This window comes from Cnephaeus nilssonii (assembly GCF_951640355.1).
Source record: "Cnephaeus nilssonii genome assembly, chromosome: 12".
Lineage (NCBI taxonomy): Eukaryota > Metazoa > Chordata > Mammalia > Chiroptera > Vespertilionidae > Cnephaeus > Cnephaeus nilssonii.
In genome coordinates, this window is record NC_137083.1 from 71,024,510 (window position 1) to 71,283,873 (window position 259,364).

Here is a 259,364-nt window from a genome sequence, read left to right on the forward strand (position 1 = left end):
CGCCCAGAAAAAGCCCGCCTAGAGTCCTTTAAAAATCCTCTGACTCCCCATCCCTGGGTGCTGGCAGCATTTTGGGGCTCAGCCCATCTGGTACCCAGATGACCTAACACATTTGCAATTCCTTACCACTTTGGCCTCGTGTGTTCCTCCTTTGGCGGGTGACCCTAACACTCACTAGATCCAGGGCAAGCATGTCTCAAAAGGTCCAGCACACATTCCTTCGGGACCTCTTGGTTTGCCATGGGTCTGGCAGCCTAGGCAGCAAGGGCTGTGTAAAGCAGTTTGGTGGACCGGACAAGATAATTTAATGAAAGTTCTTCAAACAAAGAGGATGTGTATGCAAATAAAACAAAAAGAACCGAGCCTTCTGAGAACCAAATAAACAACAATATAAAAGGCCAGAAGCAGAGCCAAAACCATTTTTTTTTAAAAGCCTGAGAAGTTAAACATAATGCCAGCTGGTTGTGTTGACTTGTCTTTCTTCACAGGGTTTTCTTGTTTCAATTAAAGCATTGTCTTCGCCCCGTCCAACTCCAAAGAGCAAAGTCAAATGCAATCATCGTGCTTTACATGCCTTTCCTACGATCTATTACACTCTTTTTTGTTAATCCTCACCTGAGGATATTTTTCCCATTGATTTTTAGAGAGAGTGGAAGAGAGGGAGGGAGGGAGGGAGGGGAGAGAGAGAGAAACAGCTATGTGAGAGAGAGACATCGATTGTTTGCCTCCTGCTCATGCCCTGACTGGGCTGGGGACTTAACCTGCAAGTCAGGTGCATGCCCTTGACCAGGAATTGAACCCAGACTCTTTGGTGTGACCACCGATGCTCTAACCGGTGAGCCACACCAGCCAGGGCTAGAACATATTATTTATATAGGAACTTTACTTAAGATTATATAGAGCATGCTATTGAAATATTGGCTTTTTCAACCTTAAAGGATAGAATATTGTAATAAAAGACCTGATAGTGTTAAACATTAAGAAAAAAAAAATCCCCTAAAACAAGTGCAGAAAATACAAATGAAAGCTCTAAATGCACTTTTGAGTAAGATGAATTTTCACTTCCTTAGGGAAAAAAAAAAAAAAAAAAAAAAAAGAGTCCCGCTTTCTCAAAGGATGAAAATTAAGAGTAGTTCTCACGGGTGGCTGGCTCGCTGGGATGGCGGCGGAGAATCACTGCCCGCTGCCACAGCCGCCTGCCCGGGAGGTTTCGGGAGGGGCTGGGGGGCCGGCGCTTACCCAAGCGGGTCCTTCTCCTGGCAGCACGTACTTGCTCACCACCCGGCAGACGCTGCTCCGGGATCCCCAACCTGTCCTGTACCGTTCGTGCCAGGCCGACCCCGACCTGGACGAGGGATGAAACAGGTGCCTGTTAATCGACAGCGACCCACCTGATTGGGGCCGTGCTGATGACCCGAGACTGGAAAGCTGGAGGAAGCGGGATGTTACAATATCGCCAGGGGAAACGAACCGCCACGGCGAGGAAGCATGGCGGTGCGAGGAAACCTGCGTTTGACAATTTTCTAGAGAGATCTGGGTGTGAATCCTTTTTGTGCCTCTCGGGTGGGTGGTGCGAGCTGTGACCAGCTGTCCAGGCCGGGCATCCCCCACTAGGAGGAGGCGTGCTGGCCAGGCGGGCGTCCCTATGGGAGCCTTGGCTCGGTTTTTCCAAGTGCCCCTGACCCACCCCTTCACTCACCGAAGATCATCAGAGGACAGCGTTCCTGGTGCTGCATCAACAGTGTTAATGGAGCCTGGGCCTCGCTGGTAGGAAGTGGTCGCAGTGCTGTGGCCCCCAGCTCTGGGTGTCCGCTGGTCACCTACACTGCATCGGGCCCTGGTTCTCGGGTCAGAGAGTCATGCCTAGGTGTGATTGGCTGGTGGCTTCTCACAGCCTTGGGCAGCTTTTGACAGAGGTGGCCTCCATATGTTCACTACTTCCTGGACCCCCACCCCAAGGCTGGGCCTCCTTCCCAGCAGAGCTTTCCTGGCCTGACCTGACCTCTCCTGGCCTCTCCTGGACTGACCTGGCCTCACCTGGCCTCTCCTGGCCTCTCCTGGACTGACCTGGCCTCACCTGGCCTCTCCTGGCCTCTCCTGGCCTCTCCTGGCCTGGAACAGCCAAGTCTTCTTCATTTGTATTTTCCAGGCGAGAGCCCTTTGCATCCCTTATTTCCCAGTGTGAATAGACTTCCCAACGTTTTTACTTTTTTAGAAATGCCTAGAAGTGTTGCTGCATTTGGGGTTGATCTGTTAAGTCCTTTAAAGGGAAGTAGAAATTTTGTCTTGTTCCTCCCCCCAGGGGGTCTTGGAGGAGCTGGCGCCCATCAGTGCCTGTGTCTCGTCGGGGATGGAGGTCAGGCGGGAGGCCTGTCCACCTAGCTTCTGGGGCTGAAATTCTGTGTCATGTTGAATATTGGATGTTTACATACAGTGCATCACAACTATTTCTCTTTCTTGCAGGCTCTTTCCTTTTCTTTGTATAACTATGCAGTTCTCTCTGATATTTCTGGGATGTTTGAGACTCCACACATGGGCTCTGCCCACCTTACATGACATTAGAACTGCTAGGATTCCTTTAAGACCCGCTAGCCACATGCTTTGAGAACAGACCTTTCTGAGCTGGTCGTGCGTGGGGACTGTTAGAGTCGGGGGACCTGTCTCGGACCTAGGGCTTCCCATGGGAGCTGTGCACACGGACACCAGGGCTGCTAACGTGTTAGGCAGAAGCTCTGGCACGTCTAGTTTCAAATGCTTCCGAAGCATCTCACCTGTGCCCTCTTCTCCTTTGCCAATAAATACCCTGATTAACCAAGTTCTCCAGCAAAAAAAAAAAAAAAAAAAAAAAAAGTATTTCTTACAAATTACATTAATATTCACTAGAAAGGTTACAAAAATTAGAAATGATACTTGATAGCAATGGAGTTGACTAGAACAGTGATCATCCCTGTTCCCAGCACATTTGCCTTAAAAAATTGTAAGGCCCTTAGACATACTCATGTTATCCACTCTCTAAACCCTTCACTGCCACTGAACTGAAAGCCTGATGACATAAACTTGTTTTCTGACTTCAGTTACCTTTGGTAGGTGCTGCCGACTAATCCACATGCAGAACGAATGACATCAGGTTGAATATGTGCAGCACATATGACATTGCTCCAAAGCCACCAGCACCCACATCTCCCTCCCATTTTCTCTAACTCACCGACCAGGCAGACCCCTGGCTATGAAAGGGAATGATTGCATTAAGAGGTAAGGGGATTTGACTTAACATAACTGATTAAAAAAGCAACACAAGTTTATGTCACCCATCTCATCTTCGTGATTGAATAATCGCATTTGGATGCTTTCTTTGATTTGCTGTCCCATTGCTTTCATACTGCTGTTGATTGGGTCTGAGTCAACACTAGAAATACTGAAAACCCTCTTGGGGATAGTTAAAACTTTCTCTCTACACAAGACATGGGTCAGAAAATGCACGTATGGACAGACCCTCCTTCAGGCAAATAATTCCTATGGGGTTCAGGAATCCCCAAAGCCTCAGGTTAAAAATCCCTGATGCTAGAGAAGCTGTCCATCAAAGAGGTGAATTGCTGGGAACCACTTCTAATTGGGGAACCCCATAGTGAGAAGCCAAGAGTTGACTAAAATATTTTCCTTTGGAAGGCACATGACTTCTCTGTGCTTTGATTATTCAGTAATTTTGCTGATCTTGATCATTTCAGCTCTGAAGCTCTGGGACCAGGAAGAATTATGCAGCCGATGAGGAAATTCTCCATCCTACCCCAAGTTCTCACATATTCTGACAATAAAATTCCATCACTGAATGTAATGTGTATAGAACTCCTTCTTGTGACTTTGAAAAGCCCTACCAGTACAACTGCCAGGACGTGAGGTAGGATATCCCACTGGGGTTACTCGACTTCCTGCTGGAAGGATGGCCTTCCTCTTCCCTGTAGCTTCACAACAAAGGTGGCACCCACATGCCAGCTCTCATCCTCGATACTGATGGTCTTTATTTCAGACACCTCTTATTTGCCTCTTACTGTTGGTATGGAAGTAGGTAGTTTCTGGGTAGTTGAACTCTGAGATGAGTAATTTGGAAATCTGGAAAACAAGTGCCAACAAAGATTGCTCAATAAAAGGCTGTGAGGGTGGGGAATTGCATCTCAATTAGACCTTGGACAGACTCTAAGAATTTTCTACCTGTCCTTCAATGCAGTGTTTTTTGAAAGAAAAACAACAGCAACAACAACAACAAGATGAGTCACAACCAACGTCACAGGTCACAGGAAATAGAAATACCATGAGATCCATAAAGGTCAGGTCTAAAGAGCATCAAGGACACCACCACTCTCACCATCCAGCACACACACTGGTGTTAGTATACACTGGCACATACCCCTTAACATCCACAGCAAAGGCTTGTACCCTGATATGTAAGAATAAGATGAAATGAGGGCTGCTTATGATTTGGGTCAATGATCAAATTAGAGTTAGTAAAAAGGCTTTAAGGAGAGAATCTTAAAGAAAATGGATAATAATTTTTCTAGGATGAATTTCTTAAGGCAAGGGATTAGACAAGATCTCTTAATTTTTCATTTCTGGAATTGATTGTTTTGAGGAAATTTTAAAGTAAGGATAAGGGAAGGCCATGCAGTTTTCTCAGGTAGATTATGGAGAACATATTTTCTGTCTTAAAAAGAAAAATGGTCTCTGAAAAGTGATATTAGATAACATGAAATTGCCTAGGCACAAAACTCTGAACTACCTGGAGTTGTTTGCTCACCAGTAACCATTAAAGCAGCAGCAATAGTAAAGAGAGGCTTGTAGTTTTTACCTAGGCCATCACCTAAACTCTCATCCCCCAGGACTCTACATATTCCCCCAATCTGATCCCATCCCTCAGATTGCCCACATTCCCTCAAATCCTCCCAGGAGGTCCTCTAGAATCATGACCTCTCAGCGGAATCTCTTGTATCTTCAAACACTTGGCCAACTGTTTTCTTCACCACATTATTCTCATGAAAACATGGCTCCCTCTGAGATCACTGTTCTTCCTGGGGCCATCTAAGTAGTCTGCTTTCTTCCCCACGTATCTTATACCACCAGACTTGGAGGCGGAGGAAGATATTCGCCTTGAATCTTACTGTCCCATCTACATGTTGTACCTCTCTCCTTCACAAATGTTATTCCTTTTCAGTTCTGACATTATACTCTGCCACCTGACTGCACTAGCCCTTCTTCTAGTCATGTATATTCTTTGGGATTACTATCCCTCATTTATTGAGGATTTTATCTTCAGATTCACTTTTACCCTCCTCTGGTATCATTCTTGGTGATTTTAATATCAATGTAAATACTTCCTTGACCTCTGAACTCACCAACCTCTTTTCCTCTGCCTTACCTCACCTACCCATTCCCATGCAGTACCAGTAATACCTGCATCCCATCATGACCTCAGTTTCAGGCATTCTGTTGTCTGATCATCTCTTTCCAACTCCAAAAACATTGAGGCCCCACAATATTCATAGTCCATTAAACCACCTACCTTTTCACTATTCCTCACCCAGTCTGTGTCCTAATTTCTCTCATCGCCTAGTTTATATTATCTGGTGCATAATTACAGCCATTCCTTTGCATCTCTCCTCAACCTCCTATCTCTTCTCTCTTCTGTTGTACTTGCTAAACCCAGTTCTCCACCTACTGTAGTCACCTATAAGGCTATGCCTGTGTACCTGAAGATGGCTAAAAAACACACAACCATCCTGACTAGTCTCTCCTCAAATTCATGAACTCCAATGCACATGGATCCTTTCCTGATATATTTTTAAATTTTCATTGCCCACTCATTTTCATATGTGCCACAGAGAACCAGAATACTAGAAATTATTACTTTCTTTAGCTATTTGGGCATCTAGGCAACACTCATGGCAAACAGACATTTGTCCAGGGCTCAAAATGCCTTCCTAATACCCCAAGCATGCCACTCAAATATTCTTTTTTAAAGTGGCATGACTTCAAAAAATTGTGGGAAACTATCTTTTAAGACAATTCACACTTCCTTCTCCTTAAATCCCCAATATTTCCTTTGCCATTCTCATGTTCAATTTATGACATTCTTCCTATTTAATTGATAAAAGTTGATTCAGTAAAAAAAGTTCATCATTTCTCACCCCCACATTTATTAACCTACTTTCTCTCCTGTTCTATGAATAATGTCCATCCTTCTGACTAAATGTGATCCCTTCTCTTGTGCCCTAGATTCCTTCCCCCCACCTATTCAAGGTATTTGGGACTACTCTCAACTCTCCCTCAGCTCCACCAACTCCCACTTCTTCTTAGTTAATTATCCCCACATCCAACACACCAATAGGATGTTATTTTTCTCATCTCACAAATAAACAATTTCACTTTCCCATCCACTTACTACCCATTTTAAGTTATAGGAAATAAAGTTTTTTTGTCAGGTAGTGTTAAACAAAATTAAACTTTCATATTTCATATATTGGAGCATTTACTCCTCGATCCTACTCGACTATGCTAACTGTGGGAGCACAGGGTATTAGACGGAGACATGAGAAGTTGTAGACACATACAGGAGAGACTTTATTATAGACCGAGTAGCCATTGTACTACAGGAACCATCAGACAAAGCAGTTCTTCAAAGCAGCCCCACAAAGCAGCCGTGCAAAGCAGCCCAGCCCACCTGGCTGGTCAGTGGCAACTTATATACACAAAACAGAAGAGGCCTCGTGCCAATTGGTGATACACACTCACACAGAAGAGGCCTCGTGCCAATTGGTGATACACACTCACACACAAGAGGCCTCGTGCCAATTGGTGATACACACTCACACAGAAGAGGCCTCATGCCAATTAGTGATACACACTCACACAGAAGAGGCCTCGTGCCAATTGGTGATACACACTCACACAGAAGAGGCCTCGTGCCCATTGGTGATACACACTCACACAGAAGAGGCCTCGTGCCCATTGGTGATACACACTCACACAGAAGAGGCCTCGTGCCAATTAGTGATACACACTCACACAGAAGAGGCCTCATGCCAATTGGTTATACACACTCACACAGAAGAGGCCTCGTGCCAATTGGTGATACACACTCACACACAAGAGGCCTCGTGCCAATTGGTGATACACACACACACAGAAGAGGCCTCGTGCCCATTGGTGATACACACTCACACAGAAGAGGCCTCGTGCCCATTGGTGATACACACACACACAGAAGAGGCCTCGTGCCAATTGGTGATACACACTCACACAGAAGAGGCCTCGTGCCAATTGGTGATACACACTCACACACAAGAGGCCTCGTGCCAATTGGTGATACACACTCACACACAAGAGGCCTCGTGCCAATTGGTGATACACACACACACAGAAGAGGCCTCGTGCCCATTGGTGATACACACTCACACAGAAGAGGCCTCGTGCCAATTGGTGATACACACACACACAGAAGAGGCCTCGTGCCAATTGGTGATACACACTCACACAGAAGAGGCCTCGTGCCAATTGGTGATACACACTCACACACAAGAGGCCTCGTGCCAATTGGTGATACACACTCACACAGAAGAGGCCTCGTGCCAATTGGTGATACACACTCACACACAAGAGGCCTCGTGCCAATTGGTGATACACACACACACAGAAGAGGCCTCGTGCCCATTGGTGATACACACTCACACAGAAGAGGCCTCGTGCCAATTGGTGATACACACTCACACAGAAGAGGCCTCGTGCCAATTGGTGATACACACTCACACAGAAGAGGCCTCGTGCCCATTGGTGATACACACTCACACAGAAGAGGCCTCGTGCCAGTTAGTGATACACACTCACACACAAGAGGCCTCATGACAATTAGTGATACACTCACACAGAAGAGGCCTCGTGCCACTTGGTGATACACACTCACACAGAAGAGGCCTCGTGCCAGTTAGTGATACACTCACACAGAAGAGGCCTCGTGCCAATTGGTGACACTCATGCTACATTAACATAAACAAGTTACATCCTCACCTGCACGCATACCATGGCAAATTGGCCTTGATCATCTGGCATACTCTGATTAGGGTTCCCACAATTAGTAGCATAACTCAGAATCCTTAATTTGGTATAAGTGTGACATATTTTCTTGCTTTCCTGTGTTCTGCTAATTCACCATAACCTAAACTGCTTTATAAAACTGATATGTTGGAATTTAACTTGACCATTTTCACTTATGTTCTGATTCCAAACAAAACTTTTCTTAAGCTTCTTCTATCTCTGGGTCCCTCTAATCATCAATATCATCCAAGTATGGATCAATAGCCCCTGATAAATCTGTTCCATTTTCTTCATAATATGGAAAAAAGTCTTCTCTTTCAAGTAACTCTTGATATTTCTCTTGGTAATCTGGATCAGCTGCTGTGAAGGAAACACCATCCTATCAAATAAAGAGGGAATATGCTAATTGACCATCACTCCATCACAAAGATGGCTGCACCCACAGCTGAGGCCAAGTTCCCATAAGGAGCCTTAACAAGCAATCAGCAGGGACCTGAGGCTCCGATCTCCCCCGCCGCCATGGGGCTTGACAGGGGACCTCAGGCTGTGCCCCCCACCCAGTGGGGCTTGACAGGGGACCTCAGGCTGCGCCCCCAGCCCTGGCCTCAGGCTGGCAGACCTCAGGCCGCACCCTCACCCCAGTGCCAGGCCAGGGGACCTGAGGCCACGGCCCCCACCTGGAAGGGCTTGATGCGGGACCTCAAGGTGCGCTTCCTGTCCTGGTGCTAGGCTAGGGGGCCTCAGGCTGCTCCCCCTGCCCCATTGCCAAGCCGGGGGATCTCAGGCTGCTCCCCCCACCCCGGCACCAGGCTGGGAGACCTCAGGCCACGCCCCCACCCCAGCACTGGGCCAGGGGACCTGAGGCTGCGCCCCCCTGCCTGGCTGGGCTTGACAGGGGACCTCAGGCTGTGCCCTCCACCCAGTGGGGCTTGATGAGGGACCTCAAGGTGCACCCCCAGTGCTGGGTCGGGGGAACTCAGGCCGCGCCTCCGCCCAGCAGGGCTTAACGGGGTCCTGAGGCCGTGCCCCCCTCCCGGTGCTGGGCCGGGGGACCTGAGGCTGTGCCCCCACCTGGTGGGGCTTGATGGGGGACCTGAGGCTGCGCCCCCCCACCCAGCGGGGCTTGACAGGGGATCTGAGGCCATGTCCTCCACCTGGTGGGGGCTTGACAGAGGACCTCAAGGCATGCCCCCCGCCCTGGTCTGGGCTGGGGGACCTCAGGCCATCCCCCTCCCGTCCTGGCACTGGGCCAGGGGACCTGAGGCTACGCCCTCTGCCCGGCAGGGCTTGACAAGGGTAGGACTGGCCGGGTCTGGATCTAGCCCAATGGGGGGAGGGGCAGCCGGGTCTGGGTCTCACATGATTTTGAGGTGCATGTGGGTGGGTGGAGACTTGACTCTGGGTCCTGTGGTGAGCCCCAGACTCTGACAGGAGGAAGGTTTTCATATACATTTTACTAATTTTCTTTCATCTCTGACACTTCCATTATAGAGAAAGGGCAAATAGCAATATTAAATTATTTCCTCTAATGATTCCCCTTTTAATGTGCACGAATTTTGTGCACTGGGTCACTAGTCAGATGTATAAAATGTTGGTTTATTTATGAAATAGTTAGGGTCATTTCCAGGTGTTGCTTCCCTCTATGTTGAGGTCAAATGGATCCTACCCTAGTTACTTGCCCAGAGTTCGACAAGCTTCAAGAACATCTGTTTTACGTCTCTGCTGCAATGTGCATCCAGGACATTTTCAATCCTCTGAATAATTTCTTCCATATCAGTCTTTTTTTCCCCCCCAGGCATCTTCAAAAACCGACCCTGTCAACTTCAGAAATTTTACCACACAAGTTCTCATCCATAGGAATAGAAAAGAGGGCATGCAGCAACTCCTGAAGACCGACCTGAAGAACATCTGCTCTTGTTCCCTGTCCTTTCGTCCCTTCGCTCTCCAGGTGAAGATACAGCTTGATCTCTAACTTCCTATCAGTCCTACATCTTGGAAGTAGCAATTGGCAGAAGTTGCCATTCTGCGAGCTAATTGTCAGATGATGGCACAGGCGTGCTCCCAGGTAGGAGAAGTTTGGAATCTACGTGGCCTGTTGGTAGATTAGTTCCACAAGTTCTTACATAGCATCGGCTGTTGTAACTCAGCCATTCAGGGCCTCTGCAAACTGTTCGATTTCAGTTTTAAAACTGCCAGGCTGCTATGTAAGATGATTCAAAAAATCCTGATAAATATATTCTGATAAAGTGGGATAATCCTCATAACCATCCTCATAGGATTCTGTATAATTGGAATAACCTGAAGGGTAAAATTCAGGGGTCCTCGCAGACAGCTTGGACATTATCACCTGGGGTTTAGCCATCACTGATGCCGAGCGCCCACAACTTAGGAAGTCAAAGGGCCCCTTCCTCCCCCCCCCCCCCCCATACCCTTCCTGCATTCCTTATTAGGGAGGCTTTTACTATCTGTTCTCTGTCCTTGGCTGGGGAAGATAATGGTTTGTTAGTTACAAGATGGCTGTAAATTGTCCATGTGGTTTGGCCTTTGCTTTAACTTCCCTGTAACTTTATGACCCTTTTTACAACTTTTAAACTTTTCATAACTTTCACAAATAGCTAGCTTTAGAAATCACTGTCTGCTTCCTTCAAAATGCATCTCTATGCCTTATGCCTTCTGTTACACCAAAGCCATATAATTTCTTTTCAATTAGTTAGAATTCTTAGCTCTTAGAAGCCTTAATTTCTAATAACCAAGAAAAGCAAACAACCAGCATTCCTTAGATTGACCCTTATGAACATATTTTAAACACTTAGTTTCAAAGCACACTTTTTAAGAAAGCAAAGAGACATTGTAACAGCTCTAAATCCACTTTACAGACTTTATGCAATAAAGACAAAATCAGGTGACCTAGAAATCCATGGGTGACGGCTGAGAAAGGAAAGTGAAAGAGAACTGCCCGCTTGAGACAGGTGCCAAATTAAGTGGCTGGTGGGCACCCGGCAATGTCTCCAAAACTCTAAAGGGGAGAGTGAAGGAAGCAATAGAGTCCGCTACCTACCACTCAGCATTGAAATACGAGATGATACAAATTCCCTGTATGGCCACCAAATCTGACACCCAAATGACAAGCTGGAACTCTTATGGCAGGTTCTTCTCCTATGAAGTTTGAAGAGTAAAATTTGTGGACAAAAGGATTTTAAGCAAAAGCATGGAAGTTTATTGCAAGCATATACAAACTCCCGCCTGGGCAGGGGTTCCCAAAATTGGCCCTCGCCCCCGGGGAGGGGTCTTCAAAATGGGAAAAACCCACTTCAGTGAGTCTCTTTGTCTATGAGTTCATAAATGCTGGCAGCTTCTGTTTGTACACGCTACTTTCTAATTGGACCCTTCCTCATTTCATGTCCCTTCGTTTTTTGTGGGTTTTTTTCCCCCCCTCAATTGGCCAGTTTCCCTCTTGTCTATTTAATATCAGTTTTAAAGTTTCAAAGCTCACCAGTACCCCTCCCCCAACGCCCCCCCCCCCCCCCCCTTCCCGTACCCTTCTGCTATTTCTGTGCTTGTAAAATAAACAATCTGGGGATTTGGAGTTCTGTCTGTCAAGTAGGCTTTCCTTTCCCGTAGACCCTCGATTCCAATAATTACAGGCGGTTGTTGTTCCTTGTGATTAAGCCCCTGTCCCAGTGGTCGGCAAACTCATTAGTCAATAGAGCAGCAAACTGCGGCTCGCCAACCACTGCCATAGACCCTACCCTGCCTTTTTTTTTTTTTTTTAATCTCCAAATCCTTTCAGTAGGTAGTTTTCCATAAGCACACCCTAAAGGATGGCAGGTGGAAACAATGTAGATATCTAAATATTTTCCAGCCAATGTTAAGGATTTCCAATGCCCTTTTCTTGTGGAATAAAATGTCTTAGGCCAACCTTCCGCAAGACAGAATGTAAGTGGCACAAGGGAATGTAGGATGGATTGCATGGCCAAATGATCGGAGAAACATTGCATGTGATATTCTACTCTTAAGAGTCAAAAAATGCACCTTGGCATATTAAAGACTCGGATAAGTCCTGCAGTAGTTTATGACATCCCACTAAACAAACCGAGAAACTTCTGATCCAGGTCAATCCTAGCCTTTTGTTATTACACCTTTACAGGCCTTGGGCTGTGTTAGGCAGAATCATTTGGACATTAGCAAAGGCTACCCCTGAATCTGAGCAGTGCATCAGCTTTATCCTGACGCATTCTGTTTTTCTCAGGAGATTTTTCTGCAGCTTAAGTCCCTGGGAGAGCAGAGCAGGGCTGGCTGGCTCTCTGAAAAGGAAAGCACAACTAGGAAGTGGCTCTCACTCTCGGAGGTAAGCTGTCAGGTAACTTCCCTCTGATAAGAAATACGTCAATGGCTCAAAATCCAGGAGTCAGAAGTGATTTCCCGAAAGATCTGTAACTTCTCTGAGCCTCATGGTCCTTAGAACTTCCTTCACAGGGATTGTATAAGGAACAGAATGAGATTTATATATAAAAAAAACACCTGGCCCATAGTCAGTGGGGGGAAAAAAAGTTGACTCAAAGCGTCACCCAGGAGGTGAGTCACCCTGCAGGTGAAAGAACAGAATAACTGAAAACCACAGGAATTCATGTTAAACTGGAAGACAACTTCCAGGACAGCAAAGCAAGGCACTCGGCGGACCTGCCCCCAGTGAAACAGCCATTGTCGGTAAAAATTATCCCACAACCATTTAAACTCTCTGGAAATTGTCCTAATCGCATAGATCAATGAAGAAACATTCATTCAAAAAATATAGTACATCTTAGTAACAATAGCAAAAGTCCCTTAGCTTTTAAAGGGGCTATAAAGCACGTTAGCCACAACCTACTCTCTATTCCCTCCCTTTGCTCGGTGTGACAGAGGTTCTAAAGGCACAGGGGCCCAAAAGGTGGGGTTCTCTCTTCTCCCAGTTCACTGTGGAGAACTACAATATCTCCCTGGGGCGCAGGTATCTGCCACGCAAGAAGGAGCAGAGGGGAAGAGAGATGGTTGACTGGCAAATAGTCTGATTTTATTAAAGAACGCTGACCAAAAATGATGGTCAAGCAATCAACTGTGGCCAAATATATTGACTTTTCTTTGGCTCTTTGTTTAATTTACTCTTCAGCTTTGTTGAGATATAATTGACATACAACACTGTGTGTAAGTTCAAGCTGTATAACATGTTGATTAAATGCACTTATTTATTGCAAAATGACTCCCACTGTAGCATTAACTAACACCTCAACTCCATCACATCACATAATTACAATCATGGGTGTGTGTTTTTGTGATGAGAACATAATAGTCACCCTCTTAGTGACTTTCAAGTATATAATAACACAACACTGACTACAATCACTGCACTACATGAGATCCCCCAAACTTATTCCCTTACAACTGGAAGACTGTGCCCTTTGACTGGTATCTTCCCATTTTCCCTAATCCCAAGTCCTTGGTAACCACCATTCCACTCTCAGTAATGATCTTTTTCTTTTTAATAAAACAGAGAAAGCTTATTTCTTTATATTACAATCTTTGATAAATTACAACATTAATTTCATAGGTGTTAATTACAGCATAGATTTCAGCATTTTTTAAGCCTTTGTGTTGGTCGATCAAAATACAATTCCGTTTTAGTTCCAGTTGTCAGTTCACCTGTCATTGCTGACTAAGATCATTCCTTCTATTCTGTCAGGATCAAAGGTGAATGGGAAAGGACATAGGTAATGAGGTGTTTATAGCCCCAAACTATTCGCACTTCCTTTTCCAATATTCACAATGGCTGAAGGAGAACATGTATTGGCAATTCATTGAAGTTGGTGTGTGAGTCTCTGTATTCATTTCTGTGGTTGGCATATGTGTTCTTTCGGAAAAGTAGTTATCTTAATAAAACAAAATCTCCGGAAAGGAGTTCTGGAAGGTCAAGTTGTATTTTCTGTATATATTTGTACTTCAATGAATGGAAGATATATTGTAAATTGTCTGAATTTTTTTATCCAAATAACAATTTACCATCATTATTTCATTAATTCATTTTGCTACAGGAAATTAGACTAGCAGTAGCATATTCAGTTAAACAAATGCACTATATCATTTTACCACTAGAGAAAATGTTATTTAAAAGCGAGTGTTCCTACTTTAACAAATTAAGCAATCACCCTAAACTTCTGCCAAGAATGCTCGCCCACACTGGGAGCAGTTTATAATTCCCAACCTACTGACTGGGAGTTCTCATGCCTCAATGTAGTTGTCTTGAATTTATAGGTTTTTCTCATTCTATCTTTTAATAGGGAATTGTGATTCTCCACACCTGTTTTAACAGGTCAAACAGGTTTTTATATTGAGCAATTTAAACCTCATTCTAAATTGTTTTCCAGGTAGTATTTGAGGTTCTTTCTTTGGCAAACTACTAAAATATTTACATTGGGGGTTTTATTAGCTTTTCACTCTAACTCATAGCAATTTCCCAATCCTGCAAGGTCCCTGATTACTGGAAGGAAATGTACTTACTTCAAGCTTTAGCTTTTTTTCTCATGATGAGGAAGAACAAGGTGAAAGGTCTGAGAAATCAATGAAGAAACTGTGTTGGATGGGAGTAGGCAAAGGCTGAGACAAGTAACCCCCAAAACTCATGACTTGCATATAAAAAACAAATAGACAAAAACACTAAGTCTGTGGGAAAATAGTTTATTTTTTAAATTGGAAAAGAAGAGGGAAGACTTGATATGAAGAAAAGCTAAGTGTTAGCAATAGAGCTTGGGTGACCAACACTGACTTTCCCTTCTTATTTCCGTGTTTTTCTTTTTAAAGTGGGCTTTTGGAACTAGGGGTTCTTTTGTCACATTTTGTTTGCATTTGACTCCTTCCACCTTCTTTTTTTACTCAAAATGAACTTGAAAGACTGCCGGTTTCTTATCTGGCATGTAAGGAGCTTAGAAGTCTCCATTCCAATTGAACAATGAGCAAACTGGGGAAAAAAAATCAACAATCTTCTTTGATCTGTCAGAGAAGTAAGGTCACAGGGCAAACTGGTACCCCTCAAACTGGAGAGACAGGCAGGCAGATATAGAGAATCACAACTTACCTGAGTAGAAACTACCAAGCAAAATCCTCCTTGGGAACCAGGGCCAGGTTGGGAAAACCTGAACTGTAATGAGTTGCTAGAGGCTCAGTGTCGAGAAGCCTGAGAGAGGAAAACCCCAAGGCAACAAGTCATCAGGGGAGGGAGACCCATACTTTCCTGAGTTTTACCTTCAGGAGCTGTAACAGGTACACACAGGGTTCCAGCAGGAGGAGGGAAAAACAATCATTCCGATATGTACCTCAGGGCACCAAGGCCTGGCCTCAGGAGAGACTATTTTACCAGAGCCTCGTGTACTTGAAGAAAGGCATCAAACCTCAGAGGGAAGGTAGGGGAGGGTGGGGGTAAAAGGGAGAGATCAACCAAAGGACTTGTATGCATGCATATAAGCCTAACCAATGGACACAGACACCAGGGTGGTGAGGGCATGAGGAGGGATAGGGGGGATAATGGGAGAATAAGGACACATATGTAACACTGTAATCAATAAAGAAATTAAAAAAAAAAGGAAAGGCAAATACCCAACTCCAGCCACCACGAGCCGTCCTGTCCCACCCAAGAGTAGGGAAGAAGCCAAGCAGCACGGGTGAATTCACAGTCTAGAAACACAGGCTCACCAACAGACTGAGACCTAACACAGAACTGTAGAAGCTTGCTACCATCCCCACCCCCTTCACACACACACACATACACATTACTGTTATGTAACCAAAGGCCTTTTTCCCGGTACATTAACAGAAAATTATAAGGCATACAGAAAAAGCAAAAAACACAGTTTGGAGAAACTGAACAAACATCAGAAGCAACTCAAATATGCCAGGGATGTTGGAATTACCAGAGCAGAAATGCATAAAAACGATAATTAATATGTTAATATGTTAATGGCTCTATTGGAAAAAGTAGACAAGATACAAAAGCAGATGAATAATATAAGCGGAGAGATAGAAATTCTAATGAAGGATCAAAAAGAAATGCTAGAGATAAACAACAACAACACTGTAACAGGAATGAAGACTATGCTTGATGACCTCAGACATAGCTGAGGAAAGAAATCTGAGCTTGAGGATATGATAATAGAAACATCCAAAACTGAAAAGCAAAGAGAAAAAAAGACAACAAATACCACTAACTATCCTAAAACTGTGGGGCATCCACAAGAAGGTGTCATAGACCTATAATGGAAATACCCAGGAAAAGAAAGAGAGGGGAAAAAACACAAAAAACATTTGAAGCAATAGTGACTTGAGAATTTTCCCCAAATAATGTCAGACACCAAACCAGGAAGCTCAGAGAACACTAAGCAGGATAAATGCAAACAACAAAAACAAAAACAAAACAAAACTATACTTAGGCATATCATATTCGAACAGCAAAAAAAATCAAATAAAATGGGGGGTGGGGGGTGGGAATGAAGAAATAAGCCAAAGGAGAAAAATCACTTTACCTACTGAGGAAGAAATATAAGAATTACATCTAACTAATCTTCAAAAACCATGTAGGCAATTAGAATGGGGTGAAATATTTAGAGTGCTAGAAGGAAAAAACACCCCACCAACCTAGAACTTAGTACCTTGTGAAAATTATCCTACAAAAGTGAAGGAGAAATAAAGATAGTCTCAGGCAAACAGATACTGAGGGAATTTGTTGCCAGAAGATCTACCTAGCAAGAAATGGTAAAAGAAGGTCTTCTGAGAGAAGGAAAATGATATAGGTTGGAAAGCTCTATATAAGGAAAGGAAGAGCATCAGAGAATTAATACATAAAAGTAAATTAAAACTTTTATGTTTTTACTTATTTAATCGAATAGGTTACAGCTCATTCAAGAAATAATAGCAACAATGTATTTGATTGTATATATATATATATGCAACCTTATATATGCTTATGTATAAATAAAATGAATGACATCAATGATACAAGGGAAAGGAGGGAAGAATTAGGAATATTTTGTTATTATAAGGTACTTATTACATTGTTGTTATAAGGTAGAGCCATACAGTATTGTAGTGTTATTTAAAGGGAGTTGGATTAGTTGTAAATGTATACTGAAAACTCTAGAGCAACGATTAAAAAACGTTAAAAAGTTTAAAAAAAGTATATAATTGATATGCTAAAAAGAGAAAATAGAATCATAAAAAAATTAAAGCCACACAAAAATGTGGCAGTCAAAATAGCAACAAAAAGAAAACAGTAACAAATATGATAGATTTTGTATTAATCAAACTATATCAATAATTATGTTAAATGTCAATGATCTAAACACAATTAAAAGACAGATTGTCAGAATGGATCAAAGACCAAGATCCAACTATATGTTGTCTATAAGAAACCCACTTTAGATATAAAAACACATAAATATTAAAAGTAAAAGTAGGGAGGATTTCCAAAATGGTGGCAGAGTAAGTAGAAGCTACACTGACACTCTCCCAGGACCAAATTGGAAATACAGTTACAATACAGAAAAATCACCCTGAAAAATCAACTAAAGAGAGCTGGAGAGAACCCTGGTAACCAAGGACGGAAAGTGGGGACCACGTAGAGACTGGTAGGAAGTGTGGAGGCGAGAAAGGGCTGGCCAGGCTCCCGCAGACAGCAGCTGACGCTCTGAAAGGACTTTCAAGTAAGTTCCTCAGCTGCGGGGCGTTCCCACTGAGAACTCTGGGGTCTAATCCCCAAGCTGGGCTCCCAAGCCCAGAGCACCAGAATTGAGCAAGGTGCCCAAATAATATCGGGGAGGGGCGGATGTCTGGAAGCTTTGAGTTTTGCCTGAACTCCTGGGCCTGGAGCTAGGAAAAGCAGACCCTGGTGCACTTCTTGGTCTTTTCCAAAGGCACCAGCCCCAGCAGAGGGAGCCACCAGCTGTGCAGTGCTGACAGCTCCCAACAGTACCCAGGGCCGGTCACAAACAGCGTCTGACATTGTCCGGCACTAGAGATCTAGAGATCGGGAGTCTTAGCAGATCTACCTAATACACAAACACAAACAGGCAGTCAAAATGGGGAGACAAAGAAACACGCTCCAAATGAAAGAACAAGAGAATTATCCAGAAGAAGAGATAAATGAAATGGAGAAAAGAAATTTATCAGAAGCTATATCTAAGGGAAGTTTCATGGTTTGTGTTCCATGATCCTTAGAGACTGGAGAGATCAATAAGACACAATCAATGAACATTCTGAAAACAGCTAAGTTTCACACAAATATGTGAATTTTATTGACAAATGATATATTCTTACAGTAAAAAATAGAATGCATTCTTTATTTTGGAGTTGGAAGGTAGTGTGTCCTTGATAGGAGTAGTCAGATTTTGTGGTACTATTTTCTTTAGAGCTGCACCTAAGAGGAAACCTGTATGCTGTCCGGAAATTATCCAGGTGTGGGCAACATCTGTGTGAGCCCTGATGCTTCTCTCCACACCTTCAAGGTAATTTATAGCCCCTGGTCAACGTCACCCCCCCTCCCCCTCCCCCAGGTTTAACATAATATATCATAAAAATAGCTAGTGCCATTAAAAGTCAAAATTTCAAATATAATTTTTATACAAATGTAATTCATAATATAATCATTCTTAAAATATAGGCATTTATATATGAGTTTGAAACATTATTAAAATAAATACTATTTCCTAGAGAAAATTTCTTTTGTATCACAAAATTATAAAACAGAAGCATATAGAACTAATTCATGATTGATTCTTCTTTAGTGTGTCTCCCACTATCTCTCCCACTCAGTATATACAGTATGATGTGCATATAGTAGTCTGAAAACACATGACATCACCCCATGTATACCCATACATTCAGATTTCTGGTACATATACCTGCAGCCCCCATGGCTTAGCTGCCTGTGTTTTTCTGCACCAATTTACATTAAAACCTTTTCCCAGCCATCCTTCAGTTCAGAGGTCCTACGAGCTTGTTACTTTCTGGAAGCTGTGGAAAGGCATGTCAACTTCCCCATGAAGAGAGCTCTCCTGTCCCCTACATGGGACTGTAACAGCCTTTTTCCAGGTAAGGGATGTATTCTTATTATCTGAATTGTTTGAATTTTTGGTAAAAGAGTAGCACTGACCCTGATTTAAAGGATTCCAGAAGTTCTCTCTCCTGACTGATACCTAGGTATTGCACAGTGCATATGCTGACAGGCTGTCTTGTGACTCTCACATATTCTAATGCTCGCTTAGAAATGGGACAGTCGGAATACTGATCAGACACATAGAGGTGTTTTTAAATATCTTGGAGATATTAGAGAAAAAGGAATATAAGCCACTAAAGTTTTAAGTTAATCATCTCTCTAAATAGTATGATTACAGTTCTCCAATAATACAAATCAACCAATTTCACTAAACAATAAGTGGAACAATTAAGCTGGCTGACAGTTACAGCCACCTTTCCGAGGACGACCAAAAGGAAAAGCTTTTCAGGAAAATCTGGCTTGCAAACGTAAGTGGTAAATCTTCAAGGATTTGAAGTACCTGTCACACAATTTGACCGTTGCTGGGAAGCCACTTACCCAGACCTACGTGAACGTCCTTAATTCCTCTTACTAAAAAGTCTCCTTTTTAAACATAGCCTTATTCATCCTTGTTTTCTGAGGCACAAACTGTTTTCTCCTACACGTCCACGTGTGAGCGTTCCATGCAAACATTGGCACTGCTTTCTACAGCCTGGTTTCTTGCACCTCTTCTTCGGTCTCCTCCTGCAGAGCAGTGATTTTGGACCGAGACATGTGCTTGCTGGAGCTGCGGTGGGGTAGGAGCTTCAGGCGGTCCGAGGGGCTCATGGCCTGCTGGAAGAGGCTCTTCTCGCTCAGCAGTCTCTGGATGGAATCGTACTGCCGCACTTGGTTCTCCTCTATGACCTGGGGAAGTGGCTGTTAGTGAGATACTGGACAGAAGGCAGGGCGGACCAGAGCAAGGACAGACACTGGCACGGGCTCAGAGGAAGATAAAAGCCACACGGGAAACAGTGTCCAGAGGCGGGCAGTCTGAACCGTCCGGGAGAGGTCTCATTTCACTGCCAAGTCCTTCACCCTCTTGCTTTAGGGAGCTTCTCCAGCTGTGAAACTACCTGTAACTTTCTATTTAGCATCTGGAAGATTTTTTTTTTTTTTAAATTAGGATTGTACTGAGCAATTACCTCTTCAGAGAGCATTAGAGGAATTAAGCGTGCTTTCAAAACCAGAATGATTTTTGTTAGGTCCCTTTTATAGTACCTTAAAAATGAGTGAGAATCCACAGCATGGTAGTTGAACCTCATCAACAGTGGATTGGAAGGTTAGAAATTCCAAACTGGTCAGAATGTGCCTGAGTTTAATATGCCTGCTTCACATGTTCAAGTTGAGCAAACCCAAGGTCAGAGAACAGAAAGGCTTTATCCAGCCTCCTGAGCCTGACCATGGCAAGGCCAGAGGTTGTGAGTCAGCCCCTAATTTGTTACCTGGAGCTCAGTAATAATAAATGGTAATAACAATCCTTCATTAAGGAGAGCATTTACCTCCAGGAACCTCAAGAGTCTTAACAGAATAATGTGGTACACCATCCTGAGAACTTCCTTGTGACTAAACCGGAGGGAATTTGTAAACATCACTTGGAAGAATCTGTGACAGTTTTGAAAGCACAATGAGAAGGTGATTAGGAGAGACACTCACCTGAGTTCTAAATAATGACTTAAAAAATGAAATGAGCCTTTCAACTATCACATGGAAACTATACACGAGATGCAAGAGAATCCAGGCCTGACCAGGACCCTATCTACCCAAGGAAGATTTAGTTATTAAAAGCCTCAGGACTCAAGTCTTTCTTCTGGCTTATTCCCCAAATAAAGGACTCAAAAGTGTAGATGTTCCAGTTTATTAATGTCACTTAGTAATATGCTGCTCCTTTAGACTTACTGCATTCCAACCTTACCTCATAACTCAGATCAAAGTGAGAAACTTGTGCAGCTATGTTGAGTCAAGCTAAATGTCTGTATGACACATGTTTTAAGGTTGAACTTGTACATTACTGTGATTTGCAGAAACTATCACTTAAGAGATTGTTATCAAGAATTAAAGGAGAAATGAGAGCGTAAGTAATTTATAAACACTCACCAAAAATCGTTGACATTCCAACATTGCTTCTATCCTGTGTTCACAGAGGATCACTGTGCAATTAGCAAATGCTTGTTTTAGGGTTCTTCGAATGATTTGATATGTTCTAGAAAAGAAAGAAAATACCACACATAACATCACAGAACACCAATAATCTGCCTTTATCCTTGATAACATACCTATTGTCCTATCAATTGAGTCCTTTAAATTATCTTTCCTTAAATACTTTTAACATAATTGTGATATAGTCAGCCACAATCAGCTTTGCAACCAAAGGGTAGATTTTAAGTTTCCATCAATAAATAGGACAAGTATTTTGAAGAAAACTTCACAAAAGTACTCTTTTCCTTCATTATGTAGAATCACTAGTAGTTCTTTTGTGCTACCATATAAATGGAGTAGAAAGAAAAAGCATAAGAATCAGAATCTGCCTGTGTAACTAAATATTTCATGTGTTGACAAGGGGGAGAATTTGTATAAAATTCCAAAATCACACTCAGAAGAGAGCTCAAGGCTCTTATACCAGGAAATAAGCACTTATACTCATATCCAATGGTGACTTTTCCACTAGGCAATGGGAATTTATGTCAATATGCAGTAGGTCTCAAGGATTCTGCTCCCGCTGTATTACTAAATAGCAGGAATTCTGAAACTCACATTGGATCCAGATGAGCACTGGGTTCATCCAGCAGCAAGATCTTCGCCTTACTGAGAACAGACCTGGCCAAACACATCAACTGCTTGTGGCCATGGCTTAGGACAAAACCCCCATCCAAAAGGATAAAATCAAGCTTCCCAGGAAATTGCTCTATCACAGATCTGAGTCCAACCTGCAGGAAAGAAGGAGGGAAAACACTGTGCTTAGAAAGGACAGTTCAGATACCACAAGGTTAAAAACACTCCTGGGAGTTCTCAAAGTTTGAATTTCATATCAGCCCCTGCCACTACTGCTATTTGGGCTGGATTAAACAAAAGTCTAATCTGTATAATCTTGACAGCTCTAAAGGATCAGTCTAGGACTTGTTTCATTTCTGTACTTCATCATTCAGGACATTTTCAATGAATGCCTATTATATGCCAAGTATTCCAATAGGGATTGAAGAAATGATCAAGGGCACATGGCCCCTGCAAGGATCAGGATTTATAAAGACTTACACAAACAATTACAACACAATGGAAAACATGCTGGAGAATGGAGTTGTTTAGAATATCATGACAGATTCTTTTACACTCCCTTCCATTCTCTACTCTGTCATAATAGAGCATGAAAAGTGGCATAAAAGAGTCAACAGAGAGCTTTTTACAACTACATATGGCAACTTGCTACTCATCTCTTCAATACATAAAAACTGATCTTAAGAAATTGATGAAACTATGGAGTAAAAACAAACAAACAAACAAACAAAAAACACCCACGAAGTCAAAACTAGGAGATTTTACGGTTACATATTGAGGTGGAATATGAGAGTTGTGTTGGGTTCAATGGCTTGGTTTTATAAGGTAGATAGAAAAAAATAGGTTGAAAATGTCAAAAGATACAGAAACCCATTCTTTCAAAATAAGACAAAAATGACTGAAGTCTTGGTTCTTATCACTTATTCAGATCAATGTGCATTAATGTTTATTTTTTTTTTGCCAAATATTGCTGAATGTTTGAGGACTAAAAGATGTGCAGATGATTGTCTCCTGGGAGGTTTGAGATTTAGTGTGGGGAAGTAACATACAATACTAACTGTAATATAGGCAGATGAGATAATGGCTTTAAGAAAAACTCATGAGTCCAGTGATGTTTGTTCAGCAAATATTAACTGTGTGTCTGTAATATGCACTGCAGATGATACTCTTTTCCTTGATTTGGTTCTCATTAAAGCAATCCTATCTAATAAAAAAGTAATATGCAAATTGACCATCACTCCAACACACAAGATGGCTGCCCCCATGTGGACACAAGATGGCCACCACAAGATGGCCGGCAGGGGAAGGCAGTTGTGGGCGATCAGGCCAGCAAGGGAGGGAAGTTGGGAGGGACCAGGCCTGCAAGGGAGGGCAGTTGGGGGCGACCAGACCTGCAGGGGAGGACAGTTGGGGGGGCAAGGCCCAGCAGGGGAGGGCAGTTAGGCATCAATTAGGCTGGCAGGGGAATCGTTGGGGGGGGGGTGATCAGGCTGGCAGGCAGTTGGGAGCCAGCAGTCCTGGATCGGGCCTAAATGGGAAGTCAGACATCCCTTGAGGGGTTCCAGATTGGAGAGGGTGCAGGCTGGGCTGAGGGACACACACACACACACATCCCATGCATGAATTTCGTGCACTGGGCCTCTAGTCTCACTATGAGAATTAATTAATTCTGAAAGGTTTCTGAGATGGCAGGGAATGTAAACATATTGATTAGATAAGGGGATTACTCTGACGTATCCTAGAAGACTCAAACAGAAAACGACTTTTGGGTCCAAGTAGCTGAGAATGTGAATAAAGGACACTGGGTGGGGAGTTAGAGGAGCTGTGTTCTCTCTGTCTTCAGTCTATGAACCTGCTACAGTCTCTCCCATCTTAAAACAGAAACAAAACCCCTCACTTGCATCCACATTCTCCTTTAGCTGTTATGTAATATCTACCCTGTTTGTCATCTAGAAATCTCAAAAAATTAGTATGCATCTATTGTCTCCACTTCCTCATACCACAGAACATGCTTCCCTTCTTCAAACATATATTACTTGGCTTATAAGAAACCACACAATCTTTGACCATTTCTACCTATTAGCATGTGTGGGCAACTCTCCCTCTTCCTGTCCCTTGAATATTCATCTTCCTAACCCTCAACTCTCCAGACTCTCCTGAGATCTCTGTCATTCTTAGGGCATCGATTACCACAGATAAGCTAATGATTTTTCAAATCTTTATCTCCAGCCCCAGATATCTTCCAAATACTTCTTAAATTCTTCTCCTCCTCACTAACCCTATTACAGGGACCTTAGGGTAGGCCATCTTAATCTCTTAAGCATCATACTGTAAATCCCAAGTTGTGGATTTGTCAATTCACCACACAAACACCTCAGGGAACCTTCAAAAATACAGGTTTAACCATCTTATTTCTCTGTTTTAAATAGCTTCCTAGCAGAATAAAACTGAGCTCTCTGAGGTGGCATTTAAGGTATCTAAAATCAAGTCCACTCCACTCTTACTTCCAGCAGCACCAAACAGCTTGTAGGTCCCTATACACCTTGACATACCCTTCTGAATATCTCTGATCATCCTTCAGGGCAGTCAGGCACCTAACCAGGGTGCCATTTGTACAAGTTTTCCCTGAGACTATCAGCTTCTTAAGGGTAAAGGTGTGCTTTTTAACTCTGTGTCCCCAGTAGCAATACTGAACACATTGTCAACATCAACTCATTTGTACATTTGTTCAACAAATATGCACTAAGCTGGAATGCTGACCAAACAAAACAAACATGGTTTAGATGAATGATAAATGAATCCCAACTTAAGGAAGAATGACAATGATAAATGAATGATACTGGCTTTAGCTTTGCCAATATAGCGTGTGATTTAAGAGAAGTAACTTTGCCTGTTTTCTCATCTTTAAGACTCTATAAAACCTTTTAAAGATCAAATGATAACATTAAAAGTTCCTAACACTGATAAGCATGTTCTATAGTGTCAGTATTTTATCTCAGATCAATTAGCAGTGTTTATGGATATTTTTAAGTCAAATTAACATTAAGAAAAGTACAAATTAGATGGATGTTAACTAGACTTTTGTGGTAGTCATTTTGCAACATATACAATTACTAAATTTTAAATTGTACTCCTGAAACTAATACAATGATAAGTATGTATGTCAATTACATATCAATTAAAAAGCAAAATATTATACTAATTAAAAACTAGATCTCAATTTCCTAGTATTTTGTTTAGGATTTTTGCATCTGTATTCATCAGAGATATTGGTCTGTAATTTTCCTTTTTGTGTTATTCTTGCCAGGTTTTTGGTATCAGGGTTATGTTGACATCATAAAATGTGTTAGGAAATATTGCCTCTTCTTCAATTTTTTTGGAAGAGTTTGAGAAGGTTTTAAGTCTTTGAACATTTGGTAGAATTCACTAGTGAAGCCATCTGGTCCTGAACTTTTATTTTTGGAGAGGTTTTTTATGGTTGTTTCAACTTCATCACTGCTGACCTATTTCGATTTTCCAATCTTCATGATTGAGTCTAGGAAGGCTATATATTTGTAGGAACTTATCCATTTCTTCTAGGTTATTGAATTTGGTGGCATAGTCCTTCATAGTATTCTAGTATGATCCTCTGTATATATGCCATGTCTGTGGTGACTTCTCCTCTTTCATTTCTGATTTTGTTTATATGTTTTTTTTTCTCTTTTTTTCTTTAGTGACTATCCAGGGGTTTGTCAATTTTATTAATCCTAATATATACATCATGATCAAGTGGGGTTCATTCCAGGGGCATAAGGATGGTTCAACATATGCAAATCAATGTAATATACCACATTAACTAAAGAAATAATAAAAATCATATGAGTTTATTAACAGATGCAGAAAAAGCACTTAAGATACAATATCCATAAATTTGACTTGCGATCCTATTTCAAATTTATAGAAAAGATTCCTTTATTAACTTTGGTCGAGAATATGTTTGTATATTTTCAGAAAACAATTCCGAGACCATGTGGATTCCTGCAACAGAGAGGAATTGACAGGAGTGCTCCAGCCATGAAGACAGAAGAGAAACAGTCCAGAGATGGAAGATGCTGACAATGCCTTGCCATACTAGCAGTCAGCAGATGTGAGTCACTGCAGATTGCCCAGGACCAAACCAGAGAGGGTCGGACCTGCATTACCACCATTTGTCCACCATCCAGAACTGAAATATCATTGCTGTTATGTACATACAAAGAACTGTTGGACATAGAAATTGGGACTCAAAAGAACTGTTGGCCCAGAAACAAACTCACTATAGACTGATTCATTTGCCTCTGAGCATAACCATTATTGCTTGTCTCATTTTCAGTTCCTGTAAGTGTATTCCTAGTATCACATGAGCTCACTCATCTAGGGGAAAAGATGAACAACATAGACTGAGGAACAAGAACAGCATCGATCAGACTGTCAGACTTCAGAGGGAAGGTAGGGGAGGGTGGGGATAAGGGAGATAGATCAACCAAAGGACTTGTGTGCTTGCATATTAGCCTAACCAGTGATCACGGACAACAGGGGGGTGGGAGCATGTGTGTGGAGGGGTTTGGGATGGGAATGGGAGGTGGGGTGGGGTGGAGGACAAATATGTGATACCTTAATCAATAAAGTAATTAAAAAAATAAAAAAGATACAATATCCATTTATTATTAAAATACTAAACACAATAGGGATAGAAGAAAAGTACCTCAACCTAATAAAGGCCATATATGATAAACCTTCAGATAATATTATACTCAATGGTGAAAGACTGAAATCTTTTCCTCTAAAATCAGAAACAAGACAAGGATGCCCAATCTCATCACTCTTATTCTGGAAGTCCTAGCCAGAGCAATAAGGTAAGAGAAAGAAATTAAAGGCATCCAAATTGGAAAGTAAGAAGTAAAAGCATCACTTTTTTCAGATGACAATACTTGTACATAGAAAACCCTAAAGACACAATCAAAAAACTGTTAGAAACAATAAACAAATACAGTAAAGTCGCAGGATACAAAATCAATGTACAAAAATCCTCTGCCTTCTTGTGTACTAAAAACAAAACTTCAGAAAAAGAAATAAAAAGCATTTCTTTTGCAATTGCAACCAATAGAATAAAATACCTAGGAATAAACTTAATAAAGAATGTGAAAGACCTATATACTGAAAATTACAAAGCATTATTAAGAAATTGAAAAAGACATAACAAAATGGAAAAATATCCCATGTTCATGGATTGGAAGAATCAACATAGTTAAAATGGGCACATTACCCAAACACAATTTTAATGGAAGCCCCATTAAAATCCCAATGTCATTTTTAAAGAAATAGAATAAAAAACCATTGATTTTGTATGGAACCACAAAAGACCCTGAATAGCCAAAGCATTCCTGAGAAAAAAGAATGAAGATGGAAATATCACACTATTTGACTTCAAATTATACTACAGAGTAATGATAATCAAAACAGCATGGCATTAGCAGAAAAACAGACACACAGGTCAATGGAACCGTGAGAGCCCAGATATAAAACCACATGTATATGGGCAGATAATTTTCGACAAAGGAGCCAGAAACACTATGGAGTAAAGAAACCTCTTTAATAAATGGGGCAGGGGAAACTGGAAAGCCACATGCAAAAGAATGACACTGGATTACAGTTTTTCCCCCTGTTAAAAAATTAGTTCAAAATGGATCAAAGACCTAAATATAAGATCAAAAACAATAAATTTCATAGAGGAAAGCATAGGTACTAAACTTATGGACTTTGATCATAGAGAACATTTTATGAACTTGACCCCAAAGGCAAGGGAAGTAAAGGCAAAAATAAATGAATGGGACTATATCAAACTAAAAAGCTTTTGCACAGCAAAAGAAACTGACAAGACAAAGAGGCAGCCAACCAAATGGGAGATGATATTTGCAAAAAATAGCTCTCATAAAAGTTTAATATCCAAAATATAAAAAGAACTCATAAAACTCAACACCAAACAAACAACCCAATTAAAAAATGGGCAGAAGACCTGAACAGATACCCTCCCAAGGAGATATACAACAGCCAATAGATACATGAAAAGATGCTTAACCTCACTGGCAATTAGGGAAATACAAATTAAAACTACAATGAGATACCAGCTCACACCTGTTAGAATGGCTATTGCCAATAAGACAAGTATTAACAGGCGTTGGAGATATTGTGGAAAAAAAGGGAACCCTCATTCACTGCTGGTGGGAATGTAGACTAGTACAGCCACTATGGAAAACAGCATGGCAATTCATCAAAAAATTAAGAATAGAGCTGCCGTATGGCCCAGCAATCCCTCTCTTGGGTATATGCCAGAAAAACTCAAAAACATGTATTTGCAAAGCTATATGCACCCCTATATTCATTGCAGCATTATTCAAGATGGCCAAGTCATGGTGGCAACCAAGGTGTCCTATGATAGAGAACTGGATAAAGAAGATGTGGTCCATATACACAATGGAATAGTTCTCAGCCATAAGAAAGGATGAAATAGTGCCATTTGTGACAACATGGATGGACCTTAAGATTATTATAAGTGAAACAAGTCAGGCAGAAAAAGCTAAGGACCATATTATTTCACTCAAATGTGGGATCTAAAACTGATACTCATAAACACAATCAGCAGTGTGGTGGTTGCCAGAGGGAAGTGGGTGGGGGAGTGAAAAGATGGGGAGTGGGGGGTGAAGGGGGCCTAGTACATGGTGATGGAGGATGATTTGACTTTGGTGGTGGGCACACAGTACAATCTAGAGATCTTGTAACATAGAAATCTACACCTGAAATCTATATGATCATATTAACCAATGTCATCCCAATTAAACTGAATTTTTTAAAAAAAGGCTAGAGCTCTGAAATCACAGAGAAGTGGCTTTGAATCTGCACTCTACCACTGATTTGCTGATGATGTCAAGTGTGTTATTTAAGTCTCATTTACTTCACTTGGAAAAAATGAGGAAAAGCTTGTATAGATTTCAAAAGTGTGTAATGGGGATTAAATGGGATAATTGTGGAAAGAAGTTGCCACAGAGTATGGCACATGGTAAACACTTAATCCATGGTGACTAATAGTATTGTTGGAGCTTGGAAATCCCAAGGACATAGGGCTGGTCACTGAAACACTACCCTTCACAAGTTGACTAGTGACCTAAGTTAGCAGGAAATACTACAATACTATTCATTTACATCAACCTCCTAATAACAATGTTGTATGAATGTAGTAGCATGTATTGTTCCTTTAGATCTCACACCGATACACACTGATTCCCAGGGCCCTAGTAGGAAAGCCACTTCACTGTGTGATACTTTTGCACTTCTCTGTGATAAAGAGCTGAGCAACATATTTGTTTTCCCCAAATAAGACTATTTATTTACTACAAGGAAACAATTATATACCTAAATATATATTACTACCAATGTTTAGAGAACAACATTTTGAAAAATGAATGACAGCGAGACAGACCAATAGAAAGTGTATTCTGCAACATTTCTATCTCACTATTTTACTCACTATAAATGTGATAAAAATCTTGTAAAATCACATTCACTAGAGAAAGGTCAACATAAGTCAGTAAAACTTTAACTTTTAAAGTCAGTGAACATTTAAAAAATTTATTAATTACCTAATTTATGCCATATATTGTGATAGGTTTTGCAGAGAAAATAGGAAGCAAGATAGAATAGCAATTGTTTATAAAAGATACAAATTTACTGTTACCAACTCAATGTGGTGATAAGAATGGTCTAATAGCCTGCTGATTGTTTGCATGTAAATGACTGCTTAGTCATGTATTGCTTACTAGGCTCAATGAGAGTTTATGAAGTTCTAGGTACTACAGCAGACCCAGGGATTCAAGGATGAATAACACTAGGCCCTGCCTTGAAGGAACTCATGATCCAGACAAATAGAAAAATAGTAACTGAGAAATTACTATTCAAAGAAATAAGTGCTGTGGGGGGAAAAAAGACTGAAATGGGAATTGCCATAGAGATAATTAAATATAATGATCTGTAGCAGCACAATCCTTTAAATAAAAATATATACATATTCCCAATCCTAAATAATAAAAGGCTAATATGCAAATTGACTGAACGGTGGAACGACAGGTTGCTATGACACTCACTGACCACCAGGGGGCATACGCTCAACACAGGAACTGCCCCAAGGTGGTTAGTTCATTCCCACAGGAGGAGCGCTGCTCAGCCAGAAGCCAGGCTCACAGCTGGCAAGTGCAGGGATGATGGCAGGAGCCTATCCTGCCTCTGCAGCAGCACTAAGGATGTCCAACTGCCGGTGGGCCTAAGCAGGCAGACGGACATCCCCTGAGGGCTCCTGGACTGCAAGAGGGCACAGGCCAGGCTGAGGGCCCCCCCCCCAGTGCACGAATTTCATGCACCGGGCCTCTAGTATAATAATAATTATCAATTAATTATATTAATAATAATAATTATTTGTAATAGTATCATAATCTATTTTTAATAGATTAAAAATAAATACAGCCTGTCACTGCAGCCCCCACTGTGCAGGCCACTGAATGGGTAGGGACAACCACTGAGTGGCCTTAAACTGTTCTTTCACAAACTCTTAAACAGTATGGAAATCAGGTTAATGGGAAATAAAGTGAAAGAAGAAAGAAAGAAAGAAAGAAAGAAAGAAAGAAAGAAAGAAAGAAAGAAAGAAAGAAAGAAAGAAAGAAAGAAAGAAAGAAAGAAAGAAAGAAAGAAAGAAAGAAAGAAAGAAAGAAAGAAAGAGAAAGAAAGAAAGAAAGAAAGAAAGAAAGAAAGAAAGAAAGAAAGAAAGAAAAAAAGAAAGAGAAAGAGAAAGAGAGAGAGAGAGAGAGAGAGAGAGAAAGAAAGAAAGAAAGGAAGGAAGGAAGGAAGGAAGGAAGGAAGGAAGGAAGGAAGGAAGGAAGGAAGGAAGGAAAGAAAGAAAGAAAGAAAGAAAGAAAGGAAGAAAGGAAGGAAGGAAGAGGGAGAGAGAGGGAGAGAGAGAGAGAGAGAGAGAGAGAGAGAGAGAGAGAGAGAGAGAGAGAGAGAAAGGAAGGAAGGAAGGAAGGAAGGAAGGAAGGAAGGAAGGAAGGAAGGAAGGAGGGAAGGAAGGAAGGAGGGAAGGAAGGAAGGAGTAAATAAAGAAATACAAACTGTCCAAATTAAGGTGAATTAAAAATTACTGGAATCTGAACATGTCTAATGTTTTTCATTCTAACTAAGCATTAAAAGAAATAAAAGCATCAACAACTGTGGATAAAAGAACTTAGGACAAAAGAATTTTCCAGCTTCACACTGTTGAGTAATAAATCACATATACTTCCCAAACTTCTATTTAGAAAGGAGAAATTTTGTTTTATGACATATCAAACTAAAAAATATTTAACAGCCTGTAAAGAACCAGGTATTTCTTTAAAAATGTTGACTTTTGCTCTTGCTGCACTCTGGAATGTTATTGTGGAGCAAGAGTTTGCTCTTGTGATAAGGAAGCATGAAAAAAAATCAGAAAAAGTGAACTGTGGTTAGACTAAATAGTCCACTAGTAGGCAGTTATAAAAATAGACACTCTCAACTCCTTAAGACACTCTTTTTGCTACTTTGCAGGTTTTCCAGGGCAAATTTTTAACTTGAAAAGCCACTATTTCTCCTATTTAGCTTACTCTCTAAAAGTAACTTACCTCGCTATCAATGTGTAAGAAAGGAAACTATTTTATAAATAATCTAATAAGCAAATAATAACCAAAAAAGCCTTCATTCTATAATTAGCAGAACTGCTGTTTAGACTATGAATTATACTGAGACAGCTCGCTGTGGTGCAAGCCTGTGAACCAGCAAAGGGTACTGCTGTTCCTGCATCGATCAGTCATCTGAACCCAGCCCCTTATTTAAGTAAATAAGTTAAATCACTCATTCAGTGAATATTTACTTAACACCATCCATGTGGCCAACATTACTCCGTGCACTGGAAATACCTCAGTGCATAGACATCATCCCTGCCCTTAAGGAACCCTCAATCTGGTGGGGTACAGTGACAAGTTAAGAGGTAAATCTCTATCCCATGTGAAGAATGTGATGAAAGGGGTAGATGAACAGGGTACACCTGGAAAGGGCTCCTCCCTCCGACCTGCAGCAACGGGGCAGGTTTCTGGAAAGAAGCAATGTGTAAGGAGATGCCTGAATGATGCATTAGGAGCAGGCCGTGAAGGGTTTTCCGCGTACAGAGAACAGCATGTGAAGAAGCTTCAGGAGAACAGAGTGCACAGGATGCTTTACAGAAATGAAAGAAATTCAGTCTACTAGTAGAGGGGTCATAGTCAGCAGGGGAGGTTGGAGAATGATTTAGAGTGGCAGGCAGAGACCACATAGCAAAGGACCTTTTAAGCCACCTTAAGTAGTGCAAACCTGGTCCAAAGAGAAATAAGGAGCCATAGGAAGGGGAGAAACAAGAGGTCAGATGCAGGGTTTAGAAAGATTGCCAGAGCTGCCAAGAGCTGAATGAACTGCAGAAAAGGGAAATCAGGCAGGAGCTTCTTTCCAAAATCCCCATGAGAGTTATAGGGGTGTTAGGTGGGAAAGAAAAAAGGTGAATACATCCTAGATACTTGCAGGAGACAGCCTCGAGAGGGCTTGACATATGGAGAAATTAAGACACAAGAAATCAAGAATGAGTCCCAGGTCTTGCCTCTGGGCAAGTGAAGGATGGTGAAGCCATTCACTAGGATTAGGAACACAGGACAATTGTGGGGGTGGTGAACATAAGAAACTCACTTATATGGACATAAGGTAATTATCCATGCTGAGATGTGAAACACTGTACTTACCTCCTCCCATGACCACATCAAAATTACAACTAAACTACAGAACAACCATCATTGAGAACCCTCTGAAGTCTAGCTGAACAGAAGTCCTATAACTAAGGATACACAGAAGAAGTCACATGGAGACTCATAGGAGTGGGGGGAAGACATAGAGCAGGCTGGTCCCACACCCACCTGTAGCAGTTAAAAATTGGGAGGGATATCTTGGCTGTGGAGGTCCCGGCTGAGGAACAAGTGGTCCCAACTGCACACCAGGCTCCTCAGCCCAGGGTTCTAGTGTTGGGAAGAGAAGTCCCCATAACTTCTAGCTGTGAAAATCAGCAGAGGTTGTGGCTGAGTGAGACAGTGCGCTGCTGGAGTCTCAACTGTTCCTCTTACAGGGCCCACACATGGATTCACTCATTCTAAGATCCAGCATGGGGGTAGCAGTTCAAAAGGAGCCAGAAACATACAGGGAGGAACTGAATTGTCTGGATTCAGGGTGAGCACTGGGGAAGCAGCTTTCTCCCAGAGGCCACTGTTCCTTTGCTGAGCCTTTCCACTGCATGTGAAGGCAGCACCATTCTGAGTCTCCATCAACCTGACTAACACTGTTTGCTCTGCCCTGTGATTCCTTGAGACCCCCACCCCGCCCAAACTGTAGGCTTAGCCAAGCAGCTTCCAGTGTCTTTTCCATTCAAATAGCCTATCTTGGCTCATGCTTTGGACTTTCCTAAAATCTCTCAGAGATTCACAAATCCCAAACAAGCAGCACATAGCTTCAGCAAGCCCTGTACCACTTTCTAAGAATCCCTAAGCCTAGGACTAGCAGCAGCAGGCCTTAGTTCACAGCTTAGCCTCCCCCAGGCACTTTCAAGCTCAGCTCAAGTGGCAACCATCTGTGGATCACTTTGTAGCTCATACCAGGTGGCCCAGGGCAGGGCATAGTAGCGACTGACCATGGCCTGAAACTCCCAAGAGGCCCCAGACATACTCAGTGGCCAGCATCAGAGCACACCAAAGCACCACCCAGCCACTCCATAACGATACACCCAAAGGGCAGACTCGGCAGGCACTAGAGACCCACTAAAGTGAATCCTGCTCCATAGGTTCAGCCCCTGCACAAAAGCTCATCCACTGCAATCATAAGCAGACCTCACAACAAATCAGTCTGAGGGTCAATCCCTCCCACTGACATACCAACAGTAATCGAGGCTCAACTACAATAGGAAAGTATACACAGCACACACAAAAGACACACCTGGCACACCTGATTCAGGTGACCAGAGAGACTATGCCACTGTCCTGCATAGGACACCTAATATATAAGGCCACTCTACCAAGACCAGGAGACATAGCAACTCTAATAGATAGAAACATGCCCTGGCCAGTGTGGCTCAGTTGATTGAGTGCTACCCCATGTACTGAAAGGTCACTGGTTCAATTCCTGGTGAGGGCACATGCCCAGCTTGTGTGCTCAATCCCTGGTCAGGTACATGAAGGAGGCAGCCAATCTATGTTTCTCTCTCACATCGATGTTTCTCTCTCTCTAAAAATTAATTAAAACATTTTTTAAAAAAAGAAACAAACTCAGGGAGGCAGCCAGAATGAGTAGAAAAAGGAACATGTCCCAAATGAAAGAACAGAACAAAACTTCAGAAAAAGAACTAAACAAAATGGAGACAAGCAATTTATCAGATGCAGAGTTCAAAACACTGGTTATAAGGATGCTCAATGAACTTAGGAGAAGAGTAGATGAACTTACTGAGAACTTCAACAAAGAGATAGGGAACATAAAAGGGAAACAGAAAACATAAAAAAGAATCAGTCAGAATGAAGAATAGAATAACTAAAATAAAGAATACATTAGATGAAATCAACAGTAGATTAGATGAAGTAGAGGACTGAATCACTGATTTGGTAGAAAAGGTAGAAGAAAACACCCAAAACATCAAAAAGGAAAAAAAATCCAAAAAAGTGAGAATAATTTAAAGGCCTCTGGGACAATATCAAGCATACAAGTATTTGCATCATAAGGGAACCAGAAGGAGAAGATAAAGAGCAAGGAATTGAAAACCTTTTGAAGAAATAATGATGGAAAACTTCCCTAACATGGTGAAGGAAATAGACATACAAGCCCAGAAAGCACAGAGAGTCCCAAATAAGATTAACCCAAAAAGCCCACACCAACACACATCATAATTAAAATGCCAAAGGTTAAGGACAAAGAGAGACTCTTAAAAGCAGCAAGAGAAAAGCAGTTAGTTATCTACAAGGGAGCTCCCATAGGGACATCAGCTTATTTCTCAATGGAAATTTTGTAGGCCAGAGGGATTGGCATGAAATATCCAAAGTCATGAAAAAAATGGATCTACAACCAAGATCACTCTATCCAGCAAGGATATAATTTAAAATTGAAAGAGATATAAAGAACTTCTCAGTCAAGAAAAAACTAAAGGAGTTCATCACTACCAAATCGGTATTACAAGAAATTTTGAATAGACTTCTTTAAGAAAAAGAAGATATAAAAATATGAATAAGAAAATGGCAATAACTACATATCTATCAACAATTATTTTAAATTTATATTGATTAAATGCTCCAATCAAAAGACATAGGGTGGTCCTGGACAGTGTTTCTCAATGGTTAGAGTGTTGGCCCCTGCACCTAAGGGTCTCAGGTTCAATTCCTGGTCAAGGGCATATACCTGAGCTGCAGTTTGCTCCCCTCCCCCAGGCAGGGCATGCGCAGGAGGCAACCAGTCAATGTGTCTCTCTCACATTGATGTTTTTCTCTCTTCCCTAAAAAGACCCTTGAATCTCTCCCTGAAAAGAAATAAAAAAAAATATCCTGAATGAATAAAAATTAAAAAAAGACCCTTACATATGCTGTCTACAAGGTACTCATTTCAGATTGAAAGACACACATAGACTGAAAGTGATGAAAAAATATTTCATGAAAATGGAAACCATAAAGAAATGGTGCATATGTACAATGGAATATGACTTTGTCATAAAAGAGAATGAAATCTTGCCATCTGAAACAACATGGATGGACTTAGAGAGTACTGTGATGAGTGAAATAAGTCAGACAGAGAAAGACAAATGCCATATGACTTCACTTACATGTAGAATCTAAAAGACAAACAAACAAAAATGAAACAAACTCTGAGGTACAGAGAACATTTTGATGGTTACAAAATGGGAGGGGAGTTGGAGGGATGGATGAAAAAGGAGAAGGGATTGAGAAGTACAGATTGGTATTTACCCAACAGTCATGAGGATGTAAAGTACAGCATAGGGAATATGGTCAATAATATTGTAATAACTACATATGGTGTCAAATGGGTACTAGATTTATTGGGATGATCATGTCATAAGATAACTACATGTCTATTCATTATGTTATACATCTGAAACTAATATAATATTGTATGTCAACTGTAATTGAAAAATAAAAAATTGTTACAACAATGCTATCAATTTCCTGGGCCACAAAGCCAGGGGACTTGCCACACCCTCCCCCAACCCACCACCCTACCCCACCCCCAATTTGGGATTCAGTCTGTTATGAGATTCTCTTTGTCCATACACCTGGCAAAGTCAGTGATTCTGGGAAGAAGCTATCTGCCTCTGATTTGTTTTGGGATGTGGACATTAGACCATCTCAATCCACAGAGTGCCAAGATGAAGGTGTGGCCTAAGATACAAAGGGACAGGGAGCTGTTTGGGCCAGCTTTGCTTCCAAACCTTAAGAGTTACTCATTAGGCGTGATCCTCATGGCATCCCACAATCTAGTCTAGTTCAGCAAGGATAAGGCTTCACAATGGAGTTTCCGTCCAGAGCCAAGCTAGGAATAGAGTGTTTCTTGGCCCAGTGTTGTCATGGGCTTGTGATTTTCACTTGGGAAAAGGGGAATTATGAAGGAGGTGCTGTTGGGATAAGAGTCAGGAGTTTTTGGCTATCTGCCATTATTCAGTTTATTTCCCTCTAGAGACCTGAGTCATACCAAGGTCACAGAGAGGACTCGATGAAATGACATACATCCTGGTTCGCCCTGGATCATCCTGGTTTACACCATTTCCCCAGTATCTTGTCCAGTTTAGAAACTGACATGCCTCTAAATATTCCTGTTTGGATATGTTATATGATCAACCATTTAGGACTAAAGCCCAGGCCCTCTAACTTTTAAACCAATGCCTTTTCTACTTCTCTGGGCTATTGCTTATTTGTTTGTATGCTATTTTCAAGGGCCTCTGCAGCAAAAACTTATCACCACCGCTCAAAGCACATGAAGTTAATAATGTAGGGGTAGCATTAACATCTCTGTTCGCAAACTATTAAAAAGATGATCAGAAAAAAGATAGACCTCAATACAATTTGATCAAATAAAAATTGAAACATTTTTTTGCATTCTATTGGCATTTAAAATCCTCACCAGGTCTTCTAAAATTTTAGATATTTTTATGTTGCTGATTTCCTGTAAATTTTATTTTGACTTGGCAATATTTGCAGATTTTATACAATCTGATGCCTTCCTTTCCAAGTTTCCCTCCCACAACATTGTGTCCCTATAGTTCATTCTGGAAGTCACATCAAAGATCTTTGTTAAAATGTGTCACTTCCAATTTAGTTAATGTTTCCTTTGAAAACTCCCATTTGTTGGGTAACAAGGAAACTTTGATACTGAAAACAGTTAATCTAAGTGCATTTTATTAGGGGCATGTTAAGGTTGGGCACTCAGTGGGGAAGTGTTTCACACTCACAGATATATCAAAGCTCCTGACGAGATCCATTCTGAATGAAGGCAGAAAAGGAAAGAACATTTGGGAATTGTACTACAAGGACCAACAATACAGGAAATAGTGGAATAATATTGTTCCCTAAAAAGACCCTTGAATCTCAAAGTTCTTATTTAGGCCTTATAGTTGTAGTGTGTCATCATCCAGAGCTTTGAACTTAAACCTCAAGTTTAATGAAACAGAGCAATTTATGTTAACCCCTTACTTTAATATAATGCCTATATTTCAAGAATTGTCAGTTTACAGTTAGGATTTTTTTTTTAAATGGAACCAAGCATTTCACTGAAGCTCTCTCTCTCACCCCATATTCCTGTGTATGATACCTTCAATTATAATAAACCATCTATTGGGTAAATACAGGGTCTTATTTAGGAATTTTGATTCTATTTTAATCCATATGTGTCCTAGATGGTGCCTTAATGACCACAAAGAATGGAGTATGCTGTATCTAGGTCATGTGGCATTGTGCCTAGAAGCACTCATAGCCAGCACATTCCCTAAAGGCAGCTGACTCCTGGTGGCTTCCAGAGAAGACCATAGTCATCTGCAGGTGTCCTAGAATGATCACCATCCTTATATGTTAAAACCATGCTTCCCAGAAAAATACATAATGTCAAAGCAAAGCCTCCTCCTTCTACTGGGGAAGCTTCAAAACCCAGAGAGGGAGGAGCTGAGAAGGTGTAGAGAGATGATTTTTTGTATCAGGAATAATCCTGGTGTGCTGTAGGTCTCCCAGTTCATGTCTCATTGATGCACATTGGTAGGGAAGAAGACCACAGAAATGCTATCTCTGGGGCCTGATAGATGGAGACTAAACACTGAGGAGAGCCCTAACCAGTTTGACTCAGTGGATAGAGTGTTGGCCTGCGGACTGAAGGGTCCCAGGTTCGATTCCAGTCAAGGGCATGTACCTTGGTTGTGGGCACATCCCCAGTAGGGGGTGTGCAGGAGGCAGCTGATCAATGTTTCTCTCTCATGGATGTTTCTAACTCTCTATCCCTCTCCCTTCCTCTCTGTAAAAAAATAAAATATACTTTTTAAAAAAGGAAATAAACACTGAGGAGAGGAGGAGGTGTAATCCAAGTACTGGGTGCTCCAGGTATGTTAGAGTTCTTAGATTTCAAGTTGTGTGCACACGTGCGCGCGCACACATACACACACACACACACACACACACACACACACACACACGCACAAGTATGTAAAATTACCTCAGCTATGACAACCACTCTTGTGTGGGTATGAACTACATTTTTCAAAATATTTGTTAGCATCCTTACCTGATCTGCAACTTTCCATATTTCTTGATCATTCCACTGTTCATAGGGATCCAAGTTTTTTCTAAATGTTCCAGAGAAGATAAATACTTTCTACAACAATAAGGAAACAAAGAGGAAAACATGAATAACCTAAATATCTTTTTATTTTTTGCACATTTTATTGTGAAGTATTTCAAGCAAAAAACTTATTTTAAAATAATGTAACACCTACCCATGTACTTACCATCTAGTTTTCTTCAGTTTTTAAAATTTTATATTTGCTTTGTATGTTTTTAAGAAATAAAATATAGCTATATTTGAAGCCCCTTATGAACATGTTTCTTATTCCAATGTCCATAACATACAGAAATTAAGATCACTGTAAATTGTGGAAAATTAAATGTTTTATTCCTAGCAATATTTCTTATAAGCAAGTATAATATTAAGTTAATAGTTAAAAATTATAAGATTATGAGTCACAATGGTTTGAACAAATTTCTGTTTTGTATTAAGGTATTTTCCTTGAATTTCTATTATAAACCTAGCTTCCTAAGGGATTTTGAAATTTAAACATCCATGTTAATCTGGTCTATAAAAACCAAGGCACACCTCTACTTCCAAAACCAGACAGGCACAGGGGAATTCACTTAGAAATCAGTGAAAGCGCAGAAATCAAATATTTGTTTAACCGAATCATGTTACAGAGGGAAGGGAGGCAGGTTGAGGTTGATCCTGCTGAAGTAACACAATGGCAATCTCACCCCCTGCATGGAGCACTGCTCACTGTCACCCCAGACACTCTACTGGCCACGTCATGTCACTGTCTACTAAGATCGACCTATATGATTAAAAAATGTTTTAAGCTGAAATGGGTTTGGCTCAGTGGATAGAGCGTCGGCCTGCGGACTCAAGGGTCCCAGGTTTGATTCCGGTCAGGTCAAGGGCATGTACCTTGGTTGCGGGCACATCCCCAGTAGGGGGTGTGCAGGAGGCAGCTGATCGATGTTTCTCTCTCATCGATGTTTCTAACTCTCTATCTCTCTCCCTTCCTCTCTGTAAAAAAAATCAATAAAATATATTTTAAAAATGTTTTAAAATAAATTCGCTATCTCACTGGGGAATGCTGATACAACAATAATAATATTTAGTTCTCTCTTTGTGCCTATGGGTGAACTAAAAAATATTTTTTATACTAATGTTCAGAATAATTTTTTGCTTTGCCTTTTTGGTTTTGCCTTTGGTTAGTAACATCCAGAAAGAAGAATGAAGAACTGAATTTCTTAAAGGCTTAATTTCACAAATTGCTTTAGACTGAGAGAGAATGCTCAGTGCCAATCTGATCTGTAAGGAGATGCACAAGGTAAGATGCCTACAGATTGATGGTATCTGTGCCTCTCAGGCAGAATTTGAATATCCTCACCATGGCAGCCAAAGTCAAGGGGAGATATATTAGAGACCTTATTCCCCAGGGCATAATTTATGGCTTAAAAAACAAAGGTGTTGCTTAATATCTCAGGAACCCTCTAGAGCCTCCCACCTCCCCTCCCCCCCCAAAAAAAAAACAGACTTGTCTGCTATTACTTAACTTCCTAGGGATGTGTACCTTGCTTTACAGAAGTGGATATAAGAGTTGGCTAGATGAATCATCAGATAAGATGTGTAAGAAGTATATCTGTGCAATCTCCTCTAAGCTCCCAAGTAAATGAAAGCAATATCCAAATAAGCTAAAGAGAGCAGACAAAGATAATACTGATAAAAAAAAAAAAGGAGAAATAAAGAAGAAGTGACTCTGAGATCTTGAGTCAATTCATTATTTAAGAAATTGGGTTTAGTTAGTATCTAAAGTTCAAAGACTTGCCAATGGAATTTTGCTATTTACTAGTTTTTACATTTTTCTATGGGAAATAACAACCATGGAGGTTACCAAGCATCAGAAAAGTTATCTCCCCTGGGAACTAAGTGGCTGGAAAAGAGAGCTCTGGCTTATGGCAGGCTTACCGGGTGCCAGGTAAGGCTCTTTACATGTGGTATCTCTTTATCTTCAGAACAGCCTAATGATAGATCCTATTATTGCACATGAAGAAATCGAAGCAGGGAAAATTGAAGTGACATTTCCAAGTCACTTAGCTAGCAGGACCCAAGAGTGTTTGTCTTCAAACCTGTGCTCTCACCACCATAGCAAAATACCTCAAGTTTTATGGGGACCAATTTTTCCAGGAAAAGATTAAAGATTGGGCAGGATCCCAACAGAATTGAATAGCATAGTCTTGATTACAGCACTGCCATCCATGCCCCTGGCCACAGCGCAGGTCCTGCCCAGAGGAGAGGTTAGCTTCCTCTTCCTATACAGGATCTGAGTTGAAGGGCTTATATGGGCTACAGTGTCTTTGTAAGTTTCAAGAGGACTTACATATCCAATGGAACAAGACAATAGGACTTTTTACTGCAGACATATGGAATAGTGCCATTACTCTGGACAACTATGGGCGGAGGCCAAAGGTATCATAACATCAAACCAAACACAGAAGTTATTAAAGGTAATGTAGTTTGCAAAGATGGTATAGTAATATAGCTCTGACCTGGTGGCTATATCTATAAATAAGAACCTATGTTCTTTGAGCCTCAGTGTTCTCACTGTAAAATGGAAAATGCCATCTTTCTTCTCAAATCTACTCTACCTCTAGGTTTCTATTTCCATACAAAGCACCTTCATTTCCTCAATGCAGAAACTTGGGAGTCATTTGAAGACTTATCTTTTTCACTAATCTTCTCAAATGGAATCAATCATCAGACCTGTGAATTGGTTTCCCAAAATATATCTCAAATCCATTTTTTTTTTAATCTCTGCTGCTACTGCATAGTTCAAGCCATCAAGACCTCTTTCTGGAACACGCAAGAATCTCCTAATTGATCTCTTTCCTTTCACTCTTGCCTTCCTTCCCAGTTCACTCTCATTTAATGACCAAAGCAGTTGCTATAAGTATTCATTGGATTATGTCATCAACCTTTTGAAAAGCCTTCAGTGGTTTTCCATTGCACTCAGGGAAAATGTAAAATCTTTAAGATGTTCGACAGGCCCTACAAAATTTAGCCCCTTCTATTTCTTCCGGCCATTTAGTGATCTTCTCCCCACACTGCCCCTTTTCACTCCAGCCACATATTCAGTGAGCATTAAAATTATACATATGCATTTGTAATCATTTTTGTAATGTTCATCTCTTCCACCCCATTAACTTTGTTGTATACCCTCTCATTAACTCAAAGGCTTTGTACATAGTATAAGCTCAATAAATGTTTCCTGAATAAATAAATAGGCTGCCTTCAAGATAAAAGTAAAAATATAAAAATACTAGAGGCCCGGTGCACGAAACTCATGCATGGGTAGGGTCCCTAGGCCTGGCTGGCGATCAGGACCTATTGGGGCCTTCTGGCTGCTGGCTGGGGCCTTCCTTCACTTGCACCACCCCCTGGTGGTCAACGCATGTCAGAGCGAGCAAGTGAACTCCCAGTCAAACTCCTGAGGGGACATTTTGCATATTAGCCTTTTACATATATAGATAGTCAGAGTTCAGCACATACTATTTTTATTCTTTTGGTAAGAATAAGTACTAAAACTCATAGTCTTTAAAGAGATAATACTAACAACCCATTAAAACTTTTATATCTCTATATAATTGCTTGGGAAATAGTATGCTTAGCTTTTCTAATGGCCTAATAATTTACATATAATATTTATCAAATGTGTAGCAATATATAATAATTTATTTCAAATAGATATACATTCAAAATTATGAAGGAAGAAAGCTGTTTATTAAAATTAGACATTCAAAACCCTAACCGGTTTGGCTCAGTAGATAGAGCATCGGCCTGCGGACTGAGGGGTCCCAGGTTCAATTCTGGTCAAGGGCATGTGCCTTGGTTGTGGGCACATCCTCAGTGAGGGGTGTGCAGGAGGCAGCTGATGGATGTTTCTCTCTCATCAATGTTTCTAACTCTCTCTCCCTCTTCCTTCCTCTCTGTAAAAAATCAATAAAATATATTAAAAATAAAATTAGACATTCAAAAGTTTTAGATGTAGTGGATTTAATACCATTCAAAAATTCTGTAAGTCTTTTGTTTACAGTTTATTGTGTAGCATTAAAGTAATGCTTTAATTTTAAAGAAAATTTAACTGAATGAACTGATTCAGTTAAAATTCAGTTTCATACAATTACTCAAACATTTCATTCCTGTCTTACAAACAGTATCTGGCACTCTCTTGCTTCCGGGGTGGCAGTAGGTGTTTTAGTTCTGTTTTCTAAACTGTGTGAAGTTTCCACAAACTCATCTCTAAAGCTGAGAGGTCACCTACCTCCTTTTCCCTGACTTACAAATGAACCAGCCAAGACCCTGAGAAGTCATGGGGCTTGGCCAAGGTGACACCGTCAGGCTGATTGCACAACAAAATATGTCCCTGAAGCTATGAGTCACATTGATCCTCTCTCTCTCTTTTAGGAAACTGTTCACCATAGGGAAATTAAGATATACAAATATTTGATATTTATTCAATGTCCTGGATATAAGGTATAAAGAGTAATTCTTGGGACTCAAGGAAAAAATAAAGAGAGCACCAAGGTTCGTTGCCTAACTAATCTCTTTCCTGAAGCTGACTCCTCAGCGCAGTGGAGACAGCCAAGCCTACGGGGAGTTGCTGGTAAATCACTGCAATAGATGCTTCAGTCTTGGATATCAAGTGAAAAACAAAAAAAGCAATGTGGATTCTGTGATTCCTGAATGTAGAATAAATTACATGAGTCAGAGAAATGACTCCTATCCTCGAAGACATACTTTTTTTAAAAAAGATTTTTCATTGAATTTTAGAGAGAGAGGAAAGAGGGGGGAGGGGGAGAGAGAGAAAAGAGAGAGAGAGAGAGAGAGAAATATTGATGTGGGAGTGAAATGTTGATTGCCTCCTGCATGCCCCCTACAGTGGATAAAGCCCACAACCTGGGCATGTGCCCTAACTGGGATTGAACCAGCAACTTTTCAGTGCATGGGACATAGCCCAAACAACTGAGCCACACTGGCCAGGGTAAGAATATAGTGCTTTTTTTGTTTTGGCTCAGAATATATACAGGGTGGGGCAAAAGTAAGTTTACAGTTGTGAATATGCAAAACACGTAGTTTATTCTTGTTGTCTTTTGGCAATGTGTGCAACATTTTATTATAAGTTGAATCTGTAAAATAAAAATCCATCCAATTTAAACAAATCAAGAATGTGAGATTGAGTTATAGAATGTTTAAAAATAAGTGTTGCCTTGCTTTTAAGAACATCTATTAACAAGAACAGTCAAAAATGTTTAAGGTTGCCATAGCCGATTTGGCTCAGTGGATAGAGCATCGGCCTGCAGACCAAAGGGTCCTGGGTTCGATTCCGGCCAAGGGCATGTACCTTGGTTTCGGGCTCCACCCTGGCCCAGGCCCTGGTTAGGGTGTGTGCAAGAGGCAACCGGTCAATGTGTTTCTCTCATATGGATATATCTCTCTGTCTTTCCCTGTCTCTTCCACTCTCTCTGAAAATCAATGGAAAAATATCCTTGGGTGAGGATTAAAAAAAATGTTTAAGGTTTACAGCAAATAGACAATATTATAAGGTTAATGTATATACCATTTATTTGTATGTAAATGGTTACATTTAAGATGTTCAAATTATTGCTTCCTGTAAAGTCATTTAATGCATTAACCTTTTGCACTCGGATGTCGAGATTAAAATTACTCTTTGAATGTATCAATAATTTGAAATATAAAAAAATCCAAATAAATAAGTTTGTATGAAAAGAAACTCCAGTTTTTTTATTCTACTGCCGCGCTTTGTAAAATCTGGGGTATTTAAAAAATTAAATCCCGAGTAGAATAAAGGAATCGAGAAAAAAGCAAGCGAGTGCAAAGGGTTAAAACCTTTTATAGCCAACTTTTTTTTTGCCAACTTTTTTTATATACTTTTTCAGAGATAGCATAAAAATGTTTCCTAGATCAGACCAAATTATCAAAGACATCAGATTTTTAGCCTCAGAAATACTAAGATTGTATTGCACTGATGACCATACCATTTATTTTCTCTTTTTTCTTGAATCTGGGACTCCACTCTCATTGTCCTCATTACCTTCTTACAGTACAGCTGGCCAGTTTCTCAGCCCATTGCCCTGCACCTGATTCTGCCTCCCTAAAGTCCATGGTCCACACGCTGCGGGCAGCAGCTACCCTACTAACACCCTCTCACCACCTCTTCCTAGCTCAAGAGTGAATGTATTCCTCACTTGCCAAGTCTTTCCCTCTTTCCAAATACTCTCTAACACATGGCCTCCTCTGCCCTTTGCCCCCCAACTGTTTCTGATTACCATCTCTGTACTTGTTCATAATATCCCTGTCTGGGATCCTGGAATATGCTCTCCACAACTCCCTGGCTGGAACCTTTCTAAAACCTACACACTTTATGGCCCACTTTAATTATCACCTTAAGGATACAGTAATGTGGTGGGGCTGGATTCTCTCTCCTACTTGCCATAGCATCCATGACTAGTCTGTGCCTGGACCCATGACTACATATAATTACCTATGTTTAATTCCTACAGCATATACCTCCAATTCGATACAAAGATGAGGAGAACATGATCCCTTGTCCTTAAGGAACTATAAATGGTAACAAACGACAACCCAGTGTTTGTATTTACTCCGTGCCAGGGAGTAGACTAAGTATTTGAACTCATTTAATCCTCACAAAAACCCAATGAAGGAGTTACCATCAGTATATCCATTTTATAGACAATTAAACTGAGGCTCAGAGAAATGAAATGACTTGCCTAAGATTATACAGCTAGTAGAATCCAGATACTAGTAGAACCACAGTCTCTTGTAAAAGAGATCAAGCATTTAGTGACTCAGCACAAAACAATGTATATTGAATTCCTACTATGCAAGCTATTGTGTTATATGCCATATTGAGAGAGAAAAATTAGTAAGGTAAAAAATTTGTTTTATTTAGCATTTCTGCCAGTCTTCTCTGATTGGTGATGATTTTGTGTTTAAATCCTGCTTCCTTAACTAAAATGTCCACAAGTGTTTACAGTACTGAGTGAAAATTAAACAAATACACAGAGAACTGTGCCATAAACACAGTTCTAGATCCCAGAGTTTAACATTTGTGATGGCAAAGTGACTATGGTGAAGCAAGATCATCGTCTCAGAGGGAGAAAGTGCATGAACAGAGGAAATGTGAGAGAAAAGTCGGGTTTCATGGAACACTAAGTCCCACTGGAATGAAATGTAGTGTCCAGGTATGAGGATGGGTGGATCTGTCTGGAAAGGTTGGGTTGAGGTAGGGGTCTAACCACAAATGGAAGGATCTGGACCTATTCAGTGAAGGAAGAAGTGCCCTAAAAGGCAAATCTCAAAATTGGAATGCTGCTTTAAAAAGCTTAATATGTGTGCAACGTGTATTGGAGAGATGTGAATGAGATGAGAATTAAAACACAGCAGTGGAAATAGAAAAGAAGGAAGGATACAGTAATGTGGTGGGGCTGGATTCTCTCTCCTACTTGCCCACAGCATCCCTGACTAGTCTGTGCCGGGACCCTAACTACATATAATCACCTATGTTTAATTTATCGTCTTTGTTTTTTTCCTTTGATCCCTGACTTATGGCAATGAGTGTACTTTTGAGTCTCTCAATGGAAGTTCATAGGTTGAATGGGGAGCTCAATGCCACTAATATACTGTAACTATTGAAGCTATAATAATTACTGTAATTTAAGCATATAGAAAGAGCTCAATAACTAATTATTAAATTGTGAATTATTGTTAAACTGAATGAGAACTGCTGTGCTCCCAACTTCATTGTTCAGATCGATAGATACATGTTTTGTGCCTAAGTCATGTCTCTCACAGCAAAAGATGTTCCAGCTCTGTAGTGGCAGTCAGGTGTGGGCGTGGACTAGTTTCAGATCAAAGTCTCATTGCAAGAAGAGGCCTGTCATTCCCTCAGAATAGCTTTGCAGCCTTTCCAACTTATAATTGAAGCTTTGAAAATACATTTTAAAGTTATTTCTCTGTTTTTCATGAATTAAAGGCTTAATTAAGGCTTAAGGTTAATGAACAAGTCTCCGTGTTCAAACTGCCTGAGCCCATCGGGCTCTGACTCCAGGTCTTACTATCTATGCCCTCAGAGCTAACCGGCAAAATAGAACAAATTAAAGAAGGCCCCACCTTGAAAAGTACACAATCCCCTCATTCCTGGCCTGGCTGCATTCCCCAAGATTACTTTCCTGCATATTTTCTAGCTACATGAGGGACGAAGGGGAAAAAAAAAGCCAAAACACAATTGCACGAACTTGCCTAAACGAATGGCATCTTGTGATTCCACAGGATTCGGGATCACTGAAGGAAAGGGAACGTTTCTTGTTAAAAATTTTCTTGTTCAACGTTTTCTTGGGTATGAAAACAAGTGACTAATTGACCCAGAGATCTATGATGTCTCAATGTCAGAGATCTATGCCCTTGCCAGATCAGAAAGATGAAAGGAAGAAAAAGATAGAAAAGATTAAAAAAAAAGTTTTTGTAGGATTTTAAATTTCTTTTTCTGCCTTCTTTTTCTTTTTTAAGGTCAAACTCCAGGAAAGGGGACAAAATTATGTAATTTGAACTTTCAGTCAAAGCATCTCTTGGGTTTGGAAGTTCAAAAGGTGTGAAGAGTTTGCCCTTTTTCTCTATTTCTTGGATATTCACTTAATATTCTCAAGGTGTCAATGTAGAGGAAATAGTACATTCTGTCTACAGACATCCTTGTAACACTCAGAAACAGTCCCAGAAACCAGGGTCATAAACATGTGCAATGAGAAGCAATTCTATGAGCACAATCACACATTTTTAAAGGCGTATCTCAAAGTGTTTCTTGTTTAGTTTATAAAAAGCTTGAAGGCATAGAAGGGAGAAAATGAAATAAAAGTGTTTGGAAGATTCACTTTAGCAGAAAGATAAGATAAAGAATTTTCACAACTCTGGCCCACTTGATTTTTCTCCAGGTCTTGCATATTCAGGTTCCTGCATATCTAGGTTCCTAAAAAGAACAGACGATAAAACAAAAACCTCTCTATCACATGGCAGATAAACAAAAGGATTCCCAGTGAAACGGAAATTATTTTTTAGGACGTTGCTTATTCTAATGGGCAGGTTTTTGTGAATAAGAACAACAAAGAAACAAACTGTCATTATTGTAGTTAAAAATGGAATCAGAATAATTAGCGTCAACTGAACAGCAACTCTTCTCAGACAACCAAATTCTATTCTGCGTTCTTCCACATTGCCATTTGCCTAATGCTATCACCTTGGGATACTTGTGTTCCCACTGTTTATCTTTAGACCACTTGATAATCCCTTTTTTTCTTTCTGAAGAAACAATATTGTTTTTTAAAGTTCAACCAGGATTAAGCTTCTGGCCACATGGCAAAGTCTAGACAAATGAATGAAAAGCATCATTCTAGCGGTTACAATATTTAGTGCCTCATTAGTTGACAGGAGCAACTGTTACACAAAAGTAACCTAAAAAAATACAAGCTTTTTTCTCAAGGTAGATTTATAGTCACTCTCCTGGGAGAGGTTTCTAGCATTTTAATTTTGTGATAAAAGTAGATAATTGTGAGCACCATGGTAGTGAAGTGGGTCCAGTGCCCATTAATACAAAGAGGGCAAAGTGATCATTGAAACAGTGACTATATCCATAGAGATGAGAGCAAATACTAGTAGATATGCAGCACATGCCTCTCAGATCTGCTCACATTAAAGACATTCATTGGTTTCCATTTGGATCGTTTTAGAATGGAACTGTTGCTATTTTTCTCATATGTAAGAAGTCCTTTTGCAATAAAACAGAGTGGTACTAAGACAGTGAGGCTAGAGATACTGTGTGTGACTCAAATCAAAGAGTGACATTAAAAAAAAGAAGAGGAAGGGATTAGCCAAAAAACATGTACACATCACACATGGACACTGACAGCAGTGTGGTGACAGCCAGAGGGAAGCGGGGGTTGGAGGATAAGTAAAGGTGGGAAGGGGAGGGGGCAATGGGGATGGAAAAAGACTTTGCTTGGGGTGATGGACACATGATGCTGTGTACAGATGATGTTTTATTGAGTTGTACACTGAAACCTCTATGGTTTTATGAATCAATGTCATCCCAATACATTCAATTAAAAAAACAAACAAACTTGCAACCCAGAAGCTCATGTAGGCAGAGCCAGAACCAGGCAAAAAGCTTAGTTCCTAAATCTCAGCTTCTCTTAGAGTAGTTTCTACCCATATCCATCCCATCACTGTCTTCTGACCCTCCTCCCCTTTCTCTCAGAAAAAAAAAAAAAAAAAAAAAAAAAAAAAAAATATATATATATATATATATATATATATATATATATATATATAACTTTCTTAAAATAAATAGCTACAGATTAATCTGACATGGTCATTCTTATCCAAAGAACAAAAATACAATCATTACACTTCTCATTTTCCATTCCACTACCTCATGCTTCCAAGTGTTTGTTATGTCAGCAGCATCTTTCATATCTCACAAGGCATTTCTCAATCTGCTGTGGTTGCTAACTTGGATCTCAGACCACTGAAGCAGGACAAAAGCCCAGGCTCTTACTACAGATTATGTCTTCTGGGATAGGCTAGCAAAACTATTAATATTCCAATAACTGGATGTCAGAGAATTCTGAACTTTTAGAGATAGTTCTTCTCTTAATGAAAAGATTGCATTGCACAAAATGGACAGAAACATATAACAAACTAGAGGCCCGGTGCACAAATTCATGTACGGGTGGGGTCCAGCGGGTGGGGGGGGGAGGGGCCATGGGAGGTTGGCCGGCCCCGCCCCTGATGGGGGGGCCGATTGGGGGTGTGGCCAGCGGGGGGGCTGTGTGAGGTTGGCTGGCTGGCCCCACCTCCTATCAGGGTCGGGAGGCCAATTTGGGACCAGGCCAGGGGGGAAGGGGCCACGGGAGGTTGAGGGAGGGGGGGTTGATCGGGGCCCCAATCAGGCCAGTTGGCCACTGCAGTGCGTGTCATAGCGATAGGTCGTTCTGGTCATTCTGGCATTCTGGTCACTTGGCTTTTATATATAGAGATACATTTTGCAGGGAAATATGAATTTCTTGAGTGTAAACATCAAATAATGGTAAAATTATATTTAGTTATTTTTTCCCATTTTTTTTTTTTTAGCTTACCTGTGGCATAACTCCAAAGGCTCTTCTCCACTGTTGCAAAGTTATTGAATCCCAAGACACACCATCTATTTGGATTTCTCCTTCGGTATTCAGCAGTCTCAAAAAAGCCGATAACAAAGTACTCTTCCCTGATCCAGTTCTTCCCAAGAGGCCCACCTAGGATATAAGAGCGATGGCATTACTCCTGTGACGTACAGATACCCTACCATAAATGTAAACTGGTAATATACTTCAATAAAGAAAACATAGGAACTGTTTATTTTTAAATAATCACCAGGGAAAGATTTTCACTTATTTATTCGAACCTTTTTTTGTACTCCCAATTATGACCAATATTGATCTGGAACTAAGTACCAAAACTGGCCATAAGGAATTGGATCCCTGATGCTGGCTTCCTTTATCCATGACTTTGGTAGTGGCAAAAAGGTTGAAAAAGCCCATTTTCCATCAACGAAAAGCAAAGATACAGTGTCTGAATGCACATCATTTCTAAGGGTGGGCTTAAGCCAGAAGCAGAGACCTATAGTTTGATCTAGTTACAAACATAAACACAAACTTGAAAATGAATGAATCTGAAACAGTCCTAACACTTACTAGTAGATACTGTCCTTTATAAATAAGCAAGCATCAAGTTTGGGCCTAACAATAAGCAAGACCAAGTTCAGTGAGCTACACAATCCCAGGGAAGGCAGGGTGGACCTTGCTACCCCTCATGAATAAGCACTTGGACAGCTGTCAAATCAAATTCTTACCTACAGCCTGATGGACAAAAGAGGATTTGGGGAAGCAAAAAAATAGACAAAAGAAAAGTAAAAACCGTTCTTGTTACTGAAGACCATGAGAGCATAGCATGCAGAGCGAGGGGCGAGCAGGCGCTGCAGGAACGTAGCCCAGCTCTGTGCTCTGATGTCAGCGCTAACCAGCACTTGGAGGAAGGTGCTTGGAGTGAGATCAAACATTCCTGCACTTATTTAATGAATAAATTGCCCAACATTTAGTGGCACTGAAATGATGTTCATTTCTTCCCTTTAACATTATTCCTTTTTTTTTTAATCCTTCAGCCATTTTTATAGTAGAACTGAGCAAATGGTCCTTCAGAGTAGTGACTTTCACGTTATCTATGGTAAAGGACAGTCACATTTTGTCCTGTGTTTTTAGTTTTTAACCCACTGCACATCAGTACTTTAAAAATCCAATAATAAAAATGAATTTCTAAATGCTTAAGTCTTACTTTCTATACTTATCACAGACTAGTAACAGTTTGTAAACCAAAATCAGTTCACAGACACAATAAATGCTTTAGCACATACAATAATCTTTAATAATAATAATAATAATAATAATAACTTATTAATCACTTATTAGGAACATGGTAATAAACTAGGCCTTTGGGATAAACTGGTAAATAAACAATGACACAATTGTCTTTCTTTCATAAGAGCTCTATAATGAGACCTTAAAAAATGTATGTTTTCCATTTTGATGAAAGGGAAGTTGGGGGAGGGGTAAAAAAAAGGTGAATGGATTAAGAAGTACAAGTTGGTAATTACAGAATAGTCACAGGGATGTAAAGTAGAGCATAGGGAATATAGTCAATAACATTGTAATAAATATGTATGGTATTAGATTGGTACTAGATTTACCAGGGAGATCACTTAGTTAGTTAAATAATGTGTAATCACTGGGTTGTACACCTGAAACTAATATAATATTGCATTCCAACTCAAATTGAAAAATAAAATTTAAAGTTAAAAAATGTATGTTCTCTGAGATAACTGAGAAAATCAGATAAACCAAATGTTATACACAAGAGTCCTTTGAGGTTCTTCATACAACTAATCACAATCAGTAATTATTTTATTTATTCTTTGATTATTACTTGTGTTAACTCCAAGAATATAAATTCTTCAAGGGCACAGAAGTCTATCTTGTATCCCCTTGCATTCTCAGCACCTGGTACAATGGATGGCCCATATAAAGTGCTCAATAAATACTTGTTTGGATTGACTGAGGTGCAGGCAGATAGAAGGATGGATGGATGGAAAGAAGGGTGGAAGAAAGGGAAGTAGAGATGGAGGGAGGGAAAGGCAGACGAATGAATAAACTTACTTAGTTGATCTAACAAATAAGTGGACTTTGTTAATTTGGTCAATTTCTAGATCAATGCTCAATTTAAAAACCTTGTGAAATTCCATATGCAACTTTCATATTTGAATCAGCCCATATTGTACAAACCCATTCACCATATGCCATGATTATTTGAACACAACAGTAAAGCTTTGTATAAGCAATATGAATATGCCCTATAAAGGTGAGGTATAGAGAGAAGGAAAATTCAGTAGGAGGAAGTAATTTCCTCTAAGGTCACATCACGAATTTTTGATTAAAAAAAATGCCTTGAGGTCCAGGCCCCAAATCATTGGTCAGGGTTCTAATGACTAGGATAAATGACACGTTCCCTTTCCTTAAAAAGCAAATACTGGTTTTTAGAGAATTCAGTTTTTATGTTGGGATAAGACTAGATTCATAGGCCATTTATTAACCTTTTGTTTAGCTTTAAAATATTTAGCTTTTGCTCTGGCTTCCTTATATTATTGAACAGCTTGTATTACAGTATGTTTGACATGTTTTTCATTCAACACCAAGGAATCTTACTGGTTTGTACCTAACAAAGTCTTCTTGTTATTTATATAATTGGCACTTACTGATTCCTTTCCGGGATTTGTTTTGTCAGGCTTCTCAGTGACCTGTTGAATAAGCCAAAGTACTTCCCACAAACAAGCTTTTAAGATCTATCCTAATTTCAAGTCAATGTTTTTTAGTATCTTCAATGCACCTCCTCTCTGAGAATTTTGGATCAAGATAAATCAAACTATTATGTGGAGAGTTAAACAGTGTTAGGTTTGGTGCTAGTTGTAAGTACATTGTACCATGAATAGAATAGTCTCAGTACCTTCTTTTCAGAGTAACTGAGTCACCATTTTAATACTGCAACAGATTGAAACCTGCTGTAATTATTTTTCATCTCCTGGTGCTCTCCAGAAATCAAGATGCCAAATCAAATAAAATTTAGATCCAAACATGATACTAACTGTACCCCTTACATGTTGACATATCTGTTTATTAATAACACATACTTCTTAATATAATAAGTTCTTGAAAATATGCTCCTCATAAACTCAGTATTATAAGCTACTATTTCACACCAATTAAAAATATATGTTTTTATTGATTTTTAGAGATAAGGAGGGAAAGGGGGAGAGAGGAACATCGATGTGAGAGAAAAAAAAACACACAAAAATCTTTCCAGTCAGATAGACCTGGGTTTAAGATCCCTGATCCCTGTTACTTCATTGAACTTCAGTTTCTCCCACTTTGCACAAAAAGGGTAATAATATCTACCTTTTGAGTTATAATAAGGTCAAATGTGATAGCAAATAAAGGTCGTTAAACAGTGATTAGGACATGATAAGCACCCAATAAACATTAGTTTCCCTGTTTGGATGGTAAAATTTATAGCCTTGTGTGAGAACTTTTTAATTCTCCAATAGCATTTGGACAACGGCTTGCAAAAAATAGTTATGGAACACACATAGCCTGTTTTTAATAGATATAGATAGATAGATAGATAGATAGATAGATAGATAGATAGATAGATAGATTCAGGGGAAATGAAATGCCTGTGCGTATTATTTCTTCCTCATTTTACAGCATCTCTGATTACTACTCTCACATCAGGGAAACTGTATGGAAATGAGGACGCTGCAAATTCTGTCACTACTAGAACTTGGTTGAATTTAATTGAGTGGGCAAGTGAGCACTGGTAAAGCTAAGGGAAGGGAGGGTGTCAAGAGGAAGGAGAGCAAATCATTTACCACAGCTCTCCACCCTGGTTTATATAAAACTACTTGTTGCTGTTGTTTATAACTTGACGACAGTACTCTGGGCAGCCATCCTGGTGACTCCAGGGACACTGAGCTGCCGATTGCATTCCCCGCCGTATAAAGCAAAAGTAAATAAATAATTACGCTTTCCTCAATGTGAGGGAGGAGCGAAGAGGAATAGTTAATTTTACATAGTTCCAAAGTATAACTTTAACATTTCTTAGAGATTAATAATGAAGCAAAAAAGTAAAAAATCTCAGAGATTTCATGAGGGCTGTGATATAAAACAAATAGCCATAAACAACCTCATTCTAAAATCAGGGGTAAATTAAACCTAAAAAGCTAAAGTCTTCTCATTTATGTTCATTTAAAATTGTTTTATATCAAAAGAAACTCATTATTTATAATATAAAGAAATATAATAGCCCAGCCAGTGTGGTTCAGTGGTTGAGCATCAACCAGCATGAACCAGGAGGTCACAGTTCGATTCCCAGTCAGGGAGCATGCAGCCGATTGATGATTCTCTCTCATCATTGATTTTCTATCTCTCCCACCATCTCCTTCCTCTCTCTGAAATCAATAAAAACATATTTTCTTAAAAAAAGAAATATAATAGGCTAATTTTAGTAGTATGTGAATTTATTTATCTTAACTATAAGATTAATAAGATGAGTCAAAATTTCCAGTGTGCTATTTTAAGCCATCTAGAATGGTATGCAGGGACTTTTTGCTCATTCTATATTCTTTTTAAACTAAACTTTATCTAGTGCATTAAACTATCAAATATTCCTAAACCTATGGAAAATAGCAAGTGATAACAGTCTCCTCCTAGCTAGTGATAGTGAGAGTGGCCTAATAAACTTTCCTGACCATCTTATCTAATAAAAGGGTAATATGCAAATTGACCGCACCTTCGCTACACCCATAAGCCACGCCCACCGGCCACGCCCACCGGCCAACCAGGAGCAAATATACACGTTAAACCAGCAAAGATGGCGGGGGGGAAAGGGCAGCACCCATGTCAGTGAGATCCAAGCCATGATGGTGGACCAGGGCAGGCGGCGTGGGTTAAGGCCGGCAGGCGGCTGCCCAGGTCCGCCATCCCCGATCGCGGACCTGGGCAGGTGGCGTGGGTTCACGCCCGCTGCCGCCTGCCCAGGTCCGCCATCCCCGATCGCGGACCTGGGCAGGCGGCGTGGGTTAAGGCCGGCAGCCGCCTGCCCAGGTCCGCCATCCCCGATCACGGACCTGGGCAGGCGGCGTGGGTTCACGCCCGCTGCCGCCTGCCCAGGTCCGCCATCCCCGATCGCGGACCTGGGCAGGCGGCGTGGGTTAAGGCAGGCAGCCGGCTGCCCAGGTCCACGATCACAGATCACGGACCAGGACAGCTGCCTGCCCAGGTCCATCACTGATCTCAGAGCTGGGCAGGCAGCGTGGGTTAAGGCCTGCAGCCGCCTGCCCAGGTCCATGATGAGGGATCACGGACCAGGGAAGGCGGAGAGGGTTAGCGCCCGTAGCTGCCTGCCCAGGTCCGCCATCACCGATCTCGGACGAGGGCAGGCAGCTTGGGTTAGCGCCCACAGCCGCCTGACCAGGTCCTGGATAAGGGCTTCGAGTCAGCCATTGCCAGTGGCAGCTGACTTAAAGCCCCTATCAGGGATCATGGACCAGGTCAGGCAGCGTGGGTTAAAGCCCACAGCCGGCTGCCCAGGTCCGTGATCACCGATCTCAGAGCAGGGCAGGCAGCGTGGGTTAAAGCCTGCAGCAGGCTGCCCAGGTCCACGATCATGGATCACAGACCATGGCAGGCGGCATGGGTTAGCACCCGCAGAGGCCTGCCCAGGTACGGGATCACGGATTCAGGTGGCGTGGGTTAGCACCCACAGCCGCCTGACCAAGTCCCCGATAGGGACTTGGAGTCTAGCATAAGGAAAAGAATAGTCAGCAAAAGCAGGAGACAAGGTTTCATAAGTTCTCCCCCAGGTCACCACTGTTCTCTTATACATTTTAAGTATCCCAGACTTTGCATGATGGGATTTGATTTGAATTATGCCTGATAGAGATTTCATGACATGAATTGTAGGCTCATTCTTTCTTTTTGTGGTTGCCTGACTGAGAAAGGCCTTGGAATGAGAGAAGGCACTTTTATTTTCCTTTTTCATTCTTTAGAGGCTGAGGAATTACAGTTATATGAAGAAGTTAGTGAGAGAATGAAAGTCTCATGCTGTATTATTCTGTAAGTTTTATCATGTGGACTATCAAAAACTTGGTGGGATCCTTTTCAAGAGGTGTTACAAAAATTATGTTGAAATTAACATTCAAGAGTAAAAGGAGAGAAGTGAGTGGTGGGTAAAGGAAAGAACTTTGTCCTAGAAACCAAATAGAAGCCACATAAACCTTCAGATTCTTACTCATTGTGCTTTGGAGGTATCCTATCTAATGAAAGAGTAATATACAGATTGATCATCACTGCAACACACAATATAGCTGCCCCCATGTGGTCAAAGATCCTGCCCCCATGTGGACACAAGATGGCCACCACAAGATGGCCAGCAGGAGAGGGCAGTTGGGAGGCACCCAGCCTGCAAGGGAGGGCAGTTGAGAAGGACTAGGCCTGCAAGGGAGGGCAGTTGGAGGTGATCAACCCTGCAGGAGAGGGCAGTTAGGGGTGACCAGGCCGGCAGAGGAGGGAAGTTGGGGGCAAACAGGCTGGCAGCAGAGTGGTTAGGGGCAATCAGGAAGGCAGGCAGGCAAGCAGTTGGGAGCCAGCAGTCCTGGATTGTGAGAGGGATGTTCGACTGCCCGTTTAGGCCCGATGGGATCGGGCCTAAACGGGCAGTCGGACATCCCTTGAGGGGTCCCATATTGGAGAGGGTACAGGCTGGGCTGAGGGACAACCCCCCTCCGTGCACGAATTTCGTGCACCGGGCCTCTAGTTATCTCAATAATTAAAAAAAAATTTCTATTGGAAATTAATCCACAAAGACATGAAATTTTTAAATTCAGCTTTCATAAGACATGGCTTTCATATATTCTATCTCATTTTTTTTAAAAAAAGATAACAATCAAAACAATATAATACTTCTGTATAGCTTTACGGAGTGGCCCAGAATATGAGATTTGAAGACAATATTAAACCATATTTATAGAACATGAAATGTAGAAAGAATGACCATCTCTTTCTCCAAGAATCAATTCCAGAATCAGAATATTTGAGTACTTTCTATGTGTTCAACCCAGTGTTGGGATCCATAAGGAATGTTTAAAAAATGCATGGTTGTTTTTGCTTATTAAATAATAAAATTTGCTTAGTAAATTACTAGGGGAACATTGATCTATACCTTGACAAAAACTCAAACTAAACAAACAGGAAAAAGCATAGCAAAAAGTACTACTTTTTTTGACAGAGTGTAAATTAGGTAAAATTTAAGACATTAGATAGAGTCAATAACAAGATATTTCTCTTACAGAAAATGGTAGATAGTCTCAAGTTGCAAAATCTGAAATGTTATAATTTTGCTCTATTTAATGACTTCTTCACTGAGTAACCTACTAATCAATTAGATATTCTGCAAATGGAATCATATTTAAATTAACCTATTATGTAGATGCAGGACTCTGCAAACTAAATTTCATATGGAAAAAATAATGGCCAGTTATAACAACAACCTGAAATATGTGTGTTCAATATGGATCCTAGTCTACAATAATGGTGCTACAAATGGATTCTATGAACACATCATTCTAGGCTACTGATATTAACTTACTGAATCCAGGTCTAAAAAAGTAAGCAATGTTGAAATCTCACCCTCTGGCCAGGACTTATGGAGAAGGAAATGTTCTCTAAGATGGCATTCCCACTGTCTATGTATTTTGCTGTGAGGTCTTTGACGATCATTTGGCCCCCTGAGGGCCAGATGTCATCTTTCTTCGCATGCTGATTCTCAATAATCATCACTTTTGAGAGTTGTCCATCCTTGGATGGTTTTCTTGATTTGGTGGATATACTTTCTTCTGTTTGCATATCTATAAACTTAAAGACTCGACTCACAGATCGCATCTGAAATGAAAATTACAATATTTTATTTTTATTTGTTTTAGAGCTGCAGGCAATGTCATAACTAGTTTGATGTTTCCTAAAAAATATCTTGTAGGATGTAACACTAGCTAGTCGACACGTGGTTTTTTGTCAGAAGGTTTTACAATGAACTCACAGGAAATAATTGAATAGAATTAAAAGCTTAATCAAAGAGATTTAACTAGGACCTATATAAATGGGCTTTGGCTAGGCCTGTTTATTTTTCTGATTACTTAATTCTTAGGTATGCAAGCCACACATAAATAGTCAAACTATACTCAAGAGAACAGATAATGTCAAGGAGAAAACTATTTTCTACTATGAGCAGCACTGCACAATGTTGTACAACTGGAATATTATAATAAAATGTTCCACACCTCAAAGCTAGCACGGGATATTCTTGCCTTTCTCTTGAAGTGCCTTAATAACTCTCCACAATTTTATATGTCAGCTGGAACTCACAAAAGGCTTCAAAAAATTTAAGTCATTGGAATACATCTGTAGCTAAATAATTATATTTTAATAATTTTAAAGATTAATTTCCATTGCTGAGCAAAATGTGCCTGTGGTAATGGTTGTGTTTGAAATGAAATATGTGTCTGCTTTATAAACTTATTCATATAACAGTTAATAATGTATATATTTAATGTACATAGAAATAAAAGTTCAACTATGAGTAGTTAAGATTTATGGGAATTTAGAATATAATTTTTAAAAATATTTTTTATTGATTTCAGAGAGGAAGGCAGAGGGAGAGATAGAAACATCAATGATGAGAGAGTATCAATGATTGGCTGCCTCCTGCATGCCCCCTACTGGGGATCAAGCCTGCAACCTAAGCATGTGCCTTTGACCGGAATTGAACCCGGGACCTTCCAGTCCGCAGTCCAATGCTCTATCCACTGAGTCAAACCAGCTAGGGCAGAAATATAATTTTTAAAATACAGATCACATCTGAAATGAAAATAACAATATGGAATATAACAATGGTATATAAAATAATGTGACTCAGCCCTTCCCAGGTCTTACTAGCAGAAATTTATTGCTTTTCTTGCCTTAAAACTAATTGTTGATTCTGGCTTTACTCAGTCAAGAATTTATCCTTCTCCTTTACAATGTTAATGTATTATTTTATTTATAGTTAAGGCTTAGCTTATTAGAAATGATATTTTTTGCCAAATAATAGGCGGGAAGAAATACATTTGTAGTATTTGCTTCTAGTACTTCTATTTTTCATTGTCAAAATTATCTGGGAAAAATTATCTTTAATATGGGATGACTGGTAGATGAAGCTGGGGAATTTAGATACTAATCCTCAATGGAACATGAAAAGGTCTAGTTTAGCACATCTAATGGTACTGCCTGTTTCCACATGCCATTGATCAAGCCTGCTGTTCATGAAGTTCTTTCTTTTATCTAGAAAATCTGTGCTTCAGTTTCTTTCATTTTGGAATTACCGTCAACAATTGTTTAAGATTCAAGAAGAGAATCCTTTTAAGCCAAACCCACCGTTAATGGAAGTGAAATGTATCCAAAGCCCACATCCATCATAAATAACTCGAGGAGATGTCAAAAGCATATACTAGTAATCATATTGCTCCCACATGTAATATTTTAAAATTACAAATTATGGGTGACTTTCAGGGGCTGTTAAATCCTGATTCAGTTATTTCTTATTAACTTTGAACTAAAATATACTCTTGCATTTCACTCTCATTAGTTTTCACAGAATGCTGCTAGTCTATTTAAAGTCTGGAAGATAAATTATAACTACTACTGAAATGGAACTGCAGGAAAAATAACTCAAATACATTTCAAATATCTTATTTATCCTGCATAAGAATAACATCACTCTCTTGAAATGAGAAATTGAGGGAAATGCAGAAATCTAGCTTAATTTTATAAAATATAGTTGAAACCGTTGCCATTTCTACATACCAGTGCTATGAAGAATTCCAAACTTATCTTTGTTAAGTGCTTTAGAATGTCCAAGAAAAACACTATATAACAAAAATCCTTCATTTTAATACTTCCAAACAATCAATAAAGCATTTAAGGCTTGCTATCTGAACTACTAAAAATTATGTGCAGTGTTATTAGAAAATAATATCTAAAACTACTATTTTGGCAGTACTGAATTCAGTATGTAATTTTTGTGTGTGTGTATGGGGGGATCTGTGTTTGTGCACACAAAATTACATTCTCCATTAGTGAGGCTCACCTTGAGGGTGGATCCAAAACTATTAATGCCTAATGTGGCCAGTAGGACATCCCTATCAAATTTAGAAAATGAAAATTTCAAATTCTCATCTTTCATACAGTCTGGGTGCTGAAAGTGACCCCAGGACAGACTGATAGTTGCCCACAACATGACCTGGTTACCCTGACCTGAAAAAGAACAAGTTCCTCTTAACAATGGGCACTCATCCACAGCATAAGAGCAGACATTCATTCATGGGTTAGCACATGTTCTCACGGGAAGACAAGGTGACAAAGGCGGACACCTGCATTACAGTCATCTTGGCAACCACTGAAATGCCACTACTGAATAGATAATGTGGCCAGATAATACTATTAATTACTAACAAATGCCTTGCACTTCAATGGCTCTCCACTGTGCACATTCCACTTGAAGTACAAGGTAGTAGTTAGTAATTAATTAGTTTTTGTGAAACTTGAAAATTAATTAATTTGAGGGGCTCTTCTTTTTAACAGAATCAAAGTTATGCATATATAACTTTTGAAGTGAGAGGACCTGTAGCTCATGTTTCAGGGGGCTTCATGTTAAACCTACTGTGCCTATGACAATAACATTATTCAAAGCATTCCTTGTATTTTCCCCATTTAATGCATAGCTTAAAAAATTTTATTAGTGATAAATGAATCCGTTGTTCCACCTCACAAGCAGAAAGCAGTCTGTAGGGAGAATGGCAGTGTGGTGAGTAGTTAAGTAGGTAATCCAGGTTGCAATTGTACCTCTGAGCTTCTCAGCCTGAAAATATACTTTGCTATTTGGATTAGAAGGAAGTTGCAACACACCAAACTATTTTTAGTCTCATCTATTTGTTTCCACTGAGCTTTTAAACCTAACTTAATCCTTTTTCTAATTTATAATGTCTACTCAACATTTTCAGGTGACATGTAAAAATGGCTGTGCCACTGTCCAGATGGAGTTAGATGGGAATTCAGATTTGGCAATTATCAAGAGTGACTGCCAACTGGCAAACCCCAACCTTAAGATGCTGCTTCCTGTGCGTAGAAAAGCGTTGCCAGAGGAGGAATGAGGGGCAGCTCTGTCTGGCCTGCTGACAGCAGTCGCATTGCAGCCATCCCCAGTTTAGGTGGGAGCATTCAGATTATGAAAAGTAAATGATAAAGTAAAAATGAGCCTCGAGCATTGAATCTTTTCTTCTTATGAAAAGGAAAACTTGACATAATCTGTACAGATTTTTATAAAATTGGAGTTTAGCCGCAACAATGTGGGATTTTTGCTTGAGAATCATCTGCTTAAAATTTTTGGTTCCATTATTCAGATTTACTATGCTCCAAAAAGTATCCTAGGTCAATCTTTAAAACTGAGTCTCATTACCTTTATAGTAACATTTAAAGATACTAATCTAAGCACAGGAGAACAGTCTATGGGGAGTGTGATAGTTTTAACAAAAAGATAGCTCCTTAGCCTCACCTCAAACTTGCTTTATAAGGAACATGTCAAAGTGGAAAAAGAAAATAATTCCTCATTTTCCTTTTCACTTTTTGTTGACAAAGAGGGGAGAAAAGGTTTAAAGACCTTTTCTAGAATAAGTCATGAAGCCACATTTCTCTCCCTCACAAAAAATATTCTAGTTCCTTTTATCCTTTGGTTGTTTAGAAACCCAGGCATCCAAAAGCCATGACAATAGAAAATGTATTTTATAATCCTCATATCTGGCTGGCAATATTGCAAAGAGATTTCATAATTGGTTATTATAGGAAGGTTGCCCAGAAGTAAATGTGAAGAGAAGCATCTGGAAAACTTACATGATGTGAAAAACATCACACATTTGACAAGAGAAATTTTTAGAATGTGAAGTACCTGAGAAAGTAGGTATTAAAATATTTTAAATCATAGCTTCTATGGGTAGGTCCAAAGTAACCTGCTTTTCAGCACTCGTAACACACCTGAAACCCAACGCCCTATTAGAGTCATTGGCATAATCTTTAGGCCATGCACACAGACTTAAGAGATAATGCTTATCATGAAAAAAGGCTCTGCTCAAAATACATTCTTGAGACTCTAGTCTAGTTTTCTGTGTCTATCACTTGTGCTCCTAGAGTAAAAAGTCAGTACCATATTGCTATAAATTATTAACATTAACAGCATAAGTGAGTTACTTATAGTATACTATAAACTAACCCTTAGTAAATGATTACCACTTGCTATCTCACAAATGATTTATATAGTCTAACCTGTGGCAAAACACAGGGCAAGTGAGTGTCACTTTCTCTGACTGCAAGAAGTTACAGAGATTGTTTTTGACATGAGAAAGAAAACCCATTACAACTAACGACAAAATACTTGTTCTAAGTAAACATGGAGGTATCAAAAATATGCTGATGCTTATTTTCACTAATTAAGAGCTTTAGTAATCATGGTACTAAGTGTGCCAACAGGCAAAGGAAGACTCAGATTTACCCTTTTGTCTGACATCATTCATTGAATCTATTATTCAAATTGGAGATTACTTACACTCTGTCTTGTGTTTTGTTTTGTTTTTTAAGCACATGACAAGCCATCAGCAAGTGCTTGGTGAATGCAATTGGATGTCTGTGGTATCCACTAAAAATATTTCAAAGAAAAGCTCAAGAAGCGGAGTTTAAAATGACATATCAAAATATTTTGTCCAGGTTTTTACTATTTCAATAAATAACAGGCTTTTCTAAGCATCTTAATTTTGAAATATTGTGGCTTCCCCAAACTCTGTCATTAAGCAATTAAACATCATCCTTTATTTCTTGTAGATAATTTATATCTATCTTACTACCTACCTACCTACCTACCTACCTACCTACCTACCTACCTACCACTGGTCAATATCTAGGATAAAAATGATTTGCTAATGGTCCATCAATTCTAAAGCAAATTCTATGCCATAGATCAGAAGTCAGCAAAACTGTGGCTCAATGGCCAAACAAGCTATACCCATTTGTTTACATTTGCTTTGCCCTACAAAGGCAGAGTTGGGAAGTTGACTAGAGACCATATAGCCTGCAGAGCTGAAAATCGTTATTAACTGACCCTTTAGTAGGAATACGTTTGCTGATCCCTTGCCATGACTCAGAAAATCAAAACTAAAATGAATTTTAGAGGCCATCTAATCTAGTGATTCACAAGTCCAGATATACATTAGAATCACCTGAAACACTTTTTAAAAATGTAGACACCTTGCCCCCAACCAATAGAACTGATTTAATTGGTCTTATGGGACCTTGAGTAATCTAAAATTTTATAATTCCTCATGTGCTGCCAGGTATAGAACCTCTGATCTAATCCCTTCCTTCTTACTATAAACGAGAAAATCCAAACACAGGAAGTTAAAATGATAGGCACAAAGCTCAACAAATTTTCAAACTTTTCAGCACTCCAGCAGTCCCTTAGGGTTCTCATAAGCCTCTCCGACTAACTAGGAACCAGAGAACATCAACTGGTTCCAAGTTCTTTAATCAGCTCTGACAATGGCAGAGGTGAATACCTGAATCATTCAGCACTTAGGGAGAGTGGCAGATATGTGCACTTCCTGTGAGCATCAATGCCTGGGACATGCCAATCAACGGTTGGAATCTTTCATATGAAAAGAGTTCAGAGGAGAGAAAATATCAGAGCTGATAGGAATCTTAGAAAATTCCTAACCAAACTGTTTCATCTTACAAACGAGAAAAGTGAATCTCTCAAGGGTGTTAATGACATGTCTAAGTTCTTACCACCTTTTAGGTGGTAAGGCCAGAATGAAATGCAGAGTAGAAAACCACTCTGCAGGATGGAACGAGAATGGTTAGATGGAAAGAAATCTTGGGATAGAGGTCATGAGAGGAAAATATACCACAATGGCTCATGAGAACTGAAAAACAAAGATATGATCAAGAGGCCATTTAAAGGAGTCAAAACACACACGCACACGCACAAAAACAGGATAAATGAACCCTCCTCTCAGATTCTTACAGCACAAACTATTTTCTTTCCTTTTTAATCCTCACCAGAGGATGGGTCTATTGATTTTAGAGAGAGAGGGAGGGAGAGCAAAAGAGAGGGGGAGAGAGAGAGACACACACAGAGACTGAGTCATCAATATGAGAGAGAAACATCAATTGGTTGCCTCCCACACCCAGACCGGGATCAAATTCACAAAGGTTCAGTGTATGGGACAAAACAAACCAACTGAGCCACCCAGCCTGGAGAGAAACTATTTTCAATACAAGATAATTAGGCATCAGAAGCATTGAAGAAGTCAGGTTCCCCTTTTCTTTTCCCAGCAGGTTTCTTAGTCATTTGATCTTTACTAAACCCAAAATAAACATGGGCAATAAAAGGACAAAGGAGAAACAGAAGAAGTTTCTATTGACAGAAAACTCTTTTCAGATTGCATCAATCTTACAAAAACTTTCTGTTGCCCCATTAACTGGAATCTAAATGTGAGCCCTACAGATGCACAATCTTCCCTGCTCATTGTTTTCTTCCTCTTGTGTTATAAGGTACATACAATACAACAAGGATGGTTTATCTGCTGATGTCGTTAGAGAATTAAGAAAGCAGGATAAAAGTCACATGCTCAGATCTTTTGTTTTTGTTTTGTTTTTTAATTTAATGTTATTGTTTAAAGTATTACAAATAGTAGTATTTATGCTATTAACATATTAACAGAGAGCCCTAAAAAGACATAAACTGTCAACTGCCTCATTCAAACAAAGACTATGATTGTAGGCAAGTTGTCAGTCATCAGATGGCTTGATACATCACCTTTGTACCCTTTAGCTCTTATTTATTCATTCATTCATCCATTCATTCATTCATTTTTCATTCATTCATTCATGGAGGCAGAAATCTAGGTGTGCATTGCCTATTTAAGATACATAATGCTTATCTAGCTAAGAATAGGAGAAAGAGAGCTTTATGACACTAAAAATGGCATCTTGTGAATCCATAGGGAATAAATCAGTACTTGACTTTGTTACTTAAGAATGCAACAAATTTAATATAATAGCATTAGCAATAATAACTACAATCTATATAATATTTGATGTATGGAGTTAAAACAAATTAATATTTCTCTTTTCATCCCATCTACAGAAGGGTATGAGATATGTAATTGATATGAATAGACATATACACAATTCTAAAATGAAGAATGAATTGACATAACAGTTTTTAAAACAATGTTATCAATTGAATAATTGGAAATCCCCTAACATGGGAGTTTATAGTGGAAATTATTAAATTAGACTCTGATAAATTACAATATTCTTTAATTTCTAGGCTGATTCACAATCTATTATACTATAGTAAGTCCTCACTTAACATTGTCAATAGTGACTTTAAGCAAAAGGATGTATAATGAAACCAATTTTACTATTAACTAATTGATATAAATAAGAATTAAGGTTCCTACAGCATCTCATTAACGCTATAACAAAATGACATTGAATGAAACAATGTTATTTGAGAACCTGCTGTATATTGTTCATAAGGTGCCAAGGTCCACATAGTTTTTTCCAACCTGCTAAATAAACCTAGACAAATTAGTATATAGAATAGACACTTGTTCTTTTTCAATCATCTCTAGATATTATATGTGTATTTTGAAGAGCTGTTGGATAAGAACTTATGGCCTGAAATGTCAAGTCTACTGGGAGATACCTATCACTGTGTTTTATGAACACTTGGAGGTATCAAATTGGTACTTGGATGTATGTTTAGAGAGCAGGGAAGTAGTCTAAACTACAGATATGAATGTGTGATCCTTTAAGAGATGTGTTTTGAATTATGGAGTTAGATAACAACAGCTAGAGAGAGTGTAGATAGAAGAGGGCTAGAATATAGCTGAGATTTAAGAGATCTGAAAACACACACACACACACACAAAAAAAAAAAACACACACACACAAAACACAAAACAAAAAACAACAACAGGGGCCAGCAAAGAGGAGAAAGGTAGAATCAGAGAGGTAGCAGGAACACAAGGTGAAAGTAGTATCATGAAAATAAGAGAGGAAAGTATCATGAGAAGGATTTTTCCATGGCATAAATACTGCTGAGAAGTTGAGGGAGACAAGAGCATTGGCTCTGGCAAGATATTGATCATGAGTCACAGGGGTGATAGAAATGAAATGAAATAGGTTGTAGAAAGAATGGGGAAAAGGAAATGGAGACAGGAACTCTTTTCAAGAAGTTTGGCTGTAAATAGGTCAATGAAATGGGGTGTAAGCTGGAGGTCCAGGGAAGGTAGTTGTAAGCTAGAGAGAAAGATCCAAACAAGCAAGGTTAATTGTACATTATCGGCCTTTCTATAAGAGCAAAGACACAGAGTGAAGGTGGAACACGTGAAGAGAGGTTCAGCAGGGTAGTGCAACTGGCGAAGAGAAAGGAGGTGCTTCTTTCTGGTTGCATGTTGTTTCTTTCTTTCTATAAAGTATGTAGCAAAGTCATTGGCTGAGAGTGAAGAAAGTAGAATTATTAAAGCACCTGAGAAGAGGCAAAGAGGTAGGAAAGAACTATCTTAGGGAATAAAATAAAGAATTAATTAGGGAGATCCAAGATGGTGGTGGAATAGGTAGAATGTTACACTAACCTCCTCCGAGGACCAAAGTGAAATTACAGCTAAATTATAGAACAATCATCCTGAATAACCAACTGAAGACTAGCCTGAAGACAAGTCTTATAACCAAGGTTTTATAGAAGAAGACTAAGACTAGTAGGAAGGGCAGAGATGCAAAAAGGGCTGGCCCCACTCCCACAAGTGGTGGTAACAGCCTGGAGGGATATCTCAGCTGCAGGGGTTCCCCTAAAAAGCCTGGGGTCTGAACCACAAGCTGGATTCCCTAGCTCAGAGCATCAGAGCCAGGAAGAGGCACCCACATAACATCTGGCTGTGAAAATCAGTGGGGGTTCTATCTGCAGGGAGAGACAGGAGTCTTCTAGGGACACAGGTGCATTCTTAAAGGGCCAAAACACAGAATTCCATTCACAGTCGCTTACCCTGGACTCTGGCAGAGAGAGGGCTAAGCCAACTAGAGTCCCATGAGAAAAATCTGGGGTATGTGGCTCTGGGGAGAGAGTCAAATACACTGAAGAAAGAAATTGAAGAAAATACAAATAAGTGGAAGAATATACCAGGTTCATGGATAGGAAGAATTAACATAACTAAAATGTCCATACGACCCAAAGCAATGTATATATTCAATGCAATTAATATCAATTTATCAATGTTGTATTTCACAGAACTAGAACAAATATTCTAAAAATATATATGAAACCACAAAAGACCCCAAATAGCCACAGCAATCTTGAGAAAGAAAAACAAAATAAAAGGAATCACACTAGCTGTAATCAAACTATGCTACAAAAACCATGGTAATAAAACCAGCATGATACTGGCATAAAACCAGAGATATAGATCAATGGAACAGAATGTTGAGCCCAGAAATGAATCCATGGCTTCATGGTCAATTAATATTTGACAAGGAGGCGAAAACACACAATGGACTAAAGATAGTCTATTTAATCAATGGTGCTGGGAAAACTGAACAGATACATGCCAAAAAAAAAAAAAAAAAAAAAAAGAAGAAACTAGACCACCAAATGACACTATACACAGGAATAAACTCAAAATGGATTACAGACTTAAATGTTAGACATGAAACCATAATAATCCTTGAAGAAAACATAGTCAGTAAAATCCTAGGCACCTCTCTTAGCAATATTATTTCCTGTTGTATCTCCTCAGGCAAGGGAAACAAAATAATCAATAAATAAATGGGACTACATCAAACTAAAAAGTTTTTGCACAGCAGAGAAAACCAACAGAATAAAAAGAGAAACTACTGAATGGGAGAATATATTCCCCAATGGTACATCTGATAAGGGGTTAATATCCAAAATTTATAAAGAACATACAATTCAACTCCAAAATAAAGAAACAATCCAATTAAAAAATTGGCAAAGGACCTGAATAGACACTTCTCCAAAGAAGACATACAAATGGCCAATAGACAAATGAAAAGATGCTCAATGTCACTAATCATTAAAGAAATTAAAACCACAATGAGTTATCACCTCACATCTGTTAAAATGGCTACCATCAATAAATCAACAAACAAGTGTTGGTAAGGATGCAGACAAAAGGGTACCCTCTTCAGGGGAAATACAGATTGGTGCAGCCACTGTGGAAAGGAATATACAGTTACCTCAAAAAATTAAAAATGGAGCCCTAACTGGTTTGTCTCAGTGGATAAAGCATCAGCCTGCAGACTAAAGGGTCCCAGGTTTGATTCTGGCCAAGGGCACATGCCTGGGTTGCAGGCTCGATCCCCCCAGTAGGGGACATGCAGGAGGTAGCCAATCAATGATTCTCTCTCATCATTAATGCTTTTATTTCTCTACCTCTCTCCCTTCCTCCCTGAAATCAATAAATATACATACATCTACACTAATAAAAGAGTAAGATGCAAATTGACCATACCTTCGTGATGCCCACCAGCCAATCAGGAGTGAGTATGCAAATTAACCCAACAAAGGTGGCTGGTTAATTTGCATACATGGGCACCGAGCAGCCGGGAGTGGGGCAGGATGCAGGCGTTCCACACTGCCCCAGCCACCCCTGGCCTCTGGGCAGCGTGGGAAGGCGGAAAGGCGGCTCTGGGCCCAAGTGAAGGCAGTGCCGGCAGCAAGGGGAAGGAAGACCCATTCTTGAACGAATCTTCATGCATCGGGCCTCGTGTGTGTGTGTGTGTGTGTGTGTGTGTGTGTGTGTGTGTGGTGTGTGTGTGTGTGTGTATTTTTTTTTAATTAAAAATGGAACTGCCTTATGACCCAGTGATTCCACTTCCAGGAATATATTAGAAGAAACTTGAAACACTAATTCAAAAGAATATATACACCCCTATGTTCATTGCAGTATTACTTACAATAGCCAGGATTTGGAAGCAGCCCATGTGTCCATCAGTACATGAGTGAATACAATGGAATGCTACTTGGTTGGAAAAAGAAAGAAATCTTATACTTTGCAACAGCATGGATGAACCTGGAGAACATTATGCTAAGTGAAATGAGCCAGTCAGAAAAAGACAAGTGCCATATGCTTTTACTTATATATGGAATCTAATGAACAAACTAAACTAACAAAATAGAAAAATACTAATAGATAGAGAACAGACTGACAGCTGTCAGAGGTGAGGGGGATAGCAGAGCTGGGTGAAAAAGGTAGAAGGGATTAAGAAAAAGAAAACCCTCATACAAACAGACAACAGTATGGCAATTACCAGAATGAAAGGGGTATGGGGGGAAGTAGAAGAAGGTATAGGGGGGATAAATGGTGATGGAAGGAGATTGGACTTGGGGTGGTGAACACACAAAACAATATACAGATTATACAATTATATACCTGAAACCTATATAATTTATTAACCAATATTACCCCAATAAATTCAATGACAAGAAAAACAAGTAATTAATTAGGAAAGAGTAATAAAAAGGTTGTTGGCCAGTTTTGAGTGCTGATATTTGAGATATATAGTCCATCATAAATACAAAGTGGCTAGAACTAGTGATGAGGAAGTATTATCATCCAATTACCATTACTGGTTGAAAGCTAAGCCCCGGGGTAAAAGCAATGGATGAGCTATAAAAGAAAATTCTTATTGCCATTTTTAATAACTTCATAGTTCTGTTGACATTTGACTCTGTGTTCATGTCAAATTGGGAAATAAAATATTCTTTAAAAATCTAAAGAGTTTTTTTTTCTCAGTAGCCCAGCAGAAAACTAAAAGCATGCATCAAACAAAACACTGTGTTTACTGCATTTTAAACTGAGATCTGAATTCAGTTAACAAATCAGTAAGATAAAAATGAGAACATACTGAGTTTTTTACTTCAGAGGTCACAAAGACCTTTATTGTTAAGATCATTCAAATGTGAAACTTGAGGACATAGGTATCTCCCCTTGTATTGTGAACATATGCCAGGTGAAAATTTAAAAAAAAATTACTGTACAACTTTAGCAATTGCATGGGTGAAAGCAGTATGATGGGAATTAATACCTAAATAAATGCCCACTGAGGCTCCGGAAAGACCACTGTGTGATTTGACAAGGAAATGAAAACTAACACAATCACTTTGATAATCAAACTAAAGAACATGACTTTTTAAAAAATGAGATAAAATGCAAATATTGACACTTTTTTGGTTGTTAATTATCACCTAAGGATATTGTTTCAATTGATCTTTAGAGAAAAAGTGGAAGGGAGGGAGGGAGGGGAAAGAGACAGAGACAGAGAGAGAAACATAGATGTGAGAGAGACACATCGATTGGTTGCCCACAGCATGGCCCTAAAGCTGGGGATGGAACCTGAGACCCTTCAGTGCACAGGGCCAATGCTCTAACCACTGAGAAACTCTGGCAGGGGCCAAATATTGATACTTTTTATAGTCTGTATTAGAACCTAATTGTTCTTTGCAAATTTCTTTTTAAATTAGGAGATGAAAGACACAATGTCAAAACATAGGTCACAAAGCCCAGGATGCCATGTGAAAAACTAGAGAAGTAAAAATACCTTAAGGATACCTTAATGGAGATTGGACATACAGAATAGAACTGCAACAACAAAGGTTTTGGCATCAGTGTGTAGAGGTTGATACATTAAACCAAGACAATTGATATGGCAAAGAGAAAGGAATTGTGGATATTTAGGTTGAAGAGACATTTTAGAAAAAGAGGTGACATAATGAAATTTTTAATTATAAAGTCAAAGTTGTAGCAAGTTGGAACAAAGAATTAAATAAATTCAAGCACAATATTTATTTACTCTTCTGCTATTTTTTAACAGAAACATTTTAAAGTACATTTATAAGACCCAACCCTAAAAGCATGAAATCTAAGTGAGGAGATGAATGAGTAGCTAAAAAGAGCTGGCCAAACTCAAAAAAATAATGTTAAAGGAAAAGAGATAAACCGTACTATAAATCATGTTACGGTTAAATTACATTTTAATGAATTATTAAAATTCTTTGGTTAAATAAAACATTAAGATACATAGGCAAAAAAAGGACATTAGAAAGTTTGGGTTTTTTTCCCTTAGAGATTTTTTATAATGATATTTGTTCTGGCAGGAATTGATTATACAAATGTCACAGCTGAATGAATGTGTGTGGTTTGAGAACAAGTGAACTGCCTCAAGAATGGGAAAAGGAACTTGGACTGCAATAAAAGTAATTCTCAACATGGGTTTCTAGACCCTCCACCAATGCAGTAATGGATGACTGGTTTTAAATAGAGTACTCCAGATAGACTAAGAAAAGTTGATGATTAAGCTATCCAGACAAACTACACTGTCTGATTGAAAATTATGTATTTGTGTTTTTATAAACAAAAATGGGAAATCTGCCTTGCTTCATTTATCTCTCATTCTAGCAGGCACGGGATTCGTGACCCTAACACTGTGTAGCTCATAAACCTACTGCAGGCTCTGCATTCTAGGGAAATAAGACAAGAGAAACAACAAAACTAAAATATGATCTTTGCATACACCAATCAAGGATACAATTGTGTGGTAATACGGATCAAGTAAAAAGAGAGCAGGCAATGATAAACACTTAAAGATGAGAAAGGAGCTATGACTACACACTGGGAATTTTAATACTAAGAAAAGAATATAGTAAAAAAAAAAAGGTAATGACGATAAATTTGAAAACCCAAGATAGGTAAGAATTTCTTAAACACAATACCAAATGCACAAAACATAAAGGGAAAGACTAATAAATTTAACTTAAAAGCTTCTTTTCATCAGAAGACACCAAAAGACCAAGCACTGACTGGGGGACCATCTTTGAAATGTATAGAACTGATAACTGATCCAGAACTCATAAGCTCCAACAAATCAATGAAGTAAAAAGCCCAGTCTATTTGAAAAATAGGCAATCAATATGAACAAGCAATGAACAGAAGCAAAAACTCAAATGGCCAATTAATGTGTATTAAGCTGCCCTATCTCCTTAGTAATCACTTCACATCTGATTGCCAAAAAGTAAAAAGTCTGAAAATATCAAGAGTTGTATATCATAGGGATGGATCTATGAGAATCATTATACTCTAATGATGGGAACATAAATTGGTACAACAGACTTGAGAACAATTTAGCATCAACTAGTAAAGTTGAATGTGGCTTAATTCTATGACCCAGCGATACCACTCCCGTGTATCTACCCTGGAAAGATCCTGGACAAGGAGACTGTAAGAATGCTCACTGTGGCACTAGATCTCGGTTGTGGTTATCTATATGGAGGAAAGAAGAGCTATGGGTTTAGTAAGAGACACATAATGGTCTTCAATTTATCTGTAATGTTTTATGCCTTAATGTGGGGGGTTGGGGACCTAGTTGTCCCTTATGTGATTACCTACAATTGTTGGTTTGTCTGAATTTTTTCATAAAAACAATATTTTAAAAATAAGAATTACTTACCAAACTATCCACATCTATGCTGGAGTTTACAGCCCACTGCAGTGTACTCATGATATTCATGGCTAATGTTAGAATTATACCTACTGTTGCTTGTCCGTCACCTAAGGGGGAACAAAGATAGAAACAAACGTTATGTTATTCCTCGTGAACTCCTTTATTTATACCTCTCCATACATCATTTAAAGTTACATTTCAATTTTGTGCCAGTTTTAACCAACTTTCATATAAGTTTACCATCTATCACTAGTAATAATGCCCTGCATATAGTAAGTATTCAATCAGTGTTTTAAATCAAAGAAAGATTGAAGATTAGGAAAGAGTTGCCCTTTTTTCAATGCTTCAGATATTGAAGAGGCCGTAGGTGCTGGGCACATACCATGTTTATCTTTTCTACTGTTACTCTGTGAGTAACAATACCTTCAAAGACTGCAATGGACAATGGGGGGAAAAGCCCTGTGTCTCAATGAGATCCTCTACGACGAATTCAGATGCTGTTGGGAAGAAAGTGGGCTTACAGTCTCACAGGGAGTTCCGCAGTGCTGCCATTTGGAAAGAGAAGACTGCCATTTATCTTATAAAAAACAACTAGTTCACCCAGGAAGAACAAAACTTAAGTGTTTATAGAGTAAATAGATTTTCAGGGCTGGAGAGGACCACTAATTAAAATTCATAAATATTCAGTATTTATGACCATAAAAATGTTCCAATACAAATGTTCTTAAATTATTATAACTTCATGTTATCAAATCACAATTACAAGTAAGTCTTTGTGTCTATTATGCATGATAAACCTGTTATAGTGTTCTAAAAAAAACAGAAGAAATACTAGTAATTCATCCTATCATTATTAATTGAAATTTTTGCTTCCATAATTCCTCTAATAGAAGACAAACCAAAGACAGCAGTTATGTCCTCTTAGTACTAAACCCGTGGTCAGCAAACTGCGGCTCGCGAGCCACATGCGGCTCTTTGGCCCCTTGAGTGTGGCTCTTCCACAAAATACCACGGCCTGGGCGAGTCTATTTTGAAGAAGTGGCATTAGAAGAAGTTTAAAAAATTTGGCTCTCAAAAGAAATTTCAATCGTTGTACTGTTGATATTTGGCTCTGTTGACTAATGAGTTTGCCGACCACTGTACTAAACCATTTATTCTAAATAGGTCAGATGTGTTCAGAATTTCAACATATTAGCCATTCTGAAGATTAAGATGAGAGTAAGATAAAATTTAATAGCAGTAACAATAATAAGCAATGTAAAATTTATGGGTATTTATTATAGGCCAGGCGCTGTACTAAGTGTTATGCACAAATTATCACATTGAATACAACAAATCTATTGGATAGATACTACTATTACATGCCTCCTGCCTTAGGGCTCCACAGGGCACTCTTGTAACTCTCCAACAGGTGACCCATTTTGATTTGAGCATTATTCTGCTCTTACAACCAAACAATCCTTTGACCTTTGCTCTGAGTCTTTGTCCACTGTCACATACATATTTCAATACTTTATATAGCTCCGTGTTCAACTTCTTAAATTAGAAGAACTCACTTATCTAAATAGATTTTTACTTTTCTTATTATGAAATATTTTGTGGTTTTTTTACCCAAGATCTTAAAATTCAGCACATTTGTATTTGAAAAAAAAAAAAATGGCACTTTTACCTAGCATTTCACATCTGTGGCAGTTTTTGTCATGCAAAATTCTCATTAGGATAAATTTTACCGACTGGTGGTTAAAAGAACAAAACTTACCAGGGATGAGGCTTTTGTATGTGAGTGTGTGTAAATGCTGATGATTCTATTCTCGTATTCAGAGAGCTCTTTATTGGAGAGCTCTACTATTTTTTTAATTAGAGGCCTAGTAGACAAAATTCGTGCATTGGTAGGGTCCCTAGCGGCTGCTGGCTGCCAGCCAGGTACTACCTCCAGGCCCCCTCCCGCCCCCCCCCCCCCCAGGGCCTGCCACTGGCTGGTCCCGCCCCCTGGTCTAACTCTAAGGTCAAAGGGACAATTTGCATACTACCCTTTTATTATTTAGGATCCTTTACCAATATGAGAGTCCAGAGATGTGTTGTTTTTTACAATCACAGATTTGTTATCTGACTTGCTCTTTGTCTCAGTCTGTTAGACCACAAAGTTGGGATAATACTATAGACAGTTCTAATTCAAAGACATCATTGTTCAACAACAAAACAATAGAAATTCAAGGAAATAATTTGTTCAACAATAAGCTAATAAATGTTTTGATTAACAAATGCCCCCAAATTGGTTTAAAGATAGCTAAAACTTTTAAGCTAAAAAACGTAGCATTTTGTTGGTGGACAACATGTTAAATTAAATGTTTAGCTAACTACTAAACAACTTCATATTACCTGTTGTTAAAATGGAAATGAAGGTAACAGCAATGAAGAAGATGACAAAAATCATTTCTATTCTCATTTGGAACCAGCGCAGGGTTGACAGGTACAAGAACCAGTTGGCAGTATGTAAATTCAGAGCTTTGTGGAACAGTATTTCAAAGTAAGGCTGACGTCCAAAGGCACGAAGTGTCCATAGTCCTTTCAAGCTCGTAACCAGGTGAGTGAAAATTGGACTCCTGCCTGTGAAATATTCCCATAGAAAACAATGCAAATCATGTAAATGCACAATGCAAATTCTTACTACCATGTACCTGACAAAGATTAGCTTAAACGACAGCAAATGTCATTAGTTAGAATGGTTTCTATTCTGGTGCCAACGTGGAATAGATGAAATTTATAAATTTTCAATGTTACCCTCCTTTTGCAGTTGGCTACCATGGATGGGAACTTAATATAAAATCACTGCCATTATTTATTCATGTTTCTTGGCTACTTCTGGCCAGTTTTTCTGGCTAATCCTAAATTAATCACCATTGAGTGAAAATGGTTTTCTTTTAAAACAATTTATTCAAAGCCTTAAGGATGTTTAAAAGATTTAACTTAACAAATAACCTTCAATGCAGAAATGCACTTGAAATTTAGCCCCTGAAAATGCACCTGCACCAAGGCTGTTACCGAAAATGTGCTTCCCAAACAGCTCAAGCAATATTTGGGGCACAAAAAAGCAGACCTGAAGAGAGAAAAGAAGGGTGTCTTAAAAGAATCCAGAAGGAAGAATTTTGTGCAATATTGTTTAGAAACTCTGACAAACTTTTAGTAATAGTAGCACTATCATTTTTAAATTTAACTTATATAAGTAAATTATGAATGAATATCCTATATAACCCTAGTAAGACTCTATACAGTTGTTTTAAAACCAAAATGAGCCTGGCCGCTGTGGCTAAGTGGTTGAGCATTGGCCTTTGAACCAGGAGATCATGGTTTAATTCCTGGTCAGAACACATGCCTGTGTTTCTGGCTTCATCCCTAGTAAGGGACAAACAGGAGGCAGCCAATTAATGATTCTCTCTCATCATTGATATTTCTATCTCTCTCTCTCTCCTTCTCCCCCTCTGAAATCAATAAAAATATATTTTTAAAAAGTAATTAAAAAACCAAAATGAATTCACATACTCTTAATTAACAAAATCAATCTATGTGTACTTTGTAATTTACTGTTTCATTTTATATTCATACTATTGGCCCGGTGCACGAAATTCATGCACGGGGGGGAGGGGGGTCCCTCAGCCCAGCCTGCACCCTCTCCAATTGTGGACCCCTTGGGGGATGTCCAACTGCTGGATTAGGCCCGATCACTGTTGGACATCCCTTTCACAATCTGGGACCGCTGGCTCCTAACCGCTCACCTGCCTACCTGCCTGATCACCCCTAACTGCATCTGCCTGCCTGCCTGATTGCCCCTAACCCCTCTGCCTGCCTGCCTGATTGCCCCTAACTGCCTCTGCCTGCCTGCCTAATCTCTCCCCCAACTGCTCTCCCCTGCCAGCCTGATTTTGCCCCCAACTGCCTCTGCCTGCCTGATCACCCCTAACTGCCCTCCCCTGCTGGCCTGATCTCTCCCCCAACTGCCCTCCCCTGCTGGCCTGATCTTGCCCAGTCTTTGCCTCTCTTTGTTTTTCTCAGCAGTCCTCCAGGCCTCCCTGTCTCCCTCTTCCTCTTTCCCAGCTGGGCAGGGGTAGGGCCAGTGGGGGCCGCTCCACCCTCTGCCCACCCTCCCTTCCATCCAGGCCTCTCCAGGCCCAGTCTATTTTGTTTCCTCATTCTAAGAGAGGATCCGAGAGCGAGCTGGGAGGGAGGGAAAGAAAGGGAGAAAAGGCTGTGAGCTGGTGGGCACTATGTGTGTCTGTGTGCGTGTGCGGTTGTGAGTGAGTGTGAGTGCCGGCCCTGCCTCCCCCATTCCTGTCTCTGCTGCCACAAGTCCCAACCCACCAGAGCCTGCTGGTGCACAGCCTGGGCGTTAGGTCAAGCCTCCAGTCATTGTGGATGTGACGGACCCAGGATTTTTATATATTAGGATACTTTTAATCCTTACCCATGGATATATTGTTTTGTTTATTTTTTTTTTATTTGAGAGAGAGAGAAAGAGAAAACAACAACATCGATGTGAGAGAGAAACATTGATTGGCTGCCTCCTGTACATGCCCAGACTGGGATCAAACCTGCAACTTTGGTATGTACCCTGACCGGGAATCGAACTCATAAGCTTTTGGTATACAGGACAATGCTCCAACCAACTGAGCCACCCAGCCAGGGCTCTATCCATATAATTTTTAAAAGTCATTGTTATATAATGCAAAAGTTTACAAGCAGGAAAAAAATTTTTGAAACGTAGATTAATAATAGAGAATTATGAGTAGCTCTTGTGGACATTTTCTGAGGTGAGTGTTGCACATTCAGTGTCATACCTTCAGATTCCAGTTGCTTGAGTTGCTGGGAGGTGTGGAGAAAGTAGGCTCTCAATAAAATAAAAGCAGCGATCACTGGCACTGTTGCTAAGAGAATGTAGGGCTCTAAAACTGAGACCACTGCTACAGCTCCAATCACAATTAATACCAGCTGCAGGATCAAAGAAAGCACATTGGTGTGTAAATATTTTCATGTTGCAAAGTGGACAAGGTATGTATGTCAGCAGTATATTTCTAAATAGCTCTTCACACTCTGTTCCATTCTCAATAAAAGACAGGCATTTTCCTACTAGGACAGCTGTCATCTCAAAGTACTTTCTCATAAGGTTTCTTTGAATATTCAAAAATTGTTTAGGTTCCGCATAATAACATTTTGAAGTTTAGAAAGCATGGTGATCTTGGATCTCTTAATGTGCTAACTTCCCATACACAATACATTGGAAAGGGTGACTTTTTTTTTCCTAGACTGACCCACTTTTAAAATAAACTTTAATTATAAGATAATTTCCATATGAATGTGAAATTTTAGTATTTATTTTACTTAGACAATTTGTAAAAAATGGGCATTCATCTTGCAACCTTTTGAGTCAGAAAGATCTGGTTGAAATGTATTGTCATTTAAGCAAGCTACTTAACTTTTCTGAACCTAGTTTTCTCATGTTTAAGATTGAGAAAACAATTATACTTAATAACTAAATGTTACTCCCTTTATCCAAAATCTTGTTTCTGTTCCTTCAAACAATTGGAGATGACCTAGAGGCCCCCTGCCCCCCAAAAAAAGATTTTGGGGGTATGGCTAATTTAATTTGAAATTGGATAATTTTTTCTATCTCATATGTTATCAAAATAACTTTGTGTTTCGGTAAAGTCCATCCACTAAAGCTACAGCTTCACATTATTCACCAAAAATCTGGAGCCCTGTTGGCAGTCTCAGAAATAACCTAACCACATTGGTGTTCTTCAGGATCAATTAAAGGCTTAAATTCTGTATTTCCACATGACAAATCCACACATTTAAAAAAACACACACAAGTCTGCTAACATTTATTCCACAATAATGCTTTTGAATAAAGTATAAACTGTTATAACAAGGGCTATAAAATAAACCTATGATAATATTCATATGATAATCAATGAGCCAGTTCTCCACCAATTTCCATGGCTGACATGTGCATTACCCAGATAATGAAGTGGAATACAGAAAATTTTGGTAGATGTGAGCAGGATGTGGGTGTAGCTAAAATCTGCATAAATCTTCTTTGAGTAGGTTATTTTCATCTAAAACTTATACTCATGTCTCCATGATACTTTTCTAGGGAAAATACCTGCACATCTAGAGGCATCAAATTCTGCAATAATAGCCCTCCACTCATTCAACAAATATCCAGAAAAATCTTTACTGCCAGACACTGAACGAGGTACATATGATGGCTCAATAATCTCAGGAAAGTCTTCCTGTTCCATTCTGCCCCAACAAGTGCCACCAGCACAGTGAGAAAGCCCCTGATGCCCTATTACTACATGACAAGATTTTATCAATGGGAAACCATAGTTTTATAATGAAGGATTCTTTCCCCAGAAATAGGATGTTTTGGGAAGAAAAGAGAAAAATTCTGATGTAAGGATGATTAACTAGGGAATATGACAATTTAAATGGGCAATCATATTAAAGAGCAGTGCGTCTGAAGGACAAATGCTGATACATTTGTAGCATGGAAACATTCAGCTACTCCATCAGAATCAGGGTCTTTTGTTTGCCGTTGACAACTATAAATGCACTGTGTCCATTTGATTTCTGACATATTTCCCACATATCTGGGTAGTCAACTAACCAAGATATCACACTGGGTTAGAGAAGAATGGAGAAGGTAGGTACAACTGGAAGTGATGAAACATTCACAAGATAGATTTCCAGCAATTAAAATAATCCAGAATAGAGCCCAAACTGAGAAATAAATGAAAAATAAGCCTAAGTATTGAGGAAAATAGTTATATTTGCTCCATAAGAGTCCACCCTTAGGCACTGAAGTTAGAATTTAATAATTTAGCATTATGTGCAAAATTGAAGGCACTGATTTAATATAATTGATATTCGGATTACACAATGAATCCTTAAATTTTGTCCTATTTTAATTCACAATGGGTAAGAAACAAGTCTTTTTGGACTGGGTTTATTAGTGAGAGGAACACAAAATAGGTAAACAGAGGGACTTCAGGACAAGATAAAAATTTGAGCACAGACTTCTAAATCCCATTCATTCTTACCCAAATCCTACACTTTGTCAGATGAAAAATTCAACAGACTATAAAACCTGCAAGGCACCATTCATTCATGCTCTTAGGAAGTAGGCAGCACATTTTTAACTACCCAAAGCATCCCTGACACCGACAGTCACACAGCATCACCTGGAACTGGATCTGATAAGGATAAAGGGTCACTTTGAAATCAGTAATTAATTAATTAATAGGTAAATAAATGAATAAATATTAATTTAAAACCATGCATAAACACCAGATTTGGAATTCATAAATGATGGTCCTTGAGAATTTTTAGTAAGGATTTAATGGAATTAATAGAATGAGTAGGGGAAAAAATGTGAAAGACACAGTAGAGATCAAAGTAGCAGGACTCAGTGTGTAATCCTAATATATAAAAAGCCAGGGGCCGTCACGACTGAAACAACCGGACCGATGACCGAACAGCAGGCTGCATGGGGCAACCAGGCCGGCAGGGGGGTGAGTGAGGGACAACCAAACAACTGAACAGCAGGCTGCATGAGCCGACCAGGCTGGCAGGGGGGTTAATGAGGAATGACCAAACCACTTAACAGCAGGCTGCTTGGGGTGACAAGGCTGGCAGGGGGGTTAGTGAGGGACGACCAAATGACTGAACAGCAGGCTGCGTGGGGCAAGCAGGCTGGCGGGGGGGGGGGGGGGGGGCGGGCAGTGAGGGATGAACAAATGACTGAACAGCAGGCTGTGTGGGGTGACCAGGCTGGCAGGGGGGCAGATAGGGGTGATCAGGCTGGCAGGGGGGGGGCAGTTAGGAGCCAGCGATCCTGGATTGTGAGAGGAGTGTCTGACTGCCGGTTTAGGTCCAATCCCCGAGATCAGGCCTAAACTGGCAGTCAGACATCCCCCAAGGGGTCCTGAATTGGAGAAGGTTCAGGCTGGGCTGAGGGGACCTGCCCCCCCTTGCATGAATTTCATGCACCAGGCCTCTAGTCTTATATAATAAAAGCCTAATATGCTAAGTATCCAGTAGACCAGTCAGCCATTCAACCAATCAAAGCATAATATGCTAATGATATGCTAAGGCCACTCAAATGCTCGCTGTGATGTGCACTGACCACCAGGGGGCAGAGAGTCGACCAGTCAACCAGTTGCTATGATGTGCACTGACCACCAGGGGGCAGTCAACCAGTCGTTATGACATGCACTGATCACCAGGGGACAGACACTACAACCAGTAGGTTAGCTTGCTGCTGGGGTCCGGCCCAATCAGGACTGAACGAGACGGACCAGACACACCCTGGAGCCCTCTCTCAGTCCCTCCCTGGCTGGCCAACCTTGCGCGTCACTCCCTGGCCCCAATTGTGTACCAGTGGGGTCCCTCTGCCTGGCCTGTGCCCTCTCGCAATATGGGACCCCTCAGTGGATGTCGGAGAGCTGGTTTCAGCCCGATCCCGCAGGCCAGGCAGAGGGACCCCACGGGTGCATGAATTCATGCATGAGGCCTCTAGTTGTATAAAAGAGAGAAGAAATAAAAAAAGACCTAAAGGTTTTGAGGCTGAGAAGAGAAGATTTTGGTAGTTTAAAATGTGTAGCCTTCTGTTTCATTAAAAAAAAAAAAAAAAAATCATTCACCCAAACAGAGATAAGTAGGAGCTAGAATACAGTTTCTCTCTGTTTGGCTCCAAATTGCCATCTATGGTCCACTTCCATTGTACCAATCTGAAGCAGATAACTTTAGTAGTAAAGGTTTACCTTCCTCCTTTTACAGGTTAGAAAGCTCAGACCCTTAGAGATTAAGTATCTTGTTAAGGTAAAATAAATAGTCGTATCTTCAGACTAGAATCTGGATCTTCATTTTTGTTATATGATATTCCAATCCAGAAAGCAAGATTGCCAGAACATTATCAAATGTTAGAAAATAGAGTAAAGAGAAATTAATTTTTAAAGGAAATTTATAGGTATGCTTTCTTTGTACAAAAATTTGTTCCTGAAATGTGTCTGGAATTAAATTAATCAGAACATAATTAAATATAACCCAGGAGCTCTAGCAGGTTTGGTTCAGTGGATAGAGCATCACCTTGTGGACTGAAGGGTCCCTGGTTCAACTCGGGTCAAGGGCACATGCCTGGATTGCAGGCTCGATCCCAGTAGGGGGCGTGCAAGAGGCAGCTGATCAATGATTGTCACTCATCATTGATGTTTCTATCTCTCTTTCCCTCTCCCTTTCTGTCTAAAATCAATAAAAGTATTTGAGGAGCTCACAATTTAAAGAGCCCCAGCGATAATTTTTTTAAATAAAATTGAAATTAATCAGATTTTTACTATATTTGATTGTCATATATTATGCTTCCTTATTGTAGACCTTTCTAGAAATAAAACAGGGAAATTAAAAGAGCCCTGCCCAAACCCTTGTGAAACAAGAACTAAAGACTCCCAACAACAGAAATTAAGCAGAAACTATTCAAATTGCCAAAGAGAAAGCATTTGAGAGTCATCCCTGTGTCAAAAATTGTTAATTTATAAAATGAATATTTAAAAATTAATCTCCCAGAAGGACTTATGAAGTGAGCCTTATATTGATTCAGAAAATACTCAGTAGACTACAAAAGTAGGAAAAAAAAACTATCATGAATCCTTTGCAATCATGTCAAAATATCCATGTTCCAGTTTGTACCTGATTTCACAATATTACATTTGGGACCAGTCATTTACACTCCTGAAACAATGAACAATGTCCATCATTAAAGAAAGACAGAGGAAACACTCCTTCAAATGCACAAACTCAAAGCACCAGTTAAAGAATTCTAGCAGCCACTGTTGAGTTATATCCCTCAACAGTGCAACTGAAGGAAATCCAAAAAGTTAAAGTTCACTTAGAACAGTTAATGCATTTGATCTGCCCATCATTTTAGATGAGGCAAACTGGCAATCTGGTTTTTCTGCACTTGCCAATGTTGGTTGTGTATATACACAAATGTGGTAGCCCATATTTTGTTGTATGGGTTCTCTCAAATAACGTATCATTATTGAGGGGTAGGGGAGCGTGAAAGTGGGTGGGAGGAGAGAATGACTCATGGCAAGATAGGATGCATCTTGTTCCAACTGTCTCACCAAGGAGATCATGGAGACTGTGGCATTTGCTCTCTGGGACTCGACTGAAGTCAGGTAGGAGCTGTTTTTAAACCCGGTCCAACAGCCAAGGTTATTAATTCACAACACACATTAAGTCCTATCATTATGGAATCCTAATGCAGTATCCCATAGCTTACCCCTATCTCCATCCCCTTCTTCTTTATTCTCACCATCAGTCCATCACCACACCCCAGAGACACATGCTCAAAGCCAGGCTGCACTGGAGGCCTCTTCAGATCTGTATCACTAGTCCTGCATTTTTCTTTCCCCTCTCACCTTCTTGAGCATTTATTTATAAATCTGTCCCTGCATTATGGTCCTTACTATGAGGTGGATGGCTACCTAATCTGTGCCAAGGCACTCATGGTTGAAACTGTAGCCCACCAAAGAATTGGTTTTCATTTTAACATGGGCCCTCTGGAGGTAGGTGACTGCCATCAAATAGTGATGCCGATGTCAAAGATGTCATACTTCATGGACAGTAATTTGGGGGAAGGTGGTTTATTATAACTCTCAAATCACTCCCAAGTAGATGATTATTACATCTTAATGTGGAATTGCTTTGGGTTTGGGTCAGGTAAAGAGTTCTAAGTTGTCACTGAATCTACTAAAATTATGCTTACTTTGAAGACTTTTGATATTGACAAAATTCATACAATAGAAAGGACTTCAACTCTCAAGCAAATGAAAAATACACAAAAACTCATTTACTTCTTTTTCTAATTATTTTTAAAAGCATGACAAATGCAAAGACAATCATACTTATTTTACAAAGACAAACCTGGATGAAGTCAAATATGGTAAGAGGCAGAAGATCATCCAAAATCGCTATATCTTTGGAAAATCTATTAAGAATTCCACCTGTAATAGAAAAGAAGATAAATTCCTCAACAACCAGTAATATTAAAGATACATTAATATTTCATAAATCTGGATCATAGTGGAAGCATTCAGAACTCAAATAAGACTTAGCATGTAATCAAATAAAAATGTAGAAAAATTTAGTGTTCTACAAAGGTTCTAAGTAACTGTGTTCAAGTTATTGTCTCCCACTTTTAAACCTTTATAAAATATAGATTGCAGTAAGATTCAGGCCAAAACTAATGTCTTTAATAGAGCCCTTATCACAAATTATGACAGGAATGGGTACTCATCCTACTACAATCTCACACTTGCCAGCCTGGCTATGTTCTCATCATTCACTTACACCTGTAGTCAGACCTTCTCTGACTTCCTCCCTTTCTGACTCACCTCTGCAGAACCCGTGGCTTCTCCAGTACCTACACCACATGTACATCCTCAGCCATGTTCTCCCTTTCTACCCTCTTCACTGGCAATCTAAGCTTCCTCCTGTTTTCTAAAGTCCAGACTCACATTTATAAGACTGGTAATTTCTTCTTTAAGTAGAAAAGAATTATATATGAGATGTCTACTATGCATCAGACACAATGCAAGGCACTGAGGTGACACAGGTGAAAACGCTGTGCTCCGTGTCCTTGAGGAATTCATTGTCTAGATTTAGTGAAACCATAACATAATGATGTACGAACAAAGTGATAGTGAATCTTATCATTCACCACCACCCCCATTAACTGCAGGATAAAGTTCAAAATTCTTAGTTTAATATTTAATGCCATCTATGATTTGGCCTTAAACCCCTTAGTTAATACAAGCCTTCTCTACTCAAACATTTTGTTTCAGCCAAATTGTTTGATTCTTTTACAAACTTTATTTTTTAATTATAGTTGGCATATAATATATCAGTTTCAGGTACAAAACAGTGACTAGATATTTATATATCTTACAAAGTGATCACCCCAGTAAGTCTAATACCCACCTGGCACCATAGTTATTACAATATTATTGATTTTATTCTCTATGCTGTACTTTACTCTCCCGTGACTAATTTTATAAATAAATCCCTTTCTTGGTTTCTTCTTTTTAAAAAACAAATATTTTATTGATTTCAGAGAGGAAGGGAGAGAGTATGATAAAAACAACATCAATGATGAGAGAGAATCATTGACCGCCTGTCTCCTGCACGCCCCCTCCCACTGGGCATCGGGCCCACAACCCGGGCATGTGCCCCCGACCAGAATCGAACCCAGGACCCTTCAGTCCCCAGGCTGATGCTCTATCCACTGAGCCAAACCGGCTAGGGCTTGGTTTATTCTTTAAATACTCTCGACACTCTCTTACTTCCCTGCCTTTGCTATGAGGTTCCCTCTGCCTGAAAACCATTTCCTCTCATCTTTGTCAAATCTATGTCTCCTCTCCCTCCTGGGCCAATTCAAAGCAGCCTCTCCTACAAAGGAGCATCAATGTTTGCACCAGCTCCTCCTCTGGACACACTTAATACCTTTACTATATCTTGTCAGCACCTCTGTGTTATAATGACTGTACCCACGTCTTATATCATAGTTCCTTGTATTACATGTCTTATCTCTGTTTCTAAATGGTAAATTGCTAGAGGTCAGTGGGACCTCGCCACATTTATTTTCCATTACACATAACGCTCATCCAAAAGCCTTATATGTAGGAATTATTTAATGCATATTTATTGATTTAAATATTATTGATAAAGGCAAGGAAGTATTGGTTGCTGCTGATTATAGCAGAGAATATGTAGGTAACATAATGAGAAATGGGCCATAAATCAGTAACAGCAATGTTTGTTTTTTTTAAATAAAGCATCATCCTTGCATACAGAAATTGGGGGTGTGGGTAAGGGTGGGTAAAGAACATGTTGTAAGGTCATCTTGTTATTTCAGTTCTCATCAGCATAAGGGAAAAATGCAAAAATAGTTATTTCAGAGTCATTCTACAGAGTAGATTAAAGTTTGGGAAATAAGGTGAATGAGAAAATGAAATGAATAGTAACCATTTAATTATGAAAGAGAAGATTCTTACTATTTCAGTTCTCATGAGCATAAGGAAAAATGCAAAAACAGAGATGATTCGGAATCATTTTACAAAGCAGATTAAAGTTTGGAAAATAAGATGAATGAGAAAATGAAAAGAAAGGTAACCATTTAATTATGAAAAAGAGAAGGTTCTTAACCACGATGTGTAGTGTTCAAGGGAATGAGGAGCTCTGAAACATAAAGAGGGGAATGGAAAGCACACCCCCGTGGGAATAAGCCCCTCAGAAGGAACAACAGGGAACTGACGTTTATTTCATGTTGTCTATGTAACAGGAAGAAGATTGCCTGTTTTATTCTCACAATGATCCTCCGAGGTCCCCATTTTACAAGTACAAAAGCAAGGCTCAGGCTCAGAAGAATAACTTAACCATAATCATCACTCATATGGTGACAAGCCAGGACTCAAACAATTCCCATGCTCTTTCCAGTACTTCTCATTGCCCATTTATGGCTGCTGGCAACTTGGACAAATCCTCTATCTTCTCTGGGTCTCAGTTTTTCCATTAAAAAGAATAAAATTATTAAATCAAGGTATCTAACATTCCTTTTAGGTCTAAAATTTCTTAGCTTTAAAACATGGTAACAGAGGGATCATATCTCAACACTAGAGGCCTGGTGCACAAAATTTGTACATGGGGGCAGGGAGGAAGGATGTCCCTCAGCCCGACCTGCATCCTCTCCAATCTAGGACTCTTCGGGGGATGTCCGACTGCCGGTTTAGGCCCGATCCCAAACCGGCAGTCAGACATCCCTCTCACAATCCAGCTGCAAGCTCCTAACCTCTTGCTTGCTTGCCTGCCTGATTGCCCCTAACTGCTTCTGCCTGCCAGCCTGATCACCCCCTAACCACCAGCATGATTGATGCCTAACTGCTCCCCTGCTGGCCTGATCGCCCCCAACTGTCCTCCCCTGCTGGCCTGATGGTGCCCAACTGCCCCCCCCCCCTGCTGACCTGGTTGCCCCCAACTGCCCTCCCCTGCAGGCCTGGTTGCCCCCAACTGCCCTCCCCTGCAGGCCTGGTTGCCCCCAATTACCCTCCCCTGCTGGCCTGTTCTCCCCCAACTGCCCTCCCCTGCTGGCCTGATCACCCACAACTGCCCTCCCCTGCAGGCCATCTTGTGACAACATCGCAGTGGCCATATTTTGGATATCTAGGATAATAAAAGCCTTATATGACAACCCTACAGCCAACATCATACTCAATGCGCAAAAACTAAAACCATTTCCCCTAAGAACAGGAACAAGACAGGGATGCCCACTCTCACCACTCCTGTTCAACATAGTACTGGAAGTGTCAGCCATAGTGATCAGACAAGAAGAAATAAAAGGCATCCAAATTGGAAAAGAAGAAGTAAAACTGTCATTTTTCCCAGATGACATGATATTGTACATAGAAAACCCTAAAGACTCCATCAAAAAACTACTAGATTTAATAAATGAATTAGGCAATGTAGCAGGATGCAAAATTAACACTCAGAAATTGATGGCTTTTTTATACACCAATAATGAACTCACAGAAAGAGAAACAACAAAAACAATCCCATTTACCATTGCACAAAAAAACTAAGATACCTAGGAATAAACTTAACTAAGGAGGTAAAAGACCTGTACTCAGAAAACTACAGGACATTGAAAAAAGAGATAAAGGAAGACATAAACAAATGGAAGAATATACCGTGTTCATGGATTGGTAGAATCAACACCATTAAAATATCCATACTACCCAAAGCAATCTATAGATTTAATGCAATCCCCATTAAAATACCAACAGCATATTTCACAGACCTAGAACAAACTCTCCAAAAATTCATATGGAATAAAAAAAGACCCCGAATTGCCACAGCAATCTTGAGAAAGAAGAACAAAGTTGGAGGGATCACAATACCAGATATCAAGCTATATTACCAAGTCACGGTTCTCAAAACTGCCTGGTGCTGGCACAAGAACAGATATATAGACCAATGGAACAGAACAGAGAACCCAGAAATTGACCCAAGCCATTTATGCTCAATAAATATTTAACAAAGGAGGCATGAACATACAATGGAGTCAAGACAGTCTCTTCAATAAATGGTGTTGGGAAAATTGGACAGATACATGCAAAAAAAAAAAATGAAACTAGACCACCAACTTACACCATGGACAAAAATAGACTCAAAATGGATAAAGGACTTAACCATAATATGGGAAACCATAAAAATCTTAGAAGAATCCATAGGCAGCAAAATATCAGACATATGTCATAGCAATATTTTTACTGATATAGCTCCTAGGGCAATGGAACCTAAGGAGAAAATAAACAAATTGGACTATATCAAAATAAAAAGCTCTGCACAGCAAAAGAAACAATCAACAAAGCAACAAGAAAGCCCACTTCATGGGAGAACATATTTGCCAATGTTATATCTGATAAGGGCTTAATCTCCAAAATTTATAGGGAACTCATACATCTTATCAAAAGGAAGTTAAACAATCCAATCAAAAAATGGGCAAAGGTCCTAAATAGATACTTTTGTAAAGTGGACATACAGAAAGCCAAAAGACATATGAAAACATGCTCAAAGTGACCAATCATCCAAGAGATGCAAATCAAAACGATAATGAGGTACCATCTCAGACCTGTCAGAATGGCTATCATCAACAAATCAACAAATGACAAGTGCTGGCGAGGATGTGGAGAAAAAGGAACCCTTGTGCATTGCTAGTGGGAATGCAGACTGGTATGGAGTTTCTTCAAAAAATTAAAAATGGAACTCCCATTTGACCCAGTAATCCAACTTCTAGGAATATATCCCAAGAAAACAGTAACACCACTCAGAAAGGATATATGTACCCCTATGTTCATAGCAGCACAATTTATAATAGCTAAGATTTGGAAACAACCTAAGTGCCCATCTGCAGATGAGTGGATTAAAAAACTACACAATGGAATTAAAAAACTACATCTACACAATGGAATACTACGCTGGTATAAAAAAGAAAGAACCCTTACCATTTGCAACAGCCTGGATAGACATGGAGCACATTATGCTAAGCAAAATAAGGCACGATCTCACTCATTTGTGGAATTTAATGAACAACATAAACTGATGAACAAAAATAGAGCCAGAGAAATAGAAGCATTGAACAAACCATCAAACTTCAGAGGGAAGGTGGGGGTGGGGGGTAGATGGAGGGTAAGAGATCAACCAAAGGACTTGTATGCATGCATATAAGCATAAACAATAGACAAAGACACTAGGGGGGTGAGGGCATGCGCTGGGGGGTGGGGGTGGCTGGGGAGAAGTCAATGGGGAAAAAGGAGATATATGTAATACTATATGTAATACTTCAAACAATAAAGAATTAAACATAAATAAATAAATAAAACATATGGTGGTGATGAGTATATCCAAATGAGGCAAGGTGTTAGTGACCCACAAGGACTTCAGAATAAAGATCTTCTGGCAAACTAACACTGAAATTTTGTTAACCAGAAAAAAATAGATTGATATTTCTTATCTTGAGATTTGTAGATACAAATCACTCTAAAATCCTCAATCCTATAAGTTCTTCTCTCCTTTATAATCAAATGCTTCTGTGTCTACCTCCTCTCCCTTTGTCTACGAGTTCTTCCAGGGCAGGAACTGTGCCTCATTCATCTTTTCCTACCAGCCCCTGGCTTAGTGCCACACAGAGTAAGTGCTCAGCAGACTGCTGTAAGGATAAAACCTGGGAATTCCTTATTAAACTCTAAATGGCAATTGGACTGAAGGAGAATTAATGGAATTGATTACATTCAACGTTCCTTATTGCCCTTCATTTTTCTTTTGTTTTTAATCTTTGGTCTTTATTTCACTGCTCTTACTTTTTGTGATTTTATTTTTATTAATGTACTAGAGGCCTGGTGCACAAAATTTGTGCACTGGGGGGGGAGGGGTTCCTCAGCCAGGCCTGTGCCTTCTTGCTCCTTACTGCCCAACTGCTTGCTCCTTATTGCCCACCTGCTTTCTCCTTACTGCTCCCGCCACCACTGCTGTGCTTGCCAGCCATGAGCCTGACTTCTGGCTGAGTGGCGCTCCCCCTATGGGACCACACTGACCACCAGGGGGCAGCTCCTGCATTGAGTGTCTGCCCCTGGTGGTCAGTGTGTGTCATAGCAACCAGTCTTTCTGGTCATTTCGCTGTAACAGTTGCTTAGGCTTTTATTATATAGATAATTGACAAAATTGTAAGGTATTTAAAGTGTGCAACATGATGATCTGATACATGTAAAAGGATTCCTCCATTGAGTTAACACACCCATCACCTCTCATATGCACATTTTTTAAATTTTATTTTATTTTTCCCATTACCATTTATGTCTTCTATGCCCCTTCCCACCTCCACCTCCTCCCCTTCCACAGTCACACACTGCTGCCATGTCCATGAGTTCTCTCTCGCGCTTTTTATTGTTTTTGTTCAATACCTTTATTTATTTATTTATTTATTTATTTATTCATTCATTCATTCATTCATTCATTCATTCATTCATTTTGGTGAGAACATTTAAGCTTCACTCTCTTAGCAAATTTCAATTGTACAATGAGGTGTTAGCAATTATAGTCACATATTATACATTAAATTCTCAGGCTTACTCATAACTTCTAACCTTTTACCAACCTCTCTGATGGTATAAAAAATACTTTAAAAATATATCTGGGGTGCTCGCTTGGGCAGCACATATACTAAATTGGAACGATACAGAGAAGATCAGCATGGCCCCTCTGCAAGGATGACACGCAAATTCGTGAAGTGTTCCATAAAAAAAAAGACATTTGGGATTTCAACCACCAACAACCTTACCCACCCACCCCCCCCAAAAAAAGGAGAAAAAAAAACACCTGAAACCAATTTGTATGATGAACTTTGAACAGCTACAGGAAACTAGATTATTTTACTCCACCAAAAACTTTATCTGTAAAAGAATTCTATGTTTTCCTTGATTGCTTCAAATCTTCTACTCTTTTCAACAATACTGAACATTGGCAGCAAGATGCCATGATGGGGTTAGGCCAAACAGCTGAATGGAGAACAACTGACCCAGAAAGGTCTGCTGTTGCTATTGCAATGCCATCAGCATCGCTTTTTAACAAACTGAGCTACTCCAATGAACTGATACAGAAATGTGAAGAGCAACAATATCTGACAGTCTGTAGTATCTGAGAAATGTACATGCCTGTCATAAGGAAGCTCAACAAAGTTCAGGTGCCTCTGTGCGAAGCCAACACTACGGCTAGAAAACCCACTACATCACAGGCCCTTTTGGCGATGGATCAGCAGCTTCAGTTTGTAAACCCAGTCAAGTACCTGCTTTCAACGTGTTGAGGGTGGACATAGGTGCATGAAGAACAGAATGTAACATTTTGTGGTGTAAAATTTTCGACACTGTGATTAGAGAATGCACTAGTGGTAAACCTCGGAAGAATCCCAGAGCAAGCAAAGTGTCGGCAACTCCCACGTAAATGTAAAAAACATAAAATGTGCTGGTGCTGGTGATGATCACTGCATAGCTGTTATTTGTACTTGCAGTACTATTCCCTTTGTCTAGAGGAGGTGTTCTGTAAAGAAAAGGGAAATTGTTACTCAGCAACAAAACCTTCCCATTGAATTTCCAATACTATATGTAAAGGAAACAGAAGCTGAGTCTAAAGAAACACAAATATTTCATTAGCAGAGCTTATGACGTTAATCTCAAGAATTTACTATTGCAAGAAAGTAAATTAAACTTTTCCACCATTGAAATAGATAAAATGGATTCTTATTAAGTACTCAGAGAAAATTCTAATATATGTTTTAAATATTTTCCTTGTGTTTCATGGAAACTGAACACAACTGAATTCTTTAGAAATTGGTGAAAAGCTGCAGGATCTGCACGTGCTCACAATTTTAAACAAAGTAATTCCATTTTTCACTTCTGTGATATTGTAGGGAAATGAAGCACAGTGGATATTACAATACTTAATAAGACCCAAATAATCAATAGTAACAAAATACAATCCACAATAGGACATGAAATACTCACTCTTTAAGTAGCCACAACACAGCCAAAGAAACAGCCACCTGGAATGGAAAAATCAAGACACAGTTGATTTTTTTCCCACCATCTTTACCTGTTCTTCCCAAACCCACCTCTAATTCCACCATGACCAACATCAAAATACACACAATTTCATTTTCATTTTCTTTCCATTATTTGTATTAAGTTAATGGGATTTAAATTTCACTGAATTAAATACTTTGTCATTTTTCCTTCATTCAACAGGAAGTATTCATTACCTCACAGGAGAGCTAAGATCATAGCTTAAAGTTTTAAATAAACTTTGTTTCTTATAAAGAGACTAATCTTAGCCTGCTAGAGGGTAATTTATCTGGTTATTTATAATCAGATAAATAATTTCATTTGTCATGCAATGATTATAAGGGGCTAATTTCTATGAGACCAATTAATTATTGGAAGAGATGAGATTATTATTTATGAAAATCTGTTAAAAGTCTCAACAGTACAAAAACTCACAGTTTATGAATAAAGATAAGGTGCATTCAAGATAAAACATACACTATCGGTATTATTTGGGCTTTCTCAGGTGGAAACTTTTGGCTGATGGACAAATGTTTTATGCCATAACTAAACAAAACAAAATTTTAACAACTACGTGGTTTTTTTTACTTCCTTTGATATGTAAATGATCTGTTTTATATCAATTTGACTTTATAGTCTCTTAAACTTGTGGAAAAACAATCTTCTGTTGATGCCCCACAACTGTAATACTAGAAATGACTGAAATGATACAATTTGCTCAATAATAACTATACCAAAAATTCAAATAGAAAAAAAACACACAAGAAATTGTGAGTAAAATAATTTGAAAATGAACACAGCATAAAAAATAAGGAAGGAAGAAACAAATAGTCTTGGTATGAGAAATCTATGTCTTATTTCATACTCAAATGTATCTTAACTATGTAATAGTACTATATAAAAATTTATGAAGAACATTTAGCATTAATTAAGAAATTACATTATAGGGGGAAGGTCAATGGGGGGAAAAAAGGAGACATATGTACTACTATTTGTAATACTTTAAACAATAAAATTAAATTAAAAGAAAGAAATTACATTATGAAGTCCTATACTTGAAACAGATGTATCTGTGTTAGTTAAATTCACATATCAGATAGGAGTATAATGATGAAAAATCTAATGGCATCAATCTCGCTTTCCTACTTTTCTTCGTTGTACACATCGCCTTTATATACTACTAGAAGCCCGGTGCACGAAATTCGTGCATGGCGGGGGGTTGTCCCTCAGCCCACCCTGTACCCTCTCCAATCTGGGACTCCTGGAGGGATGTCCGACTGCCCGTTTAGGCCCGATCCCACCGGGTTCGGGCCTAAACGGGCAGTCGGACATCCCTCTCACAATCCAGGACTGCTGGCTCCCAACTGCTTGTCTGCCTGCCTTCCTGATTGCCCCTAACTGCTTCTGCCTGCCAGCCTGATCACCCCCTAACCACTCCGCTGCCAGCCTGGTTGATGCTTTACTGCTCCCCTGCCAGCCTGTTTGTCCCCAACTTCCCTCCTCTGCCAGCCTGGTCATCCCTAACTGCCCTCTCCTGCAGGGCTGATCACCTCCAACTGCCCTCCCTTGCAAGCCTGGTCCCTCTCAACTGCCCTCCCTTGCAGGCATGGTCCTTCACAACTGCCCTCCCTTGCAGGCCGGGTGCCTCCCAACTACCCTCTCCTGCTGGCCATCTTGTAGTGGCCATCTTGTGTCCACATGGGGGCAGGATCTTTGACCACATGGGGGCAGCTATATTGTGTGTTGCAGTGATGATCAATCTGTATATTACTCTTTTATGAGATAGGATAGAGGCCTGGTGCACAGGTGGGGGCCAGGTGGTTTGCACTGAAGGGTGTCACAGATAAGGGTGGGGGTTCCCTTGGGGTGTGGGGCGGCCTGAGCGAGGGGCCTGTGGTGGTTTGCAGGCCGGCCACGCCCCCTGGCAACCCAAGGGGAGGCCCTGGTATCTGGAATTTATTTTCCTTCTACAATTGAAACTTTGTAGCCTGGGGCGGCAGCCATTTCTATGGCAGTTAATTCACCTTCTACAATTGAAACTTTGTAGCCTTAAGTGGATGAGCCCAGCCAGGGTGTGTGGAAAGCTTTGCTTCCCCTGTTGCCGCCGGCAACCCTGGCCTGCTCTCTCAAGCTCCATTCTGCCGCCATTTGTTTGAATTTGTTTACCTTCTATAATTGAAACTTTGTAGCTTGAGTGGAGGCTTAGGCCTGCAACGGCTATGGAAAGCTTGGCTTGCTCTGTTACCTGGGAAACCTTGCTCTCTGTGGCTGTAGCCATCTTGGATTGAGGTTAATCTGCATACTCGCCCTGATTGGCTGGTGGGCGTGGCTTGGCTGGTGGGCGTGGCTTATGTAGCGGAGTGATGGTTAATTTGCATATTACCATTTTATTAGAGAGGATATTTATAAAGAGAAAAACTACACTTATTTCTTTGAAACTCAAGATGACAAGAAACTCAACAATAATCTATGTCAAAAATGTTTGTTCTAGTACAAATGTTTTTCTATTTCCTAAGACTAACCAAGACACTCAAGGATGTAGATAAGGATATATTTCTGAGTCTCCCTTGGTTATTATAGTCCCACTTTGTTCCAATTAAAGGAGTGCCAACAATGCTGGTATTGCCAACATTCTCGGGATGTGAGTAAATCCCAGAATAAATATTTTATAGCATTTACTATGGAGCAATAACCAAAGCAATTTTCCACAGAACTTATCTAACGAGTGTAATATAAAGTTATTTCCTGCCTCCTGTGGACAGAGACATGGAACCTGCAACCCAAACTCTTTTTATTGACGGGAACAAATGCCTTTCCAAACACTTGCCATAATGACTTTAGCAAATACACTTGGACCATATAGAAACAATTGAGTAAGCAAGTTCTATCATTTCATTTCCAGAATGTTTTCAGATTATAAAAGTTCATACAGTTTAGGATAGAAGGGCAATCCGGTATGGTTAAAGAAAAAGGTCTTTATTTGCAGGGTTTTAAACATCATTCCATGTAACAGAAAACAGTAAAGTGTAGACCAGCACTGTCCAACAGAAACTTAAATAATAGAAATGTTATATATGTGCCGTGTTCAATACCATTGCCAGTGATCACATATGGCACTTAATCACTTGAAATGTGGTTCGTATATGTGAACGAGGAACCAAATTTTAAATTTTTTAAATTAATTTTATTTAAGTTATATGATCATGCATGGCTGGTGGCTACTGTACTGGACAATGCGTGCATAGATTATAATAACTATTAGTGATGTAAGTGTGCAATCAGGTTTTTTGTTATATATCCATGTTAAGCATCGGGATCTGATGATGGCATTCTCTAAGGATATATCCATGAATGGCCAAGATGATGATTAATGAACTTTGCAAGTGGAACCAAGATGAAAAGTAAAAACCAATATGTAAGAAGCTAGAATTAAAATTATGAAGGTAATTTGTCTACATGATTAAAATAAAATGGATATGAGTGTAGAATATCAGAGTATATACGTATGGAAAGAGAAGTCATGTACCTACCTTTGAAAGACTTATTTGCTAAATGAATTACTAAATATCTTAGGACAAGTGATAGATGAAAGTTGATCAAGTATGTAGTCAATCCTTATATTATGGTTTCAAAAAGAAGATGTAATGTAGAACTAGGGCAAAAATATATCCAGGACCTATGAGGAACCCTGGTGAGATACAATTCTGATATTGACAACTAAAGAAAGTAGGTTTGAAAGAGAAGAAAACTGCCAAGGGCAATGTGATAAGACCTGGTTTATAAAAGGCTCAAAAATGTGAATACAAGCAAATAAGGTATAATAGTCCAACATTCTATCATGAAGAACTTTAACTGACTGCAGAAAAGACAAAACTAGATATTTCACTGTGAAAATCTGTAGAGGTCTTTAGGTTTGCAATGCTCTAAATGTTAAGCCTAGGTGATAACAGTAATCCCTTCCAGTCATAACAGATGTCTCTGCCTGTCCTCATGCCCACATCCAATCCATTTTGCATACAGCAGACAGAGTGAGCTTTTATTTTATTTTTTATTTTTAAATGTTTTATTTATCTTGAGAGAGAGGAAGAGAGAGGGAGAGAAACATGAATGTGAGAGAGAAACATTGATCAGTTGCCTACCGTATGCACCCCAAGCAGGGACCAAACCTGCAACCTGGGCATGTGCCCTGACTGGAAATAGAACCTGTAACCTTGCAGTGCACAGTTTGATGCTCAATCAACTGAGCCACACTGGCCAAGGCAAGAATGAGCTTTTTAAAACATAAAGGACCACATCACATTCTGCCTGAAGCCTTTGAAAGCTTCCTATTGCATCCTAGCTAATAAAAGAGTAATATGCAAATTGACCGTCACTCCAACACACAAGATGGCTGCCCCCATGTGGTCAAAGATGGCTGCCCCATGTGGACACAAAATGGCCACCACAAGATGGCCAGCAGGGGAGGGTAGTTGGGAGGAACCAGGCCTGCAAGGGAGGGCAGTTGTGGGCGATCAAGCCTGCAGGGGAGGGCAGTTAGGGGTGACCAGGCTGGCAGAGGAGGGAAGTTGGGGGCGACTGGGCCTGCAGGGAAGGGCAGTTGGGGGGGACCAGGCCTGCAGGGGAGGGCAGTTAGGGGTGACCAGGCCTGCAGGGGAGGGCAGTTAGGGGTGACCAGGCCTGCAGAAGAGGGCAGTTAGGGGTGACAAGGCCTGTAGGGGAGGGCAGTTAGGGGCAATCAGGCTGGTAGGGGAGCAGTTAGGCATCAATCAGGCTGGCAGGGGAGTGGTTAGGGGGTGATCAAGCTGGCAGGCAGAAGCGGTTAGGGGCAATCAGGAAGGCAGGCAGGCGAGCAGTTGGGAGCCAGCAGTCCTGGATTGTGAGAGGGATGTCCGACTGCCCATTTAGGCCTGATCCCGGGAGGGGTCCCAGATTGGAGAGGGTGCAGGCTGGGCTGAGGGACACACCCCTCCCTCCCCGTGCATGAATTTTGTGCACCGGCCCTCTAGTTTAAAATAAAATGTAGGCTCTTTAAGAGAGTCAGGGGTCCTGGGAGTTCAGTTCTGGCCTACTTTTCTACATCACCACATGCTGCTTGCTTCTCTTTCCCAACCCCCAATTACACTAGCCTCCTTTCAGTTTCCATGATTTACCAAACTCTTCACAGACCTTTGCATTTACCCCAGTGTTTGTATGTCTGAATCTTCTTATCATTTGGGTGTCAGTGAATGTCATTTCCTCAGAAAGGCCTCCCTGTCTACCCTCCTTTTCCCACCTTTATGTTTAACCCTTTGCACTCACTTGCTTTTTGCTCGATTCCTGCTACCGATGCTAACCGTGTCGAGTCACACTCGACATCCGAGTGCAAAAGGTTAAAGCAATGTATTTCCTCCTAGTGCTTATCATGTTCTGTAATTATTTCCATAAAACTGTATTTAGTATCTCTCTCCTCCCTCAGAAAGTACTTTATAAGAGCAGAGAGAAGTCAATTTCCCTCTTTCACATGGTATCCACAATTCCTAGCACAATACCTAGTAAACAGTCAGTATTCGGTAAATCTGTAAATAAAGTAATGGATAAGAGAATAATTTAAAATATACTTACAGACGTCAACAGAGAGAAAGTATACAATGATCATATAGAAAACACATTGGAAAAAGAAGGTGACATGTTATGTAAAGATAGAGAACCAAAATCCAATTTATCCCACAAGCTTTGTACACGTACAGAATTTAGAACAACCTCCCAAGTCACAATATGAGATCTGTGCTAAATGAATACCTATGAAAACACTATTCACATTTTGAGTTTTACCAAAGGAACACAGCATTGTAAATGTTCTTTTAACATTATAAACCTAAGTACATTCATGTGCTCCATCTGTCTGCTTTGTTTAGTTCTTCACTATACGCATAGTACAAAACACTGTGTCTGGCATATTGAGGGTACTATAAAAGTATGTGTTGAGTGAGTTAAAGGCTAAATGAATGACAGGAAGCGATAGTAAAGTGACACCTTGTCATGACTTAACACATGATTTTAATGCTTCAAAGGTCAAATCATGTCCTAAAACTGAGACCCAATTTAAGTAAAGCTGCCTTAAAAAGATGACTGTCTATCAACAGCAGCAGTGGTATTATGGGAGCATATTACATGCCCAAGCCAAGCCACCCAGGGATTCCTGATTAACAGACAGAAGGGAAATCATCAAAAAATAAGATATAGCAGTTCTCTGACACATTTCTTAAAAATCACAAAATGAAAGCACTACACAGGATTTTTTGGATACTCCAACCAACAACAATAACCTCTGGTGTAAAAGGAACGAGGAAACTGTCTCCTAATCTATTATTTGCATTTTTCTCTCTATCTAGTCAATGATGCCAAGCAGGAACACTAGAAAGACCAACATAAAAATTTTATAGCCTACATCCTTGGTGCTAAGATCTCAGAACTTATAGAAGATATTCTATAGTCTGAAAAATAATACAACAGTATAATGATAGACTTACCCTTATCAAAATGACATACTAGTGATAAGTGGCAATAAACTGAACAGACCAAACTATTTTTTTCAGTGTATCACTTTGAACATTTTAAAAAGTCTATGTATTCAGTACTATAAAAGAGCTTATTAAACCTACTGTATATAATAAAATCTAAATTGAAGTACAGCCCCTATGAAAACTAAAAACTAAAACTAAATCACTTTCACCAAGAAATATATTTTAACCTTTCTTTAAGTTCTCTGATCATGATGAGCATGAGGCTGTAAACAAGGTTTAAAAGAACTAAACTATCTTCCAAATCACTGACGAGATATTTCAAAGATAACGAGAAAGAGGAACACAGCTATCAAGAAAGAAGCTTAATAAAAGAAATTTAAACTATGTAAATTTTGATTCAAATAAGGTACCAGAATTGTGAATATCAGTGAAAATTGTTTAGCTGCATAATTGTGCGCATAATTAAAACAATTACTATTTGTCTACTATCACCATGTTTTTTCATTCACAATTATGAGAGCCAGCCCTGCTGGTGTGGCTCAGGGGTTGAGCATTGACCTATGAAACAGGAGGTCATGGTTCAATTCCCAGCCAGGACATACGCCTGGGTGAAGGGCTGGATCCCCAGTATGGGGCGTGCAGGAGGCAGCCAATCAGTGATTTTCTCTCATCATTGATGTTTCTCCCTCTCTCTTCCTCTCCCTTCTTCTCTGAAATCAGTAAAAATATATTTTTAAAAAATTATGAGATCCAGTTAATTGGCAATGCCTCTAAGATATTGGCCACAAAGGCTTATTTACTATATTGTTGCTTGCTTACAAAATGGCATTATCAATTGTTTTGTCAATTAAAAAGACATTTTTTACAATAATTTTGACAGCTCAACTAATAATGGGTAGTTATACAGCATTTGCATCTTCTGTTGTTATTTAGTTTCTAACCCGAAGACAAAGGACCACTATCTTCTTGATTAACTGAGCTAATAATATTGTACACATGTGCAGCAGCTCAATGCTCAATAACTAATTAATAAATTTTATACCATTTTGGAAGGTGTGTAAGTTCAACTCTATTGAGTTGCATGGGACAAAGGTCCTATAAATTAACATAAATCACCACCACTTTCAGATAGGACCATTTTTTCTTACATTAACACTATAAATTGAAAACAATCAAGAAATGTGATCTGTCGATGCAAAGGTTCAAAACATTAGCAATTACAAAGGGCTGATTTGAGATTAAATGTAGCACAGGACTGAGTTTTATGCACATTAATGTTGGTCATTTGGCAAGACTGGCAGAGATTAATGAGGTAAATGTAAAATACTTTCCAATGCAATTTTTATTACTCATGTGAGAGTGTCAAATTACCCAACCCATATTTTTTGTTAAAGTGTAAAAGGAATTACTGAAACTTTCATTATGTCTGTGTTATGGACTTGTTCACCTTAAATTATCTTGAGCTTTATAATGATAACATAACCTTAAAGATATTAATGAAAACAAGCATTGCTCAATATGTGCCAAGCCCTACATAAAGTGCTTTATAATCATGGTATCTCTTAACCCACAAAAATGGCCTATGAAGTTGGTACTATTACCACCTCCATTTTCTGGATAAGGAAACTGAGCTCAAGGAGGTCAACAAACTGGTTGGGTTTCATAGTTTTAATAAGACAGAGTTAGAATTCACAGCCAGCTCAGTCTGATTCCAGAGTTGGCACTATGCTATACAGTAGCTCATAGCAAGCCTTCATTTGGTTTGTTCATTTAAAATAGGAGTATGGCGAAAGAGCTATCATCAGAACCCAAAGTTCAAATGGAAACCAATGGTTTAGAGGTGAAGTAGCATGGACAACTTTTTGGACATACCTTTAGATATTTAACACTTATGGTACATGGTCACAGAGGAGTCATATTTTATGTAGACTTCTTAAATGAGGTGAGAAACAGCTTAACAATAGGACCAACATGTAGTCATCAGTTTGGTTTCAATTATGTACACATTTATGTAGCTTCAGGAGATTCAGCTCTTCTGCTCATTCCTTCCCGGAGAGCAGCACGGGCCTTCCTCTTAGATTTAGATTGTATATTAGGACACACCCAGACTTTTGTCCTCTAGAATAAATGTCTAAAGTAAGTAGTCATTCACAGGCTGAATCCAATCCATAGGTGTGTTTTGTTGTTGCCATGTAGTGTTCATTTGTTTTTATTTCATTGACTACACACATTTAAAAATGGTAACATTAAAAAAATATTAAAAATAAAAATGGTGACTTTTTAATAATATATTTTTATTGATTTCAGAGAGGAAGGTAAAGGGAAAGAGAGATAGAAACATCAATGATGAGAGAAAATCATTGATTGGCAGCCTCCTGCATGCCCCACACTGGGGATCAAGCCTGCAACCCAGGCATGTGCCCCTGACTGGAATTGAACTGAGATCCTTCCATCAGCAGGCTGATGCTCTATCCACCAAGCCAAAATGGCTAGGGCAAAAATGGTAACATTTTATAGAAAAACTAGAGGCCCTGTGCATGAAATTCATGCAAGGGTAGTGTCCCTAGGCCTGGCTGGCAATCAGGGCCGATTGGGGCCTCAGGCTGCTGGCCAGGGCCTCCCTTCCCTGGCTGCCAGCCAGGACCTTCCTTCATTCCGTGCCACCCCCTGGTGGTCAGCGCACATCATAGCAAGTAATTGGTCTCCCAGTCAAACTCCCTCGGGGACAATGTGCACATTAGGCTTTTATAGAGAGAGATCTGGGTTTCCATTTTATCTTGATAAATAAGAAGACAGCAAAACAGATCCCAAATTCCCTCATAGCAAGTTCTTGGCTGGTGCTGAGTTCTAGTTGCCCCCTTTAGACAATTGGAGGTCAAATGTTCTTCATTCAGCCTCAAAACCACTGCATCCACTTGCCAGGCCTCTTTTGCCATTTAGGTAGCTGCTCCTGATCTAGAGGAAAGCCTAACCCATCAATCAACTTAGAAACCTCTTATGCTGATGTGAAACTGATTTTGTGGCCTTTGTCGATTGCACTCCCCCTCTTTTAAAACCTACTGATATGAAGAACAGCAGGGGCATGGCAAAAACACCATGATGGTGGCGTTGAACACAGAAATACTCCGTAAGTGGGTAATCCAAATCTCTGAAAGGATTGTTTACAAAGATTACTAGGCCACTAACATATTTTTATTTCATTTTTGAAGAAAGTCATTTAAAGGTGATGATTCATCACTTGCATATTTAATAATGCAATATCTAGAGTCAAATGAATTTAAAATTTAGTACAGAATGATTTTTTTAGTGTTTCATTTCAACCCATATAAGGGCATTCTACTTTGAAGTTCTGAACCTCTCTAATAAAAACTCTTTATATAGAAGATATATGTGTCTGTCTATTTTATATGGTATATATGAGATAATAAAATATCTATATGAAACTATATCTACCATTATATAGTATAAAGTTACATATGTACTTGTATTTATGTATATACACTTATACATGTGTACATATATATGCAAGTATCCTTCCAAACTATTCTTATTTTAACTTTAAATCACAGTAACATTTTACAGCAGAAAAATTCTTACCTCAGCCAAAAAGATAACGAAGCACCAAATTAGCACAAAAACTAAGCTCTTGTGGACAGTAATATATCTAAGGTATGTGTTCCATGTAGTCACTGCTGGTATGCCCTCCACATCATCAAAAAAGCACTCCTGAAGAAAAGAATCATGGTTATTACAATGAGACTACACAGTTTCCTATCACCTATCACATGGGTCCTATGTGGTTTTATTTTGAATCTGTAAAAATAAGAAAATATTACTATTTGAAGCTAAGTGAATTTCAACAAATATAAAACATTATGAATGACACGTGTGGTGTCACTCCACAGCCAGTATAATGTCCATTGGAACAACACAGCTTTTTGAAAAATGAGAAACACTGTAATTCTTCAAAATTCTGAAAGCATACCACTGATTACTATTATTTTTTGACAATTTTACCATTTTAATGCTTCCAGTGTCACACCTTTAACCAAATGAACAGTACCGTCAGGCTGAAGCTTCCCAGAGCTCTCCTTAATTTATTTAACTGGGTCCATGGACAAATACACTTTGAAATTTGACTAGCTGTAGAAATCTCCCAATAGATCTAAGGGCAACTGATGTTTCTATATTTCGCAGTAGACTAGTATTATCTCTCCTTCCAGCTATGGTTTAAATTACATAATTCTACTCCTCAGGGTATTCCCCTAGAAGTTTTGATTTGTCCTATGTAGATGCATTTCAAAAGTTTGAAAAAGAGTGATTGTAGATAGTCCAAAGGAAAAGGATACTTTTGGTTCTCATGAAGTCAACAAAATTCACAGGAAAAGCACTAATACTTCAAAGAAGGGATTCCAATGAAATTGGAACATAGCCCCCTGGTTAGGTATGAAGATTTTTGGAATCAAATAAACCTGGCTTTGAATCTGGACTACACATTGACTTCCTAAATGCTGCTTGAATTTGGGCTGTTAAACATCCCTAAAGTTCACTTTCCTTCTTTGTAAATGAAGATGGTGATAGGTACGTTCTGGGCAGTAATGAGGACTAAGTATATGCTGCCTAGCAGTAGAGCAATCAATAAGTAATAACTAGGTATTAATCAAAGAAATCATTCTTTACAACTAAATTTATGGGCTCAGGTTTGAGAAATTCATTCAAACTGATATTAAAACCATACAGATAAATTATCCTTTAGGAAACCTTTTATAAAAATTATAGAAATAGCCCTAACCGGTTTGGCTCAGTGGATAGAGCGTTGGCCTGTGGATTCAAGGGTCCCAGGTTCGATTCTGGTCAAGGGCATGTACCTTGGTTGCAGGCACATCCCCAGTAGGGGGGGTGCAGAAAGCAGCTGATTGATGTTTCTCTCTCATCGATGTTTCTATCTCTCTCTCCCTCTCCCTTTCTCTCTGTAAAAAAATCAATAAAACATATTTTTTTTAAAAACTATAGAAATACTGAAAGTATGTATCTTAGAGATAATCTATTGTGTTTTTTCATTTCACAAAAAAGAAAATGTTGGCCCAGAAATGTGAAATGATTTGTGATTGCCAATGGTCATACTACCCTTAATTGATCTATGCTAGTAAATATATCAACTCATCACAATGCTGCCTGTTTCATTCAAGGCACTTAAGAAATTTTTCTGGTAAATATTAGATAAAACCCCTCCACCTATCCTATATAATAAAACCCTAATATGCAAATCAACTGAACGGCAGAACAACCGGTCACTATGACGCGCACTGACCACCAGGGGGCAGATGCTCAATGCAGGAGCTGCCCCCTGGTGGTCAATGCGCTCCCACAGGGGGAGTGCCCGCCGCTCAGCCAGAAGCCGGGCTCATGGTTGGTAAGTGCAGCAGCGGTGGCGGGAGCCCCTCCGGACTCCACGCCACTCCTGACTCCAAGGCAGTGCTAGGATGCCTCGAGGGGATGTCCAACTGCCACCTTAGGCCCACTCCTCACGTTCCCCACAGGGAGCGGGCCTAAGCCAGCAGGCAGACATCCCCCTGAGGGGTCCCAGACTGCAAGAGGGCACAGGCCAGGCTGAAGAACATCCCCCCCTCAGTGTACAAATGTCATGCACTGGGCCTCTAATATTTAAAATAAAAGTATTTTATCCTTTAAAACTTAATGTAAAAAACTTACTGTCTAAAGGATGGTGCTAGTATACGTTAAATTTCACACAACTTTTTTTAAAAGAAACCTGTCTAGAAATCCAATTTAAAAGATAAAAAAGGCCCTAGCCGGTTTGGCTCGGTGGATAGAGCGTCGGCCTGCAGACTGAAGGGTTCCAGGTTCAATTCCAGTCAAGGGCACATGTCTGGGTTGCGGGCTCAATCCCTAGTAGGGAATGTGCAGGAGGCAGCCAATCAATAATTCTCTCTCATCATTGATGTTTCTATCTCTCTCTTCCTCTCCTTACCTCTCTGAAATCAATAAAAATATATTATAGATAAAAAAGGTCACACTAACTAATTCAGGTAAGATTGATATATAAATGACAATGTAAGTAGTCCTGTTAAGAGATTATAAGTATATATACCTTACATACAAAAATATTCCTTGCTCTCTAAACTACTGCTATTATCTGTTTATATATTTGTTTATACTCCATCTCTTCCCACAGAGTTTTTAAGGTGGTAATAAAGCAGTTTTATAATAATCTTAATAATATATGATTTTTATAATTTATAATAATGATTACCATTGGCCTAGTAAACCCAACACTAGCCCTTGCTTTGATAATACATTTTATTGGAAAGATATGTTCATTGCAAGAGGAAATAGTTGATTCTTTACACTTTTAAGTTGATTCTTTTGCTTACATAATTATGCACTTTGCACTTCCAGAGTCTTAAGATAAACCTCATGCTAAAGCCATAATTTGAGTAAGTTTTGTGACATACTAATATGCATTCAGTTGTACGCTGTGGCAAAAAAGAAAAAAAAACCAACACTAATAATTTATACACACCTTTAAATCTTCTTCATTAATTTCTTCACTTATTTCCAAGCCACTATCTTGAGATAAACGCCTTGAATATATATCCATTTCACTTAAGTTCCCCTGAGGGGCCAGGGACATTTTTCGTGTGGATGCTGCTGGGGTTCGGTGAATGATTTGACCTTGGTTCACTGAGGAGCGTGTCATCAGGTTCAGAACAGACTGCCTCCTGCGCCGCTGAAAGGTGGGACCGGTGTTGATCACATTGCTGCGAGGCAGGATGGCCTCCCCCTGCTCGGAGTCTGGAACTAAGGACAGCCTTCTCTCTGAAGGCTCTTCTGAATCTTCTTCGATGCCATTAATTTGTAATGGAGTCTTCTGCACAATGGAAAACTTTTTTAAGGAGTTGATTGGATTGAGAATAGAGTTCTTCCTATTTTCACCAAACTCTCCAGTCTGTTTAAAAGACTGTTTTTTTGTTTCATTCCTGGGGATGGCAGCATCTTCTTCTAGTGAGAAACGCCGTAAAGTCTCAGTTAGGATTGAATTTCTTCTCTCTGCACTAAACTGGTCAAAATAATCATATCCCATGAGCTTTGAATTGAAGTCAGGCCGTAGATTTTGTAATTCAGAAAATGTCCCATAAAAATAGCTGCTGCCTTCATGAAGAATTAATATTTTGTCAGCTTTCTTTAAATGTTCCATTTTAGAAGTGACCAAAATCCTAGTTTTGTTAGCCATCAACTTACAGACACAGCTTTAAGAATATAAAAAGATATAAGTAAGATGTCAATTTTATAAACTCTTTATTATAATACTATATGTATTTCATTTAAACATTTTATTAATGTATTCTTATATAAAACCTTTATAATACAATGTTATTATACTTAAAATAATTCTAAAAGTAAATAGCCAATACTAATTAATTTGGTGCCTTTTGAGTTACTATAGCATGAAATACTGTATTACTGAATTATTATAGTACTAGAGACTCGGTGCATGATATTCGTGCACAGGGTGTCCCCTCAGCCCAGCCTGCACCCTCTCCAATCTAGGACCCCTCGGACCCCAAGATCGGGCCTAAACCAGTCGTCAGACATCCCTCTCACAATCCTGGACCGCTGGCTCCTAATCGTTCACCTGCCTGCCTGCCAGATCACCCCCAACTGCCCCCTCCCTGCCGGCCTGGTCACTCCTAACTGCCCCCACCTGCCTGCCTGGTCACCCCTTACTGCCCCCCCATGCCAGCCTGGTTGCACCCAACTGCGCCCCCCCCCCTGCCAGCCTAATCACCCCCAACTGCCCCCCTGCCTGCCTGGTCACCCCACGCAGTCTGCTGTTCAGTCATTTGGTCGTCCCTCATAACCCCCCTGCCGGCCTGGTCGCCCCACACAGCCTGCTTGTTCAATCGTTTGGTCATCCCTCACTAACCCCCTGCCAGCCTGGTCATAGGCAGCCATCTTGTGAGGGTCTGACGGTCAATTTGCATATTACCTCTTTATTATATAGGCTGCTATATTGTAAAGTTGAGTGTTAAAAGACCTAAAATGAAATTAAATATCTATATTAAATAAATGTTTGAGTTTGAGCAAATTGGTTAACCTCTGGGACATGATTCATTCATCTAGAATCTGACAGAATTGTTAGATGACCTTTAAGATTCCTGAGGGGAATCTTTCTATGTATCTTCTGACATTTCAGAGCTTTCCTGTTCTTTACATTTTTTATTAATTTCCTTTTACATTTTAAGTTGACCACCAATTTAGTTCTCAAAACTTTATATTAAAACTAATCTTATTTGTTAAATCAACAACAACAATAAACCTAAGAATTAAATAATAAATTGATCCTCTCTAATAAAATTTCTTTCTAATCTAGAACTAAATCCAGAACAGAATCATCTAAGGGAGACAAACTCCTTTTAGGCATTAAACATTTCATATTGTATAGAAAGAGACATAATTCTAGTGGGTACTCTAATATACTAACATGGCTAGCAAAGTTTATATGGATAAGAAGTTATTTATCATAGTCATAGTATTGTAAAAATAGTATGTTAGGTATTAAATTTAACTAAATTCTAGGAAAGGTGCTTCCAGGAATAATGTTGCCATTTAATACACACTTACATCTATATCCTTTTTTCTTAAAATCTTTATCTCTAGAAGAGTATCATGACAATTCTCATAAATAAACTACTTTATAGTCTATGAAATCAGCTTGAAGCTTAGAAATCAAGTCAGATAAGTAACTGCTTTTCTTTGGAACTTTGCACACTCTGAGCCCTGCTAGGAGCTACAATGAAATGTAAATCCCAAGCCCTATGTGACTGAGGACAAGGTTCTGAAGGAGGCATTGAGGTGGATGTATAGTCTGAGCATTCACTTACATTAAACATTAAAAAATTCAGCTTGTTTTCTTCCTTAACAAGTTTACTATCTAAGGAGGAGATAGAATAAAATAATAACACAAAAAAGCAAGAAAAAACATTCCATATAATAACCAATGAAAATAGTGTCACGACAATAGTACTGTAAAAACTACATAGACAGCGACTATTCAAGCAACAGCAAGGAAGAAACTGGCTTAGCATGAGGTGGTTAGTGGTTTTCATGGAAATGATATTGAATATTGGCTGCAAAGAGAAAATGAGATTTGAGTAAGTGCTATGTTGCATTCTTTCATAGAGTCACAATGGTGGACACATTTCTCAAGGAATAATATGCAGTCCATGGTAGAATAGTCATTCTTCATCTTTTAGCATGAGCATTATGTTATTCAAAGAACATACCTTTCAAATATTTCTTTTTCTGTTAAAACATCTAGGTACCCGAAAGGAGAGTCTAACAGGTACAAATCAGCATCTTTGTATACTGCTCTAAAAAGAAAATGAAAACTAATTTAGATTTCCTCTCTATGTCCCATGTCATTTAGTGTAGATGATTTTAAATGAAGAAAAATAAATTATATATCATTTTTATGGCTTTTCACAACACTCCAAGAATTGCTAACAGGGTTTTGCTAAATGTGACATTAACCAGCAAAAGTTACAAACTGAATCACACCGTACCATACAATTTAAAACATTACCTTAAATAGAAAAAAAGAGAACACTTTCTAACAATAGAATATAACTAGAGCAAAACACAGTGCTATATGCTGGGAACACAATGGTAAAAATTACACAGTTCCTGCCATCAAAGATTGTGCATTGTGGTGGAGGAAAAAGAATAAAATGAACTGTTTCAATCCTCTAAAATATCAGAGACAGCAACTAAATTGCAGCACTTATGTGAAAAGATTTCTTTTTAATGTTTTTCGGTGTTGACTGCTACAGCAAATTGGTAGCAGTACTATTGTAGCTATATAATTGATATGCTTTTTATTCCTTATAGTCTCAGTCTCTGTACCATATTCATAAAAATTCCAAATAGGAAAAAAAATGAATAATTCACAGTAAAAATGTATAACCTTTTTTTTTTTTACTTTTTAAGTTAAAAAATAAAATATTATGAGCAAGTAAATTCTTCATTAAGTTGACAATAGCACAGTAATAAAATGGAGATATAGTCCCATGTTAATGTGAATGAGATAATTTCTTCATAACACTTAAAATTTTCAGGTGTGGTTGTTAGTTACCTTACCCTGCCCCCCCCCCCCCTACCACCACCAACCACACAGAAATCAGTGTTTATGTATGGTTCTGGGTACTTTCTGTAAAAAGAAATATGTATTCAATCAGATTTCTAAGAGAAAATACAGAAATGGCCAAAAATCAAAGTAAAATCTAAAACAATCTTTGCAGTGTTATTTTTTAAGACAAAATGCAAGAGAGCTAGCTAAAAGACCTCCATCAAACTATACCCTCCAGGTCTTCCTGCCCCCACGTCATACTTCTCTCTCTCCTTTATACCTATGACATATATTGTTAATATATTAATGATGTATTCATCATCTAAAACTGGACAACACATGACACATTCTAATAAAAATAAAAATAATTATTTTCTGTAGTACTTTAAATTGTGTACACCTTACAATAAAACCAAATCTTAAACTAGTAAATACAAACTCAATTATATATTGAATGTCTAGAAGCTTCATAGCATAATTTACCTAAGCATAAAATGGAATGTTTAAGATAAGTCTTACTTGGGTTCACAGGTTAATTAATCAACTTCCATTTATTTAGAGACATAATTTTTAAAAAATTATCTTTATTGTTGAAAGTATTACAGGTGTCCCCTTTAACCCCTATTGACCCCCTCAACCCCACTCCCACACCCTCCCCAGGCCTTCCCAGCACTTATGTAGAATCAAGAGGACCTAGTTCAAATTATAACTCCACCATTTCCCAATATGGCTTTTAGCAAGTTAATATATAACAGCTTCAATTATCTCATGGTTTCTTTCATAAAATAGAAGAACAAATCTATCTTTCCAAGATGATACAGGGATTAAGTAAAATCACACACACACACCCCACCTAGAATAGTACTAGGCATTTGCAGGTGCTCAGTGAGTCAGTTTTCTGTCTCAGCTTTTAAAAGCAGGAAAAACAAGTAAGGGAGAGGAGCCAAAATATCAGTAAATCAATGTGATTTCTTATTAACAACTTTGGCAGCACAGTAAGAAGAATTTTGTTCTAATATAACTGGAGGAACATTTGGCATCCCATATCACCAATAACTTTTTAAATTGAACATGACAGTTTAACCACAGCATTTTCAACCTGACAGAAATTAGCTGTACGGACTTACTTCTCTCTGACAGCTCAAAATGCTGAGACCAATAATGTCTCTACTAATGGAACGACCCACCACAGTGTCCAATGTGCTTGTCTTTTTTTGTCTTTAAAGACTACAGACTTTAAACCAAGTGATATCATTTGCCTTGCTATTCTTGTTATGAGAATAATTATGTTGAAAATTTTGAAAATACATGTTTATCTAAACAAAGAAGCATGAACAGGTGTGTTCATTGTGGGATGGAGGTGGTCAAGGAACTGTGTGATGGACTTCACAAAAAAGTTTCCATCATATCTTTCCTTGTGCTATGCAGAATCCCAGCGTTTTCCTTTGTAGTAAAACATACCATAAGGTAATCAAATATACACACACCAAAATAACTGCATGCATTTTTATCAGATATGAATACTATATCATGATCTATAGCTCTTAAAACTGATTCTTAACCAGCTCGTCATAAGACCCCAAGCACTTTTCAATTCCAAAACGGAATATAAAAATAGAGAAATATCTATAATTTATACATGCATGATATTTACAGCAAATGCTTACTGGACCAATAATCGGATATTCACCTTGCCAAGGAAATTCTTGCTCGCTGCCCTCCACTCAGTGTGATTCCGCCTTCTCCAAGAACTATATTGTCTTTCTCTGCAAACTTGGAGATGTCCTATTATCAAAAGTAGAAAGTAAGAAGGAAATTGTTAGTATGCTGGGTCTGAATTTGAAAGGTCCTTTTACTTTCAAAGGTAATCATATATCACTCTATTGCTTTTAGCTACAATTGAATTTTGAACACTGCATCTTGATTATTTTAAATCCACTTCAATTGGTCAAAACATTGCTGATTTTGAGAAATAAATTTTTGTTTAATTTTTTAAATGCCATTAATGAACATTAAATAATAATAATTGGAAAATATAAAAAAGTAAAGCCTATGTATATTTATGGGTATGTAAATATGTGTGTATATCATCCATAGGCCATTATATAAACCTATAAGTGCTATTAATGTGCTCAAGTGCACTTCCTTCCGATTTAAATACACTGTTATAATGGAATCTCCAAAACTGAATAAAACTCTCAATAAGAGATACTAAATGAATGTTACTTACATACTCTTACCCCTCACGCCCCCATCCTCCCACATCACCCCCCACCTCTACCACTGCTGTATCTAAACGTTTTAGTGGATACACGTCAGTACAAGGCAACTCCTTCCCAAACTTCTGTCACCGACTCATCCACCCAACACCTCATTCTTGTGACCTCTCCATCCATTCTGCCTCTCCTGTCACCCTCCTTCCACATGGATTGTGTCACCTTTCTCCCAGGTAAAAAACTTTCTGTGGCAACAACCATGCTAGGCATTGTAAAAGAAGTTTAGAATTTATCAGAAATAGTCTTTGACTCCCAGTCATTCTAAATCTAAGCCATAATCCCGAAGAATACTAACTAACATCCAAAAGTTTTCATTAACCATTTTAATATAGGTCATAAAATAGTACACAATTGACCTACAAATTAGTTGTACAGGTGACAGAAGTACCTATACAATAGACAGAAAATACTAGAAGACTTTCTGAAAGAGATGGGGCTCAGCCTGAGATTTGAAGGATGAGAAGAGTCAAATAGGTACTACTCTCTCTTTAATTCAAAAAGGTTCTCTCCCATTTCCCTTCCCATCTTCAAATATCTGCTCTTTTCTTTTGCTACTACCTTCTTCTCTCTCCCTTTACAAAAATACACTTCTATACTATTCCTCCTTTTCCTTGACAATCCAGGAGCAATCCACCATCTCTCCTTGAGTTGCCAACATTATTTATATTTAAATTGTCAAATGCTTACTACAAAACTCTAAGCTCACAAAGGAGGCAAACTAACAGTGATCATTTATTTTAAAAACTATTTCACAGCTTATAAAAATGTGAGTCAGTGGGGGCTGTTATAAATGGCTGGTGGTAGTGTAGTGTAAATTGGTATGACTACTTTAAGGTGCGATTTGGCGGTATCTAGTAAAATTGGAAATCCTAATAACCATAATTCAACAGATAGATATCTACACCAGGGAAACTCTTGAGTATTTACAAGAAAAAAATAAAGATTTTTATTACTGTAAAATCTTTGAACAATCTAAATGTTCATCAGTAGCAGAACGAGAAAATAAAATGTAACATTTGAGCACATACAGCAGTTTAAAAAAATGAAATAAATTTCTATATATGACAAGCATAGCTAGACCTCAAAGAGATAATAGGAGCGAAGAAAGTAAGTTGAAGAATGATATGTACAAAGAATATTATTTTTGTAAATTTTAAAGCCATGCAAGCAAAACTATTAAATATTGTTTATGGATAAGTGTATGTATATATAGGTATAATTTATTTGAAATGAATTGGAAAAGTATATATCACATTCATAATAGTGATTGTTTGAAACTTGGGGTTTTGTGGAAGAATGATGGTGAGAAGGATTTGTCTAGGCTTCTGACAACACCAATTAAGAAATCAGGCATCTGCACCAGCATGGATGGAACTGGAGAGCATTATGCTAAGTGAAATAAGCCAATCAGAGAAAGATAAATATCACATGATCTCACTCACTTGTGGAATATAATGAGCAACATAAATTGATGAACAAAAACAGAGACAGACAGAGAAGCATCGATCAGACAATCAAAGCTCAGAGGGAAGGCAGGGGAGGGTGGGAGTAAGGGGGAGAGATCAACCAAAGGACTTGTATGCATGCATATAAGCCTAACCAATGGACACAGACACCAGGGGGGTGAGGGCATGAGTGGGGGGTTGGGGGGGGGGAGGCAATGGAGGATAAGGACACATATGTAATACCTTAATCAATAAAGAAAAATATATATATAAAATATCAAAAAAATAAAAATGTTACATTAATTATCTGTAATTATAATTTTTTAAAAAGCAGGGACGTTTTCATATGAATGTCTTCTATCTAAAATAGACACTAGTGAGACAGATTACTTTTTAAAAGCATAAAAATAAAAGATTCCTGCATTCAAAAAGATCTGATATTCTGAGCCAATGTTTTTGGCCTCCTTTCTGGACTAAAAGCACTTAGGAAAAGAAATGTGCAAATGTAGATAATTTAACAAGTTATCTCAGGTATTGTAATTAATAGGAAGCTACTGAGATTGAAATGAACAAAATAATGGAGGTAGAATGAAGGGAATTGTGAATAAGTCCGTTATTTTAAGATCAGATCACCTAGTTTATTGTACATTTGTAGATTTCTTTATTAGTGTTTGTTTTTTTTTCTATTTGATTTAACATAAAACACTTTGCTGTGTATACAATGTTAAACATTTGTCTTTGCTGATTACTATGAGTACTCAAATCTGGTAATATATTTACATTAGAGTGTTGGTTTTCTGCCTTCACAGCAGACTTTTGCTTCTATGAAAATTATGATCTAAAACAAAATGATACCACTTGCTGTCATGCATTAAAAAGCAGCCTACAAGCATAAGCTGCTAGAAGCCTTGCACACAGAGAGGCAAATGCCATTTCTCTTCCCTCACACTGAAACGTCTCTTGCGTTCCCTTGGAGCTATTCATAAAAACTGTTGGAAGAAATCATTACATGGAACTAAGATGCTGGGTGTGAACTGATTTCTTATATAAAAATCAACTACTGCAATTTTTTTAAAACTAAGTTTTATTGTGGCGATCATTTTGCAGTATATAATGAATATCAAATGATTGTGTTGTGCCCCTGACATGATCATGTTGTCAATTATACCTCAATAAAAAAACTGTCTTAAAATAAATCAAATATCCTACATAATAAAAGCCTAATATGCAAATTGTTCCCTGGACCAGGAGTTCCACCGCTCGCTATGACGTGCACTGACCACCACGGGGCAGCGCGAACATGGAGGGTGTCAGCGACCTGGTGCTGGCAGCAGGCGGCAGTGGAGGCACTGCCGGCCCCAATGGACCCTGACAAGAGCGGGACCGCAGCGGAATAGTGGAGCCGGTGAACAGGTGGCGCCAGGCCAAAGTGGGTGCTAGTGGGGTCCTATTGCCTCGCTGATCACACCACAGACGGCAACGAGCGGCGGCAGCGGGGGGCAAGGCCGCCACCCAGCTTCCAGGTGCTGAGGGAGCCAGGTGGGGCAGGATCACCCTGCAGATGGTGACCAGCAGTGGCAGCAGGGGGCGGGGCCGCTGCCCGGCTCCCAGGCACTGAAGGAGCGAGGCAGGGGCCCAATGACTCAGGAAGAGGGTGGCCCAGGTGCTGCCCAGGGCTGAGGTCAGCTGGGACCTGCCCTTCCACGCCAGACACTGGCGCTTAGATCACCAGCCAGGCCTAGAGACTGCACCCGTGCATGAATTTCATGCACTGGGCCTCTAATCCTATCTAATAAAAGAGCAATATGCAAATTGACCATACCTCTGCTACACCCACAAGCCACACCCACCAGCCAATCAGGAACAAGTATGCAAATTAACCCAACCAAGATGGCTGTGGCCACGGAGAGAGCAGGATGGAGGCTTGGGTTTCCCCTGCGATGGAGGAAGCCAAGCTTTCTGCACACCCTTGCTGGCCCAAGCCTCCACTCCAGGCTACAAAGTTTCAATTATAGAAGATAAATAAATCCCAACAAAAAGTGGCTGTGGCCAAGGAACTGGAGAGAGCAGGAGACTAGGGTTGCCCCAGGAGATGGAGGAAGCCAAGCTTTCCGCACACCCTGGCCTGCCTTGGCCTCCGTTTAAGGCTACAAAGTTTCAATTATAGAAGATAAATAAATCCCAACAGAAATGGCTGCCACCACGGAGCGAGCAGAAGGCTTGGCTCCACTCCAGGCTACAAAGTTTCAGTTGTAGAAGATAAATAAACCCCAGATACCAGGGCCTCTGCTTGGGTCGCCGGGGGGCATGGCCGGCCTGCAAACCACCACAGGCCTCTCACCCAGGCGGCCCCACGCCCCAAGGGAACTCCGACCCTGATCCGGGACAACCTTCATGGCAAACCAGCTAGCCCCTACCCATGTACCAGGCCTCTATCCTATCTAATAAAAGAGTAATATGCAGATTGACCATCACTCCAATACTCAAGATGGCTGCCCCCATGTGGTCAAAGATCCTGCCCCATGTGGACACAAGATGGCCACCACAAGATGACCAGTAGGAGAGGGCAGTTGGGAGGGACAAGGCCTGCAATTGAGGGCAATTGTGGGCGATCAGGCCAGCAGTGGAGGGCAGTTGGGAGGGACCAGGCCTGCAAGGGAGGGCAGTTGGGGGCAATCAAGCCTGCAGGGGAGGGCAGTTAGGGGTGACCAGGCTGGCAGAGGAGGGAAGTTGGGGGCAAACAGGCTGGCAGGGGAGCAGTTAAGCATCAACCAGGCTGGCAGTGGAGTGGTTAGGGGGTGATCAGGCTGGCAGGCAGAAGCAGTTAGGGGCATTCAGGAAGGCAGGCAGGCGAGCAGTTGGGAGCCCACAGTCCTGGATTGTGAGAGGGGTCCAAGATTAGAGAGGGTGCAGGCTTGGCTAAGGGACAACACCCCCCCCCCCCTGCACGAATTTCATGCACCAGGCCTCTAGTAAACTTATAAAACTCATGATCAATTAATTTTCTTGAAGGAGACCCTGAAAAACCTTTGTCTAAAACCACCTTACACTGCCATTTCAATTTCTATGGTTTTCTTTGCACAGTTTACCTACAGATAAAATCAAGTATCTGATCATTGGTTCTCAAAGTGTAGTCCTTGGAGCAATTATTTCAAAATCACCTGGGGAGCTGCACCTAATCTTATTCAGAAAAATTAGGACAAAGCCCAGGAAACGGCATTTTAATGTGATTATTATGTCTACTCATGTAGAGACTTGTTCTTTGACTAATTACCTTTATAATTTGCTGGTTTGAGAGGCAAATAACAACTTCAAAGGATTCTGTGCTTACATTAGGTCTCTTTTAGATTGTAAAGTACTTGAAAATAGTTAGATAAAGAGTACCAGGGAGGGTCAAAGTAATGTTATAATAAGTATGCAATAAAGATAAACTTATTTTATTAGTAAGGAGTGTATAATATATATACCCTTATGATATATGCACTTTTTACACAAATGCTTATCATTTTACTCTTTTAAATGCACCTAACTTCATCACTCTAATATTATTCAAGTAAGCCAGACAAACCAGGAGTTGTTGAAGAAGAATTGCTAATATAAAGGCCATTAACTCAGACCTGAATATACAATAGAGGAGTGATACAGGGAGCTAGAATATTGAGGGGGGAGAGAGAGAGAAAGAGAGAGAGAGAGAGAGAGAGAGAGAGAGAGAGAGAGAGAGAGAGAGAGAGAGAGATGAAAGAAATGGTAGAGTATTACATTTAATGGTCCTGTGTGATTTTGCAATATTTGGTGAGTGCATTTGAACTTCTTGTGACTTTATAGATAGGCAAATGCCATAAACCTTGTTTTATGGCTGCCTTATCACTCTTTAGAATAACCTTGACAATATAGCTGTTTGTGGTAATAGAGGAGGGAGAAAAGCTGGGTTGGGGCAACATGAACTTTAGAGGTAATGCCATTCAATAAAGCATGTCTTTCACAGTAAATCATTAGAGAGTTAATGCCATTGTTATTAATGTTTAATAATTACTAAACACTTGTATTGTGCTTTATGTACAAGGAAATGGGCAAGACGGAGGGAGAAGAAAAGTGTTGGGGGGAACAGAGGTAAGGAAAGGAAAGAATGTGAGAAAGCTAGGAGAGTACCAGAAAGAGAGAAAAAGAATGAATTGACCATTTTTACACATAGCTGTTGTAAATGTGGATGTGTTATCTTAAAAGACCTGTGTACCTCTGTATGAGATATATTCACAGAGGTTAATTCCTACAGCAGGAAAGATACATGAATGAATTCATAAATTAAAAATTGGAGTTCTCTTTTATTAGGAAAGATAATTTGTTGAGCTAAGTCACACATGATTACAAAGAGCTATATATGGAAATACATATTAAATACTGGCTAAAGATTAATCCTTCCTAGAAGCATAAGGAGTGAGACCTTATTGTCAACTTGGAAAACAATAAGGTCTTGCTCTTCCTTCACTAAGCTTTGGTACTGACCAAATTTACAGCAGAAAACTAAATTCCAATATATTTTACTGGTCCCAACAAAAGTACAAAAAACACTATTATAATGAATATTATAGTTTTTGACACCAATATTAAAGTATTATTTAATATTCATACATATACACACATATATAGTTTTATGTATGAACTTGTGAAAATATATGTAATTCTGATAATACCCTTTGACTTTTAGTGTTTATTTCTATATGTGTATAGGTCTGTAATTGTATATGAAAACTAATAATGAGCATTTTTAAAGGAAGAACTGTAAAATTCAGTAATTTAAGATATCTTTGGGTAAATGTTCCCAAGGAAGTAAAGGCAAAAAAGCAACTTGAAACAAATAAAGACTTCTTTGTCTTATTCTGGTTCTACATTAAACATATGCAACTATAGATTTCTGGACTCCAGATTTCAAATTCTCTGAAATAAATCTAGTTTTTGAAAGCTCACGAGATGATTTGATTCAGTTGATCTAAGACTTGGCATTTAAGAAGCTACTAATTCCTTAACTATCTCTTCTAGGTCTACCCACCCAAGATGCTGGGAGAAATCCAATCCATGAAAAAGCACTCTGTTCTCCGTACTTCATTGGCACATACAGTGTTATCTTGCAGTTGATCCTGCTCTGGAGTTCCTAACATACCTCCCAGGTCCTTAGTAACTAGCCTTCTGCTTCGTAATTCAGTTCCGTAATTTAGTTCCGTAGGAGATGGGCTTCAATTCCCACTCACCCATTATCTCTGAAGTAATCCTACCCTGGTCCTTATTTTCTCACCACCAACGGCTCAGCTTGCCCTGAGCAGGTTTTCTTGCCTGTGCTGATTGCCCACCCTCTTAGACTTCATATTTTAAATTTGAGGTTATGAGGCCTGAAGGAGAGAAGAAAGGGGAAAGATAATTTGGGAGAAGATCTGGGAAGAAATTTCCCGACTTATTCAAATTTTAAGTGTGTTAAGTATAGATGGCTTCCCTAAGATACACTTATTTAGAATTTAATATATCATTTACATATATAAATATCCTGAAAATACTTTTTAAAACTAAACTATGGAATTCTCAATGCTATTAGTTCACAAATCTTTGTTATCATTATCTTTTCTTCTACAAATAGCTGATTTATAACTTTGATGGCTTAATAATACTATTACAATAATAGTGCGATTAACTTAAACTGAGCAATGTTCAATGGATAAGTCATTAGAGTCTACAATAGAGTTTCTTTTCTAATAGGCAACATCTCTATTAGTATATCGCTAAGGAGTCAGAAGATTTGGATTCTGTTGCCGATGCTGTCAATTTTGAGGATCTTAAACAAGTTTCTTAAATTTTCATATCTTATTCTTTAAGATGTGAAGGATTTCATAAACTTCTAAACACAACATCTTCGTTATCCCCCTCCAGTTTGCGTATTGTGCTAGATGAAGCTCTAAGACACAGTTTTGATTATGGCACTTTCCCAATAAAGAAAAGCTACCATGGACCCATTTGCTCTCCTCCCAGGGTACTTTTCTGCTCCCACTTAGCATCATGCTCCCTGACTCCTCTGTAGCCCGCGTGCTGTAGGAGAACTGGATTGTACCAGTTCTATGAAACGTGAAAGTGAAGTACAGCACTTCTGTCTTTCCGCATCCTTTGGCTATGTTTTTATTGCTGGCATGTGGGGAGGCAGAAACCATGATCTGACTGTCCTCTGGCAGCGCAGCTCTCACCCTGTACCCCTTCCTTTCCGTACTCCAGCCTTGCTGCATTACTCGAGCTCCCACAATCGTGCCATGTTGTCTCTTGGCTCCAGGCTCATTTTATTCTCCATCTTAGCCACATGCAACTGACTGTAGATTCCTGAATATACAATGTTCCCTCTGGGCTTCAGGCCTTATATATTCTATTCTCTTTCTGGAATGTTCTCTCTCCCTAGTCTTCACTCAAATGATTCTTACTCATTTGTCATCTCTCACCTTAGTTGTCACTTCCTCCAGGGATACCATGTCTGACCTTTCAAGTCCAGATTAAGTGTCACTGCTCTGTACTCTCATATAAGGATCTTGTATTGCCCAATATCATAGGGTGTATCAAACTGCACTGGTTCTCACTTGTTCATCTCCAATAGAATAAAAACTTCGAGGACAGGGATTTTTATCTTGCTTATTAATAATTCCAAGAGTTTGGCAAAGTCCCTAGTTCAATGCTTGCACTCACAAATATTTATTAAATAAATATATTTAAATACCTTTTACCCCAAGATATCTGTAAGTCAAAAGTTCACTGCAGATAGGCACCCTTGTTATACTTGCAGACAGCATACAGAGTGCTTAACACAGTACTGTGTCCATAGTAGAAACTTCAAAATATTTGTTGAAATCAATTTTTTTTAATTTATAAAATTTGAATCAAGGGTAACTAAACCTTCTAAATAAAAATTAGGTATTGTAGTTTTGGTTTTGCAACATATTAATGATAACACAATGGTCATTTCAAAGGCTATTTTGTTTAGAGAGCACTTACGCTCATAATTTTTAGAAAAGAAAGAAAAAAGTTTCCTTTCCTGTAAAGGTTATTATGAACATTACCAAGTTCTAAGGTTCTATTAAAATATAAGTGTAAAACCTTCTCCTGATCTTGTTTAGTTAGCCATCACAAAACAAGATGGGAAACTCCATCTTTTGCAGGGTCCAGAATCTCAGTTCTTCCAGAGGGATGAAACACCAGGCATGTATGTAATGATACAGCATGCCTTACACCTTTGGAAAACAATGATTTTTTTGTTGTTTCTTTTTTTATATATAAAGGTATGGTTTAAATACCTTAATTTCATTATCTATTCATAAACTAGCTGGATCCAGTTATAATTAAATTTTTATACTACTGTTCTGTTGATTTGCCCAAACTTACTAAGAGAGACAGTCTTAGGGCTATTTTTGGTTTTAGAAATGTAAGAAAACCTTTTGTTTTCCAAAAGTGTAAGGCATGCTGTATCACTAATTATTTGTTAATAATTAGTTCCAGAATTGTAATTTTAATTCCTAAAACCTAGCTCATACTTTTAGGATTTAGCACACATTCTTTTGACTGCAAACTCTAGGCAAAGTTGTGACTAGATAACTAGAAAGTGAAAATTCCAAGTGCTTAGCACAGCCTTGCTGATGTGCTTGCTCAATCAACTTTAGCTACTAATTATTTTTTAAGTTACAAGGTTCAAATTAAATGAAATAACAGTTTTGTTCAGGAAACGCCATGCTATTTCTATTGGGTTCCAGTTCAATAGTCTCATAAAAAAATGCACTTGCTTCATATTACAGTAAACGAACGGCAATCTTTTCAAACTTAATTACCTATCAGTAGCAAATTGCAGGTGGTTCAGGTACAGTCACTTAGTGTGGTTTATTCTGGTTTAGGGGACATAGTTCAATGAGTTTCAAATATTTGTATTAGATGTCCGTTGTCTTGGCTACTATTGAATGCAAATGTTAATTCCTATGGCACCTTTTTATTTACAGATCTCCCAACTGAACATTCCTGAATTCTCCTGCAATGGTAGATTGGTCATCTAAAGGTTAAACCCCGTTCAATGCAGGTTATTTTGGCCAGATCTGGAAATCCAGAGGTCAAAATTTAAATTAAATTCATTCAGCTTGTAGTATCTGTCTGATGGAATTTATTTTCCAGAACAGTCATCAACTTATTTCTTTTCTTGCTTCCCTCCCAAGTTTTTCAAACTTCTTGCCAATATCCCTCCTAAGTTTTTTTTTCTTTTAGTAACTTCTTGCCAACTTCCCTCCCAATTTTTTCTCCTACTGTCTTAAATTTGAAACCTGCCAAGCAGAGGTGAAATAGACAACACAGATTTTAGTTCTTCAACTTACACACTAAATGTTTTTATTACAATGCCTATGTAATGACTGCCATGACAAATAATGTGCCCATTTTGCAGTTACAAAAGGATCTCAACAACTTTGTGGAAACCAAATACATATCCTAAGCCCCTGACCTCTCACGCCCCCGTCTCTCATCATGCACTATTATAAACGCTAGTTACTTCTCCAAACCCAGGTACTTTCATAAGAGACTGACTGGCTGAATAAAAGCAGTTCAAATTCTTGTTATTCAAACACTGGCCTGCCTAGAATTTTCTTGCTGTCAGCTGTGGGGTTGTATGGTAGGATGAGGAATCAGTGAAGTGCAAAAGAGGTAGTATTCTGGGAATAAAAAAGGCAAAAGAGCAGTGAAGTCCATCACTCTTTCAGTAAGAAAATATGATTCTAATCTCCTAAAGAGATAAGTGAGTTAACAAGGGCCTAATTATGTTGATTTCTCTTTTTAAGCTAGCAAAGTCTCTAATGCTACTTATAAAAGTTACAAATATTCATTTTCGGTTCTTATAAGTGTATTTCTAATAGCACATGATCTCACTCATCTAGGGGAAATAATGAACAACATAGACTGATGAACAAGAACAGACCCAGAAACAAGGAGGCATGGATCAGACTGTCGGGCCTCAGAGGGAGGGTAGGGGAGGGTGGGGGTAAAGGGGAGAGATCAACCAAAGGACTTGTGTGCAAGCATATGAGCCTAACCAGCGGTTAAGGGCAACAGGGGCGTGGGGGCATGTGTGGGGAGGGGTGTGGGATGGGGATGGGGGGATGAGGACAAATATGTGATACCTTAATCAATAAAGAAATTAAAAGTTACAAATATTTAGGACTCTAAGGATAGCCTGGGTGTGTGGAAAGAAAAAAAAAGTGGGGGGGAGGATAAGTTAATAGGCACAGGGCTATAAAATGGTATTTAAAAAGCAGTGATCAATTTCCCTAGGAATCCATTCTATTGTCATCTAGATCCAAAGTAGGATATATAAGCAAGACATGGAGATGTTCCTAAAAGAGGACTGAAGGGGAAGAAACTGAACATGGCTTGCTCGCTCACGTTTGCACATCGCAGGTTATTCTGGCAGCACGGAACTCTCTCCATGCCCTTCCCTGTGATAACGCCTTGGAGCTGTCCCGCTGAGTGAATAGTTTTCAACAAACTGAAATCAGAAAACTATGTGAAATATGTTGTGCGTGCTTCTTCCTCTCCCAGCACATGTACATCTACCTGCCCACTCCTATGACACCAAGCGTCGTTATATACGCAAGTGCTCTCTAGATATTAGAGATGAACAAACACACCAAAACGAGGAAGGAAATCTTCCATTCTCATCTCCAGTTCCAAGTCTAGGTGTAGTACATGAAGAAACAGATCAACTTTGGCAGTCAAAATGAAAACATTGCATCAGGAGTATTTGTATTTGGTGATAGGGGCCACAAACAGAATGTGAAGGATGCTTTTGCTGGCAACAGCCGGAGGTATTTCATGTTTCTATGCTCAGAACTCTGCCACACTTTAAAAAAAATAAAGCTTTCATGCTGGGAGGTTCTCACTGGCCTTTTTCAAAGATGTGAACACTTGCTTAACAATAATCACAACAGAAATACGAAAGCTGGAAACTCTCAAGTCTCTGAAAATAGAAGAAGCTTAATTCTGACTGTGAACTTGGTCGAGCACTTCTGATTACTTTTATTTGTCACTCCCAGGAATAATATGCTGTTATGTAATTGTCTCCTCAGACTTTTAGATTGTGAGGCTCAGAAAAGAACAGTTTCTGAGTCAAATTCTTGCAACTGACATGCCTACTTCCAAATATTTCTGAAATAGTTATTGAATAAGAATTTACCCTTCTGCACATCAACGTGCTAGGTGAAGTATGCCAAAAATAAATGTTTTAGCATGGCTGTTCTCAAGGAATTCACCATGTAGTTTGGTAGATAACAACATATGAAACCTTCAGGAAAGAGAACAGAACAGCATATAGTCATGTACTCATTATATTCACTACAGTTGCCAGTTTAAAGTACAGGAATTTTAGGAACAGCTGAGTATTTTTGCCTATTATGAGATGCTTAAAAGGTCTAAATCAGAAGCAAAAGTCAGCAGGACAGATAACAGCAGGAGCTCAGGGGTAGTTAGAAATGAAACGCTAAGTGGTTTACTTGATATCTTAAAAAACGGAGTTCAACATCGTTATTAATAATTTTTTGTTGGAGCCCATTAGTGGTGGTCTCCACGGACACTTTGCTAGTGATGCCTGTGCTCCTTCTGCCTTAATGAGATATCTCAGTTCTATGTGGTCCAGCTCCACGTCCTTCTTTCCCAGACCCATAGCATTTCTACCCACCCCTCTTTCCAATGTCTGCTATGCAAGGAATCCTTAATGTTAAACCCATTTCTCTTCTCTCCTAATCTCTTGAGAAAAAAACTCACTCTTCTCTGAAGGCCCATTTTTCCTGATTCCCTTTCCTATAAATGCAAATATTAAGTATATGAATATGACTTTCCTTACATTCTTTTCTCCTCATGTCCATCATAATCATTATCTGGATTACTGAAATAGCTTTCTACAATGTCCCTCCTTCTGTCAGAGTAGCAAATACTACTACTACTACTACTACTACTACTACTACTACTACTACTACTACCACCTTCTATGTGCCAGAATCATACAGAAAACCCTACAAAGTGGATAATGTTATCCCCACACTGCAGAGGACAAAACTCAGTATTCAGCAAAGGTAAGTAACTTTCTTTAGTAACCCAGCTCTGTCAGATTTCAAAATCTATGTTCTTTCTGCTATCTCACAAAGCTTCAAATCATGTCCACCTTAATTCTGCACCTCATGCCACACCCGAAGTGATATATCACACGTGCAAAGCTGATTGCATCATTCCCTAATTAAAGCTCTCCAAGAACAAATTCCTGAGACCAATGTACAAGGCTCCCAAGACATGGCCCTCCAGCTTCTTTCCTCCCCACCACTGTCCCCAGTTACACTCTGGTTCTGTCAAGAGACTTGTGGTTCCCTGTACTGAACAAGTGGCTTTATGTTCTGTTTTCCTGCTCACACATTTTTATCTGTCCAGAACTCCTTTTCCGTCTTTATTCATCCTTCAGCTTGTCTACTTTTGCAAGAAAGCTTCCCTGAATGGTCCAGGCAGGTGGAAAGCCCTCAACCAAGCTTTCATACTGCCCTGAGAGTACCTCTATCCCAACACCTGCTATATTATATGGAAATAGTCTCTTTATGGATGGTTTCCTCCAGCCAGCCCATACGTTCTTTGAGGAAAGGGATAGGAAAGTTTTCACCTTGTACTCCCTTGCTCCCACCAGTGAACAGTGACTGGCAGAAGATAACCACTACGTACTGCTTCGGCATCTGAAAGGAACATGGAAAATGGAATCACCTCCCAACCCCATTGCCACGTTCTGGAGCTTGGAACCAAAGCCTACATTCCAAACCCTCATCATCTTATGCCATCTGTTTTCTCCCACAGAATACTCCAGCTTTCGTTGACTGGGTCATAAAGACCAACTACCATATTTATAGATGACCACTTTTATAACTTCCTCTTATAACTACTTTTGTCAACATCAAAATTCATGCTGATGACTTTTCATGGTTTTTTGGTTTCATGGTTCTCCTTCTTAATTATACCAACCTCTACCTTGTTTCCAAGGTAGAGGTTGGTATAATTAACTCTCAGACACATTAACTTATGTAAGGCTCTCTAGCAGTATGCTCCACCTCAAAAGATAGAACAGACTGATGGTTGCCAGAAGAGAGGGGGGTTAGGGGACTGGGTAAAAAAGATGAAGGGATTAAGAAGTACAAATAGCAGTTACAAAATAGTCACAGAAATGTAAAGTACAGTATAGGGAATACAGTCAATAATGTAATAACTAAGTATAGTCCCAGATGGGTACTGGAAATATCAGGGGAACACTGTCAAGTATATGATTGTCTAATCACTATGTTGTACACATGAAACTAATATAAAATAAGATTGAGTGTAAACTATACTAATTGAAAAATAAAATTTTAAAAGTAAAATAAAAATACTAGTAAAAAAAGTTGGTAGAAATGAGCTACTAGTCACTGAACGGTTAATTTGCACTAGATACTGTATTAGGCACCTTATATGTATTTCATTTTCTTTTCTCAGTAATCTAGTGACCATTTACTCATCAATCTCCCAATTCTTCCCATCAACTTAACCTTCTCTCCACTGGAATCTCTAATAAAAATGTGACTACGAGACCATAATTTTTACCCTTGCCACCACTGGAATTCCAGAATGAATCATTCCATTGGAGGGCATTAGCCTTGAGCTTCCTGTGGAGGTTATTTTTTACATTAGGCAGGCATCGATTCCCACGCTTCTTCCTTTGCACCTAAAGAAATGCCTCTTTCTTTTTCTATTAGATTATATCTTTATTGACACGTCTCTTTCTCTACTGGCCCATGAACCTCTGAAGTATATGGATCTTGTTCTATTTACATTTTCATAAAACACAGCAAGACTCAATAAATGTTTTCAAAATAAAGATATTGTCTTCTTGAAGTTTAAAGGTTTATCTAGGCACAAAAGACCTTATATTGTATGATTCTATTTATGTAAAATATCCAGAATAGAAAAATTTTAGAGACTGAAGATTGCTTAAGGCCGGGTAGAGGAGGTATGAAGAAATAAAAATTTATTGCAAATGGTTTCTTTTAAAGGATTTGAAAATATGATATTGGTGCAGCCACTATGGAAAATAATATGGAATGTACTAAAAAAAATTTACAATGGAACTACTGTTTGACCCAGTGATTCCACTTCTAGGAATATATCCTAAGAAGCTCTAAACACCAATCAGAAGGAATGTATGCACCCCTATGTTCATAGCAGCACTATTTACAACAGCTAAGATCTGGAAACAGCCCAAGTGCCCATCAGTAGATGAGTGGATAAAAAATCCGTGGTACATTTACACAATGGAATAGTATGTAGCTGTGAAAACAAGTTTCTTACCCTTTGCAACAGCATGGATGGACCTGGAAAATATTATGCTGAATGAAATAAGTCAGTCAGAGACAGACAAATATCATATGATTCTACTTATAAGTGGAACCTAATGAGCATAATAAACTGACAAACAAAATAGGTCTCAAGGCATGGAACAGATTGACATATCTCAGGGGGTGTGGGGGTGAGTGGGAGACAGGAAGAGATTAACCAAAGACTTATATACACATATGTATAACAAATTGTCACAGACAACAGTATGGTGAAGGCCTAGGGTGGGGAAGGGGCTGGGAAGAGGAGGGTAAAGGGGGTGGCAGGAATTGGACAACATCTATAATACTGTCAACAATAAGAAGAAGAAAAAAGAAAATGTGGTGATGGCTGTAAAGCCATGTGAGTATAGTAAAAAACGGATTTATACACTTTAAAAATAATGTTAAGGCTGGCCATGGAATCAGAAAAGAATAACATGATCTTCCTCTTATCCTCTTTCTTTCATTATTTTAACAACTTTATGGAGATATTTTTCACATACCATACAACCACTCATTAAAACTATGAATCCTTTAGAAAATGGCCCATGTCTTACTCACATGACATTCCCAAGACCTAGCACAGTATTCAGAATTTAGTGTATGCTCATATGAATGAGGGACCGCTACCCTTGAATTTATTAGTAGTAATTAACTATGCCATATTTGGGTTAAATATATGTTTACTTGGGAGAATCAAGTCACCATGATAATATTATTTCTATGGGAAAGGTATATTCAAAGTAAAATATAAGCCTACCAGAAACTTCCAACACCTTTCCACTAATAAATAAGTCCCATCATTTATCTTGCAAGGCACTACCACTCCTACATCCCAGTCCCCTCCTAGATAAATATGTGTGTTCCCTAGAAACACTCAGACTTTTTATAACAAATCTACTGAGGGTTCCAACCTCCAGGTTGTGAAATACAACTCCTGGAAGAAGGGCTTTTGAGGAATGAAGAATATCTTCTTCAAAGTAAATCCAATACTTTTTCAGGAGAGCTCTTATTTTCATTATGCTTTCAGAGTGTATGAAAAATAAGAGACTGGGACTTTTAAAAACTGTTAAGTGAGTCATTATATACATAGAGAGCCATTTATACAAACAAGCAGCCCTCTATTATAAAAATTGCAGTTCTAGCTATTCTGCAATTAGTCATGTTCTATTTTCCATGCACTGTATTTTGTTTTATTTTATTCACACTGCAATTTTTTTCATTAATGGTGACAATGTAATCAACTAGTGTCGAATGCCATCTATCATTCTGAAAACCTCATGATATATTCTCTGTAATCATTTACATCAATAATTATTGAAGCCCCAATCATATAATTTATGTATCAAACAACACAACATCCACATACTGATTTCACTTGAAATGCTTTCAATGCAGATTTAGCCCATTCCCCAATATTGTTATGAAATGAGCCAATAGCATCATCTTCATTTAGCTAGAGATTATGTTGAAGGCTAAACAATAAGATAAAAATCACAATTTTATCTCTAATTCTCTACAGGCAGGACAATGCTCATTCCATTAGACTATGATGTAATTAAAATAATTAAAATCCTCTTACATAAATTTGAAATATCTTTTTAAAAAGCATGCAATTGAGGACATTTTCTCATTAATGAGTGAACAAAATTCTCATCATTTCATAAAGAGTTTTTGTTCTAACTAAACAAGTCCATCATTTTAAAAATAAAGTCTATCTTCTCTATGTTTTTGTAAGTTTCTTAAAACAAGGTTCAGCCCAGCCTGTGTGCCTCAGTGGTTGAACATTGACCCATGAACCAAGAGGTCATGGTTCAATTCCCAGTCAGGGTACATGCCTGGGTTTGTGGGCTCAAACCCCAGTAAAGGGAGTGCAGGAGGCAGCCAATCGATGATATTTCTCTCTCTCATTGATGTTTCTATCTATCCCTCACTCTCCTCTCCCTCTAAAAATCAATAAAAACATATTAAAAAAAATAAGGTTCACATATTTTCTTAATTGACTTACTCAAAGTTGTTTACCTATAGCAGTGGTCAGCAAACCGAGATATGCGGCTCTTTGGCCCCTTGAGTTTTTAGCAAAGGCCAGCTTAGGAGTACCCTAATTAAGTTAATAACAATGTACCTACCTATATAGCTTAAGTTTAAAAAATTTGGCTCTCAAAAGAAATTTCAATCGTTGTACTGTTGACATTTGGTTCTGTTGACTAATGAGTTCGCCGACCACTGACCTATAGTGATAACATAACATATAGAGACTGACTGGTCAAATAGGGAGCTAAATTTATCATTTAAGTAGTTTGAAGGTCTCATATGCATAATCAGAAATTTTGCACATAATTACTTACCTCTTCTAGTTGGCATGCTTTGATGACACTCCTATATCTATACTCATCATAAGAAACACCAAAGATAATGTTTTCTTTAATGGTGCCCGGCATGATCCATGAAAACTGAGAGCAGAATGAAATTCTTCCACTGTGCTTAATTTTACCCTCAGAAGGCTCCAGTTCTCCCATAATCATCATCAGAAGTGAAGTCTAGAAATGAAACCATTATTAAGTTAAATCATTTGATCAAATCACTCTCAAGATGCTCTTGCCACCAACTGTTACCCTAAGTAGAGATATCTATTCTAATTTTAAAAGATTCTATAATTATTCATTCAATTCAGAATTTATTAAGCACTTCCTATTTGGGGTACACTGCTAGTGAACTAAAAAAAAATAGAAGACCAAAGATGTAACAAAAAGTTATTATTATAATTATAATCACTAGAAAAAAACACACCTCTCCAACCTCTAAAACTTGGGATGCCCTTAGCCTCACATGTTTGGCCCCTTTCACTCCCGCACCCACCAACCCATGCCTTTCCTGTAAAATTCAACAGATTGTTCCATACTTCTATGTCTTGGATCTATATTGTTCACCGGTTTATTTTGTTCATTAGATTCCACATATATGTAAGAGCATGGGACACGTTTTTTTCTAATGGGTTGTTTGTATGTTACCTTTTGATTTTAAGATCACTTTATTTAGAGAGAGATTATTCCTTTGTGTGATATAAATTGCAAATATTTACTTTAGTGTGACATTTTTTACTTCTGTTTTCCATGCACAAGTGGTTCGTTTTGTTGGTGTGTTGTTTTTTAAGCGATTAATAGCTTTTATTTTATGGCTTCTGGACCTTGAGTTATAAAGGCTTTCTTCCTCCATGGTATTTTTTTTTTCTTTTCCTTTAGGCATCCTCCAGTGTTTACTTTAAGCATTTTATAGTCTTATTTTTGTACTTGTTCTCTGATCTATTTCAAACTCATCAGGTCTATGATGTGAGATATGGATTCAATTTTTTTGTTTGCTCTCCAGGTGGCTGTCCAGTTGTCCAACACCATTTTTTGAATAGCCCATCTTTCTTCGCTGTCAAATACTCATTACCTTATGCATTTGGATCTACTTTTGTAGCTTTAATTCTGCTACACTGGTTCATCTGTTTATTTATGTACCAGTAATTCAACTTGGACCATTATAATTTAATATAATATCAATATCATTAAATTATATCATTTCCAGGTTAAACATACAAATATATATGCAGACATACATACTTATATATTTATGTACATATATGTAAGTAAAAATATAATTTATATATTTATACATAGTAATATTTTGGTATTTTGAGAGATATGAAGTAAAATGAAAGCATCATTAAATATATATAAATGTATAAAAATACAAAAAAATAATAAATCTTTGAAGATATTGTATTTTATTTAAAAAGTAAGCAAAAGCTGGAGCTAATTGCTTATTCTACACCTCTAATGCTCAGTGTTTATGACCAAGCTAAAGCTTAGTGCCAGAGCACAGCCAGGAAAAAGGATGGAGACTATGAGGTGTCATGGGTTATCAGCAAGGCCACAGAGCTATTTCAGTTGTGGTAGAGACAGTAGAACGGAAAAATCCCCACGCCCTGTGGGAGATGTGGCAAGCCAGCCTTCAGTCAAGAGTACCCAGTGGTGCAGATTCTTATACTAATTTCACTTAATTAAAATAATTCAAGGATGTTTCCTAAATGAAAGATGCCTAATGTAGATTAGAACAAAAAAACCATACCATTTTCTCAAAGACGTTTAATTAAATAAATGTGTAGCTCTGATTTACATCTCTGATTTGATTACTTTATGTCCTTTAAATTTATTTCCTAAAGAGATCAAGTGTTTCATCATTATCTGAATGATAGCTCATATTCTTAAAGATCACTATAAAGTCTTCTCTTCTGACAATGAGGTTTGAACCTTTACCTATTTTTGCTTTCTAACCTACAACAAAAGAAAGTAGCGGGGTGGGGAGGGCGGGAGGCTGACCAGCACTGAATAACTTAACATTCTTATGTATTTTCTTCAAAAAACTATCCCACTTAAAAATTTTCCCTCATAATAAATCATATGTAAATCTGAGTCCATTCTCCAAAATTCTTTTTTATTAAATTTATTGGGATGACATTAATAAGGTCCTTTAGGTTTCAAGTGTACATTTCTATGATACATGATTTGTATACCAAATTGTGTGCCCACCACCCAGTCAAAACATCTTCTGTGACCATATATTTGCCTCCCTTTACCCTTTATTATAGCCCCACCCCCTTCCCTCTGGTAACCACCATATTGTTGTCTGAGTTTCAGTTTTATATCCCACATATGGGTGAAATCATATGGTTCATAGCTTTTTCCTACTGACTTATTTTACTTAGCATAATATTCTCAAGGTCCACCCATGTTCCCAAATGGCAGTATTTCATCTTTCCTTCTTTATCTAATCCTCTATTGAGGTTGTCTCCATGTCTTGGCCACTGTGAATAATGTTGCAATGAACATAGGAGGGCATATATCTTTGTAATAAATGTTTTAGAGTTTTTCCGGTAGATCCCCAACAAAGAGATTACTGGGTCATATGATGACTCTATTCTTAATTTTCTGAGGAACCGCCACACTGCTTTCCATAGTGGTTGTACCAGTTTACACTCCCACCTGCAGTGAATGAGGATTCCTTTTTCTCCATAGCCTCTCCAACACTTGTTATGACCTATCTTGTTGAGAATAGCTATTCTAACAGGTGATAGCTGGTATCTCATTGTAGCTTTTATTTGCATTTCCCTAGTAGCTAGTGAAGTTGAATATTTCTGTTGATCATTTATATGTCTTCTCAGAGAGGTTTCTGTTCAGGTCCTCTGCCCATTTATTAATTGGATTATTTGGCGTTGAGTTGTATGAATTCTTTATATAGTTTGGATACTAATCCCTAGTTGGAGCTGTTGTTTGCAAATATCATCTCCCATTCAGTTGATTGCCTTTTGTTTTGTTGATCAGTTCTTTTGCTGGGCAGAAGCTTTTTAGTTTGATATAGTCCCAGTCATTTGTTTTTGCTTTTACTTTACTTGCCTTGGGAGTCAAATTCATAAAATGCTCTCTCCAACCAAGGTCCATAAGTTTAGTACCTATTTTTTTCTATATAATTTATTGTTTCAGATCTTATATTTAGGTCTTTGATGCATTTTTAATTAATTTTTTCACATGGTGATAAACTGTCATCTAGTTTCATTCATTTGCATGTGACTTTCCAATTTTCCCAGCACCATTTATTGAAGAGGCTTTCTTTTCTCCATTGTGTGTTTTTGGATCCTTTGTCAAAAATTACTTGCCCATATACATGTGGTTCTATTTCTGGGTTGTCAATTGTGTTTCATTGGTCTGTGTGTCTGTTTTTCTGCCAATACCATGCTGTTTTGATTATTGTAGCTCTGTAGTATAATTTGAAGTCAGGTAGTGTGAGACTTCTGGCTTCATTCTTTTTTCTCAGGATTGCTTTGGCTATTCGGAGTCTTTTGTGATCCCATACAAATCTGGAAATTGTTTTTTTCTATTTCTTTAAAATATGCCATTGAGATTTTGATGAGTGCTGCAATAAATCTGTATATTGTTTTGGGTAACAAGGCCATATTAACTATGTTGATTCTTCTAACCTATGAACACAGAATATATTTCCATTTCATTATGCTTTGCAATTTTCAGTATCTAGGTCCTTCATACCCTTTGTTAAGTTTATTACTAAGTATTTTATTCTTTTGGTTGCATTTGCAAAAGGAATTGTTTTTGTTTGTTTTCTTTTTTCATTTCTCTTTCTGAAGTTTCATTGTTAGTATATAGGAAGGCAGTGGATTTTTGCACATTGATTTTGTATCCTGTGACTTTATTGTATTTGTTTCAAAATTCTAATGTCAAAAAATGCCTGTATGGTTACATGGGTAAATTCTAAGCCATGATTTTCCTGGACAAGTTCTGAAAAAAATGTGTGTGCCACAGACTGGTAAAAATTGATGGTTCATTTGTTCAATAAAGTTACTGAATGCCCACCTTGTACAAGACACTGCACTGAGAGCTTTACAAAACTGAAAGATGTAGAGAAAGTCACTGGTAATAATAGGAAGAAATAAAGGCTAGAGGATATTATCAGTGGAATAATTTATATTATAAGAAACTATATCTAAGCATTATCCTAATACCAATGTAAACAATTCTTCAAAATATCTTTTTACACTACAGAGAAACTAGAAAAAAAAAGAAGAAATGCAGGCCAAGTTAAGAACTTAATGATAAAGAATAACATAAACTACCTTGCCTGCTCCAGTAGATCCAGCAACTGCCAACAGCTGTCCTCTTTCTATCTTGAAATTGATATCTTTCAGGACAGGAGTACCAAGAAGTGAGATGTTACTGAAGAAGACGCTGTTATCACCATTGCAAATGTTTCTAGTATTATAGTTTTGTTTTGCATTCTCAAATAATTCCCCAAATCCCTGTTAAGAAAAAAACAGAAATTTTAAAAAGTCAGCTTTCCAGATATTTTCAATAGCTATTTATTTTATGTATGATGAGTTTGAAAAGCATATGGCCCATGATCCATACATTATAGCACATAATTATATAGCCCATCATTTCTAGAGCACATGATCCAAAACAGTTGAAATGATAATTATGGCATTTAATAATAACCATTTTAATTTCTTAAATTATTGCTAGACATCAAATTAATTTAAATATGCCTACTTATCTATATAAGTATTTATATATACACCTTCTCCTGTAGGTTGGGTACATAAACATTATCATTTAATCCTCAGCATAATCCTAATATATAAAAACCCAGGGTCCGTAATGACCAACCGAAGGCTCCACCAAACACCAGAAGTCAGTCCTGCAGTAGATGCAGGTGCAGTGACCCAGCACTGACTGCTGAGAGGGCTGTGGATCAGACCCGGAGAGAGGCCCGAAGAGAGAGGCAGGGTCTGATCCGCAGCCTCTGTGGCAGCTGTTGATCAGCCGTTGCCTCTCTCTTTCTCTCTGAGCTTTGCCAGCAGCCATGCCTCTGTTTCTCTCCAGGCCTCCCTGGGGGCTGCTGATCAGCCCTGCTTCTCTGATCAGGCCCGGAGATAGGCCTGGAGATGCTGACTGGCATAGAAACTGACCAATCAAGAACCAAATCTGAGTGAACTGTGAGGAGCCAATGGTTGCCTAGGAGGCGGAGCTTTTGATGCTGATTGGCATAGAAACAGACCAATCAGAACCAAATTGGCTGGTAGGAGCGGGCAGTTGGGGGCGATCAGGCAGGCAGAGGCAGTTGGGGGTGAGATCAGGCCGGCAGGGGAGGGTTGTTGGGGGTGAGATCAGGCCAGCAGGGGAGAGCAGTTGGGGGCAACCAGGCCAGCAGGGGAGGGCAGTTGGGAGCAAGGTCAGGTAGGCAGGGGAGGGCAGTTGGGGCGATCAGGCAGGCAGAGGCAGTTGGGGGCGAGATTAGGCCAGCAGGGGAGAGCAGTTGGGGGCGAGATCAGGTCAGCAGGAGAGGGCAGTTAGGGGCAATCAGGCAGGCAGTCAGGCAGGTGAGTGGTTAGGAGCCAGCGTTCCCAGATTGCGAGAGGGATGTCTGCCAGTTTAGGCCCGACAACCAGCAGTCAGACATCCCTCAAGGGGTCCCTGATTGGAGAGGGTGCAGGCTGGGCTGAGGGAACCCCCCCTCCGTGCATGAATTTCATGCACCGGGCCACTAGTAATAATATATGTGCCAAGATTTGACAATCCCTTTCTTTCAAAGTTGTAGACTGTGATTCAGAGAGGTTAAATGGCAAAAGTCACATAACTAATAGGCTACAGTGGAATTACAGCCCAAATCTGACTTCTGCTCTATCATGTTAGTAGGACCTTCCTCTGAAAATCTCAAATTATTTCTTTAAGTAGTTATTATTAAACATAAACATGCCCTGGCAAGTGTTGCCTCATGGTTAGAGTGTCGGCTTGCACACAGAAGGGAGGCAAGTTTGATTCCTGGTCAAGGGCACATCCCAGTTCCAGAGGGCAACCAATCCACATGTCTCTCTCACATCGATTTTTCAATCTCTCTCTTTCTCTGTCCTCTCCCCCATGCGGAAGGCAGTTCCTCTCCGCCCTGCGGAAGGAAGTTCCCCTCCCTCTAAAATCAGTGGATAAAATATTCTCAGGTGATGATTAGCAAAAAGCAAACATCAACGAAAACCATAAAGGTGACAATATTGCCAGATTATTTGAATGAATTCCATTTACACAAGAAGGCAATTGTGTCTTACCTAGCTTAGAATAGATTTCAGAAAGGAGTTGGAGGATAAGGGATTTTAATTAACTATTTATTTGATTGCTTATTTAATTTTTAATAATTTAATAAATTAATACACATTAACTATCTTCATTTTTTAAATCTTTATTGTTGAAAGTATTACATATGTCCCCCTTTTCCCCCCATTGACCTCTTCTAGCCTGCCCCCACCCATTTTAAAGTAAAGTTATACTTTTTGAGATAAAGTCAACTGATTGGCTTGACAATGAGAACTGACTACATAAATTTATTTATCTTCCATAAATTGAATACATTGAAAGTGCAGCTCCCAAGTTTTGACAAAAATCCATTTAACACGCATACAATAAACAGGAATGACATCTTTTGCCACCACTTAAACTTATGTTGAAAAATTTATAAGCCAACTTAAAAATGTGTCAGAGGTTCATAGTTTTTCAAAATCCTTTTACATTTGAAGATTGCTGCTTTGAGTCCTTATGTTATAGATGGCTAATGGCCCCTCAGTCATCAGACAACTAAAAGCAAAGCTTTTAAGAAATAAGCAATTAAGGTGTTAAAAAATGAGCCCTAGCCCTAGCCAGTTTGGCTCAGTGGATAGAGCGTCCGCCTGGAGACTGAAGGTCCCTGGTTTGATTTCGGTCAAGGGCACACGCCCAGGCTGTGGGCTTAATCCCCAATAGGGGGCGTGCAGGAGGCAGCTGGTTAATGATTCTGTCTCATCAGTGATCTTTCTCTCTTTCTCTCTCCCTCTCCCTTCCTCTCTGAATTCAATAAAAATATATATTTTTTAAAAGGTAGAGCCCTGGCTGGTTTGATTGAGTTGGTTGGGCATCTTCCTGTGTACCATAAAGTTGACAGTTTGATTCTTGGTCAGGGCACGCACTTGGGTTGCAGGCTTGTTCCCTGGTAGGAGGCGTGCAGGAAGCAGCCAATTGATATTTTGCTTTCACATTGATGTTTCGCTCTCTCCCTCTCCCTTCCTCTCTCTCTAAAAATCAATTTTTAAAAGTGTTAAAAAATGATACAAAGCTATTTGTTATTCCCTTATTTATTTATTTATCAAATAGATTAAACGTATTGAGTATCACCTCTGTATTAAAGATAACTTCAAAGAATCCCACATGGGAGACTAACATGAATAAATATTAATATTGCAATGTGCTTAGTGCTACAACTGAAAATCATACCAAGTCCGATGGGAGTACATTAGAAGGAGCAACCGACTCAGCCTGGAGCTTGACCAAGTAAATGATCTACACACTAGGCTATAAAGGATGTAAGTGGGACTTCACAAGACCAAGGAATAGTATATGTATTCTAGGAAGATGGATCTGTATGCACAATTATTTATGCTTAAAAGAACAAACTATGTGTCAGGAATGATAAGTGGCTGGGTCAGATACATATGACAAGATGACAAAGGCTGTGCTTGGTAAAGTGGGCAGTACAGGCTGTTAAGGAGATTGTGTGGCATGCTTAGAAGGACTTTTATCCAGTAAGATAGACTCGGACCAATGGCAGGTTATTGTTCATAATAACTTTGATTTCTAATTACAGAAGTAAGATACTAATTTCAGGAAATTTGGAAAATATAGAAAAGTGGAAAGAAGAAAGAAGAAATTACCTATAGCACTACTACTGAGAAAAAAACTTTATTTAACATTTCAACTGATATCCCTCCACTTTTACATATAATATAAATGTACATAATATATAAAACCATATATAATTTTTACATTAATAAAAATTGTATATAAAGTTTGTGACCTGCTTTTCTAACTTAAAACAAATGATAAAAATTTTCATATACCATTAGCATTCTTCTAAATATATTTTGGTTGCAGGATAGTATCCAAGAGTATGTATAAATTATATATATGTACTTTGCTACAAATGTGGAGTACATTTTTTTTAGTATAAATTTTGACAAGTGAACTTTCCAAAGAGAACTTGACAAGTGAACTTTCCCAAGTCCTTTGGAAAGTAGTTCAAAATTTTCCTCCATCAATATATGATAGTGCTAGTTTTTCAAAAACCCTTATCAACACTGTTGCTTTTGTTATTGTTTTGTCCTCTTTTATAGTTTTCTAAGTGAAAATGGAATCTCACTATCAGAGCTTAGCCTTATTTATTTGCTCCCTAGTAAGGCTGAACACTCACCATATTTATGAACCCTATATAGCTGTGAATGGAATGGTTTTGATAGTCTTTGTATTAATCTCACTTTTTGTTTCATCTTCTCAACTAGCTAAGTCATGGTTGACAAGCCATTATAACATTCTGAGCTTCTGTCTCCTGAGCTATTGAGGGTATTGATGAGGTAATATATATAAAGTTGTTTTGTCTATAGTAAAGCAATAGTCACTCTTTAACAAAATCAGAGGCAATGTGATGAGTGGAAAAGGGCTCTGCAGTCAGAGAAACCTAAGCTGATCTTCTAGCTCCACCCTATCTAGTTGTATAACCTTGTTCTAGTAACTTAAACTTTTCTAAGTCTCAGCTTCCAACACATAAATAGAAAGTCTACCTACTCATAGGTTTGGAGTGAGAAAGGAGTCATATATAACTCATCAGGGACTTACCTCCTGGATAACTGGGTCAATGATGATGTCATCAGAGGAGAAAAAGGATACACTGGAAACTTGGGGAGTGATAAATGTGAAGGGCTCGAGGAGCATGTAGAAAATTTGGAAATACATACATGAAGCTCAGGAAAGTGGGGCCAGAGATTTGCATTTAAGAGTCATTAACTTCTTGTCCTCAAGGGTGAGCCTGGGGAGGTCACCCACAGAGAGCAGGAAATGCTAGGAGACATAGGTGGAGACTCAGTGGCCCATCACTACTGAAATAGCAGGCAGGGATGACTAGAATTCACAGTTGAGGATACAGTATTGTGGAAAGTGAGGATACAGACAGATAGGAGTCAATGGTTCAGTGAAAGGGTTGTAGATGGTGACATTTGGGTCTAAAATCTGGCTTCAGCTCTTGACAGTTGTGTGAACTAAGCCAGGTCCCTTCACCTTTCTAAGCCTCCATTTCCTTATCATTGAAATGAAAATGTTAATATTACTAAGTCATAGGACTATTATGAGAATTAAAGGAGACAACACATACTTTTAGGAGAGTGAAACTGAGGACTTTTGTCTAAGAGTAGGAAAGCAGTTGTTTGAAAACAGTTGTGAAAATGTCAAATGTATTTTTCCTTCATATCTAGAAGGGCATTTGAAATTTCTAAAACAAAAAATATCAATCTGATCCACACACTTTTCCACAAACAACTTCGCTAGTCAGATAAAGAATTATTCTCTTGACCAGAATCCTAATAAAAGATAGTTTTAGGTAAAGTGGAAAAAAAAGAATTATTCTCTTACCTATATCTTAAAACATGAAGTAAAGTGAAGCTCTGGTGACCATGTTGCTTATAAAACAAATTTAAGATATTGTATAGTACGTAGAAATAGAACATTGGTTTAATAACTCCTATCTTTACACAGATATTAGTGAGAAAAAATAGGAACTCAACAGGGTTTCTCAATAATCAGATATTGTTTTATGAGAGGCTGAAAATCATTGATAATATATTTTCTGACTTTGAGAAATATGAGTATTGTTTAATAATAAATTAAAATAAGCACAAATCATAGAAAACCATACATGGGTAGAGATCTCATACATCTTTATGTTGACTAGAGTCTGTAAAGCACTTGGACTGGAACTTGAGATCAGATAAGGTAGAATTTATTGAGGAATTATTATGTGCATGGTATTCTACTGGAGACTTTACATAAGTCTGTCAGGTGAATATTAATATTCCCATTTTACAGATGGAGAATCAAAGGCTCCACAAAGTTCAATAACTCGATCTAGATTACACAGATAACAAACAGCAGAACCAGGATTCAAATTCAGCCCTACCCAGATCCAAAATCAATGAACTTTGTATTACTTCCTGATATGTTACGTGAAACAATTACATGACTCAGAAAAATGTAAAGAGGCTTCAATAACATCTTTAACATTCCTGAGCCTCTACTTCTTAATCCATAAAATAAGTGGAGTGGTTCACCTTCCAGTTCTAACCTCATTTTCATTGTCCATTAATATGAAAATGACATTCACACAAAAAAAATGCTTACTATTTAAGTAAATTTTTTTTAAATTCTTACCTCTTCCCAGAAAGCTGTTACATTCTCCATCACTACTTCTGTAGTTGTTAAGTTATATTCCAATGTCTTGTACTCTTGCTTTTGTAAGAAATCCTGTTAATAAAAACAGAGCAAAAACATTATTGTTATATTCTAATCCTATCTAATAAAAGAGTAATGTGCAAATTGACTGTCACTCCAACACACAAGATGGCTGCCCCCATGTGGACACAAGATGGCCAGCAGGGGAGGGCAGTTGGGAGGGACCAGGCCTGTAAGAGAGGGCAGTTGGGGGCGATCAAGCCTGCAGGGGAGGGCAGTTAGTGGTGACCAGGATGGCAGAGGAGGAAAATTGGGGGCTACTGGGCCTGCAGGGAAGGGCAGTTGGGGGGGACCCAGGCCTACAGGGGAGAGCAATTGGGGGGGACCAGGCCTGCAGGGGAGGGCAGTTGGGGGGGGACTAGGCCTGCAGGAGAGGGCAGTTAGGGGTGACCAGGCCTGCAGGGGAGGGCAGTTAGGGGTGACCAGGCCTGCAGGGGAGGGCAGTAAGGGGCAATCGGGCTGACAGGGGAGTGGTTAGGGGGTGATCAGGCTGGCAGGCAGAAGCAGTTAGGGGCAATCAGGAAGGCAGGCAGGCGAGCAGTTGGGAGCCAGCAGTCCTGGATTGTGAGAGGGATGTTCGACTGCCCATTTAGGCCCCATCCTACTGGGATGGGGCCTAAATGGGCAGTTGGACATCCCTCGAGGGGTCCCAGATTGGAGAAGGTGCAGGCTGGGCTGAGGGACACACCACCGCCCCCCGTGCACAAATTTCATGCACCAGGCCTCTAGTGTTTTATAGAACTTAGAAAGCATCCTGCATTAGCCAATTTGCCTCAATTAGGACAAAGAGAAAACCAGTATCTTTATCTTTATAGCTTTTTAGAAGCATCATTAGCATCACTTCTCTGGGTTAATTGAGGGTGTGAAGATCTGATATAACTAATTTTAAGGCATCAAACCTTGATTCTAAAAGGGCCCTATAGAAACTCCCATTCACAGTGTTCTGAGGGCAAGTGGAAGCACAAGGAAGAATTAAGCCCAGGCATCCTGAAGTCTTCACCACTGGAGGTAATGAAACCAGCCTGGTCCTTGCCTCACTTTCCCCCTTTCTTCTTAACTTTTCTCTCTCTTGCTACCTCAATTTTGGTTTCTCTCTTTTTCTCTAATTTTTTTTTAAGATCTGTATTCCTGTTCAGTGGCCCCTCTCTGTCTCTGTGACACTTTCATTTTCTCATTTCTGGTCTATAGGTCTGTTCTCTCTCTCTCTCTCTCTCTCTCTCTCTCTCTCTCTCTCTCTCTCTCTCACACACACACACACACACACACACACACACACACACACACCTGTGATGGGTTAAGAGAAGAATTAAGATTAGTCCAAGACCTGCTATGGTTTTGAGCTACACTCATCAATTTGCCTAAATTGCAGATCTCAAACTCACATGTTTGAAATATGATAAAATTAGGGAAGAGGACCCCTTTACTATATATTCCAATCCTTCAAAAGAGGCTGAAGATACAATTTATTGCATATGTGACATCTCCTCATTTTTAAATGTTGGCAAATAATTCTAATGTTTTTGTTCTTTTTAATGTGAAGTTCAAATGAAACTGGTCTAGGGGCCAAAATTAGGTCCATGGGCCACAATTTGCAAACTCTGGCCTAGATTAAATAATGGTAGAACCAGTGAAAAGTGGCTCACCTTTCCCCATCACCTTTATGTATGTCACAATGACTTATTTTCTGGTTAAATATTTAAATAGTATTTTAAAAGTATAATAAAAACATTTTCACCTGCATATTAATTATAAAAATCACATACAAGTTCATAGTAGTGATTAAATTAGCTTTGTATAAACTTGAGTCTCATCACTTAAGGACTTTAGAACTTTTCTTCAGAGCTACCAGCTACATCAGCATTGCTGAGGTTTTAAGGTAACTCATGTGATATAAAATACCATTTGCATCCACCATATTGCCCAAGGAAATACTTGGAAAAGTTTGAAGTGAACATTCCTAGAATTAGCTGGAAAGTTTTTTTAACTTCCTGGTAAATCTGCCACCATCTTTGTGCACATTTGCCAAGTTCATGAGAATAACCAATTGATTGATTACTTGAATAAAATTCCCCAGAATACAGAAACAATATTCTCTGCAATTGCTTTGACTTGAGAGGATCTCACAGGCTTTTATTTTATTTCAATAAACTTTCATTACTAGGGCTTGTTAGACCACATATAGACGTCAAGAGAGAAAATTCTGAGCATCAAACAGGCCCAAGAGAGTCTGCCCACTATTAAAGTTCTAAACTATTCTAAAATCATTGTATACAATGCCCACTAATGGTACATTACCTGTATTTTGTTTATTGCTCCAAGAGAGTCATACCATGTCTGTACAGCCCAGGGGAATTGCCGAGTGACTGCCATGCGCAGAACGATGCAGAATGAGATGGTCGTGAATATTTTTCGAAGGATGACTCCTTTGTTCAATGCATAGGGAAGCACAGATAAAAACACCACAAAGAACCCTGAGAAGAAGAAGGCTGAGCTATTGAAGTATCTCACGTAGGCTGCCTTCCGGGTCAGTTTCAGTTCTGTTCTATAAAACAAAACAGTAAGATTTGGACGCTCATTTCCTTTGCATCTTGGAATCTGAACACAGGTTCGAAAGGCTTTGTGCCCTCGGGCAAGTTAGTTAACTTCTCTGGGCCTCACTTACCTTATCTGAAAGAGGAATAGAAATGAATGCATCAGTGTTTTGTCCATAATACCTGTAATTATTATTTCTAAACTGTAACTACTAAGCTCAATTATTATTACATTATTTTCACACCTTTATCACTTCATTATAATTAGTAAGATTAGTGAGACTTCGATAATTTTTTGTTTCTTGGTTGGTGTTTTAAGTGATTAGGTGTAGAAATGAGGACAATGTTATAAGATTTATAAAAAAAAAAAAAGAGAGAGAGACAATTCTATGGTTCCCTAATAGCTTCTTAGCACTTCAGAAATTCTAGCTTGGCTTTGGGGAACACAAAAAATAACATATAAGCCACAGAGGAGTGTTTCTCAAATGTTAGCATAAGTAAAAATTACCTGAGAAACTTTTTGAAATACAGAGTCTCAGGCCCAGCTTTCAGAGACATTGAGTGAGTGAGTCTGGAGAAGGCCTCAAAAAAAAAGAACCCAAGTGATTCTGTTGCAGGTGGTTCTTGAAAATTATGAATGAAAATCCTGCATCCTCTTTGTCTCTCTCATTTCAGTATAATTATTTGCAATCACATTATACTTCTGATCTGAATCTAGGCTAAACTGCAAATGTGAACTTTTTTTAAAAAAACACACAGAAGAGGTTTAAATGCTCCAACCAGAAAACAGGAAGTGCAGAGGTGAGAACAGAGGACAATATGGCCTTCAACTTAGTCCCATTCTTCCAGGACCATAAAAGCTCGGGTCACGTGATTCTCCTGTTCAGCTCTTATAAGGGAAAGAGCAGTGGGGACACAGACAGTAGAGGGTCCTGGTGGGAGGGAGCAATAGGTGTGCCTGGCATTTGGGTGCTGCTTTCACACATTTGCATAACCCAGAAAGGTTCTCATTCTTAAGAGACAGAATTCAGAGGGAATCTTCTTTTCTTTCAAGTTTAACAAATGTAATCTTGTGCCCTAACTAGTTTGGCTCAGTGGATAGAGCGTTGGCCTGCGGACTGAAGGGTCCCAGGTTCGATTCCAGTCAAGGGCATGTACCTTAGTTGCGGGCACATCCCCAGCAGGAGGCAGCTGATCGATGTTACTCTCTCATGGATGTTTCTAACTCTCTATCCCTCTCCCTTCCTCTCGGTAAAAAATCAGTAAAATATATTTTAGAAAATGTAATCTTGAGCACTCTGATGAAGAAAATAGAGTTCAATGTGCCCAACCTAGATTCTGATTTATAGTCTAATGCTTACTTTTATTGATTATTTGGCATTGAAGACAGATTATGAGTTTGGAATCTCACTGGGGTTTGACTCCTGGCTGTGACAGGAAAAGCGATGCCATCTTAAGTAAATTGTTCTTCCCTCTGATCCTTCAGAATCCACATCCGTAGAAGGGAAGCATACAGCTTCCTGGTGGAGCTGCTGTCAAGATAAAGGACTTTTCAGCCCAGGGCCTGGCACTTGGAACTTACTATGTTGTCTTTAATCTTCATCCAAGAAAGACTAATACTGGCTCTGCTGATATTAATAAAATGCTAGAAAACACAGTTTACAAAAATGTTTATAAATCTGTCAAAATTGTTGTTGAAATGTATTAGAAACAGTTGAGGAAAATGGAACAAGTGTACTATAGGAAAAGAATAATGGATTCAAGAACATTTATAAGAATCACCAAGAAAGCAGTGCTCTCCATAATAAAATCACTCACACTTTATGAGTCATAAAAATATTTTACCAGTTTCTTATAAAAAAATTGAAAGTGACTTTATCACCAGAGAGCAATAAAGGAGTAGATAATCTGTATTTTAAAAAGTTTCTCAGGTAAGTTGTACTTATGCTAACATTTGCACAGCCTTTTGCCCAGTTCAACAGTGGCCCAAGCTGAGGTAACTTCCCCTTTGAAGTGCATCCTACCAATCTCTTCCAGAACATTATATTTGCTCTTCTGAATAGAAGCAATTCTTGCTTTCCCATTTTACGTCAGCACTTTCCAGCCTTTTCAGGTAACAATTTCTTGCCAGATTAAGGAACTGGATTATACAAGTTACAACCAAGCATTTCCTATTAGAATTGGTCAAACAGAAATACAGAGTAGGAAGGATAGATATCATCATTTGAGGAACAGAGCGGGGGAAAGTCAGCAAGCAGAAAGGCCTGACCAAGAGTTTATCTTGACACCTGAGAAAACTCCTCTTCACTCTTGCTATGCCTGTGTTTGTAGGCACAGGAACGACCAAGGAGGTAAGTGTGATGGAAAACACTTGCTATTGAGAAAAAAAGACTTGAACAAAACAATTTCCCAAGATCTTTAACGATGATGTTTCTGGAAAGAAAATATAATTCCTTTCCTGGATTTGTCTTGAAAGGCATAATAAAAACAGGTGAGCAATACTGTTTAGGAAATAAATACCCTTTTACTCTTTCTATTTACATGGCAAAGGACTTAACATTTCAGCGTTTCTTTTGTTGTTCCAATCACACACCTGCAGCTCAGTTGCCATCACTGTCTACTGGAATCAGCAGCCTGCATTCCTGATAACCCACAGTCACACCATCCAAAAGGGCGCTGCTCTTCTTCTTAGTGTATTTTTCCCTGTGAAACTCTCATGTTATCCGTTCTGAAATTATTTGTCTGCTAACAGTATATCTATCCCCACTGAGTCTCCCAGAGCATTTATTTGAATGCAGTTTGCAGAACATGGAACTTGACTAAAGATAAATGGTCTCATGCCTACCTTAGTTTGTATTTTGCCAAAAATTATCTCAGTAATCTTATCTCAGCCTGTGCTATACTTTTTTATTTTTGCTGGATATCATCTTTACTAATCAGTGAAAGAAAGGTTATCTGAGGCGAAACAAGACTAGAGATAGGTGTCGAGTACTGATTCTAACTCAGGAGGATGTGGTTTTCGTTACTTGAACTGACTTCCCAAGGGGAAGGTTTACAGAAACATGATGTATAGGTATTACCCTGCGCTATTATTTTTAAGTTAAGGAAGAACAAACATCTTAACCAAAGGAAGCGGGGTGTTGTTTTCTTTTTTCATTTTCCATGAGCCATAACGCAGAGCTTAAGGAAAATATAACAACAGCCAATCATTTATTTGGTTCAGAATTGTGCACTTCTTACTCTAGCAGTTCCGCTTCAGGTTTCAATCAGCCTCCAGCACCAGGAGTATTACTTTAGTCAAATAAGTGTAGTAAGCAGTTATAAGCACATATAAGAGATTCTTTTGTGAGGTATAAATACCTTGCTAGTGAAAACACACCTGACAAATGATGTAAATCTACAGCCCATGAAAATGACTTTATGCCACTAACACATGAATATTTGAGATAACTTAATACAATTATTTGTCAGAAACTTCAAATATGAGCTAGAAGTCCACTGAAAGTCATTTTTGAAATATTAAACATTCACTGACTAATGATACTGAAACTACCTAAATGACTTACTGCCTTAGGTTTTCAATCATTTTTTCCATTGCTTCCTCCCAGCAGTATGCTTTAACAGATTGGATATTTTCAATAATTTCTGAGGTGATCACCAGTCTTTCATTGATTTTCCCAGCTCTCTGATCTCTGTAAGTCAATCAATCAATTTAATAATTAGTAAAAACAAGGCACGTTATACACTAAGAACTGCTCAAGCTTTTAAAAAGTCACATTTCTTTTATTATTAAACAGCATTTCATTATCAAATAGATGAAAAAAATAATTAGCTACCACTTAATAAATGACCCCTATGTACCAGACATTGTAGTAGATGCATTTCATACACTATTGCTGATCCTTACTGACAGTCTAGGAGTGGTGGTTATCTCTATTTTAAAGATGAAAAAACCAGAAACTCAGTGAAGTGGCTTACTTAGGTCACATAACTAGTGAGGGTGCTCTCTGGGATTCCAGCCAAGAGCTAACTGACTCCAAAATTTTTGTACATTTTCTATCATGTTCTAGCTGACAAACTCCTCTAAGCATTGACTGATATCACTGAGTCATTCTGTAATATAAAGTAATTAAGGCTTTGATGTGATAATCCATGAACCAGGTAGTAAAAGCTTATAAACTACCCAAAATCTATGTGTTCCTTCCCACTCAATTAATGTTTTATCCATTATACTTAAATCTCATGATCTACAAAAGTGAACTGAATGCTGACATATTTATAAAGAAATTCTACAAATTGACAAGTAAAAAATGTCCCAATGATATAGGAAATATTCTTTGCACCATTAAAATAATTCCTTGATGGTGTGCTCACCACCGAAAGGCAGGTGTCATTCAATCACCATTTACCGCCCCCCGCCTTTACACTGTTTTAATTACCCTCACCCTCCTTTCCTTCTGGTCATCACTATACTGTTGTCTATGAGGTTGTTTTTTCCCTTAATCCCTTCACCTTTTCACCCAGCCCCCAAACCCCTCCCCTCTGACAGCTGTCAGTCTGTTCTCTGAATCTAGTTTCCATTTTGTTTGTTTGTTTATTTTGTTCATTAGATTTCATATATAAGTGAAATCATATGGTAAAAAATAAATAAAATCAAATAATTCCTTTTTAGTGACACCCAGTAAGTGATGCACAGAGCAGTCCTGGGATTATTGAAAACTTAAAACCCTTTCAAGCTATGTAAATAGAGTGCTACCTGTACTTCATCATCATTCTCCCTAGCCCAGCTTGGAACACGGAGAGGACTATGAGGAAAGCAAGTCCACAGAAGGCGGAGGCCTGTAACAGATCCCAAAGCAGCCCCATCAGGAGCGTCACTTGTAGAGGTGCGATCCACACGAAATGCGCCAGTGCAAGTCCCTGGAAAATAAAATCACGGTGAAAACTGGTGATATTTTATCCCTCACCCCACCCCCCCCAAAAAAAAACAGACGAGCATAGATGAATGATCTTCTACAATCAAACACTTTACGATTCTGAGCACACTAAAATCTAGGTATTCATTACATAAAACACGTAGCAAATATGCTTAAACCTTCTACACACAGACTAGGATTTCCCAAGGAACACATTTCAAGCTACTGCATTTTTATGTATGGGTTTTGTTTTTTTAATCCAGGGGACTTGACATTGGATCTCTTAAGTGTCATGTCAAGAATTTCTTTTAAATAACTTACTTCTATTTGGAGAAAGCAAGAGCCATGAGAGAACAAGACTGTCCAGAAGCCCCGTCTCCAAGGCGCAACTCCGACCACATATTCAGAATAAACGCATGCTCAATGCAACAGGAATTTATTTAGCGCCTGTTTAGGGCTCAATGCAACGTTAAATATTGAAAATGCAAAGATCAATAAGACACATTATCTGTTCTCAAGGAACTAGCATTTATTTGTGACGCAAGATGGCACTGACCAAAAATTGCTCAGAATATCATATTCAACCAAAGTAAATAAATGATTTAAAGTATTAAAAGAAAACAATATCTGATAAGGATTGAATTTTGAAAACTTCACCACCTACCCAGCAAGCTGAGATTCCTTTGAACTGGGTGGTTCCACAAGGCCCCAGAATGGCACCTTACTACACAACTTACCTTTCTCAGTTTTCAAAAATAGGGAAGGTAGAGAGATGTGTTCTACTTAACCACTTATTACCATTATCTGACCCAGGAAAACCTTCAGGGTTGTACGATTTTTAACGATAATGAATAAAAGATTATATCAGTAGGTACATACTTCATCAAATTTGTTCAGGTTATTGGAAAGGAGACTAACAAGTTGTCCAATACTGATTTTATCTAGAACACGGCTTGACAGCTTTAAAGTCTAAAAGAAAAAATGGGAAGTTAGATGATGTTGAAAAACAGAAGACAAATATATCCATAAGTAACATTATAACATAGCTGAGGTATTAGTTTACTATGTGTGTATTTTTAAGTAAAGATAATGAAAATTACTTTATGTTCATTTGGCTTTCTACCTTCTCAGATATATTAACATTGCTCTTCATAACAAATATTATACTGGCATGCCCCTCATTATTTTATTTTCCAGCATCTAGACAGTAGTCTTTTTTGCTCCTCCAAAATGGAAATGATATTGTATCTAAATACTTATTTATACAGTGTGAAGGGTTTGTTTTATTGTTATAAAACACGGAACCAAAGGCAGCGGAAATTTTAATTAAAACCTTGGCCTTGCCCTGGCCGGTATTGCTCAATGGGTTGGACATTGTCCCCCGCACTGAAGGGTTCCCTGTTTAATTCCCAGTTCGGGCACATGCCTGGGTTGTGGGTTTGATTCCCAATGATCATTCAGGAGGCAGCCAATCAATGTTTCCCTCTCACATCAGCATTTCTCTCTCCCTTCCTCTCCCTCTAAACATCCATTTTAAAAATCTTTAAAAAAAATACAAAAACCTTGGCCTTACATTTTGCTTGCAGTCCTATTGTAACTCTATTGAATAAAATTAATGCCAAAGTCTATTAAAGTACATTATGAATAACTGAATCATTAATAATTTTGTGAAAGATTATACCACTAATATAAAATCCTTATATTTTACAAAGAAATATACATTCATATATACAAAATAGAAGTGTGTAGTAGATAAATGAATTATGTTATAAAAAATTACAGTCATACTTTACCTGCAAAATTTAATAAGAATTGATTTGCCATTTATATGAAAGTATCCATCTAATATTTGTTTTAACTAAATTCCTCACATATGTATTGAGCACTCAGTAGATGCAAATCATTATATTTAAGGCTTCAAAGATTATTATTAAGATTAAAAAAACATAATTCTTGCCTCAAGGCAACCTAGTCCGTGCATATCTAAATATGATAAAGATAAATGAGTTAAAGGGAGTAGAATATAATAGAGTGGTTAAGAGAAAGTTCACATATCTAGTTACAAAGTGTGGAAAAATTTTATTGAAGGGGTAGAATTTAAGATGGGTGTTGAATAATGAATAGCATATAGATAAGCACAGATGAAGAAGGAATCAAGACAATTAATTCCAAAACACTATTAGAGCAACATGAGGGTAGGGGAGGAATCCACTGAGCTGGATCACACATAACTTAGTAACTGACTCAGTCTCAGGTGACTGAGTTCTCTTTCCACGGGGCTCCATGTTAAGCACAATAAACACTCAGTGAATATTTTTCACTTTAGTTTTCTCTATCTTGTTGAAAATCACAGGCAAAGCTAAATTTAGTTTGTACTTAGATTCATTTATTTAAAATATAATTTGAACATGTCACAGTTGCAGATTTGGGAACAAAGCAAAATGCTGCCTATTACAAAATTTGGAATACTGCAGAAAGAATTAGCGGTGGCCTGCCACATGGATGAAAATGGTCACCCAAAGGTACCAGTTTACTTTAGGGACCAAACCACAGCCATTTGGAGATGCAATTGCATTCTTTGGTGATTATATCAAAGAAAGCTAATGAATGTGGCTAGGTAAGTAAAGCAAACTGGGTAAGAACAGATATTCAATCATGAGAAAGAAGGAGACAACAGCTTATAACTTTTCATGAATACATTCTGGATCTGAAAGCACATGTATGTATTACTGTATTTGTGCTAAATGTTCGTTACAGGTGGGGCCTTATTTACAAACTAACCTGCTCCTTCTTTGATCTCTCTTCCCCTTTAGACCACACCATTTCATGCCTCTCTCTTCCCATATAACACGGTTTATCTTGCTACATGATTTCAGTGCTATTTTATTTTCCCTAATACTTGGAAAACTGTTCACTTCAAGGATTATGATTTATCCATTTTAGAAAATTTAAACAAGTTTTTCACAATGTTCTCTACTTTTTAGGTCTTAGTTTCTTAAAAGAAACCTTTTATCCATAGAAAAGGGATAATAGCTCCTACCATAGAAAGTTTGGGAGAGGCTCAAATGAGATAGTATACCAAAATCACTTAGAAGCTTGTCATGCATGTCATTAGCTATTACATATATTATGACAGTAAGAACTTTTATAAATATTTTTTAAACTGGATTCGACTTTCTTTAACACACTTGCTATGTAGATTCTACCTTCTAAATAATATCTAATAATTTCTTCACAAGTAAAATTTCTGAATCAAAATAAAATTTAATAAAATCGCTGTTGATTTATCACCCATGCTTTCCTAGTACTTGTGAACTGATAGACTGCAACTGAGATGATTTAAATAAAATGTGGACTCCATTTTTTTTCTTATGCCTCCATAAAAGGCTTCCTTGAACAATAAAGTATAGCTATCAAGGTTTTACAACACAAGTGACTTTACACATATATTCTAGAAGTTGTTATGGGTTATTTGCTAGAAGTAATTTCAGATCCATAACCCTTATAAACCAGTTAAATAAAGGTTTTACATTGGGAGAATAAAAGAGAGAATAAGGGTAAAGCAGTATCCAAATGATTCAACCTAATGACTTGGTAGATATAATCAGTCACATATGGTCTTGAAAACACATGTTATTGAAATTATCTTAAATTGTGTTTGCAAGGTAGCTAAATCTTAATCTGAACTTACCTAAATCATGCTTCAGCAACTTGGGTTCTTGTCTGGACAGTACACACAACCAGAGAAGGTTCTAACGGTTGCCATCCAAGTGCTATTCTAAAATATTTTGATTTGCAGAACTCACAGAATGACAAAAATCTAACCCAAAATAAGGCAGTGGGTAGGTGAATACACCACCGTGTCATAACAGTTAAGATGAAAACTTTCAGTGCTTAGATTATCATTAACAATTACATACTATATCCTTACTGTGTTGTTTTAAATATATTTTTATTGATTTCAGAGAGGAAGTGAGAGGGAGAGAGAGATAGAAACATCAATGATGAAAGAGAATCATGGATCGCTTGCCTCTTGCACCCCTCCCCACCCCCCTGGGGATCGAGCTTGCAACCCAGGCATGTGTCCTGACCTGGAATTGAACCGTGACCTTCTGATTCATAGGTCAATGCTTAACCACTGGGCAACACCAGCTGGGCAATATATTCTTATTGTTGAACACAAGCATGCATGGCATTTTTTATAAAACAGTATTTTGTCAATAACTTATGCAGATGGTAAGAATCATTTTAATGGGGAGCCATAGATTCCAAAAAATGATGATCTGACTAGCGAAAAAAAAACAAAAATGAAACTATACTACAGGCAGTTTATAGAAAGTGTTCAATAAATATTAAAGTGAATTAAATTATCAAAGGGAATTAGAAACAATAATTATTGCTGCCACTTATTTCACTGATTTATGAAATTGATTTCAGCATGTATCCCTAATTTGTAACCATATGGCATTTAAACCATGGTGCTACTCCATGTGGCCTGGAGACTGTTCAAGGAAATATTACCTTCTTATAAATCAAACTAAACATAGCTATCCTCATTTGCATTCCAATGTGATGAAGGCCAAAAATGGCTGGGTGCAGGAGCAGCGTCCTCAGGATAAAAAGAAGGCATAATCCTATGCCGAGGTAAATCGCGATGGAGCGTTCCACCTTATTATCTGGATCGTAGGAAGCTATGATTCTTCCCAGTAAGAGAGGCTGGACTGCTTTGGTGACCTCCTAGAGAAGAGAACAAACAGAGAAGTGAAATTTTATTCCCCTTTCATAAAATATCCTCACAACTTCAACATAGGATGTTTTATCTTTAGAGGAGAACTTAAAAGAGCCATGTCATATGTGGTAGAGAGAAGGAAAGACAGAAATATTGATGTGAGAGAAACACATTGGTTAGTTGCCTCCTGCACAACCCAGGTACATGCCCTTGACTAGAATCGAACCCAGGACCGTTTGGTCCACAGGCCAACACTCTATCCACTGAGCCAAACCAGCTAGGACATATGTGAAATTATTGCTATTGTTTTTAATATCTTTATACCATTACATTTTTCCCTAACCTGTCACCTCTATCACAATAGACCCATTTGCTGAATTGTTATTCAGTTGCAATTTATAACAAAATAAATGAAAGGTGTGTTACTCTGATTTAGACATCTATTCTACATATCGTCATCAATGAACTAGTTAGTTGTCATCTGGCCAAAAGAAGGCACACTCATCCCTTGAACAACAATGGCTATTCCACAAAAACGCTGGTAATATTACTCTGGGAGGGTGCATGGTCATAGAAAAAAATGCAGTTTATTTTCAGTAGAGAAAATTCCAGTAATAGGACCATCTGCCAGCATCAAACCAACACAAACCTCACAACGTGGAACTGTTAATATTCAAGGGCAAAATCAGCACTCCAACCCCCGCCCTTTAGTTTTTCCTACTCTGTTTTTGAGCAGCATGTTCTCTAATATTTACAATGGAACCATTGACAGATATCACCTGATTTTTTTATTTGGAAGGGAAAACAATGGTAACTGATACCTAGCTGAGTCTTTGAAGTACAGTCCTTTACAAAAATCATCCCTGTAATGACTGGGAGAAACATCATCCTACATTCTTGGCAGGTGAAAGCTGTGTGTACACTATTGGTCAGAGTATTTCAGAGACACAAGAAATGTCCCAATAAGGCACCATATAAAATAGTGCAAGCAGGCTGAGGCTTGAATGTAATGAGACGGAATATAAATTTATCTGAAACTTTGATCAAATATTTCATTACTTTTTATCAGACACAAATCAAAATGGAATTTGCCTAATGGTTCACTAGAATAAAAGAAGACAGATACAAATGTTTAAAATGGCATGACCATGAAATGAACACTGAATCCAGTCACGAAGCCCACATGCTTATCCCAGCATGTTACTTACACTCTTTGTCAACTTAGCTTAGTCACTTCCCTTCTCCGGATGGTTTCCTCGCGGATAAACTGAGTGGTGGAGCAAGCTGGTCTTGCAGGTCCCTTCAGTGCGAACTTCTCTGATTTTATGGCCTGAGCCAGGGGCGTTTCGTGGCACAGGCTGAGGATTCCTTGGGCAAATGGCCTGGCCCACATCCTGCCACCATATAGGTGTTTTCTACTCAGAGGGATACAAGTCTGAACAATGTTGAGTTCAGAAGACCAAGTGCCTAGAGAACAGCACAAGTAATTGCATTCCTGGTGGGAATTCTCTCAAGTCTCAGTTTAGCTGAGTCTCACGGAGAAAAATTAAGCCTGAAAATAACTCCTGGGAGATATATCTCGTCTCTCATGGGATCTTCCAGACCAGAGCTTAAAGTCACTGTGAATCTAAATCCTTTAGCAATTCTGTTCTGCCTGCAAACCCAGGTCAGGGCCAGATGTTTCTAGAGATAGGAAGTCTGCTGGATATTCAGACCATGAAAGAAAGTTCAAATGAAAATAGAAAACTTGGTTCAGGCTTGCAATTACATTAAATGAAATAAGCCCAAGATAACTTTACCTTGAAAATTACAATTCCAAACCCAAATCATACTTGTTTCTAATACAAATAGAATGATTAATTGAAAAATTTATACATTTATATTATTTTTCTATTGTGTGTAGTCAGTAAAATCATCATTATCATCTCAGCTCATTTTATTTTATTTTTTATTTTTTTAATATATTTTATTGATTTTTTACAGAGAGGAAGGAGAGAGATAGAGAGTTAGAAACATCGATGAGAGAGAAACATCAATCAGCTGCCTCCTGCACACCCCTACTGGGAATGTGCCCGCAACCAAGGTACATGCCCTTGACCGGAATCGAACCTGGGACCTTTCAGTCCACCGGCTGACGCTCTATCCACTGAGCCAAATCGGTTTTGGCAGCTCATTTTAAATATACTTGATATGTGTTAATCTCAGGAATACTAGGACATTATTTGAGAAATATTGAGCAGTTAAGATTTTTTAATATTGACAAATTAATTAATAGCACACCAAAAGTCTACAGAAGAACCTATGGTTATCTCAATAACAACTATAAAGGAATCTGATAAACTTCAGTATCTGTTTCTGATAATCTATATATATAAAAGGCTAAGTGACCGACCGTCAGTCCGACCGGCGTATATATATAATGCACACTGGCAATTTAAAAATAAACGTTGACTCATGTATGCACGATACATACCGTATAAAGCTCTCGCTGGCTCCAATCGCACGCATGTTTTAATTTTATGATACTATATTATATATATTACTAGAGGCCCGGTGCATGAAAATTCATGCACTGGGGGGAGGGGGGGGTGTTTCTCAGCCTGGCCTGCCCCCTCTCACAGTCCAGGAGCCCTCAAGGGTGGGAGGTGACCCAGCAATCAGGGGAAGGTGACGCCCCATCACACCTCTGCTGTTGCCACTGCCGGCAGCACAAGCCTCAGCCGGCCCTGGTTACCTGAGCCTTGGGCGGCCCTGGGCAGCTGGGAAGCCACCATCCAAGGCTTGCCTGTGCCTCAGGCCAGCCCTGGGTGGCTGGGCAGCTGCCATCCAAGCTGGAGGGTTGAGGGGACTCTGGAGGCAGGCGCGCGGAGCAGCCAGCCCCGTCTGGGGGCAGGCCCAGCCTTGCCACGTGCCTGCTGTCCCAGTGGGGCTGAGGGGACTGGGCACTGCTATCTTTGAGGGCGTGGCAGTCAATTAGCATATTCCCTCCTTATTGGCTGTGGGTGCCGCCATCTTTGAGGGTGGGGCAGTCAATTAGCATATTCCCTCCTTATTGGCTGTGGGTGCCGCCATCTTTGAGAGTGGGACAGTCGATTAGCATATTCCCTCCTTATTGGCTGTGGGCACCGCCATCCTTGTGGCAGTGTGAGGGTTAATTAGCATATTCCCTCTTTATTAGATAGGATTTTGACATGTAATTTTTTGCAGTAATGTAATTACCACACAAATCTTTCTTCTAATTAAATCCCTTTCAATGTGCATGAATGTGTGCACCAGGCCACTAGTGTTCTAAATACTCAAATATTAAGATACTAGAGGCCTGGTACACAAAATTCGTGCACTGGGGGTGGTCCCTCAGCCCGGCCTGTGCCCTCTTGCAGTCTGGGACCCCTTGGGAGATGTCCGACTGACAGCTTAGGCCTAAGCCTTCAGTCAGACATCCTTAGCGCTGATGTGGAGGTGGGAGAGGCTCCTGCCACCACCACTGCACTTGCAGCCATGAGCCCGGCTTCTGGCAGAGTGGTGCTTCCCCTGTGGGAACACACTGACCACCATGTGGCAGCTCCTGTGTTGAGCATCTGTCCCCTGGTGGTCAGTGCACATTCGGTTGATTTGCATATTAGCCTTTTACTATATAGGACTAGAGGCCCGATGCGTTCAGAGATCATAATAATCTGGCCACTCAGTGTATACTTTATAATACATTACTAACATATATTTTTAAATCTCAAATAAATAAAAACGTAAAAGCTTTTCAAAAAGAAAAACTGACTGTTGCAAAGATTACAAACTCCTCCAAGTTATTTTATAAGATTATGTAATCTTCATCAGAATTACAAGTAGAGTTTTTGGAAGTGAACTTTTACACCATAAGAGCATAGGCACTCTATCTTAGTTCTTACCAATCTCAACACCATGCACAATACCTAGCACAGAATATCCATTCAGCATGTATTTGTAGAATAAATGGATAAAATTATTCTAAGTTTCATTTTTTTTAAATGAGAGACTAATGAAAAACATTTGAGGAATAAGAATAATGTGTGAGAAGGTTTACATTATAAATATCAAATCATATTATACAACTATAATAACATATGGCATGAGAAAGAAACAGATTAATTCATTTGAAAAGTCCCCAAACTGGTTCAAGTACAAGTAATAATTAATATGTAATAAAACATGGCATTTTAATTCAGTGGATAAAGGCTAGATCACTCAATAAATAATGGAGAAACTGAACACTCATTCTAAAAATTAAATTTATTTCAAATAATTATTTGTAAATTCCATTAATGTACAATATTATATTACTTTCAGGTGTACAACTCAGTGATTAGATATTTATATAACTTAAAAAAATTATAAATCTAGTACCCATCTGACAGCATACATAGTTATTACATTATTGACTCTATTTCCTATGCTGTACTTTACATCACCATGACAATTCTGTATCTACCAATTTGTGCTTCTTAATCCCTTCACCCTTTCTCTTTCATGCCCCCAAACCCCCTCCCATCTGGCAACCATCGAAATGTTCTCTGTATCTATGAGTCTGTTTCTGTTCTGCTTGTTCATTTGTTTTTTAGATTCCACATATAACTGAAATCATATGGCATTTGTCTTTCTCTGACTTTTTTCACTCAGCATTAAACCCTATAAGTCCATTCATGTTGTTGCAAAGGCAATATTTTTATTCTTTTTTATAGCTGAGTCATGTTTCATTGTATATATGCACCACTTCTTATCAATTTATCTATTCATGGACACTTAGGTTGCTTCCATATTGTGGCTATTATAAATAATGCTGCAATGAACCTATGGATGTATGTGTCTTTTCAATTTAGTGTTTTGGGTTTCTTCAGATAAATACTCAGAAGCGGGATTGGTGTGTCCTTCTTTGTCTCTTGTTATATACTTTGTTTTAAAGTCTATTTGTTGTTGCTTCCATTTTTATGAAATAGCTTTTCCCATCTGTTTACCTTCAGTCTCTGTGTATCTTTTAATCTAAATGAAGTCTTGTAGCGAGTATAAGGTTCTTGTTTTGTTATCCCTTTAGGCACCGTATGTCTTTTGATTGGAGCATTTAATGCACTTCAATTTAATGCATTTGTTTAATAAATATGTATTTATTGTCATTTCATTATTCATATGTTTTAACTTTTTTTCTTCTTCTTTCACATTTCTTGTCGAACTGGTTTGGTGGTGACAAACTCCTTTAGCATTTTCTTGTCTGGGAAATTCTTTATGTCTCCTTGGATTCTAAATAATAGTGCTGCTGGGTAACCTTGGTGGTAGGTACTTGGTTTTAATCATTTTTAATATGGCTTGAAAAGTTTCTCTTGAGAAATCAGCTGACAGTCTTATGTGATCACCTCGCAGGTAATTGCTTTTTTCCTTACTACTTTTAAGATTCTCTCTTTGTCGTTAATCTTTGGCATTTTAATTATGATGTGTGTTGGTGTGGACCTCTTTGGTTTCATCTTGTTTAAGATTCTCTGTGCTTCCTAGACTTGTATGTCTATTTCCTTCACTAGGTTAGGGAAGTTTTCCATCATAACTTTCTAAAATAAGTTGTTTTTTTGTTTTGTTTTAAATATATTTGTATTGATTTCAGAGAGGAAGGGAGAGAAAGATAGAAACATCAATGATGAAAAAGAATCATTGATCAGCCACTGCCTCTATGCCCCCCTACTGGGGACCAAGCCCGCAATCCAGGCATATGCCCTTGATAGGAATCGAACCTCGGACCTTTCAGTCTGCAGGCCGATGCTCTATCCACTGAGCCAAACCAGCCAGGGCTCTAAAATAAGTTTTTAATTCCTTGTTCTTTCTCTTCTCCTTCCAGCACCCCCATGGTGCAAATGTTGATATGACTGAAATTTTCCGAGAGACTCCTTAAACTATCCTCATTTTTAATATTTATTTGTTTATTTATTTATTTATTTTTGCTGTTCTGATTGGGTGTTTTTCCCTTCCTTATCTTACAAATCACTAATTTGGTCCTCTGCTTCATTTACTTTACTGTTGATTTCTTATAATGTATTCTTAATTTCTGTTAATGTATTCTTAATTTCTGACTGGATCATTTTTATGTTTTCTACTTCTATTTTTATGTTTCCTATCTCTTTGTCAATGTTCTCAGAAAGTTCATAGAGTATCTTTACAACCAATGTTTTCAACTCTGCATCTAGTAGATTGCTTGTCTCTATTTTATTTAGGTGTTGCTGTGCTGTTTTTTCTAGAATTTTGTTCTGTTTTCATTTGGGACATGTATCAGTCTCCTCATTTTTGGCTACCTTGCTGTATGTGTTTCTGTGTATTAGGTAGAGCTGCTATGTTTTCCAGTCTTAGTAGAGTGACCTCATATAGTAGGTGTCCTACAGGGCCCAGTGGCACAGCCTCCTCAGTCACCTGAGTTGGGTGCTTCAAGTACGAGTCCTGTGCAAGCTGTGTGCACACTCCTGTTGTAGTTGACCTTGACTGCTATTGGCACCTCAATGAAAGGGATATACCCCCAGGCTGATCAGCTGCAAGAACTCGCTGAGACTGCAACAGAGGAGCTGCTGTGCAGAGACTGATTCAATGGAGCAGAACTTGCTTTTTAGCAGGAATCTGGTGCCAAATGAGTCTCTCTTGAGTGTGTCAGTCATGAAGGGGCTTGGGTGGTGCGCTTCAGCCTGAAGCTGTCCACCAGGTGTGCTAGCTCTAGGGCTACCCAGATATTGCAGGCCAAAGTCAGCTGCCACCTGTGTCCTGCCCAGGACAACCCAGCTTAGCTACAGAGCAATCTGCAGATGGCTCCTATTTTTGCTGTCTTTGGAGGTGGCCAGGAGAGGCCAAGCTGTGAATTAAGGCTGGCTGCCACTAATGTCGGGCTTGGGGTTACTTAGCAAGAGGCACAGGGCACCTGGAGGCCGAATGCTGCTTGTTTGGGGTTCATGAACCTTTGAGAGATTTCAGGAAAGTCTACATCATGAGCCAAGACAGGCTATTTGTATGTAAAAGCCACTAGAAATAGCTTGAGTGAGCCCTAAAGTTGGGTGGGGCGAGATATCAGGGAATCACCTGTGCAGGGAAAAGGGTGTTAGGCTAATGGAGACTCAGATATGGTGCCAGCCTGCAGGCTCTGTGGGAGGAATACTCACCTAGGAAACAAGGGCCTCTGCCCTAGCCGGTTTGGCTCAGTGGATAGAGCGTCGGCCTGCGGACTCAAGGGTCCCAGGTTCGATTCCGGACAAGGGCATGTACCTTGGTTGCAGGCACATCCCCAGTAGGGGGTATGCAGGAGGCAGCTGATTGATGTTTCTCTCTCATCTATGTTTCTAACTCTCTCTCCCTCTCCCTTCCTCTCTGTAAAATATCAATAAAATATATTTTAAAAAAAAGAAACAATGGCCTCTGACAGAAGTTCTGTAGGAGAAAGCTGCCCTTCCAGCCTTCAACCCAAAGCCAGACAATTCAGTCCCTCCTCCTACGTCCCTGCTGCCTTTTGGGCTGCTGCCCAATGGCTGAAGCTCAGAGTGAGCCCGAGTACGTCCGTGCATGGGTCATTTAAGAGGCATGCCTGAGACTACAGAAGTGCTCCATCTCACTTAGCCACAATTCCTGCTGGTTTATGCAATCGGAAGTTATGGAGACTTCTCTTCCTGGCACTGAAACCCTGGGGCTGGGACCAACAGCCAAGATATTCCTCCTGGTTTTTAATCACCAACTGTGAATGTGGGACCAGCCCATTTTGCTGCTCTGCCACTCCTATCAGTCTCAACATGGCTTCTGTATATTCTTAGTTATAGGACTTCTGTTCAGCTAGATTTCAGGTGGTCATGAATGATGGTGGTTCTGTAGTTTAGTTGCCATTTTGATATGGTTGTCAGAGGATGCAAATACCGTATTTACCATCTTGACCAAATTAAATTAGATTTAATGCATAAAAGTAATTTTGCCCAAGTTGCACTGACACGTATCACAATTTGATGATGGAAATATGCCCCGAGCTGCCTAGGAATCGAGAATATTTTTGAATGAATGCCTATGAATTTCTTATCATAATAAATATGTTGTGATAACCATATTCTCTCAGTAACCTGCTTACACAATTCTGTCACGTTGGCTTCCCTCTATTTACCCTTAATTGAGTCTCACAGAGCCAGTTTCAACAAGCCAGTTTGTCTTCTATGCTGGGAGCCTTAGATGTTAAAGACAATGTTGAATCTGGCTGCTGAGCCAAATGGAGAAAAACAAGTACACAGTCAATGATGAGAGGCCGTTGCTAATATGATTTAAAATTACATCAACATTGCAGAGAGACTAGCTCCTCATGATGACATTTCCTTTTTTCTTAAGCTTTCATGGTCAACAGCAAATGGTATAGTACTGTTTCAATCAGTACTGAAACCAATCAAACATTATACCACAGTTATCCTGATTTAGAGGGACTCAGAATACACAGGCCATTTTGAAAGAATGTCTACCTTTTACCAAGAATAATGTTATAGCAATTTCAAGAATCCCTGCTCATTTCATAAAACTTAAAAATTACTAAGATGTCACATACAAAGGAAATAAGGAATGCCCAGAAAAAAAAAATACTGTATATAGTGAGGCATTGGGATAATTTGTTTAAAAGAATAGAGGTCTAATTATAATGTCTACATTTTCTCCCCTTTTTCCTCCCTGTAAGCAACAACAACAAAATAGTGTTCCGCTATCAGATGCCTTGAAAAGCTACACTCATTTTAACCACCTCAGTAGTTACGTAAATTCTCTAAGACTTACAGTTTTCAACACTTTACTTAAAACTGCATGGCTTCAGCAAGGCGGCGTTTGCTCTTTGACAAGGGTGAGCCACTGCCAACGTTAATTTTCCTCTCCACGCCTTTTCACCGTATGCAATTCAGCTGCTATGCTATTGATTCTTTTCCTCGCCAATACTCTGTTCCCTTTGCAAATAAACTTGGCCCTTCAAATGTGCTGCCGGTTGCAGACCTCTAGCCCAGGGCTCAGGTTAACTTGGAAGCACCTCTCCCCTCACTCTCACCCAGGAGAGGATTTATGATCCCTTTTGCTGAGATATTTTTAAACTTGAGAAGTTTACGAGTAAGTGAGTCCTCCACACCCACTCCATTCTACTACTCCTTAATTTTGTTTATAAGTTTGATCCTCAGCACTGCTGGCTCTTCGGTGGATTCCATACAGGGCTTTCCCTAAGTATAAGTAAGTGAGAAGATTCTAGTTGGTTCTCCTGCTTTCTGCTGTGAACTTTCTTCAGATTTGCCCCTGAGGTGGCCAAGGAAGAATCCTCAACCTTAAAGCTTCTGCTAACCTGCGTCTCCTGAGAAGGTGCAAAGAAACCCAGCAGACTCAAGACCGGTTACTAGAGTCACCGTTCTGTTGGGAACCTAAATACAACCATTACAGATATAGTTATGCAGCAAGTGCAATCTGAGGTAGCAGAAGGATCATACGCTTTGAGGCTAACATTCAAATGTACCAAATGCATGACTTTGGGAAAGTTATATAATTTCCCTGATTCTCAATTTCCTTTTCTGTATATTAGGAGATTTATTAAGAGAATCAAGTGAAATAATCTGCATAAAGGGCTTAATGCTGAACCTGGAACAGATTAGGCGCAGTAAATATTAAACCACGGCATGTTTATTTTGGGGTCTGTGTACACAAGGCCAAAAAATAATGTCAATAAAGATGTTTGTGTATCATCTAATCTTTCATGCTTAGGTAAGTGCTTTTGTTCACAAGAAACTTTAGGCTGGTGGATAAATTATTTCACAAACCAGAGAATAAAAGGAACTTGATAAATAGGCCTCTCTCCCAGCTTCTATTCATATATGCTTATGTTAATTACTCGGAGTAGCATGTGCTGGAGAACATGACTAGGAAAAATGTTTAATTTCACCACAATCTTAGTTATAATATAACACTTGTTTGAAGTATCATTTTATTTCAATCCAATAATGATTTATTGAGAAAGTTACATTCTTATATGATATGACCAGAGTGAATTATACTTTTATACACTAATTCAAATATATAGAATATAGTCATTGAAGCAATCAAATTCTCCATTTTCTAGTAGGAATATAAATTAAATAGTCTGAAAATTATCAATATATAAATGTTTTAACAAAATATATTTTAAAAAATTAAGTCAATAGAATCAAGCGCTATGTATAAAATTGTTTCCCAAAGCTATGAGTGTTCTTATTGAGAAAAATTACCTCAAAGATATCTTAAAAGGTAATTAATTCTTCAGTTATCTTATTCACATTTCTGAACAAATTATTTTCATCTCCAAACTGTTGACGGTTTGTATAGGAATACATAGATCGGTAGGTATGTAGACAGACAGAAAGGTACATGGGTAGGTAGGTAGAGAGGTAGACAGATACATTTCAAAAGCCAGAAAAACTTTTCCAGCAGATTATTTAGAGTACCACAAAACATTCTCGACATAAATGTGGTCATCTCTGTCAAGATAAGTTTTCAAATGTATTTTTCTTGGTGTGATGAAACTACAGATTCTTAAAACAATGCAATTTGTGTGGCATCTCTTTGAGAGACACTAGGGCACTGCTAACTCTGCAAAGCATAACACCAATATGAACACAAGTGCACCCAGATGGTACTTCACATCCCAAAGCAAATTTGTGCACAACTTTCCCTTGAAGACTAAATAAGTTTTCAATTTGCCATTGCCTGTTATGGGTATAACCAAGGATTCAAAATGAGGCTCCGGTGCCCTGGCCGGGTGGCTCATTGGTTGGAGCATCATCCCATACACACACACACACACACACACACACACACACACACACACACAGGTTGTGGGTTCCCACATACCCAGGTTGCATGTTTGATCCCCAGTCAGGGCACCCACAGGAGGCAACTAATAGATCTCTCTCTCTCTCTCTACCCCTTCAGTCAGGGCACCTACAGGAGGCAACTAATAGATCTCACTCTCTCTCTCTCTATCTATCTATCTACCTATCTCTACCCCCTCAGTCAGGCAGTCAGGGCACCTATAGGAGGCAACTAATAGATCTCTCTCTCTCTCTCTCTCTCTCTCTCACACCCCCTTCTTCTCTCTCTAAAAAACCAATGAATATATCCTTGGATGAGGATAAAAAAAAATGAGGCTCTAGTGATCAAAGTCACATTTGACAGAAGCTCATGGACGTCCCAGATGGCACAAAGCCTGGCACTTTTAGGCACGGTGCTCTCTTCACACTGATACGGTGTAGGAGACTAAGAAAACAATGCTTCACTGCCAAACTTTTACATTTTGTTATTTTTCATTGAAACTATTCAGCATGAAGATATGATGTCAAAACATTACAGTCATATATGTCACTAGCTAAATTAGACCCAATAATTATTTTATCCATAATAAATGTAGAAATGACATCCTTACCCCTAAATATAATAAGATTCCATAGAACATAAATCTCCAGAAAAAGCATCGCCGGAGGGCATTAATGAGTTTGGGATTTTTCTTTGATGCCAGCTCTCTGTCCCATTCTCTGCAAAGGAATAAAATTGGGACCAATAAAGTGATTGTACAAATATTTGAATTGTTTTATTTTCCTTAACATAGTTTTACTCACAAGTACATCCAAGAAGATTAACCAAGTGATTAAAGAGATGAAAATTTTGGAGACCTTCGAACACCAACGCTCAGTCAGATATTTGGCAGAATTCAATGCTCTACCATATATCAATTTTCAGAGAGTTGACCTCATAAAAAGGCAACATTATGTTTGTTAAAGAAAGGTTATGGGCTTCTTAAAAGCAACACAAAATGTAGACAATAAAATATGACTTGTGAATAGACATTGCTATGCTTGGAACAAGGAAAAAAGATAAACAAGTATTTGGTTTTTTTCTCCTTCACCTCTTGATTTTTACCTGTTTAGAATTGTAGTAGATTTTATATAATTTAACCATCAAATAAAAAACAAGATAAGAAAGTCAAATGTATTTTTCTGTGGTTTAACATTAGAAAAACTTGTTAGACTCTGTTTTTAAATGTAGGGATATGACACAAGTATCATCAAACTTAATTTTCAACTACCTAAAGTCATTCTAAAGTAAGACTTTGAAGATCAGAACAGAATCAAATTCTATATTTTCTAGTAGGAATATAAATTAAATAGTCTGAAAATTATTAATACATAAATGTTTTTGTTTTCTTTTTAAGTGCTATAGGTTCATCAACTGACTATATTTATTTTGTTATGCCACTACTTTCTATTAGTAAAAGCCCCTCTTTCTCTTCCCAAGAGGATAAAATATGGTATCTCTAAATATTACATTCATCTTCATTTTTAAACTGTAGAGATGAAAAGTTTTATGGCCGAAACAGGTTTGGCTCAGTGGATACAGCGTCGGTCTGCGGACTGAAAGGTCCCAGGTTCGATCCCGGTCAAGGGCATGTACCTTGGTTGCGGGCACATCCCCAGTAGGGGGTGTGCAGTAGGCAGCTGATCGATGTTTCTCTTTCATCGATGTTTCTAACTCTCTATCCCTCTCCCTTCCTCTCTGTGAAAAATCAATAAAATATATTTTTTTTAAAAAAAGAAAAGTTTTATGAACAACAGGCATGAACTAGATAAAAGCTTTGCATTTGATCAACAGCTATTCTTGTAACTATCAATCTACTACTATTACAGGTGGTTCTAAGTTACTCCAAAGAAAGAACACATGACTGAGATTTGTAGGCAAGCTCGGTAGTCTCTGTACATGAACAATGGCTTTCTCCAAAAGCCTACTATCTATATGGCCTAATTACCTTATTTTATCTCTCTATTTCTCTACCCTCTTCCCCACACACATGGAGCTTGCTGCCTACCCATATCATTCAGTGACTCACAACAAGGTAAATATGGAGGCAGACACAGCTTTCCTCCAAAGGAAGAGTCAGATGGAAAAGCCAAAGAAATGGTTTCAAGGTAGGAAGAAATATTTAACACTAAAGTCATGTAGAAAAATGTCATTATATTTGACAATTAAGAGGCCTCTGGTAACCCTGATCAGTGTGATTTTAGGAACATGGTAGACATGGAAATCATATTTTAGGGAGCTGAGTGGTAAATAAAAGGTGAAGAAGTGAAAATGCCAGGAGAGCAGCGAAATACTAGCTATGAAAGAAAAAAAAGAAAAGAAAAAAACAAAGAATGGAGGCAGTAACCGGAGGGAAAGGCAAGGTTGGGAACTTTTTTTTAATGGGTAGGACTTGAACAATTTGTAGCCCAGGAAAAGTTAGCAGATATAGGAATTGGTCCTTTATCTTGAAAATGTGAATTTTCTACTCTTACTAGCCTAATTCTTTGATTAAAATAAAGAAAAATAAGGTTGAATATCTTACTTTGCCTTAAAAAATGTAAAAAAAAAAAAAGAAATGACTTTAATGAAAATAAAGTAATCAAATTGCAAGTCTACTCAACTTTATTTTGGTACAATAAGTTAGTAGCAAATTTTCATTTTTATGACTTTTATTTTATTATATTGCCAACTCCCTCTCCCTTTCATTTGGTATCAGACCCTGTGCTGCTGGCCCAAGACCCCATCTACCTCATTCATAGACTGTGGTTGGTCCAAGGAGTGAGCAGGTGACTCAAGAGTCTCTGGAATTTTTCACATTTGGCCAAGGAGAAAGGGCTCTGTTCTCTGTGGTTTATAGAGATATTAGCTAAGAGTTCTTTGGACCCACTGCATGGAAGAAGCTCCTCTGAGAACATAAAACCAACACAAGGCATATACCATCAGTTGGTATTTAAGTCCCTGTTTCACTCAGTGCCTAAGGTCAGTTCTCCACCTGGGCCTTCAGACAGTTAGACTACAGGAGCTAATAAAATCCTTTGTATTTACTTAGGCTACTTAGTTGGGTTTCTTTCACTGGCAATCAAAGGGTTCTAAGGAAAAGGGACTTCTTGCAATGGGAAACACTGTTCCTGGGGAGGCTGGGAGTGCAGACATTGGTTTTACAATCCTGGCTCCGTCAATCATTAACTGGCAAATTACATCAACTCTCTGAGCCTCAGTTTGCTCTTCTGTACGATGGAGATAATGATGCTTTCCTCCCACGGTGGCTGAGAAGAGACACTACAGCTGACGACCAGTACGTACTCAGAATCACGAAATTTTTATGTTTCTTTGCTATCCAATAGCCATTACCTTAAGATTTCAATTATACTCAAAATTTAAGATTTTGGAGGCAAATATGCATACTTTCCTTCATATAGATGTTATTTCAGTCTTTAAAAATATTCATCTAATGTTCTTTAAAGACAGATAACTTCTGATACTTCTAATATGTGGAATATGTATTTTTCAGAAAAGAATTAATTTCTCAGGAAAATGTTTTCTTCCATCCTTTCACTGTTTAATTCTAATTGGCCCAAACTTCAGAAAGAAAAGAAGATGCTCCTATTTTAAATATGCTATTTTACAAATTTAGCCCTCTAATATGTCAGTTCTCTAAGTAATTAATATTAATTACTCTCTCCAACTAATAAACAATGTACATGAACATACCTTTCTAATATTTCAGAGAGATTGTCAGCAGAATCAGCTGAAGGGATCTGATATATGTCTGACAACTCCAGGCGCTGTTTGTACCCTTTCCACAAAATTGGTCCAGTCCAACTAAAATAAAGAGAAAGACAGATAGAAATATTTACTTGATTTGGTCTCTAATATAGACTTGGAATCTGATATCAGTTCAAATCTTCTGGCATGTGGAGAAGGGTGGACACATACTGTAAATATGAATAACATAAGTCAACGTATACATAAATACCAGGACTTCATATCTTATAGGACATATCTGTATACAACACCCAGTAACTATGAAATAATGTGACTGTTGCTATGTCAGAAAGGATCAAGAATGATGGTAGAATCCTTCCTAGAGGGAAAAGCAAACCTGCTAAACATTTTGTATTAGAAGTATTCTTAAAACATACACACACACACACACACACACACACACACACACACACACACACACCGCCCCCAAATAACCAGATATTTGGAGTTTATAGCTTGCTATAATTGCTAAAGTCCAGTCTCTACCACTTCAAATATTAAATTATCTGTGAATGGTTAAAAAAAGTAAATTCTCAATCAACAAACACCCTTTAAACCTTACACATGGGTTACCATAGCACATGAAACTCAGCAATTAGCTACTTGTTTAACGAATTGTCTATATATAGCTGGAGGGTTAATGAGTAGTCTATATCAAATTGTTTAATTATCATGTCTGAATTATTACTTGAAGGTGGGGATCATAACTTTCTTATATTTTGTCTCCTTACCCTGCATCATAAATAACAATTTATGACAGAAACTAGTGAAGCTGGTATGGTAAATAATTAGGCAGGATACCCCAGTTATTTTCAAGTACATTGTCTCTAACTATTATGGATAAGGCAGAATAATCTTCACAGAGATAAGAAAATATAAAAAGAAGGAGGAAAAGGAGGGAGAGGGAGGAAGAGAATTATAAAACAAAGAAATCATGTACAAAGAGAAATTCCTAAATGAAATTTGAGCATTGAGACTTTTCTTGAATGAAATTTCATTTACTGAAGAAAGGAAATGAACTTCCAAGTAGTGATCCCCAAACACGCTCTTTCCCTTAGCATCATTTTTCTCTTCAGAGATGTCTAAAACTTTGTGTCATTGGGACTTTGGTAATGTATCAAAATGCATATTAGCCCCCAAAATCAAACAGGTCCAGTTTTTTGCTTACAATTCCTTGGTCTCTGGCTTCTTTCGTTGGCCCCTGCCTAAGTTCCTGATGTCTCTACAACTTATCCTTCCTTTAAAGGTAACTGAATTAGGGCCCAGTGTGAAGTCTAAGTAATTTAATTTAATTCTTATCTCTGTGATATTTCTTGCTAAAGTATCAATGAGTGACAATAGTTTATTATGTTACTTTTTTCCACTAACTTGCAATATTTGCATTCTTAACAAGAGCCTTAGCAAAAAGGGTGATAATTAGTTTTTTGTCTTTATTGCTCAGTCTGATAATTGCTAATTATTCCTGGAGAACAACAATAAAAATAACTGAGAACCGTCTGAATGTTGCAATTAAAGTAATCCTGAGTAGGTTACACATACTTGGATAGAATTTAAGAATTTAAGAATGTCCGTTCAGGATTTCTACCTCAGTATTTCTTCCATTAGAAATGAATGCATGCCTTGATTGGGTAGCTCAGTTGGTTAGAGTGTCATCCTGATATGCCAAGGTTGTGGGTTCGATCCCCAGTCAGGACACATGCATGCAACAACCAATAAATGCATAAATAAATGGAACAGCAAATTGATGTTTCTCTCTCTCTCTCTCTCTCTCTCTCTCTCTCTCTCTCTCTCTCTCTCCCCCTCTCCTTTCTCTAGAAGTCAATTCAAAAATAAAAATAAATTTTAAAAAATTAAGAAGTCCAGGTGTTTCATGAAGCAAAGCAAGTACACCTGGAATAACCAAAAGCAATAAATCATATTCCTCCCCCTCCTCCTCAAATTTGACCCACCATCTCTTCCTCTCACTTCAAATTGATCTTGTCATATTCCTTCATTCATATGCAGTCATTATGTATTGATAATAAACGTATATACTAATCTACTTAGAAACGGTCAGTTTCTAAAGTTCTGGTTATTTCTAACAGAACTAGCTAATCATTAATTATGAAATAGTAGTCAGAGATGTATAAGATATACAGTGTTTTATAATTTATCAGTTTCAAACTGACTTAAAAAAGTCTAGTGCCCAGGTACACTATTCTGTTTACTTAATTGAGAGGCTTCAGGTTTTGTTGAGGAAAATGTTATCACTTCATTTTTAAAAGACACACACACACACACACACACACACACACACACTCACACACAGATGCAACTATATTTAATTCGTTTCATTTCTTAGGATAAAACTTCTAATTTTTGTATAGAGTGATTTGTAATTCCTTATAATAAAAAGAAATTTCCACTTATAGAGATTATTAAAGCCTTCATTTGCACAGACTCTATCCCCTTAAAACTACATAACTAAAGCTAATAATCATTTTTCCATTAGACATTTAGTTTTCATTAATCCAACAGAGGCATCTGACGTTTTCATCTGTAGAATTTAAGATGAAGGTCAGGTATCAGATATGTTTAGTTCAAAATAATTTTCTTTGTATAAAACAATCAGGTTTCTACAGTATTTAACATTCCTTGTTACTTAACTAGTCAAAAAATAAAATAAAATAGCAAATTCAAACCACTGATTGCATGACACTTACAAATACTAACAAATTCATACACTCAAAGATAACAGTCTTTTTCCTTTTTGCATGAAATAATAAATACTTGAGGAACTAAGAAGAAATTACCCTAAACTAATTTGTGTAGACAAATTTAAAACACCAGAGGTTTTCTCATCACCCAAGATATTTACCATGAGATTTAAGTAGCCCCAAAAATCTGGATAATCTTAACTAAAGCAACTGTTGAAGTGGAGGCAGAGGAAAGAAGGAGAAGCATTAGAACAAAATCTGGTAATAAATCTAACCCCTGCAGCATAGCTCCCCGACTTTGCTTTAGTTACTTAGATAAGTGGCTATGGCGGGGAAAATTAACTTGACCAGAAGTCATCTCATTTCTATAAAGATTTGAAGTGTCACAAATAACACTTCAAATGTCACAGTTGTTTTATCAGCTTAGATTCGATGTTACCTTATAATCAGATGTATTTTTCTCAATGAATTTTAGTGAAAATAAAACCTTGTAGGCTTCAAGAATGCATCTGGAAGTCACATCATTGGAGTCAGGGTCAAGCTGGTGAGTTCCTGTTCTGTTTCCACAAGGTACTTACACAGTGTTTGCTGCTTATCCAGAAAATGGTGAATTTATAAGCAATAACCACTTCAGTGTGCCCGATCGCCTTTAGGAAGTACATGCTTGCTAAAAATCAGCCTCGTTTGTTTGTTTGTTTGTTTGTTTGTTTGAGAGTTAATTACTTATGAAACTCTAATGTACCAAGAGAATCATAGTTCATTTTTTCTCTCCGGATGAGTAAACAGTAAAGTAAATGTAGTCAATAAATTGCAGAAGAACTGGGGAAAATTATTTGCTCCTCAGCAAAAGAGAACAAAACAATTCTGAAAAATCCTCTGGAGGCCCAGAGTTTAAAACCATACAGGCATCCTAAGGTAAATCAATTTAACTTCATGCTTAATGAATCCAAACATTAAATAGAAAATCTGTCTGCCCACTTGATGAAATGCTTCTAACTATAAATGTATTAAGAATGTAAACATATTAAGCAAATGTCCAGAAAGATATTTCCTTTTATGCTTATCTGTATTTTCTAATATTTAACAATGAGCATGTATAACTTTGGAAACAAGAGGAAGTTCTTATTTAAAGAACAAGGTACAATTATTAGACTTAATAAATGAATGCAGCAATGTAGCAGGATACAAAATTAACGCCAAGAAATCTATGGCATTTCTATACACCAATAATGAACTTACAGAAAGAGAAACTAAAAAAAGCAATCCCATTTACCATCATACCAAAAAAATTAAGATACCTAGGAATAAACTTAACTAAGGAGGTAAAAGATCTATATGCGGAAAACTACAGGACACTGAAAAAAGAGATAGAGGAAGACGTAAACAGATGGAAGAACATACCGTGTTCATGGATTAGCAGAATCAACATCATCAAAATGTCCATACTTCCCAAAGCAATCTATAGATTCAATGCACTCCCCATTAAAATACCAACGGCATATTTCACAGACCTAGAACAAACTTTCCAAAAATTCATCTGGAATAAAAAAAGACCCCAAATAGCCACAGCAATCCTGAGAAAGAAGAACAAAGTAGGTGGGATCTCAATACCAGAATTCAAGCTGTATTACAAAGCCACTCTTCTCAAAACAGCCTGGTACTGGCACAAGAACAGACATATAGATCAATGGAATAGAATAGAGAACCCAGAAATCGACCCAAACCACTATGCTCAATTAATATTTGACAAAGGAGGCATGACCATACAATGGAGTCAAGACAGTCTCTTCAATAAATGGTGTTGGGAAAATTGGACAGATACATGCAAAAAAATGGAACTAGACCACCAACTTACACCATACACATAAATAAACTCAAAATGGATACAGGACTTAAACATAAGACGGGAAACTGTAAAAATACTAGAGGAATCCATAGGCAGCAAAAATCTCAGACATATGCCGAAGCAATTTCTTCACTGATACTGCTCCTAGGGCAATGGAAACTAAAGAGAAAATAAACAAATGGGACTACATCAAAATAAAAAGATTTTGCACAGCAAAAGAAACCATCAACAAAACAACAAGAAAGCCCACTGCATGGGAGAACATATTTGCCAATCAGGGTTTGATCTCCAAAATTTACAGGGAACTCATACAACTTAACAAAAGGAAGATAAACAACCCAATCAAAAAACTGGCAACGGACCTAAATAGATACTTTTCGAAAGAAGACAGAAAGAAGGCCAAGAGGCATATGAAAACATGCTCAAAGTCACTAATCATCGGAGAGATGCAAATCAAAACAACAATGCGGTACCATCTCACACCTGTCAGAATGGCTATCATCAACAAATCAGCAAATGACAAGTGTTGGCGAGGATGTGGAGAAAAAGGAACCCTCGTGCACTGCTGATGGGAATGCAGACTGGTGCAGCCACTGTGGAGAACAGTATGGAGTTTCCTCAAAAAACTAAAAATGGAACTCCCATTTGACCCAGTGATCCCACTTCTAGGAATATATCCCAAGAAACTAGAAACACCAATTAGAAAGGACATATGCACCCCTATGTTCATAGCAGCACAATTCACCATAGCTAATACTTGGAAACAGCCTACGTGCCCATCAGCAGATGAGTGGATTAGAAAATTGTGGTACATCTACACAATGGAATACTACGCTGCGGTAAAAAAGAAGGAGTTCTTACCATTTGCAACAGCATGGATGGAACTGGAGAGCATTATGCTAAGTGAAATAAGCCAGTCAGAGAAAGATAAATATCACATGATCTCACTCATTTATGGAATACTAGAGGCCCAGTGCACGAAATTCATGCACTGGGGTGGAGGGGTCCCTCAGCCTAGCCTGCACCCTCTCGCAGTCCAGGACCCCTCAGGGGATGTCCGCCTGCTGGCTTAAACCTGTTCCCCACTAGGAACAGGCCTAAGCCAACAGCTGGAAATCCCTCTCCCAGTCCGGGACCCCTCGCTCCTTACCGCCCACCTGCTCGCTGTTCCTTACCACTCGGCTCACTGCTCCTATCTTTCTGTGTAGTTGTCTGTGGGCCAACTGCTCTCTTCCTTCTCATTTAGCAGCATGTGAGGGCAGAGCATGCTGTTGTGGAAAGCAGAGGGCTGCCCGGAGCTGAGAGGAGTGGCCAGGCCCACAGGGTAAGAGGTGGACATAGAAGACACTATCTCACCCAATTGTGGGGCGGGCTAGCTGGCCTTCATCTGCCTGATGCCACCCAGGGGGGGACCAAGCAGGGTGTCCGCCTCTCCATTCTCCATCCTTCCATCTGTGACACCTGTCACCCTTGCCAGGCCTCCCCCAAAGTGAGTTCAGCTCAATCCCTGAATATAAAAGGGGGACGGGGGGGTGTCCCTCAGCCCAGCCTGCACCCTCTCCAATCTGGGATCCCTCGGACATCCTTTTCGCAATCCAGGACCACTGGCTCCTAACCACTCACCTGCCTGCCTGCATAATGCCCCCAACTGCCCTCCCCTGCCAGCCTGGTCACCCCCAGCAGCCCTCCCCTGCTGGCCTGGTCGCCCCCAATGGCCCTCCCCTGCTGGCCTGGTCGCCCCCAATGGCCCTCTCCTGCAGGCCTGGTTGCCCCCAATTGCCCTCCCCTGCAGACCTGGTCGCCCCTACCCCCCTGCCAGCCTGATCTCACCCCTAACTGCTTTCCCCTGCCAGCCTGATCTTTCCCCTAACTGCCTCTGCCTCGTCCCCCACCACCATGGCTTTGTCCGGAAGGAAGTCGGACATCCAGAAGATGGCCTGTTGACCTGGTCTAATTAGCATATTACCCTTTTATTAGAATAGAAGATAATATTACAGATATCACCCATTTCCCCCCATTTCTCCCCATCCTCCCAGCCCCTACTCACCCACACCCCCGCTCCAGGTCTTCACTAACCTATTGCCCGCGTCCATGGGTTATGCATATAAGTATATAAATTCTTTGGTTTATCTCTTCTCGTCCCCCCAATCCCCTATTCAGGTCTTTTGTCCAGTTTTTAATTGGATTGTTTGTCTTTTGTTGAGTTCTATGAGTACTTTATATATTTTGGATATTAACCTCTTATCAGATGTAACATTGGTGAATATGTTCTTACATTCAGTGGGTTTCCTTTCCAGTTTGATGGTGCTTTTGCTGTGCAGAAGCTTTTTATTTTGATGTAGTCCCATTTGTTTATTTTCTCCTTAGTTTCCTTTGCTCTAGGAGATGTATCCGTAAACATATTGCTACGTGAGATGTCTGAGAATTTACTGCCTGTGTTTTCCTCTAAGATTTTTATGGTTTCAATCCTTACTTTTTAGTTTTTTATCCACCTTGACTGTATTCTTGTGTATGGTGTAAGTTGGTGGTCTAATTTCATCTTTTTGCATGTGTCTGTCCAGTTTTCCCATCACTATTTGTTGAAGAGACTGTCTTTACTCTGCTGTATGTTCTTGCCTCCTTTGTCAAATATTAATTGCTTGTAATGGCATGGGTCAATTTTTGGGTCTCTGTTTGGATCTGGTCTATATGCCTGTTCTTGTGCCAGTACCAGGCTGTTTTGGTTATAATAGCTTTGTAGTATAGTTTGATATCTGGTATAGTGATCCCTCCTGGGGGCGACCAGGCCAGCAGGGGAGGGCTGCTGGGGGTGACCAGGCTGGCAGGGGAGGGCAGTTGGGGGCATTATGCAGGCAGGCAGGTGAGTGGTTAGGAGCCAGTGGTCCTGGATTGCGAAAGGGATGTCCGAGGGATCCCAGATTGGAGAGGGTGCAGGCTGGGCTGAGGGACACCCCCCCATCCCCCTGTGGATGAATTTCGTGCATCGGGCCTCTAGTCAATAATAACAAAATATACTTTAAAATGAAAAAAAGATCTCTCAGCTGTAGCTCTTACTGGTAATAACTATCATGACTACTCTACCTGGTTTTCATGGAGGCCAAATTCAATGTTCTCTATAAAACATTAAAACTGTAAATCACCGCAAACATCTTCACATAAACTATTTGGTTTCAGTTTAACTTTCAGACCACTGGAGTTTACTGTTATTGGGATTATAACAACAATAATAGCTAACAGTAGAGTATTAATTACCATAGCCCTGCAAAATTCTTAAGTATTTCACATACATTATTTCATCTGATCTCCACAATAATTCAAGAAGTAAGTCCTATTATAATCTATACTGAACTAAGGTTGAGGGAGTTTAATAATTTGTCCAGGGAAGAGCTGGAATTAAAACCAGACTGTGATGCCAAAGCCTACACTTGTATCATATTTGTCATATTAGGACTAATTTTTTAAAAACTAGTATACACTTAGATGTAACAGCAAAAGCACAAGCAACAATGAGGAGAGGGGACCAGATAAATTAAGCATTATAAAAATTTAAAACTTTTAAACTTCAAAGGACACGAAGAAAGTGGAAAAATAACTGAAAGAACGGGAGAAATTTTTGAAAATAATACATCTGATAACTTGTATCTAGAATATATAGGGTATCCACAAAAATGAATACATACTTTGAATAATTATTAATTCCAATGTTTCTTTCTTTTCATATTTAACCCATTGGAATTATAATTATTCAAAGTGTGCATACAATTTTGAGTGGACACCCTGTATAAGGGACTCATAATTCAATAACAAAAAGACAAATAACCCAATTTAAAAATAGGTAAAGAATCTGAATATACTTTTTCCCAAAGAAGATAAACAAACACCCAATAACAACATGGAAGGACCTGAAACACCATTAGCCATTAGGAAAATGCAAATCAAAACCACAATTACATACCACTTTACACCTACGAGGCTAAAATAAAAAAGATAGACAATAATGTATGGAAAAATTGGAACCCTCATCCCTGCTGGTGGAAATGTAAAATGTACAGCCACTTTGGAAAACAGTCTGACAGAATATCATCTATATATATAAAAGCCTATGTGACCTTTATGATGGAACGACTGGTCAATATGATGCTCACTGACCACCAGGGGGCAGACGCTCAACGCAGGAGCTGCCCCCAGCTGGCAGGCCCTGATGGCCCAATCAGGGCCTGCTGGCCAAACTCCCCTCCCCCTGGCCAGGCCCCAAGCTGGGATGGGGAACTGGGGGTGGGTGGCAGCAGATGTGGGCAGCGAAGGAAGGAGTGGGGGAGGCAGGAAGGCAGGGAACCTGATCGGCCATGATCTCCAGCCAGGCCTAGAGACCACACCAGTGCACGATTTTTGTGCACTGGTCCTCTAGTTCAGTGATAATAAGGAATGATGTACAAATTCATGCCATAACATAGTTGAATCTTGAAAACATGAAAGAAGACAGTCACAAAAGACCACATTGATCCATTTATATGAAATATTCAGAATAGGCTAATCTATAGAGACAGAAAGTAGATTAGTATTTGCCCAGGACAGGGGAAGGAGAGGGAATGGGGAGTGATTGAGTATAAGCATGGAGATTCTTTTTGGGGTGATAAAGTGTTCTAAAATTAATTGCAGAGACAGTTACACATCTCTATGAATATGTTAAAAACCATTTAATTGTATACTTTAAATGGGTGAATTTTTTGGTATGTGAGTTATACCTCAGCAAAAACAATAAAAGGGCTTCTGGTCAAGATGGTAGCGTAGGTAAATGTGGTAACTGCATTCTCCCACATCCACATCAATACTACCACTAAAGAACAACCATCATTCAGAACCACCTGAAATCTAGTTGAACAGAAGTCTTACAACTAAGGATATAAAGAAAAAGCCACATCAGCACTTGTGGGAGGAGCTTAGACACAGAACAGCTGGTTCCACACACATGTGACATTTAAAAATCAGGAGAGATATCTCAACTGCAGACATCCCCTGTGAGAAGCAAGGGGTCCTACCTAGCCCCCCACCAGGTCCTCAGCCCAGGGTTCTAGTGCTGGGACGAGAAGTCCCCATAACTTCTGGCTGTAAACACCAGCAGGGATTGTGGCTGAGTGAGACAGAAGGCTCCTGGTTCTCAGGCGTTCCTCTTAAAGGGCCAGCACACAGACTTACTCATTCTGGGCTCCAGAGCAAGGGCAGCAGCTTGAAAGAATTAAATTGTCGGGCTAGAGGGGCAACTTTCTCTCAGGTGGAAGTGCTGGTAGAGGCCATTGTTCCTTTGCGGAGCCCGCCCTCCACAGAGCTAGCAGATAGGCACTATATCTGAGTATCCATCAACCTGGCCCATACTGTTTGCCCTGACCTGTTGATTCCCTGTGACCCTGCCCCACCAACTTTCAGATCTACCCAAGCCATTTCCAGTGGCTCTTCCATACAAATGGCCTGTCTTGGCTCATGCTGCTCACTTTCCTAAAATCTCTCAAAGGTTCTCAAATCCCAGCAAGCAGCAACTGGCCTCAGCATGCTCCATATCTCTTGCTAAGTGGCCCTAGGCCCAGCACAGTGGCAGCCAGCATTAGTTTGCAGCTTGACTTCTCCGGGGCACCTCCAAGCCCAACACAAGCATCAGTCATCAGCATATTGCTTTGTAGCTCATGTCCAGTAGCCCTGGGCAGGAATCAAGAAGTAGTTGACCTTGTCCTGCACTTCCTGGGAGGCCCCCAAGCCAGCACACCCTGTGGACAGCTTTCAGACCATGCTGAAGCACTATCCAACTACCTCCACAATTGACACACTCAAGAGGCAGACTCAGCAGGCACCAGAGCTCCACGGAAGCAAGTCTTGCTCCATGGGGTTGGCCCCTGAACAGCAGATTCTCTGCTGTGGTTGCCAGTCCATGCAGTTGATTGGCCTGAGGGTAAATTTCTCCCATTGAGGTGCCAATAGCAATCAAGGCTCAATTACAATCGGAGGGTCCACACAATTCACCAGGAGATGCACCTGGAACAGCCAGCTTGGGTGACTCTGGACACTTGCGCCACTGGGCCCTACGGGACACTTACTACATAAGGCTACTCTACCAAGACTAGGAGACGTAGCAACTTTACATAATATATAGAAACATGCCCAGGAAGGCAGCCAATATGAGGAGGCAAAGAAACATGTCTCAAATGAAAGAACAAAACTCCAGATAAAGAAGTAAATAAAATGGAGACAAGCAATCCACCAGATGCAGAGTTCAAAACACTGGTTATAAGGATGCTTGGTGAACTCGGGAAGAGTAGATGAACTTAGTGAGAACTTCATCAAAGAGATAAGAAACATAAAAATGGAGACAGAAAACATTTAAAAAAAAAAGTCAGAAAAAAAAAGAATACAGTAACTGAAATGAAGAGTACATTAAAGGAAATCAACAATAAAGTACATGAAGCAGAGGGTCAAACCAGCATTATAAAAGATAAGGAAGCAGAAAACATTCAAACAGAATAGCAAAAAGAAAGGATAATCCAAAAAAGTGAGGATAGTATAAGGAGCCTTTGGGACAACTTCAAGCATACCAACATTCACATCACGGGGATGTGGCAAGGAGAAAAGAGAGAGAACCAAAATTTTGAAAAAATAATGACTAAAAACTTCCCGAACCTGGTGAAGGAAATAAACATACAAGTCCAGGAAGCACAGAGTCTCAAACATGATGAACCCAAAGAGACCCACACCAATACCCATCATAATTAAAATGCAATACTCATCATAATTAAAATGCCAAAGGTTAAAGACAAAGAGAAAAGCAATTACTTACACCTATAAGGAGATCCCATAAGACTGTCAGCTGATTTCTCAGAAACTTTTCAGGCCCGAAAGGATTGCATGAAATAAAGTAATTAAATGCAAGGACCAAGATTACTCTACTTGGCAAAGCTTTCATTTAGAATCTAAGGAGAGATAAAAAGTTTACCAGACAAGTAAAAGGTAAAAGAGTTCATCAACCCAGTGTTACAAGAAATGTTAAAGGTTCTTCTTTAAGTAGAATAAAGATCAAATATATGAATAATAAAATGGCAATAAATACATAGCTATCATACATTAAAAACAGTTTCCCTAGTTTCACTTATATTTTCAATGACAGCGAACAGTTTCCCTAGTTTTAGTTATATTTTCAATATTTTATATTTCCCTCAGAGAGGGAGAAAATGGATTTTATTCAGGAAAGAGGTATAGCTAGTTAGCCAATTCCAGAGCTGATACTACTCTAATTACATGAAACCCAACAGAGGAAGTGTAGATGTGGGAGATGTGAAGGTGGGAATTGTGAGTTAAAATGAACTGTGACAAAGTTTCACGAAATAACATAGTCAGTTATGACAACTGACATAAACATCTTGCATGTCTTGTTTCTTGAATCTTTTCACTGGGCCAGACTTTGGACTGGGCTGAAAAACACTGTTTTACAAATAATATATATATATATATATATATATATATATATATATATATATATAATCTCTATATATAAAAGGCTAATATGCTAAGTGTCCCTCTGCCCATCCGACCAGTCACTATGACACACACTGACCACCATGGGGCAGATGCTCAATGCAGGAGCTGCCAGCTGCAGTGACTTGGCAGCAGCAGTTCTCGGGTGATGCACCCCAAAACCAGAGGGGAGGGAGTCGGATTCCTCACGGGGCTGCACGATTACACCTTCGGCCGTGGGTTATGTTGTTGCTGGGCCCCGAATCCAGTTTACTGCACACTTGCGTTTGCATTCCACACCCTGTACAACAGCAACTTTGCAGAGTGCCCTCTCGCACTACGGGACACCTCGGGGGATGTCAGAGAGCTGGTTTCTGCCCGATCCCCGTAGGCCAGGCTAAGGGACCCCACCTGCCAGAGGGACCCCGCTCATTCTGCAGATGCCGGGGAGGGACCGCAGAAGTTGGCTCCAGGGCATGTCCAGCCCATCTCACCCAGTCCTGCCCCACCTGCCACCTTGTAATTAATTTCCTTTCAATGTGCACGAATTCGTGTACCGGGTCACTAGTTGTTTATAAATTCAGAAGGAAAGCAGACGTCCTGACCAAAGGGCTAATCATGGACTCTGTCAGAAGAATCAGTAACCCATCATACAGACCCATAAATAGTGTAATTAGGACACTATTTGGGTTTCTGCCTGAATCTGTATTCCCAAATTTCAATTCTTTGAAATAAATACTTGTTACCGCTTAAAAAAGGAAAAAAGGAAGGATAGAAGAAAGGAAGGGAGGGAGGGAGGAAGGGAGGGAGGGAGCCAACATAGAGGAAACAACTGTCATCAGTTTGGAAAATTTTCCCAAATGTTAATTTTTCACTCTTAGAACAGATAAAATGTAAATTCTTATTATGCTGACTTTAACACTCTAAGCCCTTTCAGATATGTTAGTGCCTGGGTGGCTACTGGAAGTGATTAAGATTGAATAGCCCATGGATTGATGACATGCAACAGGAGTTGTGTAAATTGTTTACTTCCTGTTCCCAGAAGCAAAACAATTTCTGGAGCCACTACGAATACAGAAAAGTGGTAATGGTGATAGCATTGTAAAGAAACTGGCACTGGAAAGGCCACTTCTAACAGATATACCTAATTCATTCACATGACTTGGATTTCAGGATCTCAACCAAATGAGAGATAACAAGCAATTCTACAAAATATCCTACCCATCTTGACAGATACCAGAGAAGAAGCAAAGCATGGTGACACATAGCCCATGCCCATGTACTGTAGAGACGCAGCCTCAGTGTTGTTCCACGGTTTTAGTGTGATTTTTATTCTATCTAGACATGAAGCCACTAATAAAAGGAACAAAACTAATTGTAGCTGACGCAAATGACTAGAAAAATGGAATGAATTTCCCTGTAAAGCTGTTGTATCCCGTATGAGTTAATTTTCAGGAGCTCTCTACAAACCAGAAAGACAAGCGATACCGTTGCTCTCAGATTTCTGATTTTTATTTCCATTGGCAATAGGAAATGTATTTGAAACCAAGAAAATAAGGAAGAGGGGAAATGGACTGGCCTTAAGATTTTACAGCAGATATGCCACTGGGTGACTGGCTGGCATTTGTAAAAGCTCACAGAGAGAAACTTGTGTGATTGTCAGCCCTCATCACTATTACTGTTACTTCAGACAATCACACACCAGAGAACAGAGCAGTTTGAAGCATGGCCAGTGGTAGCTGAGAGGGAGAGAAGGAGGAACAAGTTGTACCTCTTCTCTCTAAGGCAGGAACACAACATACTTCACATGAGTGATATAAGGATATCTCCCACATAACATATTGATTTAACTTTGCTGGTATTTGTTTTATAATTATCCCACTTATTTGGTATTCCCTTCCTTTTTCCAGAACTGGGAATCCCTTATTGAAGCTCTTTGTACACCTGGTTTATTCTACCACCACCACTAGGACCCAAAATAAACACTCTCTTAAGGGCTTCTCTATTCTTTGGCAATAAAATAACCACATCCTTTCTGAGCCATGGTTTTCATTCTGGAATTAATTCGACATGTGGAATCAAAGCTACTTGATTTTGTTTTTCCCAGTGGAAAGAGTTTCTCGCAGTGTGAAGATGACACTGCTCTTTATGGGGACAGCAATCTTCTGAGAAGCTCTGGGCTGTTGAGTCAGGGACCTGCTTGGTCTGAGCCACCATAGGAAAAGCACATGCTAGACTCTCATGACCTTCAACATCCAAATGACTTATACTTGCCTCGCTATGTGTGCAAAATGTCTCACTGCTTATTAAATCCTGACACCCGCTTCCCCAAAGTTAAAAAAATATGCGGTATCATTTCTCCCAGCACTGGTTATTGGAAGATGTTTATGTATTTGTTTATTTTGCTGTATGGATGGAATGACAATGGAGCTGGAGGTGGCCTTGGAGATGTTTGCAGATGAAGATGGTTAAACAGCTCCAGGGTGACACTGGCACATGCTGCCTCAGAAAGACAAAGCTGATGGTTTTGCAAACTCAGTCATGATAAAGCCGGTTTCTAGGCTTCTTCTTGGCATCACCTAACCAGGTCATCAGTCAAATCCAGAACTTTCCCCACCTGTCTCCACCTTCTCTTCACTGGCTGGTGTGTGCTCCCTGCTCTGTTACACTGCTCCGCAGAGTGTTACGCAGGGGTACTTCTCAGGGGAGTCAGAGGCTCTGTTCAGACCTCCCAGCTGCAGGGTAGTTCCCATCTCCTACCTCTATATGGAATTTGGTTATTGTTTACATTTTAATCCTTTTTATCTCCCATTGTTATTATTTCACTCTCTAGAAAACCAAATCCCAAATTATAGCATTAAAAGTTCAATTTACATCTTTATTCCTTCCCCCTTTGGTGAGGAGAAGCGCATGTATGTAGACACATTGTATGACTCGAGATTTAAGTTTCTGATCCTGTTCCTGAGGTTGTGGAGCAACATTAATGCTATTTTTTCCTTTTATTGGAGCCTTGATATTACTAACAGACACTAATAGTAAACCCCTAAGAAGGACCAGGGAGGAGAGCAGTACCTTAACCTCACTCATCCCCACTGTGAATCCCAGGAAAAAGGAGCATGACACAGGCAGGGAATGGAGACTGCCAGTGGTTCAAGGTTTTCCAAGGAAATAAGACTCCACTGCAAGAGCCTCACTTTAAATCCCCTTCGCTTAATCTTTACTTTTTATTTCATACTAGAGGCCCAGTGCATGATTTAATCATGCACCTGGTGCACCAGCGGGCTGGCTGTCTGCCGGTGCACCAGGCCTTCCGAAAGCCTCCGGCGCGGCGGAGGCTTTCGAAAGGCCTTGTGCCGGAGCAGACAGCCGGCCAGCTCCCCCGCTTTGGCTTTTGATCACGGGGGAGCTGGCCGGCTGTCCGCCGGTGCACCAGGCCTTCCGAAAGCCTCCGGCGCAGCCATGACACAGACGCTGAGCCGCGAGCTCAGCGTCCTGCTGGCCCAATCAGCTACCCCGGCCACCCTGAGTCCCGCCCCCTGCGCCTCCTGCTGGCCCAATCGTGGGCGTAGCGGAGTGATGGTAATTTACATATTACCATTTTATTATGTAGGATAAGCCACATCCTATATAATCTACACTAATAAAAGAGAAACATGCAAATTAACCATCACTTCGCTATGCCAAGCCACGCCCACCAGCCAATCAGAGCAAGTATGCAAATTAACCATCAAAGCTGGCAGGTAAATTTGCATACGCAGGCCGGGTGGCAGCACCATGGCCCGCCCCTGGGGGTCCAGGTCCATTGGGAGCCGGGGGAGGCCTGGTGAGCAGCGCCAGACACCGCTGGCAAGGTACCAGGGCCCTGGGAGGTGGGGTGAGCAGTGCCAGACGCCACCCATGGGGTCCGGGTCGATCACAGGCCTCAGGAGGGGCAGCGGCCTGCCTAGCCATGCCTGTGGGGCCCTGGGAACATCGCCACCCCGGGGAGGAGCGGCTGGACCTGCTTAGCCACTCCCGTGGGGCCCTGGGAACATCGCCACCCCGGGGAGGAACGGCCGGCCTGCTTAGCCACTCCCATGGGGCCCCGGGAACATCGCAGCCCAGGGGAGGAGAGGCTGGGCCTGCTTAGCCACTCCCGTGGGGCCCAGGAACATCGAAGCCCAGGGGAGGAGAGGCTGGGCCTGCTTAGCCACTCCAGTGGGGCCCCGGGAACATTGCAGCCCAGGGGAGGAGAGGCTGGGCCTGCTTAGCCACTCCCATGGAGCCCGGGAACATCGCAGCCCAGGGGAGGAGAGGCTGGGCCTGCTTAGCCACTCCCGTGGGGCCCAGGAACATCGCAGCCCAGGGGAGGAGAGGCTGGGCCTGCTTAGCCACTCCCGTGGGGCCCCGGGAACATCGCAGCCCAGGGGAGGAGTGGCTGGGCCTGCTTAGCCACTCCCGTGGAGCCCCGGGAACATCGCAGCCCAGGGGAGGAGAGGCTGGGCCTGCTTAGCCACTCCCGTGGAGCCCCGGGAACATCGCAGGCATGGGGTTGCTGAGACCCAGACAGGGCCTCTGGCCACAGATTCACAGCTTCTCGGAAACTGACTCTACCAGGCCGCCCGGTGGCCATGTGGCTGGGCCACAGGGTGCCCGTTCAAGATGTGACACAGAGAAGAGGTGCGGGAGGAAATCCAGAGAATGGGATGTGGGGGTTCAAGACTCACTTCCATTGGGCTTTGTCCTTCTTGGTCTTGGTTCTTTTCTTTCGGGCCTGGAGCCCAAGCACTGCAGGAGAGAGGGATGGATGAAGGCCGAGTGTGGAAGAAGAGGCGTCCCAACTGCGGGGCTGCCTGAGGGACGGCTCCAGGGCGAGTGCCACAGCTTTGGCAAAGCGACTGGCCAGGAGGGGGGCGTTCCAAGGGGCGCCGAGCAGCGCCTCACCATCCCTCTATGAGGACACCCCACACAGGCACTGCCTTCACCAGCAGGCTCTGGGCGACATCTGCAAATGCTACTGCAACCTCTAAGATTCTGGGCAAAGAACTGACCCTGTGCCCCTCTGGGTACCAGGCTTGCTAGGAGTGTGCTGTCACCAATGCCATAGATCAAAGGTAAAAACTTGGCGAGGCGGGGTGCACCAGACGGGGCTCAGGCTGGGGCAGGGGACCAGCAGGCAGGGATCTGCCACGCCTGCAGAGAGAGAGGTTCTGCAGTGACCCCAAGACACGGGTGGGCCCAGCCAGGGATCAAGGGGCATGGAAGGACACCGGGGTAGAGGAGCAAGAACCCACAGCCCTGAGGTGGGGTTTGAGGGGCGGTGCCACCTCAGTGGAGGGGTGCTGCACTGCAGGGTACCGGACTGACTGATGTGATTCAGAGAAGTTCCCAGTGCTAACCGGCGTGTCCCAGTGCCTTCACTGAGCTTTGATGGCCAATTGAGATACTATATAAGGAAAATGAGAGAAGAAGTGAGAAAGAAAAGGAAAGGCGAACAACACAAAAGAAAGACTGGAAGGAACCTGTAAACCCATTGTCACTTAAATAGGGAATATAGTCAATAGTGTTGTAATGATGGTATGATGCCAGGTGGGTACCGGAATTATCGGGGAACACTTTGTAAAGTATATGATTGTCTAACCACTATTCTGAAACTAACATAAAACCTGAAACCAATACAAAATAATATTGAATGTAAAGAAATAAAAATTGGAGTGAAATTTTTATAAATTTCAAAGTTTAAATAAAGGCTGTAAAGGAAGGAAGGAGGAGAATAAAAATAGTGTTTTTCATTTTACCACTTTATTGTCTTTTCAGTACATGAAAAAGACAGTTGTCTTTATATGGTGCTTTTATACTTTTCTAAGTCATTATCTCATTTTAATTTCAGGGCAACTTAAAGACAAGATAATTCTTCCCTCCACTATTCAAAGAAAGGAAATCTTAGTGTCTGGTCCCAATGATTCAATCGTCAAACCCTTATTATAAAGCAGGGTTAGTAAAATTTTCTGTGAAGGGTCATATCTATACTAATAAAAGCCTTGGAGGTGATCAGGCCAGCAGGGGAGGGTAGTTGGGGCAATCAGGCCAGCAGAGGAGCAGTTAGGTGTCAATCAGGCCAGCAGAGGAGCGGTTAGGTGTCAATCAGGCCAGCAGAGGAGCAGTTAGAGGGCAATCAGGCCAGCAGGCAAGCGGTTAGGAGCCAGCGGTCCCAGATTGTGAGAGGGATGTTCAACTGCAGGTTTAGGGATCAGGCCTAAACCTGCAGTCGGACATCCCCCGAGGGGTCCCAGATTGGAGAGGGTGCAGGTTGGGCTGAGGGACACCCTCCCCAGTGCACAAATTTCATTCACCGGGCCTCTAGTCCTATATATAATAAAGAGGTAATATGCAAATTGACCATCACTCCAACACACAAGATGGCTGCCCCCATGTGGACACAAGATGGCCACCACAAGATGGCCAGCAGGGGAGGGAAGTTGAGAGGAACCAGGCCTGCAAGGGACAGTTGGGGGGGCAGGTACCCAGGCCTGCAGGGGAGGGCAGTTGGGGGGGAACCAGGCCTGCAGGGGAGGGCAGTTGGGGGTGACCAAGCCTGCAGGGGAGGGCAGTTGGGGGCGATCAGGCCGGCAGGGGAGGGCAGTTAGGGGTGAACAGGCTGGCAAGGGAGGGCAGTTAGAGCTGACCAGGCCATCAGGGGAGGGCAGTTGGGGGTGACCAGGCCGGCAGGGGAGGGCAGTTAGGGGCAACCAGGCCTGCAAGAGAGGACAGTTAGGGGCGGCCAGGCCAGCAGAGGAGGGCAGTTAGGGGCAATCGGGCTGGCAGGGGAGCAGTTAGGCATTGATCAGGCTGGCAGGGGGTGATCAGACTGGCAGGCAGAAGCAGTTAGGGGCAATCAGGCAGGCAGGCAGGCAAGCAGTTGGGAGACAGCAGTCCTGGATTGTGAGAGGGATGTCAGACATCCTTCGAGGGGTCCCAGATTGGAGAGGATGCAGGCTGGGCTGAGGGCCACACACCCCTGTGCACGAATTTCATGCACCGGGCCTCAAGTTAGGTAAATAAAGGTCCACAAAATACCCAATCATGTATGCTCCCTACCCTCACCCCCCTAACCTCCCTACTGCAACAAAACACACAATAATTAATGAATGAATCCTTAACTGATCCTAATAAGCAATTTACAAGTTCAAAATGGTCAGCCTTGCAAGGAGGTCCATTAAAAACAGAAATTATAACACAAATCATGATAATTCCGTGAAAATCATTTTTATAGACATTTAAGAATTATTGTGACCACAGAATGTCATGATCTCTTGCTTCCATATGCACTGTAGGAAAATAAACTTCAAAGAAAACATTGAGCCAGATTCTCTTCCTTTTGAACTCCGCAGGAGCTCTCACTGGATGAAACGTGTGATAATGTGGTGGCTCTTAACTTTTCAAAGAATTCTCCTATTATCATGATCTGGCAGCAAAATTTTTGGTTTTGTACCAATACCAACCAGGTGCCAGGTCACAGTGAAGAAAAATTAATAACTTCTTCGAGATAAAAACCTGAACTCTGTTTCTAAGCAACCTCAAATGCATTAAAATAGTTTCACATAAATTATGTATGTGAGTCTCTACAATCTTGGCTTAATTTTCCTCCCAGGTGCTCCATTCTCTCCTGTACTTCATCCACCTGAGCTGTGACTATGACTTATCTGTTTACTTGTCTGTCAACCCCTCCTGTCTCCAAACACACTAGACTGTAAGTTCCCCCAGGGCAAATGTCTTTCAGATCTTTTTAACTGCTTTATCCCCTGCACCTACCACAGAGTATAGCACATAATTGTCACTCCATTATTTCTTAAATTGTTAAATTAATGTTACCACATTACACTTTGCTAGTTTATTCCCCTCATAAGACTAATTTCTTGAGGATGGTGTAAGTGTAATATACCTCCGTTGTCCTGTGCAGTGCATGGAACAGCATAAAAACTGAATAAATTAACGTGCTAACTAATTAATTACTCAAGCATGTATGTTTACAGCCCATGTGAGGACACTGATATGATTGCAAATGTGCTGCTCAGCCATTAATTCTGTTCAAATGCATTAAAAGCCAAAAAAAAAGTCAAAACATTTTTCAAGTCTATGCTAAATGTGAGGGTGTGTATACTGTTCAGAGACTATTCTTTAATAACATTTATGTCCCTTTTCGGAGTCATTACTTAAAGCTGATAATCCTAAAGCTTCCTTCCAGTCAAGATTATTTTATTCTCAATAAAATGTTCACTAGCGAACATTCTTCCTAATGTCTGGCCTTCATTCTATTTATTCATAGTGGAGCTGACCAACATTTCATAAATGGAGAGTCATTCTTCAGTCTATTCAAGAGCAAACACTCCCTTTATTTTGACCCTCCTTGACAGTTCTCCTATCATGTCATTTGCTATACTGCCCATTTTCTCCATGTCATTTATGTACCATTATAGATGAGGTACACACAGCTTTTAAAAGGTTTCATAAATTAGAGTAACCCCCTACATGTATTATATTTCATAGTTTCAAATGCTTCCATATCTTATTCTGCTACTGAAGACTCTTACTATTATGGGTGCAATCGTGACCCCCTGAAAAAGATATATATGAATCCTAACTCTCAGAACCTCAGAATGTAACTTTATTTGGTATCAGGATCATTAGAGAAGTGACCACGTTAAAATGAGTACATTAGAGTGGGTCCTAACCTAATATGACCGGTGTGCTTATTTAAAAAAAAGGAAATTTGGACACAGAGACAGACACAGGGAGAATGCCATGTGAAAATGAAGGCAGAGTTCAAAATGAGGCCTTTTCAAATCAAGGACCACCAGAGTGCCAGCATCTCACCAGAAGCTGGGAAGAGGCATGGAACAAATTCTCCCTCACAGACTCCAAAGAAACCAAACATGTTAATACCTTGGTCTCAGCCTCAGACTGCTAGCCTTCAGAACTGTGAAACAATAAATTTCCACTGCTTAAGTCACCCAGTTGCTTGTACTTTGCTACAGCAGCCCTGGAAAACTAATAATACAAAGGTCCTAAGAAGTGGGGGAAGTCTATATTTGGACAATGCACATAGAGCGTCAAAATGAACAGAGGTAATGCTCTTTGGATGAAAACCACCAACAAAGCAAAGATTTCAGATGTGGAATTGGGCGGGGGCATAATTCAGAGAAGGCACTAGGTCCAGTTCACAGAAGAAGAGGCTTAAATTTAGAGAAAAAAAAAATACTTTCTTGGAGTCTGAGGTAAAGAGAAAAAAGTAATAATTATAATGATCATGTTGATGACAGTGTTTACCATTTATTAAAGAACCACCACCCTATATCTGGCATTATTAGCTATCATTTAGTGTATGGAAAGTGCTTACAGAGAATGATGGTCAATTTTATATGTCAACTTAGAGGGTGTTTTTCAGTGAGATTTACATTTAAATTAGTAGAATTTGGGTAAAGCAGATTGGCCTCCATAATGCAGGTGGGCCTCATCCAATCAGTTGATGGCCTTCATAGAACAAAAAAACTGACCTCCTCAAACAAGAGAGAATTCTCTTGTAGACTGCCTTCAGAATCATACTGGAACATCAGCTCTCCTGAGTCTCCAGCCTACCAGCCTACCCTGAAAATGTGGACCTGTCAGCCTACCTAATCACGTGAGCCAATTCCTTATGATAAATAGGATTATCTATAGCTATAGATTGATAAATATAGATATAGATTATAGAGATAGAGATATAGACATAGGTATAGATGATATATATAGACATAGGTATAGGTATAGGTATAGGTATAGGTATAGGTATAGGTATAGGTATAGGTATATAGATATGGACATAAACATTTCCTGTTGGTTTTGTTGCTGTGGAGAACCCTGAAAAATAACCATATTAAATACTCAATGTTAGATATCATAATAATGCTCAGCTGTGTTAAGATGAGGATAACATTATCAAAAGGTTAAGTAAATTGCCTAAGATCACATTGTTATTAGTAAGTCACAGAGTGAGGATTCCAGCCAGGTCTGTCTGATCCCAAAGTACATATTTCTTCCACTATATATTGCTACCTAAGCGTTGACATTGAGGACAGAGATAAAGCAGAATGTGAGATTATTTTCTTAAGGTATAGAATGGATGACATGAGGAACTCCAGGGAAGATCAAGAACAATCAGTATGGGGGAAACTAAGTCAGTGGTTTTCACACTGTGGGCTCCAGCACATAGTGTTTCCCAAAAATACCTCAAGGAGTTCACCAACTTTTTATTTGAAATGTTAATATTTTTATGTCTTACAATTTATAAAACCTGAGTACAAAAATCACACACTCTCAAATATGAAAATTTTAGCACAATGGATTCATCCAAACGTTCGCCTGGACTGCCAGGCTAAACCATTTAGTGTCCACTAGGTAGAGAACTTCCCCTGACATCTCTTTGCACATATTTAAACATATTGCAATCTGCCATTGATTATTTCCGCACTACACAAGTAAGTGTGTCACTACAGGCACACGTGGGGCAAGCTCAGTTAATATCTCTGGTATGCCTGCTCATACAAGGTTTCATCCCAATATAACAGAGAGTTGTATAATCCCAAGAAAATAACAAGCCATGTGTGACATTATCATGGTACTCTATCATGATTGCTCAACAATAAGGTGACACTGATTATAAGACTGATCATCAATTTAATAATAGCCTTTCCAAAAAAGAAATGTTACATTAAATAGACATAGTTTTTTAAGGAAATTTTCAGTATTATATTCCTATTCGTACAATTACCTGTCAGTTTCTTCTTCAGTATCATAATTAAAGTTTTCTTCTAAGCCTTCTTCACATTGAGGTAAAAAATATTCTTTTGAATCACTCTTGACTATTCATAGCTACAAGTAGGGTTATAGTGACAAGCTACATTCTTAACACCTTCAACTGTAGGATAGACAGTATAATTTCAAAGCACAGTGAAGTGCTGAGCTTGGACAACTTCTACTTGAATTACAGTGCTTGGTATCCCAGACAAACTTCAGAGTAAATATAAGCTACTTCTTTCAAAACTAGATCACAGAGTAATCTTTCTCAAGAAATTGTAAAGCCCTAGCTGGTTTGGCTCAATGGATAGAGCGTCAGCCTGCGGACTGAAGGGTCCCGGGTTCGATTCCGGTCAAGAGCACATGCCCAGATTGTGGGCTTGATCCCTAGTAGGGGGCATGCAGGAGGCAGCTGATAATGATTCTCTCTCATCATTGATGTTTCAATCTCTCTCTCCCTCTCTGAAATCAATAAAAATATATTTGAAAAAAAAGAAGAAGAAAGAAAGAATGAAATTGTGGAGTGCAACCAATGCAAATAATTCAGTTGAGGTAACAGAAATATATGCCTTCTATGCATTGATAAATCCCATACTACAATTTATCCCTGAGCCTAGTAGCTGACAAGTTCCTTTCTTTGAAGCTCCAATTGGCTTTAATTAAGCAATTCATGAATAGGACAACATCCCATTTAGCAACTAGAACTTGCTCCCTGACAAATTTCTTTTAACATCAATTATAAAAGGCATCTCAATTTCAGAACTATAACATTGTGAAAAACGCAAGCATGTAGGAACAAGAACACAGCACACATATATGTTGTATATTCACTTTAGCCCTTATTTGGGGTCAGGAGGCTTACCATAGCTTTGTAGTTATGGAAGGGATCCTGTGTTATTGTTACTTTTATTTATATATATAAGATATATATCGCAATTCTATGGAAGATTTCATTTGGAAATTTGGAAATTAGGATTCACTGATAACTGTGTTTTTTTTAAATGTGAGAAACACTGCACTAGGAAAATCCAAGTATTATATACACAGTGTCAAACATGAACTTGAAGAACCATCTGCCAGGTGATTCTAACTTTTCCTTCAGCCCCAAGAAAGAGAATAAGACTAAAAATAGAGAAACAGATGACCTGAATGATGAACTAGGGATTGGTGATCACAGATGGACATCAAGAAGGGTGTGGCTGGTAGTGAGAGGAACTCTAAACTAACTGAACCTGGAATGCAGCTAAGGGCATGAAGTTAGTAAGGTAAGAAGAGTAGATGCAAAAACTCAACAGAAAGCCTGGCTCAGTAGGTTGGATGAAACAATGAGGGTGATGGCTACGCCCTGATGGAACAAATCAGGATAAAATATACAGTGTGGGTCAAATTTTGTGCAACTGATAATGTCTGGCTACTGGTATACTTTTGGCTGACCACATCTTTTACTCATCAGCTAGACATTGAGAATTGTAAAGACCTCATTAACTTAAAACAATGCTTCCCCCTACCTCACCCAGAGCCAAGAATTAGCTTGTCACAGGGACTTCAGCAAATCAATAATGGGGGGGAATGTTTCTGGCACTTTTAAGAACTGAGTAAGATGCTTACATTAATGATATTATTTATAATGCTTGTATCAAAACATAATAAGTTTTGGAGAGAAAAATATTAAAATCTATATACAAAATGAAGTAAAATTATGTAATTCACCAATTCCATTCTAGCTTTTTGGATATTGTGATGAACTGGTTAAGAATAGAGTTTTAGATTTAGATCAATCCAAGTTCACATCCTGACTTCAGGGTAATTAGCTAAACACTTTAATCTTTCTAAATCTCCTGTGCCTTATATGTAGAATATATCTATAATTGTTTGAAAAATTCACTGAGATAATATGTAGAACCCCTGGCACATGGAAAGTGCTTAGTAAATGTTAGAAGATAGTGAGAGGCAAGACTGCTGATTTCAGGAATATTTAAGAAGAAATTTTGAATTTTGTGGCAACTGAACTATATCTATGTTTCTATTGTTAATTTACTGAAAAGTAATGAAATTTCAAAATTCTCTTCCATAGACCCAAAGGTTTAAAGAAGGATGGTAGGAGAAAGAAGTTTAATAGAGCTGGAAGAAGATGAAATCACCTCCATATACTACATTTTATGATTATTTGGTAGAATCTGTTTTTGTTTTCAAATCTGTAGTTTTCCAATCTTTAATTAAGGTTGAGAGTAGTATTTGGACAATTTAAACCCATTTTCTTAAGACTGACTGAAGGGTTCTCAGATTTTAATAAGGCAAAAGACATAATCTGAAATCCAAAAAACAAAAATAAAAAAAATAATAAGATGTGGTTGCTCTCTTCCAGAGATTCTGATTTAGTAGGCATACAGTGGGTCTAGGAATCTGCATATTTAATGTGATATATAATTATTACTAAATTAAGATATTAATTTAATAATTAAGATACATATATTCGAATATATTTTTAGAGCAGGTGATTGGCAGACTACAATTTGAGATGCACATCTCTAAAGCTTAGAATATTGCTAACTATGAAGTAAGAGCTCCTAATTTTAAAAGCATAAACATTTATCTAAAAAGTTTATCCTATTTCTAGCTGATTTCCCTTTCAACAGAATAAACTTTGATCAAATTTTCAATTAACAGCAGATTTGGTGCCTCATTTTTAAAAATAATACCTTATTTGTGTCTACTCATCCCAAAATCTGACTCTACTCTGCATTAATGGTGGCTGGAGTGAAACACAAGAATTGTTCTGGCAGCAGCAGAAACCACTGAATCAGCAAAAACTTGTATGAGTTTGCCTTAACTGGTTTGGCTCAGTGGATAGAGCGTTGACCTGCGGATTCAGGGGTCCCAGGTTCGATCCCGGTCAAGGGCATGTACCTTGGTTGCGGGCACATACCCAGTAGGGAGTGTGCAGGAGGCAGCTGATTGATGTTTCTCTCTCATCGATGTTTCTAGCTCTCTATCCCTCTCCCTTCCTCTCTGTAAACAATCAATAAAATATATTTTAAAAAAAACAAAAAAACTTGTATGAGTTCAAAAAGGCTGCCAAGATCCAAGGACTGTGTTTAAGAATTGAATCTAGTTTTCAGTTCTAAATGTAATGATCTTATTATATTTACATTTCATAAGACATATTTTTCAATTCTTTTTTTAAAAAGCACATTAAATAATTTTTGCTATCAAGGAATTATATTGTTGAGTTTAGAAAAGTTTATTTTATTATGTGAGGTGTCTTATTCACTCGGTTTTATAAATTGAGGGGAAGCAAAGTGTGTCACCCCAAAAATATGCCTCTTTGGGATATTGATTACTTTAAGCTGGTTAATTTTAAGAAACAAGACTCAGGAGAACCCTCTGACCTTCCCTTTACTGCCTAAAAGAATTAGAGGACCTGATCCAGGAAGGAAGCTATCAGATAACTATGGTTTAATATAAACGTGTGTATGATCAGGAGAAACCTAGCAAGGCCCATTGGATCCAAGTTCCCTGTGTCCCACTATATATATATATTTTATTGATTTTTTACAGAGAGGAAGGGAGAGGGATAGAGAGTTGGAAACATCGATGAGAGAGAAACATCGATCAGCTGCCTCCTGCACACCTCCTACTGGGGATGTGCCCGCAACCCAGGTACATGCCTTTGACCAGAATCGAACCTGGGGCCTTTCAGTCCGCAGGCTGAAGCTCTATCCACTGAGCCAAACCAGTTAGGGCCCCTGTGTCCCACTTTTAAAGATGACCCAGAAAAACATTTGTTTACCAAAATGTTTCCTTTTCCATCTCCATGCGAATTGCCTTCCTGAGTTTTTAAGTCCCAGACCACAACTGCGTCCTTTTCCTTTGTTAATGATGACAGTAAGCTTCAATGGCCCTATGTGTCCTAGGGCCTGACATTCCTACAGAACTCCCATATGTACAGACACATTGAACTTGGTTATTTTCTCCTGTTAATCTGTAATATTAATTGGATTAGTCCAACCAGAAGAATTTCTAACGGTGGAAGGAAAATTATTTTTCTACTCCCACAAAATCAATAAAAATTGTGGACTCCTTTATTAAAGTAGAGTAAAAGAGAAAAAAAAAAACCTATAGATTTTAGAGCACATTTGCACTCTAACGAGAAAAACTGCATCATTAAAAATATTAACATGAAATTTCCAATAAAGAAAAATAATTAGAATGTATAATAATCTTTTTTGTAATCCTCGCCCAAGGACATGCTTAGAGAGAGGAAGGGAGAGAAAGAAAAATAGATGGGTTGCAGCTCAGGTGCCCCGAGTCGAACCAGCAACCTTTTGGTGTACAGGATGACGCTCCAACCAACTTAGCCACACGGCCAGGGCTATAAAAGTTTTGATATATGTGCTAAGTCTTCAAACTACTAGAATATATCAGGAACTCAATATTTATGCTAAATTAATGCATGCATAAGTAAATAAATAAACATAACATGTGTGTTTCAATGTTATTACTTTACATTAATGAGCTCATTTTATAGTAGTTGTCTTTCTAGCTATTAAATTTTTATTGCATGAAAACCTAGCTCTACTGTTAATTTCACCAGTTTTATAAATTCTTAATACAATGAATAAAATGTTGGATCGCATTGTAGTTAGATATTGTATTCTCTGAATTAACTGAATTATGTAAATACTTAGTGTCTAACTGTATTAATGATTTGGTCCAAGTATGCTCAATAACAAATTAATCCAACGGGGATTTATTTGCTTTGTGCACTTTCATTCATAAGGCATATATACAAGCTATACATTGATGTTTATGGATAAAAGAGAGTAATAGTGTGAGGGCGTTCCAGGTAAAAGTGAATAGAAAAGAGGTTACTGTGAGTTTTTGGAAGCCAAACCTATCTTTGAGTTGAAAGTAGAAGTTCTTTTGGTAATAAGAATTTGGTCAGCCTACTTATTACTTTATTTTTTAAAATGGATTCAGGGGCCCAAGACTAAAATAAACTTAAAAAAAAATTTTTTTAATACTAAATTACGACATACATTTAGGAAAAAATTTTGGAAATAATCATTTTAATAATCTGGCTTAAAATTAAACTTATCAGGCAACCTGAATATTCACATGAGATTTGAAAAGAAAAGTATTTCAGGGCAAAAGCCTACTATGGTAAATTTAGCTGTCATTGATCTTTTGAACTATCTTAAGCTGGAATTTTCCTAGAAAGTTTCGTGAACTATATAAGAAAACAAAAAGAACAGCTTTTCCTATTTCATGTTATACTTTAGAACACATGATAAACTAACATTTTAATTCAAAATTAGGCATTTTATCTTCAGATTCCAAATGAAAAGCTTTTTAAATTCAATATTTATAAGTAAATTTTTTCATTTCCCTCAAATATTAAATTTTAGAAGCATAGCCATAAGCTGAGTTAGTCAACTTTTATCTCATTGAACAAGTATATTTTAAGGGGCTACTATGCACCAGGCACTAGATACCAAAAGATGGATAAGATAGAGCCTGTGCCTTGAAGGATAGATGCATCAAAATATTCATATGCAAAAAATAAGTAAAGAATAAATGGTAATAGAAGAGAAGACAAAGGCAGAGATGGGAGTGATGTGGCCACAAGCCCAGGGATGCTGGAGTCACCAGGACCTGGAAGAGACAGGAAGTGTCCTTCCCTAGACCTTCAGAAGGCACACAGGCCTGCCTTCATTTCAGACTTTTGGTCTCCAGAGGTGTGAGAGAATAAATGTCTGTTGTTTTAAGCCAAAAAAAAAAAAAAAAAAAAAAAAAAAAAAAAAAAAAAAGAATAAGTGGTCAATAGATTTCCTATAAGTCAAAAACTATTGGAAAAATTATCTAATAGCTGTTAAGCTACTACAATATTTTCCTCTTCTGAAAAATTTATATTGAATGTAGCTGTGTTTCATTTCCTTTATAAATTACTCAGCTGAGTACAATAACATTAATTATATATGAGCCTTGAAAAGTTTTTCTAAATTTTTATGTTAAAGTAATTTTGCAAATTTTGAAGCTTTTTGCAATACAATACAAAAGGAATATTTTCTGACATGTGAAAATTATATGAAATTTCTATTTCACTACCCGTAAATAAAGTTTTATTGGAACAAAGCCATGCTCATTTGTTTGCATATTGTCTACGGCTGCTTTCCCACAATGTCAGAGACCACGTTGTCTGTAACGTTGGAAATATTTACTTTCCAGCCCTTTATAGAAAGTTTGCCAACCCCTGATCTAAAGTATAGCAAAGGATTTTGGTTGAAAGAGTAAAGTTTTGCTGTGTTGCTTCATTTTCCAGAGTTCATAGAGGTGTTTAAAATGAATAAAATGTGCAAAAAAGAGCTTCTTAGATAGTTTCTCCAGTGGTGCCTCTAGAACTGGGGTAGCTGATCCCCACCAGCAGAGGCTGCCTTTTCTTGTTGCTCACATAACTGGCTCTGGGCTCCAAGGTCTGGCTCTTGAATCACCTCTAAACCCAGCTGTTGGCACCTCTAAGATTCTGCCTAGCAAGCTTAATTTTCAAATACTGGCCTTCCTGGTACCAGATGAAATTCTTGGATCCCTTTTTGAAGTTGAGAACTTCACTAGGCACTTGGGGGTAGGTGTGAAGTTGGGTAAAAGGTGGGTGCACCTCTGTAGGCAGTGCTAAGAAAGAAAGCTCTGCATGTTGTAACAGACTCAAAGTTTTAACACGAAACAAGGATACATAATCTTTTCAAGCGTACTAAGAATCCTTTTCCAACACACACACAAAAATCTCACTGCAGAAAGACAAAACCTGAAGCTCCAGCAGGTTTTCAAACCTACTACCTGAATGGCTATGATCACAGAAATCAGTTTAAAGTGGTGAAGTTATAGTGGGGTGGGGGCCCTTCACATATCAGTTGGTCAGTTTGGAGGGTCCTGAGTAGAATTTCTAAGTAGAGTTTAACCAGTTCTGTCCGTAAAATACAGTTGCTTGTTCCAGAACACACTCCCAGGGGGTTCTGTACCACAGCTAAGGCAAGCAAGTGGGATGTCTTGCTTGCCTTAGCTGTGGTATGCAAACTTCTTCCCTAGAGGCCACTCTGGACTTGACTGAATAGTGTGAGGGAAGTATTCTGACTGTCGCCTCAGACATCCTGATATCCCTCACCTAAGACCAAGCTCTAGATCACTTTAATATATTTTCAAATGGCCATGTTATCCGCCTTTGAGCCACAGACATCATTTTTTTTTTATTTTAAAGAGAAGCAGAGGGTCTGCATAGGCCCCACCCCTTCCCAAAATCTTCTCCAATTGAATCTCCTCACTCACCAAGCTTCACTACCAGACATACCCAAGCCAGCAAATCTGCACACTGACCTTGATTCTTTTTTTAAAAATTTATTTTATTGATATTTTACAGAGAGGAAGGGAGAATGATAGAGAGTTGGAAACATCGATGAGAGAGAAACATCGATCAGCTGCCTCCTGCACACCCCCTACTGGGGATGTGTCTGCAACCAAGGTACATGCCCTTGACCAGAATCGAACCTGGGACCCTTCAGTCCACAGGCTGACGTTCTATCCACTGAGCCAAACTGGTTAGGGCGACCTTGATTCTTCTCTCTCCTTTGTCTTCCTTACCTAATAACCAAACCTGTTAATTTTACCTCCTCTCTCTCTTCACTCCCACCGACGCTCTTTCAGTTCATTTCTTTTGCAGATCTGCCACAGCTCAGCACTTGCCATGTCACTCCCCTGCTTGAAATCCATGCCTTTTAACTTCCAATATGATAAAGCCAGAGCTCACGAAGCCCCTTATGATCTGGCCATTGCTAGAGTTTCAGACCAAATTTCCCCCAAATCTCACTCACGCATCTTATGCTCAGGTCACAGGGAACTTCTCTGAAATCTTTAAAGGTGCCAGGATCACTCTTACTGCCAGTCCTATACACAGGTTGCTGCTTCTGTATTTAAATGTTTCCTAACCATTCCCACTCTATGTCTGGATAGTCTTCTTTCCATGTCAACACGGAGTCACTCCACCAGCAAGCCTTACTTCACCAGCCTCAGGCTGCATGAGATGCCCATTGGAGTGTTGCCAAGAGCCTTGAGACTCTGGGTTTCAGAGACTGTTTTTCATGCAGGCAGCACCAGTTTTTTCTGGAGCACCTCATTCTTAATGCCTCACATGGAATACAAAAGGTGGTGAATAAATGAATTAGGGCTTCCTCCAATTAGGGCATGCCCTGAATCATGACCTAAAAGGAAGTACTGCTCTGACTCAGCTCCTGGAAACAAACTATGGGAGAAATCCCTCGTTATAGCAGAGTAAAGCCAAGTTTCAGGGTTGAGAATCCTAACAATAAGGACTTAGCAGAAATCTTCAAACCATGATTTTAGCCCATGAGCAAGGAATTAGCAGGCAGGCTTTCCCACTAACGCTAAGGCCTAGCCATAAAGGAACCCAATAAAAATTGATGGAATAAAACCTATCCAGGATCCTCTCGCTTTTTTTTTTTTAATATATTTTTATTGATTTCAAAGAGGGAGAGAGAGATAGAAACATCAATGATGAGAATCATTGTTTGGCTGCCTCTTGCACACCCCCTACAGGGGATTGAGCTCACAATCCCAGGAATGTGCCCTTGATCAGAATCGAACCCAGGACCCTTCAGTCCCCAGGCCAACTCTCTATCCACTGAGCCAAACCAGCTAGGGCTCGCTTTGACACCTTTTTATCAGAAGGATGCTGCAAGACTGTAGAAAGTCATCAATCTACAATACCCATAAGCCTCTGGGGTTGTCATCATTACAAAGAAATGTGCATCAAACTTTCTATGCAGGAGTCTTGAAATGGTCTGAATGCTTTACTAAACAAGTCATAGAAGGCCCTGACATCCAGGGCTTTACAATTTGAAACAGTCATTGATGCTAAAAAACAGTAGTAAGCCTGTGGAGCCACACAGAGAATAGCTAACTTGCCAAGTCTTGCGACCTGGATACAGATCTTTCAGAGCTCTATAAGAATGTATTCACTCTGCATCAAGCAAGCTAATTGAATTTTTACAGATTTTTTTTTTTGCTAAAAGAAGCCTAAACTATTTGCTGACAGGAAGCTCTATAATAAAGCCACTTTGTAATGCTAATTTCATGCTTACAACTACAAGGTAAATTCTTAGGAGCGGAGGAGAAGCATCTGAAAGAGGAATGTTTTGCTCTGTGATAATGCACTTAACATACTTATAAATGTAACCTTCAGGCACGGTCCCCAGACAACCAGATCTCGCTCATAATCTGTTTTCCCCTTTTGATCTCCTGGCATTGTAGGGATTTGTGCCAGGGAAGTGATCTACACAGATGAGTCAGGAATCAGTGGAATCAAAATTACCAAAATTGCTGTTGAGTCAGAGGTGTTTTTAAATTTTGTCAAACAACAGATAGCTGCATGCTAAATGGTTAACACCCTTCCGTGGTGGTTTTGCAATCCCATACTTACAGTGTAGCTCTATCACACGGAAATTACAGGTTCGGGTGAAATGACACTAACAATAATAATAGATTTTAGAGTGGTGCCATTTAAGAACTTTTTAAACAAGTTTCAACATTTATGCATTGAACATTACCACACTAGTCTTATTTCCTCCCTTAAAACATAAATGGAAAACCATGATTTCCCTAGTGTTGGCTCTGAGGAATACTTTGATTGTCACATAAATTATTGATGAAGCAGTTAAGAAAAATAGATTCCACGTCTCTCTTTAGCAACGTATGAATTTTAAAGCTATATACCATATGCTATTTGTTTTAAGTATATAGAAATACTCCTAGAGAGTCAAGTAATAAATTGAACTAGCAGATAAAAGCTATTGGAATACACTTCAAAACCAAGAAGGAATTTTTTAAACTAGCAAAACTAACTAAAAGAAATTTAATTATATATATACATATATTTTATATTTTAAAATATGTAATTACAATATTAGTCTTATAATGCAAAGGAAGTACTTTTAGAACTCTGAGTTAAAATCAAAATTGACACATAATCCGAAATTGAAAAATCTGAACAGTACCATAACAAATCTAGAACAGCAAAAGGCAGATGGATACAGAGAAATATTAAGGGGCTCAAGCAACATTTGTCAGTGTTCAGGCAACACTGTCCAAGACAGAGGGACCCCTGACCCAAAAGTGGTCTCCTATTCCTACAGGAGACAAAGCCAAGCAAGTACATGAAAACCCAGGGCTGTTCTCATGGCATTTTCTCATTGACTGACTAAATGGACTCATGATATTCAGGCAGCCTTGACAGCTGTACATCTCACTTGATATGAGATGAATTGAGCATCTCATATTGTAATAAATTGAACTCATATTGGCCTTTTGTTTTATGCAACTATTTCTTTTGATTTGGGAGTCTAAACCTTGTCTGAAAGACAAACCTTTACATTGACTGGAATAGGACTAGACCTTTATTTGATTGGTCAACTGGTCTCCCTTGGCAAGATGTCTATGAATACCCCCAACCAACTTCAAAATATCTATGGCTGCCATAATTTTAGATTTCTGCATGCCTTGCAAACATGTAAATAAAATGTAAATATAAAATCATTGTGATGAATTTTTTTTTTACAAAATGCCATAATTTATATAACCAAATTAGTGTGGTCCTCTCCAAATTTCTCATCTTTAAGAGTATTTCATTATATACTTATCCATGATATTCACAAACTATTTGAATTTTTGCATGAAACTTTCTTTTAGATTGTTTATAAACATATATCTGCACACATATATGTATATATATTAGCATTATGATACTTGCGACATCCCTCAAACATGTACTTGATATGAAACCCATGCAAAATGAAGTACTTAATTTTCCCCAAAACTTTATTAGCTTTTCCAACAACAAACCCTAAACAATGAAAGATATTTAATATAACTTATAACCCAGACCATAACAGCTTTACACTTTCATGACACTGAAACTGAAGGGACCATATTCAGAAAGTTAAATTCTAAGTCGTTTAACAACATATATAAACACATGACTTTTTCCTTATTTATCTGATAGGCCATGTCAGAGGAGATTTCGCCTAATTTAAACTCTCATCCAGGCCCATTCATTGCATGTACAGGCTGATAGTCACAAAATTATATTCAACAAAGATGAATTGAATATATTATATAAATAAGGTAAACAATATTATAAAGAATATAAAAATATGATAATTGATGATGACATAATGCTAACATTTGTGGGCTAACCATTTTACATGCACTTTTTTAAAAATATATTTTATTGATTTTTTACAGAGAAGAAGGGAGAGGGATAGAGAGTTGGAAACATCGATGAGAGAGAAACATCGATCAGCTGCCTCCTGCACACCGCCTACTGGGGATGTTCCCGCTACCAAGGTACATGCCCTTGACTGGAATAGAACCTGGGACCCTTCAGTCTGCAGGTCAACGCTCTATCCACTGAGCCACACCAGTTAGGGCTACAGGCCCTTTTTCAATAGATTAACCCCTATTATGTAGGACCTACTACTCTCCAAGTCTTAAAGGTCAAGTCACACAAACACAGAGATGTTAAGTGATTTGCCTCAGGTCACACAGCTACTAAGTAGCAGATCCAAGATTTGAATCAAAACAATCTGAATCAAAGCCTAACACTCTTGACCACTAAACACACTGTCTAATCAATGCAGAAGTTTTTGACCCTTTCATAAGTATAACCCAGAAATTTATAATCACAGGCACTTAGGTGACAGTTCCTATAAATAGCAGGAACTTAACTTTTTAAAATACACCTATTCTTATAACAACTTATTATGAAATAGTTTTGAAACAGGAATGAGTATGCTCTTAACAAACTTAGTAGTCATTATAATACTTTTTTTTTTTTTTACAAACCAACCTGAGAGCACTTTTAAACTATATTAACATTTATAAGCTGATGTGTTGGAGGTTAAAACTTTGGTAAATCAACAATAATCTCATTTAAATCAACAATGATCTAATTTAAAATCCTTTAAGTACTTAGAAGTAGCCATGAGGTATTTGTTCTTCTGAAAACTTTATTTTTAGACTGATTGGCATTTAGGTTCCTCAAAGTGCTCTACAAAGAAGTCTACAATGTATGCCAATGAGCATTCTGATTTTATAAGTAGTAGTAACATAGATCAACAGATAATCCAGTTTTTTATAGATGGTGTAACAAAAGGTGCGGAAAACACATCACCACACAAAAGGTAATTTCAATGAGTCAAGTCCTTCTCTTCCATCCACAGGGAGGAGTGTCAATGGCCAAAGATCTCTCCTTAGCACTGAGTTCCAGGCTTATTGCACAGGCAGAGAATAGAACATAGATGTGAAAGCTGAGTCCCTTCCCCCCACATGTACATATGGGTATATTTACATTTGGCTTTTCTGATACCTAAGTATGCTGATTCATTGGATAATTATGAGTTAAGTAATGTCCCATGAGAGAGCTGTACCTATTCATTCATTCATACAAGTATAACAGGAAAAGAAGATACAGTATCCAAAGACACTTCAAATATGAAATGCTACATCTAAATTACACTTAGCCTAAGACTTGGAATTTAGACAATATTTTTAAAAATCTCATTAGATGAAGTATGCAAATTTTATGGATCATCACATACAAAGTAGTACAAGTACAATTTATTAAAAGTCAGTTGGATATAACTGCAGTATCTATTCCCATGGCTTCATATTTCCATGATACTTCTGACCCTTTTTAAATGTATAACTTGTGGAATTAGCTTTTTAAAAAAAGGGGGGGGGGGGACTTGCTTTCATGCTTTAAAGAAAGAATAATAGAATTGTGAGAAATACTGTTAGACTTAATTGGTATTGTAAAAATAAAAACTTTAAGTACATAGTACCCACATCACCCACCTCCCCTAAAAAAGTTCAAAATTCAGTCAACAAATGTTTTCTGAGTACCTCCTGCACGCAGGAATAGCTCGAGCAGTATATGCGCCAATAAAGCATCTAAGTTTCTAAGGCACGAAGGGGAGAAAACAAGGGACTACACTTAAGTATTTTCACGAACAAGTTTATAATTCATAAACGTATTAGAGAAACCTAAGAAAACAATTGCACAATAGCACATTTGGGTCTTGAGAGCACGACTTTCAGCTGTTAGTTAAAACGTCAATGTTAAACTAAGGCTCTCCATCCAAACACTTGGCTTCAGTTTATTCTTTATCGCTTCTTAATGTATTCGATTTTATTCCACAAAGGATGGCGCATCTTTAAACACACACACACACACAAACGATTCCTCTTTCCCCAAAACCAGCCCAGACACGGGCCCTCCTCTTCGCGGGCACGTGTCTTTCCAAAGCTCGGCTGGACACCCTCTCACCTGAAAAAAAGTTTGGAGATGACGCTGGCCTTTTCCAGAGGCGACCTCTGCATGGTCTCTGGGGACGCCGAGGTCCTTGCCGGGGCGGCTGGGCTCGAGCTCCTAATGCAAAACGCCCCACTCCTCGGGTTGCCTGCCTCTCGCCCCTTTTTCTCGGACCTGCTGTGATGTCATTTGCTTCCCACTCCCCCCACCCCTCACCCCACCAGCCTCCTCTTTTCTCGCGCTCCTTTCCCCGCCTCTACAGCCCAGGTTAAAAGCCAGGCGCTGCCGGGTCCGGCCCCACTTTTGCTCAAGCGACTTTTCCCTCCCCCTCCGCACCCCCCACCCCCCGACCGCACCCCGACCGCTCCTTCCTCCTCGCCTCCTTCCCTCGCGCCTCTCTCTCTCTCTCTCCCCGGATTCTAACTCCCAACCTGCCTCCTCCCTTGCGCGCACTCCTTCCAAGTCCGCGTCCTTACCGTGCAGCCCCCGCCCAGCCTGCAGGTGAGGACAGTCGGGGCGGCTCTCCAGGTCCCGCCACCCACGATCCGGGACGGAGGAGCCCCCGCAGGAGCAGAACCAGCCCTTTCCCTCCTCCTCCCCCCTCCCCCATCCCGGACCCTCCTCGTCTCCGGCTTCCGCGGGACCTCGGCGTGCCGCCGCCAACTTCCCCGCGCGTTCCCTTTGCTCCCGTTTTCTGAGATCCTAGCCGGGCTCATTACCTTCGCCAGGTTCATTCTGAAGGGGGAACAAAAATATGTCTCCCCCATATCAAAACGCAGCCTGAGAGAGCCGGGAAGTCCCCGGCAGTGCCCGATGTGTTCACCTTAGCGCTTCCTTTGAGCGTCAGGGGAGAAGGAGGCTTTGTTGGCTTCAGGCTTAGGTGAGTTCCGTGCGTGTCTTAGACCCCCTAGGTGACTGGTTATTGAAGGGACAGGAGGGGAGGTGCCCTGCACGGCGGTAAGAGGACTTGTCCCTGTGTCCATTACTCGCCCAGGATTTGTCCATTGTCCTAAGTTTTTCAGACCGGGTTGCTTTTTTTTTAATGTTTATTTTTTTTATTCTAGAGAGAAAGGGGAAAGGAGAGAGAGAGAAACGTTGATTTGTTTTTCCGCTTATTTATGCCTTCATTGGTTGTTTCTTGTATGTGCCATGACTGGGGATCGACTCGCAACCTTGGCATATACGTCGATGCTCTAACCACCTGAGTTGCCCATCAAGGTCCCCACTTGGGTTCTTAAGAAAAGCTACTGTGTGTGTATTAACCACTCCATGACATGTGGACAGTCTGCAAACTAACCCGCCCTCCTATAGATTTCCTAGTCTCCATCAGCAAAACATCTTGACTAATATGCTGAAAGGAATGCAAACAGTCTTTGAAGCAAAGGTAGCCTATTAACTCTGACCTGACTCAGAAACGCCACCTTCGACTCTCCAAGGGCATCTAAGCTTTCTTTCCCAGATGAGTCTTACTGCTTAGATTGTGTGCCCGGCTGTGGTTTTTAAAGAGCCAAGCCTTTAATTCCTGAATCCTATTGTGTAAATGAGCACATTGATTTTAAATTGAAAAACTCAAATGAAAGTAAAAAGTTTGGTCTGATTACTTTATTGCCTCTACATCTAAGGCAAGAGTATTTGCTCATGAGTTACCTTTTTGTTGATTTGTGGTCACCCAAATACAGTATAAATATGCATTTCATAATAATAGAAAGACAAGCACAGGTGTATATAAATTGAATGCATTCAGCAGGTTTTTATAGCTCCAATTTGCATTTCAATGTCACCCTGTTTTGTTTTAAATGCGCTTTTATAAACATTTAAATTTTATAATCCTAAATTTTAATAGTAGAGAAAATAAGATCAAAGGGATGAACCAAACTGCAGAAAGTCAGATACCAGGAAAGAACTTAAGTATTTCTACATCATGATCCTTCCTTTAAATCTTGCATGTTTTCCTCTCCAGTATGACATACAAATTGGGGCCCTGTCTTCATTATTGACTTTTCCCAGGTTTGTGACTGAACTTTACCACCCCAGTACATTGTTTGCTTTATAACTGCTAGTGTAACCCATCAAATATAATTCATTTTGAAATAAATTGGTAATCAGTTCTGCTTTGTTACCACAAAGCAATAAAGGGGATTAAGAATTAATTCCAAAAAAAGATCATAGAAGCTGAACAAATGATAATGGTTCCAAGAGAACCCCCAATATTTGTCAATCATCTCCTTCCTCTGGAAAGAATAAAAGAAATAGTGCCTATTTTTTTGAGTCCTACTATTTGCTAAGTATCATCTCATGTAGGCCTTACAACAACTATGTGAATAGGTTTGACCCCAATTTCCAGTTGAAGAAACAGACAAGAAAAGTTAACTAAATGCTTATAATGGTAGAGCTAAGATTCAAATTCAGGTCTAATTCCAAACCATCACTTCTACCAATGTGCAGTATTGCTTCTAATCAAACCATCCCTTGTGTATTTATATGCTATTATTTACATGCCAACTCAGTCTTTCTCCTCACATTAGTTTCATGAAATCATAACTGCTAGACCTGTTCTAGAATGAGACAAGACAGTAGAAACCTATAAACTAAGTAGCTACTGAATTTATTTTTAATAAATAACATCTATAATAATAAAAGTATAATATGCTGGACAGCCGAACGACCTTCCAGACATCCTTCCAGACAAAGCCGCTGCGGCGGGGCTGAGGCAGAGGCGGTTAGGGGCGATCAGGCAGGCAGGCAGAGTGGTTAGGGGCGATCAGGCAGGCAGGCAGGTAAAGAGTCAGCAGTCCTGGATCATGAGAGGGTGCAGGCCAGATTGAGGGATGCCCCTTCCCCATGCACAAATTTTGTGCACCAGGCCTCTAGTCCTATATAATAAAGAAGTAATATGCAAATTGACCATCACTCCAACACACAAGATTGCCGCCGCCATGTAGTCAAAGATGGCCGCCCCCATGTGGGCACAAGATGGCCACCACAAGATGGCTAGCAGGGGAGGGCTGTTGTGGGCAACCAGGCCAGCAGGTGAGGGCAGTTGGGGGGGACCAGGCCCGCAGGGGAGGGCAGTTGGGGGTGACCAGGCCGGCAGGGAAGGGCAGTTAGGGGTGACCAGGCCAGCAGGGGAGGGCAGTTAGGGGCAGTTGGGGCAGCAGGGGAGGGGAGTTGAGGGTGACCAGGCTGGCAAGGGAGGGAAGTTAGGGATGACCGAGCCAGCAGGGGAGGGCAGTTGGGGGCAACCAGGCCTGCAGGGGAGGACAGTTAGGGGTGACCAGGCTGGCAGGGGAGGGCAGTTAGGGGTGACCAGGCTGGCAAGGGAGGGCAGTTAGTGGTGACTGGGCCAGCAAGGGAGGCCAATTGGGGGTGACCAGGCCTGCAGGGGAGGACAGTAGGACAGTTAGGGGCAACCAGGCTGGCAGGGAAGGGCAGTTGGGGGTGACCAAGCCAGCAGGGGGAGGGCAATTAGGGGCAATCGGGCCGGCAGGGGTGCAGTTAGGCATCAATCAGGCTGGCAGGGGAGTGGTTAGGGGGTGATCACGCTGGCAGGCAGAAGCGGATAGGGGCAATCAGGCAGGCAGGCAGGCAAACAGTTGGGAGGCAGGATAGGGGCAATCAGGCAGGCAGGCAGGCAAACAGCAGTCCTGGATTGTGAGAGGGATGTCCCAGATTAGAGAGGGTGCAGCTTGGGCGGAGGGACAGTCCCCCCAAACACACACACACACACACACACACACACACACACACACACACCCTGTGCACGAATTTCGTGCACTGGGCCTCTAGTTTAACTATAAAATTCCATTTTAAATGTGTTTATACACATGCACATAGGAAACCTTAGATTTCTATCATAAAAGATTACATATCAAGTTTGTTCTTAGCATCGTAAGACTTCACCATTATTCAGAATGTTAACATTTTGAGCAGACATGAACAAATTAACTGAGACATGATATTCAAGTTTTGTGTCTAGGTACATACCACATGCAGGAATTATAGAATTGTGCAAAAGTGTTCAAATATGGCTGAAGGGCATGACTGAAATCCTAAATGTGGCTTTCAGATGTCAGGAACATGAAAGAGATCAATGGGCTAGATGAGAGTAGAAGGTGGTGGTAAGAAACACTGAAGCTCTTCTCTCCAAGCTGCTCAAATATCAACTCACAATATTTTATTATATTATAATAGCTTATATTTGTTGAGCACTTACTATATATGCCTGCTACCACGCCAAATACACAGCATGCTTTGCCTTTTTAATCTTTATAACACCTTTCATGGGTCAGGTACCTTCTTCATTATCCATATATTACAGGTAAAGGAACTAAGGTACAAAAAGTTTAATAATTTTCCCTAGCAAGTTGCAGAGTAATTAAACATAGAAAACTGAGATTTGGACCTAATCAAATCTCAAATTGCCTGAACCCAAGCATTTAACCACTATACATACTTCCCTACAGAATTTCCTAATGTTTTAAGCAGAACTGACTTTAAATATGGTATAGAATACTAGAGGCCTGGTGCATGAAATCCGTGCACTGCAGGGGGCGGGGAGGTGTCCCTCAGCCCGGCCTGTGCCCTCTCGCAGTCTGGGACCCCTCGGGGTATGTCCACCTGCCGGCTTAGGCCCAATCCCCCAGGATCTCTCTTGCAGTCTGAGACCCCTCACTCCTTACTGCCTGCCTGCTCGCTGCTCCTTACTGCTGCTGCGGAGGCAGGAGAGGCTCCCGCCACTGCCACAGTGCTTGCCAGCTGTGAGCCTGGCTTCTGGCTGAGTGGCCCTCCCCCTGTGGGAGCACACTGACCACCAGGAGGCAGCTCCTGCATTGAGCATCTGCCCCCTGGTGGCCAGTGCACATCATAGCAACTGGTCATTCCGCCAGTCGTTCTGCTGTTCAGTCAATTTGCATAGTAGGGTTTTATTATATAGGATTAGGTGCCCATTTGTATGACATTTTTAAATTGTGATAAAATACACATAACAGCCGAAGCCGGTTTGGCTCAGTGGATAGAGCGTCGGCCTGCGGACTGAAAGGTCCCGGGTTCGATTCCGGTCAAGGGCATGCACCTTGGTTGCGGGCACATCCCCAGTTGGGGGTGTGCAGGAGGCAGCTGATCGATGTTTCTCTCTCATCGATGTTTCTAACTCTCTATCTCTCTCCCTTTCTCTCTGTAAAAAATCAATAAAATATATATTTTTTTAAAAAATACACATAACATAAATTTTACCATCTTAAATTAGTATTAGGTAAATGTCACCCCCATAGGAAAGAACAAATCATCAGAAAGAGAAGTGCGCCCTGGCCGGGTGGCTCAGTTGCTTGGAGCATCATCCCATGCACCAAAAGGTTGCAAGTTTGATTCCCAGTCAGGGCACCTAGGTTGTGGGTTTGATGCAGTCAGGGTCCTATGGGAGGCAACCAATCGATGTCTCTCTCTCAAAAATCAATAAAAGAACATATCCTCAGGTGAGGATTTAAAAAAGAGAGAGAGTGCACCCTGGCCCATGTTGCTCAGTGGTTAGAGTTTCTGTCCACACACAGAAGAGTTGTAGGTCGGATCCTGGGCCCCGGCCTTAGTCAGGCCAAGTGTAGGAGGCAACAATTTGATGATTCTCTCTCATATATCTCTCTCTCATACCTCTCTCTCTCTCTCTCTCTCTCTCTCTCTCTCTCTCTCTCTCTCCCCCCCTTCCCTCCCTTCCAAGCTCCCTAAAAAAATCAATGGAACAAATATCCTCCAGTGAGGATTAACAAACAAAAGAGAGAGAGAGAGAGAGAGAGAGAGAGAGAGAGAGAGAGAGAGAAGTGCAAACATTTGTCAGCTTCACATAAATAGGCTGGTTCGGCTTATAAATTTACCTAAGCTAGAAGGATAACAGCAGCCACTGGTGGCCAGAGATGCACATATACACTATAGTCTTACAGAGATGTTTCAGACCCACAGGGAGGTGACCTGATACATGATTAGGCCAGGTTATTGTTTACTTTTACTTCTTCCAACATTATGTTTGGTCTGACAATTCTGTTTATAAACACACATGCACACATACTTCTGTTTATATACATACATAACCCTTCTTCCTCACAACCTCCTTGGAGACAGGAATGATGTGTTCTGTTTTCCTTACACTTTTCTGTTATTTAGTTATATAATCAAACAGTTATCTCCTGCGGTCACTGACCTAATTGTTAAAATGTCACCTTAAAGGACAAATCTGAATATGTTCAAGAGATGAATTATTACCATTAATCTTTCAGCAAGCTCAGTGCTATGGTAGGTATAATGAATAAGGCGGGACCTCCACCCCTCAAAACTCAGAATCTACAAATGGCTATCAAAACTCTCTGAAGATGGTATCATAGTGGAAAAAGCTTGGGCTTTAAGGCAAGAAAGAGCTGGGTTTTCAATCCTGGCACCACCACTGACTTAGTTATGTGGTCTTGGGTAAGTTAACTTTTCTGTGTCTCAGTTCCCTTGTCTAAAAATACAGTTAATGATAACTACTTCATGCACAGTACATTAAATAAAGAAAAGACATTGTATGTATTATAACCATCAAACTTGCTAAGAGACTAGCACCTAATTATTCCAACTCCTAAAAAGAAATATAATTATGTAAAGTGATAAAAATGCTAATTATTACTATAATGGAAATCAGATTACAATATAGAAATGTATCTAATTAACACATTGTACACCTTAAATTTACAGTATTACATGTAAAATATATTTCAATAAAATAATAATACTCACCTCATAGGTTGTTGAATGCATCAAGTCAGGTTCGTTCTACCTCAGTATTTGACAATTGGGACTGGATAATTCTTTGATCTGGGGATCTATCCTGTGCATTGTAAGATAGTTAGCAGCATCTCTAGCTTCTACATATTGGATGCCAGTAGTGACCCCACCCCAACCCAGATAGTGACAACCAAAACTGGGTTTCCAGAGATTTCCAAACATCTTCTGAGTGGCAAAATTGCCCCTAGTTGAGAATCACTGGGTAAAATTAATTAAGTGTAATGCATAGAACAGACATAATGAGTACTCAATAAATTTTAGAAATTATTATTATGTATTATTGGTAATAAATCAGTGTAATATAGCAAAATGGAAGGCTATCAGAATTCTCAGAAACATTGAACTCTCTCATTTCCTCTGAAATTATTTTTGGACTAGATGAAAAGAGGAAAATTCAGGAACCAATTATAATTTTGATTTAAGGGGAGAATTAGATTTTTAAATGGTGAAAACATCCTTACTCCTTTGACATTTAAATGACATTTGAAAGCTCTGTTTTTCGGTTCCTCTAATTTTTAGCTCATCATCACCAGTGGTACATTCTTCACATCTGTGCCCAGGTGGAATCTGGTGCCCTAAGGATCCTCTGTAACTTAAAGGTACGTCTTCATAAAGGAAATCTTAAAGATCCTCCATCTGTACAAAATGGATGCTTATTAATGCTACTAATAAACTGGAATAATTACGAACAATATTCATAATACAACTTTATCATGAATATAAAAGCGACTAAATCTGAGATTTTCTAAAACTGCTATTCATGCAATGTTTCACTTTCTATATCTTTTTATTTTCTTACTGAAGCAGGCTCAATTCCCAGTAGGGGGTGTGCAGGACGCAGTTGGTCAATGATTCTCTCTTATCATTGATGTTTCTATCTCTCTCTCTCCCTTCCTCTCTCTAAAATCAATAAAAACATATATTTTGGAAAAACGAAATAGAGCCAGAATTTGAATGAACCCAATGGTTTGGCTCCAAAGCTGAACACTTAATCATAGGACTCTTTGTGTAACTGAACCATATAGAACTGTTTTGTTTATAAATTAACCTTTTATAATTTGTACACTTGCTTCTCTGTTTAGGTGAAAATGGAATGACCACAAAAGAAATTTTTTCCCTTCTTTTTACTCATTTCTTCAAAATCCACTGAATGGACTCTTCATTACAGGAATGTAAAGTAGATGGGGAGGGAAGGAGAGAACTATACCTTTTCTCCTCCTCCTCCTCCTCCTCCTCCTCCTCCTCCTCCTCCTCCTCCTTCTCATCCTCCTCCTCTTCCTCCTCCTCTTCCTCCTCCTCCTCCTTCTCCTCCTTCTCCTTCTCCCCTCCCACCCCTTTCCTCCTTTTCCCCCTCCTCCTGCTCCTCCTAGAACTAGACCTTTTCTCCTTCTCCTCCTCCCCCTCCTCCCACTCTTCCTTTTTTTTTTTTTTTTTTTTTTAGGTTCAAGATAGTTAGAATCTAAAGCCCTAATTGAAATTCTCAAATATGGACACAAATGATCCCCAAGGAGAATGTGACACAATATGCAAGGAAAGGTTTAATGCAAATAATACCGTTGTAATTAGCTAGTTATTAATAACTGGAGGCCCGGTGCACAAATTCGTGCACAGGTGGGGTCTGGCCAGCCCGCCCCAATTGGGGACGATCAGGGCCAGGCCTGCTGGGGGGAAGGGCCACGGGAGGTTGGCCGCTGGCCTGCCCCTGACTGGAGTGGGGGGCCGATCAGAGCCACAGTGCACGTCAAAGCAACCCGTCGTTCTGGTCATTCTGGTCATTCCGGTCATTCCAGCGCTTGGCTTTTATAAATATATATAGGAACGGAGCAAAGAGGGAAAGCCAGATATTATAGGCATGTCATTTGGGCAGCTTCACCAAGAAGCTGCAATTTCACACTCCCTAGGGAGCACCGGCCTATTCGCTACAAAACACTTGGAGAAGGAATTCAACAAAGAAAAGATAGACGCATGCCCAGTAAAGTTGGGGTGACATAGGGAAGGTACTTGCCTATCAATCACACCCAGGGATAGAGATGGTGGCCAAAATGGGGGTGACCACTGCACATGCACAAAAATTGGGGAATACATAATCCCCTAAGCAAAGGAATCCTCTCTCTTGTTGCTCTTGGTGCACTTGGCTCATCACTCTTGTGACTCTTCACTCTCTTGCATTTGCCCTATGGCCCATGGCTATGCGGACCCCACACACAATGGACATGGACTGCAGTGGGAAACACAAGCTAAGCTGGCCTGATGCTGGAGTGGACCCGGCTCCAACATGGAAAGGAAACTCGGGACACTGGCTCTGATTTTAGTTCTACTGAAGCCCCAGCTATGCTTCTTCTATGACTGGACTAAGGGGAATGGGACTTTGGAAAACCCAGGGGTTTAATTCCATGGAAATAAAGCTTTCTACCATCTCATTCTCCTGTGGTGGCCTCTGGAAATTCTTATTCCAGTGGTACCCCAAGAACCCCACTTCCACAAGCAACTGGGAGACGAGATGAGCCCCTGTCCTATCCTGTAACACCAGTGCCTACTGCTTGGTGGGAGATGGGCCACTTTGCAGCTAAAACTGGAAGCTTGCTTTTACCTGCCCATCATGGATGCTGGCCAGGCTTTGGAAACTACTGGAAAGGCTTTGGAAGTCCAACTGTAATGTAACCCTGGCTGAGACTAAGACTCGGGAAATGAGCTTCATCTTCCTCTGGGAACTCCCATGACTGGTGCAGAGTTATGTTCCAACAGGGCAATAATCGCAGCAGTGGACCAGGATGCATCAGTGACATAATGTTGTGGTGACAGAGACTCCTGCAGCAGAAAATGGGGTGGGACATGTGGCAAGCAGACAGGTCAAATGCTCCATATTCTCCATCTCTCTGGTGTGTCAAAGACCCCTTTGGGCAATGAAAACCCTGGGATTCTTGGATAGTTCACAGGTGAAGGAAGAACTTAAGAAAAAATTTCTGGACTTCTTGCTAACTTCAACATTTAAAAGTTAATAAGAGATGTGACCTTATTTGTATCCCAAGAAGTAGGTGAAAGGAGACATACAGGTTGCAAACATATATATGTTTACATAAGCATTGAAAAAACCTAGAAGGATATGTCATAATCATGCTATTCATTTCTAAACTTTTTAAATAATCTTTTTTTAAAAATATATTTTTATTGATTTCAGAGAGGAAGGAAGAGGGAGAGAGAGAGAGAAACATCATTGATGAGAGAGAATCATGGATTGGCTGCCTCCTGCAAGTCCCCCACTGGGGATCGAGCCCACAACCAGGGCATGTGCCCTTGACCAGAATCAAACCTGGGACCTTTCACAGGCCGACGATCTATCCACTGAGCCAAACCGGCTAAGGCTAAATAATTTTTTTTTCCAAATCAAAACAAACAAAAAAATGCATCCTGTGAAGTAAAGTGACTTTGACTGTATCCACAAATGTTTTTAGAAAGCCTGTAGTGTTCTAAGAAAGGGAAAAAGTAAACAAGACAGAATTCTGCTCCAACTTTAAAGGGGCTTCTTAGATCTAAATTGTTACTAAAATTGACAAATCGAAGCCCAAAGGAAATTACCAGCATCTATGTCTCATTTATTCTGGATTCTCCGTGGCCCCGCAAAATCCACAGTCACTACCTCAGTGTTATTTAGCTCCCTTTTTTTTTCACCCCACCTCAAGCCTGCATTCCTAGTTTCATGACTGAAAACAAAACCTTCTCAGGAGATAATTATAAATAGTCACAAAAATGCCCTGCTGGGAGAAGAAAAATACTTCCATCAGGAAACTTTATAAACATCTGACCTATCACCAGCTCCTCTACCACTAGCTCTTTAGAAGTTAATGCCCTTATAAACCCTGTGTGTTTTATGTATCTCATATAAGTGCCACAGTTACACTGCATTTTGTTTTGGTGTATTAAAAGCATTAATTCTTTTTGTTGTTGCTGTTAATCCTGACTTGAGGATATTTTTTCCATTGATTTTTAGAGAGAGTGGAAGGAAGAGGGAGAGACAGAGAGAAACATCAATGTGAGAGAGACACACACATCGATTGGTTGCCTCCTGCACGCACCCCGACCAGGGCTGGGGAAACTGCAACCAAGGTACATGCCCTTGACCAGAATTGAACCCAGAACGCTTCAGTCTGTGGGTCTACGCTCTATCCACTAAGCCAAACCGGCTAGGGCAAAAGCATTCATTCTTAAAATGTAAAATAAAACACAATTTTTCAAATTCTTTTTTTTGGCAAATTTTCCTTAAAAAAATTTAAAAGCCTCCAAAATGGAAGTATCTCAGTCTTCTAGTCCTCTATTTTTCCAGAAGACCTCACCAACTCCTCACTAATCTTAGAGGCCAGGCCTAGGCATGTGAGGACCAGGAGCAGATTATCACAACCCTCCACCCCAGCCAATGCCCTCCCCCAAAGCAAAGCAGGAGCTCTCTACGCCTCATGCCCCTCGGGGCCAACTGGGTACACTGGGTACTGGTCTTGTTTCCTGACAGGTTACCTGCATGCCCTCAACAGAAACAGTGAGCCTTTTTGCACGAGCCTAGTGCTTGACACTGGTGGGAACCCGGCAGCAGACAGTTCCCTGGAGAAGAGCCAGGCAGGGTGGAACACCCAGTCCCATGCTGCAGGCTCATCCGCCAAGTTCAGAGCCAGCCACCAGCTGTGATTGCACTGCTGTGTTTTTCAAGTCTCAATATGGTCATGATTCTAATTGTCTTTAGGAATTCTTTTTGTTAATAACTTTTTGTTTATCAAATAATAAAGCTAATGACTCCTGAAAATTATTTGTCTGGTCCAGAACAGAATGTGTTCTTATATTTTGCTTGCTTTAAGAAAGTGAAGATATATTTTTAACGGTGCAAAATAAATTTAGATTTAAGTATCTGAGGGGGAAAATGTAGACTTTCTATTCAATCACCTGAATGTGTTCTCACACAAACCCATACAAATTCGAGGCTTATAACAAATAATCTCAATAGTTCAAGAAAAAAATGGACTATATTTCTGGAATCTGTTTCTATATTCACTTATAATTAAATTTAAAATATACTTTCATTTGGCAGTGTAGGAAAACAGACTTAGATTACCTCGTTTTAAAATTTATTGTCTATCAGACAGCATGGCATAGGGAATTAGAGTTCCTCTATTGGGAACTGAGTTTCCCTCATTTGTAAAATGGAGGAGACAAGAATTTTCTATTACATAGGGTTATTGTGAGAATTAAATGAGTTGATATAAGTAAAAAAATTAAATTATCTGACATAGGATAAATGTTCAATAAATGGTGTGGGTGCATGGGTGTGCATGCGTGAGCATGGGCACATCGGCCCATGCTTCAAATTAGTGGTTCACTGAATGCTGAACTGGTTCTTCCAAGATATTTTTTACAATAAAGAATGAAATATGTAGGGAATTATCTTTTACTCTTTTTTTTAAATGCACATCTTCTGAACCACTTTTATTTTTGTTTACTTCCTTCAAAAGTAAGAGAAAATAAAACTCAACAATAAGAAAACAAATAACCCAATTAAAAAAAAAAGCCAAATGTATGAATAAAGCTAATGACTCCTGAAAATTATTTTTGTTACCCAAAACAGAATAGGGAAAAACAGCCTATTTGATTTTATATTTTGCTTGTTTTAAGAAAGTGAAGATACACTACAGAAGATATACAGATGGCAAATAAGCATATGAAAAGATGCTCATCATGACTAGTCATTAGGGAATTGCAAATGAAAACAACAGTGAAATACCACTGCTCACTCTTTAGAATGACTAAAATCTAAAACTCTGATAATACCGATCACTGCTGAGGATTGCTGGTTAGACATGCAAAGTGGTACAGCCACTTTGGAATACACTAATTTTATTCATAATTGCCAAAACCTGCAAGTAAATAAGATATACTTCAATAAGTGAATGAATAAGCAAACTGTGGTACATCTATATAATGGAATACCATTCAGCAATAAAAAAAAAAGTGAAGTATCAAGTCACAAAAAGACATGGATAAATCTTAAATGCCCATTGTTAGTGAAAGATGCCAATACGAAAAAATATATATACTGTATTATTTCAATTATATGTAACTATATAGAGATGGTAAACAGATCAGTAGTTGCCAGAAGTTTGAGGCAAGGAGAAGGGTTAAATAGGTGTAGCACAAGAAATATTTTTAGGTTAGTGAAAATATTCAATATGATACATGACACTATGCATTTGTCAAAACCTATAGAACTTTGCAGCACAAAAAATGAACCTTAACATATGTGAATTTTTAAGAAAGATCATGGATGGTGGAGGGGACTCCAATATGGAATGCAGAGTGACAAGAGTCTGGTCACTGCAGGTATTATAATGTCTGAAACAACGTCAGTGAACGGAATGTGTGTGTGTGTGTGTGTGTGTGTGTGTGTGTGTGTGTGTGAGGTTCTGTACCAAGTAACTTAGGAAATGAGTGAAGTCTGTAAAACTAAAGATATAAGCACTCCTCTCATTGATAAAGTTGTACCCCATAGGTGTACAGGTTAATAATTCTGTAACCACTTTACATGTATAACTAGAAATGAAAAATTAAAGATTGCAGATGGTGGAAATCAGGAGACAAATTTCTCACTGTTGGGTTGGGAAGTTACAGAAAAGCAAGGAGAAGAAGTTAGAATGATCTATGTCAGTGGTCCTCAACCTTTCTAATGCCGCGACCCTTTAATACAGTTCCTCATGTTGTGGTGACTCCCAACCATAAAATTTTTTTCGTTGCTACTTCATAACTGGAATTTTGCTACTGTTAATGAATCGTAATGTAAATATCTGTGTTTTCCGATGGTCTTAGGCGACCCTGCTAGTGGTTCTCAACCTGCTAGTGGTTCTCAACCTGCTAGTGGTTCTCAACCTGCTAGTGGTTCTCAACCTGCTAGTGGTTCTCAACCTGTCTGTTGAGAACCACTAGCAGGGTCGCCTAAGACCATCGGAAAACACAGATATTTACATTACGATTCATTAACAGTAGCAAAATTACAGTTATGAAGTAGCAACGAAAAAAATTTTATGGTTGGGAGTCACCACAACATGAGGAACTGTATTAAAGGGTCGCGGCATTAGAAAGGTTGAGAACCACTGATCTATGTGGTCATGGATTAGAATTAGAGACACCATATGAACTCATGTTTAGCTTAATAAAAGTATAGTTTCATATAGAAGTATTTATAGACATGTGTATATATGTTATTATCCATGCATATATATTCTTGCTGTCAGCTGAGAGGGCCTAAAAGCAATGACATCTTAATAGCAACCAACACACCCTAGAACTAAGATCTTGGTTTCTAACACCATTCTTCAATAAAAGGAATCAGGATTCCTTTTAGGGCTGGGGCAGGAAATATACAAAATATATAAGATGATCCTGTAGTATTTTGTAGTGCCAGAAAGTAAGAAAGTGCTAAATTATATACATACACACATACATACATACATACCACCATGATGGAGTATTTCAAAGGGACACAAGAGTAAGGTGAAAGAACCCTACAATGGCCAAAGTTGGAATATTTTCAGCATAAAATATAACCCAATTAAATTATAACCCAAGTATCAAATAAATATCCATCAGTCTATACTGACATAAATGATTGAATAAATTAATGGGAAAGAGACAAATTCCCTGTACAGAAGCATTCCAAATAATTTGTGTAAATACTTCATTCTCACAGAGGTAGAGCTCAACTCCCCACTTCTTAAGTGTGGGCCGTGCACAATGACTTCCTTCAAAAGCGTACAGTACTGAGGGGAGAAAAGAGTACCTTCATAGAGGAGGAACCTGACAAACACTAACTCAGACAGATGATCAAGATAAAAATCAAAAGTAATAGCTCATTTGTTAGTATTTACCTTTGATATTGTGTGATGAAAATGGCATTTTATCTCTGTGATCCTTCTCCCTAAAACCCATAACCCTAGTGTACCCCCCTCTTCAAAACAATCAGGTAAATTCCAGTTAACGGCATTCTACAAAATATCTGAACAGTACTCATCGAAACAGTTGAGGTCATCAAAAATAAGTAAAGTCTTAGAAGCTTATCCAGCCAAGAGGAGCCTAAACAGATAGTACTAAATATAATATGCTATCTTAGATAAAAATCTTGGAACTGAAAAAGATCATTAGGTAAAAATGGGGGGCGGGATTTTAATAATTATGAACTTCAGTTAATAATAATGTATCAACATTGATTCATTAATTGTGACAAATGTTCCATACTAATGTAGGACATTAATAATAGGGGAAATTAAATTTGGGGTATATCGGATGTCTCAGTAGAGTCTACAAAATTTTCCTGTAAATCTAAAATTATTTTAAAATAAAATTTTATTTTACTGATCTTTGGCACATTTTCCATGCAACAACAAATTACTAACAATTTAAAACTTTAATGAACTTGAATATTTAAAAATAATATCTCATGCCCAATCAGATCCTTTTATTTTATGTTTTAGCATTTTCAAAATTATTACTCAGTAGTTATTTTTCTCAATTAATGATTTCTCTTGCAAGGGTGACCATAGGATCTAGGGCTTAGGGCATGAACTGCATAAGTCTGGAAAACTGGCTTCAAATTGGGTGATTCTATGACCTTAAAAACTTTCTATCCCCTGTGGGAAATAAGTCATGTACGAAGCAACAGTCAATGAATATTTCTTTAAATAAATCAAAACAAAAATAAAATTGCTAAATATCTTGATCTCAAGAAAACTCACAAGAAAAATAAAATCTTCATGTTCCCTTGCCAACTCAAGACCATCAAACTGGGCTGAAGCTTTTCAATAATCTGCAGCTGTTACTCACATAAGGAATTCATAAACCATGCTAATATTTCAAGGTAATATTAACTACTCACTATGAGAGTTGTATGACTTAAAAATGAAAATGAATTTGACCACAGAGTGGTGACAAATTTTTATTCCCATTTTATTATATAAAGAACTTGGATTCTACAAAAATATTAGATTAAAACAGATTTAACTTTAAGGTGGTATTTATTTTCTCTAGAAATATATTTTACTTAAATAATTATAATCTATCTATAAGATCCTTTTCCACTGCTCTACTCACTCTGTTCTCTCATTCTTATATATTTAACATCACTGATTTTCAGCTTTAAATTTTATGTAAGATAGCTATGAACTAAAAAAGAGCTCTCACATTTCACTAAAAAAAAATAAAAAAAATTATTTTGGAAATAACTGAAGTTACCCAGCCATAGGTTTTTACTTCTTTATTGGAAAATGTATAGTTAAACATGTTTTGAAAATAAAATATTTTTTGTGGGCCAATATTTTAAGACATTGAAGCATAAAACATGCATTTTTTCCCCCTCACTTGATTGTTCCTGTTTTGTTTTTCAATTTGAGTCACACCCACTGTGTATCCAGGATAAATAAAATGCAGGAAATTAATTAGTACTGAGTTCCTAATGTGCTAAGACTTTTATGTATTTTCCCCCATTTAATGATCTCAATATCCTTATGAGCTAATTATTATTATGCCATTTTACTCTTTAGGAAAATAGGATTCAACAGAGTCTTTAAATACTTACTAGTAGCCCTGCGCACGAATCCGTGCGCCAGTAGCTCTCTGCAGAGCCTGGCTGCTCCGCACCTGCTACCCACAGGCTCTCTGAGGCCCAGAGGTCCATCCGTGCCCCTGCCTGGCCAGAGGCCCATCCGTGGCTGGGAAATGCAAACGACTTCCCTCCCTGTTCTCAGGAACTCCGATGAAGGGGTTCCTTCCTCTTTCTCGGCCAGCTTTCACCCCTGTGCCTCCACAACCAGCCCTCCTGTCACACTATCCTCCATCACCTCCACCCTCTGGCCGCCCGGACTTGACCTTGCCCGGGAGTCTGGGGGCCACCCGACTCTGCTCAGCTTGCTGGTTCCTTCTCTTCTTACACAAGCATTCTGCGCCCTGGCCTGGCCAGAGGTCCTTCTGTCCCTGGGTGCAGAATACTTGCCTTGTTGCCACGGCGATGAAGGATTCCACCAGGCTGCTCACGCTGCCTGCTTTCAGCGGCCACCCCCCACCACCCCGGGACTGGGGAACTCTGGCGGGGCTGAGAGGACTGGGTGCCGCCATCTTGTGGCTATGGGCACCACCATCTTTGTGACTGAGTGATGGTTAATTTGCATATTACCCTTTTATTAGATAGGATAGCCTTACATCTAATACAGGTGATATTGGATTAGATCTAACTGATCCCAAAACTATTCTTTCACTACATTGGTATGGGGTAAAGTATTACTCAGTAAACTGAAATCATCGAGAATAGAAAATTATAGAATTAGTTTTCTTTATATTTCTAACAAGAAACATTAAACGGAGAAAAAATATTTTTACTGTTAATACCAGTGAAATAATTTGAATTGGAAAATTCAAATAGCTTCTTAAAGCCACACAGATTCTTGGCATTTAGCAAAGGAGACTGTGTGTAGTTGTTCCTTTGAGTCCCAAGAGGTCCATGCTACAGAGCAAAGGGTAAGAAAAGAGAAAATTAAAGAGAAATACCCTCTTCTTACCTTTCCTATACTCAGAAGAAGCCCAGCTGTTGGGGCACCTTCTGTCCAAAAATTCAGGCCAGAGTTCAAACCAATGTCCACTGGCAGAAAATGTAAAGGTTCAATTTGGGTTTTGAAGAGTAACAGAAATTTTCTTGCACCTAACATGGAATTCCCTGTGGTTATCTGTCAATAAGGGCACACACCCAGTTTTGTTTTGCAACGTTATACAGAAATATTTAAAGTTGGAGTTTTTAAAAAATAAGACAAATTTTAAATTCTTATTAGGACCTTTGAAATGTTTGGGACTACACTGCATGTTTCACAACAACAGTGAAACAAATAAAACTTTGTGCACAAATAAATGTGTATGTTCATATGACTGTTGGCCATACATATGCCTACTCAACTGGAAAGTGCTTGTCATTAGGTCTTTTTTCTCTTACTTGGAATTTTCTTTTTTCTTTTTAAAAATCTTTATTGTTGAGAGTATTACAGATGTATCTCTTTTTCCCCCCCATTGCTCACCTCCACCCAGTTCCCACCCCACCCCAGGACTTTACCACCCTATTGTCTGTGGCCACAGGTAATGCATACAAGATCTTTATTTATTCTGTTCCTGCCCCCCTATCCCCTTCCCTCTGAGATTCGTCAGTCTTTTCCATTCCATGCCTCTGATTCTATTTTATTCACCAGTTTATTCTGTTAATTAGATTTCTTATTCATTTATTTTTATTTTTAGACTCAATTATTTATAGACTAGAGGCCCGGTGTGCAGATTTGTGCACAGGTGGGGTCCCTCAGCCTGGCCTGCAGGGATCAGGCTGAAACTGGCTCTTCAACATCCTCCAAGGGGTCTGGGATTGGGAGAGGGTGGTTCTCGGGTGATGCACCCCAGAATTGGGCACCCTCTTCTCTGGTTCCGGGTGCATCACCCAAGAACCACAGCTGCCAAGTCACTGCAGCTCGGCAGCTCCTGCATTGAGCATCTGCCCCCTGGTGGTCAGTGCGTGTCATAGCTACCAGTCAGACGGTCAAATGATCGGTCACTTAGGTTTTTATATATATGTGTGTGTGTGTGTGTGTGTGTGTGTGTGTGTGTGTATATATATGTATTTTTATTTTATTTTTATCTTTTTCTTTTCTTCTGCTTCTTCCTCTCCTTAAAAGAATACCCTTCAACATTTCATGTAATACTGGTTTGGTGGTGATGAAGAACTCCTTTAATTTTTTTTTCTTGTTTGTGATGCTCTTTATTTGATGCCCAATTCTAAATGATAGCTTTGCTGGGTAGAGTAATCTTGGTTGTAGGTCCTTGCTATTCATCACTTTGAATATTTCCTGCCACTCCCTTCTGGCCTGCATAGTTTCTGTTGAGAAATCAGCTGACAGTCATATGAATGCTCCCTTGTAAGTAACTACCATATTTTCCGGCGTATAAGACAACTTTTTAACCCAGGAAAATCTTCTATACGCCCAGTCGTCTTATACACCGGAAAATATGGTAACTGCTTTTCTCTTGCTGCTTTTAAAATTCTCTCTTTGTCTTTAGCCCTTGGCATTTTAATTATGATATGTCTTGGTGTAGTCCTCTTTGGGTTCCTCTTGTTGGAACTCTGTGCTTCCTGAGAGTCTATTTCTTTTACCAGTTAGGGAAGTTTTCTGTCATTATTTCTTCAGATAGGTTTTCAATATCTTGCTCTCTCTCATTTCCTCCTGGCACCCCATAATGTGATTATTGGTATGCTTAAAGTTGTCCCAGAGGCTCCTTACACTATCTTCATATTTTGGAATCTTTTTGCTGTTCTGATTGGGTATTTTTTGCTTCTTCATATTTCAAATCATTTATTTGATTTCCAGAATCCTCTACTCTGCTGTATATTATTCTTTATTTCAGTCAGTGTATGCTTAATTTCAGACTGGTCTTTACCATGTCTTTGGTATTCTCACTAAAATCCTTGAAAGTCTCACTAAGTCCCTGAAGGTTTCATGAAGATTCTTGAGTAACCTTACAACCATGGTTTTAAACTCTGTATCTAGTTGTTTGTTTTCTTCCATTTCTTTCATTTGTGACATGTTTCTTTGTCTCTGCATTTTGGCTGCTTCCCTCTGTTTGTTTCTATGTATTATGTAGAGCTGCTATGTCTCTGGGAGTGGTAGAGTGGGCTTGTATAGTAGGTGTCCTATAGGGCCCAGTGGTTTAGCCTCCCCAGTCACCTGAGCTGGGCACTCTAGGTGCACCTCTTTGTGAGCTATGTGCACAGTCTTGTAGTTGAGACTTGATTACTGTTGGTGTCACTGGGAGGAATTGACCTCTGGGCCAACTGGCTGTGAGAACCATCTGTGACTACAGAGGGAGACCTGCCGGGCAGGAAACACCACGGAGTGGGATTTGCTTCAGTTGTACTTTGGTGCTCACTGAGTCTGCCCCTTGAGTGTGTCACTTAGGATGTGTAGAGTTGTAATCTAGTATGGCCTGATGCTGACCACCAGGTGCACTGGCTTTGTGTCTCCAGGGAGGTTCAAAGTCAGACATTGCCTGGGGCCACCTAGTAGGAGCTACAGAGAGATCTGCAGATTCTTCCTATTTGCATCGGGTTTGGCGTGCCCACGCAAGGCCCAGCTGTGAAACAAGGCAGGCTGGTGCTAGCACTAGGTTTTGGGCCTTTTATTGATAGGTTTGGGGCTCCCTGACCCAGCTGAAGCTTGTCTGAGATATTTTAGCAAAATCTGAAGTCTGAGCAAGGACAGGCCATTAAAATGCAAAATCCGCTGCACACAGGTTTGGTGGAGCTATAAACTGGAAGGGGCAGGGTCTCAGGGAATCACCAGGATGGAGCAAACAGAAATGGCTGCCAGTCAACTCTGCGACCGGGGAGGTCCCAGCTCAGGAACAATACCCCCTGTGAGCACCTCCATTTGGAAGAAAGCTGTCCCCAAGTTCCTACCCCAATGCCAGACAATCCAGCTCCTCTTCATATGTGTCTGGTTCCCCCAGAGCCTTGCCCTGGTGCTGGAGTTCAGAGGAAGTGGGACCTTGTAAGTTAAGTTTGTGTGCTGGCCCTTTAAGAGGAACACCTTTGTGTCACTGAGCCCCAATCCCCACTGGTTTTTATAGACTGAAGTTACAGGGACTTCTCTCCCCAGCTATGGGATCCTGGACTGGGGGTCTGGTGTAGGGCTGGGGCCCCTTGCTCCTCATGTGGGGGCCTCCACAGAGACAATCTCCCTCCTGATTAAAATAATGGCACACATAGTTGCTGGTCCAGCCCTCCTACAAGTGTCAGTGTGTTTCTTCTTTACTTCTCTAGGACTTCCATTCAACCATCTTTCAGGTGGTTCTGGATGATGGTTGTTCTGTATTTTAGTTGTAATTCTGATGTGGTTGTGGGAGTGTTTACCTATGCCACTATCTTCCAGAATTTTCTGTCATTAGGTCTTTATGAGAACTATCCTTTCACATATTTTTATATGTGTAAAGTGTCCTCTTTACATTTGTCCTTAGGTTTTGTACTGTCCATGTTTTTGTGTGTTTTTCAGATTTCTTCTGTGGTTGATTTCAAGTTTCATATCATATGGTCAGAGAAGATGCCTGATATGATTTCAATCTCCTTAAATTTACTGAGATTTGTTTTGTGATCTAACATGTGGGCTATCCTAGAAAACATTCCATGTGGCCTTGAGAAGAATGTATATTCTGTTGCCTTGGGGTGTAATGCTCTGTAGACATCAATTAAATCCACTTGCTCTAGTGTGTCATTTAGAAGATCTATCCATTTATGTGAATGGGGTGTCAAAATCCCCTACTATAATTATATTACTGTCAATCTCTCTCTTTATGTCCATCAAGATTTGCTTAACATATTTAGGTGCTCCTGTTGGGTGCATAAATGCTTACAAGGGTAATATCCTCTTGTTGGACTGATGCCTTTATCATTATGTAGTATCCTTCTTTGTCTCTTACTATATCCTTGGTTTTAAAGTCTATTTTAAAGTATTGCTACCCCAGCTTTTTTTTTTTTTCTTTTCATTTGCATGAACTGTTTACTTCTAGTCTGTGTGTAACTTTCATTCTGAGATGGGTCTCTTGAAGGCAGCATATACATGGGTCTTATTTTCTTATCCATTCAGCTACTTAATGTGTTTTGATTGGAGCATTTAAGCCATTCACATTTAAAGTGATTATTGATAGGTATGTATTTATTGCCATTTTATTTCAAAACTCTGTTCTTCTGTTCTTTTTTTCTTTTTCTTCTTCCCAGTGTCTAGGTCTTTGATCTGACAAGTGTAAAACAAGTAAAAGTTAAATTATAGGCATTAAATTAAAAGTTAATATTAACTTTCAATCTTATTTCTAAAGAATACTCTTGACAAAATAAAAAAAGGAATTAATACATTATATTTACATATAGCACTTTTGGGCATATAATTAAATTTAACTCACCTTAGTGCCTATTTATCAGGAGTCCACCATGTGTCAGGGCCCTTCACACAGAAAGTTGGAGGTCCTATGGCTCAGACCTCAGATGATGCACAGGCCCAGAGACACACTGATAAGACTACAAGAAGACAGTCACTATCCAACATTACCACAACAGATGCCAGACCACATCAACTGAAGTGTACTATGAGTTAAATGTTTTAGAAATCCTATGATTATCTTACAAACGGCACAATTACTTTGGGGATTATTGTGTGCATGTATGTGTTTTAATCACATTCATTTGTAACATTTGTACATCTAATGTAACATTTGAAATATACCACAATTTTGTAACCCTGGCATTTCTTCAGTTTTTAATATACTAAGGACCTCAATAATGCACATGACCTTGGCCCTTCTGAATATCTGACAGGCTCTGCCAGCTGCAAGACACTATCAACTCTATGAGAATAAGACTCAGTCCCTGCTCTCAATGAGCCTATTGTCAGCAGAAAAAAAAATACAAAATTACCTATTACAGATGACAGAATAAGATGAGGGCCATTCTAGAAATGCAAAGAACTATGAGATTCAGTGGCACTGAAGATCATTTCCAATTAAGAATTAGAGTATCTTCAAGAGGCGGTGTCATTGAAGATGGATCTTGAAAGACAAGGAGCCATTTGACAGTCAATGATGAATGGGACAGACATGAGCAAAGAGAGGCCTATTTAGGAAGAGCACCATTTGGCTGCCATGTGAAAAGTCGTGGAGGAAGTGAACATGCAAAATCAGATTGGGAGCATGCAGTTCAGAACCACAAAAGCAGAGTAAGGAGTCCCTCTCCCACTGCGTTGGCAAAAGAAAATGAGTACGGAGTTTTGAACAAGGAAGTAGCATCCTCAAATGACATTTTAGAAAGATAAAACTGGAATAAACATGCACAGCAGCCTAGAGGAGCAGGAGGAGACGGTATGGGAAATAAGTGAGGAGGTCGTCACATCAATCTTAAGGCTGAAGATTCATCACTCTGCTTAATCAGAAGAATTTCATTTTTCCTTAGTCCTGAAGCCCCCTTTCTTGTATTCTCTGTTTGTTTCCCAAGCTATAAGCTTCCTTTCCCTTAGAGGGTGATCAGAAGTTCTCTTTTGTTCAGTGTTTTGAAATACTTATTAAGAAGAGGGGCATTCCTCATCAAAAGTAAAACTTTTCTTCCTCATCCAGCTTGGCCTCTTTAAAAGAATCTAGATCTTATCCTGTCATATGCACATAGCCAGGAAATTCAATACCAACTCACAATAACAGGAAGCATTTAGTCTAAGACATCTAAATGACAAACATTAGTGTTTCCAGGTGCTCACTAAAGTTAGTGTTAAGAGTCAATCAAGTCACGGTTTTTTCCCTTGAATAAATGAAGAACAGAATGAGCACTTCTGAGAATGAGATTATTTTTCTAGTTTTTCCATTTGTTGAAGAATCAATTTTTTCAACTGTGCATGATTCCCCAGGCTATTTCAGTAAGTGGTTTAAACTTAAGAATATGACTTTGTGATAATAACTAACACTTATAAAGCACTCACTATGAGCCAGTCATGTTCGTAACACTATATATAAATTTACTTGACGGTTTCACACACAAAAGAATTCCGCAGGTGAGGTTCGCAGTAAGAAGAGGACAGAAGGAATTCCCAGCACTTGGAATAAGAAGTATGGAGAGTTATCTTCTCAATTCAATTTCTCCCTGATCGCATACTTCCAGGACAATGGCATTATTCAAGTGGAGAGGGCAAAAATCCAAGCTGCTCTTTGACTATTCATTTAACAAAGGTTACATGCAAGCTGTTGAATTACATAGTTTATTATACCATCTAATGTTTTGAAAGGAGGTTTTATTATTTATTAAACATATTTAAAGTTGCAAGAGAAAACACCTTAATATACCTACCAAAACTACATTTCAACATCCCTGTGGGTATTGTAAGTAATGCTGCAATGAACATAGGGGTACATATATTCTTTCGAATTAATGTTTCGGGTTTCTTTGGATAATTCCTAGAAGAGGAATCACAGAGTCATAAGGCCGTTTCATTTTTAATTTTTTGAGGTCAATCCATACATTTCCACAGTGGCTGCACCAGTCTGCATTCCCACCAACATTGCAAGAGGGTTCCCTTTTCTCCACATCCTCACAAACACTGCTGTTTGTTGATTTATAGTTGACAGCCATTCTGACAGGTGTGAGGTGATACCTCATTGTCATTTTAATTTGCATTTCTCTGATGATTAGTGATGTTGAACATCTTTTTATATGTCTATTAGCCATCTGTATGTACTCTTTGGAAAAGTGTCTATTCATTTTTGCCCATTATTTAATTGGATTGTTTGCTTTTTGGTGTTGAGTTTATAAGTTCTTTATAAATTTTGGATATTAACCCCTTATCTGATGTGTCATTGGCAAAAATGTTCTCCCATTCAGTTGGTTCTCTTTTCATTTTGCTAATAGTTTCCTTTGCTATACAAAAACTCTCTAGTATGGTACATACAGTTGCATTTGTTTATTTTTTCTTTTGTTTCTCTTGCCCAAGAAGATATATTAGAAAAAAATATTGCTATGAGATATGTCTGAGATTTTGCTGCCTATGTTATTTTCTAGACCTTTAATCCATTTTGAGTTTATTCTTGTGTGCGGTGTGAGAAGGTGGTCTAGTTTCTTTTTTTTGCACTTACTAGTATCTGTCCAATTTCCCCAACTCTTTATTGAATGGACTATCTTTAGCTCATTGTATGTTTTTGCCTGATTTGTTGAATATTAATTGACTATAAAAGCATAAATTTATTTCTGGGCTATCTATTCTTTTCCATTTATCTATATGTCTGTTTTTACGCCAGTACCATGTTAATTTTATTACTATGGCCTTGTAGTATAGATTGGTATCCGGTAGGATGATTCCTCCAACTTTGTTCTTCTTTCTCAAGATTGCTGTTGCTATTCAGGGTCTTTTGTGGTTCCATAGAATTTTTTGAAACATTTATTCTAGTTCTGTGAAATACTCCACTGGTATCTTTATAAGAATTGCATTGAAACTGTAGATTGCTTTGGGTAGTATGGATATTTTAATGATATTAATTCTTGCTATCCATGAACACAGTATATGCTTCTATTTATTTGTATCTTGCTCAAGTTCTTTCTTCAGTGTCTTATAATTTTTCAAGTACAGGTCTTTTACATCCTTGGTTAATATTTGATATTTTATATCCTAGGTATTTGATTTTTTTGAAGCATTTATAAGTGGGATATTTTTTGTTTCCCTTTCTGATATTTCATTATTTGTGTATAAAAATACAATTGATTTCTAAATATTTATTTTTTTATTCTGCTAATTTACTAAATTCATTTATCAGTTCTAGTTGTTTTTTTGTGTGGAATATTTAGAGTTCTCCATACACAGTATCATGTAATCTGCAAATAGTGACAGTTTTACTTCTTCCTTTCCAATTTGGATGCCTTTTATTTCTTTTTCTTGTCTGATTGCTTTTGCTATGACTTCCATTACTATGTTGAAGAAGGGTGGTGAGTTTCCATCAGTAGATGAGTGGATAAAAAAACTGTGGTACATTTACACAATGGAATACTATTCTGCTGTAAAAAGGAAGAAAATTTACCCTTTGTGAAAGCAGGGATGAACCTGGAGAACATTATGCTAAGTGAAATAAGCCAATCAGAGAAAGACAAGTACCATATGATTTCACTTATATTAGAAATTTAATGAACAAACTTAACTACCAAGCAAAATAGAGATAGACTCATTGATAGATAGCAGGCAGACAGCTTGGGGCAAAGAACGGGGGTAGGGATGAGGAGGTAGAGGGTTGGAGCAAAAAAAAAAGAGAGAGAGAGAGAACTCAAGGACATAAACAACAGTGTGGTGCTTGTTGAAGTGGAGGGTGATGGGTGGAGATGATAGAGGGCATAGAGGAGATAAAAAGGTGATGGAAAAAATTAAATTAGAAGAAGAAAAGCTGTCTCAAATCAATGATCCAAGCCTCAAGCTTAAGAAACAAGAAAAATAATTAAATCTAAAGCAAATAGGGGAAGGAAACAAATTTAAGATCAGAGTATCAATGAAATTGATCCCTGGAAAAAATGGTGGCCGAATAGGCAGATCTGTCGTGCACTTCATCCCAGGGAAACTTGAAATACAACTAAATTGGAGGACATTCACCTGGCCAAATGAGGTCCAGCTGCGGGGGAGACATATCAAGGAAGTACAGAAAATACCTGGAGACCAGTAGGAAGGGTGAGGTTGAGAGAGGGGCTGACCCAGTTCTCAGGGGCGGCAGGCTGGCATGTCAAGAGAGGAAGGCATGCTGGGCTATGAGAAGGTCTGTTCCCTCAGAAGATAGAGGCCCGGAACCCAGGCTGGGCTCCCCAGCCCAGAGCACCAGAGCCAAGATCCTCCGCCCTTGAAACATCCAACTGTGAAAGGCTGCAGGGCTGCTGGCTGCAGCAGACTGGAGCTGAGACCCATAGCCCAGGTAACATCCAGCCAAGACAGGGCTGCTGGCTGCAGCGGAGTCTGGAGCCTGTCAGAAGAGAAAGAGCAGTTTCATTTCATTTTTTGTTTTGCTTTTTAACCCAGAGCAAAGGAGTTCTCATTTGCGGCTACTCACCCAAGGCTTAGGGGCGGGAGGAGATTCAGATTCAAGACGCCTAAGGAGAGGCTGGGTTGGGAAGCATAGCGAGGAGACTCGGAAAAAGAGCAGCCAGGAATCTTTGCTCATAGGCCCCCAAACCAAAAACGGCCATTTTTCCAGAGAGGAGCTAGCCACGCCCAGCAGCCAGAGGGCAGGTAAAGAGAAAAACCCCGCCCTAGATGATACAGACCGCCCCGCCCCACCCTCCGGAGCCCTGTATGCCACACCCTGCATTTTGAGCTTTTCAGAGAAAACAAGCCCAGAGGCCAAGCTTACCAGTTTGAACAGTCTCAGGAGCCCTCACTACTGGAGTGGGGGAGGGGCCGCCCACCACACTATCCAGGGGAACAAAACCAGTCATTTCCCTGCATGGGAGAATTGATTAAAAACTCCAGGTTTTCAGCAGACCCCGTTGGTCTCCATAGAAGATATCTCTGTCCAGTCAAGAGCAGAGTAATACTTTGGGCCACTCATGGAGGGATGGGTCTGGGACAGGGAAACACACCCACCATATTTCCTGAAAGCCAAACAGCACCTCCCACACCTAAAGCCCCCTCAGAAACAGACTTTTGAGTGATTAAGATTGACAGTGGGCTAGCAGGCAAAGCTGGGCAGAGGCTGAGCCTGAGGAACCAGGGGAAGTTTGCTGACCCAGCCCTGGGCTCCTTGTTGATAACAAAACTACTTTACAGGGCAGACTGCCTCCTCCTGCTTGCAGCCAAGGCCTGTGGAGACAGACACAAATGGTGGATCAGTGGATTGCTTGGATCTTCAAGCACGTTGCTGAAAGCCAAAGGACAGTGCCTGACAGTGGTGAGCACCTGTTGCCGAAGACCAAAGAAATACCAAGTCCCTCCTAGAGAAAGGGAGGGACCCTGTTTATTAACACTAGTGGACTCCGGGAATAATTTCCAAATCAGAGTGAAGAAACACGCAGAGGGCTTCACTTTTTATAACCTTCTGGGGTCTTTGTCTCGCAGATACGGTTCTGCCCCCTTTTGTGGGCTTACAGGAAGGCCCCCAGGTGTTGGGGGTCCCCAGGCCATATCCGATGATCTGTCCTGGGGCCAGCGATAATGACCTCCCCCCCCCCGCCCCCCCCCCCCCAGGGCAGTGCATTGTTCACAATTTTTATGGCCTGACACGCCTTGCAAGACCAGTTTCCTCCTCACACCTAAGTACCTAACAGGAAGTCCAGAATTGGCAGACAAAACAGAAGAGTAGGATCTAAAGCCAACTCCCATGGGACACTACACTCAGATGAAACAAATGCCACTTCACTTTTTTTCCTGTCCTTTTTCTTCTTTATTTTTCCCCTTTCCTTTATTTTCCCCCTTTTTAAATGTATCTTCTTTATCTACTTTATTAATTTGTTATTATTCTAATCAGTTGTTTTGTTCATATAGCTAATTTTCCTCTTCCTTTTCCCTACTGAATTTTTTTCCTGTTTCTTCTTTTCACTACTCAATTTTTTTCTCTCCCTTTTCTTTTTCTCCAGTTTTTTCATCTTTTTACTTTTTCTAATTCTGCATTCTCCTCCATTTTCCCTTTCAAATTGGTTTATTGTCTTCATTTCTTCACTCCCCCTTTATTTTAAACTACTTTACTCTCCCTATTCCTTTAATTCTTTATTCTTATTTTCTTTATTTCACTTTGCATCTACATATTCCTCCCCCCTTTTCTTATTTTTTGTTTTTTGTTTTTTTAATTTGTTGTTTGTTTTGTTTTCTCATATTTTTTCTTTCTTTTTTTCTATATTTTTCTATTATTCTTAATCTCTTTCCTCTTTCTTAATTCCCTATTCTCTAGCAGTTCCTTCTGTTAGTGCTGTAGGAGTCTTTTGTACATTTTGGTTTTATTCTGTTTCATATTTTGTTGTGTTGTATTTTGTTCTTTTCAGTCAGCACTTCCACAACAGCACAAACAATGTGGTCACAGGTGAGCCACATAGTCAGCCAGCCTGAGAGGAGACTCCATCCACAAATGGGACAATAACATTCAATACACAACTACAACAAAAGAATCCAATTAACTCAAGTAAGGGTATTTCCTAGAGCACCCAGTTCAGGAGATCTAAGGGACTACACCCATTGGTCTCAAAACACTTACTACATAAGATCAACCCACAAAATCTGGGAGGCATAGCAGATCTAACATACAGAAACAAAAACAAAGGGACATCAAAAATGGTAAAACAAAGAAAGCAATCCTATATAGTAAAAGGCTAATATGCAAATTGACTGAGTGGTGGAACAACCAGTCATTATAATGCACACTGACCAGCAGGGGGCAGATGCTCAATGCAGGAGCTGGGCTCACGGTTGGTGAGCACAGAAGCCAAGCTCATGGCTGGTGAGCGCAGCAGCGGTGGCAGGAGCCTCTCCCACCTCTGTGGCAGTGTTAAGGAGGCCCATGGGGAGCAGGCCTAAGCCATTAGTCAGACATCCCCCAAGGGCTCCCGGACTGTGAGAGGGCACAGGCTGAGCTGAGGGGACCCCCCACCCACACCAAATGCAGGAATTTTGTGCACCGGGCGTCTAGTCTCCAAATAAAAGAAAAGGAGGAATCGCCAGGAAAGGAACTAAATGAAAAGGAGGTAAAGAATTTGTCAGATAAAGAATTCAAAGTAATGATAATAAGGCTGCTCAAACAATTCAGTGATAACTACAAGCAACTTAATGAGTATGATATGGGGTCTTAATATGAATTATAGCAAAATGAAAAGATAGCTTGAAACAATAAGAATCAATTGGAAATGAGTAATGACATAGCTGAAATAAAGTATACCCTGGAAGGATTTAACAATAGACTAGAAGCAGCTAAGGACTAATCAGCTAAGGACTAATCAGCGATTTAGAAAACAAGGTAGGAAAAAAACACCCATTCAGAGCAGCAAATGAAAAAAAAAAAAATAAAATAGTAGGAGTAGAGTCAAAGAGAGTTTTGAGAAACATGAAACTTAAAAACATTCTCATTATAGGAGTACCAAAAGGTGCAAAATTTGAAAAAATAATAGAGAAGAACCTTTTTTAAAGAATAATGGCAGAAAATTTCCCTAACCTAATGAAGGAAAAAGTCACTAAAGTTCAGGAAACACAGAGAGTCCCAATCAAAATTAAAACACAAAGACCCACAGAGAGGAACATATTAATTAAAATAGCAAATATTAAGACAAAGAAAGAATCTTAAAGGCTGCGAGAGAGAGACACAAAGTTACCTGAAAGGGAGTCCCCATAAGACATTCAGCTTATTTCTGAACAGAAACACATCATGCCAGAAGGGAATGGCATGAAGAATACAAGGTAATAAAAACCAAGGGGCTGAACCCAAGACTATTCAGGAAGGCTATCGTTCAAAATTGAAGGTGAAATAAAGAGCTTCAAAGATAAAATAAAAAAGGCTAAAAGAATTTATTACCACCAAACCAGCACTGCAAGAAATACTAAAGCACTGGTCGGCAAACCACGGCTCGCGAGCCACATTCAGCTCTTTGGCTCCTTGAGTGTGGCTCTTCCACAAAAATACCACGGCCTGGGCGAGTCTATTTTGAAGAAGTGGCATTGGAAGAAGTTTAAGTTTAAAAAATTTGGCTCTCAAAAGAAATTTCAATTGTTGTACTGTTGATATTTGGCTCTGTTGACTAATGAGTTTGCCGACCACTGTACTAAAGGGACTGGTATGAGAAGAAGAAATTGAGAGAAAGAGAAGAACACAGGCATAAAGAATAAAAATGGCAACAAACAAGTACCTATCAATAATAACCTGAATCATAAATGGATTAAATGCTCCAATCAAAAGACAGGGTAGCTAAATGGATAAGAAAACATGACCCATATATATACTGTCTACAAGAGACCCACCTGAGAACAAAGGACTGACAAAGACTAAAAGTGAAGGGATGGAAAAAAATGTTCAGGCAAATGGAAATTAAAAAATGGTGGGGGAACAATACTTATATCTGATAAAATAGACCTCAAAGTGAAGGCCATAAAAAGAGATAAGGAAGGCCACTTCATAATACTAAAGTGATTGATATAACAAAAGGCTATAACTCTGGTAAACATATATGTACCTAATACAGGAATATCCAAATATATTAAAAAAACTTCTGGAGGATATCAAAGAAGAGATCAACAGCAATACAATCATAGTAGGGACCTTTAATACCCCACTGACATCACTAGATAAATCTTCTAGATAAAAAATCAACAAGGAATCAGTGATCCTAAATGAGACACCAGATCAGATGGTACTAATTTACATCTTCAGAATATTTCACCACAAAGCTTCGGAATATACATTCCTCTCAAGTGCACATGGGACATTTTCAAAGATAGACCACATGTTAGGACACAAGCTAAGTCTTTACGAATTCAAGAAGATTGAAATCATATCAAGCATCTTCTTAGACCACAATGGCATGAAACTGGAAATCACCTACAATAAAAATGCTCAAAAACAATCAAACACATGGAAGCTAAATACCATACTTTTAAACAATGAATGGGTTAAAAATGAGATCAAAGGAGAAATAAAAAATATCCTGGAAAAAAATGAAATTGAACACACAATAATCCAAAATCTTTGTGACATAGTAAAAGTAGACCTGAGAGGGAAGTTCATAGCACTACATCTTATGCCAAAAAACAAGAAAAACTGGTAATAAGATACCTAACACAACAACTTAAAGAATTAGAAAGAGAATAAGAAAAACCCAGAGTAAGTAGAATGAAAGCATCAAGATCAGAGCGAAAATAAATGACATAGAGACCAAAAAAATAATACAAAAGATCCATTAAACCAAGAGCTTGTTCTTTGAAAAGATGAACAAGATTGATGAACCACTAGCCAGACTCACCAGGAAACAAAGAGAGAGGACCCAAATAAACAAAATCAGAAACAAAAGAGGTGAAGTAATAAGTGACTCCACAGAAATACAAAGTATTGTAAAAAAAATATGAACAACTTTATTTCAACAAATGGAACAAATGTGGATGAAATGGACATATATGTCCTAGAAAAATACAGTCTTCCAAAACTCAATCAGGAAGAATCAGAAAACCTGAATAGGCCGATAACTAAAAGCCCAGATCTGTATGGTTTCACAGGGGAATTTTATCAAATATTCAAAGAAGAACTAACATCTATCCTCCTCCAACTATTTCAAAAAATTCAAGATGAAGGAACACTTCCAAGCCCTTTGAGGCTAGCATTACCCTAATTCCAAAACCAGATAAAGACATTACAAAAAAAGAGAACTAGAGACCAATATCCATAATGAACATAGATGCTAAAATCCTCGAAAAAATTTTAGCAAATTGGGTCCAACAACACTTTAAAAAGATCATACACCATGACCAAGTTGGATTTACTCCAGGGATGTAAGGCTGGTACAATATTCACAAATCAATAAATGTGATACAGCAAATTAACAGATTTCAAGACAAAAATCACATGATCATATCAACTGGTGTAGAAAAAGCTTTCTCCAATATCCAACACCTTTTTTTTTTTTTAATAAAAACTCTCAGCAAAGTGAGAATAGAGGGATCATGCCTTAACATAATAAAAGCCATATATGACAAATGTGGGAAGCCACCACTTGCCAATACTGTAAGTGCACCAAGGAACGCGGAAGGCCGATGGACCTTGGGCATTACCAGGGCTGACACTAAACACCTTGTCTGTTGAGATAGTGGTGGCTCAAGGAAACTTCCCTAACCTGATAGTCCTTTTACTGTTTACCAAACTTTACCTTTGATATGCCTGTAGGCATTGCTAAAGGGAAAATGTGTATTCAAGTAAATAAATAGTAGTCCAGGCCAGATGTCGGGGGTGCCACTTCAAGAAGGAGGTCTCCACTTGGCCCCCAATGCCTTTTAAATTCATATTCCTTGTATAGTATTTTTATTTGTGCATTGGCCCCTCCTTCAGATTCTGAACCCCACTGTGAAGGTCGCAGCAGACAAACATACAAGAAACATCATATTCAATGGGCAAAAGCTGAAACCATTTCCCCTAAGAATATGAACAAGACAGGGATGCCCTCTTTCACCACTCTTGTTCAACATAGTACTGGAAGTCCTAGCCATAGCTATCAGACAAGAAGAAGAAATAAAAGGCATCCAAATTAGAAAGGAGAAAGCAAAAATGTCATGATTCACAGATGACATGATACTGTACATAGAAAACCCTATAAACTCCATCAAAAAACTACTAGATTCAATAAATGAATTCAGAAACATCACAGGATACAAAATTAACACCCAAAAATGCATGGCATTTTTAAACACTAATAGTGAACTCTCATAAAAAGAAACTAAAAAAAAACCCAACTCATTTACTATTGCAACATAAAAATTAAGATATTCAGGAATAAATTTAACCAAGGAGGTAAAAGACCTGAACTCAGAAAACTAAAGGCCATTAAAAAAAGAGATAGAAGGAGATATAAACAAGTGAAGAATATACCATGTTCATGGATTGGTACAATCAACATCATTAAAATGTCCATACTACCCAAGACGATCTATAGATTCAATTCAATTCCTATTGAAATACCAATGGCATATTTCATAGACCTAGAACAAACACTCCAAAAATTTATACGGAACCAAAAAAGACCCTGAATAGCCATAGTAATCTTGAGAAAGGAGAAGAAAGTTGGAGGAATCACAATACCAGATATCAAATTACACTACAAAACCACTGTACTCAAAACAGACTAGTACTAGCACAAGAACAGGCATATAGATCAATGCAACAGAACAGAGAACTCAGAAATCTACTCAAACCATTATGCTCAATTAATATTGACAAAGAAGGCAAGAGAATACAGTGGATCAGAGACAGTCTCTTCAATAAATGCTGTTCGGAAAACTGGACAGATATTTGCAAAAAAAAAAAACAAAACCACACACAAAAACTAAATCACCATCTTAATTGGATTGTTTGTCTTCACAGGATACAAAATTAACACCCAAAAATGCATGGCATTTTTAAACACTAAAACACCATACACAAGAACAAACATAAAAGTCTTAAATGTAAGACGTGAAACAATAAAAGTTACAGAAGAAATCATAGGCACCAAAATCTCAGATATATTTCATAGCAATATATTTACTGATACATCTCCTAAGACAATGGAAACTAAGGAGAAAATAAACAAATGGGACAACATTAAAATAAATAGCTTCCACACTGCAAAAGAAGCTATCAACAAAATAACAAGAGAGACCACTACATGGGAGAACGTATTTGCCAATGACATATCTGATAAGGGTTTGATCTCCAAAATGAATATACAGCTTAACAATTTATACAGCTTAACAAAAGGAAGACAAACAATCCAATTTAAAAAATGGGCAAAGGACCTAAATAGACACTTCTCCAAAGGAGACATAGAAAAAGCCAAGAGACATATGAAAAAAATGTTCAAAGTCACTAATAATCTGAGAGATGCAAATCAAAACGACAATGAGATTCCATCTCATACCTGTCAGAATGGCTGTCATTAACAAATCAACAAACAACCAAGTGTTGGCAAGGTTGTGGAGAAAGGGAAACCCTAGTACACTGCTGGTGGGAATGCAGACTGGTGCAGTCATTATGGAAACCAGTATGGAGTTTCCTCAAAATATTAAAATGGAACTGCCATTTGACCCAGTGATCCCACTTCTAGGAATATATCCTAAGAAACACAACACACTCATCAGAAAGAATATATGCACCCCTAAGTTCCTAGCAGCACAATTTATAATAACTAAGATCTGGATATAGCCTAAGTGCCCATCAAAAGATCAGTAGATAAAAAAAAACTGTTGTGGGGAAGCAGGGAACTTGGTTGGAAAGTTTGTAAGGAGGAAATTCCGAAAGGTCGGAACCTCCTAGGGGAGTTGGCTGAAGGCAACCGCCCCTCATTGTTCCTTGACCTTTCCAAACAAGTCTGTGTACGTTTGGACCCTCGGGTGTTTACCTGAATCTTTATGCTTAAAGGGCACTGCTGATGTACGTGTCCTCCCAAGAATGCTTACCCTATTGATTGTATCTAAAAGTTAAACTTTAGCTCAAACTGGTGTTACAATAAAAGCATGAAGAGACAGGTGAACGAGGCTGTCTAGTTCCTATAGCCAGGCAGTCCCTTAGTCCTTTCTTTCACAGCAATTGTGTGTCCGAGTAATCATTCATTTGTCGCTCAGGGTCTGCTGGTCAGCCCCAGCAAATTGTGGTATATTTACACGATGAAATACTACGTGGCAAAAAAAAAAAAAAAAAGACTGAGAGACACAGAAGTATGAACAGACTGTTAAACCTCAGAGGGGAAGCTGGGGAGGATTGGTGGGAACAGATCAATCAATGAACTTGTATGCATACATACATGACCCGTGGATACAGACAATGGGGTGATGAGGGACTGTGGGAGAATGGGAGTGGGCAGGAAGAGGTCAATAGGGAAAGGGGAATCTATGTAATACTTTCAACAATAAATACATTTTTTTAAAGATGTAATGGAAGACCCTAAAAAAATACCAATAGCTTATTTCACAGATCTAAAACAAACACTCCAAAAATTTATATGGAACCAAAAAAGATCCCAAATAGCCACAGCAATCTTGAGAAAGAAGAACAAAGTTGGAGGAATCACAATACCAGATATATCTTATACTAAAAAGCCACTGTACACAAAATAGCCTGGTACTGCACAAGAACAGGTATATAGATCAATGGAACACAACCGAGAACCCAGAATTCGACCCAGACATTATGTTCAAGAGCATACAATGGAGTAAACAGGGTCTCTTCAATAAATGGTATTGGGAAAATTGGACAGGTGCATGCACAAAAATGAAATTAGACCATCAACTTATACCATATACAAGAATAAACTCAACATGGATAAAAGACTTAAATGTAAGTGGTGAAACCATAATAATCTTAGAATAAACCATAGACAGCAAAATTTCAGACATCTCTCACAGCAATATGTTTACCAATACATCTCCTAGGGCAGTGGTCGGCAAACTCATTAGTCAACAGAGCCAAATATCAACAGTACAATGATTGAAATTCCTTTTGAGAGACAAATTTTTTAAACTTAAACTTCTTCTAATGCCACTTCTTCAAAATAGACTCGCCCAGGCTGTGGTATTTTGTGGAAGAGACACACTCAAGGGGCCAAAGAGCCGCATGTGGCTCGTGAGCCGCAGTTTGCCGACCACGGTCCTAGGGCAAAGGAAACTAAAGAGAAAATGAACAAGTAGGACTACATCAAAATAAAAGGCTTCTGCACAGCAAGGGAAACTGTCAACAAAATGAAAAGGGAGCCCATATTTGGCAACGATACATCCGATAACTGGTTAATTTCCAAAATATATAGGAATCTCATACAACTTAACAAAAGGAAGATAAACAATCTAATTAAAAAATTGGCCCAGGACCTAAATAGACACTTTTCCAAAGTAGAAATACAGAATTCCAAGAGACATGAAAAATGTTCAAACTCACTAATAACCTAAGAGATGCAAATTAAAACAACAATGAGGTATCACCTCATACCTTCAGAATGGTTATCATCAACAAATCAACAAACAACAGTGTTTGTCAGGATGTGGAGAAAAGGGAACCTTAGTACACTGCTGGTGGAAATGCAGATTGGTGTAGCCACTATGGGAACCAGTATGGAGTGTCCTCAAAAATTTATACATGGAACTCTCATTTGACCAAGTCATCTCACTCCTAGGAATATATCCTAAGAATCCTGAAACACCAATCAGAACAATACTCATAGCCTAGCAGCACAATTTACAATAGCTAAGATCTGGAAACAGTCCAATTGCCCATTGGCAGATGAATGGGTAAAAAAATATGTGGTACATTTACACAATGGAATACTGTGCAGCTATAAAAAAGAAAGAATTCTCACCATTTGCAATAGCATGGATGGACCTGGAGAGTATTATGGTAAATGAAATAAGACAGTCAGAGAAAGAGAAGTATTACATGCTCTCACTCATATGTGGAATCTAATGAACAAAATAAATGAATAATAATAAAAAAAGATCCAGAGACATAGAAGCATGGAACAGACTGTCAAATTACAGAGGGAAGGTAGGGGAGGGTGGGTGGGTGGGAAGAGATCAACCAAAGAACTTGTATGCATGTATGCATAACTCATGGTCACATACAATATGTTGTGAATACCTAGGTAGGGAATGAATTCGGGCTAGAAGTCAATGGAGGGTAAAAAGGAGACATATGTAATACTTTCAACAATAAAGATTTTAAAATAAAAGAAATCAATGAAATTGAAAATAGATAAATGAGAAAAATTAATGAAACCCTTGCAAGAAATGTAAAAGAAATTCTTCAGAAATAAGGAAAACTATATAGGTCAGAAACCCAGATCTATATAAAGAAAGAACATTAGAAAAAATGAAGGTAAAAAGCAAAAAAAAAAAAAAAAAAAAAAAAAAAAAAAAATTTTATTGTACTGCATTTGGTTTTCCTTCAACTATATTTTAAAAGACCCATTACTTGATTAGTAAAACTGCAAATTATGCTTAACAACTATGCATATTGAAGTAATGACCAAATGGTTGTATTAAGATCTGTATGGAAAATAAACACAAACATATTCATAATAGAAAACCTATACAACAGGAGTCTAACTAGTCAGTATTACCCATAACAAGAGGGGACATTTTAGACATACAACCTCAAAATATAAATATCAGTTATATTTTTAATATATCACTGATTATAAACTTAATTAAAAATTCAAAGTACTAAATGCATTTGAAATTCATTAATGAAATCAAACATATTCATGAAATTAAAACTTATATAAATTATTTTTAAAATAGTATAATCCTACCTAATAATAGAGTAATATGCAAATTGACCATACCTTCGCTACACCCACCAGCCACGCCCCAGCCACGCCCACCAGGAAACCGTCGCAGGGACTCTGAGGTGCAGCCGAGCCCAAGGCCAGAGGCTTTTCCGGCCTTGGGCACCAGCGGGGAGCCTGTACGGATCGCAGGCAACCACTAGGGGTCGGCTCCTGAGATCCATAGCAGGGACGCTGGGTGCGGCCGAGCCCAAGGCCGGGAAAGCCTCGGGCACCAGTGGGGAGCCTGCACGGATCACAGGCAACCACCAGGGTCGGCTCCTGAGATCCATAGCAGGGACTCTGGGTGCGGCAGAGCCCAAGGCCGGGAAAGCCTCCGCCCCAGGCTTTCCCGGCCTTGGGCACCAGCGGGGAGCCTGTACGAATCACAGGCAACCACCAGGGGGTCGGCTCCTGCGATCCGTAGCAGGGAGGCTGGGGTGCAGCCGAGCCCAAGGCCGCCGCCCAGGGCCCGACCCTGAAAGAAGACAGAAGGTGGTGGCCACAGCCAAGGCCTGGGTCCCCGGTGCCGGCAGAAAACTGGTGCAGGCAGCCAGGTGAATGAAAGTCTATTGCACGAATCTTCGTGCAAACGGGCTACTAGTTAAAGAGAAAACAAAATAACCTGCTTTGTATACATTTCAGAGAGGTTTTTAAATAGTTTGGATCAAGACTAGGAAGAGATGTGTCTTCTCTCTTTTCACCTGCCTCTGTTGGCCAAAAAAATACTGCAAAAATACGTTTTCAAACAAGAAATGTATTGAGTTATAAAATTTTTCATAAGGCCACAATAATTTGCCATCATATTATTCCCCCATCCATATATAAGTTGAGATTGGAGTAAAAATATAATGTTTGGAACTTGGAAATACTTCACTTTAACATAGTTCAGGTAAATAACCATGTTAAAATAAGAATACAAACATCAAAAAATGTCAAAATGACAGATATTTTATGCCATTTCTATCTTTACATCCTTACTGACAAATTAAACATGGACTGAATGAGAGTTTCATTAGCAATATTCATAATTGACCGAATGACCATATCCAAAAATGTCTATTTACTGGATCACTGTGAGCCAGAAAAGGGTTTAATGAGGATGGTCTGCATGGCTTTATCTCTAGTCCTCCCTGAATAGCATTCCCATTAATGCTGAGAATGGAGAATAGTGAATCCCAATCCACAAAGATCTCAACAGTCTGACACTGAACAATTGCACCAGGCTAAAATAACTACATTGGTCTGCAAGTTGCATGAGCATGAAGTTCAAGTGGTACCTTTTATGCAATGGCCTTGCATGTTTTAGTTATTAGCAAACTCCAAATAAGTCTACAGTGTAATGCAAGTGCCAAAAAAAAGTTAACAATATCTTCATTGAGTGTTTACTGTATACCAGATCAACATTAAGCCACATGACATCCCAGAATAATGCAAATTTGGATTTGTGATTAGTTAGTTTATTGTCCAGCTCTCACTCTCAAAAAGGGACAAGCTAGAATTATTTTTTCTGGGGGAAGAGGATTGGGAAATGACAGTCTTGATATTTTCAAACTTTCTCAATACAAAATTTAATTCATTGTGTGCAACGTAAGTTTCAATTTCTTTCTTACAGTGCTTATTATGAAAATTCAGACTTATCAGTAATAACATGACAACCATGCATTTTAGGTAGTTGGAATTTTTAGACCCATTTATGGCAACTTTTTTCTTTTTAAAGTTAAATTTTTTATATTTAATACCCATACAGAAAAGTGCCCAATATATATGCAGCTTGATTACTTTACAAAGGAATATCTAGGAATGAAATACATGGATCCTGGGTTTTTCATATGTCTATAAAGCATTTGTTATGTGATGGTGAACTCAGAAATTCAATATAAGTGCCTGATTTATAATATTTTAAATTAACATCAGCACTTCTTACTGAGAGAGCCAACTACCAAACTTTTCTTTTTGAATAAGTAACTCCCCCAACCCTTTGTTACTGGTTTCCAAGTTAGCACCTAAGTAAAACAAAGTTTTTTCTCCAACTCTATAGTGTGTCTTAAGAAACTGTTTCTGGTGTGTGTGTGTGTGTGTGTGTGTGTGTGTGTGTGTGTGTGTGTGTATTGGGGGGGGGCACAGCTGGGAGAAGGAAATCTTTGTCAAAGGTATTTTTTCAAATGTTAATAATTTACATATACTTGTTCATTTTTTTTTTGAGATAGCTATTTATCATTTCCTTGAACTCAACTTCATGGAGTGGCATGATTTCCCCTTACGTAAATCATACTGTTCATCCCCAAATAAATTATGTTTGCTTAAATGTTCAACAATTATACTATTCATTACAAATTCTACCAGCTTCCCTGACCTTGATGTAAAAGCAAGCAATCTGTAATTAAAAAAGACCTCTCTGGAATACTCTGTGTGGATCAATTATACAAAAGTTATTTGTAATGATAAGATATACATTTTAGTTAGCCAATGGTAGTACATTAACATGTGCTTGGGAAAATGAAGTCTTTCATGAACCAAGTTATTTTGCTGCTTACTCTTCTTTAGTATTTCCAATTCCTAGTCATAACACTGATCCTTATTACTATATATACATTTTTAAAACCCTGGATGTACATGCAATTTGCTTCACAAAAACTAAATATTACTTCTGAACTACATCCAGCATGGCCAGGGGTGAACCTGAGGAAGGGCGGTGAAGGAATAAAGAAGACAGGCAAGAATACAGTTGGGGCCAGGTGGATCACTGCACCTGGAGGAGGAAACAGTGACCCACCCTGTAAGCAGAAGTTTTATTTTATAGTCAGATCACACAAAGCAAAGCAAGGGGAGTGGTCAACATGTTTACAATGTTCTTGTGAGTTTCAAATCTATTTCGTTACTCAAGCCTTATTTTGGCAGCACTTGCTGCACCTCCCACAGCCCATTAGCTACCTTAGGAACAAGGGAGGACTATAAGGTCAAGCTTAATGTGCTAGAAGGGATTTGCCCTCCAAGCTGGGACTTGCATGTGGCTCTGCCACAGGTCAGTCTGAGGCTTGACCCTATAGTTGCTCACTACAACTTCTGGTACTTAACAGATACCTGAAAGGCTAGTGGTAAAAACCAATAATACTCTGGAATGGAGAAAATATATACTCTTCCAGGATAATAGTTTTCTGTTATCACAAACTATTCCAATTTTGTTTTTAGTGATGTAAAAATTTTCATTATCAGAAAGAAATGCAAAATACTAACCCTAATTATACCCAAAGGAATACATTGTTAAATTCCCACTGGATATCCTTGAATTAGCAGCATTTCACACTGCCAATTACAAAAAAAACTTATTTTTTTCTCAGCTTTAAAGTATTCTCAATGTAAAGAGCATAGAATAAGAGTAACTGAGCCTGATTGCAAGATGCATTCATCATGGGAATTCAGTCTCATATCCTACCCATTTACTTGAGCAATTGAGGGACCTTCTGGAAGAACATTTATACTAAGGAAAGAGAGAACTGAGTAAACTGTCTTGATCCAATAGTAATAAAAATAATAGCCCTAACTGGTTTGGCTCAGTGGATAGAGTGTCAGCCTGCAGACTGAGTGTTGGATTCCAGTCAAGGCATATGCCTGGGTTGTGGGCTCGATCTCCAGTAGGAGGTGTGCAGGAGGCAGTCGATTAATGATTCTCATCATTGATATTACTATCTCTCTCTCCCTCTCCCTTCCTCTTTGGAATCAATAAAAATATATTTTAAAAAATAATAAAGAAGGCAGTGTATTGTGCTGGGGATTACAAACTTATTTTAGGTTAGGTTCCCTAGAAGAGCCTAAGATGAGTTTTATCAGGGTGTTCTTCCAAAAGTGAAGGAAATAGGATAAGTCAGGGAAGCAAGAATGTGATGCCAATGGATACTATTTTCAGTTTGCTCCCACAAGAAAACCCTGGAGCACAGATTGCACCACAGAATTAACCTTATCTTGAAGCAAGTAGTCAGCTTTTTCTAACCCCTACTAGAGGCCTGATGCATGAAAATTGTGCAAGAGTATGCCTTCCTTCCCCCGGCTGCCAGCACCGGCTTCCTTCAGGCACCCGGAACCCGGGATTCCCTCTGGCCACTGGCAGGCACCCAGGACCCAGGCTTCCCTTGCAGCTCCAGCTTTGTCCAGGTCGACCAGAAGGATGTCCGGTCTAATTAGCATGTTATGTTTTTATTATTATAGATTATTATAGATGATTCAATCATTTGTCAAGATCTACTGGTAGGAATAGGAGGAATCACAGTCTCCCAGGAGAGAGTAATTGAGTTAGAAGGATGGGATGGCCAGCAGGGGAAAATGGATTCAATGCAGCATTAACTTCTACTATAGCATCCAATTTAATTGGACTTTGAATCTGGACACATAACTATTAGCTATTCAACACTTGGGTTCCTTATCTATGAAACTGGGGAGAATAACACCTCACAAGATTGTTTTCAGAATTCAACAAATGCTATACACCACTTGGGCTGGTGCTCATCTAAGTGCTCAATAAATAAATGCTTTTAAAAATGCTAAGTAGTTAAAAGAAAGAAGTAATTGAAATATTAATATGGTTTGTTTCAATAGGACATGGTGCTTGGCAATGCCCTAAAAGTAAGGAAATATTTTTGGGGTCTCCTTTCAGCAGAGCACCATACAATAAAGTATTCTTGCTTGTTTTTATGATGTCTGTGTAATCACCACGTCTCCAGTGACTCAGTGGCAGCTCTCAGTGAAAAGCTAAAGTGGTGGGGTGAGGATATGATTCTCATGATAGTAACAACTTTGCTCAGAAAATATAGAATAACCGGCAAAGTTTCAACACCCAGCAGAAGGGAACTAGAATGGGAAGACAAGAGAAAATGGTTGAATCCATGCCATATCTGACCAAACTTATTTGTGAGGACAAATGAAACACTGAGGGGGGGCGGGCATGCCCAGCATAGGATTCAGGCTCCATAAGGGGGAAAGGACAGGGGAGAGGAGTTAGCTAAAGGAAAGCAATAGACCCTAGGGACTACTGCTTTATCATTTTTATTGATGTTGGGCATGTTGCACTAGCTTACAAGCACAGGTTAAGGGGTGATTGGCACCAATTTCAGTCAGTTTTCCTGGAGAATTATTCTACGTCTTAAGATATATCAGGGAATAAAATAGAGATGCCTGCTATGGGAACTTATACTCCAGTAGGACATAAACAGTAAATAAGCAAAGAATATACTATAGTATATTGGAAGCTGATAACTGCTATGGGATTTAAAAAAGCATAGAGTAGGGTAAAGCATGTCACAGGGTGAAAGGAGCAGGTTGCTGTATTAAATATGGTGGTCATGTAATATACAGTACTAGAGGCCCAATGCACGAAATTCGTGCATGGGAGGGGGGGTGTCCCTCAGCCCAGCCTGCACCCTCTCCCAGTAGGATTGGGCCTAAACGGGAAGTCAGACATCCCTCTCACAATCCAGGATTGCTGGCTCCCAACTGCTTGCCTGCCTGCCTTCCTGACTGCCCCTAACCGCTTCTGCCTGCCAGCCTGATCACCCCCTAACCACTCCCCTGCCAGCCTGATTGATGCCTAACTGCTCCCCTGCCAGCCTGTTTGCCCCTAACTGCCCTCCCCTGTAGGCCTGGTCACCCCTAACTGCCCTCCCCTGCAGGCCTGGTCCCTCCCAACTGCCCTCCCCAGCTGGCCATCTTGTGGCAGCCATTTTGTGTCCACATGGGGGCAGCCATCTTTGGCCACATGAGGGCAGCCATCTTGTGTGTTGGAGTGATGGTCAACTTGCATATTACTCTTTTATTAGATAGGACAGAGGCCTGGTGCACTGGTGGGGGCCGGCTGGTTTGCCCTGAAGGGTGTTCCAGATCAGGTTGGGGGTTCCCTTGGGGCGTGGGGTGGCCTGCACCAGGGGCCTGTGGTGGTTTGCAGGCCAGCCACACACCCCGGCGACTCAAGCAGAGGCCCTGGTATCTGGGATTTATTTATCTTTTATAATTGAAACTTTGTAGCCTTGAGTGGAGACCAAGGCAGGCCAGGGTTGCCGGAGCTTGGCTTCCTCCATTGCTGGGGAAACCCAAGCCTCCTGCTCACTCTGTGGCTGCAGCCATCTTGGTTGGGTTAATTTGCATACTTGCTCCTGATTGGCTGGTGGGCGTGGCTTGTGGGTATAGTGGAGTGATGGTTAATTTGCATATTACTATTTTATTAGATAGGATAATGGCTATATAACAATACTATATTGTATATTTGAAAATTGCTAAGACAGTAGGTCTTACAAATTCTTATCACAAGAAAGAATTGCAACTATGTGTGGTGATGGATGTAAACTAAACTCTAAACTTATTGTGGTGACATATTTATAGACTAATATATATATATACACATATATATATGCACATATCTATAAAATCATTGTTATACATATAAAATGAATACAATGTTATATGTTAACCATATATAAATAAAAAATATATATAGGGTGATCACGATAGGCCTTAGGAAGAGGTTAAAATTTAAGAAAAACATGAAGGAGGTGAAAATTAGTTTAGTAGATATTGTGGGGAGAGCATTTCAGACAGAAGGAATAGCTACAGTAAACAATGTAAGTCAGAAAATCTTGTGTGTTAAAGGAAAAGCAAGAAGAGAAATGAGCAAGGGGACAGTGGTATGAAATGAGGTCAGAAGGGTCACAAGAAGTGACCTTTGCAGCAGGGGATTCAAAGTGGAGGAGCACTTTGCAGGGTTGTGGGAGCAAACCTTGCTTTTGTGGGGGCACACCTGCCAGAGAAGAAGCCACCACCATTCTGTTGTTCTGTCCTGAAGTATCATCTCTTGTCGTACTTGCCTTTTGTTGTGTTTTGGATTAAACTGGATTAAATTTACCATCCTCTCTCCCATCCCCTGGTGCTAACTTTTCTCAAGTTTGTGCCATTCTTGGGATTTTCCTACAACTAGGACATTTTTTCTCCTTAGCGTTTCACCTCCCCACTCTCACACCACCTCCATGCTCCCCTGGTCCAACACTTTCCTCTACTGCATTCTTCACCATGCTATGAGTGAATCCTGTAGTCTGACTTTTGAGGTTACTCTCATTAAAACATTAATGAGTTAAGCAGGTCTTTTCTGTGTACCTCAGCCAGCAAATCATAGTTTGCCTTTGCCTTCTAAAAATGAAGAATTTGATGAAATGATTATATTCTAACAGGTGATATTTTGAAGAATTATAAACATATTTACAACATAATAGTAAATATTCCTTCTTTGTGTTTATCAAATCCTATCTTGGTGTCAGGCAATATTTGGACAGCTGTAACAAGAGAAAACTGGGTTCAAATACAAGCTTAGACTTAATAATTTTGGTCAAGTAATTAAACTTTCCAAGTCTCAGGGTTTGTTTTTTTAAGTTTTTGTTTTTTTGTTAATCCTCATCTGAGGATATTTTTTTCCATTGATTTTTAGAGAGAGTGGAGAGGAGAGGGAGGAGAAGGAAGGGGGAGTGAGAGAGAGAGAGAAACATAGATGTCATAGAGACATTAATTCGTTGCCTCCCACATGGCCCAAGGCCAGGGATCAAACCTGCAACCCAGGTACGTGTCCTTGACTGGGAATCGAACCCACAACCCTTTGGTGTGCAGGCCAACACTCCAACCACTGAGCAGCATCAGCCAGAGCCTGAGCCTCAGTTTCTTAAGCAAAATTGTGCTGACACATAATTCTCAGGGTGATTTTCCAACTTAAATAAAATAGCATGAAAAAAAACCCATGTTTAGGTACTCAATTGTAATTCCATTTTTACCTTAAATATGCCCTCCTTGTTTTGTTGTTGCTTTTAATTAATTCACTCAAAACTCTCAGTCTTCAGAAAATCTATTCTTTAATTTATTGAATTATTAGTGACTCTCATTGGTTTGGTTAATCCGAATACTATAAGAACATAAGAAAAGCAATGGCCATAAAGCCAGGTCAGCAAGGAGACAGCTGCTTCTCACTCCCAAAAGATAAGAAATACCATTCAAATAGCCTTCTTTTGAGGATCTGTTTATTCTCCAAATACAAATTATGAGAAATACATTTATGAAATTCCATCTACACAACTGGTCTATTTCAATGTGACAATTCCAAACATAGCTTTAAGCCAAATACATACAGGTTATTGTTAAGTTACTACCTATATATATAAAAGGCTAATATGCAAAGTGTCCCCTAGGGAGTTCGACCAAGATTTTGATTGCCCGCTATGACATGTGCTGACCACCAGGAGGTGGCACGGAATGAAGGAAGGCCCTGGCCAGTATCCAGAAGGCCCCGATTGGCCCTTATTGCTGCCCAGGCCTAGGGACCCTACCCATGCCAGAATTTTGTGCACCGGGCCTCTAGTTACATATAAATAAATATACATTTTCTTTGAAAATGAAAAATATGTACAAGAGATATTATACAAGTTCATAATAACTCTTTATGAGCATTCTATGGCAGCAATGACTGCATAAATTCATTTTCTAGAGTTACATGACATCTTCCATATCCTTACAACACTGAAAAAGGAAAGCTATTTGACACAGTGGAATGCAAATAATAAGTCTACTACAGGGAAATAATCATCTCAATTTTGTTAATTTATAAAACATTGTAGAAATTTTAAAATCAATACTGTCTACTAGACTAGGAAAAAAATTAAAGGAAAGATAACTAATTTGATTATAAGAAACAAAATAAAATGTTAATTCCAATAGAATGAAATACTTGACATAAATAATATCAGTGGGTTATATATTTCTTTCAAGTAATAACAACAGTGTACAATTCATTTCCTGCATAGAATTTACAATTACTCAGGTAATACATCATAATAAATAGAGCTATAAAATGTGTCAACATTTCAAGTAACCAATGGAATTCGCTTTCATAAAATATGGTACCTCAGAGACCATTGTTAAGATATATTTAAAATGCTCAATTTTAAAGTTTTAGATCTTTGCTGTGTGGGAAAATTTGTACTATAACATTGGTTTTGATTCTTCTGTAAATTTAATTAAAAATTACCCTAAAGTAAAAAAAATAAAAATAAATCTTAAAAAAGCAAAAATATCAATTCTTACAGGTGTCTAATGAAATAAGAATGACCCGGCTCTCTGTAAATCTGAGTTTAGGTCTCAGATCTCTTTGACACAACCTTGATCTAGTGGTCCCAATTATCAACTGCAAAATGTCATATCTACCTCTACTTCTCAAAGGATTTATGAAGAAATCACAGGTATGAAAATACTTAGAATTGTTTGAGTGGTTCTACAAACTTGAGTTAACTATTGTTTAATATTATTGGCTAAGAAATAAAATATATGAGCAACAGTAAACATTTATTTGACTTTTAGGTAATACTTTGCCTATTATAACAAACAATGTGCCATTCATGAGAATATTAGGAAATTATATGAAAGATCACTCATACAAGAAGGCACAATGTCAAATCTAAGGCTTCATCTCTAAGTATTATTTTCCAGTTAATCACATATTGTAGGTCATAATTTGATATTTACTCATCTGTGATAAGTATTTTTTCTGGTTTATAGATCTTATCTTATAATTTCAACATAGTTGCAATAATATTTAAAATTCATTGTATTTTACACACATTAAGTCTGATAATGTCTTGTAGCAATTAATGTATCTAAAAGCCCTTTTTAAATATATATGTGTGTGTGTATATGTGTATATATATATATATATATATATATATATATATACACATATATATATTATTGATTTTTTACAGAGAGGAAGGGAGAAGGAGATAGTTAGAAACATTGATGAGAGAGAAATATCAATAAGCTGCCTCCTGCACACCTCCTACTGGGGATGTGCCACAACCAAGGTACATGCCCTTGACTGGAATCGAACCTGGGACCTTTCAGTCCCCAGGCTGACGCTCTATCCACTGAGCCAAACCAGTTAGGGCAAAAGCCTTTTTTAAATATCTACTTTAAATCAGGAGCCCATTATATCTATTGAGCTCTTCTTGGTTCATCAATATGTTACATATTTAAAAGTACTCTTTAGTTAAGTAAGTTTTGGAAATGATGCTCTGGAATTTCACTATCAACTACCTTTCAATCCATTTTTTAAACCTTGTACTTTTTTTTTTGCAATCTTTTTAACACAAAAATGTTCAGACATTCATGAGCTTCTACTGTTTCCCAGTGTCTACAATGTAAAGTTTTGTTGGAATAAGGATTGACATAATGTTTATGGCACTCTTCTTCCACCATGCCTATCTGCAGAGGCTATATGCGTATACGTTAAAAATCTAGAAAGAACAAATAAAATTACACAGATAATAAATAAATCTAGGAAGGCTGCCTGTACAATTAAAGTAAATAACTGAGTAAATTTCATAGTTAGTGTAAACAAGAAACAGATATAAAATCAAAGAAAATTACTCCAGGGAACTAATCATTCAATTCTCTACTTAACATCTCAGCTCGGAGTTTAACACTTGAGAGTAGTTTATTAAAGCTGGCGACAGTGAAACAAGGAAGGGCCTAGGGCAGTGGTCGGCCAACTCATTAGTCAACAGAGCCAAATAGCAACAGTACAACGACTGAAATTTCTTTTGAGAGCCAAATTTTTTAAACTTAAACTTCTTCTAATGCCACTTCTTCAAAATAGACTCGCCCAGGCCATGGTATTTTGTGGAAGAGCCACACTCATGGGGCCAAAGAGCCGCATGTGGCTTGCGAGCCGCAGTTTGCCGACCAGGGGCCTAGGGGGATAAAAGAAGCAATAGGAGAGAGACTAGGCAGGGCTGCTTTGGCTCTTCAGAAATGAATGGGAAAGAAATGAGCCAAGGCGGGCTTGTCAGCTCACTGGAAAGTCAGAGAAAAGTGGGCCTTGGAGACAGATTCAGGGAGTTAGCTTGGGACGAGCTGCCACTGTCCATTGCTCCCCTTGTTGCAAATCTCATGGCGACCCTGAGAGTATGGGAGAAAGAAAATTCCCTTGAAAAGAAGATTCATGTAGGTGTGCCCCAAGGAGAGCGTACCTATTAGTGAATACTCTTAATATCCACACACACCTCTGCTCTTCTACACATCCCCCTACCACCACCCCACTAGAGTAAATCCAATTTTTCAAGCCTAAATTTGGTTGTTATCCCTGAGACCCTCTTTCCTTTTCATTCCATCTCCCTTCTATCTGCTGTCTCCACAAAACATGTATGTGTATACACGTCCTGAATCTGGCACCTCGCCATCTCCAAAGGTAACTGCTCTAGACCTGGCTTCCCAGATCCTACTTCTACACAATGATTTTCAAACATGGGCTACATATTAGAATATCTGAAGAAATAAACATGGCATTCACAAAACATTTCATTTACCATTACTTACTGGTATTTGGTTAATGCTTCTTAACTGATATCCATTTCATCATTTCCTGGTGATTTTTTTTCCTCTGAAGGATATTTTGTTCTCTGACCCAACCACATTCCTTAAAGAAGAATACAGATCCAGATAAGAATCTATTTTTGTTTTCGTTGCTTAACCTCAATATTGTGGTTCTTTCCATTTTCCTAAAGGATATAGGTAACTGCCCTAGGTATAACCCCAACATCTTTCTTCCGCAAGTCTGGATGCATATTAAAATCACCAGAGGAGCCTTGAGAAATATCAACTCCTAGGCCCTACTCCTTGAGATTTTGATATAATTGATTTAGATTGGGACTAGCTAGAATAATCTCCAGAGGATTCTAATGTACAGGGATGGTGAGGACTCAGACTGTTATAATAGTAGGATTCTTAACTGGTATTCCTAATTCTACTCTTGCTCTCCTACAGTCTTTTTTCCATGTAGCCAGAATGACTTTTTAAAGTGGAAAATCAAATCCTTTTAACTTTTTATTTTCACACTAAGAATAACACTGCAAAGAAGACTTCTTTGAAACCCCTATTTCAAATTCCTATTTTCGCCAGGACCGGTTTGGCTCAGTGGATAGAGCGTCGGCCTGTGGACTGAAAGGTTCCGGGTTCGATTCCGGTCAGGGGCATGTACCTTGGTTGCGGGCACATCCCCAGTAGGGGGTGTGCAGGAGGCAGCTGATCGGTGATTCTCTCTCACCGATGTTTCTAACTCTCTATCCCTCTCTCTTCCTCTCTGTAAAAAATCAATAAAATAAAAAATAAAAAATTCCTATTTTCCTCCCATTATTCTCTATTCCCTTCACCTAATTCTCTTTGTAGAAGTTATTCTTACCTGATGTTTAATCATATGTTTATTTGTTTTTCTGGCTAGACAATAAACATTCTGAGGTCAAGGGTCTTATCTGTCTTTTACAACTTCATCCTCCATGCCGAGAAAATATAGTAGGGGCACAGTATTTGTGGAATCAATTAATAAAGAAAGATAATAAAGAAATTGCTTATTTCTCCATTTGACTATCTGGTGCACATGAATTTTAATTATTGAAAAAATATCTGTTTACTATCTTTATGTCTCCAAAATTATCTTTAAAAGAGCCAGTTAGCTCAACTGGCTCCCAGACAAAATTAAGTATTAAGAACCTCAACAGAATTTTTTTTCAAATTATTAAAAGTACTACCACACATATTATGATAGAAAATAAACAAGAATTACAAAAATGTGGTAACATTAAATTTAAAACAAGTTCCGAGCATTATCATGTGTAATAGTAAAATGAACTGTGAGTCAAAGCTTAAAAGATTAAAAAAACAAAAGCAAACACACACTCAGGACTAGCGGCTACCTCAATTTCAGTAATATTTATCAGATCCACCTGGTTTCTTGCCCTCTTTGTTTTAGCAGTCTCCTATAATCAGTGAACCAAGCAGAACACTGTAGTCATTAACAAAGTAGGTAGGTGGCTTTCTGACCTACTCCAGGAAGTCACCCTGGGGGAATTCCCAAATCTCTCCAGACAAATCCAAATTACTGATTTCTTATCTGGCCAGGAATGAAGCTTGTGATAAACCTGTAAATGAATCGAGGTTTATTCTGAGTCTGGTTTACTAGTCTGAGGATGCTATGTGCTTTGTAAAGGAGTGCTTCAGAGACAGTGTTATGGTGTGAGAGAAACGGATATCCCTCTAGGAGAGAGCATGCTTTTGTGGGCATCCCAGTTTCTGAGTTACACTTGAGCCCTACTCTGGAGCCGGAAAGCCTGCAGACCATCCCATTTAGCAGTTGTATTATCTTGGGTGGTTTACATAACTTTTCTGTACTTCAGTTTCCTCATCTGTAAAATGAAAATAATAATTTTAACACTTACCTCAATAAGTTATAGCGAAGATTTTGTGAATTGATGAATATAAAGTGATTAGGAAAGTGCTAAGTGTTAGATAGTAATAACTTAGAGCATGGATTACAGTGCTGTTTCCTGCCTTTGCATTCCAGCCCTGTCAGGCAGGTGATCTTGGGTAGATGATTATACCTTTCTGTGTCTCCATTTCCCCTTCTATAAAATTGAGATAGTATTTACCTCCATGGGTATTAAATGACTTAACATAGGTTAAGTGCCTAGGACAGTGACTGTAATGTGGGACGTACTGTAAAATGAATTTACTATCATTATTCTTGCTACTAGAGGCCTGGTGCATGAATTTGCGCACAGGTGGGGTCCCTTGGCCTGCCCAGCAATCGGGGATGATTGGGGCCTGCCTGAGGGGGAGGGATTGTAGGAGGTTGGCCAGCTGCATGAGGTTGGCTGTGAGAGTGCACTGACTACTAGGGGGCAGCTCCTGCTTTGAGAATCTGCCCCCTGGTGGTCAGTGCACATCATAGCTACCGATCGGTCAACTGGTCTTTCGGTCATTTGGTCATAATGGTCACTTAGGCTTTTATATATATATATATATATAGACTAGAGGCCTAGTGCACGAATTTGTGCATGGGTGGGGGTCTGACTGGCCTGGCCCCAATCGGGGTGGATCAGGGCTGGGCCTGTTGGGTGGAGGAGACGGTGGGAGGTTGGCCTGCCAGCCCGCCCTGATCAGGGCCCAATCAGGGCCAGGCTGGCTGGGGAAGGAGGGGCCGCAGGCGATTGGCTAACAGGGGAGTGTCAATTGTGGGCGGGGCTGGCCATGAGGAGGGGCAATGAGTGGTTGGCTGATTGGTGTTGGGGGGCCAATTGGGGGTGGGGCCAGCCAGGGGGAGGGGCCACAGTTGGCTGACTGGTCCTGCCCCTGATTGAAGTGGGGGGCCATCGGGGGTGGGGCTGGCCTGGGGGAAAGTCCACAAGCTGATGGGGTAGGGGGCTAATGGAGGGGGGCTGGCCAGGGGGAGGGGTGACAGGCAGTTGGCTGGCCAGCCCCGCCCCTAATCGGCGGGGGGGCTGATCTGGGGTGGGATCGGGCCGGGGGAGGGGTTGCAGGAGGTTGGCCTTCCGCCCTGCCCTTGATTGGGGTGGGAGAGGCTGATTGGGAGTGGGGTCACCTGGGGGGAAGGGCCGCGGGAGGTTGGCCGGTTGGCTGGCTGCAGTGGGAGTCATAGTGACCAGTTGTTCTGGTCGTTCCAGCTTTCCAGTCTCTGGCTATATACAGTATATATACTAGAGGCCGGGTGCACAAAATTCGTGCATGGGTGTGGGGGGTCCCCTCAGCCCAACTGGACCCTCTCCAATCTGGGACATCCCTCTCAAAATCCGGGACTGCTTGCTCCTAACTGCTCACCTGCCTGCCTGCCTGCCTGATCACCCCTATCTTCCCCCCCTTGCCAGCCTGATCACCCCTAACTGCCTCTGCCTGCGAGCCTAATCACCCTTAACTGCCCACCCTGCCAGCCTGGTAACCCCCAACTGCCCCACCCCGCCAGCCTGGTGGCCCCTCACTGTCCCCCTCTGCCGGCCTGGTCACCCCATGTAGCCTGCTGGTCAGTTGTTTGGTCATCCCTTGCTAACGCCCCTGCTGGCCTGGCCGCCCCTCGCACTCTGCTGATCAGTCATTTGGTTGTCCCTCGCTAACCCCCCCTGCCAGACTGGTCGTCCAACGCAGCCTGCTGTTGGTTTGTTACTGTGAGGGTGTTGTGACCAATTTGCATATTAACCTTTTATTAGTATAGCTAGATTATTATCATCTTAGGTTACAACTCAGTGCAAGGTTTTTGAGACATTGATGTCTTTCAGGTCTCCTGCTTCTTCAATCACTATTTATCAGGCCCCTTTGTTGCTTCCTTTCCTTTGCTGGCTTTCTGAAAGAATAGTCATTCTCTAAGGATATGTTCCTGGCCTTCTGATCTCCTCATCCTATCCCTTCTTCCTTGGCAATATCATTGCTTTAATATGTCCGTTATTACCTCTTAGGAAGATATTTTCTAAAGCTGAACTGATAGCCCAGGTCCCTCTGGGAGCTCCAGACGCTATCTGAACATGGACGTTCCTCAGCATTTCAGACTGTCTCTGTGCAGAACAAAGCTTATCTCTGTTTCCTCAAAATGTTTTCTTGTGTTCTTGCCACATTAGCTTTGACTCCTCCCACCTTATCCTTCATGTACAGTCACCAAATCCTATTGATGCTAATTCATGAGAAAAATATTTTTAAAGATATATTTTATTGATTTTTTTTACAGAGAGGAAATGAGAGGGATAGAGAGTTAGAAATATTGATGCGAGAGAAACCAATCAGCTGCCTCCTGCACAACCCCCACTGGGGATGTGCCCACAACCAAGGTACATGCCCTTGACTGGAATCGAACCTGGGACCCTTCAGTCCACAGGCCGACGCTCTATCCACTGAGCCAAACCCGTCATGGCAAATTCATGAGAAATTTTGAATGCATGCTCTCCTCTCCATTTTTCCTGCCATTTCTCCAATTCACAATGACATTAGCCTTTTAATGGGTCCTGCCACCTCCTGAAATTACCCTCTAAAATCAATACCACACATTATTTAGCATAAAGAGGCATGGAATACAGATATATACTACAATGTGGATTTTGGAAAACATTATGCTAGGAGACATATATGATATACTGGGTTGACCAGTGTCCCCACAAAACTTTTGTCCACTCAGAACCTGTGAATATAACCTTGTTTGGAAACAGGGGTTTTGCAGATGGAATCAAATTTAGATGAAGTCATACTGAATTAGGGTGAGCCCTAAATAGAGAGGCAGAGATTAAAATGATGCATCTATGAGCTAAGAAGTGCCAAGGGTTGTCGGTAACCACCAAAAGGCAAGAAAGTATCCTCCTGTAGAATTTTCAGAGGGTACATGGTGCTGTTTACTAGTACATTCTGATTTCAGACTCCAGAATGGTGAGAGAATACATTTCTATGGTTAAAAGCCACCCAGCTTGTAGTAATTTCTTATGGTAGTCCCAGGAAACTAATATAAATGGTATGGGTATACCACTTTTTGTTTATCCATTCATCAGTTGATGGACTTTGGGTTGTTTCTACTTTTTGGCTAATAGAAATAATGCTGCTGCGAACATTGTGTCCATCTATGATACATTTTGAGTTAATTTTTGAAAAGGATGGAAAGTTAGATTTTTTTTTTGATCTATGAATATTGAGTTGGTCTAGCATCATTTGTTGAAGATTATCCTTCCTCTTTCATCTTTGTCAAAATCATTGGGTCTTACTTCTAGGCTCTCTGTTCTGTTCCATTAATCTATGTATCTATCCCTTCTCTAATACAATCCAGTTCTGATTATTACTATAGCTACACAATAAGTCTTATGATCAACTAGCGGAATTTCTCCTAATTGATTCTTCTTTCTCAAAATTGTTTTAGCTATCTAGGTTCTTTGCCTTTCCACATAAATTTTAGAATAATCTTATCTATTACCATAGTCTGCTTGGGCTGCAATAAGAGAATAAATAGATTGGGTGGTTTATAAGTAACAAAAATTTATTTCTCACAGTTCTGGAGGCTGGGATGCCCAAGATCAAGGTGCTGGCAGATCTAGTATCTGGTGAGAGCTTGCCTCCTGGCTCACAGAGCACCTTCTGGTTGTGCCCTTACACGGTGGAAGCAGAAGGGAGCTCTCTGGAGTTTCTTTCCTGAGGGCACTAAGCCCATTCCTGGGTTAGGCCCTTCCCTATGACTTAACCAGCTTCCAAAGTTTCCACCTCCACAAACCATCATTTTGGGGATTAGGTTTCAGCATATAAAATATTTTTTTAGGGGGTGGGGACAGAAACATTCAGTCTAGAGCATCTGTATTTACAAATATATTTTTCTGGGTAAATTTCAAGTTTGAAAAATCAATTACATGTGAATAACTCACATATTTCTATCTCTTAAGTCCAGCCTTTCTCCTGAGATCCATATCTGAATATCCAACTAGCCACTTGACAGCTACATTTTGAGTATTTTGTTTTGAATATGTTAATTTTGAGATGCTCCTTTTATCTTCAAGTTTATCCTCTAGTCTTCTCCCTTTTAGTAAATGGCACCACTACTTAGCCAGATGCTCAAAACAAAACAAAACAAAACCTTCTTGCCCTGGCTGGATGGCTCAGTTGGTTAGAGTATTGTCCTTCTGTACACCAGAAGGTTGTGGGTTCAATTGCAAGCAAGAGCACATACCTAGGCTGAGGGTTTGATCCCTGCTCAGGGTGTGTGTGAGAGGCAACAGATCAACGTTTCTCTCTTCCTCCCTCTCTCTCTAAAATCAATGAAAAAAAAAGCATATTCTCGGGCAAGAATAATAAAACAATAACAAAAAACAAACAGAAGAGTTTAAGTGTCTTTAAACACACACACACACACACACACACACACACACACACACGCACACACACAGCAGAACATGTCTTTCTTCAGTTTAAAAACGTTTCGGGTTTTGGTCAAGTTGGCAGAGTTAGGTAAATGCAGTGCTCACGATCTCCTACAACCACATCAGTAGCACCTGAAATATGGACCAACAGTCCTAAAACTAAGGAAACACAGAAGAAGGCACATCAAATCTGGTAGGAGGGGCACAGGCGCAAAAGCTGCTGGTCCCATATCCATGTGTGGCACGAAAAAATCGGGAGGGATATTTCATCATTGGAGATTCCTCCTGAGGAACGAGGAGTCCAAGCCCCACACCAGGCCCGCCAGGCCAGGGTTCCAGTGCCATGAAGAGAAGTGCCCATAATTTCTGGTTTTGAAAACCAGCAAGAATTGTTCCTGAGTGAAATGGAGGGCTTTTGGAGTCCCAGGTATTCCTTTTAAACGGCCCATGCCCAGTTTCACTTGTTCTGAGCTCCAGTGTGTGTGGAGTAACAGCTCTCAAGGCTTTAGGGAAAGGAATGGAGAGGCAGCTTTCTGCAAGACAGAAGTGCTGGCAGAGACCATTGTTCCTTTGCTGAGCCTTCACCCCACAGAGAAGGTGCCTTATCTGAGTCTCCATCAACCTAGCTAACACTGTTTGCCCCGCTCTGAGAGATTCCCTGAGACCCTGTCCCAACCAACTTTTGGGCCCACCCAAATTTCCAGTGGCCACTTGGATCATGCTGCAAACTTTCCCAGAATTTCTCAAAGGTTCACAAACTCCAAACAAGTAACATCTGTCCTCAGCATGCTCCATACCTCTTGCTAAGTGGCCCCAGGCCCAACACCAATAACAGCTGGTCTTGGTTTGCAGCTTGGCATTTCCCAGGCATCTCCAAACCCAGCACAGGTAACAGCCATCTGTAGATCACTCTGTAGCTCATGCGGAACAGGGCACACGTGGCAACTGATCTCGGTCTTCACCTGCTGAAAGGTCCCAGAGCCAGCGCATCCGGTAGACAGCTTCAGAGCACACCAGGGCACCACCCAAGCACCTCCACAAATGACACACTCAAGGGGTGAACCCAGTGGGCAGCAGAGCCCCTCTGAAGTGAGTCCCGCTCCATGGAGTTGGCCCCTGCACAGCAGCTCCTCTCTGCAATCGTGGCCAGTCCTCAAGCAAATTGACCTGAGGGCGGTCCCTCCCATTGATGTGCCAACAGAAATCAAGGCTCGGCTACAACAGGAGGGTGCACGCAGTCTACACAGGGTGCACACCTGAAGCACCTTGTTCGGGTGACCGAGAAGTCTGGGTGTGCCACTGGGCCCTACAGGACACTTACTACATTAGGCCCCTCAGCCAAGACTAGGAGACACAGCAACTCTACCCAATACATAGAAACACACACAAGCAGGCAGCCAAAATGAGGAGAAAAAGGAATATGTCTCAAATGAAAAAGAAAGAAAGAAAGAAAAAGAACAAAATTCCAGAAAAAGAATTAAATAAAATGGAGACAAGCAACGGATCAATGTTTCTCTCTCACATCAATGTGTGTTTTTTTTTTCCTCTCTCTCCTTTCCTCTCTCTCTCAAATCAATAAAAACATATCCTCAGATGAGGATTAAAAAACAAAAACACTTGTGAGCTCCAAGAGACTGCTTGTTTTGTCTTTGATGTTGTCTCCCCAAACCTAGTTGTACCTGGCTGTGCTCAATTATCCGTAACATTTATTGAATGGATGCATTTAGAGAGGCATGACCCCCCAGGTACTAAACTACCTAAAAACAGTCATCTCTGAAAATCTCTGAAGTAAATAACGCCAAACCCTTACATCAAAGATTCCTTAAGAGAAAAAAAATTATTACCAAACTTTCAAAGACTAGTGCCTGGTTACCTTCCTTTTAAATCAGCTTCAGATAATAAATCTGCTGTTCCTTGGTGGATCGACTTTTCTGTGGTATTTCTCATGGAGGTTAGATGCAGAAAAGTGGGTCTGGGCTGCTTTCACCTAGAGTTGTTTGTATTAATTACTTGCTCTCTGAACATGTAAATAATTTCTTCTTCCCCGCTCTTTTGATCCACTCTCTCCCCTTCCTTTCTTGACTGAATTTTTCCTTTAGTGCGTCTACACTCTCTAGGTGGGAAAGCGTTGTTTTTAAAAAATATATACTTTATTGATTTTTTACAGAGAGGAAGGGAGAGGGATAGAGAGCTAGAAACATTGATGAGAGAGAGGAACATCGACCAGCTGCCTCCTGCACACCTCCTAATGGGGATGTGCCCGCAACCCAGGTACATGCCCTTGACCGGAATCGAACCTGGGACGTTTCAGTCCGCAGGCCGACGCTCTATCCACTGGGCCAAACCGGTTTCGGCAGGGAAAGCGTTTTGATGCTCTTAAATTTCTGAATCTACAACGAGATCTCAGATCACGTGAAATTTAAAGGGAGAAATTCTCCCGGCTCGTTCGTGAGCTCCCATTTGTCTTGAGTGCATGGGTGGTACTCCTTAGGGATAATCTCCTGGCCAACAGCAGTCCCTCTCCAAGGGTACGCATGTTTGGCAGTGGGTTTGGAGGGGGGTGGGAGCTGGG

The 259,364-nt window shown here is 39.5% G+C and overlaps 1 protein-coding gene and 1 pseudogene across 2 annotated transcripts; both read right to left on the reverse strand.

The window, feature by feature from the left end:
• Positions 1-8,248: 8,248 nt before the first annotated feature.
• On the reverse strand, positions 8,249-10,441 carry LOC307108101 (polyadenylate-binding protein-interacting protein 1-like; annotated as a pseudogene). The gene is made up of 2 exons: positions 9,657-10,441; positions 8,249-8,458 (listed from the first exon to the last, which is right to left on the reverse strand). The product of its transcript is annotated as a polyadenylate-binding protein-interacting protein 1-like (transcript).
• Positions 10,442-18,803: 8,362 nt separating this feature from the next.
• Positions 18,804-201,822, reverse strand: CFTR (CF transmembrane conductance regulator). The gene is made up of 27 exons (XM_079785504.1): positions 201,695-201,822; positions 165,400-165,510; positions 162,278-162,386; positions 150,636-150,851; positions 146,994-147,083; positions 145,955-146,118; positions 144,765-144,890; positions 140,963-141,209; positions 138,587-138,679; positions 132,430-132,612; positions 128,108-128,299; positions 110,302-110,396; positions 107,770-107,856; positions 105,006-105,732; positions 102,062-102,190; positions 91,905-91,942; positions 91,190-91,440; positions 83,719-83,798; positions 77,571-77,721; positions 75,118-75,345; positions 72,745-72,845; positions 57,769-58,020; positions 50,077-50,232; positions 38,843-38,932; positions 21,926-22,098; positions 21,269-21,374; positions 18,804-20,038 (listed from the first exon to the last, which is right to left on the reverse strand). The coding sequence occupies exons 1-27, from the start codon at positions 201,745-201,747 to the stop codon at positions 19,838-19,840; spliced, it is 4,449 nt and encodes a 1,482-aa protein (XP_079641630.1). The 5' UTR covers positions 201,748-201,822; the 3' UTR covers positions 18,804-19,837.
• Between the last annotated feature and the right edge of the window lie 57,542 nt (positions 201,823-259,364).

Coding starts and splice junctions, on each gene's coding strand:
- CFTR (XM_079785504.1), bottom strand. CDS start 201,747: ATGCAGAGGTCGCCTCTGGAAAAGGCCAGCGTCATCTCCAAACTTTTT. Junction 147,084..150,635: donor TTAGTTTGATTTATAAGAAG/GTAATATTTCCT, acceptor TTTTTCTTTTAG/ACTTTAAAGCTGTCAAGCCG. Junction 141,210..144,764: donor ATGATTGAAAACCTAAGGCA/GTAAGTCATTTA, acceptor TTTGTTTTATAG/AACAGAACTGAAACTGACCC.